General features: G+C 52.5%; 13 protein-coding genes, 1 long non-coding RNA gene and 1 pseudogene across 51 annotated transcripts; 7 read left to right on the forward strand and 8 right to left on the reverse strand.

Annotated features, from left to right (window-relative positions):
* Window positions 1-294: 294 nt before the first annotated feature.
* Window positions 295-30767, reverse strand: TBC1D24 (TBC1 domain family member 24). 4 transcript variants are annotated; one of them, XM_084882327.1, is made up of 10 exons: window positions 30709-30767; window positions 9771-9880; window positions 7110-8107; window positions 6475-6492; window positions 5827-5985; window positions 4649-4712; window positions 3310-3405; window positions 2770-3004; window positions 2219-2389; window positions 295-1330 (listed from the first exon to the last, which is right to left on the reverse strand). In XM_084882327.1, exons 3-9 carry the CDS (start codon window positions 8072-8074, stop codon window positions 2235-2237), a joined length of 1692 nt encoding a protein of 563 aa, XP_084738453.1. In that variant the 5' UTR covers window positions 8075-8107; window positions 9771-9880; window positions 30709-30767; the 3' UTR covers window positions 295-1330; window positions 2219-2234. The 4 variants fall into 4 exon arrangements, with proteins under 4 accessions (XP_084738453.1, XP_084738455.1, XP_084738454.1 ...); XM_084882329.1 differs by lacking the exon at window positions 30709-30767 and adding an exon at window positions 25303-25360 and having other exon boundaries at window positions 7110-8102; XM_084882328.1 differs by lacking the exon at window positions 30709-30767 and adding an exon at window positions 25303-25359.
* A 1203-nt stretch (window positions 30768-31970) lies between these two features.
* On the reverse strand, window positions 31971-34593 carry NTN3 (netrin 3). The gene is made up of 6 exons (XM_084880547.1): window positions 33557-34593; window positions 33297-33485; window positions 33071-33220; window positions 32900-32950; window positions 32680-32754; window positions 31971-32380 (listed from the first exon to the last, which is right to left on the reverse strand). The coding sequence occupies exons 1-6, from the start codon at window positions 34482-34484 to the stop codon at window positions 32031-32033; spliced, it is 1743 nt and encodes a 580-aa protein (XP_084736673.1). The 5' UTR covers window positions 34485-34593; the 3' UTR covers window positions 31971-32030.
* Window positions 34594-41065: 6472 nt separating this feature from the next.
* On the reverse strand, window positions 41066-68581 carry CCNF (cyclin F). Of its 4 annotated transcripts, none has more exons than XM_084880758.1 (26): window positions 68482-68581; window positions 67283-67437; window positions 65350-65456; window positions 64072-64139; window positions 62663-62859; window positions 62248-62301; window positions 61408-61512; window positions 60923-61000; window positions 58436-58587; window positions 56186-56350; window positions 54174-54297; window positions 53726-53906; window positions 52809-52896; window positions 50629-50728; window positions 50403-50530; window positions 49271-49440; window positions 48080-48545; window positions 44925-45023; window positions 44680-44756; window positions 44194-44572; window positions 43669-43722; window positions 42970-43063; window positions 42696-42807; window positions 42493-42594; window positions 41880-42133; window positions 41066-41563 (listed from the first exon to the last, which is right to left on the reverse strand). In XM_084880758.1, the coding sequence occupies exons 1-26, from the start codon at window positions 68495-68497 to the stop codon at window positions 41417-41419; spliced, it is 3672 nt and encodes a 1223-aa protein (XP_084736884.1). In that variant the 5' UTR covers window positions 68498-68581; the 3' UTR covers window positions 41066-41416. The 4 variants fall into 4 exon arrangements, with proteins under 4 accessions (XP_084736884.1, XP_084736883.1, XP_084736886.1 ...); XM_084880757.1 differs by having other exon boundaries at window positions 44194-44575; XM_084880760.1 differs by lacking the exons at window positions 48080-48545; window positions 49271-49440; window positions 50403-50530; ... (12 more) ...; window positions 67283-67437; window positions 68482-68581 and adding an exon at window positions 45130-45235.
* Window positions 68582-101777: 33196 nt separating this feature from the next.
* Window positions 101778-102449, reverse strand: LOC311622114 (peptidyl-prolyl cis-trans isomerase A-like; annotated as a pseudogene). Its single transcript has one exon. The product of its transcript is annotated as a peptidyl-prolyl cis-trans isomerase A-like (transcript).
* An 8776-nt stretch (window positions 102450-111225) lies between these two features.
* On the forward strand, window positions 111226-160388 carry ABCA3 (ATP binding cassette subfamily A member 3). The gene is made up of 32 exons (XM_084882264.1): window positions 111226-111418; window positions 121474-121654; window positions 123164-123242; window positions 123490-123754; window positions 125257-125384; window positions 126083-126248; window positions 128215-128474; window positions 130952-131068; window positions 131338-131458; window positions 134274-134447; window positions 136770-136951; window positions 137807-137950; window positions 138451-138580; window positions 138755-138909; window positions 139174-139329; window positions 139610-139820; window positions 140910-141060; window positions 143417-143515; window positions 145237-145420; window positions 146437-146740; window positions 148483-148756; window positions 152067-152271; window positions 152625-152844; window positions 153169-153327; window positions 154887-155059; window positions 155635-155763; window positions 155865-156059; window positions 157650-157837; window positions 158209-158379; window positions 158635-158825; window positions 158965-159038; window positions 159495-160388. Exons 3-32 carry the CDS (start codon window positions 123189-123191, stop codon window positions 159624-159626), a joined length of 5112 nt encoding a protein of 1703 aa, XP_084738390.1. The 5' UTR covers window positions 111226-111418; window positions 121474-121654; window positions 123164-123188; the 3' UTR covers window positions 159627-160388.
* A 7168-nt stretch (window positions 160389-167556) lies between these two features.
* On the forward strand, window positions 167557-177454 carry RNPS1 (RNA binding protein with serine rich domain 1). Of its 7 annotated transcripts, none has more exons than XM_084882469.1 (8): window positions 167557-167712; window positions 170808-170995; window positions 171236-171391; window positions 171995-172186; window positions 172472-172574; window positions 173033-173186; window positions 176107-176248; window positions 176617-177454. In XM_084882469.1, exons 2-8 carry the CDS (start codon window positions 170925-170927, stop codon window positions 176714-176716), a joined length of 918 nt encoding a protein of 305 aa, XP_084738595.1. In that variant the 5' UTR covers window positions 167557-167712; window positions 170808-170924; the 3' UTR covers window positions 176717-177454. The 7 variants fall into 7 exon arrangements, with proteins under 7 accessions (XP_084738595.1, XP_084738601.1, XP_084738596.1 ...); XM_084882470.1 differs by having other exon boundaries at window positions 167652-167808; XM_084882471.1 differs by lacking the exon at window positions 167557-167712 and adding an exon at window positions 167849-168145.
* A 1104-nt stretch (window positions 177455-178558) lies between these two features.
* Window positions 178559-187670, forward strand: ECI1 (enoyl-CoA delta isomerase 1). Its single transcript, XM_084882476.1, has 7 exons — window positions 178559-178703; window positions 178796-178909; window positions 181839-181966; window positions 184078-184224; window positions 184774-184895; window positions 184994-185172; window positions 187180-187670. Exons 1-7 carry the CDS (start codon window positions 178652-178654, stop codon window positions 187344-187346), a joined length of 909 nt encoding a protein of 302 aa, XP_084738602.1. The 5' UTR covers window positions 178559-178651; the 3' UTR covers window positions 187347-187670.
* A 138-nt stretch (window positions 187671-187808) lies between these two features.
* DNASE1L2 (deoxyribonuclease 1 like 2) lies at window positions 187809-191315 on the reverse strand. 3 transcript variants are annotated; one of them, XM_084882432.1, is made up of 7 exons: window positions 190272-191315; window positions 190095-190183; window positions 189920-190003; window positions 189747-189847; window positions 189562-189674; window positions 189213-189464; window positions 187809-188808 (listed from the first exon to the last, which is right to left on the reverse strand). In XM_084882432.1, the coding sequence occupies exons 1-7, from the start codon at window positions 190533-190535 to the stop codon at window positions 188755-188757; spliced, it is 957 nt and encodes a 318-aa protein (XP_084738558.1). In that variant the 5' UTR covers window positions 190536-191315; the 3' UTR covers window positions 187809-188754. The 3 variants fall into 3 exon arrangements, with proteins under 3 accessions (XP_084738558.1, XP_084738560.1, XP_084738559.1); XM_084882434.1 differs by lacking the exon at window positions 189920-190003; XM_084882433.1 differs by having other exon boundaries at window positions 189562-189847.
* A 136-nt stretch (window positions 191316-191451) lies between these two features.
* Window positions 191452-202741, reverse strand: E4F1 (E4F transcription factor 1). 4 transcript variants are annotated; one of them, XM_084882284.1, is made up of 14 exons: window positions 201773-202741; window positions 199382-199533; window positions 198259-198364; window positions 194751-194944; window positions 194543-194663; window positions 194298-194450; window positions 194038-194207; window positions 193506-193715; window positions 193145-193250; window positions 192781-192998; window positions 192396-192594; window positions 192181-192323; window positions 192050-192112; window positions 191452-191972 (listed from the first exon to the last, which is right to left on the reverse strand). In XM_084882284.1, the coding sequence occupies exons 1-14, from the start codon at window positions 201930-201932 to the stop codon at window positions 191616-191618; spliced, it is 2352 nt and encodes a 783-aa protein (XP_084738410.1). In that variant the 5' UTR covers window positions 201933-202741; the 3' UTR covers window positions 191452-191615. The 4 variants fall into 4 exon arrangements, with proteins under 4 accessions (XP_084738410.1, XP_084738409.1, XP_084738411.1 ...); XM_084882283.1 differs by having other exon boundaries at window positions 193145-193253; XM_084882285.1 differs by lacking the exon at window positions 193506-193715.
* A 6762-nt stretch (window positions 202742-209503) lies between these two features.
* PGP (phosphoglycolate phosphatase) lies at window positions 209504-212536 on the forward strand. Its single transcript, XM_084882455.1, has 2 exons — window positions 209504-210219; window positions 210320-212536. The coding sequence occupies exons 1-2, from the start codon at window positions 209580-209582 to the stop codon at window positions 210643-210645; spliced, it is 966 nt and encodes a 321-aa protein (XP_084738581.1). The 5' UTR covers window positions 209504-209579; the 3' UTR covers window positions 210646-212536.
* Window positions 212537-212674: 138 nt separating this feature from the next.
* Window positions 212675-215102, forward strand: BRICD5 (BRICHOS domain containing 5). Of its 5 annotated transcripts, none has more exons than XR_014794894.1 (6): window positions 212675-213553; window positions 213712-213834; window positions 214043-214198; window positions 214290-214391; window positions 214578-214804; window positions 214904-215102. XR_014794894.1 is itself a non-coding variant. In XM_084882490.1 (6 exons), exons 1-6 carry the CDS (start codon window positions 213503-213505, stop codon window positions 214922-214924), a joined length of 630 nt encoding a protein of 209 aa, XP_084738616.1. In that variant the 5' UTR covers window positions 212675-213502; the 3' UTR covers window positions 214925-215102. The 5 variants fall into 5 exon arrangements, 4 of the variants coding, with proteins under 4 accessions (XP_084738616.1, XP_084738615.1, XP_084738617.1 ...); XM_084882490.1 differs by having other exon boundaries at window positions 214628-214804; XM_084882489.1 differs by having other exon boundaries at window positions 214651-214804.
* On the reverse strand, window positions 214961-219528 carry MLST8 (MTOR associated protein, LST8 homolog). 2 transcript variants are annotated; one of them, XM_084882453.1, is made up of 9 exons: window positions 219230-219528; window positions 218343-218517; window positions 218117-218168; window positions 217870-218032; window positions 217353-217428; window positions 217113-217265; window positions 216001-216125; window positions 215675-215838; window positions 214961-215542 (listed from the first exon to the last, which is right to left on the reverse strand). In XM_084882453.1, the coding sequence occupies exons 2-9, from the start codon at window positions 218469-218471 to the stop codon at window positions 215424-215426; spliced, it is 981 nt and encodes a 326-aa protein (XP_084738579.1). In that variant the 5' UTR covers window positions 218472-218517; window positions 219230-219528; the 3' UTR covers window positions 214961-215423. The 2 variants fall into 2 exon arrangements, with proteins under 2 accessions (XP_084738579.1, XP_084738580.1); XM_084882454.1 differs by lacking the exon at window positions 219230-219528 and adding an exon at window positions 219006-219153.
* An 11368-nt stretch (window positions 219529-230896) lies between these two features.
* On the forward strand, window positions 230897-249699 carry CASKIN1 (CASK interacting protein 1). Of its 2 annotated transcripts, XM_084882265.1 has the most exons (20): window positions 230897-231445; window positions 238267-238318; window positions 238427-238524; window positions 238698-238843; window positions 238925-239020; window positions 239153-239283; window positions 239726-239834; window positions 239930-240038; window positions 240126-240220; window positions 240374-240491; window positions 241488-241589; window positions 241675-241763; window positions 241870-241954; window positions 242039-242130; window positions 242860-242970; window positions 243051-243152; window positions 244574-244712; window positions 244790-246847; window positions 247456-247888; window positions 248276-249699. In XM_084882265.1, exons 1-20 carry the CDS (start codon window positions 231352-231354, stop codon window positions 248370-248372), a joined length of 4356 nt encoding a protein of 1451 aa, XP_084738391.1. In that variant the 5' UTR covers window positions 230897-231351; the 3' UTR covers window positions 248373-249699. The 2 variants fall into 2 exon arrangements, with proteins under 2 accessions (XP_084738391.1, XP_084738392.1); XM_084882266.1 differs by lacking the exons at window positions 242860-242970; window positions 243051-243152.
* Window positions 249700-250174: 475 nt separating this feature from the next.
* Window positions 250175-264701, reverse strand: TRAF7 (TNF receptor associated factor 7). 12 transcript variants are annotated; one of them, XM_084882303.1, is made up of 21 exons: window positions 264575-264701; window positions 260630-260747; window positions 260383-260440; window positions 258590-258681; window positions 256219-256335; window positions 255661-255753; window positions 255444-255477; window positions 254666-254849; window positions 254443-254571; window positions 253511-253728; window positions 253363-253436; window positions 253096-253144; window positions 252888-253015; window positions 252622-252704; window positions 251863-251902; window positions 251626-251742; window positions 251406-251528; window positions 251109-251228; window positions 250892-251023; window positions 250692-250811; window positions 250175-250540 (listed from the first exon to the last, which is right to left on the reverse strand). In XM_084882303.1, exons 2-21 carry the CDS (start codon window positions 260708-260710, stop codon window positions 250526-250528), a joined length of 2007 nt encoding a protein of 668 aa, XP_084738429.1. In that variant the 5' UTR covers window positions 260711-260747; window positions 264575-264701; the 3' UTR covers window positions 250175-250525. The 12 variants fall into 12 exon arrangements, with proteins under 12 accessions (XP_084738429.1, XP_084738425.1, XP_084738424.1 ...); XM_084882299.1 differs by having other exon boundaries at window positions 254437-254571; XM_084882298.1 differs by having other exon boundaries at window positions 254437-254571; window positions 260630-260744; window positions 264571-264690.
* Window positions 264702-264995: 294 nt separating this feature from the next.
* LOC311621956 lies at window positions 264996-270402 on the forward strand. Of its 3 annotated transcripts, none has more exons than XR_014794902.1 (4): window positions 264996-265289; window positions 265509-265574; window positions 267968-269360; window positions 269402-270402. It is a non-coding gene; the product is annotated as an uncharacterized lncRNA (long non-coding RNA). The 3 variants fall into 3 exon arrangements; XR_014794903.1 differs by having other exon boundaries at window positions 267968-268210; window positions 268343-270402; XR_014794901.1 differs by having other exon boundaries at window positions 267968-270402.
* The last annotated feature ends 4086 nt before the right edge of the window (window positions 270403-274488 follow it).

The raw sequence follows: 274488 nt of genomic DNA on the forward strand, positions 1-274488 counted from the left end.
GTGCATGTGAGAGACAACCAATTGATGTATCTCTCTCACATCGATCTTTCTCTGTCTCTCCCCTTCCCTTCCACTCTCTCTAAAAATCAATGAAAAAAATATCCTCAGGTGAAGATTAACCCAACAACAAAAACTTTTAGCTGCTTCTGAAAAGCTGTTTTTAAAAGGCCTTCAACATTCCATTCTGGCGATAAAGCACTGACAAGCACAGTGGGGTAGAGCCTCCGAGTCCCATTTGGTGATAAGCCTGGAGGGGAGAGCCCCTGGAGGTCCCTCCGGTTGAAGAGACCAAACTTGGACTATGTAATGAGACCGTGTTTAATAACACCAAAATACAAGCGAGGGCTGTAGGGGCTAAGAGGAAGGGGGAGGGGCGAGGGCTGCAGCGACCTGGGGTGGTGGGTAAGCAGTGACACTGCTTCCAGCACCTTTCCCCTCAGCCTTTCAAGAGTCCTGAAGGGACACAGAGCAGGATGATCCCATTTCAGAGTTGGAGAAACTGAATTCCAAATAAGCTCACTGGCTTGTCCAAAGCCACACAGGGTTCCTGGTCCTTTCTTCAGCCCACTGAGGTCTAGCTCAGAGGAGTGTGAGGAGGTGGACACCACAAGAAGAGCAAGCACAGTATACAGATGGGCAGGGATGTGGTATGTACGAAGGCTGGGGGTGGGGGACTGGCAGGAGGGCAGTAATCCTTGGCACCTGCAGCACAGCCACTTGGGTGTCTGCTTCTCCCCTCTTCCCTCCTGGGTGCCCAGGCCCTCAGGACCAGCTGAGGGAGGTCATAGGGCAAGAGGGCTGCTCCTTGCAGTGTTCATTGGTCAAGCTTTCCTTGGCACCTACTGTGCACGAGTCCAGTGCAGAACCAGGCAGGGCAAGGTGGAAGAGGAAGGTGGAGCTACATCACACTATGTAGCCGGTCACAGTGCTGCGAGGGGAACACAGAGGGAACACACGTGCCATGCAGAGGGGCTTGCACTGAAGGTGCCGTGTGGGCAGGGAGCTAAGGAGGGTGCAGACCTGGTACACGGACTTGCGGGGAGGACTGGATGAGACAAGCACGACATGATGAGGAGTCCGGACGGGATCCTGGGAACCAGGTCACTGCAGCGACGTGGAGGAGAAATGGGGCCACCACAGAGACGGCAGGAGAGCTTAGGAGGCTCTGACGGTGAGGAGGAGACCTGGAGGAGGCTCTGTGGGTTCAGGCTTCTCCAGGCAGGCCCCTGAAAGGGAGCTGGCTGGTTTGAGGTCAGAGGCCCTCCCCTAGCCATCTTGGGAGGCCTCTCGAGTGTGAGTTCACAGCGAGGCCCAGAGGAAGCTTCCGACTCTGCAGAAACATAAGAACATATGATGTCCATTCTGGTCCTTCATCCCACTGGCCCTTAGCCCTCCTTTGGGAGGAGCCCAGAGCTCAGCACAGATCCCGCCTTCCCCAATCTCTTCCCCAACCTTGTGGTTAACTGTCCAAGAGGCAGCCCCAGGAGGCCAGCATGGGAAGGAGGAAACTGGATTAGAAGCCCGAGGCAGATGCTCCTGCCAAGAAAGTCCCAGGTGCCGAAACAGGTTTGGCTCAGTGGATAGTGCCAGCCTGCGGACTGAAAGGTCCTGGATTCGATTCCGGTCAGGGGCGTGTGCCTTGGTTGTGGGCACATCCCCAGTGGGTAGTGTATAAGAGGTGGCTAATCGATGATTCTCTCTCATCGATGTTTCTAACTCTCTATCCCTCTCTCTTCCTCTCTGTAAAGTCAATAAAATATATAAAAAAAAAGAAAGAAAAAAAAAAAAAAGAAAGTCCCCAGGGCACCTGTGTCTTCTCAGGACCAACACGCCTCTGGAGAACCACAGCAGCAAGGCAGGCAGGAGGCTGCAGAGCCTTGCACAGAAGCCATGCAAAGAGGCACCAGCAGGGGGTGCCACAGACCCACACTTGGCAGCTGGTTCCTTTTGCCTTTCCAGTCCTGTCTCCACCGTGAAGGGATTAAGGATCAGGGGCTGCAAGTGATAGTCCCTGCTAGGCCTTAGGCACAGGATGGCCCCTCAGAGGAGAGCCAGGGCTGAGACCAAGGTGGGGGCAGGTCCTGTCTAGCCCAGCATCAGGGCCCAGCTGCACCCCAATGCTGCCTATGCATGTGGTGAGGGTATCTTCACTAACTGCCTCTTCCCTAAAGAGAGAGCCGGCCACCCCCCACCCCCACCCCCACGGCAGCTCAGTCACCATCAGCACAGGCCGGTCAGCAGGTGTCGGGGTCCTGGAAGCCCCAGGCCTCCACGGCAGCGATGAGGAAGTTCTCGGAGCAGAGGGGCTGGTTGTTGAAAGTGTCGCAGTGGCCCGTGCGGCCCCGATTCAGGTCCCCGTCGATGTAGAGCGCCTGGCCGCCCCCTCCACCTGCAGGACGCTCAGTCAGTGGCTGCCCCGGTCTGGTACTGCCCTGGAGGTGCTCTTCTCCTGCCCCTGAGCATCTCCACTCGTCCCTGCCCCAGGCTTCCTAGAGGCCTAAAACCACAGGGCCGACCTTCAACCCTCCAAAAGCCTGTTAGCCCTCAGCCCGGGTTCAAACTCTAGGCCAGAGCCCACTTCCCAGCTGGTTTACCCAGAACACCTGCCCCTACTCCCGCTCCTCCTGCCTCTTTCTTCCTCTGACACCACGGGGGCTCTGCCTGTCCTCCTGAGTTAGCAATGACCGACCCAGGGGCTCTGGCCACCCATGCCCCTGTCCCCTTCTCCAAGGCCAAGTGAGACAGCCTGAGGTGAAGGGAGATACCCACCGATGATGAGGCAGTCACAGCCCCCAGCCATGAACATGGACTCAGTCTTGGAGGGCAGATTGAAGTGCCGAGTGGCCAGGAACGGCGAGAGGCGGTCAGCAGGTTCTGAGGATGAGGACAAGGACATGCCGTGGCAGTGCCGGGACGCAGTGGCAGTGCTCTCCGAGGACATCGGCTTAGTCAGCTCTGGGTGTTTGATGACCACCCACTCGTAGCGCTGGACCTCCGGCTGCAGCTGAAGATGAAAGGGCAGTATGAGGAGCTGGCACACTGCCCTGCAGGGCCCTCTGGCCACTTTCCTCCCACAGATCTTCACTGAAGAGCTCTGTGCACGAGGCCGCCTGCCAGGGCTGAGAGACAGTGCCACACAAGGCAGGAAAGGGCCCGCCTGCTCTCATGGATCTCATGGTCTAATGATCACAAACCAGAGGAAAACGGGGAGGTTATCCTATAGGGTAACTGCAATACCAGGGTCATGTGAGCAGGGGGATAGGGTGCTGGGCCTGTTGATCTTAGAGCACCTACGGGGAACCCACTCACCCTAAACACAAAGCATTCTCCGGTCCCAAAGAAGCACAGTTTGCCTCCAAACTTATTCCTCTCGCTCCAGTCTGTTGACAGGTAAGCTCCACACACCTGGGGAGAAAGGCCCAGGTGAGGCTGCATCCTGCTGGCCTGCAGGAGCATGCCTCTGCTCAAGGCCTGCTGAGGGGCTTGTTGCCACTGAACCCTCCAATCCCACTTGAGGGCAAGAGCTGCAGAAGGTGAGGAGGTGTGGGAAGCCAGAGTTCGGAGGGCGTGGGGCTAGCAGTGACAGTGGGGTGAGGGGGCGGCTGTCATCAGCTCGTTTGGGATATTTTCACTTTGTTTCCCTCCTTGGCCCTCAAGCATGGAAAGAGCCCCATGTCCACACTCTGATGTTGGGCATCAGCCCCAAGCAGGCCCCTCAGATGAGAGCTTCCAGGAAGTACGCCTGCTCACCAACATCCTCCAACCCCGTCGGCCAGCAAAGCGCTTGGTTTCACCATTAAAGTCAAGTCCCCTAGTGGCTGCAGAGTCTTCCCCAGGTGTCTGACAATCAGTCACCTGCTACGATATAGATGCCCAGGTTCCTCCTGGAAACCCAGACACAAAGTCTGGAATGGGAAGAAGAACCTAAAACTCCCATGGGTGCAGGTTTGGGAGACACTTGAACAAGAAGCTTCTACTGCCCTAGCCGGTTTGGGTCAGTGGATAGAGCGTCAGCCTGCGGACCAAAGGGTCTCAGGTTCAATTCCAGTCAAGGGCACATGCTTGGATTGGGGGCTCAATCCCCTGTAGGGGGTGTGCAGGAGGCAGCCAATCAATGATTCTCTGCCATCATTAATGCTTCTCTCTCTCTCTCCCTCTCTTCTTCTCTGAAATCAATAAAAGCATTATACATATATATATAAAACAAAAACCTCAAGTGAAATGTTTAAAAATAAAAAAAGCCTCTACCACTGGCAGACACCCCCGGGATGGGGGCACATGAGCGCTGACCTCCCTATCCTGGTAACTTTCCAGGGGCAGGCACTGTAGCAGAAAGGGCCCTGTTGGGGGTGGAGGCAGGCGGAGGCCCACTGCGGGGGGAGGAGCCGGGCCTCACTTACTAAGCATTGCTGCAGTGTCCTCCTAAGTAGCCAGGCTGTTTCAGCAGGGCCTGGACCCTCAGGGGAAACGAGGAGGCCCTGGGTACTTGGGGGTCAGAGAGGGAGGCTGGATTCACTTCGTTGTGGAGGGTGGCTCTGCTCTGTGCCCCTAAGAGCAGGAATGCTGGGTGGAGGCTGTAGGGGCACAAGAGCTCAGAGTCCCCAAATTCAGAGGCCAGAACCCCAGGCTCCCTCTGGTCCCTGCTCACCTCCTTTTGTGTGGTCTTAATGAGCAGGAGGGTGGGCTCGTGTCCTTCACACTGGAAATAGAACCTGGGGGAAGAGACCACACGTGCCAGTCCCGATGGGAAGCAGTTCTCCTGAACCCCCTCCCTGTACCACCTCTAGCCAGCTTCTGCTGACCAGCACTCACAGCGTCTGAGCAACCTGAACGGCTAGGGGCGGACGGGCCTAGGGACTGCATTTCCTTGTCCCCTGGGGACCAGGCACTGTGGCCAAGGACCTAGCAACACTCTGGACTGGGCACTCTTCTAAGTCAAGATGGAGCTCCCCTGGGCCTGGAGGACTGTCTGCCCCGGTGTGAAGCATGGCAAATACCCCCAGCAGGAAGAGCTGTGTGCCAGGTGCTTCGGAGAAGCAAAAACGAGAGGAACAGGTCCCTGCTCTAAAAAAGCTCAGAGTCCAAGCATGTGGGAGCCTGCTGGCGCTGGGAAGCATGGAGGAAGCCTGAGGTTGCCTCTGTGGTGGCTCCAGGCGCCCAGCGCTTGGCCGGCAGCCCTGGCAGCTCCATTTAGCCGTCCCTAAATGTAGCCCTGACTGTGCCTAAATGCTCATGGGGCTACAGACAGTCCCCGCCACGTGGGCTGGGCCAACTCTGCCTGTGCTGCGTCTGTTGGGTCACCTGTGACCCAAGCCAGAGCGTCTGAGGCTCAAGGGAGTGCTGACCCTGACGGAGCTGCCAGGGAGGCAGTGTGCCCTGGGAGGCCAGCACCGCCCCAGCCCCACAGGGCCAACCTGTTCCTGGCTGTGGACTGACAGGGTGGGGGTGGGGAGAACTGAACCGCACAGCCTGCTGCCTTGAGTCGTCCTGTCTTATAGTTCTGTAAGCTCCCGTGTCATCACAATGCCTACAGGAAGACGTGGAGCTGTGGCGTGTATGGTAATGACCGACCCCTGAATTTGGGTGGCCTGGGAGTGAGAGAAGCCCAGAAAAGGGCTTCCCAATTCCAGGGCCCCGAGAAGAGGCAGGGCCTCACCAGGTGCCAAGGCTCACAGGCCCATTGTCAGTGTGACTTCCTGGAAGCACAGAGAGAACCAGAAGCTGGACAACTTCACCACTCCCTCTGCCCCCCCAGCACCTGACCCTTAGAGTCCATGCCTTGGGGCCCCGGAGGGCAGGCCCACCTCCCCAGTCTCCCAGCATTACCTACTCAGGCTGTACCCATGCTGCAGTGAGGAGAAGAGCAGGAGGGGCTGACAGAGGGCGAATCGCTCAGGGATCCAGGACCAGATATCTCTCATCTCCTTCACACTGACAATCTCCGAGTGAAAGTTCTCCGCGTGAACAGCCAGGTGCACAAACTGCCTGGGGAGAGCCAGGAGGGATTCAGAGCTCACCTGCAACCCCAGGCCTGCCCATACCCCCTACCCTGAGGGCGTGCATTGGATCTCTTGGAAGCTAAGCCTGGAGGGAACTTCTCACCTGTGCAGCCTGGTCCAAGGTACCCTCAGGAAGACACAGGGTGGAGCTGTCCCCGGGAGCCCCACTCCCATCCCTCCTTACTAAGCGGGGAGAGCGCCCAGCCCAGACAGGACAAAAGCACCTTTTCTCTAAGAAATGGGACAGAAGGTGAGTCAGCTCTAGCAAGACACTGCTCAAGGCCAGCCAAGCACGAGCAGAGAGCACAGCTGAGCAGACAGACAGACAGACAGACAAAAGAACAAACACCAGCCAGGCTCCAAGGCAGCACTTCTGAAGCAAGCCCTGAGAGCCAGCACAAGCAGCCAGGCCCCGGGATAGCCAGGCCAGAAGACAGTGAGAATCCAGGCATGGAGATGTGGTTTCCAGACCTACCTTTTAGAAAGTGAAACACTGAAAAACAGGAGGAAGCAACGGACATGGAGAAGAGGAAGAAAAATAAAACAGACAAGGAGAGGTTAGTAGCAAGTACTGAAGTCTAGGACATGCCTGCCTTTGGCCTAGAAGAAAGGCCTTCACACCGACAGTCATGTCATCTGCCACCGAGACAGTATCAGGACACCCTGGGCCCTTCCCATCTCTGCTCCCCAGGGGTCTGAGTTCAGGGCAGGGGGCATGTCCAGCAGCAAGTGAGCCCAGAGCTGGAGGGGTAGAAGAGGGGCTGCTGTGAAATGACCAGAGGCAAAAACAAAAACAAAAAGACCAGAGGCAGCCAGTCTGGCCCACTCTTTGGTCTTCTGACCACATGGTCAGCACCCAGCTTTCATCTCCACCACGGGCGCAGGCCTGAGGACAGTCACCTGTGCCTTTCGTCCCCACAGCTGCCTCAGCAGCCCATGGCTATTCCCAGGAAAGTCCTCTCTCTTTTCCTATCCATGTACAGATGGCTGGCTGGCAGTAGGCAGACCAAGAGGCTGGCAGGACAAGCTCATGCCCAAGTCCCCAGGATGTATGGCACCAAAGCCCCACCCCACGTGGGCCCCTCGCAGCCTGCCCGGAGGCCAGCCTACCTCTTCTGCTTGACTGTGATGCCCTTCTGCTTCAGAGCTTTCTCGTTGGCCATATGCAGAAGCTGAATCTCCTTCCGAGAGAAGAGGCGGATGGCGAACGCTTTCTCCAGCAGCTTCTCAGGAGACACGGTCTTGGCGATGTCCCTGACGAAAGCGCGGATGTCCTGCTTCACGTTATCCGACTCCAGTGGCTGTCCGGCTCTCACCTTGTGGAAGAACTTGAGGATTGCCAGTGCAACGCGGTACAACACCTTGTAACCTTCCACTAGGAAGACATCGAAGACACGCGCGAAGTAGCTGAGGGGAAGCTCCCCGAACAGCCAGCGCTGCCAGTCCGCGTAGACCTGCAGGACGTCCTCCGACACGGCCACCATCAGCTTGTGGGCTGCCTGACAGTACTTGTTCACCAGGTCCCCAAAGGTCATGCAGGAAGACTCAAAGGCCAGAAAGCTCTGGTCGATCAGCCTCTTGCTGGGGTCATTGCAAGCCAGGATGCGGCAGGTCTTCTCGAAGCACTCGGCCTCGTCGATGCTGTAGTGCAGCAGCAGGGCCACCACCGCGGGCAGAGCGGGGCAGAAGGAGATGTCGGGGAACTGGTTGGCGATGCACAGCAGGATCTTCCGCACGGCACCCTCGCCCCGTGTGTTCAGGCAGTAGCTGGGCACTTGCGTGTTGTCGACAAACTCAGGCAAGGGCAGGGTGCTGCTGCTGTGCTTGCCCACGATCTTGCCCACAATGTCACTGTACACGCTGGCATCGGGCGTGACCGTGCGGCAGGGGATGTCCCGGATCAGGCGCTGGTACACCTTCCCCCGCAGAGCGTGGCTGTTGGCCCAGTAACCCTGGCGGGCCAGCTGCTTCAGGTCTTGCAGCTCAGTGCAGCTCAGCTCCTTGGGTCCCAGGTCCTCGATGGCAGAGTCCATCTTGTCTCTGTCCACAAAGCAGTTGTACCCGTGGCAGTCCATACTGCAGGCTGCACCTGGTGGGAGGGCCCTGGGCTGCCAGGAAGGGGCAAAGAGCAGCTAAATCCTCCAGCCACTTGTGGAGGCTTTTCTGCTAACCTGTTTGCCACCCCATGCCTTGTAGGATTAAAAAACATTCGTAATACATGTGTATAAAGGTTCTTATTTTAGAGAATATGTTTTTGTTTGACTGTATAAAGTATTACAACGGCTCCATTTAAGATAGGTGGGTATTCTGAGGATTCACTATAAACTCTGGAGTATAACATCTTTTCATGGAGCTTATTAAGTTACTGTAATAGGTCACACATATTATAAATATCAAGAGGCTAGAAACAGCCGAAACCGGTTTGGCTCAGTGGTAGAGCGTCGGTCTACGGGTTCGATTCCGGTCAAGGGCATGTACCTTGGTTGCGGGCACATCCCCGGTAGGGGGTGTGCAAGAGGCAGCTGGTCGATGTTTCTCTCTCATCGATGTTTCAAGCTCTCTATCTCTCCCCCTTTCTCTCTATAAAAAAATTAATAAAATATATTAAAAAAAAAAAAAGAGAATAGAAACAAGTTCCTGGAAGGGCTTCAAAAGAGAGCCCGACAACAACTCTCAGTGAGGGGTCCCAGGCCTATCAGGCTCCCACACACCACCGTCCTGCGGCCTGCGGCCTTATGGAAGGGTCCACGGGTTAAGGGGACCTATTTAAGTCAAGATATGCTTTGTTTCATTCAGTTCTCAAGGGTTTCAGGCCTTTAACCAGCTGTGTATCAGGAGGAAGGCACACCCTACTCTGCCCCACCGCCCCTGGGTTAGAATTCAGAGGCCAGCTCTTACCCTTCTAAACATGCTAGCTAGGTTTTAGGCAGGTACTCCAGAGGAGAAATACTAGTGAGGAGTAGACATCAGGGCTGAGAAATAAATAAAGCTGTTACAGCTTCAAAATTAGACTTCTTGTTTGTTTGTTAATCCTCACCCAAGGAGATATATATATATAATATATATATCACTATTTTTTATTTTCTATTGACTTCAGAGAGGAAGGGAGAGGGAGAGAGAGATAGAAACATCAATGATGAGAGAATCATTGACCAGCTGCCTCCTACACGCCCCCTACTGGGGATCAAGCCCACAACCTGGGCATGTGCCTTTGACTAAAATCAAACCCAGGACCCTTCAGTCTGCAGGCCGACGCTCTATCCACTGAGCCAAACCAGCCAGGGCCCGAGGATATTTTTCCATTGGTTTTTAGGCAGGGGAAGTGAAGCGGGTGGGGTGGGGGGCAGGGGAGAAAAGCATTTCTCTATTTGAGAAAGACGCATTGATTGGTTGCCTCCTGATTGGGGCTGGTGATCAAACCTGTAACTCAGGTACATGTCCTTGACTGGGAATTGAACCTGAGACCCCTCAGTGTGTGGGCCAATGCTCCAACTGAGTCACACTGGCCAAGGCAAAATTAGACATTTTTATATGCAAATGAACCAGAAGTACTGGGGGATTTGACCCTGTCTCTCCATTTGAGGCAACTATTGAAATTCAGGCAGACATTTAAAAATGGAGAAAATGTGCTATGTGAGACTCTGGCTGATAAGTCACTGCAGGTGAACAGCAAGACAGAAGTCTATGTTGGGAATACCACAATTTAACAGTTTTTGCTAAAGGCTACTGTCCTTGGCCTTTACAATAGCTGCCCATGTACCTCAGACTAACCTTTCTGCCTGTGAAGGTGGAAGTGTCTGGAGAAGTCGCAAGGGTCTGCTTCAGTGAGTTCTGGTAAATGACCAGACCATTCCAGTTTCTCTTGAATCTAGAACATTCATCTGAAAATATAGAAAGCAAAAAATATCGTAAGAACATTGAGTGGAAAGTAAAGAATTATAGTGTAAGACTTGTATTGTGAGAAGATATCTTAAGAAAGCACTTCGATACTTTTTTGTGGTAAAATATACATAAAAATTTACCATTTACAAGTGTATAGTTCAGTAGCATTAAGTACATTCACACTGTTGTTTGTGCAACATCACCACCACCCATTTCCAAAATCTTTTCATCTCCCCAAACTGAACGCTAACTCCTCATTCCCCCTTCACCTGGCAACCACCATTGTAATCTCTGTCTCTAAAAATCTGACTATTCTAAATACCTCATATTAGTGGAATAGTACAATATTTGTTCTTTGTGTCTGGCTTATTCACTGATCATAATGTCCTCAAGGTTCATCTGTGTTTATAGCATGCATCAAAAAATGTTTTTCAATATATTTTTATTGATTTCAGAGAGGAAGGGAGAGGGAGAGAGAGATAGAAACATCAATGGTGAGAGAGAATCATTGATTGGCTGCCTCCTGCACACCCCCTACTGGGGATGGAGCCCGCAACCCGGGTATGTACCCTTGACCAGAATCAAACCCGGGACCCTTCAGTCCATAGGCTCTATCCACTGAGCAAAACTGGCTAGGGCAACACTTCATTTTTTAAAGCAGTTTTAGGGTCACAGCAAAATTAAAAGGAAGATACAGAGACTTACCATATACCACTTCCCCCACATATGTATAGCTTCCTCCTCCCCCGCCATGCCCAGGCCCATTTGGCTCAGTGAATGGAACATTAGCCCATGGACTGAAGGGTCCTGGGTTTGATTCTGGTCAAGGGCATGTATTGGTTGCAAGCTCAATCCCTGAACCTGGGCAGTGTGTGCGGCAGGCAACCAATCTATGTGTCTCTCTCACATCAATGTGTCTCTGTCTCTTTCTCTCCCCCTCCCTTCCATTCTAAAAATTAATGAAAAAGATATTCTTAGGTCAGGATTAACAACAACAAAAAATTCCCCACCATGAGTAATACATTTGTTATAATTAATGAACCTACATTGACACATTATAATCATCCCAAATCTACAGATTAATGAAGGCTCACTCCTGGTGTTATTTTAAAATATATATATTTTATTGATTTTTTTACAGAGAGGGAGAGGGATAGAGAATTAGAAACATCAATGAGAGAGAAACATCGATCAGTTGCCTCCTGCACACCCCCTACTGGGAATGTGCCCGAAACCAAGGTACATGCCCTTGACTGTAATTGAACCTGGGACCCTTCAGTCTGCAAGCCGATGCTCTATCCACTGAGCCAAACCGGTTAGGGCTCACTCCTGATGTTATACATTCTATGTGTTTGGACACATGTAAAATGACATATATCGATAGTCTCATTACTGTATCATATGGAGTATTTTAACTGCCCCAAATCCTCTGTGCTCTACCTGTTCATCCCTGTCCCTGCCCCCATTCATCAGATTTTCATTCCTTTTTATAGCTAAATAACATTCCATTATATGAATAGAGTATAATTTGTTTATCCATTCACCTGCTGGTAGATATTTGGGCCATTTTCACATTTTGGCAATATAAATAATGCTGTTGTGAACATGGGTATATAAGTATCTGTTCAAGTCCCTGTTTGCAATTCCGTTGGATATACAGTATATCCATTGATACTGTGCTTTTCCACAGAAAACATTAATTAAAATAAGTTTTCTGACAACATCCATTTAATATATCCCACTAGAAAAGCTTCACCCACAGTGAAGCCTGCTGCCAGTGCTGGGACCTTCTTCCCCAGAAGAAAAAACACCCAAATTGGGGTTGATTTGTTTGCTCTGTTGGGGGAAAAAAGGCAGTGAATATTTCCTTCTTCCCATGTTCTGAAGACCAGGCCAACAGGCCCACTCACACACCCACGACCATGCCCAGGCTGCACTCCGCAGTCTTCCAAGTGCAAATCACCCAGAGCCTTTAAATCCTCATTCTAGGCTCTGAGCCCACGAACCTCTGGAGGGACCCCAGGCCCATCCTGTTTGTGTGAAAAGAACCAGCTCCTTATCGGGGCAATAAACATGTTTATAAACAGAACAAGAGCAGGGCAGGACAGCACCAACCCTCACTCAACTGGCCTCAGATTCAGGTTGAATATTAAACTGGAAACTCCAAAAGTGATTATTGCACCTTGCAAAGCTCCTTCAGACAGGACCCACAGTTCTGTTTGTTGCAGAAAGCTGCCCAGAGACACACTGGATTCAGAGGGACTGAGGAAAGACCACAGACAGGCGACCCTGGAGGAGCTTCCAGGACCCCGTAGGCTCCACCACAGCCTCCCTCCAGAGAGAGAACATGCTGTTTCTGGGGCAGGGCAAACAGGCTCGCAGTGACCTTCTTAGGCGTCTATAAAACCAGGTCCGGGATGGTTTTCTTAGGTTCCTTTTTACACAAATGCATAATCATAAAAAGTCAAAGAGTACACAATTACAGAGTAAAAATGTAAAATCCTGTTCTTCCCTTAATTCTTACTCCCTCTTCCACTTAAGATAATCAACCACTGCTCGCATATTATATCCTACAAAGCCTTTTCTTTTTTTTCTTTTAAAAAAAATATATTTTATTGATTTTTTACAGAGAGGAAGAGACAGATAGAGAGTTAGAAACATCAATGAGAGAGAATCATCGATCGGCTGCCTCTTGCACGCCCCCTACTGGGGATGTGCCCGCAACCAAGGTACATGCCCTTGACCGGAATCGAACCTAGGACCTTTCAGTCTGTAGACCGACGCTCTACCACTGAGTCAAACTGGTTTCGGCCAAAGCCTTTTCTTATATTTACATGCATATTCACAGCTGACTTAGATTTTCAAGGCTGGCTACTGAGATGGGGAACTCAGGAGGTGGGAAACAGATAAAAAACAAAACCATTCCATTAGATACACTCTGGAGCTTACGTAAGTTTTAGGGTTGAAGTGATGCTCTCTCCCTGTTATTCCACCTGCAGCATGCAGCCATCATACAGCACTGTCTACACCACCTGCTCCCCAACACCAAACATGGCTTCACCTGTCCTCCACAGTCCCCCAGCTCCTGACAAAGGTCAAGGGAGAGAAAGGAGGCAGGAGCACAAATGGGAAATGATCCAGTTTCAAGTCAGACAAGCCTGGCTTCAAAGTCCAGCTCTGCCACTTGTTTGCCTGAACCTCAAGCAAGCCATGGCTCTTTCCTGAAAGGCAGGTGCCTGTCTGTAAAACAGAGCTGACTGCCGAAACCGGTTTGTAGTTCTGGGTAATGTCCATTTTATATTTTAGTTGTATTTTATTGAAATTGTTGTGTGTGGCTGCGGTTAGGTGTTTACCTGTGCAGCCATCTTGGATTCTCTCCCGAAAACAGTTTGGCTCAGTGGATAGAGCGTCTGCCTGAGGATTGAAAGGTTCCAGGTTTGATTCTGGTCAGGGGCATGTACCTTGGTTGCGGGCACATCCCAAGTGGGGGGTGTGCAAAAGGCAGCTGATTGATGATTCTCATCAATGTTTCTAACTCTCTATCCCTCTCTCTTCCTCTCTGTAAAAAATCAATAAAATATATTTTTAAAACAAACAAACAAAAAAAAAAAACAGAGCTGACAAACAATCTGCCTCACCATCATCAGTCCCCATGAACCCTAGGGGCTCAGCTCTTACTTGGGGCTCACTGGCTGGGGTGTGGGGACATCCCTCTCTCATTTCCACGCACCCCTGCCCAGGCAGTGCAGGGCAGGCAGCCAGCAGGGCCCTGCCAGCAGGTGCACTTTCCCTCGGACTCAGAGTGGGAGGAAGGGAACAAATGGTTTCTCACTGTAAACACTGCACTCACCTAAAGGTTACTCCCAAGTTCACTGCACAGGAATGGGGGGGGGGGGTTAGTTCTCTGAGGTGGGAGGGGGCTGGCCCCAGCTGCTTGGAATATAGGGAAGTACCTCTGACCCTTGAACAATACAGCTTCCAACTGCACAGTTCCACTTATACAAGGATTGTTTTTTTTTCAATATTGTAAATGTATTTTCTTTGCTTTTATTATTTCTTTAAATAAATTGCAGGAAGATCCCAAATTTATTTTTTACTTTTTTTTTTAATAAGTTTTTATTGTTCATATTATTACAAATGTTCCTTTCCCCCCCACCACCATTGCTCTCCTCCACCAGGTTCCCACCCCACCCTCTGCTCTTTCCCCACTCCCCATTGTCCTCATCCATAGGTGCACAGTTTATGTTCAGTCTCTTCCCACGCCCCCCTCTCCCCTTTTCCCCAAGAATCGTCAGTTCACTCCCCTTCCATAGCTCTGATTCTATTATATTCAACAGTTACTATTGTTCATCAGATTTTTTTTTAATTTCCTTGGTTTTTAGATTCACTTGTTAGTTACGTATTTGTTGTTCATAATTTTTATCTTTGTTTACTTTCTCTTCTGAAAGAACCCCCTTCAGCAATTCATATAATTCTGGTTTGGTGGTGATGAACTCCTTTAGCTTTTTTTTTATTAGTGAAGCTCTTTATCTGACCTTCGATTCTGAGTGATAGCTTTGCTGGATAGATTATCTTTGGCTGTAGGTTCTTACTATTCATCACCTTGAATATTTCTTGCCATTCCCTTCTGGCCTGCATGGTTTCTGTTGAGAAGTCAGCTGACAATTGTATAGGTGCTCCTTTATAGGTAACTACCTTCTTTGCTCTTGCTTCTTTTAATATTCTCTCTTTGTCTTTTGCTCTTGGAATTTTAATTATGATATGTCTTGGTGTGGTCCTCTTTGGATTCCTTTTGTTTGGAGTTCTGTGTGCTTCCTGGATTTGTAAGTCTAATTCTTTCACCAGGTGGGGGAAGTTTTCTGTCACTATTCCTTTCAGTATGTTTTCGATATCTTGCTCTCTCTCATCTTCTGGGACCCCCATAATTCTGATGTTGGTTCGCTTGAAGTTGTCCCAGAGGTTTCTTACATTATCTTCAATTTTCTGGATTCTCTTGCCTTCTAGCTTCTGTGGAGGAGTGTCTTCTGGCTCTTTATGTTCCAAATCTTTGACTTGATTCTTGCGATCTTCCCTTCTGTTTTTAGGACTCTGTAAAATATTTTTTATTTCAGACAATGTATTCTTTATTTCTTGTTGATCCCTTATCATTTCTTGATGACTCCTTATTAATTCTAGTTGATCTCTTTTCATATCCTCATAGGTCTTATCCATCTTTTCTAGGAAATTCTTGAAAAACCTTATAAGCGTAGATTTGAACTCTATATCCAGACGCTTTTTGTACTCCATTTCTTTCGTTTGTGATCTATTTTGTTGTCGCATTTCGCAGCTACAGATGGGGCGGGGTTTCAGGGTGGAGCCTACAGCCTTGGCTTCCGTCAGCCCCGCCCTATCAGGTCCTTCAGTACTCGCTGCCAGAGCCTCTGAGAGAAAGGTGCCCTCGATTTTCGCCTGCTGCCAAACAGTCTATGCTCTCCCACAATGAGCCCGGTATTGGGGTTCAGTTCAGTTGGAAGTGGAGTTGGAGGTGGCGTTCAGAGCAGTCTGGAGCCCCAGTCTCCTTCCCGTCAGGGCAATCCCGCGGCACAGCCGACCGTCCCTTCTCTGCGCGCAGTGTGCGCGCCTCCGGGACCTCCTTTCGCTGCTCCCCCGGGATTCAGCCTTACAGTCCAGCTCCCTCTGGATGAGCCTGGGTCCCCGGGATCTGGCCTAGAACTGGGGTTCAGAGCAGTCGGGGGCCCAGCACAGTCGGAGTTTTATCTCCTTTCCGCTAGGGAACGCCCGCCAGGCACTCTGCCTCCCCCTCCTCTCTGGCTCCGTCCTCTCCGCGCGCCACGTCTCCGTACCTTGGGCTTTTCCAGCTCCTCCGTGCCTCCTTCTGGTTTTCTCCTTGCTTCTCGCTGTAGAATTTCCAGTCAGTCAACCTTCCTGTAGTTCTGGGCAATGTCCGTTTTATATTTTAGTTGTATTTTATTGAAATTGTTGTGTGCGGCTGCGGCTAGGTGTTCACCTGGGCGCAGCCATCTTGGATCCCCAGAGCTCTCTATTTTTTACTTTTTTGAAATTAATATATTTTTATTGATTTCAGAATGGAAGGGAGAGGGAGAGATAGAAACATCAAGGATGAGAAAGATCTAGGGGACCGAGCCCACAACCCAGGCATGTGCCCTCGAACGGAATCAAACCTGGGACCAACCCTTTAGTCTGCTAGCCGATGCTCTAGCCACTGAGCCAAACCAGCTAAAGCTAAATGTATTTTCTTAATACTACTTTCTTTTCTCTAGCTTACTTAATTGTAAGAATACAGTATATAAATACATTTAACATACAAAAATATGTGTCAATCAACTAACTATATAAGGCTTTTAGTCAACAGTAGGCTATTAGTAAAGTTTTTTGGGAAATCAAAAGTTATATGTGAATTTTCAACTGCACCATGGGTCCCCTGATCCTCTCTTCAAGAGGGCCGCTTAATCCCCATGTTGTTCAAAGGTCACCTGTATTTTGTGTCTTTATCCTCAGCTTTAGGCCTGGTCTGCACTTCTGGGGAAAGGGGAAAAATTCAACTCATCCAGGAACTGCAGACAGTGATCATTTCAGATAACGGGGACACCAACCACATAGCCTGTCTGCAGGGTGGTGGGTACTTTAGCTAGGGTTGTTAGGACAAACCTCTCCCATCACCAAGCTTAAGCTTAAGTGATGAGAAGGAAGCAGCCAGAAGAGCTGAGAAAAAGTCACTCTGGACAATGAGAAGAGCAAGTGCAAAGGCCCTGAGGCAGGAACAAGCCTAGTGTGCTCTGGGGAAAATAGGGCAGAGCACAGTGAGCAAGAACACGAGCAGCAGAGATACCCACGGCATGGATCATGCACAGGGAGAGATTTGAATTTTATTATAAGCTCAGAGGGACTCAGAGTGGGAAGCAGCGAAGGGATGTGATTCAATGGATATGTTTAAAAGCCAATTGTCAGGATTGACTGAGACTGTTTATAGAAAGCACTCAGCCTAGCCTGACATGCCAGGGCAGCTCAGATGTCCCAAGGGCATCTCAGTTAGTGCTCCTTGGGGTCCCCTGACCTGGCATTGGCTCTGAGGTATCTGGGGTTTGGGCGGGCCAATGCTCGATCAATCCTGCAGAGGGCCGGAGTACCCCCTCCCATGAGAGAGGTGCAGCCACCGGAGGCCCCCACTGAGGTTCTCCCACAGACCCACACAGTCTCTCACTGTGGCTACTCTGACAGACCTTCGCCCCTTCTGTGCTGTGCTGCTGCTTCCCACCCAGAAAGCCCCTCCCACTGACCCTCACATCCCTTTCCCTCACAGTTACTGAGTTTGTTTTGAGAATTCAGGCTACCTGATGGAAAGCAAACATTTCTTAAAAAGGAAAAGAAAAAACAACCATGGAAATGAGTGACCTCTATTTCCCCAAAATATTATCTTGCTATGTCAGTGACCCCTCTGTCCAGCTCCCCATCCTGTCATGATGACCAGTGCTCCCTCTGTCCACAGTACACTGTCCTGGGTCTGCCAAGGGCAAGTTCACATCAGACTCTGATGAGACCCAGTGTATCAGGGGCTCCCTGCAGTGGCTGCAGGCCCACAGCCCCACCGGAGAACTCCCAACCTGTGCCCACAGAAGGAGGTAAGTGGCCATCCTGGTGGGAGGAGCCACGCCGCCCTGAACCTACTTGCTATGCGTGCAGCCCTCCAAGGGTTTCTGATCAGGACCAGGGCTGGGGGAAAGGTGGATTCAGAAGGGAGGGCAGGACCTTACTGTGGACAGTGGGGTGGGAGACATCAGGACCAAGCAGTTGGGGCTTATCAGGACCTCTCCCACCCTGTCTTCAGGGACTGCCCAACACAAATCCTACAGCTGCTGGTTGTCAGGCGATTTAGCTTTGCATTTCCATCTCTAATTCTAAGGACAATCCCATGGTGTGGGGATTTGCTCCACCTTATAGAAGAGGAAACTGGAATACAGAGAGGTACCTGTGGGGTCCCCAAACAGAGAGAACTATCCCTGATATGTCAGTCTCCAGAACACTCACAGTAAACCCACAGTGCCTAAGACGCCTCTCCCCCGCAGGCCAGCCAGCCCCATCCATGCTCCCTCTTCAGCAAGCTCAGGGCTGGCTTCTCAACACCACCTGCAGCCCAGGTCTGATGAGTCATAAGACCTCTGTGTTTATCACTTCTTAAGGGGGAAACATGATTTCCCCAAACAATTGGATTTGAGAACAAATTTACTTTCATGTGACAAACAGAGACCCTCACATTAAGCCTGGGCGATTCCACCTTAACCACCAACCAACATGGGCACTACACCTTCCAGTCACAATACCTTTCCTGGGGGTGAGGGGAGAGGAGCCAGTAACCCATCATGATCCCACTTGTCCCAAATTTTTATTGATTTACGATAAATTTGAGTTGCCTTTTCTGTGCCAGGTCCTGGGTAGGACACTGGGGACAAGAGAGTAATGATCACAGCCCAAGCAGGAAGTGCTGTGAGGCTGGGGAGGGCCCTGGGAGACCACCAAGGCAGGACACTGACTCCACATGAGCACTGCAGAAGGAGCAATGATATCCCAAGTGTACCATAAAGATGGGGAGTACACCGTCCAATGGGAAGGTAGAGAATGGGTGCATGAGAGAGGGCACAGCAAGCTGGGGAGCCTAAGGCAGGTGGCTGAAGATGGGATAAGAGGGGGGCTGGTGGTCTTTCGTGCCAGCTGCACTAGAAGACTGGATGTCATCCTCCACATTAAGGAGCTGGAGGAAAGTCTAAGCAACAGGTGACATGCATTTTAGAAAAATCCCCCTGGTGGTTCAGGAGGAAGGAAGGCAGAGTCCAGAAGAGGAGGCATGAGGAAGGCTGAGCCAAGCCTGGCCAGGGAAAATGGAGAAGATGGGGTGGACCCAAGAGACTGCACAGGGTTTGGATTCTACCAGACGAGGTGACCATGGTGGGGGGCAGCACCCAAGCACTGAAGAGAATTTTGGCCCAGGGGCAGGGTTTTGGTGGGGCAGAGGTAGCACTCCATTTTGAAGTTGAAAGTACCTCTCAAGCAAATGCCAGAGCAGCTTAGTTTGGAGGCAGAACCCAAGGTCCTGCCCAGAGGCCCACGCTGGCTCCTGAACTTCTCACCCAGTTGACCTCAAAGACAGTCCCCCCCCCACACACACAGCAGGACTCTTCCAAAGTACCAAAAGTGGTGCCACTGGGCAAGAGGCACCCTTGTGCAGAGTGAGGTTGGCACTCCCAGGACTCCTACACACTCCTACTGCCCCCTACCCACCTCGGCCCTACTCACCACCCCAGCTTGGCTGCCAGAACAGCTCACAGCTGAAGGACCCAGGGCTCGGCCTGCTTGGGCCTTAGTCACTGTACCACAGGACAGGGTGGATGCTCTGTGGGTGTCAGCTGCTGTGTCTCAGTTCTTCCTCTCCAGTCTGAGTAATCTTATATCCGTTTCCCAGGAGTGGAACCAGAAAACAAAGAACTAAGAGGAAGGAGGCTGCAGCTCCAGCCTGACAGATGACTGACTGGGCAAGGACAGAAAGGAGGGGCAATAAGGTGCTTTGTTCTGGCTTGAAGAGTTCCATGTGAAAAATGCACACTCCTCTCAGTTTTCCCAGACCAGAATTCAGAACATTTGTTCTCTAGGTAACCTATCTATCTATCTATCTATCTATCTATCTATCTATCTATCGTGCACGAATTCATGTGCCAGTAGCTTGCCAGTAGCTCGCTGCAGCCCTCCAGTAGCTCACCCCTCTACCCCTTCCCCCCATAGCTTGCTGCCCTGCCCCCTCTCCACCGCCAGCTTGTAGCTCGCTGCCCCACCCTCCTGCTGATCCATGATCGGTTGTTATATGGTCGGTTGTTATGCTTCACAGCAGAACAACCATTTGCATATTACATCTTTAATGTATATATATATATATATATATATATATATATATATATATGTAATTTCAGAGAGGAAGGGAGAGGAAGAGATAAAAACATCAGTGATAAGAGAGAATCATCTATCGGCTGCCTCCTGCATGCCCCCCACTGGGGATCAAGCCCACAACCCGGGCACGTACCCTCACTGGGAATCTAACTGTGACCTCTTGGTTCATAGATCGATGCTCAACTACTAAGCAATGCTGGCTAGAAGGTAGTCCCTCTTTCTTAGAGACCATCAATCCCCAGTGGGGTGGAGCTTGTAGAGGCAGAGCAAGCCAGGGCAGAGCAGAATGACTGAGTCCCTCGACACCACCTTGGCATCAGGAGACAGGTATGCAAAGGTGACAGCACCTCACTCCAGCCCTCAGGTATGGAAGTCTGAGGATAGGAAAGACACAGCAATTACAGGGCATGTTCATTGCCTGGTAAGGAGATGCTCAGAGTGCCAGTGATGGGGCAGGTGGGGAATGTGGCAGCAAGACAGGGGAGGGAAAACAACTTGTGTGTAGGAGGGGAATGCACATCTGGATGGCTGAGTGTAACTTAGCTTGGGGGGCAGGGACCAGGGGACAGCTGGAGAGGTTTCTGTGCAGGAGAAGGTGGAGGGAGATAGGAATCAGGAAATATTCCTGAAGCCATCCACCTTGGACAACCAAGGGGTGGGGACAGGCCTGGAGCAAAATGCACTCCAGTGATGTGGACCCTCCCCTATTACGATATGTTATAAAGGAACCTTCCTCTCAAGACTGACAAGTTTGATTTCCTCACAAGAGGCCCAGTTCTCGCACCCAGTCATGGGGAGAGGCCAGGGAGATGCCCAATCTCAACCCAGGAATCTGCTGTAGCCCTGAGACACAGCTTCAGGACTTTGTCTAGAACCCCAGGTGGGGGACACTCATCTCCCCACCCTAGGCCCCAGCTGTAGGATAACTTCCAATTTGATGGATGGCTGCTGGCGACATTCACTGACTGAGGTGAGCACTGTCACTGATCCTCCACATTCCCCTGCCTTGGTGCCCTCTTTTTACCTACCTCACTCCCACCTCCCATCTTTCTCTGGAACTTGTCTGTGGGAAACAACCCATTACCTCATCCGCTCCCAGAATGCACCCTTCCTCCTCCTGCTCAGACAGCAGCCAGCTCGCCCCAGGCCCTACCCCCTCTCTCCAGGACCTCCCCAGGACCCTGCTGGCCCCTCTCCTAGTATTTCCCCAGGACTCTGCCCCTCTCTCTCCAGAATGTCCCCAGGACCCAATCTCCTCTCACTCCAGCTCATGGCTCCCATTCCTTGGCTGCCATCACAGGGCTTGAGGGTTGAGTAGGCAGCCCTGGTGTGAAGCTCCTCACCTTCAGAAGCCTTTATATTGCTAGCATTTTATCCACAGCCTGGTCAGCCCCAGAACTGCTGCACCCAGAGGTAGCATATCGCAATCCCACTCTCTTCTAATCTTTTCCTAGAGCTCTTCGTTGCCCTCTTCCCACCCGCGTGACTCCATCTCCCTCACCTACCAGCCCCCTGTGGCTTTATGTCTTTGCCTGCTCAGCCTACACCTGTTCAATCAAGCCCCTCTGTGCTCCTGTCTCAGCTGTGGGCAAAACCCTCAGGGGACCCTCGTGCACTGCTGGTGAGAATGCAGACTGGTGCTACCACTGTGGAGAACAGTATGGAGTTTCCTCAAAAAACTGAAAATGGAACTCCCATTTTACCCAGTAATCCCACTCCTAGGAATCTATCCTAAGAGACTAGAAACACCAATCAAAAAGGATATATGCACCCCTAAGTTCATAACAGCACAATTTACAATAGCTAGGACTTGGAAACAGCCTAGGTGCCCGTCCGCAGATGATTGGATCAAAAAACTATGATACAGCCGAAACCGGTTTGGCTCAGTGGGTAGAGCATCGGCCTGCAGACTGAAAGGTCCCGGGTTTGATTCCGGTCAGGGGCATGTACCTTGGTTGTGGGCACATCCCCAGTGGGGGATGTGCAAGAGGCAGCTGATTGATGATTCTCTCTCATTGATGTTTCTAACTCTCTATCCCTCTCTCTTCCTCTCTATAAAAAAAGAATCAATAAAATATATTTAAAAACAACAACTATGGTACATCTACACAATGGAATACTATACTGCCATAAAAAAGAAGGAATTCTTATCGTTTGCAGCAACCTGGATGGAATTGGAGAACATCATGCTGAGTGAAATAACCCAGTCAATGAAAGAAAAACACTACATGATCTCACTCATTTATGGATAATAAAGAACATTATCAATTGATGAACAAAAAGATAGATACAGAGACAGTAAAACAACAAACAGACTGTCAAATTACGGCAGGGAGGGTAGGGAGCTATGGGGGAGATAAGAGATCAACTGAAGGACTTGTATGCATGCAAATAAGCATAACCAATGGACGCAAAACTCTGGGGAGGGAGGGCATGTATGGGAGTGGGGGGGCAATGATAAGATATGTACACATATAATACCTTAAATTAAAAAAAAAAAATGGGGGGGGGGAAGCCCTCAGGGGAAGCCAGACTGGCAGAGTGCTTCTCCATGCTCCAGCACCAGCTGTAGAGGGAAACATCATGCTGCCCTGCTCATGGCCTGGCAGCCCTTCTCAGCCTGCCTCAGAGACACCCTCTCTCACTCCCCACTAATTTACAGCTCCACATCCTCCCTCTCTCCTGAGAATGGGGTGCTAGGCAGGCGCTTCTTCTCCTCTCTGACCCTGCGCTTCATCTGAACCCCCACCTTTGGTCCTGGATCTCACCTCCTGGGGACCCCAACTCTCCTGCATCTTTAATGCTTCCTCTTTGCTGCTACAGAGATCCCAAAACAGCCTCTCACAGAACCTGACACTCCACTCCCGCTGCGCCTCTCCTTTCCTTCCCCGTCAAACTCCTGGTGAGAGAAGGCTACATCTGTCTCCCACCCCTGTCCCACCCCTTCCACCTTCACTGCCTAGCTGTCAGATCATTTAACTGACACTCTGGTCCCTTATCTCCCCGAAGCACACACAGCTGACCCCAGTGCTCTCAGGGCTCCGCTCCCTGGGGCCTCCCGAAACCCTTCCCTCATGTCTGTCTCCTCACCTCTCTGGCTGTAGCTGCTCCTGTTCCTCTGCCTGCCTCTTAAATGTCCCCTTTACAGGAGTCCTTCCTTTTCTCAACCTAGAATCCTCTTGTGAACTCAAGTCCTGTACTTCCAATTGCTCTCCTGAATATCTCCCATTCCTCACACACCCTACATGACTTCAAAATGTTCAGCTCTGCCGAAACCGGTTTGGCTCAATGGATAGAGCATCGGCTTGGGGACTGAAAGGTCCCGGGTTCGATTCCGGTCAAGGGCATGTACCTTGGTTGCGGGCATATCCCCAGTAGGGGGTGTGCAAGAGGCAGCTGATCGATGACTCTCTCTCTCATCGATTTTTCTTAACTCTGTATCTCTCTCCCTTCCTCTCTGTACAAAATCAATAAAATATATTAAAAAAAAAAATGTTCAGCTCTGACCCCCACTGCGCTCTGCCCCACTCTCTACCTGAAATCATGTTCTGGTTCCCCAACCATCCCTTCAGGATCTGGCCCTGCCTGCCCTCCAACGGCAGGTTCAACAGCCCCGGGACACATGAACAGGGCATGTCCTCAGCCGGGAAGAAAGACAGGACACACCTGTTCTCCTTTAGGTCCAATCTACTTCAAGCCTCAGCCCAAATGCCCCCTCCCTCACCAGCCCTTCCCAACTTCCCAGGCAGGACTGAGGGGGACTCGGGCTGCTCTCTCCCCTTCCTTATCCAAATCTGTTTTAACTCTTGGCACCCCATTGTGATGACCTGCTTATGAGTCCAGCTCTTCTACTATACTGTGATTTTTGAGCCAGGGGTTTCACACTGTATCTAGTGTGCCCAGGAAAGAGGAAACAAGAGAAGGAAACAAATGGAGACTCAGAAAAATCCCAAACCACTTGGGCCCAAGAGGAAAATTTAATTCTAAACAATAACAACAGGGAACATTCACCAGCTTGTTAGGCATGTGACCCTCCGAGCAGGCATCTTCACATGACAGGAAGGCAGGCCATGCTCTGCCTCAGCCCTGAAACAGAGCACAAGAATTTCTCAAATATTAATGGCAACTGGCATTCCATGGTGACTAGCAGGCAGCCAGTTACCGGGGAACTTGATAGTGGGCCCTTTGCTGGTAGCACACAATGGAGGGCACGTGCCAGCTACAAAGGGTGTAACCATTAACCATTAGGTATTAGTCACAGCACCGCAGGCCAGTTGGCTGGCCTATCTGCCTGCCACCTGTCAGAAGTTCAAATCAGGTCTTACCCGTGGCACCTGAGCCTATGATGTGGGGCCCCAAGCAGGAAAGAGTCCCAACCCCATTAGCCACTCAAAATACAATAGTTCCTTGCATCCCTTTCCCAAGCAGAAAACCTCTGGTCTGGCTCACCTGCAGGCAGGGGCCGGGGTTGGAATGGGGCTCTGTTAACTTAGGATCTTTTGTCTTCTGAGCTCAGAGGTCCTCCCACCAACGTGTCTAGGAAAACGCCCCACAGGCACAAGATGTAAACCGGCTAGCCGCACAGAATGATGATCAGAGAAAGAGAGCGCGGCTGTCAGCAGCCTTGGACTTTTGACGGGTTAACATTCCAAGCAGGGTGCCTTCCACAGGTGTGCCCCAGAAGGCCGGGCACATAGCCGGTTCTCTGCAAGTATTTTTAGATCTGACAACAAAGCCAGGCCAGAGGGAATCCTTCAGGTTTAATCATTTTCATAGGCACTCAAGACGCTTCCTGAATGCCAGCGTACTGAGCACTGGAATACAAAGATGCAAGGCCCAGTTCCAGCTCTCAATGAGCTTCTGGCTGTGGGGACATGGGTGTACTGGCCGTGCCAACTCAGGCACAGGTGCTCTGGCAGGAAAGCACAGGCTGTCTGGGCCCCCAGTCCCTGAGGAAAGATGGGTTGGGAGCCAGTGATATCGCGGCTAAATCCTGAAAGATGAGGTGGTCTATGTCCAGGAAGCAGCAGAAATAGCAGGGGCACAGGACAGGGCCTCCGCTACTTGGGCTGGCAAACCCTTCAGCTCTTTAAGGGGGAAGGCCGGTGAGTGCCATTGGTGACTCAGATTAAGACAATTCTATAGTCTAGTTTCCTGGACTCCAAGATGCCAAAGGACCTGAGACAGAGGCCTCCGGGGCTCACAGTGCTGTGGAGGAAGCCAAGTGCTCCTGTGTCCAGAGAGGTGGGGAAGGTTCAGCCCAGGAAGACGGGAAACATGCCAGAGGCAGGGGAGCTAATGTATCGGCCCAGGTCCTCCTAAGGCCCACTGGTTTACCAAGGCTAGAACAACCCTTGCCAGGAAAGGAGTTAGAGGAGAATTAGGGAACAAGGGCAACATGATTCAAGGAAAGGCTGAAGGGACAAAGGTGAGGGGAGCTTTTGACCAGAAGCAGGTGATGACTTACATTTAGAAGCCCCAGGGAGGGGCTTCTATTGGTAACAGAATCGCCCATTGGTAAACAACCCTCAGTTATTGTGGAATACCCATTAGAAGTGTAACCATTAGCAGACACACCGTTTCAGATTCTGAGACACAGGCTAAGCCATGTGTAGTGTGTCCTCAATCACCTGTAAAAGAAGAGAGCATGCCTGAGTGGGATGGAAGGAGAAACCATGATTGCTGACAGGTGACCCCTGACAGCGTACCTTTGTGCAGTACCCAGCCAGGCCCGCAGACATAACTATACAGAACAGAAAGAGATCTTATCTCACATCTTCTAAGTGAGCAGGTACCAGAGGCAAAAATAACTGCTCCCGGCCTGTGCAATTATCCAGGGGCTGGGCCAGTCCTGTGGGCAGACAGGGGCTCCTTTAGAAGTATCACCTCCAGGCCTGGGTCCCTGGTGCCTCATGGGGCTCTGGCCCTGGGGTGTGTGCTCTGTGGCCGTAGCAGCCCCTCAGCAGGGGCCAGGGCCCTGGGGTCCCGTCTGTTCCCTGCGGGGAGGGTCGCCAGGGCCCTTACCCTGTGCCAAGCCCGGGACCCATGAATAAAGGTGGCGATGCTGGTGCCTCTTGGCGGTCTGTCCTTGCAGCCCACACTCCTGAGTCCCCCTCACCCCCCCCAAAAAAAAAAAAAAAAAAAAGTATCAGCCTTTGTCCTAGCTTGTGTGGCTCAGTGGATTGAACACTGGCCTGTGGACTGAAAGGTCCTGGGTTTGATTCTGGTCAAAGGCACATGCCCGGGTTACAGGCTCAGGCCCCAGTATGGAGCATGCAGGAGGCAGCTGACGGATGATTCTCTTTCATCACTGATGTTTCTATCTCTCTCTCCCTCTCCCTTACTCTCTGAAATAAATAAGAATACATTTTTTTTTTTTTAAGTGTGGCAACCTTTTAAAGAAAAGAAATGTCAGCCTTTCCTTGCCCTCTCTCCCTGTCCCTCAGTGTGGGAGAAAGACTAGGGAGGAGCCACCACACACTTGGCCTCTTTATCCTTAACAGAGTCTTTCCAAAGTCCCACCTGCTGCTGCTGCTGCTGAGGTACCACACAGAAACTGGGATCCTGGAAGGAGTGCGGGGAGACCCCAAAAATTCTGCAACCTTGGATCTATCTCTGAGTCTGAGAAGACCTTTTTTTCAGAGATCGAATTGTGGAATGCTCTGAGAGGGCCAATCCTCAGTCTGGAGGGAAAAGTGGTCCTTTGAGATGAGTGACAACCTGGAAGTGTCCCAAAAGGCAAATAAACATGTGAGACAGGAAAGTACCCTGAACTGATGGTGTGATTTTTGTGCCTTGAGCATTTTACATCTTGCTATTTACTCTAACCAACAAATTGGGCCTTTGTCACAGAAATTAAAAGTCCACTCTCCTGCCCCCACAATCCAAAAAAGGCAAGGAGTTATTCATGAAAACTCTGTTCGCTTATCTACTCTGTGTTTTATAGACTTAAAACATTAGGTGCCTCCAGGGTTCGGTCCTTTTTTCTCTCACTCCATACTCTCTCCTGCAAAGGCCCGCTCCACTTCTCCCTGGCTTTACTGAGACACAGAAAGGAGTCCCCAAAACGCTCTCAAGCCCAGTACACTCTCCCTGGCTCCGGACCAACATAGATCCACCTACTGCTGGGAAGCCTTACCGGCCCTCAGCTCAACATCTCCAAACTGAGAGTCAGCACCTGCTCCCAAGCCTGTCCCCTTCCAACACACTGTGCGTGGCATGGACCCAGCTTGCTAAGTCTTCCTTTCTCCCTGGCCCTTTCCCCATCCCTTCAGCCACTAGCCTCATGGTTTTGCTCTCCCTTTTTAAAAAAATTATAATTTATTTTTATTGTTCCCCCTCCTTTGTCCCATTTCATTGCTCTCCTTTCTGTATCATCCACAGCCCTTCATTGGTACTGGGCCTTATGTCTCTCTAGATGTGCCATGGTGGTCCCCCCCTTTTTAAAAAAAAAAATGTTTTATTGATTTTTTTTACAGAGAGGAAGGGAGAAGGATAGTGAGTTAGAAACATTGATAAGAGAGGAACATCGATCAGCTGCCTCCTGCACACCTTCTACTGGGAATGTGCCCTTGAAGAGAATCGAACTTGGGACCTTTCAGTCCACAGGCCAATGCTCTATCCACTGAGCCATCGTGGTCCTTTAACCACCCTTGTCTCAGTGCAACCCTCCACAAAGCCATCCCAGCAATCACTGCCAGGTTACCAGTGGAGACCACAATCTGATCGGTCGCAAGACCCAAGATCCCTTGGTGACTTCCTACCACTCTCAGGGTAAAGTTCAAACTCGGTCCTGGTATGCAAGGCCTCTCCCAATCTGCTGCCAGTCTAGCTCTTTAATTTTACCTCCCTCTCTTGTCTCCAACCACCAGAGCTACTCCCTGCCCTTCTCCCAACAGGCCATGCTCTTTACTTCACATACAGTCTCTGCCCGGAGGCTCTTTCCCTCTGATGGTCTTGCCACTCCTATTCAACCTTCAAAATTTAGCTCAAGCATTTCCCAGGAGCCCCCACCAGAGGCCAGCTGAATGCCACTCTATGCCCAAAGCAGACTCTGTCCTCCTCTGTGGGAGTGCCTCCCAGTGCCCCAGTTCACCGGCCCTTGTCCTGACTCCACTGTCAGCTCCTTAAGGGCAGAGACTCACTCAGCTTTGTAGCCACAGAACACAGGGTACAGGCCCTCCTCATGCGAATGATGATTTTAGTAAACTTGTGTGGAATTTTTAAATATCATCAAATAATGAATTGAAGTTGATTCTTAGTAAAAAGCCTGAGGCTTTGTTTCCTGGACATTATCTCCATTTGGAAAGTGACACTTGAAACGGTCACTGAAATTGCTGTTTCAAGTTAAAAAGGGCTTCTTTCTTTTATGTACAGAGTTGTCATAACAGAAAAGGTATGCTCAAACAGGTAAAACATTGAACAGGGTAAATGTTAAGTGCTTTTTTATAACCTGCTTCATTGTCTTTATGTACTTTAAACCAGAAACCACCTAAAAGCAAACACTTAAATATGTCATCTGAGGTTGGCTTGGACTAATGAGAATTAGGAGCAACAATGCGTGCCCAAGGTCACTTGGCTTCTGGATTGTCCTGGCAGGTGTGGTCAGCAAGAGCTGGTGAGACCCACCTGACGGTGAACTTACAGGTCCAGGGGGTGGATTTTATTATTGTTATGAAAAGCCTGCTTAGCCCAGCGGCATGGTTCAGTGGCTGAATGTCGACCTGTGAACCAGAGGGTCACAGTTCGATTCCTGGTGGGAGCACATACCCAGGGTGGGGCATACAGGAGGCATTCGGGTCATGATTCTCTCACCATTGATGTTTCTATCTCTCTCCCTCTCCCTTTCTCTCTGAAATCAATAAAAGCATATATATTTTTTAATTAAAAAAAGAAAGCAAGCCTGCTTAGATTATTAGATTACTTACATCCCCCAGAAGGTCACCTTACTTTCAGATGAAAACCACCACAATAGTTTTATTTAGCATCTTGGTTCACTTCAAGAGATTCTGGCCCCCATTCCATGCCAGGCAATAGGGGAGCAAAGATGAATGCAATGTGACTCCAGCTCTGCTGACAGGGAAAGACAAGCTTCTAAACAGGGCACTCACTACCAGATAAGCACTTCTCTTAAAGGTTTTATCTGAGGGCTCAGAAGATTAGCTGAGGAACCAACTTTCAGAATAAAAGGAAGTGCATATTCCACTGGCTATAATCATTGTATACTGCAGGGGTCTTCAAACTACGGCCCGCGGGCCAAATGCGGCCCGCAGAGGAGTCTGATCCGGCCCACCAGGTTTTTTGGGCAGTGAGCGCAGCCGAGGTGTTACAGTAGGAATTAGTAGTTCATATAGTCCGGCCCTCCAGCTCTCTGAGGGACCGTGATCTGGCCCCCACTTTAAAAAGTTTGAGGACCCCTGGTATACTGAAACAAACACCTTTGTGAGATTTCTTTTTTTTAAAATATATTTTGTTGATTTTTTGCAGATAGGAAAGGAGAGGGATAGAAAGTTAGAAACATCGATCAGCTGCCTCCTGCACACCCCCTACTGGGGATGTGCCCACAACCAAGGTACATGCCCTTGACCAGAAATGAACCTGGGACCTTTCAGTCCGCAGGCCGACGCTCTATCCACTGAGCCAAACTGGTTAGGGCTGTGAGATTTCTTTATCTTCTCTTATCTGGTTTTGTTTCTCCAGGTCTATGTCCCTTAAAAAGAACCTGCATCCTTGTCTTTAAGACAATTGCGCAAACATTTACAGATGCCTACTATGTGATGGGGTAGAATGTGAAGATGGAGTCCTTACCCTCCAGTGGAGGAAAAATCTGTCCAATAACGGGATGGCCCTTTTTAAACGCAATGGCCTGGAAGTCCTTGCTGGGTCCCAAGCAAACATACAATGAAATAAGGAAAACCCCCCTTTGAGCTTCTATCGGTCCCAGAAAGACAAACTAATGACTTGGAATAAGAAACTAGGAAAAACCATAACACCATCATCCCCACAACAGCCACATCAGCCACAGGCCTGTGCCTCCCAGCTCACCACTAATCCAATGGTCAATCCCTGCCTCTGCACAGCCCAGCTGGTCCTTAAACTACCTGTGGCCTTTAATGTCAGCCCGGAGAGTGGCAATCCGGGAGGCCCACAACACATCTGTTTCCATCATAAGGTCACAGATGAACACCTGTGCCCTGGCCACCAGTGCCCCTGCGTGGAGAAAACCATGCCCGGATGTAGCCCCTCCCGGACCTCCAGCTGTGCTCCTCAAGGCTCCGGTAGCACGGTGCCCAGGGACCCTGTGGGATTGCTTCTGTTGCGCGGCCCAGTGGCCATGCCCAGGGGGCACCCACCGGACAGGGCTGAGACGCAAGGCGACAGGTGGGCGGGCATGTCATCCTGAGGCAAGCAGAGGGCAGGGAAGGGAGTAGTTAGTTGCCAGTCTTCATGGCAGAACGTTATCAGAGATTCTGTTGCAATTTCGAGTCCAGAGGAGGATTTCCTACCCCACAGCGAGACACAGACGGAAAGCAGCCCGAGGCAGGGGTGACACAGAGACAATTCCTTCTGACTGACGCCGACGGCTGGCAGGAGGGGCGCCGGTTCTGCCCCCGGGGTGAGTGTCCCGCGAAGCCGAGGTCCGCGGGGGGACGGGGGGCGCGATGGGCAGTGACAAGCAGGCGGCCCGGGCCCCAGACCTCCGTGCCGCGGCCAGCCCCCACGCCCCACCTCGGACCAAGGCCCCACCGTCGGACCCCCACGCCCCCTCCCTCTGCACACCCCCGCCGCGGTGACAGCCGGCGACCCGGCTCCGTAGCCCCCGAGGACCCGTGGCCGGCTGTCACGCCCCGTGCCGGGCCCGCCGCGTACCCACCTCTGCCGCCGAGCCGCCCCGCGCCGCGTACCGCTTTCTCCTCCGCTCGCAGCGCCACTGAGCGCGGGCTTCTCTGCGCATGCGCGCGCGCCGCCCCGCCCCCGCCGAGCACGCGCCCAGGGCTGCCCACCCCGGGCGCCGCGGGTCTCAGCCCAGCGGGCTCTGGGCATGCGCACCGACGCCCCTCGGCCGGGCGGCGGGAGCCCGCGCCAGCTCAGGGCAGGTCACGGCGCGGAGCGTCAGGGGTTCGCGGGCGGTGGACTCCCGGCCGAAATCGAGTGTGCGGAGAGCGGGCTGGGGGCGTCAGGAGGCCAGAGGGGCTGTTCGCGGGAGTTGCCATTCCGCCGGGTTACGCGTAGACCCAGCAGCAACACTGTGGGCAGGACGTCCGGTTCCGAGTGGGAGAAGGGACGCAGGGGATCCTAGGAGCTGGACTTTACAGGAGGGGATCCTGAAGGCGGGATCCGAGAGAGACAGCGAGACAGAGACCAGAGACAGGGACAGGGCAGGCCAAGGAAGAGGCCGGACGGAGGCACCGCCGCAGTGGACATAGAGACATAGGGGCCCAACCGGTAGAGAAAGGTCAGGCATAGGGGACAGACGGGGACCAGAGGCCGCCGTCCTTGCCGGGAGAGGAGCCACAGCACCCTCTGCGGGTTCTGGCAGGGGCGGGGAAGCCAGTGCCGCTGAGCCCAAGGGGGTCTGCGGGCATCTGTGTGGCCACAGCTCCTCTCCGGGAGCCACAGCGCTCTCTGGCGGAAGATAGGATCCCTGGGGAGTGGAGTCACCGCGGCCCTCCCTCGGTGTGTTCTCAGACCCATAGTGTGTCCTGGGTTCACAAGGGGCTTCGTAACTGTTTGGGAGACACACAGTGCCTTTTAGAAAGGTAAGAGCGCTCTCTGATGGGCTACGGCATCACGAGGAGACGGCCCTTGGGGTGCCAGCGGAGGCCCAAAGTGCTGGGTCCCCCCAGAAGGCGCACAGCCGCCTGTAGGTGTCACAGTGCCCCTGGGAGGGGGCAGATAACGCGGGTGTGGGGGGTCCAAGGTCCAAGGAGTCATCCAGGACAACAGCTGCCAAAGGACGGCTCCAAGCAACTCATTGGAGCTATGACATCCCTCCGAGTGGCAGCGTCGGTCACACCCATTCAGGGCACAGGCGCGAGGAGCAGAGGGTGCGCCCGGCGGGGGTGGGTGGGGACTCAGACGGCCACGCGCGCTCTGTGAGCAAAGACTCCTCCACAGACGGATGCACTGGTCAAACGTGCGCCTTGATGTGGGAGCAGCGCCCCGCCCAGCCCCGCCCCAGCCTGGCGCGCGAGCTCAGGCCGCCCCGCAACGCCCACGCCGCTCGCGGCGCTGCAGTCTCCGAAGGCGCCGCGTCCACGCGTCGCGCCAGGGCAGCACGAGGCTCCCGCGAGCGGCGCTGAGCCCGGGCCCTCGGCCCCCCGGATCCCCCGCCGCGGCCCCTGGCCCGCCCCCCAGCAGCAGGTAGCGGCGACCGGGGAGCAGGTGCGGGCAGCCGCAGGCAGCGTCCCGCGCGGGCACCCACAGGGCGCTGCTCCCGCGCCGCGCGCGCTCCTCGCCGCTCCGGAACACGGCGAGCACGGCCACCGGGAAGCGCGTCCACGAGCCGCGGGCCTCGCCGCGCGCGCCCACCGCCACCTGCACCGCTGCGGAGAGGAGAGGGGGCGGGGTTAGGCTGGGGAGGGGCGGGCTGCTCGGAGGAGAACTGGGCGCCAGTGGCCGGGAGGGAGGGCAGAGGAGGGAAACGGAGGACAACCGCTGGAGGGGGAGGGCGCAGAGAGGGCACCGCAGAGGAGGAAGCAGAGAGGTCACCAAAGGGCTGGCGGGAGCAGCGCCAGTGGCAGTGGGGCACGAGGGATGGGGCCCAGCTAGGGTCAGGGTATCCAAAGGGAAGTGGGCAGGGCAAGGGCAGAAGGTGGGGGCAGGAGGCCTGGGGGCTGCCTACCATAGTCTTTCCTGCAGAACTTTTTCAGGCTGATGCGGTAGCTGCCCCGGGTGGGTTTGCAGTGCAAATCGCAGTCTGGGGAAGGGGAGACAAGGTCGTGGGCAGACCGGCACAGATCCCCCGCCTCCTTCCCCCAACCTCTCCTCCTACCTTCCTTGAACCCATAGCACCTCTCCTCTCATGGGCATGCCAGTCTAGGACCTGATATGTGCCCACTCACCCTGAGACTCCACAGGGCTGCTCTCCTCAGTGGGTCCAGGGACAGGGGTCTCTGCAGAGAGGGTGGAAGAATGGCCTGTCTTTGAGGGGGTATAGGGTGTCTGGAACTCTCAGGGGCTATGCAGGCAGCAGCAGGGAACTGGGGCGGCCCAAGCAAGGGAGGGTCACTCACTAACGCAGGGTGCCACCGGAGAACGGCTCTGCTGGAAGCCAGGGGCGCAGCGATTGCAGGTGAGGCCAGTGACACCATCCTTGCAGGGACACTGCCCCGTGGTCTGGTTGCAGGTTTTGCCAGCAGCACCAACCGGGTGACAGTCACAGGCTGGGGACAGAGGTGACATGGTCAGAAGCCCATCGGGGAATACGTGGAACCAGAGGGTGAGGGTACGCAGGCTCACCCCTGCAGGCGCGGCGGTCATTCGGTGCGCGGCCCGGGTCACGGTAGAAGCCCTCCCGGCAGTAATGGCAGTGGCGGCCGGCAGTGTTGTGCCGACAGTTGAGGCAGACACCGCCGCTACGGCGGCCGGACAGTCGGTACAGCTCCATGTTGAAGCGGCAGCGGCGGGCATGGCCATTGCAGGAGCAAGCTGCAGAGAGGGGTGGGTCAGGGGCGGGCTGGGGGGATCCGGGATCCCCAGGCCACCCTCCAAGGCCTCACCAAGGCAAGCGTGTGCTTCCCGGGCCGTGGCCCGCTGCCACGGCCTGTCGCAGTAGAAGGGCTTGCAGCGGCCACAGTCGGGGCCCTCGGTGCCGTGCTGGCAGTCGCAGACGAGGTGTCCCTGGGGGTCCAGCAAGCACCTGGCAGCATGCCCATTGCACTTGCAGCGCCCGCCCACCTGGAGCTCCATGGCCGAGTAAGCGTAAGGGACGGCGGCCTCCGCGGCTCCGGCGTCCCTGGGCACGGCGGGCCTTGTGAGCACTATGCGGATGTCCGTGGCGGTCACCCAGTCTTGGAGCACCGGGCTGCTGTCCAGATCCAGGCCCGGCGGGCTGCTGTCCTGCACGCTGAAGGCCAGGAGGCCGCCACCCTCGGGCTGGGGCTGGGGCTCCGGGAAGCACAGAGCTTCGGGCCCGGGACCAGCCGGACCACTGGCCGGGGCGGGCGGGCGGCCATAGTCCAGGCCACAGCGGGAGGAGAAGAAGCCCAGCGGGACCCAGCTGCGGCCGTGGTCCTGCGACTTGAGCAGGGCCACGGAGCTGGGGGGCGCGGAGCAGAAGCGCAAGCTCACGAACACCAGCTCGAACGTTTTGCCCAGCGGCACCGTGAGGGTCACGTTGAGGGGCACCTGGGTCAGCCAGTCGGAGCGCCAGCACACAGGGCTCGTGGTGCCCCCGGCCAAGGTCAGGAGGGTGGCCGGGTGTGCCCGCCGCGGGTCAGAGGCGTCGCAGGCCTGCGCGGGCGGCTGCCTGCATGTGCTGGACGCCAGCACCTCGCGGCCCAGGGCCGCATTCACCAAGCCGGGCACGCAGACCCGGGGGGCGCCCCCCTCCTCATGACAGGGGTCGGCGGGCGCTGGCGGCCCTGGGCTCAGCGCGGCCAGGAGCGTGCCCGCGGTCACCAGCAGCCCCCAGGGCCAGACGGGCATGGCCGGAGCCTCCGTGGGTCAGCCAGCTGGCCGTGGCCCCACGCGGCTGTCTTCGTGGGGGTGGAACCCCCGGGTCGGAGGCTCTGCCTGCCGGCTGGCTGGCCTGCAAAGTGGAGCGACCGCAGGCCCCGGGCGGCCCCAGCCGGGGCCCAGATGAGGGTGCAGCCGCGGGCACGCCCCGGCCTAGCGCAGCAGCAAGGATGTTGGCGGGTCCTCCTGCACGGCCCGGAGCGATGACAGCCTGCGCCCCAGCTCCAGGCTCCTCCGTCCCCGGAGGCCCCTCCCGCTGCCCGCGGCTCACACTCACCCACGGAGGGCCGGGTGGGGCAGGTCTCGGGCCTCGGGGAATGGCTGAGGGCGGGCGGGCCCTGGGGCGCCAGGGCCGCCGCCTCCCGCCGGCTGCAGCGAGGGCCGCGGAGCGGTGCCAGGTGGGGGTGGGGGGCGCAGCAGGCTCAAGCCGGGCCCAGCCAGGGGCGGGGCTGCTGGGGCCGAGGAGGAGGGAGGGGAGGAGAAGGGGCCTGTTCGGCATAGCGGGAATCAGAAGCAGATTCAGACACTGGCTGGGCCATCGGGGGAGGGGCCCGGGAGCCAGGAATTCGCAGTCGGGAGGGGTCTGGAGGAGGAACACTCAGCCACGCAGCCCGTGGGGGACCACCCAGCAGGGTTGTTGGTCCGCAGCCAGGCTTTGACTGCTCCTGGGGCTGTGTCGCATGCTGGGCGGGGGTCTGGCAGGCTCCTCCCTCCAGCCCGTCGGGCAGGCTGCGCCCTGGGTCTGAAGTCTGGGTCTGGGATGCTCCCTGGTGCCCACGCAGGACATACTCAGGCCATGAGAAGCCAAGTCATGTTGATGAGTGTGGGGTGTCCCCAAGGCAGCAGTTTGCTCTAGTAGGAAGAACCCAGAATCGGGACTAGGTCTTTGAACCAAAGCTGCTCTAATTGCCAGCTGTGTGGTTCAGATTCCTTAACCTGGTCCTGCCTCAGTTTCCTCTTCGGCCACACGCCCGTTATGTAACATTGCTAAGTTGGGTGTAGGGGTGGGGAATTTAACGAGACCAACGCTCAACAGACTTGAGTCCCTCCTGCCTTATGTCCAGGAAGGACTGGATCCCTGATCCCTGGGACTGGCCTGAGCTTGTCTAAGGGATGAGGCTCGTGTCCTCCACCCAGATCAGTCCACACTCTTGTCCCTGGTTCTCTTGAGTGTCTAGTTGCAACACCATGATGGGCCCAGTCCTTGGAGCTGGCAGGGAGGAAGTGGAAGCTGTGGAGGGAAGAAGGTGGAGGGGGGTACAGCCAACTAGGTGGCAGGTCTCCTTGGGGTTTAGGGGCTTGGTCACCTGTGGAGAGGTAGGGAGTGGAGTTTGACCCATGGGGAGGGCCTGGTCACAGATGGCAGTACCCCTGAGCCTGGCCTATATGCCAGCAGATTTGGACAGGGAAACTGAGGCAGAAGCCCAACTGGGTAGCCTGGACCCCAGCTAGGGATGGGGCAGCTGCAACTGAGAGTGGCCCCAGCCAAGAGGAACCAGGAATTGCTCTGAACAGAGAGACCCCTTCCCAACCACCTTGAGGTCCTTGTTGGAGGGGGACCAAGCATCGTAGGAGGGGCTGACCCCATGGGGAAGGGAAAGGCCACACAGGAACACATCCTACTTAGAACAGCTCTGAGGCCTGAAGTTTCAGAGAGGAGGCTGAGTCCAGGCCAAGCCCTCCAGCCAGTGTAGGACGCTACGTGAGTGTGTCTGTGTTAGTGAAACTACCATCTTATGTTGTGCCTGAGATGCTGAACGGACCCACAAGAAGAGGATGGAGAGAAGCAGAATCCTTGTGCTGTTTAGGAGAGGAGGGCAGGAGGACACTGGAGCCTCACAGGGAAAACTGAAGGCGAAGAGGAGAGAGCAGGAGGGCTTGACGAAGCAGAGACAGGCCCCTTTCCAAGCCTGACTCGCACAAATGCAGGGATGTGGATGTGCAGGGACTAATGAGAAGATGGGAGACTTCGGAGGGACTCACATAAAAGAGTCCCAGGGGCTGCTGGTCTCTCCTTTCACATCTGGCAGCAGCAGGAAGGCCATGGGTACCCCCTGCCTCACAGAGCAGGTGCTGTGGGACCCTGCCCCGCAACTCCCCAATGAAGAGAGTGGGCTCCTTTCAACAAAGAGCTCTGCACGAGTGAGGGCGTTGGCAGGGTGCAAGCACATTCTGCTCCATTCAGAAACAGCACCTTCCCAACCACCCTCTTCAAGGCCCTCTGGTTGCTCCCTGGGATGGGAAGAGCTTGCTGAAAGAGAGACTGGGTGCCTCAATAGATCCTTTGGGGGCCGTTAGAAGAAAAGAGGTGATGCAACGGCCACGGTGGGGAGAAATGCCCAGGCCCAACGCAGGAGTTCCACAGGGCCTGGAACGAGCCTCCAGGGAAAACCTGGAGGTCTGGCCGAAACCGGTTTGGCTCAGTGGATAGACCGTCGGCCTGCAGACTGAAAGGTCCCAGGTTTGATTCCGGTCAAGGGCATGTACCTTGGTTGCGAGCACATCCCCAACAGGTGGTGTGCAAGAGGCAGCTGATTGATGTTTCTCTTGCATCGATGTTTCTAACTCTCTATCCCTCTCTCTTCATCTCTGTAAAAAGTTAATAAAATATATTTAAAAAACAAAAACAAAAACAACCTGGAGGTCTGGATTCAGGACTCCTGCCAGGAGGGAGGAAGCAGAGATCAGAAGGAACAGCCTCTCCCCTATTTGTCAGCCTTGGAGGCTTTGTCTTCAGCCCAGCCTCCTGGATGGGATCTGCAGAACATCTGGTGGCTTCTGAGGCCCCTGGGGCTCAGACTGCTGATTATTCATGGGGTTCTGCCCTGGACCTGTTGCACCACCAGATCCCTAGGGAGGAGGCTGCAGTCAGCTGAGCCTCTTCCCTGGAATGGCCGCCTGCACACATTCTTTTCTGCTCCCCGCTGTGGGGCAGCCCGGTAGATGGTGTGATAGGAATTAGGGGGCTTTACCCCAGCCCCCAGCCTAGGCTCATTGTTCCTTGTGGACTCTGCCACTTGTCCCCAGTCCCTGACTAGGTCTTCTCACACCTATCTCCTCAGCGGCCCTGTCCCCTTCTGGCACCTTAGAAGAGGCTCTGCCACCCCTACCTCCCCCAGGGTGACAGCTGCTGATTTTGGGGAATATAGGGACTCTATCTGGGGAAGAGACAGTGGGCCTGAGTCTGAAGCCTCAGGGGCTGGGGTCTTTCCTTTAAAAGGCAGACTGGCCCTATCCGGTTTTGCTCAGTGGGTAGTGTTGGCCTTCAGACTTGATTCCTGGGTTTGATTCTGGTCAAGGGCATATCCATCATACCTCAGTTGTAGGCTCAATCCTCTGTTGGGGTGTGTGCAGGAGGCAACCAATCAATCATATCAATGTTACTCTGTGTTTCTACCCCTCCTTTCCACTCTCTCTCTAAAAAACAAACAGCTGAAACCGGTTTGGCTCAGTGGATAGAGCGTCAGCCTGCGGACTGAAGGGTCCTAGGTTCGATTCCGGTCAAGGGCATGTATCTTGGTTGCGGGCACATTCCCAGTGGGGTGTGCAGGAGGCAGCTGGTTGATGTTTCTCTCTCATTTATGTTTCTAACTCTCTATCCCTCTCCCTTCCTCTCTGTAAAAAATCAATAAAAATATATTTAAAAAACAAACAAACAGAACAATGGCTGGATGAAGATGAACACCAAAAAATACCCCCCAAAGACAAAAACCACACACACACAACCAAAATAAAAGGCCAACTGACCCCCAGCCTAGCCCTGGACTTGCTATTTCCGCAAGATACTTTCAAGCCACCTTTTTTTTTTTTTTTTTTTTTTTTAATTATATAAAACACTTTATCAAGACACACTGTTGTCATAGTGATGTTAGAACTTAGTCAAGCCACCTTTTGTTCACGTATCACACAAACACGTGTTTATTAAGCACCTATTATGCCTCAAGGAGCAAGGAGCTTCCAACCCAACAGGGAAAACAGACAGCTGGGAACAGGAGCAGAGCATGCTGTTCCTTGCTCTGAAAAGGGTAGCTACGCAGTCTGCAGCCACTGCTGCCCTGCACCATGAACACCTGCCAGGCAGGGTGCCAGTGCTGCCCTCATACTATCCACCTGCTCTGCGCTCAAGTTGTGATCAGCTTTGCGAGCCGAGCAAAACGCTGTGTTGCAGAGGGTGGGCGAGATGGGGAGAGCCCATGGGGGTGGGGAGGAAAATGGCTCAGTAACCCCTAGTCCGGCCATGCAAGGTTTGAGAAAGGAATGGTTTGGGGAATGCGACCCACATGTGGCACATCTACCCGGCCTGGGCGAGGTCTGGAGAGGAGGCTCCTGGCTCATCCAGACCTCACTGGGGACCAAGCCTCTTGCGTGGGCTCAGGGCGTTCCCAGCTCCCGCCCCTCAGCTGCTGTCACCAACTGAGCATGCCAGCACAGAAAGGCTGCAGCCAGGAGCCCAAGCCTGCTGCCCGCACTTAATGTAGCCAGCAATTCGCCCTGGGTCAGTGCAGACAGGGTCCTCGCTGAGAGGTGATGGCCACAGTATGGCGGTGGAGCCTGTCAGCACGGCCACAGCACCAAACAGTGGGACGATAAGACCCAGCGAGGTGATGATCTCCCAGTCCACGATGCTAGTGCCCAAACACAACCCGCAGGTTGGGGCTTGGGGTGGTGGGTGGGAATCAGCAGGCTCCTTGGGCTGGGAGTCCGGTGCATTCATGCTGCCCACACTCCGGTGGATGTGAACACCAGCACAGTTCCCGTTCCAGCTGGCCAGGTCAGAGCAGACTGGCAGGGAACGCAGAGAACTCCCTCCTGCCTCCTGACTTGGTGGGGCAGGTGCTAGAGGACAGGTCTCCTTCCCTCTTCTCCCCCCACTCTGGGTGCCTTGTGCTGGGGCCTACCCAGGCTTCCCCCCTCATACTCTCCATGGCACCTCCCTGCCCAAGGATGCCCAGTTGTTGACAGGACACCACCAGTCCAGGACTGGCCAGGGCAGGTGGGTCTTTGGGCACCCATTTGGGCCTGACTAGGGATTCAGGTGGAAGCGCCTGCCCCCATGGGGCAAAGGTTCAGTATGGAAGGGGCATAAGTAACCAGTGGATAAAACAATTCTGGTGGAAACTAACTGCTATAGAAACTGATTCTAAGCCCTAGACAGTTTGGCTCAGTGGATAGAGCGTTGGCCTGCAGACCGAACGGTCCGGATTCTGGTCAAGGGCACGTACCTCAGTTGCAGGCTTCTCCCCGGAGCATGTGCAGGAGGCAACCAATTGATATGCTACTCTTGCATCTCTCTGTCTTTCCCTCTCTTCCTAAAAATCAATAGAAAAAATATCCCCAGATGAGGATTAAAAAAAAGAAAAAGAAAAAAAGGTGATTGTGGGGTGGCCAGTAACAGGGTGGTAGTGGAATCCACCCTGAGGATTAAGGTTCCTTAAGACCCAAGCACCCGGGCAGCACTGGAAGCAGTAACGGAGTGGCCAGCTGTCCCTCAGGGTCCTGCCTGTTTCCCCCTCCCCACAGTTCCTGTTCTGGGCAGTGGATGGAGCTGTTCTATTCCCTGGAGGCCCCTCACCGCAATTAGGCCCCTGGTTTTTCCTTTCCTACTTTGTCATAGGTCCCCAGCAGCCCTCAAGATTCATGACTCTATGTCCAAAGTACCAGGCCTGCTTGAGGACAGGCCTTTTATAGGTAGGGACTCCTGGGGTTTACCTGGAGCCACGCTGAGGCTGGTTCAACACCACCAAGTTCATCCCTTATATCTGCCATACTTTACCTGGCTCTCAGTTACCTGCCTCCTGGGCATGGGTGCCCCAGACAGAGTCTGGTGTTAGCCCGTTTCAAAGTCACTGTCCACACTAAGGGCCAGTGCCTCCGCTCTGAGCATTGTGCTCAGTCCTTGTAGGTGCTCAATAAAAGTTCATTTAAAGATGCCCCAGCCTCCCACACCTCACCAGGGCCCAGCTCTGTGAAGCATCTCACATCTGCCCCAGGACTAATCACCACTACCCTGGTATGATAGTGTGGACAACACTGGGAATTGAGGCTCAGAATCCTTAAGAATCTTGCTGGAAATCCTATAGTAGCAAACAAGTCACAGTATAAACCCAAACCCGACTGATTTAAAACTAGGGGCTGTGACCTTGACCTCTACTTTTTTGTTTCCAAAGCAACGTTTCCTTTAATAGGGAAGGCAGGAGCCAAGAAGAGGAACAGGTGAGGGGTGTTGGGTAAAGGGCTCGGTGTGGGGGGCACACCGACTACAGCAGTGGCCCAGGAGGTGGTAGGCACGGGTACCAGGACTGATGGCTGTGGGCACACAGTGCCTGCCTACTCTGATAGAGGCCTGTGGCTTTTGTGTCTTCCAATGAGCCAGGACAGATGTAGGCACCTGTGCTAAGGCCAGTGCATGAGGTGAGTCCCCATTGCAGCCCATCCTGAGTGGCCTTACCCCCCTCCCATAGTACAGAAGGGATATGAGTATTTTTAGTAGGTATACTTGATATATTTTTGGCAAACGAAAACAAATACACAACAAACCACACCTTGTTACATAATTTCTAAAGTACTTTTAATGTCACTCAAGCAGCTTTTTAAGTCTAAAGTGAGAGAAAACAGAGGTAGCTAAGAAAAATTCCCACTGGCCTCTGTTCCCCTCAGGCCCGTGGAAGGCCCAGCTGAGGCCTGACCAGGCTTAGCAGCTGTGAGATGGGGCCTGTTTCCTCAGGAAGAGCCAGAGGTCCATTCCTTCCTCTTGGAAACCTGGTTTTCCAGGGGAGTACCAGCATCCCGAGCCAGGCCACTGCACCGGTAAATCCCTCAATTCCTGTTCATTTAACGCTGACCAGGGAAGGGGCGCTCTCCCCAACAGACCCAGAATCAGCCTGCCTGGTCACAGGAAGGGCTCAGTCAGCAGGTTCATCTCGCAGGATGGTGAGGAAGTGCTGGCCTCCCTCACAGAGAAGGCTGTGCACCGCCCGGCACAGTGCCAGCTGGGGCGGTCCCAGTGGCTCCTGCATGCTCACCAGCGGGAGAAGTTCTGCCATCAGGACCTGGGGGGAGATGAGGGTCAAGGCTGCAGGAAGGCCTTGTCCCAGACAACAGTCCAGGGCCCCCACAGGAGGGCCCAGGGGATAGAGTAATCCCAGGAAAAGCTTTGAGGCACCATGCTCCAGCCCCTCCCTCCTCCAAAAGCTCCATTCTCCCTCCTGCTGCCCCGGTGCTGGCAAATACACAGGCGCAGAGGCTCTCATCAAGAGCCCCAATAGGATGTTGAGCCCTACAAGGCTTCAGATCTGGAATCCTCCCCATGACTCAGGCTCCCCTGGCACCCCGTCACCCACCCCCTAATCCTCACTCTGCAAGTACCTTTTCCAGGTGGATTTGCTGGTCCAGCATGTCCACCCGCAGCCTGAGGGCTGCCAGCGTCTGCAGCTCCTGGGTGCTGGAGTAGAGAAGCAGCTGGGGGCTCCAGGTGGGCTCCGCTCCTCCTCCACAAGGCAACGAGGCCATGGGGAGTCTCTCCTCAGGCCACGGCCCCAGCTGCTGTTCCACCACTTCCGTGAGGACAGGGGAACGTGGCCTCCTGGGGTGACAGCCAGGCACCTCTTTGTCACTCTCCTCTAAGGGGAAGCAAAGTTGCAAAGTCTCCATTTGCCTCCGAGACGAAGCCCTACTGTTCATAATCATCTCCTACAAGGCCAGGCCAGACATCTACCATACCTCTCATTCTCACATGCTACTGTTCCAATAATTGGACAAATAAGTAAACTACTTCAAGTGGTAGGGCTCTGTGTGTTGGAGAAGGAATGGGGGTGAAGGAGCTGTCCCGATTGGTCCCACAGGACAACGGGGGAGAACTCAGAGTGCAATGGAGTGACTTGGGGAAGGGCCTGCCTGCCTCTACTCTTGGGTGGTCCTGTGGCTAGAGAACCTTGACCGCCCCTACCAGACTTTGGCACAGATGGGAGTGGGGTCTCACCTGCCTGCAGCTCCTGCAGCCTGTGGAGGGACTGCCCCACAACGGCCTGTAGCCCCTCCAAGGTGAGCAGGCTACGGTACTCCTGCATCCAGTCTGTGGGGTCTACGAAAGTCAGGGAGGGCAGGCTGGGTCCACGCTGGTCCTGCAGCACTCCCACCCCCACCCCCACCCCCACCCAAAAACCTGTATCAGAGCCCACTGACCTCTTGCGAGCTCTTCCTCCATTCTCAGTCTTAGCAGCAAGCAAGCCTTCTGCAGGCACCCCACCTCTGCCTCCACCTCTGCAGCACTGAGCCCGGAGCTCGGCCAGCCCGACTGGACACAGGTCAGGGAAACTCCCGTGTTCAGCGCCACCGCTCACCTTCCCTAGAGATGGGGTCTGGGAGGGGCTCTGGGCCTTCTTGGAGTTGCTTCTCAAATTCACCAAGTGTAGAACCTTCACTCTTCCCCTCCCCCCAGCAAACCCAGCAAGGATACAGTCACCTGCATTTTCTGGAGGAACTGGGTTTTAGAGGACGTAGTGGCATCCATGGAGTCGCTGGTCTGTGTAGAGCTGAGCTGGGCCCACAGGCTGGATGCACACATGGGCACCCCAGAGAGAAAATATGATTCTGTCTAGCTGGACTGCATCTCAGGAAGTAGGCCAGAGCCAGAGTAGAGGCCTCAGCCTATGGTGTCTGGCTCTGCTGAGTGCTAGGAGAGGCCTTGGGATGTCTCACGTGAACTAAGAGGACACTGTCCAGAGAGCTGACCCATTCTGAGAAATACTGGGAGAGAATCTGAGGAAGGAGGGGAGAGGGGCTGGCCGTGACTGGTTAGGATGACTGGTAAGAACTGTGGGTGTTGGCTGTACCAGGCACAGTGCATAACCTGAAAGGAACCACCTCGTTAACATCTCTACAAAGCTAGTACTACTACCATCACCTGCACATGCAAGACAAATTGGGATTAAAAGACACCAAGTGTTTTGCTCGAAGTCTTGCAGTTTATAACCACGCAGCTGAGCTGGGGGCCTCAAAGCCTACTGAGTCTAAGGGGACTATGGCAGTTAGAGCTGGGCAGGCTCTGAATATACAGTGTTCTCTCCTAGCAAAGAAAGCAAAGGGATCTGCTGGAAAAGTCTTGGTTTCCCTGCTCTCCCCTCCACTCCCACCCAGTTGCAAGACTCGGCCTCACCAGGAGTTCTGAGAAGCTGCCTTCCTGAAGGCCATGGGCAGCCGCAGCAGCGTCCTGTCAGGAAAGCCAGTGTTCAAAGGAGCCTCGCCTCATTCTGGGACTGCAGACTCCATTCCCTGCTCAGAGCCCAGACAGGGGTGAGGCCAATCACCCCCTCCCCTCCTACCCCCAAACAGGGCTTCCAGAGTGACCGTGGGAGCCAACCAGTCCAGGTCTGCCTTGTCAGAGAGAGGAGAGGGTACCACAAGCAGAGACCATCTGAGCCCCTGGGCTAGGTAGATAAAAGGGCACTGGACAGCCAGGAAGGAGAGTGGGACAGGCCCTAGCACACCAAACCCAGCCAATTCACAGCCAGCTGTTCCATTCTGCCAGCTTCGGGGCATGGGCCTCATGGGTGGTACTCCAGAACCCACATGCACCTCAATGCCCTGCCCTCCCTGTCACCCCAAATTCCAGACTCCAGCTGCTGGCTAGGGTCTGGTCAGGTAGAAAGCAGTATCTCCAGTGAGGTTCTGAGAAACCTACCCCTTCTCCTTGAGCGTGAAAGCTTCTGGGGCCTGAGGAGCAGCCGATGGAGCTATTTGTTGGTCCCTGAAGCCTGGTCCAGGCTTGGCAGCTAAGGACCCTCTCCCTATACAGGTCTGATCCCCCGCTGACAGAAGCCTAGGCTTAGGGAGGCCCTTGGCAGGCCTGGTGGCCTGGCGGGTACCCCTGGGGAGTTTTGTTTGAGAAGCCCGGTGTGGGGCAGCGGCTGTGGTAGCAGAAGTGGCAATGGACCCAGACTTCTGGCTGGAGGCCTTGACTCTTTCTCCAGCCTTAGATATGCCTTTTCGCACGCGTACAGCCTTCTCCAGTGCCTGGGTGAGAAGCTCCAGCTCCTTGAGGTCTTGCGGGCTGGGTGTGCCTGCTGCAGAAGCCAATATAAGTAGTCTGTCACCACTGTCCTTCTTACCCCTGCGTGCCAGAGGACAGGCCAGGGGCAGCACCTGGAGGCGGGTGGCTGAGGTTTACCTGAAGATGGGGCCTCTTCATTAGTTTCTGGACCTGGGGTTGGCTCCGGAGTCGGAGTCGGGGTCTCAGCTGGTTCCCTGCGAAGACACAGTAAACAAAACCCCAGCGTCCTCAGAGCCTTCAGGGAAAGGGGGGAGGGGGAAAGACACCGACCACCGGCCCCTCGGAAGTGGGCGCTGGGTCCGGCTGAGAGGGGTTCCGAGGGCCCGGGGAAGGCCTAGTCGGGGGTCCCGGGACCCGCGTACCAGGTCCGCAGCAGCCTCCGGGAGACTCGCAGGCTCTGCTCCAGCTGGCGCTGCCGCTCGGCACAGGTGTCCAGGGCGTCCCGCAGCTCGGCCACCAGCCTGGGGAGGACACGCCGGGAGCTCAGCGCCCGGGCCGGCCTGCATCGGGCCGTGCTCGCTCCCGACCCCGCTCCCGCTCCCGCCCTAACCCCAGCACCGGCCTCACCGGCGTGAGCAGCCGAGCGGTAGCATGGAGACGGCAGTCGGTCTTCAGGATTTGCCGCCGGAGGAAAGTCCCACCCCTTCCGGTTTGTAAGACCGCCCCCTTCCGGCAGACTATCCAATCCGGAGACCAGAGCGCAGGACCTTCCTCCTCCCCTACACCCAGCCCATCTCCCACCCCGTGCCTGGCAGTACCGCCCCTGCTCCCGGAGCCAAGCCCCAAGGCTTGGAGGGGCGGGTCTCGGGTGCCGCGCAGGCTTCTGGTGTGGATAACTGGGTAGATGGTGGCATCTGTGATCGCTTCACAGTTGGCTTCTCCTTGTTCTTATTGAAGGCACTCTGAAGTGGGGCCCACCTGTCTTGCTGACGCCGGGATGGGCCCAATCGCTATGGACTGCCAACAGTTGCTTGAGATGAGGATGAACTGTGTGTTGGGAGCGAGGGGGGGGGGGGGGGCGGTGAGGGGGGGTGAGGGGGGGTGAGGGGGGGTGAGGAAAAAGGGCGTGTTCGCTTTTGGATATACAGGTGAGGTGATGACATTCAGGGGAGACATCAGGTAGACACGTGGGTAGAGATGAAGCAGGATGGTTCAATGGGAGGCAGGTGTGCATGGACAGGGACAGGTGAGGAATAGATGTTGGAAGGAGAGCTGGAGCCCAGAGAGGTGGAGTGACAGCAGGGCCTGGCGTCAAAGCAGCAGTGGGAGACTGTACTAGGGCACTGTCCAAGGGATGGGGGGTGGGGTCTTCAGTGACTAAGGGTACACCCAGGGTGGGAGCAGTGATGCAGGCGGCAAGAGCCAATGTAATTGGAGAAAAGAATAAACAATCTTGGTTTAGGACTACAAATCTTGGGGGAGGGGAGCATGTTAAAGCTGGAGAGCTGTCCATTTTATAGTCACTAATAGAAAGGTGGTGCAGCACAGGGGAGAGAGACATGAAAGAGGGGAGTGGAAGGGGCCAGGCGCAAAGGGTTTGGGACCCAGGCAGCCGTAGTGTGGCCCCTCCATCTGCTGTGGTCTGTTTTCATGCCTAATGTGGGGAGGCTGATGCCATTCTACAAAAATTGAGATTCTCTGTGAGGTAGGAGGGGAGGGGAAAACGCTTCCCATCAGCACGTAGAAGACCCCACACCAGTCGTAGGGCACTGAGGTGATCATTAGAGCTTTGAAAGACTCAGAGAGACTCCACACTGTGGTCATGGAGTGTTAGGCTCAACAGGAGTTTATCCTGTACAGGTGCAGGCTGGGAGAAGGGCAAAGAACTGGGTCCACCCAGAGTTGGGATTTTAATTAAGGGGACAAGTGCCCCAATGTGACTTGGGTGACAGTAGGAAGTGACAAGAAGGCAGTACAGATATGCACATCACTCAGCTTCCACTATTCTCATCACATTTAATCCTCACAACAGGCCTGTGAGGTAGACATTATTGCCCCATCTTACAGGTGAGGAAACGGGCTCACACATACCCAGGGGCACACAGATGCAGAATTCTCTTACAGTAGAAAAGACATACATACATGCACACACACTCAAAAGCATTGTAATTTGGGTTCAAGAGCATTTGGGGGACACTCCTAGCCAAGTGGTTCTTTCTGACATTTTGAGAGGAAACAAGTTATCATAGCACGGCGAGTGTCAGTGGTCAACTGTGGAGAGGTCAGGGCCACTGCTCTTGGGCAGATCTCTCAGGTGTTTTGGCTGCTGCCCCAAGTCTCTCGGTGTTATTCTCAGAAACCCACAGCAGACCCATCCTCGCCCGGTAGGCAGGGACAGTTCTTCTGAATCTTGCTCTTCATCATCTGGGCCACACTTCAGATGTTACAAATGATTTTTTTTTTCTTGGTTAACCTCTTTAGGCAAATTCTTTTTGCATAAACGGTATCAAGATAGCTTTAAGGGGGTTTGAGTCAGATTATCTTTAGCTGTGTCTAAATAATGTTAAGAATCCCTTGTTTTAAAAAATTTAATAACTTCTATTTAAAAAGAAATGGCCCAGAAATTCAGTACAGCGAGAGATGCTCATATGGAGACTATCTGTTGGAGACAAAGACAAATCACTCAGGGAAGAGGACAGACTTCTAAAATGAGCTGGGAGGGAGGGAGCCTATGACCAAGACATCAAGGCCCTGTCCTGCAAAAAGTCAGGGCCTTACCCTTACTGGTTTGGCTCAGTGGATAAGAGTGTCGACCTGCAGACTGAAGGGTCTCAGGTTCGATTCTGGTCAAGGGCATGTACCTTGGTTGCAGGCACATCTCTAGTAGGGGATGTGCAGGAGGCAGCTGATTGATGATGTTTCTAACTCTCTATCCCTCTCTCTTCCTCTCTGTAAAAAATCAATAAAATATAGAAAGAAAAAAAAAGTCAGGGCCTTCATGTCTGGTCATCACATGTAGCCCAACAATGAAAAGGGCAGGGCTCCCTCACCGCGGGAACCTCTGCCCTGTGAGGGAGTAGATGACCTGGGCAGGGTGAGGTGGGCACCAGGACATACCTGTACTCAGAGCTCTCAGCTCCCCCTAGAACCTAAAGCCAGATAGACACAGGGAGTGAAGAAGCTGTGCCAGGCTACCTGACCGGGTGTTCTCAATTGTGAAAGCTGTCACTACTGTGATGGGGGTTCATTGGGGCTGGGGTTGTCAGGCCATGGGCTTAAGCTTCCCAAAGAGAAAGCAGGACAGACACAGGGGAGCACAGAGAAATAGGCTTCACACAGTGTTGCTTTGAGGTTAAACTTTTCAAAGAGAAGGATCTGAGTTTTGTTCTGATTTAGACATTCTGATAGCTGGAACGGAACTCCCCTGGTGAAAGACACTCGGTGTCCTTCCCAAGTTCTCTCTTCTCCATGTGAGGCCACTGGGGTCTACACATCATTCCTCTCCAGTGCTCCCACTTCTGGTGCAGCAGCAGCTCTCCCCGCAAACATTCACCGCAGCAAACACTAACGCACTCACAGCTCCAGGAAGCCCAAGTTCGTGTCCTGCTCCTCCTCGCTGGGGGCAGACAGGTTTTTCCTTTTCACCTCTTGCCGGGGAACACTGCTCTCTGGGGAACTTGAGGGACGACACTGTAAACACGACTTCCTGGCATGATGGTGGCAATGCAGTGTGTTCGAGTCACTGCCTGGGGAGTGTGCTGAGGTAGACTGGGGAGGGCCGCCATTCACGGAGTTTGTGGGACTCACGCTGCTGACGGAGGAGTACCCTGAGGTTGCAATGTCCTTGCCCAGTTCCCTGCTGCCACAGAGAGGGGGCTTGGGCCCTAGGGCCAGAGGTGTCTGGGTGCTTGGCACCGTGGCGTGCAGGTCCTGGCATCCCTCGTCCTCCAGGCAGGCCTCCTCATCGCTAGATTCCTGGCCGCAGTGCTGTTCTGGATTGAGGTACACCACGGTGACATCAAGGACGCCGCTGGGAGCCGTCACTATGGGAGAAGGAGAAGTCAGCGGAGAGGTAAGGCCACAGACTAAGCATCAGGGTGACCCCTACCAAGTTGGGACCCTAGTCGCCTAGGGTCCAACTCTCACCCAGTTCTCTCCGCTATATATGCTGGACCTCACTAGATAGTCCCCTCTACTGATCTCTTTTGAGTTAAAGAATGGAGGATGAAATGCCTCCTTCAAGCTTGGGGGACCCAATAGGACTTGGGGGATAATAGAAACTGGTCATCTAATAATTTACTTAATTCCCTGGACACAAAAGCTTCCAAGCAATTGGAAGATTGACAGAAACTGCTTGAATTGGGTTTTCTATGCAGACAGGTGCCTGAAAACACGAGAACAGAGCTCCCTGCAGCCTCTCCTGGACCCTGGAGGAAAGTGTGAGACAGAGCCACAGAGCAGTGGGGGACATCTCACACAATGTTCTAGAAAGATCTTACGGTATACTCCAGACAGGACTTCCTTTTCCCCTGCCCCGGTGAGTCACTTCCATCAACACAGGCCTGCCTGAAGCTGGACACACATTTGGCTTAAATCCTTTCTCCTCAACTACTGCTGTGGTGTCCTAGGGACTCTGCTCTCTCACATGTCTACCTGTGTCTGACATGTTCTCTTGCAGGTAAAGCCAGGGGCCCTTGATGAGAGCTGCCCCTTTTCTCGCTGTCCCCTTTGGCATAGCCCCTGGTGGCTTCGTGGGCACGGGACTTACCATCACCCTCCTTCTCGCCCTCGCTCTCCTGGTCGCCCTCGTAGCCAGAGCAGTAGTCCAGGTTCCAGTCCAGGAAGCTGCCCAGTAGCGTCTCTTCCTGGCTGGACAGCTCTGCGGTGGGGGTGGTGACGAAGCTGCCCCTGTCCTCCTGGAGGCTGTTCTCTCGCTTCCTAAGATGTGGAGGCCAGGAACTCAGTCAGAGGCAGCAGCATTAGGTCCTTGGCACCTGCCTGCCCCACCCCGTGTGCTGTGATAGAGACAACACAGCCACCCAGTGCCTGCCCTTGGCGGCCCAGAGGCAAGGCCAGAGGTGCAGTGAGAGTATTGGCTCATCTGGACTTTGCAGGATCAATATGATTTCTTCAGGTGAGTGAGGTGGGGAAGAGAAGTTATTGCAGGTGGTACAGCCAGGACTTTTGAGATAGGAGAGACAGAAGTAAGTGGGGCTGGGACCGGTTTGGCTCAGTGGATAGAGCGTCAGCCTGCAGACTGAAAGGTCCCGGGTTCGATTCCAGTCAAGGGCATGTACCTTGGTTGTGGGCACATCCCCAGTAGGGGGTGTGCAAGAGGCAACTGATCAATGATGTCTCTCTTATCGATGTTTCTAATTCTCTATCCCTCTCTCTTCCTCTCTGTAAAAAATCAATAAAATAAAATAAAATAAAATTTAAAAAAAAAAGAAGTAAGTGGGATACAAACGGAAGATTAGGATAGAGATGAAGGTACAGCTGAGGACACCATTTAGGTTATAGCTGGAGTTCAGGGAGTGCCAGTAACACCATGGAGTTGGAGGCCCAAGGAGGGTGACATGCGACAAATGCATGGTAGGGCTAGAGCCTGAGCTGGGCTCAACCTATGTTCAAGCCCATTTTCCCTCAAAGGGTACCAGTCAAAGCAAGAGACAGCATGTTGGAGGAAGACAGCGCTGCAGAGTGCAGCTCAGATGCAGGGGAGTGAGGCCTGAATTCAACCCAGCTTCCGTTTCATAGGATGTGTTCCTTCTCCGTTATGCCGTAGGAGCTGAGCCCTCTGTGTATGAAGCCCCTCAGAGTTGCAGGGGTCACGAGGGAACACAGGCCCAAGCACACAGGAGCCAATACCATATCACACCTTTAAGACTGAGCTTACTAACCTCTTGGTTTTCCTTGCAGAAGGAGAGCTAAGGAAGGTGTGAATGTCCCCGGAGCTGAGGAAAGACGTGGGTTCCGGGCTCTCTTGTTTCACTCCTAGAGCTGCGCACACCTGGCTGTAGCTCAGCACCTGAGAGGAAGCCGGGGTCAGAGGGAGAGAAGGGGCCCCAAGGGGCAGGCAGGGACTTGTTCCCACCCAACCAGGAGACAGGGAAGGGGGAGTGATACCTCCTCCTGGCTGATCTCTTGGTAACGCTTGTCCTCAAATCGCTGTTTGACGGCCGTCAGAGAGACTTGTCTATAGTCCTTAGGGACGTCATCATGGAAGCTGCAAACAGAGGGACACGTGAGGGACAGTGGGGGGCAGGTGGGGATGCGGGGCAGGCATTATCAGCACACCCAGCCCAAGAGACTCCCATTTTTAGCCTCCCTCACTGAAATGAGAGGGGACAACATACTTTCAAAAGCAGCCCAGTGATGGGAGGTAAAATAGGGTGCCGCTGGGGAAAAGTCTAGCTGTTCCTAGCAGTTAAACCTATGACTCAGCAATTCCAATCCCAGGTGAATCCCCAACAGAAATGTGAACACATTCACACAGAAACTTGTCCGTGGATGTTCATAGCAGCATGATTCTTAACAGCCAAAAGGTGGAAACAACCCAAACATCCATCAGTGCACAAATTATAAACACAATATCCACACAGTAGAATATTACAGTGGAAAATATAAGGGTGGAAGAGGTCGGCCACAAAAGGTCACATATTGTGATTCCATTTCTATGAAATGTCCAGAACAGGTAAATCCATAGAGACTGACAGTAAATGAATGTTTGCCTAGGGCTGGAAGGGAGGGGAAATATGGGTAATATAAATAAGAAGTACAGCCCCCCCCCCCCATTTTAAAACCATTTTTATTTTTCAATTATAGTTGACATACATTATACTAATTTCAGGTGTACACTCTAGCGATTAGACATTAACTAGGTGATCATCCTGGTAAATCTTGCACCCACCTGACACCATACATGGTTAATAGTTTACTATGTTCCCTATGCTATACTTTATATCCCATGACTATTATGTATTAACAATTTATACTTCTTAATCCCTTCACCTTTTTCACCCATCCCCTCAAACAACCTTCCATCTGGCAAATGGCAAAATGTTCTCTGTAACTGTGAGTCTATTTCCATTATTTTGTTTTTTAGATTCAATTGTTGATAGATTTTATTGCTATTTTATTGTTCATATTTTTATCTTGTTTTTTTCCTTTTTCTTCTTAAAGAAGACCCTTTAACATTTACTGGTTTGATGGTAATGAAATCCTTTAGCTTTTTTTGGTCTGCCCTTTGATTTTAAATGATGGCTTTGGCCGAAACCGGTTTGGCTCAGTGGTAGAGCGTCGGTCTGCGGACTGAAAGGTCCCAGGTTTGATTCCGGTCAAGGGCATGTACATTGGTTGTGGGCACATCCCCGGTAGGGGGTGTGCAAGAGGCAGCTGGTCGATGTTTCTCTCTCATCCACGTTTCTAGCTCTCTATCCCTCTCTCCTCCTCTCTGTAAAAAATCAATAAAATATATTAAAAATAAATGATGGCTTTGCTGGATAATCTTGGTTGTAGGTCCTTACTTTTAATCACTTTGAATATTTCTTGCCAATCCCTTTTGGGCCTTCAGAGCCAAACCAGCTAGGGCCAGTGCCCAGATCCTGAAGCTGATGGACTGGGGGTGCAGATGACAGTTAGCTTGTGTCTGACCCCACAGTTGCTCACACTAGGAGTGCAAATAGTTGTTACCTGGTTACCAAAAGTTATTGTTAGGCTGTCTCCTGTCCCCCAGGGTATTTTTCTCCCAAACCAGGTAAATCAGAACCATTTATTTAACAAACGGAACTTTTCCTAAGTGTACAATTTAACAGGCTTTTAGTGTGGGGAAGAGAACACTAAGGCAGCATAGCTGGTGGAGGAAGGAGTGCTTTAGGAGATATGCATGTGGTAGGGAGGGAGTGGGGACCAGAGTGAGTGGGAGGAGGGGCTGTAAGCTGAGCTGGGATGAGCTGCAGCCGGGTATGTCCCTGGGGGCCATAGTTTGCCAGCACATGAGCTACATCATTGTGTCTTACACTAAAATTCCTACTAGTTAGGGAGAGTCTTATTTTTTCTATTAAGTTCTGCTGCCCATGGAATTTGGCTTGGATTAGGAGGAGCTACTATTGCACACACATCAGGTGAAATACGCAATATGGCTTTGGAATGTTTAAATGTCAACTCTGATACTCACAACTTACTGCAGGAAAGGTCTATGGATTAATGGCCCTCCCATGAGAACCCCCTCCTTTTCTCTATACTTGAGGACCCAGCCTCTGTGGCAGAAGTAGGGTGGGAGAATCCATTTCCTTTTAAAGACTCACCACTTTTGGTGAAGACTCAAGACACACGGTATGAGGTCTTCACAGGAGAACCCGGTGAGGTCCCAGAGCTGAGTGCTCCAGGGCTGTGCTGGGAAGAAAAGCAGGAATGTTGGGGCTGTTCTGACACCCACTCACCCATACAACCCAGAGGGTTCTGTTGTGGGATTTCCTGGAGCTCAGGGTTGCAAAGACCCCACATACAAAGCATGCCTGGTCACTGTCAGCAGTGTGGGAAATACAGGGGTGGACAAAAGTAGGCTTAAGTTGTTCATATGAAAAAATCTATAATAATAAAAGCATAATATACAAATCAAATGAATGGCCGAACAGCAGAACGACGTCTGGATGTCCTTCTGGATAAAGCTGGGGCTGCGAGGCTGGAGGCAGCCAGACTGCAAAGGGCTAGTCTTGCACGAATTTCGTGAATAGGGCCTCTAGTAATATAATAATTAGTAAGTAATAATACAAGCCCAGCTGATGTGGTCAAGGTTCGATTCCTGGTCAGGGCTCATGCCCAAGTTGCAGGCTCAATCCCCAGTATCAGGGCGTGCAAGAGGCAGCTGATCAATGATTCTCTCTCATCACTGATGTTTCTATCCCTCTCCCTCTCCCTTCCTCACTCTGAAATCAATAACATATTTTAAAAATAAATAAATAATAATACCAGGATAAATACTGTGTTTTGGTGTACTATTATAGAATTGTAAACCTACTTTTGTCCACCCCTGTACCTAGGACCATCCCTAACCTCACTCCCAGAGAACGGCTTTTAGTCCATCCTGGGGTTTTCCTTCTCCAGGAGAGGTGGGCCTGCTTCTTTTTCTCCCCTCTCCCCACTTATCTTCTGACTCCAGGAACCGCCCAGGCCCCTGGCTCAGTCTGTGCTGAGCGGCTGGCCTCAAGAGCAGGGTCCTTACTTTGCCCGTGTGTCAACCTTGCTAGCAGCAGGGCGGCTGCGGCCAGGCGTGCTGGGGAGTAGGCGGCCAGGCTGGTGTGCAGTAGGGAGAGCTCGCAGAGGAAGCTGCACAGGTGCTGGGTTCTTGGTGGCATAGGGATCAACGTCAGCAAAATGTCCTTGTAATCGACCACGGTAGGGACCTAGAGGGAACCGGAAGGCAGACGTGAGGTGGGGTCTCGGCACACAGAGAGCTTATCTACCCACTCAACAGGGAGGCTGGCCCAGCACAGAGTCTGGCATGACTGATGTTCAGATGGTGGCCAGGGCGTGTGGTGATGAGATGACCTCTGGGCCCAGGACTTCTCGGAGCAGGAAAGTTCAATGCTATGAGGTGGCCCTGAGATCCTGCCACTCCCTCATGTGACCTCCACTTGGATTTACAAAGAAAAAGAAAAAAGGCCACTTACTCGAATCTTCCCTTCTAGTGCAGAAATGATCTCTCCCATCATCCTCACCAGGTCCTCATACTTGTACGTATTGTCTGTGAGCCACACGGCTTCCCGGATTGTCAAGATCTCTTTGTTGATGAACCTGGAATATGAGATGGGGTCTTAGAGTTGAGCTCAATTCCCTCAGTGAGGCAATCACTTTAGGCTTCAGTAAAAGAGACTGGGGGTGGGGGTGGGGGTCAAAGAATAGACCTGGATGCGTGTGGCTACAGATGGGAACTGAAGAAATCACATAACCCTGTCATAAGAGGCTGGAAAGGAGGAGGGATTAGTGCCACAGACCACTGTGAGGCACTCATGAATGACGTGACTGGTCAATCCTCCTGGTTTTGTGTGTGGGGTTTGCCCTGCTTTGTGCCAGATTCTGGCTTAAATCTAGGAGGTAGGTGAGCCACAAAACTGAGCTAGAGGTTGTTTGAAGGTTTGTATACAGCACAGAGTCTGGCCACTGGAAATCTGATTGTCCATTAGGCAGATGATCACCCTGTTCTCTACTCTCCACGAAAGCCAACTATCGTGAACACACTGGTCCAGTGGCCTGCTGAGGGTGCCTCCCCTGGGGAGGGTGGGCTGGGGCCAGGCCTGTGATGGCTTTGTCCTAAGACTCTGCAGTTCCCACACATGCTGAGGCATGGGCCCACAGGTGCTGAAAGGCTGAGATGCAAGGGTAGCTGATGAGGCCCTGTGCTTGGAGTCATGGCAAGTGCTGCTTTGAGAGCAGAGGTGGGGTTATCTCAGCCTCTAAAAATTTTAAAGAAATTAGCATCTCACCGCTTGTCAGTTTGTGATCCAATAACTTGGTTTCTGTGGACAAGGATGTGAGTATGCACCTAGATACAGGAGGAGGGGCCCTGTCTATTCAGTGCTCTCAGGTGAGGAGACCTGAAATACTGAGGGGCCCAAACAGTGTGCAGCAGTCGGCTTGCTGACCCCGAGTCCATCATGCTCCCTCCACCTGTGGTCATACGACCATGCTTTCTAGTTACATGTGGCCATGTGACTGAGCTTGCTGCAAAGGTGGACATGGTGACTTTAGGGGTCAGGGAATAGTGGAGGCAGAGAATAAGACAGAAACTAGGGTTCCTCTGTGACCTCCATGAAACAGAAAATCCACCCCAATGACATGATGAGCCTGGATCTTATGCCTCTGGGTTATTGTGCAAAAGAAATCAATCTCCCTGTAATTCACACCACTGTGAGCAATGAGCCTGTTCCTTATTTCCCCCGAGCCTTGCAGACAAGGACAGTTGGTCTGGAAAGTACTGCCCAGGGGAAATGGCAGACCATCTGGTTTAGGAAAACTAGAACATATAAAATGTATGGTGAGGCCCAAACCGGTTTGGCTCAGTGGATAGAGCGTCGGCCTGCGGACTGAAAGGTCCCCCGGGTTCAATTCTGGTCAAGGGCATGTACCTTGGTTGCGGGCACATCCCCAGTAGGGGGTGTGCAAGAGGCAGCTGATCGATGATTCTCTCTCATTGATGATTCTCTCTCATTGATGTTTCTAACTCTCTATTCCTCTCTCTTCCTCTCTATAAAAAAATCAATAAAGTATATTTTTTTAAAAATCAAACTGAATGGTGGGAATCACTGTTTATATTACTTCCAAAGGCAAAACTGGGTGGACAGGTATTTGTTCAAGACAGCAGATTTAGGTAATAAATAAGATTGAGAAACACATTGTTGGGAACTTGATTGCCAACAAGCATCTTTCATGATCTTTGGTGGAGGACTATGACTTTCCCTCGTTGAGTCACTCTCACCAAATAAGGCCACACTTTGGGTCTTGAGACCATGTACTGGGATGAGTGGCTGCCCACACACCCAGCTCAGCTGTCTCTGTGGGAAGGACTACGTGGCTTGGGCACTTCCTAAAATTCAAATCCCATCTAACCAAATGGGGCAACGAAGCTTTATTTCACTGAAAAGCCAGTCCGTGAACCAGGGCATAGCTGTGGGGAGCTTCTCACCGAGTGCAGATGACCATGCAGGCAATGCCCAGCAGCTGGAGCTTATACCGGGGCACCAGCCTCCTCCGTAGGTATCGGTCCACACACTCCACGGTCAGGTGAAGGCACAGGCTTGTGAAGTCCTTCATGGTGGCAACTTCTACCAGCCAGTCGATTAGAATGTACCTTTGGGAAGAGCATCACCCCTGAACGTTAGAGCGAGCATTCATGAGTGTCCTATCTCCCAATCCAGATGGTCCATCTGTCTCAAGTGAGAGAGCTGGTCATCTGCACTATTGGTTTACCCAGGAACCATCCCAGGCTGAGATGCTATATTCAAGGGGGTTAGGGAGGCCCCATATCTCCTGACATTGTTTCTGGGAGGTAGGTGGGCTCATATATCCATGTCTCTGCCTCCCCTTCAGGGTCCCCCAGGACTGGAAAGACCCGATACTCACAGGTAAGGGGCAAGGTAGAGGTGAGACAGATCACAGACCCCAGGACCAGAGAAAAGACACTCAAAGGTGCGAGAGCTTTGGCCCTCCTGCAACACACCTATGGGGTCATTTACCAAAACCTTCAGCACTGGAGCAAAGAGTCAAGAACACAACTAAAGCGGAATGCACTGAGCCCACGCCTGGACTTTCTTATCACCCACCAACCCTAATGGAGCACAGAGCCAACACACATGGGGTCTTCCTCGAGAGGGCTACAGCCTGGGGTCAGGGTCACAGACATCACAAAGGAATGCTGCGTGCAATGGGAAGGATACCAGAGTACGGGAAATGCCTTTCTGAACAAAGGAGAGGGGGTGCAGAGAATAGAAGAGAGAGAAAAATTGTGATTCTGCAGACAGGGTAGGTGGGATCCTGGTGTCAGCCAGGACAGAAGCATCTCTTAAATGTGGAGGGAAAGAGGGAAAGATGGGGCCAAAGTGGTGGAATGGAGGGAGGAGGGAAGCAATGGAGGTGGAATGGAAGGAGGAAAGGATGAAGGAGGAAGATAAGCCTCTAGTTTCTCCCAGAAGGAGGAAGAAAGCATGACATGAGTATCAGGTGTTTGAGGTTTAAACCAACCACTATTGAAACAGAAGAGGAAGTTCCCCTACACAAATAGATTAACAAGCTTAATCTGTTTATAAAAACAGAATAACCAAAGTATATACTTTAAAGTGGATAAATCTGAAACTAATATAATGTTACATGTCAATTATACCTCAGTAAAATAAGAGAAAAAGTTGGCAGTTGCTAGGCAGAGGAAAATGGAAAGATGCTCAACTCAAGGGCTGAAATGTTATTATCTCAATAAAATTATTTTATTTCTTAACAAGGGGGAAAAAAGTGAATTTTATTACACCCTGCTGAGCCAAAATAGCAAGTCAAAAAAATAAATAAATAAAAGGGCAGACTGAGAGGGGCACAAGGTGTTATCAGCATATTTCTTCCAACAGAAAAGGGAAAGAGCTGAGAGGAGGGGGAAAGGGGTTGCCGCCACTACCACAGGCAGAAAGCACAAAAGCCTTGTGACATTTAATGTGGGATCTAAGGATGATGCATCCCTCAGCATGTGTGTTAGACATTAAGCCTCTCCAGGAAACGCTAGATCCTTCCAAAAATATTGTTTACTGAGAATCTACTATGTGCTGGGCATTGTATACTAGAGTATACCCAGAACCTGCCCATTGTATACTAGAGTATACCCAGAACCTGCCCATTATAAACCCAAATGTATTTGAAACCTCTTTCATAAGCTTACAAAATCACTCACATTTTCCATTTTACTACCATGTTCTGTAATTAAATGTAAGAAGTGCCTTATCTCTACACCTTGGAGGACAATGGACCAGCAGAAAGTGGTGGGTACTGCTGGGGTTTCAGGACCCCGGGCACATTGCAGCTGCCCCAGAGGGCACAGCTCCTGGTTCAGGCTGGCTCTGACAGCCATGGAGTTTCATATATCAAGTTGATGATCATAATGATAGCTTATAAAGAAAAGGTGGTTTGGGGGCTTCAGAAAGATATTTAAAATGGTTTAAAGTGTTCTGAGGCTTAAAAAGGAAAATTGGAGAGAGCAACAAATATTTTCTCTTAAAGCCCTGGATAACTTAGAAAACACACACACACACATAAAGGGGGTGATCTCAGTGGGGTTGACAACACAGAGTGCTCTGTGATAGGTGGCTCAGGTGAAATAGAATGGATAGCTCCCTTTGCACCAGAGACCAGTGGTCACTTTGCCGTCCAATCAGAAGCTCTGGCTTGAACCCCTCACCTCATTGTGTCGTTGAGTCCCTTCTGCACGGAAAAGACCTCCTGCTTATTAGCAGCGTGGGAAGCCTGAAAGAGCTGGCAGACTATCTCATTGGATGCTTTCACTTCTAGTCCAAGCTGGTTTCCATTTGCACAGGCTTTGGCTAAAGAGAGCTGAGAAGTAAAGACATGCAGAATGAGCACAAAGCAGTGACTTTTGAGGTTTTCCATTTCCAAATGTGAAGAGCTTTTGAGAGAGAAGACATGTGTATACACATTTGTCCTCCTTATGCCTCAAGCCTTCTGGAACCAGTAAGACTAAGATTTTAATAATTCCTTTTGAAATAATATATCACATGGTAAAAAATTTTAAAAAGGATAAAAGGTATGTAATGAAATGTTAGTCCCCTTCCTAACCTGGTATAGCAGTTCAACCAGTAAGTGTTTGGCAACTTAAAAAAAAAAAGGTATATTCCTATTCAACTCCCAACTGTGAAAGCTAGATACTCCAGAAGGAAGCTGCATAGCAAGGCGTCAAAGAGCAGGCTGGGGGCTCAGATGACTTGACACTAAAATCTGAGCCTGAGTGTGACTGCTGGGAAATTGGGGGGCTTTCTATGCCTCAGTTTCACTTTTCATGAAGTGGCATATAGCACCTGCTTTGGTAGATGATGTGAGGATTAACTGAGCTTTGCACAAGACCCACCCAGCACCCACTAAGCTCATAAATGGTTACTATCAACCATTTCTATGTATTTCCTTTCAGATTTTTCTATGCACCGATAACAGTGTGTATATGCATTCATGTTTACAGTATAATACACATCTAATCTATTCTTTGTTCACCTAACAATAACATGAACCATCTGTAATGAAATATCTGTAAACATGTTTCATTTGTTCTTTTTCAGATATTTCTGATGAAATATCTGTAAACATGTTTCACTTGTTCTTCTTTTTCAGATATTTCTGATGAGTTTTACTATTATTTTGGAACATCTTTGTGCAGCCTTTTTAATATGTGTACCTGTCTGCTCATATGATCAGTCCACAGGAATGGCTCTGCTAAGCATTTTACTGCTTATGTGCAAGTGCTTTTCTGAAAGGCAGGACTTGATGTTCACACCAATTAATAGAAACACTATTTTATTATATCTCTGCCAGCAAAAATAGCTATTGTTAAAAATTGTCTATTTTGCCGAAACCGGTTTGGTTCAGTGGATAGAGTATCAGCCTGCGGACTGAAAGGTCCCAGGTTCGATTCCGGTCAAGGGCATGTACCTTGGTTGTGGGCACCTCCCCAGTAGGGAGTGTGCAAGAGGCAGCTGATGGATGATTCTCTCTCATTGATGTTTCTAACTCTCTATCCCTCTCTCTTCCTCTCTGTAAAAAATCAATAAAATATATTTTTTTAAAATTGTTTATTTGCTGAAGTCATTATCTATCTATTAAAAAGCACACATAAATATCCGCTAATGTGACCAGCTGTGATCTGATTAAAATGCACTGCCCTTTCAGCCAGCAGTGATGGGAATGCTGCTGCTCTGTTTCCTCACCTGTGCTTATTTCCTCTTTTCTCAGAGGCCACTGAGGCCCTGTGGACTTTATCAGGACCTTATTCTTATTGATGAACTTGAGCTTCAAGTAGAACCACATTGTGATTGCATGTCTTACAAATTTGCTGACTGCCTTTTTGGACATAAACATTACAGTGCTCTGTGACATGTCAGGCTGAGCCACTTACCACTTTGTGATTTCTTTCCTAGCTTTTGAGGGTAGGCGACTATCAACCATCCACCTGATTGGCTGAGCTTCTACCTGCTTGATTTTCTTTGTCTTTTTTTTTTTTTTTTTAAGTTGAAGCATTTATTTATTTATTTTAATTGATTTTTCACAGAGAGGAAGAGAGAGGGATAGAGAGTTAGAAACATCGATGAGAGAGAATCATCGATCAGCTGCCTCTTGCACACCCCTTACTGGGGATGTGCCCGCAACCAAGGTACATGCCCTTGCCCAGAATCGAACCCGGGACCTTTCAGTCCGCAGGCCGATGCTCTATCCACTGAGCCAAACCGGTCCCGGCTAATTTTCTTTGTCTTGAAATCACGACTTTATAGCTTCAAGGAGAGAGTGCTTAAAGAACACCAACTACAAATCCCTAAGGCTTCTGGTTCTGACACTGGACAGCCTGGTGAGCAGGTCAAATAATGAGAATAAGACAGCACTCCACATGCCCACCTGCTCTAAGGAGCTTTAAGATCTGTTGCTGAGATAAGCTTTACCTGCAAGAGAACTTTAGACCAATATGAATTTTGACAGCAAGTGCAGTCCCAAGGCACTCAGAAATTAAGAGACTGGCTTAGAGGCAATGGGCTTTGAGACAATGGGGTGGTAATGGACAGAGAAGAAGGCAGCAGTTCTAGGCTCTCCTCCCACACCCCAGAGCTAAACTCCTTTAAGACACAACTCCTGAGTGAGTCCAGGAGGTAAAGGCCAGCTCCCTCCTCACCTGGGCTTCCCAGCAGCCTTTGGCAGCATAGTCCCTGAGTTTCCGGAAGTTGTGGAGGCATCGTCCAGGATCAGACATCTGTCAATGGAAGAAAGTCACCATGACTTTACATGGCTGTGTCTTTGGAAAAACTCAGAACTGACCTACGGGATCTTTAAATGTTCCCCCTACATCCCCAGAGGGTCTCTGGCTGCACTTTCTTCCAAGTGCAGCCAGAGACCCTCTGGGGATGTAGCCCTCCACACTGAAGCCCCCCAATGGTGATGTTGGAGGCTATCTCGGGCTCCTCCACCTTCTCCCTTTTATTCTCCAAATGACGGTGGTCATTTTGGGACAGTGCTGAGAGTGGCCCACTAAGCAGTGGTTCCCAGGGGCCTACTAGATAAGGATCCTTCCTGTGCTGACAACCTCGTACAAGGGCCGATTTGGAGACTGTGCCTTTGGCCAATGTAATTCCTCCTCTCCCCAGACTCTGGTCCACTCACATCCGTCATTCTGTCACTTTCCCAGAGGAGGTACGAGCTGGTCAAACATCCCTGATTGGCAGACTCTTCAAACAGATCACGCGCCTGCTTCTTTTTCTCTTCATCCTGGAATAAGTCCAAGCAGTTTATTCTTTTCTTATTCTGCTAAACCATTCTAGTAACCATCTTCATCTTTCTCCATTATCTCTAAGTGTTCCCATGCATTGCTTTTTAATAAGAATCGGAGTAGAAATGATTTCTCTAAAGACATACATTTGACAATCAACAGGGAAACTGAATTCACAAGTTCTGCCCTCACACGTTCTGTTTTCTCCTTGACCAGGCTTGTGTTTGGTTTAGCTCTAGGCCTACTGGAGGCCAAGCCCTCCACACTGAAGCCCCCCAATGGTGATGTTGGAGGCTATCTCGGGCTCCCCCACCTTCTCCCTCATGCTCAGTGTACCTCCCTGTTACTGTCAAGGCACACCTGCCACCAGAAGCCACCACCTTCCCTGACTTTGCTGCAGAGGGAGTTCCTTAGTTACAAAGCTTGTTAAAGCTTTCTCAAACGTGGAGAGGTCTGGGTGAGGAGTGGGAGAGGCTCACCAATAGCAGAACCATGAAACAAATAAGCACACTCAGACACTCTGCCTAGCTCCATGCAGCCTCTCACAGTCAGGATCTGGCTTTGAACCCTGGAACAGCCCCTTTTGCTGCCCTTCACTTACTTTCTCATCCTTGGTGTCTGTGGCTGGCAGAAAAGTGAGCAGCATGGAAGTGAAGCTGCTGTATTCTGTATGCTCACCCAGGCCAGGCACACACAAAACTCAGAATCCAAGTGGGATGGATAACTCAACTCACCTCAAAAAGATTCAGCACTCTCCCCAAGCAGTGCAGTATGGCCGCTCTGTGAGTCTAAGAAAAGGAGAAAGAAGTATGACCACCAGAGGAGAGAACATCCGGGCTGCCCCTCCCAAGCTGTGGGGTTTGCAGGCCTGCTTCATGGAACCTCTGTCTTGCCTTCCCAGCTGTCAATGTGCCTGCAGTCCAGCTCATCAGATTCCCCTGAAGCCCGGCTCCGAGGCTTCCTCTCCTGCTTGGCATTTCCAGATGCTCCCACATCCATACTATTTATTTTCTGTGCCTCCACTGCCCTCAGGTCTCTGACTTTACGATCCACAGAATCTCTCCTCAAGGTTTCTCACCTCCCGAGGTTCTGTGGGGCTTGATCTGCCCAGCACTGCCCACCCTCCATGCGCTCCTGGCCAGGACTCACTCTTTGTAGAAGCTGGCACTCTGCTCTGAGGCTCTCGTGAACCACGGCCTTGCAGCAGCTTCCAGACACTGACCACGGCGGGCGGATGAAGAGCCAGATGAAGGGCGCAGCACTGACATTCAGGCGCTCAGCGAGACTAAAGTAGTGGGAGGCTTTCAGGCCATTCACTTCTGCACGGGCCTCATCAGACACAGACACTGTAGAGGCGGACAGAACATAACCCAGGGATGTCTCAAGGACAAATGTGAAAGTTCTCCATGATCTTTTGGGAAAGTCTAAAACCCCAAGTCCACTGCAGCGCAGAGCCGCTGGTGTTTTAGGAGACAAAAGCCCTCCAGAATGAATGGCGGGCTCCTTCCCTTTCTCCCCCTACTGTGAGAATCATGTACCTCTGCCAGGATCTTCCCAACAGCCTGGATTTTGACGGTTGGGAAGGTGCTCTCTGTGAAGGTGTTATGTGCCCAGCCTCCCTCCTGTTGGGTCCTGCTGGCAACCCCCCTACTAACAAGTTTACTTTGGGGGCAATGAGAATTCCCAAAATTAGTGGTGATGGCTGCACAACTCTGTGAATGTACTAAAAATCAGCAGGCTGTATATTTGGATGGGGGAGTTGTATGGTATGCGAATTATGTCTGGGAACTGCTATCTGACGGGAGGCTTGGGGCAGGACTGCAGCCTTTCTCAGCCTGGAGGAAAGCTCCCTGTTTCTATTAGTCACAATGGTCTCGTCAACTGACCACGTGCAGGGCTCTTTCTCAGTAAGATGCCAGATCTTTCAGAAGCAGAAAAACAGCTGTTATACTCAAATCTTTATGTGCTTTGGGAACCAGCCAGGATGGACCCTAGGCTAGTCCTTAGTGTGCTAAGCAAGCAGGCAGGAATTGGCAGAAGGCCACATAAGATTCTTTCAAAGAGCACTGACCTTTGGGGGGTAAAGAAATTCGGTCACCATGCTGGCTTTGACCTGTTTGTACCTGTCTCCAGCTTAGAGCCTTGGCTACCTGTGTTCTCAATATCCTACGGAATTAGGCACACTTTGACTGCTGCCCCCGAGTTCCACAGAGGAACTGTGGCTGAGGCAAGGAGACAGTCTACACACAGGTTTTGGTGTTAACTGGACAGAGGGCAGGCAGCCAGGGAAAGGCTGCTGCCTGAGTAGCCCTCATTCTAAGGCACTGACTGAAATGAAAAGATTTATTAAAATGAGAGGTGAGTCTTCCAACGTACAAAAATCAAACTTCATCAATGGGCCCCTCAGTAGGGCACGAGCTCCTTGGAGGAGACAGTGAGGCAGACCTCAGGTATACTAAGAAGAGCATCTAAATTACAAACACTGAGAAGAGCTTATGCTTATTCTAAACCATCAATACCAAGAGGGCAACGCCAGCTCCAACCCTACAAGGACTTACAGCCTTCATTGTAGAGGTAGGCAATGCCTAGCTTCACAGCAGCTTCAAAATTCCCCTTTTCAGCAGCCCTACAACATTAGAACATAAAATACCACAGAATTATACTCCATCAAGGTTACGTTCCATCACAGCAATGGAAGCTAATTATTTTCTGAATAGCAACTTCTTTCTGTACAACTTCTATCCATGACATGCTACATGTATGAACCTTAAAAATATGCTAAGTGAAAGGAGCCACATGTTGTATGATTCCTTATATGAAATGTTCATAATGGACATATCCAGAGAGAGGAAACAGATTAGCTGTTTTCAGGGTTTGGGGGATTGTAGGTAAAATAGGGAATGACTGCTAATGGTTACAGGGTCTCATTTTGAGGTAATGAGAATGTTATAAAAGTTAGATAGCATTGATGGTTGCATAACTGTACTATATTAAAAATCATCAAGTTGCACCTTTAAAAAGGGTAAATTGGCTGGGACCGGTTTGGCTCAATGGATAGAGCGTCGACTTGAGGACTGAAGGGTCCCGGGTTTGATTCCGGTCAAGGGCATGTACCTTGGTTGCGGGCATATCCCCAGTAGGGGGTGTACAAGAGGCAGCTGATCAATGACTCTCTCTCATCGATGTTTCTAACTCTCTCTCTCTCTCTCCCTTCCTCTCTGTATAAAATCAATAAAATATATTTTAAAAAAAAATAAAAAAATAAAAAAATAAAAAGGGTAAATTGTATAATTTGTGGGTTACATCTCAGGTGGCCTGCCTGAAACTATTGGCACACTTGGACAGTGTGTTTAGTCATTGTCACACTAGGATTCACAGGCCTTAGGGCTCACACCCACTTTGGTCCTGCCTCTGGATCCCATCTCTAGCAAGGGGATGGGATCAGCCAGTGAATGAAATGCAATAAGATTTAAATCATATGATTTTGACCAAAAGAAAAGAGCTGAGTAAAGTTCCCACACACAGACAACCTGGGTTTGAGTCACAAGGGATGGGTCACAGCCCAAGAGGGACTCTTCAGAAGCACCACTGTGACTAATGAGAGTTAGGCCTGTGCTGGGAGTATGGATGACTGATGACTGTGCCGGGAGTCATGTGACTCAGTGGGTGAGGTTGACTCCTCTTAGTTGCTTCCTGCGGGGGAGGGAGGGGATAAGGAATTGGCAGAGGCTACAGGAAGAAAATCATTCCCAGGTCAGGCCCTGAGACACATGCTGGAATATCAGGGATGCCCCAAGATGGGAGAAAACCAAGCTATTCCCAGGGTGCAGAGGTACCTTTCAAAGAGCTTCAGGTTCCTTGGAGAAGGCCATAGCTCTTGAAAGCTGGCACATGCCCACACGCTGGCATGGTTGTCCACCAGGTACTTCAGGTGGGAGTGCACCTGCAGAGCAAAGGAAGCAGAGTAGGTGGGAATTCAGGACCTTCCCAGAAGCGATGCCTCTGAAGCTTTTGAAGCCAGACTGTGAGGCCTCCTGCCCCCTTCCCTACCCCAGGAGCAAAGGCCCCACTCTGTGTCTTAAAGTAACAGTGACTTTGAATAGAAAAGAAGAGCCCAGAAATAAGTTTCTCTGTGGCTCTGAAGGTGGAGACAGTGGTCCCGGAAGGGGGAATAAGCATCTGGACCAGTAGTTCTCAACCTTTCTAATGCCGTGACTCTTTGAAACAGTTCCTCATGTTGTGGTGACCCCCAAACATAAAATTATTTTCATTGCTACTTCATAATTGTAATTTTGCTACATAAAATTCTTTTTGTTGTTACTTCACAACTGTAATTTTGCTACAAAATTACATACGAACATACATACACACATATTACATACATACAAACGAAACTAATTTTATGGTCACCACAACATGAGGAACTGTATTAAAGGGTCGCGGCTTTAGAAAGGTTGAGAACCACTGATATAGTCTGAGAAAGAGGGGATGACACCTCTGTACGATATATAGCTACAAAGAACAGAAAAACCAAGTCTAACAAGAGCAACTAGGACAAAAATCTGTTTTTTGCTGTTGTTTTAAAATTTTTATTGATTTTGCCGAAACCGTTTGGCTCAGTGGATAGAGCGTCAGCCTGCGGACTGAAAGGTCCCGGGTTCGATTCCGGTCAAGGGCATGTACCTTGGTTGTGGGCACATCCGCAGTAGGGGGTGTGCAAGAGGCAGCTAATCGATGATTCTCCCTCATCGATGTTTCTAACTCTCTATCCCTCTCTCTTCCTCTCTGTAAAAAATCAATAAAATATATATTTTTAAAAAATAAATAAAATTTTTATTGATTTCAGAGAGGGAGGAAAGATAGAAACATCAGTGATGAGAATCATTGATCAGCTGCCTCTTGCACGCCCCCTACTGGGAATCAAGCTCACAACATACTAGGCATGAGCCCTTCCCCAGAATCACAGCCTTCAGGGTCCCTTCAGTTGGGATCCCTTTAGTCAGCAGGCCAAGGCTCTATCCACTGAGCCAAACCAGGAAGGGACAAAAATCCATTTTGTATTGTTCTGCCTGGAGTCTTGCAGTGGGAGCATGAATGGAGCCTAGAGGTCAACAGGGACTCTTGGAAAAGACTGACAACAGCCTCAGGTAGGACCTGGAGCCTGTGCTCTGGGTGGGAGTCCTGATCACTGTTAGCAATTTAAGCGCTAACATTCCCACCGCCATTGGAAACTTAACACTCTTGAGATATTATAGCCCAAGAGGTGGCTTTGGGAGTTGGAAAAGTGGGTTCTTGTCTTCTCATGAATTTACTGTATGCCTTGGGTTAAGTCGTTTAAGATGAGGCTGCAGTTCCAATGTCTGTAAAATAACACTGAGTCCCTTTCAGTACTGAATATTACATGGGATTTGTTCTCAAAGATATACTTTTATTCTTTTTAATGATCTCTTAATTTTTCTCAAAAAAATTAAAAATTTATTTTTCAAGTAAAATTGAGGTAGTGTTAATTTTAGATATAGTGTCTTAGTCTTAAGAGATACAAATTTTACTGCCATAAAAAAAGTGGCTTCTCTGTTACACATTATAGTGAATGTACTACTTTTAGCTTTTTCTATGATCGGAACCAACTCAAGCATCTATTAACAATTATCATCCTTGTTTCTCTGTTCTCTTTTGAAGCCAAAGTTCTGTTCTGACATTTAGGAATATGAAACCCTGATGGGATGACCAGCAATACTAGGGCTGAGTTATTTTCATCCGGCAACTTACGGCTCGAACGGCCAGGATGTCCTCAACAGAAAGCCATTTCAGGATGTGAAAGAGCACATCTTCTGGGAGACTCAAGATGGTTAAGTTTCTGGGTCTTCTTCTTATTCTTCGCTTGGTAGGATAAAAGAAACACTTGGCACACCTACAGTGGATCACTTAAGAAAAAGAACCAGAATGGTCTCAGTGATGTGTTGGAAAGGAGCTGTACTGACACGAAGTTATATCTGAAGATGATTGAACCGTTATTGTCCCCTGTCCCACCCAAGGAATCAGCCATATTTCCCGTCCCCAAGGAAGAATAAGGGAGCAGCATGATAAGGATAACAGAAGGCATCACCATTTATTCAAATATTCAGTTAAGTATCGGTGGTGAATAAGCAGAAAGTCATGTAACCTGGCTATTGGGAAACTTTCTGATCCAGAGGCAGAGCCCAGAGGATAACCAGGAAGGGGAAACAAGCAGCCAACGGGATGAGGTCTCTCAATGAAGCCCCCCTGGCACCCTGGCTGATCTCTTTGCTCCGTTTGCATACACGACTACAATGCATGATGCTCCATAAGGATCCGTGGACTTGGGAACAACCCGGTTTTCGAGTCCAAACGAAGAGGGGGAGTTAGTTCTACAGGGAACCAAAGAATGAAACTGCAAGACAGCCTGGTCCCCCCTCTGCCCAGGGTCCTCTCCCCCGACGGCGGGGCGTGGGGAAGGGTCACTCCGCCTCCAGCAGCTCCTTCCTCATTCCAAGCAGAGGACTGAGACACTCCCGGGCAGGACCCCCTCACCTACGACTTACCTGGCTTCCCATCCAGCACTCCGCCCCGCGCCCCGCTCCCCACCTGGGTCTCCCCATCAGCGCTTAACGTGCCGCGAAAGCCCGACCCACACTCCGGGCGACCAGTTCCCACAGATTACATGGGTTTTTCCCCCCACATTCCCTTGATGGAGGACAGACACGGGGACGCTTCACCGCCACGGAGAGAACCACCGGAGCCGCGGCGGCGCTCCCCGTCCTCCGCGGGTGCCGGGACCCGCGCGCGGGGCTTTCACGCGGACCAGGCGCCGTCGGGCATTTAAACTGCGCGCCGGGCGAGTGCCGCCGGGACCCAGGGGCGAAGGGCTCGAGCCGGCCGGCGCGGTTTGGGGCCGCTCGCCCGCCCGTCGCCGCCCAGGCCGCCCGCACCCGGCGCCCCGCGCTCACCGCTGCCGCTCCCCATCGCCACCTGCGCCCGCAGCCTCCGCCGCCTCAGCCGCCTCCGTCTGAGCAGCAGCGCCAGCCGCCGCCAGCCCTGCGCGCCCCGCCCCACGCACGCGCAGACCCGCCCCGCCGCCCGCTCTAGTTTTCAAACGCGCCCGGCGCTTCCATTGGCCCGTCCGGGGGGGCGCGCGCCGCAGGTCTGCAGGGCCCCGCCCCCGGCCCCGCCCCTCTCCCCGGCTCCGGGAGCCCGCGATTGGCCGCGCCAGGACGCGAATTCGAACACCGGCCGTTGATTGGCGGAGCCCGTGAAGCCTCCCGGCTCCCTCGTCCTGGCGGGGGTCTGGGAGGAGCGCGGTTCTGACTCGGCGGGCTGGGGCTTCATCGGTCCGACTTGGCCCGCGTGGTTCCGGGCTGATCGGTGCTTGGCCCTCGCTGCTGACTATGTTGTCAGTGAAGGTGTGCGGACCCTGCGGGCGCTGCTGGGCCCCGGACGGGGTTGTCTACCTGTGTGGACGCAGAAGAGCCAGCACCCGGGCTTTGCGTCCAGGTGGCCCCTGACCTCCCACCCTCACCTATCCCCAGGCTGTACGCCTATTTCCGGTTCGTGCGCCGGGCTAGGAGACCTCAGGTTGGGGACCAAGCCACAGATGGCATAGGTTGTAATGGCAGAAAGTGGAATTGGAGTTCTGGGCTCGAAATCATCCACTTTTCCAGTAACAAGGCTCACCCTGGACCCTGAGTACGTACCTGTCCCACTTTGACCAGGTATCTCCTCTCACTTTGACCAGGTATCTCCCCAACTCAGTCTCCAGGATCTCCTCGCTGCCACCCTGGGATCCCTTCCTGAAAGGGCTTACTTGACTTGCTATTGCCAGCCACAGTTGGGTATTCTGCTCATTCGGAGGTTATCAGGCAGTGCCTACATGGCCTGTCTTTCAGGAAGCAACTCACACCACCTCTTCCATGAGACATTCTAACAAGGAAAGAAATGCAATCTCCTGGCTTGGAGAAGCGAAGGAGTCTGAGTCATGGCTCAGACCCCTCCTCCCACAGCCTCAATTAGCTGTCATGTCCCCTCTGTTCCCCCATTCCTCATGCTCCCCGAACCTTACCGTGTCCCTGCTCCATGCCAGTCTGGAGCAGGAGATGGAGCAGTGAAGAGATGGATGATCACAACAAAGGATATGAAAGTCTCAGTGGTCCCCAAATGACAAGGGGCTGAGGCCCTGGAATTTGGTGGTGGCAGAGAGGGTGGGGTGATGTGCACGGGAGTAGAATGGATAGAGCTGAACATGCATGGGGCCTGCTCCCCAGATGCCCCAGATCTCCCATCCTTCCTCATACCTTTCTTTTCCATTGGTTACTCCACATGTGTCAAACACAAGGCCCGCGGGCCAAATCCAGCCCGCCAGGCCTTGCAATGTGGCCCGCACCACGCTGTCATCACTGCACTCCGCTGTCAGTTTATGACATTGTCAGTTTATGACTGTTCAGTAAACCATTCGGCCCGCGATTTAGGCTGGATTTTAGATTTTGGCCCCTTCTCTGATTGAGTTCGACACCCCTAGGTTACTCTTTCCCAATGTGTTTCTTTGTTGCCCTCCTCCCCTGCATTGTTACTTTGTTACCGGTTTTCCGCAGGCAGAGGTAGTTCTTTCAGTGTTAGATTTTGGAAGCACCAGCAGGGCACTAATAAACTGGACCATCGATGATGGAGTCAGTTGTCATTCACCGCTCTAACTCCCCTGTAATAGTATGTCACTGAGTCCAAAACATCATCCCTGGTCACTCAAAGCTCCTCAGATGTCCTCTGTCTTGTTTTTTTATGACCTTATTGCTCTCCTTTATTCAGAAGTCAAGTTTTCTTGTTTTTCAGGAAACAGGTGTCCTCTTCTTGGCTATACTGTAGCCATACGTTCCCTAGCCCCCACCCTCTGCCCTAGCAGTAGGAGCCCCTAGGACCCAGTGGGGTGAGAGACAGTTCCAGAAAGGTGTGAGGAGAGCCCATTTGCCATTGGGCTTCAGGAGGGTGAGAGAACTCATTGGGAATGTCCAACTGTGAGGAGCTCAGGGAAGTTCCTGCTTGGAATAAGATGACAATTGAAGGACTGGGGATGAATGAGAAAAGAATTCCAAGGTGGCAGGGTGTAGAGGGCAGAGTAAAGAAAGGAAGTAGACTGGGAACTCACAGATCCCACTATTCAGAGACAAAGAGAGGAGTCTTCAGAGGACGCAGAGAACCAGAGGAAGCGGAGAGAGGCCACAGGAGGGGTTTGCATCAGAAGGCTGCAGGGGACATTGTGAAATGCCCTAGAGAAGTTACATGGAAAAATAAGGCAGAAACTAGTGGGTGTGGTAGCAAGGGGTGTGATCATGGTGTAATTTTGGGTAAGTGGTGATGGGAGGTAGGATGTGTGGGCAAGGGCCGTAGATACCACTTTCCCAGAGAAGGCTGAGAGGGAGGGAGCCAACAATCTGCTGAGAGGGCTTTTTAGAGGGGCCAGAGTGACCCTGCTGGACAGAGAAAGGTGCTTGATGGAGCATCCTCATGACAGATCCGTCCACTCAGGCTAGACAGGCAATGGGCTGGAGCACACAGGTCTTGCGTTCAATGGTTCTCACCCCTGAGCTGCATCAGAAACACTTGTTAACATGGGGCTCAGTCAGCCTGCGACTGAAAGGTCCCAGGTTCGAATCTGGTCAAGGGCATGTACTTGGTCGAGGGCATATCCCCAGTAGGGGGTGTGCAGGAGGCAGCTGATCTGATGTTTCTAACTCCCTTCCTCTCTGTAAAAAAAACAATAAAATAAAATATATTTAAATAAAAAAAGAATAAATGCTTCCTTTATAAACAGAACAAAACAAACATGGGCTCATTTTAATGCAGATTGCTGGGCCTCATCCCAAAATTTCTGACCCAACAGGTCTGGGATGGGGCCCTTGAACCTGCATTTCCAATATGTTTCTGGATGCTGCTGATGCTAATGGTCAGGAATGCCACTTTGAGAACCTCTCTCTGCCTGAGTCAAATGTTGGCTTTCTACCTGCTGACTGTGGAAAGTTACTGAAGTCTAAACATCAGCTCACTCCTCTGGGCAATGGTATAATGATCTCGACCACTTCAGGGGCAATGGTATAATGATCTCGACCATGTGGGGTCACACGTAGGCTTACCCTAACATTTGCAGCGGCTGGGACAGAGAGCAAATCCAGATATGTACATGCTGAAAACTGGTGACTTAGGCTGCAAACTCATCAATCTGCCTCTTCTCCTGCCTTCGGAAGCATGATGTCTTTACAGCCAGGCTCACCCTCAGCGGCTGCCCCTGGAGAGGACACGGCAGGCGTTTCCCTGAGGCCGCTTCCACAGACAGGTCTCCGTGAGGCTGCAGGCCACCGGCTGGGACTCAGGGGATGGTTTTCCAGTGACACACGCCTGGATTCTCCACTAGGCCCGCAAGGCAAATGGCCTCAGTCTGGCAGAGAGCCAACCTAGCCTTCCGCCCCTGAGGTGAGCTCACCGGGACCACCAGCTGCCTGTGCATCCCTTACAACCTAGGCAGGCGATGCACAGCTGGGCTAACCTGGCCCTGGAAAGTCTGTTTTTTTTAAATATGTTTTTATGGATTTTTTTTTTTTTTTGAGAGGAAGGGAAAGGGGAGAGAGGGAGAGAAAAAGAGAGAAAAACAAAACACAACACAACACCACAAAACATTGATGTGAGATAGAAAACATCCATTAGTTGCCTCTCGTCTGCACCCTGGCCAGGGATCAAACCCACAACCTGGGTACATACCCTGACCTGGAAATAGAAGAGACAACCTTTCAGTGCATGGGACGACAACCAACTGAGCCACACCTACCAGGGTGGGAATTTTTATTCTACAGGACAGACTGTGAGGGAAGTGGGGAGGGAGGCGGTGGTGACGAGGGGCCTGCTGGTTCTGCTTGCCCTGGTTTTCCCCTTGGGTGGGGGGCCCAGGGCAGGCGAAGCCCAGGAAGATGCCTTCCAGAGAGACCTGGCTGACTGGTCACCTAGCATGTACTTCCTGGCTTGCTCCAGAGCGCCAGATACCTACTGTGGGTGCTGGGCACAGAGGAGGGGAGAGGAGACAGCAGAGGGTGGAAAGAGGGAGGGTCCCTGGAGTTGTGATAAGGCCCCCTAAAGGCCCATCCCTCTTTCAGCTGCCCCAGAGCACTCCCAGCAAGTCAGCCCTGCAGAATTCAGCTGTCCGCAATCTCAGGGGAAGGGACCCTGGTTGGGAATGGTGCCAGGAAGCAGAGGTCCCGGCGAGCCCCTGGCTTGCTGTGTGATGCTGGGCATGTGGCCTTTTCTGGACCGGCTACCCTCTCTGTGAATGAGGAGGAGCTGATCTCCAAGGTCCCTTCCAGCGCAGAATCGAATGCTCTAGGAAACCCATAGGAACGTTGCCATGGAGACATCAGAGAGGGACTGCAGCAGCACTGAACGTGGTTTCCACCCGAAAGAGAAAACACCAGCAGGCGGGTGACATCAGAGCTGTGCTCCCTCCAATGCCCGGGTATATGCTCACCTTCACCCGCTGAGGTCATCGCCAGGCAGGTGGTAAGGGACCATCCCTTGGTGCCCATCTTCCAGGACGCTGCCTGCACGAAGGAGAGACCGTGTCCCCACGAGGGCTGGGCTGGACGGCCACAGCAGGGTGGCCTGGCCCCACAGAATTTCAGTCTTCATCCTAGGGGCCAGGAATGCGGGACTGGGCAGGGGTGAGGCACGGATGCCGTCTGTGAAGTGTCACTCACCTGCCAAGGTCAGGTCCACAAATGCCTTGAACTCCTGCAGCGCCTCCTGCTGCCTGTTGCTCCTGACCTTGGCACGCAGGGAGTAGCCGCTGCCAAACTTGCTCCTGAGGTGCCGCGGGCCGCCCAGGCACTTGATGCCAGCTGGGTGCACAAGGCCTCACAGTCCTCCATGCTGGGGAGAGGGGGCCTGATATCCTTCTTTCAGCTGCCCCGAGAGCACTGTCACCTGTGTGAGCACTCTGTGGGGGAGGGATGGGTATGCTGACATCTACCCTCTGTGCCAAACGCTGACCGACGTCAACACCCCGATCAGCCTGTTCCTGATTCCCACGCTCAGAGTGTGGCTCACATGCTAGAGCCTGGGGATTCTCCTCACAGATTTTTTTTTTTTTTTTTTTTTTTTTTTTTACCGAGAGGAAGGGAGAGGGATAGAGAGTTAGAAACATCAATAAGAGAAAAACAATCAGCTGCCTCCTGCACACCTCCTACCGGGGATGTCGACGCAACCAAGGTACATGCCTTTGACCGGAATTGAACCTGGGACCTTTCTTTTTTTTCTTTAATAAATTTTTATTGTTCATATTATTACAAATGTTCCTTCCCCCCCCAGCCCTCTCCATTGCTCTTCTCCACCAGGTTCCCACCCCACCCTCTGCCCTTTCCCGCCCCACATTGTCCTTATTCATAGGTACACAGTTTATGTTCAGTCTCTTCCCACATCCCCCTCTCCCCTTTTCCCCAAGAATCGTCAATTCACTCCCCTTCCATACCTCTGATTCTATTATATTCAACAGTTAATATTGTTCATCAAATTTTTTTTTAATTCCCTTGGTTTTTAGATTCACTTGTTGATAGTTATGTTTTTGTTGTTCATAATTTTTATCTTTATTTACTTTCTCTTCTGAAAGAACCCCCTTCAGCAATTCATATAATTATGGTTTGGTGGTGATGAACTCCTTTAGGTTTTTTTTTTTTATTAGTGAAGCTCTTTATCTGACCTTCGATTCTGAGTGATAGCTTTGCTTGGTAGATTATTTTTGGCTGTAGGTTCTTACTATTCATCACCTTGAATATTTCTTGCCATTCCCGTCTGGCCTGCATGGTTTCAGTTGAGAAATCAGCTGACAATCGTATAGGACATAGGTGCTCCTTTATAGGTAACTACCTGCTTTGCTCTTGCTGCTTTTAATATTCTCTCTTTGTCTTTTGCTCTTGGAATTTTAATTATGATGTGTCTTGGTGTGGTCTTCTTTGGATTCCTTTTGTTTGGAGTTCTGTGCGCTTCCTGGACTTGTAAGTCTAATTCTTTCACCAGGTGGGGGAAGTTTTCTGTCACTATTTCTTTCAGTATGTTTTCGATATCTTGCTCTCTCTCATCTTCTGGGACCCCCATAATTCTGATGTTGGTTTGCTTGAAGTTGTCCCAGAGGTTTCTTACATTATCTTCAATTTTCTGGATTCTCTTGCCTTCTAGCTTCTGTGGAGGAGTGTCTTCTGGCTCTTTATGTTCCAAATCTTTGACTTGATTCTTGTGATCTTCCATTCTGTTTTTAGGACTCTGTATAATATTTTTTATTTCAGAGAATGTATTCTTTATTTCTTGTAGATCCCTTATCATTTCTTGTTGATCCCTTATCATTTCTTGTGATCCCTTATTATTTCTTGTTGATTCCTTATTAATTCTAGTTGATCTCTTTTCATATCCTCATAGGTCTTATCGACCTTTTCTAGGAAATTCTTGAAAAACCTTATAAGCATAGATTTGAACTCTATATCCAGTCTCTTTTTGTCCTCCATTTCTTTCGTTTGTGATCTATCTCGATGTCTCGGCATTTTCACAGCTTCCCTGATGGGGCGGGGTTTCAGAGTGGAGCCTACAGCCTTGGCTTCCGTCAGCCCCATCCTATGCGGTTCCTGAGTCTCAGTAATCCCCAGGGTCCTTCAGTACTTGCTGCAAGCACCTCTGAGAGAAAGGTGCCCTCGATTTTCGCCTGCTACCAAACTGTCTAGGCTCTCCCCCAATGAGCCCAGAACTGGGGTTCAGTTCAGTTGGAAGTGGAGTTGGAGGTGGCGTTCAGAGGAGTCTGGAGCCCCTGTCTCCTTCGCGCCAGGGCAATCCAGCGGCACAGCCAATGGTCCCTTCTCTGCAAGCAATGTGTGCGCCTCCGGGACCTCCTTTCGCCGCTCCCCTGGGGTTCCGCCTTACAGCCCAGCTCCCTATGGATGAGCCTGGGTCCCTGGGGTCTGGCCTAGAACTGGGGTTCAGAGCAGTCGGAACTGGGGCCCAGCACAGTCGGAGCTTTTATCTCCTTCCCACTAGGGAAGCCAGCCAGGCACTCAGCCACCCCACCCTTCCTCTCCAGCTCCGTCCTCTCTGCGCGAGCCGCACATCTCCATACCTTAGGCTTTTACACTTCTCTGCTTTTTCTTCTGGTTTTCTCCTTGCTTCTCGTTGTAGAATTTCCAGTCAGTCGACTTTCCTGTAGTTCTGGGTAATGTCCATTTTATATTTTAGTTGTATTTTATTGAAATTGTTGTGTGCGGCTGCGGCTAGGTGTTTACCTGTGCAGCCATCTTGGATTCTCCTGAACCTGGGACCTTTCAGTTCCACAGGCCAATGCTCCATCCACTGAGCCAAACTGGTCAGGGTTCTCCTCACAGATTCTGTTCCAACTGATGTCAGGTCTCTCCCTGCCCAGTCCCTCCCGGCCTCTTCCTTCCACAGCCCCCGTCGCAGCTTGTCCATTGACCCGCAGAAACCCAGGCTCTTCCTATGGGAGGTGATGACGATGGCCTTGTGGGCCGTTCGGACCCTCGCCACAGTGCGCCAGAGTGGGCACCGGGCCACAGAGCCCATGCCAATGGATGGCCCACCCAGAACGATGGCCACAGCTCTCTCAGCAGGGCAATGCCAGAGCTCAGCTTCTGCTTGCTGCACTGCTAGGGTTGGGTGAATGGCAGTTATCAACCTCCAGTAGTCCAACCCTTCCTCCCCCTTTTTCTTCTCTGTCCAGAAAGCGCTCACAACCCCTGGTGGGGCCTTTAGTAACATGGCCCCCCACTCTCCCCCAGGAGGCATCGTAACTTGGCTGTCCATGCTGAGTATGAACCATTCTCTGACACAGGGTCAGTCCAGGTAAGAACGTGGTCAGTGAGTCTTCTTTGATGATCTCAGTGGGTGCTGGGATACGGTCAAAGGGCAAGTTTATATATTTATTTTAAATGTGTAATTATTACTATGTAAAAGGTAGTAAAATATACAAAACAAAACTTTCCCTTTTTAAAACCAGTGTTGCAAACCCATATTATGGCTTATATATAAATACTATATTCTATAGCTAATCATTAATTTGGTGCATAAATCCAACAATGTAGCCCTCTAACTGTTAAAAAAGAACAACAACAAAAAACAAACAAAAAAACACAAGAAAAGTTTATCTAAATGGATTGTCCTTCTGTGTGTTGATCCTGAATGATCACAGGATTTTGTCAACTCTGAGAGGAATCACTGTGTGCGTGAGTCTGTGTAGAAGAGTGCTTTAGACACAGTCTTCAAAGTAATTTTCACCCCTCAAAAACACAAATACACAAAGATGCATCCTTCATAGAAATCAAGTACAAATCAATCAATTTGAGCTATTTTCAAATACAGAAAAAAAGTATGGCCGAAACCGGTTTGGCTCAATGGATAGAGCGTTCGACTGCGGACTGAAAGGTCCCGGGTTCGATTCCGGGCAAGGGCATGTACCTTGGTTGCGGGCACATCCCCAGTAGGGGGTGTGCAAGAGGCAGCTGATGGATGATTCTCTCTCATCGATGTTTCTAATTCTCTATCCCTCTCTCTTCCTCTCTGTAAAAAAATCAATAAAATATATTTTTTTAAAAAAGTATGGCACATAACAGAAGCCACAATGTGGTTTTCTCCAATTATATTGAATGTCATAACACACCTTCCAGCATGGAGTCTGTTATTTGAACTTACAGGTATCTTTCCTTATTCAATCAGCCCTGTTCCAAGCATAAGAGAGAAAGTGAATCAGTCTTCATCATCATCATCGTTGCCATCTGTTTGGCATTAAGATACAAATGGGAAAAATAAACCAGGACACTTCCCCTAATCCCAGATCAGAATATTCACACTGACATAACTATTCTATTTTAAAGGAACTGGAGTATGAGGAGGGGGTCTGTTTTTAGAGAGATACAAATTTTAGAATTTGCCTGTGACTGTTCAAGAATCCAAGTGAGAGGCTCCGCCCTGCCCAGGCCTGGCCTTCACGTGGCCTTGGCCTCACAATTCACCGCTTGGCGTTTACTTGTCCCAGCCTCGCCTCATGTGCTCATTGTGACGAAGCTGTGGGTCCTCTTGTTCTTGTCTCTGTCCCAGGACGGCTCGCTGGCCATGGTCATAAGCTGCTGCTGCACGCTCTCCTCCACGCATCCTCCTCCTCGGCCTCGTGATCTGCCGCTGCTTGCTGTCATCCAGGATGCCCTCCCTGGACAGCTCAGCACTGTAGCCCATGCACTTCCTCCTGCAGATCCTCTTGGACCTGACAGCCCACCAACTCCTACACTGAAGTGTGTGTGTGTGTGGGGGGGGGGGGCAGAGGGGATGTCATAAACCAGGTGCAACTCCTCCTTGATCTTCCCCAGGCCATCCTGGGCTTCTCTGGCCCTGCTCCACCACTCCTCCGCCTCCTCCTACTGAGTCTAAGTGTCTCTCCAGGAGGGGATCTTGGTGGTGGTCTACGCAGCCAGCTGCTCCTGGCTTCTTATCTGACCCACCGCCTGCCTCTTCAGCTCCTCCTCGGCCACCGTGTAGCCAAGGGGTCCGCCTCCGGGCATTGGCCTCCTCCTGTGTGCTTCCTCTCCTCCTGCAGCTCCGAGACCAGAGGGTCATGTCATTGAACTTCTAAAAAACGAACACATAGTGTTTACGACATGCAAGGCGCTGTTCTAGACTTTGCAAAGTTAAAGAATTTAAATTTCAAAAGACACCAGGAATCATAAAAACCTGCTTGAAACTGAAGCAGAGAGAGAGAGGGAAGAACCAAGGACAACATCCCTGACCTGTGGGCGTCTCTGACTTCCCGATCCTGAGAGTGGGGGGCTGCTGCACACGCTCAGGGGTTCTGGGACTGGGGAGTGTGTGGCCTGACTTTGTTTAAGCTCATTGGAGTGGGGTTCATGTCACTGGCAACCGAAAACAGGAACATCTCTAGGCTTTTCACCAGAATATCAACAGCTCAGGTGCCTCAGACCCAGCGGGATAAGGGAACGTGGGCTTGAAATGCAAGCCTAGCAGAACTGCAAGCACAATCAGAACTTTGCTTAGGGGCAGGAGGAAAGGTCTGTCTCATCCTGTCTGGACGATAGCATCTGTCGCACTGCTCCCTGACCTCAGCCACGTTACTGCCCAGGCCGAGAGGAATCAGTGCCTCTGGGCAGTGAAGTCACTGATCTGTCCTTACAGGAAGGCACCTCCCTGCAAATCCACAAAGTGACAGGGACTTCACAGCTACCCTGGGCCTTGCCCTAACCCCAGTAGTGAGGAGAGCCAGAACAAATCTTATTATAGGCGCTGGTATGGCCGAGGGAACTTCAAATCTTACCTGTAGGTCCTCACCAGCTGGTCTGAGTTTGTGTTCATAAGTCGTCAATAATTGGGCCCACGCAGGCACTGGTGTGCGCTCGGGGATGCCCGCAGCCCGCGGTACAGCGTCTCCCGGCCTGTCGTGGTCCAGCAGGACATCAGACGGGGGGCAGTAGCCAAGCCACTTCCATACCTGAGGTTGGAACACACCCAAGTGGAAGGCACATCAGATGGAAAGCTGCCAACTGGACACCTGCCCTGGCCTTGCCCCAGTCCAGGCTCCTGCCTCTGCCCTCTGCATACCCACATTTACCACTTGAGCAGACATGTGCCTTGGGGGTTAGTGGGACAACAGCGATGTCAGGGAGCCTGGGATGCAGTGCTCACTGTTGGTGTTTGTACTAAGGAGCACATGGGGCTGGAACACTGCTCACCTAGCATGAAACCTCAGCGCCTGCTTCTTGTCACTTTTCTTTTTCTTTCTTTCTTTCTTTCTTTCTTTCTTTCTTTCTTTCTTCTTCTTTTTTTTTTTAAAATATATTTTATTGATTTTTCACAGAGAGGAAGAGAGAGGGATAGAGAGCTAGAAACATCGATGAGAGAGAATCATCGATCAGCTGCCTCTTGCACACCCCCTACTGGGGATGTGCCTGCAACCAAGGTACATGACCTTGCCCGGAATCGAACCCAGGACCTTTCAGTCCGCAGGCTGACACTCTATCCACTGAGCCAAACCGGTCCCTGCTCTTGTCACTTTTCAAGTGTCCAGTCAATATAAGGCACTTTATTTTTCTTTTCTTTTCTTTTTTTAATTTCTTTTTTAAATTAAATTATCTGTGTACATATATCATTGCCCTCTCCCCCCTCCCATACATGCCTCCCTCCCCAGAGTTTTGTGTCCACTGGTTTACTTATATGCATGTATACAAATCCTTTGGTTGATCTTAAGACACTTTATTTTTCCTCCTTTAAAAATATTTTCTGTTAGACATGATTAGACATGAATAGATTTTTTTAAAGTCAAATATTTATACAAAGGCTACTGAACTCCCTGCTGGCCCCTGCCCCAGGCCTGGTGTGCCCCTCCAGGCTTTCTCATGAACGTGTGCTCCCCGCAGAGGACTGTTTTGTGTTATTGTTGACAGACGGTGTCATCTCGTATCTTCCAGTCTGTAACTTGCTTTTCTAGCTCAACAATATGTCTTAAAGATCCTCCTCCTTCACTAAACAAAGACCTACTCTGACTCCATTTAACTGTTACTTAGCCACCCAGGGAAGACTTCTAGACTTTACTTAGCTGTTCATAAACAATTCGGGCACATTTGAGTTACTTCCAGTTTTTTGCCATTATGAACTTGCAGCGGACCACCCTGGTCTGTGCCTATGTTCAAACAGTCCTCTGGAGTAGATGAGGAAAACAGAATGCCATTCTTGAAAGATAACTAAATTTTCTTTCCCCATCTTCTCCTCACTTGAACCAGCTGGGTAGTTCTGCGTTCAGGGTTGGGTGGGGAGACTGCTGAGAAGAAAGATGACTTGAATGAAATGCTTCAAATATTTCACTATTAAATACAAAGATTTCTGGTAGATTTTCTTTATCAAGTGATTTTCACCCAATATTTCTTCTATTTCTAGTTTGCTAATTTTAAAAAAAAATCATGAGTGGTTATTGTGTTTTTAAAAAAATGTTTTTTCAGCCGGGACTGGTTTGGCTCAATGGATAGAGCGTCGGCTTGGGGACTGAAGGGTTCCGGGTTCGATTCCGGTCAGGGGCATGTACCTTGGTTGCGGGCATATCCCCGGTAGGGGGTGTGCAAGAGGCAGCTGATCGATGACTCTCTCTCTCATCGATGTTTCTAACTATCTCTCCCTTCCTCTCTGTACAAAATCAATAAAATATATTTATTTATTTATTTATTTATTTATTATTATTTTTTAATATATTTTATTGATTTTGTACAGAGAGGAAGGGAGAGAGATAGAGAGCCAGAAACGTCGATGAGAGAGAAACATCGACCAGCTGCCTCCTGCACACCCCCCATGGGGGATGTGCCCGCAACCAATGTATATGCCCTTGACAGGAATCGAACCCGGGACCTTTCAGTCCGCAGGCCGACGCTCTATCCACTGAGCCAAACCAGTTTCGGCTCAATAAAATATATTTTTAAAAAATGTATAAAAAAATGTTTTTTCAGCATCTATTGAGAAATATTTTTTTCCTTTCATCGATTAAGGTCATGATTGATATTGTTGGGTTTTTCAACTGTTTTAAAAAATATGTTTTTATTGATTTTTAGAGAGAGAGGAAGGGAGAGGGATAGAGAGATAGAAACATCTATTGATCCCTTAGTTCATGAGTTGATGCTCAACCACTGAGCCAAACAGGATTTTTCTACTATTGAACCTTATTTACATTTCTGAGATAAACTTGAATTGAACACAATTTATATTCTTTTAATATATTACTAAATTTGTATTGTTAATATTTATTTAGGATATTTATGTTTCTATATGAAACTGGCCAATGGTTCATTTATTTTGTTTGTTTTGTTAATCCTCACCCAAGGATATTTTTCCATTGGTTTTTAGAGAGAGTGGAAGGGAAAGGGAGAGACAGAAGAAAACATTGATGTGAAAGAGACACATCGATTGGTTGCCTCCAGCACGTGCCCCAACCAGAGCCACAGATCGATCGAGGGATCTGCATCTGAGGGATGTTCCCTCGACCAGAATTGAATCTCGGATCCTTCAGTCCACAGGCCAACACTATATCCACTGAGCAACACCAGCTAGGGCTCAATCTAGACTTTTTAAAGAAGGGGTAGGTCTTGGGCCATTATTTTATTTTTTATTATTATTATTTTTAAAATCCTTGCTGGTTTTTTAAAAATTGATTTTAGAAAGAGAGGAAAGAAAAGGTGGCGGGGGAGGGGAGAGTATGGGGAAAGAGAGAGAGAAATATTGATTGATTGCCTCCCCCAACCAGGAACTGGACCTGCAACCTTCTTGGTGTATAGGACAATGCTACAACCTACTGAGCCATCTGGCCAGGGCCTTTGACCATTATTTTAATTTTATCTCTGGTTTTGGTCTATACAGGCAGGTTTTCTAATTCTTGAACCAATTTTGGGATGGAAGTCTTGAAAATATAATTTGATTTAAAGAAAATAAAGAAAGGTGGCTTTTCTTACACAGCTGAGTTTGGTGTAAACCCGTTGCCATGGAGACTCATCTGGGATGGCCAAGGAGCCCTGTTCAGCACGCAGTGGCACCATGGACCAATGACAGCTTCGCAGATGAGCTAAATGATTCTGAGGCACTGAGTGACTCAGACAGAAATGCATGAGGACTCAAAAGTCACTGCTGATTTTTAGAATAACAGCAGATACTGATAAGACTGTATTTTAGAAGATGTGAAAGAATGCTTAAAAATACTTATACAGAGAAAGGGTGGTGAGCACAAGGCTCACAAAGGAGAAAGCAAGGACACAGGTTTGTCAGGGTTTTTATTTTTATTTTTTAATATATTTTATTGATTTTTTACAGAGAGGAAGAGAGAGGGATAGAGAGAAACATCGATGAGAGAGAATCATTGATCAGCTGCCTCTTGCACACCCCCTACTGGGGATGTGCCCGCAACCAAGTTACATGCCCTTGACTGGAATTGAACCAGGGACCTTTCAGTCCGCAGGCTGACGCTCTATCCATTGAGCCAAACCAGTTTTGGCAGGGTTTTCTAATGACATTAATTCAAATGCGACTTCTGGGAGGAAATAGAGAAATAGGAGCAGGCTTAGCAAGGTTTAAATTCCGTATTTCCAACTATGAACCTTTACAAAACGCCAAGGGGTAATGTGCAGGTAAGTTCCGGGAAAACTAAATCTGATTTCTTGCCAGCTGGCCAGGATGAGGGCCTTGCAGCAGATGCCATTTGATTTTAAATAATACAAAGAAACGTCACATTGCCTTCCACTCAAGTTTATGGAATAAGTTCATACTTTCTTCTATGTGAGCTTCAGTAAATATGTGTGGATGGGTGGCTGATGACAATTAGGCTAGACTGAGGATCTGCCCAGGACCATGTGGCCTTGACCCATATTTTCTTTATTTTATTTTACTTTTTTAATATATTTCATTGATTTTTCACAGAGAGGAAGAGAGAGGGATAGAGAGCCAGAAACATCGATGAGACAGAATCATCGATCAGCTGCCTCTTGCACACCCTTCACTGGGGATGAGCCCGCAACGAAGGTACATGCCCTTGACCGGAATCAAACCCGGGACCCCTCAGTCTGCAGGCCGACACTCCATCCACTGAGCCAAACCGGTTTTGGCTTGACTCATATTTTCTTTTGTTTCATTCCGTTGTTTGTTCGTTCCTTTCTATTTGTAACAGTTTTATTGATACATAATTCACATAACAGACAGTTCACCCATTCACCACACTCACCCACTAATGAACATTTTTAGCATATTCAGAGTGGTGGATCCATCATCACAATCAATTTGAGGACATTTCATCACCCCCCCAAACAAAACAAAACAAAACAAAAACAAAAACAAAAAAAACACGACACAAAACCCTGTAGCCATTAGCAGCCACCCCTCATTTCCTCCAATGCCCCAGACCCTGGCAACCACTAATCTACTGTCTGTATAGATTGCCTATTCTGGACATTTCACATAAACAGAATCACATAATGTGTGGCCTCTGTGACTGGCTTCTTAAACTTAATGTTTTTGAGGTCCATGTTGTATGTAGCATTATCTGTGCTTCATTCTTTTAAAAAAAACATTCCATTAGCCCTGCTATTGTGGCTCAGTGGTTGAGCGTTGACCTATGAACCAGGAGGTCCCGGTTCGATTCCTGGTCAGGGCACATGCCTGGGTTGGGGGCTTGATCCTAGATTGGAGCATGCAGGAGGCAGCCAATCCATGACTCTCTCTCATCATTGATGTTTCTATCTCTCCGTCCCTCTCTCTTCCTATCTGAAATCAATAAAAATATAATTAAAAAATAAAAATATTAAAATTTAAAAAATAACTAGAAGATGTCAGAGTGAGGCTGCCTAATAGGCATGTACACATGCACGTCTGTAGCACGGGACTGGGGATGTGGCTACTTAGGAGACATCAATAAACAGAAGATAATGGGATTCAGAGAAATGAATGAGATCAGGTAGGGACAGTGTGTATAGAATGAGAAGGACAGAGGAGTGATGCTTCAATCCTGAGGAACAACAGAATTTAATGGGCTAGATGAAAAGAAGTGTTAGTGACAGAGACGAGGCAGAGGACAGGGGACCCCATAGAATAAATCAAGGAAGGCTAGAGTTGGATAGAGGGAAGGGCCCACACTATGAAAGGCTGCAGAAAAGCAAAGAAGACAGGCCTAAAAATCAGCCCCAGCGAAGGTGAGTGCAGCGGGCAGGGGCTCAGGAGAGCACACTCCAGGCTACAGGGGGGAGCACCCATGAGCCGCAGCTGCCTGTTCGACATCCTGCGTAGCCATAGAAGTTTGCCGCTCACCCCCCCCCACAGGAAGTATGCGGGGAGGAGAGAGGAGGCGTTGGGTGTATGTGGACAGCTGATGGCTTTGGGGGTCCACTGAGTTCCAAGTGCCTGTGAGACATTCAAGAGGCAAAGTTGAGTAAGCAGGTCAAATACGGGATCTGGACTCTGAGATGAGGTCTAGAGTGGGAGTCACAGTAAACCTGACACGTGGAATTTCCCCCAGGCCTGTGCATTTCAGCGCTCCCCTCTCCTCAGCACAGCCACTCCATCCCCAGCGTGGTGCCTCCCTCTCCCAGCTCAACAGCCTAGCTTCCCCAAGTGAGAGCTGGTGCCGAGGCCCTTGACAAAGTCATCCCCAGAGGTGGCAGGCCCTTCCCTGGCCACTGATTAAAAAATGGAACTTTTCCCAGCTCCACTGAGGCCAAAGGGCAAAGCATTCCTCTTCCTGACCGCGAAGGAGGCTTGTTCACAGCCAGTGGGGCCACCTTCTTGGCATAGACCTGAGATCCCCGAGGCAGAAGATCACACCAAGGCCTGAGATCCGCAGCCCAGAGCCACCTGTGCTTGTCACTCGTGGTTCCGGGACAGGCCTCTTTCCTTCTGTCCTTGAAACAAACAAAACTCCTTTGATGTTGCCTAAAGTTTTTGTTGTTGTTGTTTTTAGCCACTGGTAATTATAGAGAAACTAAGACGAAGACTAACAGACGTAAGGAAAATGTCACAAAGTTCCTGGATGCCTGAAGGTCTCTCAACAAGATTCTGGCCGGGCCTTCAGGGAGTGTAACCAGGTTGCTTTGAGCTTTCAGAGCCTTTCCCCCACCTTCCCTCCTCCACGAGCTGTCTTCAAGGTCCAGGAGCGACTGATACAGTCGTGCCCAACTTCCAAGGCTCCCTTGCTCTTTGGGGTTCATGGCTCTGGTGCCCCTCTCATCTCAGGCCCTCATGGCTAACAGGGGACCCCAAAAAAGATAAGAGGACTGAGGCACTAACTGCTGTCTTTGGGTGCAAAGATGAATCTCCCTCTGAGTCTGTCTCCACTGAAACCCACTTGAGTCTTTTGTCAAATTTCCCAGCCAGCAGGCCTAGCCTGCAGCCCTCTGAGGGCAAAAGGCCCACATGAGTACTGCTCTTTGCTTTTTTTTATTTAATATATTTGATTGATTTTTTTACAGAGAGGAAGGGAGAAGGAGAGAGAGTTAGAAACATTAAATTAGAGCTGATATAACAATTGAAGAAAAATAAATTTTATATAATAAAAGCCCAATATGCAAATTGACTGAACAGTGGAATGATGGGTCACTATGACATACACTGACCACCAGGGGGCAGACACTCAATGCAGAAGCTGCCCCATGGTGGTCAGTGCATTCCCACAGGGGGAGCGCCACTCAACCAGAAGCTGGGCTCATGGCTGGCAAGCACATCAGCAGTGGCAGGAACCTCTCCTGCCTCTGCTGCAGGAGGGTGGTAAGGAGCAAGGGGTTCCAGACTGTAAGAGCCCTGGACTGTGAGAGGGATGTCCTGGGGGAAAGGGGGAGGATCAGGCCTAAGCCAGCAAGCAAACATCCCCTGAGAGGTCCCAGACTGCAAGAGGGCGCAGACCGGGCTGAGGTTTCCCCACCTCCCCCCAGTGCACGAATATCATGCACCGGGCCTCTAGTGTGTGTGTGTGTGTGTGTGTGTGTGTGTGTGTGTGTGTGTATAGTTCTGGGTAATGTCCATTTTATATTTTAGTTGTATTTTATTGAAATTGTTGTGTGCGGCTGCAGCTAGGTGTTTACCTGTGCAGCCATCTTGGATTCATATATATATATATATATATATATATATATATATATATATATATATAATGAACATTGACCATTTGGACTCAAAAGAGTAAAGATTTCTGATAAAATTACACGGACAATTATAAAAGTTGTATCATTATAACTTTGGTTTGTAACTCCACTTTTTGTTTTCTATGTGATTTAAGAAACTATCGTGTAAAAAAATTATTAGTCTATGTTTTTGGACACCCAATACATAAAGATGTATTGTGACATCAATAATTGAAAGGGTAGGAATGAGGCTGTATAGAAGCAGGCTTTGTATGTTATTGAAATGAAGCTGGTATAAATTCAAATTAGAATGTTATAACTTTAGGATGTTAATTATAAATAATCCCCATGGAAACCACAAAGAAAATAGTTATAGGATATACACAAAAGGAAATGAGAAAGGAATGATAACATTTGATATGATGTAGCTAAAGTAGTCAAATTCATATAGATAGAAAGTGGAAATGCAGTTGCCAGGAGCTGGAGAAATAGGGAGTGAGTGTTTCATGGATACAGGGTTTCAGTTTTACAAGATGAAAAAAGTTCCAGATGTGGACACAGATAATAATGTGTGGAAGGCCTGGGGTGGGCTGGGGTCGGGTGGAGGGGTCTAAAGGGGGAAATGAGAGACATCTGTAATACTGACAAAAACAATAAAAAAATATTGATTGAAAAAGAAAAAATGGTTCTGGAGATGGGTGGTGGTGATGGTCATACAACAATGTGAATGCACTTAATGCTACTGAGTTGGGCACTTAGGGATGGTAAAAATGGGCCGGCCAGCATGGCTCAATTCCCAGGCAGGGCGCATACCTGGGTTTCAGACTCCATCCCTAGTGTGGGGCATGCAGGAGGCAGCCTATCAATGATTCTTATCACTGATGTTTCTATCTCCCTCTCCCTCTTTCCTCCTCTCTGAAATCAACAAAAAAATATTCTTAAAAATTAAAAAATGGTAAAAATGGGAAACTTTATAGTATATGTATATTTTACTATAATTTTAAAAATTTTAAAGGTGTTGGAGAGGATGTGGACAAATTGGTAAAATGTAAAATGATGTAGCTGCTATGGAAAACAGTTTGGTGGTTCCTTAAAAAGCTAAACTCAGAATTACCACATTACCCAGCAAGTCCTCTCTTGGGTGTATACCCGAGAGATTTGAAAATACATTCACACAAAAACTTGCACATGCATGTTCAAAGCAGCATTGTTCACAATAGGCAAAATGTAAAAACAAGCCCAATGTCCATCAACTGATGAGCAGATGAACAAGTTGTGATATATCAACACAATGGAATATTATTCAGCCACAAAAAGGAATGAAGGACTGGCACATGCTACAACATGATTGAACCTTGAAAATATTATTCTATGTGAAAGAAGCCAGACATAAAGGACATATCTTGTGAGAGTCCACTTTTATGAAATGTCCAGAAAGGCAAATCTATAGAGACAAAAAGTAGATTATTGGTTGCCAAGGATAGGGAGAGAAGGGAATTGAGAGTGGCTTCTTTGGGGCCATAAAAATGTGCTGGAATTCGCTAGTGGTAATGGTTGCACAACCTTGTAACCATACCACTGAACTGTATACTTTATTTTTTTTAATTTTAAAAAATATATATTTTATTGATTTTTTACAGAGAGGAAGAGAGAGGGATAGAGAGTTGGAAAGTTAGAAACATTGATGAGAGAGAATCATCGATCAGCTGCCTCTTGCACACCCCCTACTGGGGATGTGCCCGCAACCAAGGTACATGCCCTTGACCGGAATCGAACCCGGGACCTTTCAGTCTGCAGGCCGACGCTCTATCCACTGAGCCAAACCGGTTTTGGCTGAACTGTATACTTTAAAAGTGTGAATTTTATATGCATTATATGTCAATAAAAATGTAATGAACAAATTATGTTTGCAATACTAACAACATTGATTGCACCCAGTCTGGTTCATGTTCTTGGCGTTGCAAAACTTGTGTAGTTTAAAGTTGTAATATAAGTTAGAGAAAGCCATCCCCAGGCAGTGGCCTGGAAGCACTAAGAACGTATGATCCAAGGACTCTGAGACTGCTGTGTGGCCTAGATCTGTGAGGGGAGAGAAAACATTAACTTGCCCAGCAGGAGTGGCTCAGTGGTTAGTGTCGACCTATGAACCAGGGGTCAGGATTCAGTTCCCCATCAGGGCATATGCTCGGGTTGTGGGCTTGGTCCCAGTAGGGGGCGTGCAGGAGGCAGCCAATCAATGATTCTTTCTCCCTCTTCCTTCCTCTCTGAAATCAATAAAAATATATATTTAAAAAAAAAAAAAAGACTGAAGAGAGGTCACAAACCATCAGTATTTAGTCCTCCGGCTGAAAGTGACTTTTCTTTGCTGCACTCCTGCGTTGGATGCACCCTTTTCTGGATCTTGTGTCTTCTTTCTTGCTTTACTCCTTCACTCTGCTGGTTAATTTTCAAAAAATAACAAATAAAAAATAACATGGTGGGTAAAATTTTGATCCTCTCAGATGAAAATCATTCCGCCTCTAAAATTCCACAGGTAGTTTGTGTGAGAACTAGAAAGAGCACCACAAAACTCTGGGATAAATTCAAGATAGACACATATACAGCCCTTTAAGAGACATAATGACTCGCCCTGACCAGTTTGGCTCAGTGGATAGAACATCAGTCTGTGGACTGAAGGGTCCCAGGTTCAATTCTGGTCAAGGGCATGTACCCTGATCGATGTTTCTAACCCTCTATCCCTCTCCCTTCCTCTCTGTAAAAAATCAATAAAATATATTTTAAAAAAAGAGATATAATGACTCACAAGAGGAAAGCAGAAGAAGCTGTTCACATATTTTTAAGTAAAAACAAAACAAAAAAAAACCCAGCAACAATAAAACCCAAACATCAATTTAAAGGAGGTAACCAGCATGAAAGTAAACAAAAAAGAGCATTGCAGAGGTAAATATGTTTATCCAACTCTGAACCAAAGAGATTCGGTGACAGAAACAAGAAAATGTTCACTTTAAGGCATGTGGTGTGAATGATGGCCCCCTCTTCATTTTCTTTTTTTTACTTCTTTTTAAAATTGATTATTGATTTCAGAGAGGAAGGAAGAGGGAGAGAGGAACATCAGTGATGAGAGAGGATCATTAATCAGCTGCCTCCTGCCCGCCCTCCTACTGGAGATCAATCAGGCAACTGGGGCATGTTCCCTGACTGGGCATTGAATCATGACTTCCTGGTTCACAGGTTGAAGCTTAACCACTGAGCCATACCTGCCAGGCTTCAGTTTCTTTTTAAACACTCTCCAAGCAGCATTCTCCCAAACTTGGCTTGTTTATTTACTCATTGCCTTTTTCTGAAACAGAGGAATAATTTATTTCAGTGAAATGCATGACCATGGGTGGACAATGAGATGAATTTTGACAAATATTTACACCCGTGAAACCAACACCCCAATCAAGATGTGGCAGGAAAGCCCTGGCCGGTTTGGCTCTGAGCATGGAGCATAGGCCTGTGGACCGAAGGGTCCTGGGTTTGATTCCAGTCCAGGGCATGTACCTCGATTGCAGGCTTCTCTCCTTCTCATCAACCAATCTATGTCTTTCACAATAATATTTCTCTCTGTCTTTCCCTCTCTTTTCCACTCTCTCTAAAAGTCAATGGAAAAATATCTTCTGGTGAAGATTTAAAAAAAAAAAAGATATGGCAGGATAGTAAGAAGCTAGGGAAATTCCTTGACAACTGGAATAAGGGAAACTTAGACAAAATAATTAAACAAGGCCAAACAATTTTAGCAGTTTACAGCCAGCGAATGAATCAAAGGGTTTTATCTTCCCTCACCAAGGACACTTAGGAAGAAACGGTTTACACGTTCCAGACTGTCCTGGAACAGAACGGCCTCAGGCCGGGTCCCTCTTCAATGCGGCTCTTTATGACAGTCTTTAAAAATGAAACTAACCAGAAAATAACCCCTGACCCCTCTATACACATATGTGGTGTGCTTTTTTTTTCCTCCTTTAAAAAAAAAAATATTTTATTGATTTTTTACAGAGAGGAGGAGAGAGGGATAGAGAGCTAGAAACGTCGATGAGAGAGAAACATCGACCAGCTGCCTCTTGCACACCCCCTACCGGGGATGTGCCCGCAACTAAGGTACATGTCCTTGACCGGAATCGAACCCGGGACCTTTCAGTCCGCAGACCGACGCTCTACCACTGAGCCAAACCAGTTTTGGCTCTCCTTTTTTCTTAATCCTCACCTGAGGATACTTTTTCCATTGCTTTTCAGAGAGAGAGGAAGGAAGAAAGGAAGGAAGGAAGGAAGGAAGGAAGGAAGGAAGGAAGGAAGGAAGGAAGGAAGGAAAGAAGGAAAGAAAGAGAGATTGTGAGAGGAAAACATCTGTGTGTCCTGAGAGAAACACATCCACTGGTGCCTCCCACATGCGCCCCAACTCGTGGGTGAGGAGTAAATCCGAAGCCCAGGTATGTGCCCTTGACTGGGAATCCAACCTGTGACCCTTCAGTGCGTGGGCCAGTGCTCCAACCATTGAGCCACACCGATCAGGGCTCTATGCACATTTTGGTGACTCAATATTTTGAAAGACACACCTGGAAAACTAAGAAATATACTATTAAAATCCTCCCCTGAGACCTCTCCTAGGATTCCAGCCAAAGAAAGATAAAAAGCCTCAAGACAAAGAGCCACTTCAAACTCCCAATAGAGCACACCCACACCCACACCATGTATCTCTGTTCTTTTCGAAGGGTCCTCATGAGACTAGCAACCAGGGGAGCAATGGGCAGCAGCAGCTCATCCCGGGCTAACACCCTGAACTTATCTCCAAGGCCCCCTTTTTCTATGACTTTCTCTCTCTTGTTGCTTCTTCTACCTTAAGCCCTTCCTTGTGTCATTGTCCCCAACTTTAATAAACATGCTTTCAAAATCACCGGAGTCACGTTGTGATATCTTTCCTACACACAGTCGAGAACCACTCACTGCAGGCAGACCCGCTCCAGGCCCAGACCCGTCCAGTAACAAAGACACAGAACATTACCGTCACTCTAGGCCAGTGGTCTGCAAACTCATTAGTTAACAGAGCCGAATATCAACAGTATAACGATTGAAATTTCTTTTGAGAGCCAAATTTTTTAAACTTAAACTTCTTCTAACGCCACTTCTTCAAAATAGACTCACCCAGGCCGTGGTATTTTGTGGGAGAGCCACACTCAAGGGGCCAAAGAGCCGCATGCGGCTCATGAGCCGTGGTTTTCCCCTCTGTTGGTTAATGAGTTTGCCGACCACTGCCTTAGGGAAAAACACTTAAAAAAACAATTTAATAATGTACTAACGTCTGTATTAAAAAAAAAAATATATATATATATATATATATATATATATATATATATATATTTTATTGATTTTTTACAGAGAGGAAGGGAGAGAGATAGAGAGCTAGAAACGTCGATGAGAGAAAAACATCAATCAGCTGCCTCTTGCACACCCCCTACTGGGGGTGTGCCCACAACCAAGGTAAATGCCCTTGACTGGAATTGAACCCGGGACCTTTCAGTCCGCAGACCAACGCTCTACCACTGAGCCAAACCGGTTTTGGCAATAATGTACTAATGTCTTTAATCTGAAGTTAAAACTTCTGGGTAAGGGTAATGCCTTACGCAGTGGTCGGCAAACTCAACAGAGTCACAGTTTGCCGACCACTGCTCTAGTGTAAAACAAAACAAAACAACAAAAAACAAACAAACATGGAGCCCAAATACATGGAGCCCCTTTAAATGGAATTAGAACTGTTATCTCAGAGGAACTGCCTTGCATGTCTTATGCCTCAAACCTTTGGAATGTTAAAACAGGACAAAATAATCTTTGGACTGAGCTCAAGCTCAACACTGTGTCCCAAATAACTATTTGCAAGGATAACAAAAAGCAGATATTATGGCTCCTGGGCTGATGACTATCAGACTAAAAACCAGAAATATTATTTAGAATTAACATCACTCAGCCTATCTGCACCCATACAAATGCCTTCTTCACCCCCGCTCAGTAGGCCAGTTGGTTGGATCGCCGTCCTGATATGCCTGCCACGTTCGATCCCTGATCCGGGCACATATTAAAACAACCAGTGAATGCATAAATGAGTGGAACAGCAAATGGATGTTTCTCTCTCTTTCTCTCCAAAATTAATAATTTTTTTAAAAATGAAAGAAATGCCTTCCTTCTGTTAATGGAATTGTTCCCTTCCCTCTCCCATAAATAACCATCGCCTTTGTCTCATACTTGAAACACTATTGGGGCTTCTGCCTGAATCCGTGCTTCCTAATAGTTATTCTTTTATCTCAAATCAATGCCTGTTGCCTCTCACTTTGGCCTTTTATTTTTGAGATAGCACCAGGAAGCTCCCTAAGGAGGCAGCCGACTCTCTGATGACCACCCCGATCACAGGGTGTGCTGTCTTCTGCTCAGCACCATGTAGTGATGTTCATCCACACTGCCCATGGGGCAAGCAGCTGCTCCCTCTTCATCGCTGAGCACAGCCCCTTGGATGAGTATAACCACTGTCTTCATCTACTCTGCTGCAGACGTGTGTTTGGGACATGGCCAGTGTGGGGCTCTTCAGACGACAGCTGCTGAGAACAGCCTGGCCCAGGGCACTGGCAGACACAGCATCTGTGGCTGCTGGAGGAGGTATCAGAGCGCTGTGCCATGTGTAGATCTGATGGTCCTCACCTTTTTCACTTGTGACCGAGACAAGAATAACTGGTCCGATGCTCACTCCCTGAGCGTCATGATGAGCTTAACACAAGCGCTGCCCGCATTGTCACAGCGGAAGCTGGTCAGGTAGATAAAGGGGATGAGAGTCCAGCCAGAGAGCACGAGCAGCAAAATAACAGCCAGGATGTTTTCCTGGTGTGTAATGCTTCTTCACTGCAGTATAGAAACTCCACCTTAGGGCAGGGTGGGGGGAAGAATCTGAAAAGTTCACCGAGTCCATCCTAAACACAGGAGAAAGAACATGATAATCTTAATTTTTAAAATGAGTTGCTAGTGCCGAAACCGGTTTGGCTCAGTGGATAGAGCTTCGGCCTGTGGACTGAAGGATCCCAGGTTCAGTTCCGGTCAAGGGCACGTACCTTGGTTGCAGGCACATCCCCAGTGGGGGGTGTGCAGGAGGCAGCTGATCGATGTTTCTCTCTCATCGATGTTTCTGACTCTCTCTCTCTTTCCCTTCCTCTCTGTAAAAAAAATAAAATAAAATAAAATAAAATAAATATATATACATATATATATATATGTGTGTGTGTATATATATAATATATATATATATATATATATATATATATATATACACTTTTTTTTTAAATGAGTTGTTAGGATCAACCGAAGGACTTGTATGCATGCATATAAGCATAACCAATGGACACAAGACACTGGGGAGGGGGTTGTGTGAGGGCATGTGCTAGGGGGGTAGGGGAGACTGGGGGAAGGTCAAAGGGTGGGGAAAGGAGACGTATGTACTATTTGTAATACTTTAAGCAATACAAAAAAGGGTGGGAGGATAACCACCTCTATCTTTTCAAGTTGTGAGGATTAAATGTGACACACTATGTACAGCACTTGGCATACTGTAGACATTCAATAAATATTGCTTCCATAATAATAATAATAAGTTGTTGTAATACAGCTCAGGCAACTCCCTTCACCCAACAGTGCAGAGACAGGAGACTCTACCTCTGGAAATCGAGGGTTCGCAGGTGTTTACAAAGAACATAGGCAGAACCAAGGAGGACTGGCCTATTCTGCACAAACTAGCAGGGAGCCACGAGGCTGCATAATTCTGTCACAAATACTTGCTCCCCTAATGCCCTGCCTAGGGAGATGTTTCTGGAATTATCTTTCATGGAGGTCAACAATGAAGATGAGCCACCAATCAGGGGCTGAGCTGCCAGCCTAGAATTCCGGTCTGGTTCTGGTTCTTTGCAGGTTCCCCAAAGTACGTCCCCTGTGATGTGCAGGGAGAGTCCCAGCACCAGGCATCCCTCACTGGTGGCGGCAGATGGGGATGAGGAAGGAGATGAGGTCCCACAGTAGAGCCGAGAGCTGGAAAGTGGCCACATAAACTCCACTGATGAACTGGATGTGCCTGGCCTGGATGGATCTGTCTTTGGTTGCCAAGATGGAAAAAGAGTTAGGCGGAAAAGCTACACCGAAAAGCAAGTTGGTGCGTCCTGTAGAAAAGACAGTGTATGAGGAGAGAGGTAGCAGTTTAAGTAGAACTGCTCTCAGCAACCACCTTCCACAACAACAATTTGTAATTAAAACAAAAGGAGAGCCGGGACCGGTTTGGCTCAGTGGATAGAGCGTCGGCCTGTGGACTGAAAGGTCCCGGGTTCGATTCCGGTCAAGGGCATGTACCTTAGTTGCGGGCATATCCCCAGTAGGGGGTGTGCAGGAGGCAGCTGATCGATGATTCTCTCTCATCGATGTTTCTAACTCTCTATCCCTCTCTCTTCCTCTCTGTAAAAAATCAATAAAATATATTTAAAAAAAAAAATAAAAAAATAAAAAAATAAAACAAAAGGAGAGCCGAAACCGGTTTGGCTCAGTGGTAGAGCATCGGTCTGCGGACTGAAAGGTCCCGGGTTCGATTCCAGTCAAGGGTATGTACCTTGGTTGCGGGCACATCCCTGGTGGGGGGTGTGCAGGAGGCAGCTGGTCGATGTTTATCTCTCATCGACATTTCTAGCTCTCTATCTCCCTCCCTTCCTCTCTGTAAAAAATCAATAAAATATATTAAAAAAAGAAAAATAAAATAAAATAAATAAAACAAAGGGAGAAATAGGTGGGGAAGGGAGGAGCACTGCAGGTGGAGAGAGGAGGTGCACATGCTCATACAGGATACTCTCGGAGGTCTCCATGGTTGATGGAGGGTGGGGGTGGCTGAATACCATCACTGAAGCCCTGGCACCAGAAAGCAGCTTGAAGAGAACATTGTTCATCAGTGCTAGTGCCAGGGCAGGTGAAGGGTGCACCCGGCTGTCGAACGGCGCTGTCACTGTGGTTTGGTTCTTCCGCCACTAGGTCGTTCTGAGCAAAGCTCTCAGGCTCCTCTCCTGCCTCTCTCAGCGGGAATACCTCCACTGAACCTAAAGGGGAGCAGAACATCTATGTAGCTTCACCCCAGGCCCAGAGGGAGGAGCAGGGAGGACTTGCCATGGCCACTCCCACCCCCAACCCCTGCTCCTCCTCGGTGTCTCAGCATCAATCCTCACCCACATTCCAAAGTGGGCTCCTCCTGACAAGGCTTGCCCTCAGTTCCAGCGGTCCCATTTGCCCGCCGGGCCGCCTCCTGCCTGAATCTCATGACCCTGGGACCTCAATAAAGTTTGACTGGAGCAATAAAAACAAAAACAAAACAGTCTCATCTAGACCCCTTTTAAGATTTGTTCAGCTCTGTCTACACTCCTCCAGGGACTTTTCAGCCCTAATGGAGCTCCTTGCCTTCTGTCTAGCCCCTTCAGTCTCCGTGTGAGAAGACACATCTGATCACATTGCACTCCACTGAATAAATTCAAATGAGTCCTGCTGTTCTTGAGATAAAGCCAAATGCCTGCACATATCCTACAGCGCCCAATTGCTATCCAGCTGAGCTTCCTGTCTTTAAGGTCTAGCCATGCTGAAGGACTCATGTTCCCCATGCCTGCAAATGCTCTTCTTGAGGCTTGGAATGTTCTTCCCATTCTATGGGTCAATTTCTCTTCATATCTCAGGCTCTTACTCTGAAGCCTCCTCTGACTCTCCATGGCTGAGATGTGTCTATGCGATATCATAGCACTTCAATCATCATCATTATGGTCAATTCGCATTGTAACAATTGTCACGTATCTATATGACTTCTGGGCTAGTAATAATAATGTTCATGGCTGGTAATAATAATGTTCATCACTGTACTTCCAGCACCCGGGGCCATGATGCATCTTACATTCTGGAATCGTTAGCGCTGGCAGGGACCTTCAATCATAGCAACGACAATAATGATAATCATACCACTGACTGAAGGCTCACTGAGTGCCACCTGAGCAAGTCCCTTGATAGACATTCCCTCATGGAATCCTTGTGATTTATTTAATATTCTCTTCATTTGCATATAAAGAAACGGAAGCTTGGCGAGGTGAGCTGATATCTTTATTACAAAGCATAATTGCATAATGTTAAAAATCAAATAATTATACAAGCTTTATAATGAGAAACGGTAGTGCCCTGGCTTACTCCTCAGCATCCCAGTGCCGGCTCACCAGAGGCAACCACTTTCCAATCTTTTAGCTGGTGTTTCTCCAGATGGCTAGCTATAATAGAGAGCACATTTATCTAGTGACAGCCTTTCGTGGAAGCAAGGATTTTGTTCTCCATGACTATTCCTGCCCCTATAGCCTTCCCCTCCCCTCCCCTCTTTCTTCTCTCTCCCTCCTAGAGTTATATCACAAATTTGGTTTATTCAATGGTCAGTTTTGACATTATTATGACTAAGTAAAAATTTTTCACAGCTGAGCCAAGTAGTATATCATGATATACATTATATACAATGTCATACATTATATACAGTGTCATACCCATAACTCTGTCCAGAGTTAATATCCTCTTTTTTTTCTCATTTGTTTAGTTTTCTCTTCATTTATCACCAAGTCACTCAGAAACTCCCTTGATAGAAGTACAAATCTCCTCTCAATACACTCAAATATATCAGAAAATTTACCAGTTTCATTTTTGGATATGCTTTAGTCCCTAGAAAGACACAACTTGGTCCCATTTTTAGGAACCCTCCCTTTCCTGTCACTTGGGTTTGAAAGATATTTTTCCCCCCTGAGACTTCTGGCTATTCAGTCTGATTTCAGGGAGTACCGCATGCCCTGAAACCACATGGTGAGACTACAAGGAATCATGGGCCTGTTTCATGCCCCATTCTCCTGGGCCTCGTATTTACCCAGGATCTCCAGAGGAATCTGTTCCTCAACCACAGCATATCTGTTCTAAAATTTGGAGAAATAAAGATGGAGCAATAGTTTGACTGTATGTTTTTAGAGCCAGTCACAAAGGGACACTTTCCATGTTTGTTCTGAAGTTGAGTGACGTGAGACTAACTATGATTGCCAGAGGCACCAGGATCTGTATCAATAGATCATGATCCAGTTGCACCAAGAATATGCAACCTTTTTCAGCATGGCATAGAACTGTTGGCAGAGAAGACTACAATTTTTAAAAGAAGGAGATATTCCATTAACATGGTCACAGATAGAAGCTGACTGGAAGTGAAGTGGCCCCTGGGTTCATGCCCAACTGTGTTCTCTCATAATTGTCTGACATTTTAATTTTGTTCAAAATTGGATTCACGTTAAAATTTTTTGACCCAATGATTTGATTGACACTTGATGACAGAAAAAGAAGGGGAAAATTGGAAAGAGTCTAAACAGATACCAAATGTAAACATGGTACAATTATTATTATTTTTTTTTACCTACCAGATTGGCAAAAATGTTAAGTTGATGAGGATGTGAAGAAAATACCACTGTTTTAATTTGGTATAAGAAAACAAATTAGCGGTATGAATACAATTTAATTTACTATTCACATAGTCCTCAACCTAGAAATTCCACTTCCGGTAATGTATCCTACAGGTATACTTGTATAACTATGCGAGGCCCATGCACAGGATGTCCCTACTGCACTGATGGTAAATGGCAAGTATGTAGTCGAGTGCACTGAGAATTCAAGATCAAGAGTTGTGCCTGGGGTCGGGCCTGCATTACCACCATTTGTCCACCATCCAGAACTGAAATATCATTGCTGACATGTACACATAAGAAACTGTTTGACATTGAGATTGGGTCTCAAAAGAACTGTTGGCCCAGAAAGAAACTCACTGCAGACTGATTCAGTTGCCTTTCAGCCTAACCATTATTGCTCGTCTCATTTTCAGTTCTTATAAATGTAGTTCCAGTAGGACATGATCTCACTCACCTAGGGGAAACGTGAACAACATAGACTGATGAACAAGCACAGGCCCAGAGACAAGGAGCCATGGGTCAGACTGTTGGACCTCAGAGGGAGGGTGGGGATAAAGGGGAGAGATCAACCAAAGGACTTGTGTGCATACATATGAGCCTGACCAGTGGTCAAGGACAATAGAGGGGTGGGGTGGGGTGAGGGATTAGAATGGGGGTTGAGGACAAATATGTGATACCTTAATCAATAAAGAAATTTAAAAAAAATGAGTTATGTCTGGGGTGGGAGACTCTAGAGGTTAGCACCACATGTTCCTCCTCAGCTTCTCTGTGGCACTGTATGAGCTGGGACAGGAAGGGGGTCCTCCAAGCCAGTGTTCCTTGTGCGTGACTTGACCACCCGCAAGCCTTTGTGGTGGTTGAATTTGAGTGAGGCATTCCTAAGTTTCTGACCAAGTATCAACTAATCCATGAACTTTTCTTAGTCCCCATTTGCTACATTTGACACAATGGAGGCTACATATGCCTTAAGTATTCATCAAAGGGCACTGCTATTGCCCGGCCGATGTGGCTCAGTGAACCAGGAGGCCACGGGTTTGATTCCCAGTCAGGGTTTTGGTCTTGATCCCCAGTTGGGGGCATGCAGGAGGCAGACAATCAATGATTCTCTCTCATCACTGATGTTTCTTTCACTCCCTTTCCCTTCCTCTTTGAAATTATGGGGGGGGGGGATTATTTTAATTATTGACTTGTCTGGGAAGACTGCAGAACTGCCTTCAAAAGCAAAGCGTGGCCAAGTGGAGGCTGGATAGAGCCTTGCTGGGGGCTGCAGTAGTCTCCTGCAAAGGGCAGATGGCTGGCCTAGGTTAATGCCTTTTCCAACTCAGAGGCTCCATAGATGACAGCTTCCCCTTTAATATGTGACTCAAGATAATGAAACAATGAAATTAACTTCTTTATTAACCCATGAAAATCAGTCTCGTTATTTTACAGTATTACTTTTAGAAAGCTAAATTAAGACCACAATACTCTTTTCAACATTGAAAATATTACAGGTTGGGGAGGGTGGGTATGTATGGGAGGGGGGGCAATGGTAAAATATGTACACAGATAATAATTTAATAAAAAAATACTACAGGTTGTCCCTATATTTCATAAGGATATATTTTTAAAAATTTTTAAATTCCAGGTGGTACAGTATATGATCTGTTTCAAATGAAAGATGAAAAAAAAAAGATTAAATATGCCTTTTGGCTAGTAGATTTAGTGTGTGTGTGTTTTTTAAATATATTTTATTGATTTTTTTTTTTAACAGAGAGGAAGGGAGAGGGAGAGAGAGTTAGAAAACATCGATGAGAGAGAAACATCAATCAGCTGCCTCCTGCACACCCTTCACTGAGGATGTGCCCGCAACCAAGGCACATGCCCTTGCCCAGAATTGAACCTGGGACCCTTGAATCCAAAGGCCGACGCTCTGTTCACTGAGCCAAACCAGTTAGGGCTAAATTTAGGTGTTTTTTTTTGTGTTTTTTTTTTTAATTGTTTCTTCTTCCTGGTAGGAGGAATGGACAAGATCTTTGCTGTGATCTTTTTTTTGATACTTTCTTCCACTGCATTAATCCTGGTAAAAAAGAAATACACCAAATTTTGCCTTTGAACCACAACAGAGAGCATGGTACTGCTGAAATGGAATACAGCCGGTATTTATGCCTAAAATCTGCATATTTTTTCTTAAGCCTTTGTTAAAGGTTGATATATACTTCTTGACAGAACAATAGCATGATTTCAAGAATTAAACCAAAACTGCTTTCTTACATGCATTAGAAATATTTGCTCACCCCTGTGTTTGGGTGGATTGGCAGGCCAGACTATATTGAGAAGATCCTTGAATAAAAACATTTAATTCAGTTAACAGGAACTCTGCTAATCAGGGGGTGAGAATGGACAGAGGGAAGCTTGATGACTTGGAATCTGTCAATCTACTATCCCTAAACCAAACAAAAAACAAAAAGAAATCAAATTCTCAAAATGGCAAAACATTTCATTTTGTAGGGGGTGTGCAAGAGGCAGCTGATCGATGACTCTCTCTCATCGATGTTTCTAACTCTTTTTCCCTCTCCCTTCCTCTCTGTAAAATATCAATAAAACATATTTTTTAAAAAAGATATATCCGTTGTTGGCAGCAAACTGTTAATAACTCAAGAAACAAATTTTTATTCATAGTCATTGGGTTAGTTATTCTACTTCTGGGTATTTGCCACAACAAAATAATCCAGTCCTTTTTGACTCATTTTCCCCTTCAGTACAGTTCTGTCGAAGACGATGTGTTTGTTATCTATTGCTGCTACTATTCCAAAATTTAGCCGCATAAAACAATACTAGACATTTATTATCTTACATAGTTTCTGTGATTCAGGAATTTGGCAGTGGTTTGGTTGACTGGTTCTTTCTCAGGGTCTCTCTCCAGGCTGCAGTGGCGCTATTGGCCAGGGCTGTAGTCCTCGGGAGGCTTGACTAGGGCAGAAGGCTGCAAGTACTGCCAAGGTGGCGCCCTCCCCTGGCTGTGGGCTGGAGCAGTGGTGTGTTAGCTGGTTTAATGGCTAGCTCTCTAAGTGTAGTTCTAACAAAGATGTTGGTTGATGTTTTAATGAACAATAATCGAGATAAAAGTGAAACAACAGAGATGGATGTCAGAACTTGATTTGTCAATGAGGTGAGCAACATTTTTGTCGAATTGAGTAAGAGTAATACTTGTTTAATACTGAAAGAATATTTCCTCACATTTCTGTGTTATGCCCCGTCAGTGGCTCAGTGGTTGAATAAGGAGGTCAGGGTTTGATTCTGGTCAAGCACATGCCTGGGTTTTGGGCTCAATCCCCAGTGTGTGGGGTGGGCAGGAGGCAGTCAATGATTCTCTCTCATTATTTTTTTTTCTCTCTCCCTAACTCTTTCTCTGAAATTAAAAAGAAAATTTTTTTAATGAATTCAAATTTCTGTGCTATTCTATGCCCAGTCAGTGTGACTCAGTGGTTGAACCAAGAGGTCATGGTTTGATTCCTGGTCAGGGCATTTGCCTGAGTTTGCGGACTTGATCCCCAGTATGGGGCGTGCAGCTGATCAATGATTCTCTCTCATTATTGACATCTCTCTCTCTCTCTCTCTCTCTCTCTCTCTCTCTCTCTCTCTCTCTCCCTTCCTCTTTAATATATATATATATATATATTTGTGTGTGGTTTTTTTGTTTTTGTTTTTTAAAGAATGTTGGTACACAAGTATTATCCCAGAGGTCTCTTAAACTAGCCTCATTTTTTTAACATTATTTTTTCTTTTTGCTGTTCCAATTGGGTGTTCTCTCCTACCTTGACTTCCATATTGTTGATTTAATCCTCTGCATCATCAATTCTGCTATTGATGCCTTCTAATGTATTCTTTATTTCAGTTATTATATTCTCCACTTCTGACTGGTTCTTTTTTTTTTTTTTTTTTTAATGGTTTCTATCTTTTTCTATCTTTCTGGTAAAATTCTCACTGTTTCACCCATTTGCACATTTTTTTTAACGGTTTAGTTTTTTATTTCATAATCATAAACTTAACTGCAATCTAGCTAGACTGGGAAGGGGTAAGGAAATGATGGAACCCAATGAACTGGCAAGAGCACATAGATTATGGAACATTCCAAGCAAATCGGGGTGAAGGGGTGCTCTCCTGAGCTACAGAAGGCATGGTCTGGTGAAGATAAAACACCAGTCAGATGTATCAGAGTTGTCCACAGTCAGCAATGGCGATCTTCTTGCTGGTCTTGCCATTCCTGGACCCAAAGCGCTCCATGGCCGTCACAATATCCATGCCTTCTCTCCTGGCCGAATACCACGTGCTTGCCATCCAACCGCTCGGTCTTGGCGGTGCAGATGAAACACTGGGAGCTGTTTGTGTTGGGCCCAGCATTCGCCATGGACAGGATGCCAGGGCCTGTGTGTTTCAGGATGAAGTTCTCATCCGCAAACTTCTCCCCATGGATGGACTTGCCGCCTGTGCCATTATGGCGTGTGAAGTCACCACCCTGGCACATAAATCCCGGAATAATTCTGTGAAAGCAAGAACCTTTATAACCAAATCCTTTCTCCCCAGTTGTCAGCGCACGGAAGTTCTCTGCTGTCTTTGGAACTTTGTCTGCAAACAGCTCGAAGGAGACGCAGCCCAAGGGCTCGCCATCGATGGCGATGCCGAAGAACACGGGTGGGTTTACCATGGCTGGTCACGGGCGGCTTCGGGGTGGCGGCATCTGCAAAGCCTATTTGCACATCTTTATAACCAGTATTTTACACTCTGTATGTGGTAGATTTCTTGTTTTCATTTTGTGTAGTTCTTTTTCTCATCTTGTTCTGTTCTTTCATTTGGACATGGTTCTCTCTTTTTTTAAAAAAAAATATTTTATTGATTTTTTTATAGAGAGGAAGGGAAAGAGATAGTTAGAAACATCAATGAGAGAGAGTCATCGATCAGCTGCCTCTTGCATGCCCTCCACTAGGGATGTACTCGCAACCAAGGTACATGCCCTTGACCGGAATCAAACCCGGGGCCCTTCAGCCCTCAGGCCGACGCTCTGTCCACTGAGCCAAACCGGTTTTGGCTGGACATGGTTCTTTATCTCCTCATTTTACCTGACTCTGTGTGTTTGTTTCTATGCATTAGGTAGACCTGCTATTGTCTCTCAGTCTTGGCCAAGTGGCCTCATATATTGTAGTAGAGAGGCCCATTGGTGCAGTCTCCTTGATCACCTGACGCAGGTATTCCAGGGGTGTCCTTTGTGTGGGTTGTGTGTGCCTTCTATTGTCGTTGAGCCTTAGTAGCTGTTGCCACATCAGTTGGTAGGATTGACCATCAGGCTGACTATCAGGGCTGGCTGTGACTACAGCAGACCAGCTGTCTTCAGGTGTGTTGTTTGTGGAGCTGGCTGGGCGGTGCTCTCATGTGGTCTGAAACTGGCCACCAGATGCGTTGAGTTCTGGAGCCTCTCGAAGGGATCTGAGTGGAGGCCAAGCTCAGTCACCATTTGCACCATTAATTTCTTGGTAGGAGCTACAACGTGATTTGTGATTGGTTGCTATTTATGCTGGCCTTGGAGGTGCTTGGGAGAGGCTATGCATTGAACTGAGGGATAGAGAGTAAGGAACTCGGCTTGAATCCTTTGGTGGTCACCATGATGTGAGCTGAAGCCAGACGCCCTTGTGCCAAGCTTGTGGTCACTTAGCTATAGCTGTGCTCCAAGCCAACACTGACCACGGGTTATGCCAGGCTTGGTGCCACCTGATGGAATTTACAATGCAAATTGAGACCAGTTCCCACTTGTACTGAGCTTGGGACTGCTTAGCAAGAGGTAGAGGGCACACCAAGGCCAGCACTGCTTGTTTGGGGTGTATGGACTTTTGAGAGATTTTAAGAAAGTCTGCAACTTTATGCCCTAGCTGGCTTTGCTCAGTGGATAGAGTGTCGGCCTGCGGATAGAAGGGCCTCAGGTTTGATTCCAGTCAAGGGCACATGCCTGAGTTTCGGGCTTAATCTGGAGGTGGGGGGTGGAGGGTAGGGGCTAGGGCATGCAGGAGGCAGCCAATCAATGATTCTCTCTCATCACTGATGTTGCTATTTCTCTCTCCCTCTGCCTTCCTCTCTGAAATCAATAAAAAAAATATTTTTAAAAAATTGTCTGCATGCTCTAACCAGTTTGGCTCAGTGGATAGAGCATTGGCCTACAGGCTGAAGGGTCCCAGGTTCGATTCCTGTCAAGGGCATGTACCTTGGTTACAAGCACATCCCTGGTAGGAGGTGTGCAGGAGGCAGCTGATCGATGTTTCTCTCTCATCGATGTCCCTTACTCTCTATCCCTCTCCCTTTCTCTCTGTAAAAAATCAATAAAATATATTTTAAAAAATAAAAAATAAAAAATGTCTGTAGCTTGAGCCAAGGCTCATATGGAAAAGCCACTGGAAGCAGCTCAGACAGGGCACATGAGTTGGGTCAGGCAAGGTCTCAGGGAATCAATCACCAGAGTGAGCCCAACAGTATTATTCAGGTTAATGGAGAACTCATATTTGATGTCTGCCTGCAAATGTAAGCTGGGTGAAGACAGGGGTCAACAAAGGAACAATGGCACCTGCCAGGGCTTCCATCCCCTGGGAGAGCTGTCCTGATCCCTGCCCCTCCAGCCCTTGCCTGAAGCTAATCAATCCAGTGCCTCCCTGTATGTTTGTGGTGCTTTCAAGCTGCTGCCCCTTCCCTGGAACTTACAGAGAACAAGTTTGTGAGAAGTGAGTTCCTATGTGGGCCTCTCCAGAGGAATGCGTGGGACTCCATCAGGCCTTAGTCTCACTCAGATTGCTGGTTTTCACAGCCAGATACCATGAGAACTCTCTTCCCAGACTGGGAAGTTGGGGGGGGGCCCTAGGAATGCTCACTCATCAGAGGGCACCGTCACAGCCAAGATATCCCCTGATCCTTATCCACCACACCTGTGTAGGACCTGGCCAATCCATGTGTCCTCCCCTCCTTCCAGTCTCATCCTGGCTTCTTCTTTATATTCTTAGTTAAAGGACTTCTGTTCAGCTACTCCTCAGGTGGTTCTCATTGATGGCTGCTCTACAATGTAGCTGTCACTTGGATGAGCACAGCATTTACCTGCTCTGCCCTCTTGGCTGGAAGCTCTGCAATATCTTTGTAGGTATCAACAGGCTGACTCTGAAATCCATATGAAATGGCAAAGGAACTAGAAAAGTCAAAACATTTTGAAAAAGGAACAAAACTGGAGGACTCCTAAACCTCGTTTCAAGAGTTCCTAAAACTCCACTAATGAAGACAATATGGTATTGCTGAAGCATAAGCAGGCAAACTGACCCATAGGCCAAATCCACTACCCAATTTTTATAGCCTATAAACTAAGAGTGATTTTGACAACTTTTAATGGTTGAAAGAACTCTCCATAGACCCTATTATTGAACATTGAACAGCTTTTGAAGTTAGCTTTTACAGTGCTTATATGTGAAACATACTGTGGTACAGTCATTTTGATGACAACCAGTGTTGTTTAAATCACAAGCAAGAGCAAGCTGCATTAAGCACCTCCCATGCTGTCAAAAGATAAAACAAGGAGTGAAATCTTCATTCCCACACAAATTTGCAGCAGATGTATATTCCAAGCTCAAATTATTGTTCCAGCATCATTTACTTTTTCAGACCTTGATTTAATTGCAAAGAAAATTTTCATATCTCAAAATCCATAAGGAGCCTCCACATAACCTTCAATTGGATGTGATTAATTTGTAATGTAATGATTTATTAAAAGGCAAATATAAAAGAGAAGAATATAACAGAATTCTGTCAATGCTTTTCAAACCATAAATACATTCAATCAATATCATATCTTCAAAGTGAAATACACAAAATCTCAGTATAGATCAGCATTACGAGTTGAATATTTACAATATTTACAACATCAATTTTGATGATAGGTAACACTTTGAACCCCACCTAACAAATATGTTGTCTCATAAAAAACAACTCCAGTTTTCTCATTAGATATATATTACAAAAAACTGTACTCAATTATTATATTGAATTTTAAAACTGAATCTTTATTGTTGAAAGTATGTTTCATTTTCCCCCCATTGACCTCCTCTATCCCATTCTCACCCCTCCCTGTTATATTGAATTTCACTAATAAAAATTCTGTGAAAACTTTGTCTCTTATATAACAAGTACCTATATGATATCCTCAATTTTGCCTGTTGACATGCAAAGCCTAAAATTTTGCCCTTTACAGAAAAAGTTTGCCCTTTATAGGAAATTTGCCAACCCTGGGCTAAAATTAGATCAAAGACACACAAATCAATGGAGCAGAAAAGAGAATCCAGAAGTAGACCTACACAAATATAGTCAATTTTTATTTTATTTTATTTTATTTTTAAAAAATATATTTTATTGATTTTTTTACAGAGAGGAAGAGAGAGGGATAGAGAGCTAGAAACATTGATCAGCTGCCTCCTGCACGCCCCCTACTGGGGATGTGCCCGCAACCAATGTACATGCCCTTGACTGGAATCGAACCTGGGACCCTTCAGTCCGCAGACCGACGCCCTATCCACTGAGCAAAACCGGTTCCAGCACAAATATAGTCAATTTTTAACAAAGGTGCAACTGAATGGGAAAAGATACCCTTTTAAACAAATGGTGGTGGGACAACTGGAATCCATAAATGATAAAAAAAACAACAACAACAACAACAACCCACTTTGATCTATAACTCAATCCATTACATGAAATTAATTCAAAACAGAGCATAGAACTCAATGCAAAATCAAACTATTAAATTTCTAGAAAAAAATATAGAACATCTCTGTGACCTTGGATTAAAAAAAGATTTCTTAGCTATGTTATCAAAGGCATAAAACATTATAGTTGGACTTCACCAAAATTAAAACCTTTTTCTCTGCTAAAGACTATTAATAGAATAAAAAGAAAAGCCACAGACTGGGAGAAAATATTTGCAAATCACTATTTGACAAAGGAGCCGTATCCAGATGTATAAAGCCCTCAAAACTCAAAGTAAGAAAACAACTCAATTTTTTTAATGAACTAAAAGAAAAATTTAAGATGTTTCACCAAAAAGAATACACGGTTGGCAAATAAGACTATGAAAAGATGTTAGTCATAAGAAAAAACACAAACTTAAATCTCAATAAAATACTACAACATAGCTACTAGAATGGCTGATCTTTACTGACAAAGATACACAGCAACTGGAACTGTTATACAGTATATTGGCAGTGACAATGCAAAATGGTACAGCTACTTGGGAAAATATTTTGGCAGTTTCTTATATTGCTAAACATATACTTCCATACCATCCAACAATCTCATCCCTACATTTTTACCTGAGAAAAGTGATAACTTTTATTTTCAAATGTAAAAAAATTTATTTTTACATGAGAACTTATACACAAATAATTACAGAAGTCTTTACTCACTATCTCCCCGAGACTGGAAACTGGGCTCTTGCTAAGTGCCACACACTTTTTAAAGTATTTTAAATGTTTTGATGCATCAAATCTTCACAACCCCCCTATGAAGTGGGCACTCTATGATGTCCATTTTACACAAGGAAACCAAGACACATAATGGCTAAGTAAGACATTAAAAGATTTAAGATTCAAGTTGAGGCTGTGTGGTCAGATTCAATAAAGGGCTTTAGCCACTACAATATGATGCCTCTCAATCACAGCATGAAGGAGTAAGTGTACAGCCATTGATTTAAAATTTATCCCCCAATTATATCACTGTTACTATGGAAACAATCAGAGGAGCCCTTTCTAAAACTGTGCATTGAATACTGGTAACTTGGACACTTCTGAACCCAAAACAAACAAACATATATTGGGATAGATAGGTAGATAGTATTTGTGTTCCTGCAAAAGAAATAGGAGATGACATATTGGTTTCATTTAAAAAGGCATATAGTGTGGATATGTATATATCTATAAATGTCTGACAACTATTGTAACAACTAGGTTTATTGCCTTTTGTAGAGCCATTAAATTTATGTGCCACCGTCCACTTTAACTTTTGTTATCCCCGTGGAGAAATGCCTTTGCCATGGCAACCCCAAGGAGTGTGCCATGCAATTCCTCAGCATATATTCGTGATATAGGAATGTGAGTAATTTACATACCAGAAAGTGTGAACAAGCCCAGGAACGTGAACACTGGGTTCCAGTCTCACCGGTAAGGTGTGACTTTGAACAAATTATGACCCTAACCTGGGCTTCCGTGTAGAGCACATGTGTCAAACACAAGGCCCGCGGGCCAAATCCAGCCCGCCAGGCCTTGCAATGTGGCCCGCACCGCGCTGTCATCACTGCACTCCGCTGTCAGTTTATGACATTGTCAGTTTATGACTGTTCAGTAAACCATTCGGCCCGCGATTTAGGCTGGATTTTAGATTTTGGCCCCTTCTCTGATTGAGTTCGACACCCCTAGTGTAGAGGGAAAAGACTAGATGGAGCATCTAGATTTGGCTTCGTTTTTTCAATAGTTGCTCTAAGCAGAAATTTGATTACGTTTTGATTGTTGTGGAACACCAAGTGTCCAGCCCATTGTGGGCAGTCGTTTCTGAACAGGAATCCAGAACCTGAACTCTGCACATAACAATCTTGCGTTGCCAGTGACCTTTACACCCTCCCGATCATGATTATGATAATTAATAATAATCACAGCCATGAAGTCAGAAAAGAAGCAGTCCAGAGATGGAAGACACTGACGTCGCCTTGCCATACTACGGTAGCAGACAGCAGCTGTGTGTCACTGTAGGTTGCCCAGGACCAAACCAGAGAGGGTCGGACCTGCATTACCACCACTTGTCCACCATCCAGAACTGAAATATCATTGCTGACATGTACACATAAGGAACTGTTTGACATTGCAATTGGGTCTCAAAAGAACTGTTGGCCCAGAAAGAAAATAATAATAATAATTATAATAGCAAGCACCCTGACATGATTAAGGGCAAAGATATAAAATTACTACTCTTTGCAATTGTCTATCTTGATCTGTGTGGTCATTCTTCTTCCAGTACCCCCACTCTCACCTTCCATCCAGGGGAAATTCTGTGTCAGTCAACTCTGGATTTGGTGATGCAGACCCAGGATCAGATTTAGAAAGGGCTGGAAAGTAACTGCAAGGTGTGACCAATCGAAATTGGAAATGGCAAAGTTTGGTTCTTGAAAGAAAAAAAAAATTGAGAGAGGAAGAGGCAGAGTAAAGAGAAGGACCAGCCAGACAGGTTCATAGAGTTTTCTGATTGACACTTTGGTTGGGAAGAGGGGGTGCAGTCTGCGAGGACTGATGGGGAAAGATGGTTTTTACTAGTAAGATGTTTACAGCACAATAATAACCCACTGCCCTACCTATCCCATAACTGCATTCAATTGTGTGGGTTCCCCCCACCCCGTATGCTCATTATCAAAAGCAGGCTATATAAGTCTCTAGTTGTACTCATATTATACTACCATTTTAAAAATATATATATTTTATTGATTTTTTTACAGAGAGGAAGGGAGAGGGACAGAGCTAGAAACATTGATGAGAAACATCAATCAGCTGCCTCGTGCACAATCCAGGCACATGCCCCTGACCGGAATCGAACCTGGGACCCTTCAGTCCACAGGCCGATGCTCTATTCACTGAGCCAAACCAGTTAGGGCTATACTACCATTTATTTGGCATTCACAGGTCAGGCATTGTAATAAGCACTTACACATTTTTTTTTAAATACCATTGAGTTTGGTATTATTACTATTATTGTTTTAATTTTAGGTATAAGAAATTGAGATTCAGAAAGGTAAAATGATATGCCTACTAGTTAAGGGGTCAGATTAAGATTTAAAACCAGGTCTTTGTGACTTTTTCATTCAACATATATTTACCAAGTGCCTCCTCTGTGCCAGGCATTCTAGTACCCTGGGATATAGCCATCAACTAGACAAAATGCCTTTCCTTATGGAGACCACCTTCCAGTAAGGGAGATAGAGGGAAGAAAAGCAAACAAATAAGTGAATACCACTTGAGATAATGAAAGGTGCTATGAAGAGAATCAAATGGGGGAGGGAAGGAATAAAGGGGGATGGCAGACATATGTAATACTATCAACAAATTTTTTTTTAAATTATTTTCTTTTTTAAAGAAAATCAAGTGAGGCATGGAGACAATCACTAACACATAGGGAGTCTTCGGGAGAATAAACCTGACTTAGGTCATTGCGGTTCACTGTCATCCGGAGGCTGCTGGGAGCAGACAGGAGCCGGCTGACCAGCAGGCGGCGCCCCAGGAGCTGGCCGGCCAGGTGTGGCCCAGCAGCCGCTCGTAGGAACTGCCCGAGGCCAGAAGGGAAGATGTCGGCTGTGCAGCCCACCTGCGATGTCCCCGCGGGGGTAGGGTGGGGGGGCGGGGGAATCGCCGGAGGATCCTGAGTCCTGGAGACCCAGACCCTGGAGGGCCAGGCCCTGGTGACAGTTGGCCGTGCCGTCCACACTCCAGCTCAGGCCGCCCTCGCCGGTCCACCCCCGCCAGAGACCCTCCAGGCCCCGTGACCCATCCAGGCCTCGGAACCTTCTCAGCCCCAGGCGCCCTTGCCCTCGTCCAGCCACCCTTCCTCACAGTTGGCCCCTGGTCCTGCCTCGGGACCCCATCGTTCGTGACTCCCACCCCACCTCGCTCCCCTTCAGTCCAGCCCGACCCAGTACCCTCCTCCCCAGTCTAGCTTCGGAATCCTCCTCGCCCAAGGGGACCCCGACGTGGCCTTGGCACCCCAACCTGGACTCCCCTGCCTGAGGTGATTCCGTGGCCTCCCCACCCCCCTATATTTTATTGACTTCTTACAGAGAGAACTAGAAACGTCGATGAGAGAGTAACATCGACCAGCTGTCTCTTGCTACCGGGGATGTGCCCGCAGCCCTTGACCGGAATCGAACCCGCGACCTTTCAGTCCGCAGACCAACACTCTACCACTGAGCCAAACCGGTTTCGGCACCTCCCCACCCTTTTGAACTGCGCCCTGTCACCGTGGTCACATCCCGGGATGCCGGCCTTCCTGGCGACCCCCTACGGCCGTTTTCCAGAAAGTTCCTGGCCCTCCCAGGGCCTCACCCGCCCCAGCAGCCGCCAGCACCGGGCCGAACAGGGTCTCCGACCCCAAAAGAAGAGCTCGCCCACCAAAAGGGTGAGGCCGGCCGAGCTAGAGGTCCGTGAGGAAAAGGGGCACCGCACCCACCCAACAAAAGACAGTGCTGAAGGGGAAGTGGAAGGAAGCCAACGAAGGTCAAGGTTTCGGCACTGACTCCTTCAGCGGCTTCGCAGCCCCCAGGGATAAGCTGCTGGGGGTCCGAAACTTTGCCGGGCGGGACGTGTGCGCCCCCTGCTGGCCGCGGCCCGGCGAGCCAGGCACTGCGCAGGCGCGGGCGGGGCGGGGCGGGGCGGGGCACCCGCAGGGGCGGCCCAGGGCGCACGCGCGAGCCGGCCGGCGCGCCCCCTGCAGGCTCCCGAGCGCCCGGCCAGGTCGGTCCTGTGGCTGTTCGCTTGCGCTCCCTCCCCTGCGTGACGGCGTCCTCCGCGAGGCTGAGCGGAGCCGGGAGCCGAAGGAGTGGACCCCGCGCGAGGGCAGAGCGCCGGCCGCCGCATCCCCGGTGCCGAGGGTCGGTGAGTGCCGAGGGACCCGCCGCAAAGGCGCGCGCGGCTGCGGAGCCGCTCCCCGCCCCGGCCGCCCCCAGCCCCAGCCCCAGCCGCCCTGCCGCGGAGCCCCGCCGCCGCCCTGCACCGCCCCGCTCTGCCCGCGCCCACCCAGCAGGTGCATCTCCCTGCAGCGCCAGGCCGCCCTGACTCAGGCTTCCTCACCGCTCCAACCTCTCTGGGCGTGTCCCCATCCCTGCAGGCAGGTCGCTGAAGCCAGCTGGCCTCGGAGAAACCTAAACCTTCCCGGACATTAGAATAAATAGCTGCGAAACCCTTTGTGCCCAGCCCAGAGGAGACCCGTGGCCGCGTTCATCCAGCAGGCACTCAACACCTGTCTGGTGGAGTCCTGTCTGGCAGAGTCCTGTCTGGCAGAGTCCTGTCTGGCGGAGTCCTGCAGGGCCTCCGAGAATGCTGCTGGCTCATCTCTCGATGCAGAGCCCCAATGTGGGTGGTAATCCTTCTCCGTGCTGCACTCGCCTTCCTCCCACCCCCTCAGGTCCATTGAGGATCCAGGGGTCCGCTGTTGGTTGGTGATGGGAGTTGTGTGGGGGACAGCGGGAAGGGTACTCCTGGTCTAGGCAGAGAGGCCTCGACAACCCTAAGTACAACCATCTAGCGTCCGTGGTCAGTCCTGATTTGGTGTAATTTGTGTTTACACGGGTATGGGTCCTCACAGCACACGGTAAGCTTAACGAGGTCTCCTGCAGGAGGGTTTAGGGCCAGTGTGTATTTGTACGTGAATGCATGCCCTCTCCGCACTTCCTTGGACATGATCCAATGAAAGCTGTTGCCTTACAGGATTGTTTATGTTTGTCTGTCCCTTTGCCTCTCGAACTGTGGGCTCCTTGAAGGCCCTGATTGGCTCTTGTTTGGTCTTGCACGCCCAGCCCATAGCCAGTCCCTGGCACGTGCCAGGCCTGGAGGCTCAGACAAGGTTCAAGTGAAAAAGTCAATGCCCTTTTCTCCTGAGCAACGATGCCATTTGATTCCGTGTATTTGATGCTGCCGCCTTCTGTAACCTTGAAAGGATGAAGGCTGTTTTCCTTTAGGAAGTTTGCATCCCGGGAGATGTAAGAGAAAAAGAAAATGGGTAAAAATGGATGCCATGAGGATCCCCCCTCCCCCATCTTTTTAACTTCTTAGAGAATTAAAAATTAATAAACACTTGCTTATTCTATCTGACAAACGGGATGGCATCATTCCCTCTCTAAGATGCTCTACCGCCATTCTGATGAGACAGCCTTTTGGAACAAGAAAGGGTAGCTCAAGCTGTTTTTTTTTTAAAAGATGCTAGCCTCCCATGGGGCATTGCCAGGCAGTCTCACCTGGGAAGGCCCACGTAATACTCCTAGTTAACAGTTTCTTCTCCGGACCTGCTTCTTGAGATGGCAGTGGCCTCTTCTGCTATTGAGTCTGTTGAGGGGGGAAAGCATTCTAGAACTCCGAGGAAAATGTGGGCAAGGCTCTGTGAATGGTTGAAAGATTTCCTGGACATGGTCCCTGCCCTTGGGGACTTTAGGGTAGAGTTAAAGAGATGACTTATTCACAGGTAACTGGGACATAAGACAGGACAAGATAAGTGATACATGAGACATCCAGAAAAGCTGCTGAAGATGTCCAGAGGAGGAGGGATAGCTTTCAGCAAGAGCACAAGGTCTCAACACTGGCTGAATGTTACAATCCCTCGGGAAAGAGCCCCATGTCCAGAGCAGAGTCCAGAATCTCCAGGGATGGGCCTCAGACGTCAGTTTCTGTCTTAAAGCTCCTCCAAAAGATTCTGTTTTTCAGCCAAGATGCAGAACCCTTGAGCCAACGTTATCAGTGGCTGGTTGACAGAGGTGCTGGGACTGGACTGAGAAACAATAGGTGGGATTTCAGAGGGTGGAGACAGATATGGTGGATGGTATTCCGAGCAGACAAAACCCTAGAAGGCCCAGGCACCTGTGGGAAAGTGTAAGGCGTGTCAGTCCCTGTCCTGGGGGACTGGTGCAGGGTACGAATGGCTCAGAGTCCTTTGCCCGTTTGAAGAGATTTGGAGTCAACAGGCAGGTAGAACCATTGCAGGAGCTCACTAATGAGTTGCGCCTCGGTCCTCACAGAAGATCCATGTTACCTCTCCCTGGGGTTCCAGTCGCCCCATGACTCCATTTCCTCACCTAGAGAGGCAGGTGAGCTAGCAGGCCTGGGAATGGGGCCGAGGCTACGGCAGGGGTTAGAAAAGCAGGCAACACTTCCTTCTGTAAAAGAATATAAGTATGTATCCCCGTATATTTATTTATAAATTATAGCCAGACACTACTGTCATGAATATATGGACATAGAAATATATACAATCATAGAAGTTTTAAACTTTTTAAAAAAATATATATTTTATTGATTTTCTTACAGAGAGGAAGGGAGAGAGATAGAGAGCTAGAAACATCGATGAGAGAGAAACATCGACCAGCTGCCTCCTGCACACCCCCTACCGGGGATGTGCCCGCAACCAATGTACATGCCCTTGGCTGGAATCGAACCTGGGACCTTTCAGTCCGCAGACTGATGCTCTACCGCTGTGCCAAACCGGTTTTTGCTACAATCATAGAAGTTTTAAAGGGATGAGCAGCACAGATGTCATAGAACTCTCTCCCCATAACCTCCTTTGGGCTACATCTTTGGCAAAAACATACCCTACCAACTCCCGCCAGAAGCTTTAATGTAAACTCAGAGCCACGTGATCCTGAGGAGATGGCTGCCCCCAGCCCTGAACAGAGCTGGTGGTGGTGAGACCAGCACACTAGGTCTCCCCCTGCGCCTCCCAGTGCAAATGACCACAGCCTCAAACCCAGCCTGGAGGGTGTGGAGGGGTCTGAGCCTCCAGGATTTCTTCCCATCTCATTCACGCCAGGACCGCTTGTGTAAATACGTCATCATCTAAAAACTATTTTTTGTGCACTTCCTTGTGCAAAAGAATTTAAGTATGTATCCCCCATATATTATACTTATTTATAAATTATAGTCCTACACTACTGCACTGATATTATGGACATAGAAATATGCACAAATATAGGACTTTTAAAGGATGAGCAGGAAAGTGAACATGATTAAATTTTGTCAGTGTCCTAATGCTACAAAATCTTCCCTTTCTGGCTTATTCCCTGCCGTTTCCCTCACCATCACCGCACCAACATATGCTGTTTTTAAAAGAAACCATGTGATCAGGTCTACATCTCCTTTATAAAATGGTGAGATATAGGTTCCAGCCTTTGAAGGTCTGGCTCTGGTTCTGCGCCCTGTTTATTTCAGTTCCTGGTTCTTGTGGGATGTGATACCACGCCGCATGGAGACATGGGGACCATGCTATGATTCCAGTACCTGTTTTTCCATCCCACTCACCGGGCGTGCCAGGGCTCCTGGGTTTGGGCTGATAAACGTTCCTGGGCTATCGGAGAAGCTGGCAATCTAGTTCCTAAAGCTCTTGGTGTGCAAGAGTAGATGTTTGTGAGATGGTGCTCTTGCAGCATCCTTGGCCACACAATCACACCTCTTCCTTCGAGGCACTGATTGGAGTATGCTGGCTTGAAAGAAATGAGCTTGCTGACACATCGCTGCAGTCATTTGCCCTCGAAAAAAAAGAAAAGAAAAAGGTCTCCAGATTTGGAACTTTTCGTGAAAGAAAATGCAGATTCCCTCCTTAAGTTCTAAATCCCAAGATAATCACTGAACCCCTGTGTCATAAAAGATATTCGAAGGTATTCCTGAGTCACTACAAAGTATTATAATGGAGTGTGGTTTTTGTTTTTAATTGAATGCAACCATATCTTTTTTATTTTTTTTAAATATATTTTATTGATTTTTTTACAGAGAGGAAGGGAGAGGGATAGTCAGAAACATCGATGAGAGAGAAACATGGATCAGCTGCCTCCTGCACCACCCCCCTACTAGGGATGTGCCCGCAACCCAGGTACATGCCCTTGACCAGAATCGAACCTGGGATCCTTCAGTCCCCAGGCCGACGCTCTATCCACTGAGCCAAACTGGTTTCAGCCATATCTTTTTTTTTTTTTTTTTTTTTAATAATTCTTTATTGTTGAAAGTATTACATATGTCCCCTCCCCCCATTGACCCCCTCCAACCCATCCCTGCCCCCGCCCCCCAGGTCCTCACTGCCCCATTGTCTCTGTTCATGAGCCATGCATATATGCATACAAGGTCCTTCAACCATGCTATCTTGAAGTACATAAACTCCAACATATCTTCGAGGCTTCAAGTAAACTAGTGGGAAGGGCCTACCACCACCCCCATATCACAGAACCTCTCCTCCATCAGGGTGCCCATGGCTGCTGACATACAGGCCAACAAGGGTGCCAGGGTCCATCCATGTATTAAATATTAGTAAAGTTGCCCAGGTGGTGTGGCTCAGTGATTGAGCACTGACCCAGGAACCAAGAGATCACTGGTTGGATTCCTGGTCAGGGCACATGCCCGGGTTGTGGGCTCGATCCCCTGCAGAAGGCAGCCAACTGACGATGTTTCTCTCTCATCAATGTTTCTATCTCTCTATCTCTCTACCATCTTCTCTCTCTAAAAAATCAATAAAAATATTTTTAAAAAAATATTAGTAAAGCCAATTTTTCTCATTTCTAAAGAAAAATACTTATAAATAAAATTCCTCACCATTCCATGACTCCAGAAGATAATCTTGCTCACCACACTTGGAGACTAATAGTGGGTTCACTGGCAGGGACCATACTCAGTGAACGTGCCTGCTAGTTTTAGCCTGTTTTTGACAGTGTTTATTGTTATACTAGAGGTCCATTGCATGGATTCGTGCCCTGGTGGGTCCCTCCGCGTAGCTTGCAGGGATTGAGCCGAAACCGGCAGTCCAATGCTACCTGCCGCTCCTGCCTGCCACTCCTGCTCATGCTGGCCCTGCTGTGCCTGCCACCGCCATGGCTCAGTGGGCTTGCTGCCACTTTGCTGTGGTCTCCGGGGTGCAGTGGCCAGCCACGAGCCCTGTGTCTGGGGCCTTTTGGTCAGCTAAGCAGCATTGAGCACCTGCCCCCTGGTGGTCAGTATGTGCCACAGTTACTGGTCGACCAGTTGTTTGGTTGTTCGGTCGTTTGGTCGCATAGGCTTTTATATATATAGATGGGCATTTCATCTGAAGAATTCATTGAATTAGACATTTTCACATATTTCCTGTCCACTCCACCCCCAGAAAAGGATCATGTACTGGGTAAAAGATTAAGCAAAACAAAACACCCACAAGCAGCATTATTGCACATTTAGAGTCTCTCTCCCTCCATGCCCCATCCCAGCTCCCTTCTTGCCATAGCATCCAAGCCCTTGTTGGCTTTCCTTTCTGGCTTATTCCCTCCTGTTCCCCCACCATCACCACTCCAAACTACTTGCTGTTCCCCACACACACACTTTCATTTCTCTGTGATCTAATGCCCTCCCACCCCAGCTAATAAGAAACTTGAGACCAACGTGCTCCAAATGCTGCAAAATGTGGCCCAGTGAGTCCAGAGAGCACCAGTTTTGCTATGCATATTTTGATCAGACTTTTTTTTTTTAGATAAATCTATCTGTATATTTATGTATGTTTGTATAGGGGGGTATTTCTGCCATTTCATTTTAATTTAAAGCAGTTAAATTAACTGCATTTAATAGAATTTTTAACTCAACAAACCTGCATATATTTATATTTAAAAAAAAAATAAACCAAACATAAGAATGGAAAAATAAGAAACTTGAGACCAGTCTCCCATGCAACCTCCTGAAAGCCTTCCCAGAGCTCTCTTACACATACACTCACATTCTCTCTCCCTCTCTCTCTCTCCCTCTTTCTCTCTCTCTCTCTCTCTCTCTCTCTCTCTCTCTCTCACACACACACACACACACACACACACGTACACGCATCAAATTCGGTCTTCTCCAGAATTTCATGATGCTTTTATTTGGCTTCATGCTTAGCAATTTAAGTACATGCAAACATTCAGACTGTGAACTCCTTGGATTAAGAACGCTGGAATTTTCATTTCCAAATCCTTATTACCTGGTGAAAGTGCCCATCACACAGTGAGCACTGGGCAAATGTTAGTTGGATTAATAGATGCCTTTTTGTCTTGTGTACCCTAAAAGGCCACAGATTCTACCAGCAAACATCCAGTAAGTGCTGTCAGGCCTTCTTCAGCGTGTACACATGTCGACCCTTAATACTGCTGACTGTTACAGATAAAGAAGTGCTTTCCTAGCTGAGATCGATCCTCAGGAAAAAGTGCTGAGTCCTGGCCAGCACCCCCAACCAGGCCATCTCTCTATCCCACACCTGTGGTGAAGAGGCAGGACCATGGTTGTCTGTCCTCTGCCTGACAGCAGCAGGCATGCCTGCGGCTTTAAGGAGACCCCTCCCTCCCCCCGTTCCTCTCTCCAGGCCTGTGCAGAGTTAGGTTTCCACGGAAGGAGACGCACTGAACCTGGGATATGACGGGAACATAACAGGGTGTGTGCCTTGTCCACTTCTGCTCGCAGGTCTGGAGGATAGCTCAGCAGCGACTCTCTTGAATCATTTAACACCATTCTGTTCTGTATATGCAGAAATAAAACCTTTTTTTGCACCGGCATATATATATATAAATTGTAGGACATATTGAAGCCCATAATGAAAAAGGAAATCCCCACAAATCAAAAAAGTGGAAGTGCCTGAGTTGCAGGCTTGATCCTGGCCTCTGTCCGGACACATGTGGGAGGCGCCAATGGATATTTCTCTTTCTCCCCCTCCCTCCCTCCCTCCCACTCTCTCTAAAAATCCAGGGGAAAAATACCCTCAGGTGAGGATTAAAAAATAATAAACAGCCCTAACCCGTTTGGCTCAGTGGATAGAGCCTCAGCCTGCGGACTGAAAGGTCCCAGGTTCGATTCCGGTCAAGGCATGTACCTTGGTTGCGGGCACATCCCCAGTAGGGGGTGTGTAGGATGCAGCTGGTCGATGTTTCTCTCTCATCGATGTTTCTCTCTCTTCCTCTTTGTAAAAAAACAATAAAATATATATATTAAGATAATAATAATAATAATAATAATAATAATAATAAATAGATAAATAAATAACATTGGAAGTGTCTAGACTCCCCAAGACACCATAAGCAGCAGTTGCCAACCTCTCAGGCCTCCGGCACCAGACCGCTGGTTGGGTGGGGACCGCTGCACTGAAGGGCGCTGCTGAGCAGTGGGCCCTGGACAGCGGTGGGTGCTCATGGACTGGCACGACCCACAGCTCTTTACCAAAAGCTACTGGGAAAACCATTTTTAGAGGAATTCTCTGTGCCATCAAGAGGCTTCTCAGAAATTAGCAAGCCACAGTATGCACTCACTCTGGACCAGTTCAACTGCTCACCTAAAAAAAGCAAATATTGAAATACTCAACGGTTTGTGTAACGTTTAATATTTTAACAGTAAGCAAACAAGGCTTTTAAGTCGGGGAAAGTAAAGTCTTCCCTCCCCTTCCTGGCTCTGTCCCGGAGGAGTGAAGTGAGCCTGTGCGGGAAGTCTTCAGACGTGCTCTGTGGGCGGAGGTGTGGCTGTGCCAGGGGCCGAGTGTTTGCCTTAGCGTAGGAGCCGCCCGGGTGGCTCTGGACCGAGGCCGTTGCCACTTCTGGGGACTCTCGGTGCCCCCGGGTCAAGTGTTTTAAGGAACTTGAGCTTCCTTTCCTCGTGTACATTTGCTTTTGTAACCAGAAAGCCGCCTTGGTTTTGTAATTCCGGGAAATCTCCTCCTTTAAATTCTTTTTTTACTCGGACAGAACTGACACAGATACAGCATTTAGTGCGACTTTGGATAAAGCCTGGTGTGGACAAAGCCACAAGCTGGGTGCTTTGGGGAGACAGAAATGAATAAAATACCGAGGTGGTGGGGCTCAAGGCACATTTTTCTTCTGATTTCTAATGCTGGGTTCTGGAGGCTCTGTGTACAGTTTTATAAAGATGTTTACTGCCAAAACCGGTTTGGCTCAGTGGATAGAGCGTCAGCCTGTGGACTGAAGGGTCCCGGGTTCAATTCCGGTCAGGGGCATGTACCTTGGTTTAGGGTACATCCCCAGTGGGGGGTGTGCAAGAGGCAGCTGGTCGATGTTTCTCATCAATGTTTCTAGCTCTGTCCCTCTCCCTTTCTCTCTATAAAAAAATCAATAAAATATATTTAAAAAATAAAGTAATAATAATAATAATAATAAAAGATGTTTACTGCCTTCAGGGTACACACGGATGTAGTGGTGTAGTAGTTGATGGGAGATTCAGATCCCTGCTCTGTGGCTTTCTTGTGGTGTGATCCAGGGCCAGGTTTTTGCTCCTGGTTTCTTTGTCTGTAAAAGGGTGAGGATACCAGAAGCCAGAGTTGAAATAAGAGACTGTGTAGGTATAAAAGTATATCATATGAAAGCTTCTTATCTTTTCATGTAGCAGGAGGGAACAAAGAGTCAGCCCTGCGGTCTGGTCTCTGTTTCCTGCGTTTGTATTTCTTTGTTTCTGGCTCTGTTCTTCCCAAAGTAACATACTTGCAATCTGTTCTGCTCTGTGGTTCTCTGACTTGGTGAGGGATGTCTTATGTTTATTTTTCACATTATCCCCTAGCACCCTCCACTTGCCCAAAGGTGCCAGGGAGTCATGCCCGGGAGCCCTGGGTCCCCCCCCTGATGTCCCAAGAGGCGTCAGCGCTCCTGATCTCCAGGGTCACCCTGCCAGCCCCACCCCAGAGCCCTCTGCACAGGGCTTCCTCCTCCCCGCCAGTCCTCCGTGGCCCCGGAGGAAAACCGCAGCCCGGAGCGAGCGCAGACTCAGGTCAGTTCCCGGATACTGCCGGTCAGCCTCATAGGAAGATGGAGGGTCTGTCCTTCTGCCCCCTCCCCCCGCCCCCACCCGCCTTCCCACCCAGAGACAGGGTCAGGCTTGGTGATGAGTCCTTCCTGGGACAGACTCTTCCAGAAAAGGAAGTCGTCGCCGTCTCTGACTCAAAGACCTCTGTGAGCGGTGACCTTTTCTTAGGTTCCCCTCTTGAGAGAGAGGAGGGAGAGCATCTCGGCCAGGCCAGGTGACCGCAGGAGGACCGGTCTCCCCTCTGAGCCTGGCCCACTTGTAGGAATCTTTCCTAAACCACAGGCCTCCGCGGATAGCACTAAATCACTGCTCTCTTACTACCTGTCTGCAAGGGATTTTTAAGACAGTTCTCCACCTTGTTAATTTTAAAACAATTGGGATAATTTATTACTTTGCCGCTTAATAGCACTTTATACTATTTTAGCTTTAATGTCTTCACATGTTAACCATGTGGTTAACCGAGAAAGCCATATTTTGCATTAATTAATATACAACTTCTTGCAGTTGTGTTGTCTGTAAATATACAAAATATTTATTGACTATACTTGAAAGCATACATTTTGAATAACTATGGACACATCTTTTCTTGTGTTGTTTTGTGTGTTTTTGTGTTGTTGTTTTTTTTTAAAGCAGGAGCTTACTTTAAAAAAGGGGCATTAATAGAAATTATTTTCAACTGACTAGAGCCAAAAGTGAAGCTAGCTGTTTAAAAAAAAAAAAAAAAAAAAAAAGCCAAAACCGGTTTGGCTCAGTGGTAGAGCGTCGGTCTGCGGACTGAAAGGTCCCAGGTTCAATTCCGGTCAAGGGCATGTACGTTGGTTGCGGGCACATCCCCGGTAGGGCGTGTGCGGGAGGCAGCTGGTCGATGTTTCTCTCTCATCGATGTTTCTGACTCTCTATTCCTCTCTCTTCCTCTCTGTGAAAAATCAATAAAATTTATTTAAAAAACTAACTCCCGTTCTGCGCATACTGGGTCTGAGGGCAGGCCCTTGGAGCAGCGGTGTGACCTGGTGCTCACTAACGAATGATTGACCGGCCGTGTGAGTCTCCTGTGTGGTTGCCGGCCACTTAGTGGATGGCGTTGGGTGAGTGTCAGCCTGAATGTGGAGCCGGTTCACTGAACTGAGAACTCTTCCGCTGTGAGTCACGGAGGTTTCTCCCTCTTACAGGACGGCGAGCCGTGAGGCGTTCCTCTTGCTCCACCTGCGTCCTCGGTGCATGGACGGCGACCAGGGGCTCTGCGGGCGTCCCCTCTGCCGTTCTCGCTGACGCCGTGGGGCTGAGCAGCCGGCCGCACTGCAGCCTCCATGCCCGCAGCTTCCAGAACGTGACCGCCTCCTTCTCCAGCAGGTAAGCATCCGATATAAACTCTGAGCTCCGGGTCTCTGCCCATTCCAGGTGCTTCTCACACCCGAGATCTAGGACAGTGGGTTTCCTAAATTGAGAGTAGACACATATTTACATTTATTGGTTGATTTTAGAGAGAGGGAGAAAGAAGGGGGGAGAGAGAAACATTGATGTGTTGTGTCACTTATGTATGCATTTATTGGTTGATTCTTGTATGTGCCCTCACCATGGATCCAACCTGCAACCTTAGTGTATCGGGATGATGCTCTAACCAGCTTAGCTACCCAGCCAGGGCCGAGAGAGGCCTTTCTAAACCCCACTCTTGTGTCTGCTATCTCTTTTTTTTTTCTTTTTTTCTTCATTGATAAAGTATTACATATATGTCCTTATTCCCTCATTGCCCCTCCTTTCCTCCCCCCCACTCATGCCCTCACCCCCCTGGTGTCTGTGTCCATTGGTTAGGCTTATATGCATGCATACAAGTCCTTTGGTTGATCTTTCCCCCTTACTTCCACCATCCCTACCTTCCCTCTGAGGTTTGACAGTCTGACCGATGCTTCTCTGTCTCTGGATCTGTTTTTGTTCATCACTTTATGTTGTTCATTATATTCCATAAATGAGTGCGATCATGTGATATTTTATCTTTCTCTGACTGGCTTATTTCGCTTAGCATAAGGCTCTCCAGTTCCATCCATTCTGCTATCTCTTGTGTTTCATAATCTCTCAGCAGACTTTCCTAGTTTATGTACCAGATTTAAATATAACATTCATAGTGACACAGGATAGACTTTCTCCGAAGGAAAATGACCACTCTTATGGGAGGCTCACATACCAATGCTCACTTAAAGCAGGAAATGCTTCCTTAGGGTTCAAAGCAGGAAGGTACAGTCCATCATCCTGCCCATGTGTCTGCTACCTGTGTCCTGCTCCTGGTCAACAGGGCCTGCCTGCCCGTGAGGGCCCCATATCAGGTTTCTCCTCCCTCCTCTCCTCCTTCCCTCCCTCCCTCCCTTCCTCCCTCCCTCCCTCCACAGCCCTCTTCACACTTAGAAATCGCCCTGACACAGCACACTAAGCTGAGTTTCCTTTTGCTGGTTCTGTGCTGGTTGAGAGGAAAGCCAGTCATGGAGAGGAATTCCACCAGCCTGAGTATTTTGCTAAGAAATAGCACATTCACATGAACTACAGAGAACATCTGAATAGCTTTTTATCAAATGATAAATACCACTCCAGCAGCCACATTGCACATGAAAGCCTGTTGTTGAACTTCAGTTTCGGGAAGAAAGAAGGTCCGTTTCCCAAAAGAGTGTACTTTACACAAGCAGTAGAACTGCGGTTTCTCTCTCACGTGTGCTGTGTTGGGTGAAGATGGTATGAACAAGGGTGAGGAGGAACATGGAGAGAAGGTTATGTGGCCCAAGACTCAATCTTTCCCTCTTTCTCCTATGCACTCCAAACTCAAAGCACATTTTCATGGCACACCCTAACTTTTTGTCCCTGGTCTGTAACTAGTGCGGAGGGTCCCTCCTGTGAGAGGATGGCGGTGCTCAGGCAGCTGTCACTCCTGCTTTGGAAGAACTACACTCTGCAGGTAAGTGCCGCTCTCGGGCATGGCAAGAAGAAGTGTGTGGGAGACAGGGCCTTGGGGGGAGAGTGAAGCTTGGAGGGGGGTGTCCCGAGGGAAGGGGGGTATCCCTAGGGAAGGGGTGTGTCCCAGGGGAGGGGGGTGTCCCAGGGAAGGGGGTGTCCCCAGGGAGGGGGTGTGTCCCAGGGGAGGGGGTCTGTGAGCCACTCCGTGCTTCTCCATCCGCCAGCGTGTGCTTTCCTTCCTCCTCCAGAAGCGGAAGGTCCTGGTGACGGCCCTGGAGCTCCTCCTCCCCTTGCTGTTTTCTGGGATCCTGATTTGGCTTCGCCTGAAGATCCAGTCGGAGAACGTGCCCAAGGCCACCATCTACCCCAGCCAGCCCATCCGGGAGCTGCCCCTGTTCTTCAGCTTCCCTCCCCCAGGAGGCGCCTGGGAGCTCGCCTACATCCCGTCCCAGAGTGACGCCGTGAAGACCGTCACAGAGACGGCCAGGAGGGCCCTGGTGATCGACCTGAGAGGTGAGGCGGCCAGGGGACCTTCTCTCTGTGAGGTTCAGGGCCACGCAGCTCCCTCTTGTTGGCCGTGTTGCCAGGGCAAGTCCCCCACCTCTGTCTCCTGTCTCTCCTTTTAAAAATTTTTACTTACTGATTTAAAATGGTTTTTTTTGTTGTTTTAGAGAGAAAAACATTGTTTGTTCCAATTATTTATGCATTCATTGTTTGATTCTTATATGTGTCGTGACCGGGGATCGAACCTACAACCTTGGCATATTGGGATGATGCTCTAAGCAACTGAGCTACCCAGCCAGGGCTTGTATCATGTCTTATTATAGTGCTGTGAGGGCCAAATGAATAGATATGTGGCAGCTTGAGCAGCAGCCAATTACCCACTGGGGGAATAGGTGGCCACATACCCAAAGAAAGCTCTTTTAGTTACAAGGGTAAGATGTAGTGAGAATATGGGGCCAAGAATCCTTTCTGGGGTGTGGTCCTTAGGCCTGGCCCATGGCCTGGGGTGGGCTGGAGGGAGTCAGTGGGGTGGTATGGGGGACATATGTAATACTTTCAACAATAAAGAATTATTTTTAAAATGAATAATAATAAAAATTAAAAAAGAGTCATTAGGCTCTGGCTGGGTGGTTCACTTGGTGGGAACATTGTCCTGTACACCAAAGAGTGTGGGTTCTATTCCCAGGCACATACCTAGGTTGTGGGTTCGATCCCTGGTCGGAGGTGGGGGGTGGGAAGCAGCCAATCAATCAATGTTTCTCTCTCTCTCCCTCCCCACCCTTCCTCTCCACCCCCCACCCCCACTCTCCCCCTTTTCCTCTCTCTCTTTCTCTCTCTCTCTGAGATCAATAAGAGCATATTCTCAGATGAGGATTAAAAGAGAAACAAATGAGCCATTAGAGAGCCTGTCGAGGTATATTCCCAGTAAACGCATGCTAGTCCGTCTTTTCTAGCTCTTTACTTTCGGGATAAAAAGTATGATCTCTTTTTCCCTTCCTCTTGATTTTGACATCTACCTCCTGGGGCTTGTTGAATTCAGTGTAGCAAACACTTAGGAGAGGATCCTTGGTCCCTCACTGAGCAATTACAGTAAAACCCTTTATATGAAATGGGGTCTGGGTGATAGAAAACCATTTAACAAGCGATACGTTGGTGCCTACTTTTTAAAGCACACCACCATGGCTCTAATGCTCTAAGGGGACTACCCCTGGCAGTGGAGCCAGGGCAGGTGGCCGCCTGCATGGAGGAGGGTAACGGATTGGCATTGCTGCCAGCCCTGCCTGCAGGCTCACCAGAACCCCGGGGCTGGCTGTGATTTTCAGGTTCTGCCTATCTTCCCAGCAGAACTGCCTCTCTGCCAAAAACAAAAGCCTCCTCTGGTCTTAGGAAAGGTTTACACAACCCTGGAGAAACGTGTAAGTTTTCGGTCTTTTATCTGCAAATGACCGAACCATTGAGATGTTTCAAGTGGGGCAGGTGATTGGGCAACTCGGCTTCACTGCTCTTCGCAGCTCGCGGCTTCGCCTCGGAGAAGGACTTCGAGGACTACATCAAGTATGACAACCGCTCCTCCGACGTGCTGGCCGCCGTGGTGTTCGAGCACACCTTCAACCACAGCACGGACCCCCTGCCCCTGGCGGTGAGGAGCCTTCCCACCACACACACACACACACACACACACACACACACACACGCCAACCAATTCAGCCTACAAAGGTGCTCTGCCGGCCTGGGCGTAAACCATCTTTTCTTGGTCCAGTATTGCCATCTTGGTCCCTACTGAGGGAGCCCTGGGGCAGTTTAACCCATCAGGCCAAGCAGTTTAGAAACCTTACCTGCTTGGAGAAAGCAGCCTATGAGCCATCACTATAGGCCCCTGTATGTCCTCTCATTTCATAAAAGGCGTTACTGGTCTCTAGGCCTCCGTGGAAAGAGTCGTACAGGATGGATGAGAAAGTAGCAAATACCTGGGACTGAAGTGTGATATGGCATTAGCACGTCTGCTGCATATTTAAAACAGCCCCCTCCAAAAAGGTGTTTTGCTTGCCCCATTTGTGGATTAAGACTGGGAACCCATCAAATCCCTCTAGCGTTATTTCAAGGTCATGTAGAGTTCATGTGGGTGGACGGCCAGAGAGACGTGGCAAAGAACGCCCATAGTGCCCCTGAGGGTTCCCTGTTACCCCTGGGGCAGGACCACTTGCCCTGACCTTGGGGAAGACACTGGGAGACACTGGGGAGTTCACAGAATAAGAGCCCCCTAACCTCTCTCAGTTGATGCAGGTGTGTGTTCCTCTGGATCCCGCAGAGCAGTTGGTTTTCTCTCTGTTTCCACAGGTGAAATACCACTTACGGTTCAGTTACACTCGAAGAAATTACATGTGGACCCAGAAGGGCTCCTTTTTCGTGAAGGAGACGGAGGGATGGCACACCACCTCCCTCTTCCCACTTTTCCCAAACCCGGGACCGAGGGAGCCCGCCTCCCCCGATGGCGGAGAACCTGGTGAGGAGCACTTTCGGGTGGTGTGCCCCCCAGAGTGGTGCCTGACAGTCACATGGGGAACCCACCTCGCAGTTCTCTGCAGAAATACTTTTTAGGAACATTTTATCTTCTTTGTGGGAGAAAGAAGAAGACATCTCGTAAAACTGTCTTCTGTAAAACAGCGAAGGCTCCCTTCCTGTTTGTGAAAACGTGTGCTCTTGAATGAAACATGTATATTCCCGTTTTTAGGGAGCTTCCGTTTCCATTGAAGCTTTTGGGCTTGGTTTTATGTTTTCCTCCTCTTGGTTGCTGCCTCTGGATACAGTTTTATAGGCTCTGTAAGCTCTGTGGTTGTTTAATGATCTGTGATTTAATTGAGTCAGTGGAATGTTTGTAGAAGTTGGATCTTGAGTAGCAAATGGCGAAGGGTAAATATTTTTTGTTACACAAAGGACTCAGCTAAAGCAGTCAGAAAAACATGCAGGCATCGAGCAGCGTGGACAGGACGGGAAGCTGGCACACGGCAGGCACTGGGTACATTCAGTCCAGTGTTCTCCCCCAGCCCACCCCCAGAGGCCCTATCTCAGACTCCCTGATTCCCCGGATAAGAATTTAGCCCTGGAGTCATCTAACAGAAGGAGAAGATCCACAGGCACAAATATGTTCCCCGAAGCTTATGATCACAAAAATGTCACCGGGGTGGGAAGTGACTGGTTACAGTGACGGCATCACTCCTCAGAGGGTTGAGCAGCCACACACATCATGAGGAGGAAGAGCCTATGGTGGCATGGCAAAGCCTCGCGAGAGAACAGTGTGTGAGCAGGCAGGCAGGCAGGATATTTCCTGTGTGATGTTGTGAAAAGACAGGCTTTGAGTCCAGAGACCAGGGTCCCATCTCACCTGTGCCCCGCCACTAGTTGTGTGCCTCAACTGCCCGGGTCCCAGTAGTCCCATCTGCTCAGTGGGGATATCGTTACCTCCTCTGCTGGTTTGTTGCAAAGAAGAGAGCCAACCCCGCACCCAACACAATAATGGGTGGCCTTAATGGAGCACCTACTATTATCGCAACCATAAAAAGAGTTAAATCTAAGAGAAATAGTAGAATCACACAGGTAGGGTAACCTCATGTGGGGGTATGGTTGGCATATTGCCCAGACAGTTAGTTCTGTGAGAGACACGCGTTACAGATGTTCCCAGCGTCACTGTTTTATGAGTGAGGGTGCCCAGACCTGCACCCCGTGTCCCCCTGTCTCTTGGGCTCAGGCCTCAGGATCTCAGGCTGCCTTTTTGCTCCTGAGGCCATGCCACTCCTTCCTGAGGCTCAGACCCTCCCTATCTTAGCTCTGGACTGGAAGACCGTATCCCCAGCTCATCACTCCTCCCAGGCCCTTTTCACTACAGACCACTATGGGGCGTCTGAAAGGGCCAGCACGGAGAAACCACGAGGTACAGCAGTGGTCTCTGGTCCGTGGTGTTTGCCTCCTTATGAGATGGTACCTTGAGGGCAGAGCTCTCTGGTCGGGCGTATTATGGTCCTCCGAAGATGTCCACGTCCTAATCTTCGTAAGCTGTGAATGTGCCAGGGCACGTGGAATTAATGTGGCAGATGGAATTAAAGCTGCTAACCAGCTAGCCTTAAGCTAGCCAAATTATTGTCGATTATCCCAGGGGGCCCACTGTAATCACTGGGTCCTTAAAAGTCGTAGACAAGGAAGGCAGAGGAGAGGGTCAGACAAAGATGTGATGGCAGCAGCAGGGTCTTGAAGGGGGAGGGAGGGGCACAGGCCTGGGAATCACGGCGGTCCCTGCAGACTAGGAGAGTGAAGAGGCCTCAGGGCGTTGGCGATGTCGCTCTGAGGCCCAGTTCCACGGGGAGGCCAGTACAGCTCCGTGCATGTGGCTCTCTGCGGGGGCGGCACCCCCTGCTGTGACTTTTCCAACATGTATTGACCTCACGTGCTAGGATGTCCTGTGCTCCCACACTTAGGGTACATCCGAGAAGGCTTCCTGGCCGTGCAGCACGCGGTGGACAGAGCCATCATGCAGTACCACACCAACGCCTCCACACACCAGCTGTTTGAGAAGCTCACCGTGATCGCCAAGAGGTTCCCGTACCCGCCTTTCATCTCGGACCCCTTCCTGGTGGCCATCCAGTACCAGCTCCCCCTGCTGCTCATGCTGAGCTTCATCTACACCTCCCTCACCATCATCCGGGCCGTTGTGCAGGAGAAGGAGCGGAAGCTGAAGGTAACCCGATTTGCATTTGGCTTTGTTTAAGACATTTCGGCAGCTGCTATCAGGCAGGGGTGGCTCACGGACGCAGGGGCCCCAGAGCAGTGTGGGATGAGGCCGGCACCAGTGGTGGCATTAGCCTACGTGGGGCTTCTTTGAAACCAATCCTGATATACCCGGATTTTTAAAATCATAAGGAAGTAGTATATTTTGTGTGCAGTATCTGGTCTCGCCCGAGTCATGCTGAGATAGTAAAACATACACCCCATTTTTGAAGACTTAGTCTGAAAAGGAAAAAAAAGTAAACTGTTTCATTGGTACTTTCTATATTGGTTATACGTTGAAAAGACAACAATTTGGACGTATTGAGCTAAGTAAAACACATTGTGGAAATTAATTTTACTTGTTTCTTTTAACTTTTTCTTTGTGGCTACTCTAAAATTCTAAATCAGACACATGGCTCGCGTTCTGTTTCTGTGGAACAGAGCCGCTCTAGACGTTAGCTCAACAGTGAGCCAAGATGCTTAAATATATGGCTGAGCACAAGCTAATTTACTTTGCAGATGGATCAAGGACAACTGCCGGGCACAATAGGATGGGAAATACAAACATATCAAGTGTCACTTTAAAAGGATATCATGGACTTGATTGCACCTGAATGAGTAGTGTCACCTGTAAACCCATACCCATGACACTGCTAAAAGTATCCAGAATTTATTTAGAGCTTCTCTTTTGGCAATGTCTGCAGTGCCAGGAAATGACGTTTAGAAGACTCCCGCCAGCACCAAATCTGTGATTATTGGGGCTGGGAGAACCCATGAGGTGGGCACTCTCTGCTTGGGCACCTTAAGTAGCTTTGATAAGGTGGTATATGTGTAGTTTAAATAGTTAGCCGTGGACAAAGAAACGGTTCAGAAAATAATATGTGTACACAGGCACACCTGCAGAAACATAGATAAATCCAATGTGGCAGGATGTTAAGTGATTATGGAACCTAAGTGGTGGGTCCATGCGTGACCTTTGTAGCAATCCTCCCATTTTTCTGAGGCTGTGAAATTGGGCATAAGAAGAAACTGGAAAAATCAACAGCCTGGCTTGGTGCCCGGCTTATAAAAGACAATCAGTGCTGGCCCCCTCCTCCAGACTCCTGCTAGCCAATAGGACATTCCCCGATGATGGATGGACATGTCCTGTGTCCAGTACTGTCACCACTGGGCACTGGTGCCTAGCACAGCTGAGGAGCTAAGTTTTTAATTTTATTAATTTCCATAGAGATAGCTTCATGTGGCCACTGGCCAGTCTATTGAACATCACAGCCTTATGTGTCCTGGGATGCCCTGGTCAGTGGCGTAGCTGGGTTTCCTCACCACACCTCCTGACCGCCTGGCTGAGCCCCCTGAGGAAGGCCTGTCCCCAGCATCGCTATGCTCCTGTCCTTCCTGTAGGGCCCCTGCCCCTCGCAACAATAGTCTGGACCCCTCATTTCAGAACAGCAGGAGGGGAGGCAGTGCCGCTGGGTCTAAAGAATCCCACAGCCACTGTTGGTCCTGGAACAGCCCTGGCACCGCACTTTGCAGCAAGGGCATTGGTGGGGTTGATATTAGACAGTGGAGGGCGGGCTCCGCTCGCCTGACTCAAACAAAACCCCAACACCAGCTGCCCCACCACACAGCTTCTGGGGGGCAGATGGGTACTCAGAGAAGACTGGGGAGCACAAGCTAGGAGTTTGGGGCTGCTCCAGGGAATGAAGGACCGTGAGGGAGTTCGTTAGCTTAGTCCAGTGGTCGGCAAACTCATTAGTCAACAGAACCAAATATCAACAGGACAACGATTGAAATTTATTTTGAGAGCCAAAATTTTTAAACTTAAACTTCTTCTAACGCCACTTCTTCAAAATAGACTCACCCAGGCCATGGTATTTTGTGGAAGAGCCACACTCAAGGGGCCAAAGAGCCGCATGTGGCTCGCGAGCCGCAGTTTGCCGACCACGGGCTTAGCCAACACAGTGCATGGCCCCCTGAGGCCCTGACTGAGCTTATGAGGAAGGGGCTGTAATGCTGAGTAGAGGGCACAGGAGCTCCCTCGGGTGAAGGGAAAGATGCAGTAGTGGCTGGGAACAGAGAGGGCGTCTCAGCTGAGTAGCCCTGGAGAGTGGGGAAGGGTAGGAAGAGAAGAGATTCCTCAGGCCCCAAGGTCAAGCGCTGACACTCCAGTGCGACCCATGTTGTCTGCCTCTGGCCAGTGTGTGTTTCACGGTTCCTGCCCTTGGCCTGTGGCCCAGGTGACCCATGTCCTCTTTTGGCCCATGTATGACCCCGCCATCTACAGTCACACCCACACACAGAGGCTCTAAGGAAGATCACTGTGAGGAAGGTACCGGGGTCTGGGAACCTGCCCCAAGCGGGGGTGTCAGGCAGGGGGTGCCAGGGTGTGTGTGTCTGTCAGGCCGTGCGTTAGGGCGTGTGTGGGAGTGCATGCCGCTGTTCCCCCAGGAGTACATGCGCATGATGGGGCTCAGCAGCTGGCTGCACTGGACGGCGTGGTTCCTGCTCTTCTTCCTCTTCCTCCTCGTCGCCGTCTCCTTCATGACCCTGCTCTTCTGTGTCAAGGTATTTGTGGTTTCAAGAGGGGGTCTGATGCCAAGAGTAAGGCATTCAATTGGATGGGAGATCCAGAGGCAGCCCTGGGATCACTATAGAGACCCAAGATCCCACGTTTGCAGATTCCAGGGGAGTCTGCCTGGGCTCCGTGGAGAGGAGCAATGGTTTCACAGTCCTGCACTCAGTGTAGCCCCTTCACCACTCCCCACCCACTTCACTTACCGTCCCCACCTCCCTGCCGTCGCTGCGCGTGCTGACCTCTGGGGGGCACACCACAGGTGAAGAAGGATGTGGCGGTGCTCGCACACAGCGACCCCTCTCTGGTGCTGGTCTTCCTGCTCTGCTTCGCCATCTCCTCCATCTCCTTCAGCTTCATGGTCAGCACCTTCTTCAGCAAAGGTGAGTCTCCCTGACCCGGGGAACAGAGGACAGCGCGGGGGGGCGGGGGGGCAGGGGGCCAGGGGGTGGTGAGCAAACCCCAGAAAACCTGGCCGTTTCATTTGTGATAAATAGAAACCGAGGAGTTTTTGTATCGGCACCTTCCTTTGGGCTCAGTGTTCTAGGTGTTGAAGTACATCCCTGACTAATTCTTTTTTTTTAAGTTATTTTTAATTAGCATCGACAATCGGTAAGTATATTAGTTTCAGGTGTGCAGCGTAGTGATTCAGCATTTATGTGCCTTACAACGCGATCACCACAGGAAGTCTAGTAATGACCTGTCCCTGTATGTAGTTTCAATGATGTTATTGACTGTGTTCCCTGTGCTGCACTTTATGTCCTCGTGACTTACTTTGTAACGGGAAGTTTGTACTCTTCATCCCCTCCCCCTTTTCCACCCCACAACCCTCTCCACTATGGCAACCATCAGTTTATTCTTTGTATCTCTGAGTTTGATTCTATTTTGTTTGTTTTGTTTTTTATATTCCACTTATAAGTGAGACCATATGGTATTTGTCTTCCTCTGTCCAACTTATTTCATGTAACGTAATACTCTCTAGTTTCAGACATGTCACAAATGGCAAGATTTCCTTTTGTATGGCTGAGTAATATTCCATTGTGTGTATATGTGCCACATCTTTATCCATTATCTATTGATGAACACTTAGGTTGCTTCCATATCTCTGCTGTTGTAAATAATGCTGCCATGAACATAGGGGTACATACATCATTTTGAATAATTGTTTTTTGTTTTCTTCAGATAAATACCTAGGAATGTAATTGCTAGGCCTTATGATAGTTCTGTTTTTAACTTTTTGAGGGTTCTTCGTACTGTTTTCCATGGTGGTTACATTAATTTACACTCTCATCAGCAGTGCACAAGGGTTTCCTGTCTCCACATCCTCACCTTGTCTTTTTTATGATAGCCATTCTGACAAACTGAGATAATATCTGATTGTGGTTTTGATTTGCATTTGCTGGATGATCGGTGATGTGTCTGTTGGCCATCTGTATGTCCCTTTTGGAGAAATATCTACTTGGGTCCTCTGTTGTATAATAAAATATGTTAACATTTAGATCTGCATAACTCAAGCAATATTTTCCAAATGATCAAGGAAGGCATCATGTTACAAAATCATGCAAGAAGATTAACCCATTTAAAATCATGCAAGAAGATTAACCCATACTATTACACTGAATTCAGTGTAATAGTATGAAAAGTTCACTGGTTGGTTTCATTCCACATGCACCTACCTTTAAGAAACTACCACTTATTGAATGGTGTAGTGTCAAAAAGAATATCCACAAATATCTAAAAGGTATGAAATACCCTCCCTTCCCTAACTGCTTGTCTGTGTGAAGCTGATTTCTTTATTTACTTCACCCAAAAAATGTAATACATGTAGCTATGACAATTCAGCTGTAATCTAGTCATACATGCAGAGGTTTGCAAAAATGTGACCTCTTGCTAAATTATGAGAAACAGAGTGTTTTTCATAAAAATACTTACGTTAACCTGTAATGGATTTATTATTTTTATTCTAAATATCTTTAAATTTTCTTAGTATCAATTTCTAGTGCAGTCAACATTGATGTGTGTGTGTGTGTAACTCACATAAACAAAAGTTCTTTGATGTCCTTAATAATTGTTAAGTAAGTAAAGGAGTCTTAAGACCAAAGCATTGGAGGGCTGCCAGCATGGACTTCAGCCACACTGTTTTCCCCACACCTCCACCCCCTGGCCCACCCTCTCTCAGGTCTTTCCCACACGTCACCTTCTCATCAGAGCCTTCCTGGCTACCTCCTCACAGTCACAGCCCTGGTCACAGTCGCAGCCTGCTCACAGTCACAGCCCCGGTCACAGTCACAGCCTGCTCACAGTCACAGCCCCGGTCACAGTCACAGCCTGCTCACAGTCACAGCCCCTGTCACAGCCGCAGCCTGCTCACAGTCACAGCCCCGGTCACAGTCACAGCCCCGGTCACAGTCACAGCCCCGGTCACAGTCGCAGCCTGCTCACAGTCACAGCCCCGGTCACAGCCGCAGCCTGCTCTCAGTCTCAGCCCCTGGTCTGGGGAAGGTCTTGTCCTCATTCTTCGCCTTGCTGGCTGTCTGTGTCCCCACGGGATTATAAACTCGGGTGGGCATCGGGTGGGGCTTTGTTTTGTTTGCAGTGTTCTCCCTGGTGCCTGCAGCAGGCCTGGCACAGAGTGGGCACTCAGTGATTACCCGTGAGATGCATGAGTGAATGGGAAGGGGAAGACCAGGCAAAGAGCAAGGCTGTTGTGAGGGGCTTAGTATTAGTCATGTCAGGTGTCCAATGTCAAGGCCATTGGATGTGAAGTCTGTAGGAGAGGGCCAGAAAATCAAGGTGTGGTCCCTGGATGAAGAGGACATCTGTCACCCTGAGCAGGATTACATTCCCTAGGGCTGTGGTCGGCAAACTACAGCTTGTGAGCCACATGCGGCTCTGTGGCCCCTTGTCAACAGTGGCTCTTCCACAAAATACTGTGTGCAGGTGCATTGAAACTTCGTGGCCCATGCGCGGAAGTCGGTTTTTGGCTCTCAAAAGAAATTTCAATCGTTGTACTATTGATATTTGGCTCTGTTGACTAATGAGTTTGCCGACCACTGGCCTAGGGCACAGGCACCCAGACTAGAGAAAGACTGCAGGCCAAGCCTGGAGTGCCCAGCTGCTCACAACTTCCTTCTGACACGTTCATGCAAACTCTCTTGCTTGATTTTATCACACGTACCTTTCTCTCTTCATCTGTAGCCAACATGGCGTCAGCCGTCGGGGGCTGCCTGTTCTTCTTTACTTACATCCCCTACTTCTTCGTGGCTCCTCGATACAACTGGATGACTCTCAGCCAGAAGCTCTTCTCCTGCCTCCTGTCCAATGTCGCCATGGCGATGGGAGCCCAACTCATTGGAAAGTTTGAGGCCAAAGGTGAGTATTTTCCTTTTCCATACGCTGCCCTTGCTGATTCAGCTGCACCCACGGGGAGCCTGAGCAGAGGCGCCTCCAACTCCCGGAATAGACACGTTTGGGAGGCAGGTTCTTGGCATCCACCACCTGGATGGTGTAGTCCCGGCTTTGAGTTTCCTCGAAGCTCTGCCTGGAACCAGCTGTTACCGCAGGAAAACACTGGATGTGAGCATCTGCACCTGCCGACCGGGGATTGCACTCCATTACCCGGGTCTCTGCCTGCAGCAGGAGGCATTCCGAATTATCACACTCCAGGTCTCAAAGTCCATGTTTGGTTTTTGTTTATTTTTTCAATTACAGTTGATGTACTATATTATATTAGTTTCAGTTATACAACCCAAAGATTAGGCATTTATATAATGTATTAAGTGATCACCCCCATAAACCTAGTGCCCATCTAACACCATGCATAGCTATTACAATATTATTGGCTGTGCTGTACTTTGCATCCCCATGACTATTCTATAACTACCAACTTGTACTTCTTAATCCCTTCACCTTTTTCACCCATCTCCCAAAACCCCCTCCCACCTGACAACCATCAAAATGTTCTCTGTATCTTTGAGTCTGTTTCTGTTCTGCTTGTTTATCTTGTTTTTAGATCCCACATATAAGTGAAATCATATGGCATTTGTCTTTTTTGGTTCTGCCAAAGCCCATGGGTTTTGATCCATGCCGAGTTCTCCATAAAGTGGTACAATTAGCATCTCTCCTTTCCTGGCCCCCTGCAGTGATTGGCAGTGAGGGTGAGGAGGCCTGAGGGAAAAACAAGGCCAGGCCAGAACATAGCTTTCTGGCTTCACTAGCAGGAAGTGAAATGCAAACTCCCTTTCTACATGACTGACCTGTGTGCAGTTTAAGACCATCTTGGCCCTGCCCCACCCAGATGGTCCCTTTTTCAGGATGAATGCTCCCGTTTCTTCCATCCACGCAATTCCCAGTTATTGTAGCTTCTGGTTGGGGGAAGCGGGTCTATGGAAGGAGCAGGTGGAGAGTCACAGGAACCTTCAGTGTGTCTTTATCTTTTTTTGTCTTAGTGTGGCTTATCTTTACTTAGAATTTTTTTCTTCAGTTGGCAATGTCTCCCAACACTTTCGTTTTAAATGTGTGTCTCCAGTGTTTAGAGGTGTGAAGTACACTGTGGACTTTTGATGCACAGTCCCTTTCAGAATTCAAATACTTTTAAAATATATATATTTTATTGTTTTTTTTTAGAGAGAGGAAGGGAAAGGAATAGAGTTAGATGCATCGATCAGCTGCCTCCTGCACACTTCTTATTGGGGATGTGCCCGCAACCATGGTACATGCCCTTGATCGGAATCGAACCCGGGACCCTTCAGTCCACAGACCGACACTCTATCCACTGAGTCAAACCAGCCAGGGCTCAAATACTTTTTTAAAAGCCATTTACAGAGAATAATATAACTGTATCACACCTTTCATTTTTCAAAGTTCTTTACTGAATTTTCGTAAAACAGACACATTTCTAGTTGTTTCAAAGTGAACATTACCAAGGCCAGAGAGCAGCCATTTCCATCAGAGATTCTCGAGCCAACAGGTCATCTGGCTCCATAGAATGCCAAGCGTCGTTTCGACTGTGCTGTTGAAAACAAAGAGAAGACAAAACACTATGAGCACCACCAAATAGAGCTTTCTATGTGCCTAAAGCATGTTTCTGTTTTTAAGAAGACATATGAAATGCACACTGATCCAATATTGGGCTTACCCCAAATCACATATATGCATGCATATGTGTGTATGTGTACTGTACATGGGTGTATATATGTGTGTGTGTTTATATAGAGAGATATTTATTTATGTACATATATTGTAAATCAAACATGAGCCTGTCTAGCCAGTTAATGAGCTTTTGCAGGTTCTATAACATCAATTTTGTAACTTATTCTCACCTTAAAGACCTGAAGAGCCCCAGCTGGTTTGGCTCAGTGAACAGAGTGTTGGCCTGTGGACTGAAGGGCCCCAGATTTGATAACAGTCAAGGGCATATGCCCAGGTTGTGAGCTCAGTCCCCAGTGTGGGGCGTGCAGGAGGCAGCCAATCAATACTTTCTCATCATTGATATTTCTATCTATCTCTCCTCTCCTTCTCTCTTTGAAATAAATAAAAAATATATATTTTAAAAAATTATATTTAAAAAAAGACCTGAAGAGAGTCATCAGCTTGGCTATAAGAGCCCGAAGGGAGAAGTCATGCTGGCATTGCTGTTGGCGGGGAAGGAGGGCTGCAGGTCCGGTCCAGGCCCACTTCCGGGTCTGTTTCCAGGCACGGGCGTCCAGTGGCGAGACCTCCTGAGTCCCGTCAATGTGGATGATGACTTCTGCTTTGGGCAAGTGCTGGGCATGCTGCTGTTGGACTCTGTCCTCTACGGCCTGGTGACTTGGTATGTGGAGGCCATCTTCCCGGGGCAGTTCGGTGTGCCCCAGCCCTGGTACTTCTTCATCACGGTGAGTCCTGCTGCCCCTGCTGCTCCTGCTGGCCACTGGGGGTGGGAGGGAGGGGGCACAGCTTTTCCCAACACTCACTGTGACATTGATGCCTAGTTGGGCAAGGATATAGGGCCTGCCCTGGGCTCCGTTGGTGAGCAGTATATCCTGAGGGCTCTGAGATGATCCCTGCCTCCAGGGTCTGAGAGAAGGAGCTGGGCTGGCCCACCATCCGCAGCACCAGCACACCCTCACCCGCAGCCTCTTTCTGGTCACCTGGGTGGGGTCTGGGTACGGTTTGTGGTGATAGTCTTATCCCTCACACGGCCTGTCCCTGTGAGAGCCAGACTGAGGGCGAGAGTCACTCTCTAGACGGGCGGGGCGGGGCGGGGCTTCTCCGAGCACAGGGCAGCCAGGCCCTTTGGCTCCTCCTACATCGTTCCTGAGCTTGAGTGGGTGAGTAAGGGTGCAGTGGAGGGGGTGAAGACACCGCCTCCTTCATGTTCTATCCTGACATCACTCTGGACTGGAACATTCAATAACCTTCTGTATTAACTGTCCTTGTTTGCTTTTCCTCCATGTCACATCGGAGTTGATATGATAGAACAGTAAGCTTGTGAGTTGTCGTCATGCCACGTGGCAGATTAGGAAGCTGAGGCTTAGCGCTTCCCTGGGGGGGTGGGGGGGGTAATGCTGGATCCTGACCCAGCTTTGGAGCTCTCAGCAGTCTCTCCTCTGCACAGCATCATGGGAGGGAAGACCGAGGCCTGCCTCCTGCCTGTGTTTAGCATGTCAGCTCACTGTTGCTCTGTTTGTCACAAACACAATGACCTGATACGAATCAGCCCTCTGAGACCCATCTGCTTTCCGGTCTAGCCCTCGTATTGGTGCGGGCACCCACGAACGGTTTCAGGGAAGGAGGAAGAAGACCACGACCCCGAGAAAGCCCTCAAGACAGAGTACTTTGAAGCTGAGCCAGAGAACCTGGTGGCCGGGATCAAGATCAAGCACATATCCAAGGTGTCACACCCTGTGGGTCAGGCAGGGAAGGGGGACTTCGGAGTCACAGGTGGTAAGACCTGCTGCCTTGCCTATGGCTCTCTCCAAGCTGGTGACTGTTCTCTGGGCCTGTTGCCTCCTGGGTCCTCGGGGCTGCTCTCTGACCAGCTCTCCCAGGCACTGGCCACAGCGCAGACTCTGTGTCACCAGGGCCCAGTGTGGAGACTCAGGGTTGAGTCGGTAATGCATGCCGCTGCTCAGACTTAACCCCTCGGCAGCTTTGCAGCGAGTGACACTGCTGGCTGCACAGCGATGCCTCGGCCTCACAAGCCTTTGTGGCCAACACCAGGGATGTAGGGGAGCTGTAGGGGGTGGAGGAGTCAGAGAACAGCGGGAGGCAGCATGGCCACCAATCAGCACTCTGTCCGAAACTTCCTCTCTGCCTGGTGCCAGTGATGGGGGGGTGTGAGGGACCCATGGAGTAAGTCCCTGAGGGTCTTACCGCTCTGCCTTTCCTGCAGGTGTTCCAAGTGGGGAACAAGGGCAAGGCAGCCGTCAGAGACCTGAACCTGAACCTGTACGAGGGGCAGATTACTGTCCTTCTCGGCCACAACGGTGCAGGAAAGACCACCACCCTCTCAATGCTCACAGGTGAGGGGCCACGTGGCCACCGTGGCCAGAGCAAGGTGACCGGCAGACCGCTCACGGGCCGGTCCCTGGGTGAATCGAGGCGGAACTGCAAGGACACGGCGAGGCCGTGGCGCCTCGCGCTGGCTGGCGGGTGTCCCGCGGAACTGAGGCCTTCGGTCTTCTCCTTGGCCGCAGGTCTCTTTCCCCCGACCAGCGGGCGGGCGTATATCAACGGGTATGAAATTTCACAAGACATGGCTCAGATCCGGAAAAGCCTGGGCCTTTGCCCACAGCACGACGTCCTGTTCGACAACCTGACGGTAGCAGAGCACCTGTACTTCTACGCTCAGGTGAGCCGGCAGAGCGTGGCATTCAGAGGTTGCCGCTGTCGTATTTGCTCCTTAGTCGGCAGGCTTGGGTTCCCCGGGCAGCCAGTTGAGCCCTTAGCCTCCCGGCAAACCAAACCTGCTCCGTGGAGTGGGGGAGGGGGAGGAGGAGGGAAGCCAGGACTTGGAGGCCCACACAGGAGAGGATGGGACAAGGCCAAGGCTAAGGGGGTCACTGGATGGCCCCTCAGAGGCCCCTGTCGAACTCTCCGTGCCCTGCTATTTCAGCTGAAAGGCTTGTCCCGCCAGAAGTGCCCTGAAGAAGTCAAACAGATGCTGCACATCCTGGGTCTGGAGGACAAGCGGGACGCACGGAGCAGGTTCCTGAGCGGGGGGATGAAGCGCAAGCTGTCCATCGGCATCGCCCTCATAGCGGGCTCCAAGGTACAGGGCAGCGGGCCCGACCTCCTGAAGGGCACGGGCCAGGGCCCCCCTATGCGATGACAAACACTGGGGGCCGGGGGTCCAGAGGCGTTGCCCTCTAGCTCCCCCTGGGCCTGGGCTGGCTGCTGGCTCCGCCGCCGTGGCTCAGACACCTCGACCCTGGACACCCTGTCTGGGCACTTTGGCAAGGGCAGTCCTGCTGCGTCTTTGTGGACTGGAGCTGCCTGGGCTGAGGACACGCCAGCCCAGGCCTGTTCCCAGGCTGTGCCTCGCCCTCCAGGTCCTGATGCTGGATGAGCCCACCTCGGGCATGGACGCCATCTCCAGAAGGGCCATCTGGGACCTCCTCCAGCAGCAGAAAAGTGACCGCACCGTCCTGCTGACCACCCACTTCATGGACGAGGCCGACCTGCTCGGGGACCGCATCGCCATCATGGCCAAGGGGGAGCTGCAGTGCTGCGGCTCTTCACTGTTCCTCAAACAGAAATACGGTGAGCGGCCCGGGCGGGAAGTGGGCTGGGCGGAGCCACCTCCGTTCTGTGTGGGTCAGTGTCACTGACCCCGTGTGCTGAGCAAAGTGTCCGCCAGTGCCTGGGCCGGCGCTCTCAGTGGTTAGAGCATTGGCCTGTCCACCAAAGGGTTGTGGGTTCGATCCCTGGCCCCTCTCTCTCCTTCCTTTCCTCCCTTCCACTTTCTCTAAAAATCAATGAAAAAATACCCTCGGGTGATAGGCCTCTGAGGTCAGACAGGGACAGGCCTTCCCTAGACTTCTGTCTGCTGCCGCTGGGTGGAGACCCGAGGCCTCCTAAATAAGGGCAGAGGAGGTTGTAAGAGTGAAGAGGGAGGGAATGGAGCAGGTGGTCCTGATTGGATTTGAATAACAACCAGTCGTGGTCCGTGGAGCAGCAGGTGAGAATCGGGGCTGCCCAGAGCGGCAGTGCTCTCAGAGAGGCCAAGCCGTGTGCCAGTCCTGCCGCTCTCACACCAGCAGTGGCCTACTACCTGGCCCAGGGCTGGTGGGCCTCATGTGGAATCAGGATCCTCTTTGCTCTGTAGGCACGGTTTTTCTCAAGGGCAGCTCCTGGCCCAGTGTGCCAGGTCCCATCCACCTTCTGCCAGGGGGAAGGAGAAAAGACAGAAGACAAGATACCTTAGGAGTTGCACACCTTCCTTCTGTGGCTTCCCCTGGTCAGCACACAGCCCAGTCAAATAGATGGTGACCCCCGTGTGGCCACCATCGGGCTGGTGGAGACTGGACAGGGTGGCCTCCATCCTGGGGTACCATTACTGAGAAAGCAAGGTCTTGGGGACAGTATCTACAATACCACAGCCTCTGAGACTTGAAGTCTGAAGCCTGACCTGGTGTCACCTCCTTACCTTGCTCAGCGCCCACATTTCCCAGCATCTCTTCCCAGCTAGGGAGCAGGAGGCGAAACCCTCGGGATAGGTCTGAGGAGTTCTGAGAGGCCCCCTGCTCTCCAGCCCCTTCCCCATGAGCCTGCCGTGGCCGTGAGCCTGAGGACCCCGGGCAGGCCAAGAAACGTGGGCGGCGGCCTCACGCGGGCCCCGCTGTGTCGCAGGTGCGGGCTACCACATGACCCTGGTGAAGGAGCCTCACTGCAACCCGGAGGCCGTCTCCCGGCTCGTCTACCACCACATCCCCCACGCCTCCCTGGAGAGCAGCGCCGGGGCCGAGCTGTCGTTCATCCTCCCCAAGGAGAGCACGCACAGGTACACGTCCCGGAAGGCGCGCACGTGCCGGTCAGAGGATGGGGCTCGGTGGGCTCTGAGGGCTCCATGCTCAGAGTCACCCACCCTGCACCTGTCAGGCCCAGCCAGTGGGCGTCCCTCAGTCCTGGGCCTGTGTCAGTCAGCACAGTCAGCGTGGTGGACCTGCTTGCTGGGTCTAGGGTGCCAGACCTCCCTGTGCAGTGGGGCTGGGAGAAACACCGCTCATACCTGAGAAGCAGAGAAGTGTCTCACTCATCAAAAGGGAGCTCGGGGCATTGGTCACACCGGGTGAAGCACGCACCACCACCCATCCAGAGTTCTCTGTGGAACTGCGAATTTGTATAAGCAGACATGCAAATTCGACACATGTCTCATCAACGGTGCAGACTTACCAGGGTGGGGAGATAAAAAACCAAACTTGATTCACATTCTGAAACGCTGGGACATAAATCTTAAAAGTACTTTTAATCTTGCTTCAAGACCGATTGAGTAATGTGTTGTTGTTGTTGTTTTTAATATATTTTTATTGACTTTAGAGAAGAAAGGAGAGAGAGTCAGAAACACCAACGATGAGAGAGAGTCATTGATCAAGCTGCCTCCTGCATGCCCCCTATGGGGGATCGAGCCATGAAACCCAGGCATATGCCCTTGGCTGGAATCCAACTCAGGACCCTTCAGTCTGCAGCAGGCTGGTGCTCTATCCACTGAGCAAAACCAGCTAGGGCTAGTAATGTGGTTTTAATGGCCACATAATAGTCCCTGACAAAGATATATAATAATTTGTACATAATATCTACTCTATTATCACATGCTCATGGTTTTCCAAAACAATATGCTAATGAGCATCCTTCTAGAAAACTCTTTGTCCATATATCCAGTGATCCCCTTAGGATAGATTCCCAAAAGTGGGGTAAATAAGACAAATTTACCTTCTAGAAAGGTGGTGTGTTTAGCTTCCCCATCAGCATGATAAAAGAGTGTCCATTTTACTCCACGGTTGCCAGGTTTGAATAAATTTTTAAAAAATATTTGTGTATCTGATGGGTGAAAAATGATATATTCCCACTTAAACTGGCATATTGTATTTCTTCCATTCCTGCTGGTGGGAGGTTAAATATATTCAGTGCTAGTGTGTGTGTCTGTGTGTGTGTGTGTGTGTGAATTTATTTCAGAGTGGAAGAGAGAGGGAGAAAGAGAGATAGAAACATTAATGATGACAGAGAATCATTGATTGGCTGCCTCCTGCACATTGGGAATGAAGCCTGCAACCTGGGCATGTGCCCTTGACCTGAATCGAACCTGGGACCCTTCAGTCCGCAGGCCGATGCTCTATCCACCGAGCCAAACCAGCTAGGGCCTTCCTGGTTTTTAAGCCTTGCTTTTTCTGCATGTTATGTGTTGATATCTCTTTCTTACTTACCAGCCAGAGTGTCTTATATGTAGTTGTCCTTTGGACTACACAGAGCTTAGCAGCACTGATTCCCTTACCCCTGCACATTAAGAAATCCACGTGTAAATTTTAACTTTACAAAACTTAGCTACTAATAATAGCATACTGTTTACCAAATGCCTTACCGATAGCCTAAAGAGTTGATAAACTTGTGTTTCTTATGATAAATATATTATACTGTATTTGTACAACAAAGTAAGCTAGAGAAAAGAAAATATCAATAAGAAAATCAGAAGGGCCCTAACCGGTTTGGCTCAGTGGAAAGAGCATCAGCCTGCAGACTGAAAGGTCCCAGGTTCGATTCCAGTCAGAGGCATGTACCTTGGTTGCGGGCACATCCTCAGTGGGAGGTGTACAGGAAGCAGCTGATCGATGTTTCTCTCTCATCGATGTTTCTAACTCTATCACTCTCTCTTCCTCTCTGTAAAAAAATCAATATATTTTTTAGAAGGAAGAGAAAATACATTTATAGTACTATTTTTTTATTTTTTATTTTTTTAGAGAGAGAGAGAGAGGAAGGGAGAGAGAAACATCAGTATGAGAGAGGAACATTGATCTGCTGCCTCCTGCATGCACCCCACTTGGGGACCAAACTTGCAACTTGGGTATGTACCTGACCAGGAATCAAACCTGCCATCTTTTGGTGTATGGGGTACGCTCCAACCAACTGAGCCACACCGGCCAAAGTTATGTATTTTTTTGAAAAATTTTTCACGTAAGTGGACCCATTAATAACATGTTGGGAATTAATTTCAACCATTTTTGTTGCAATGTTTCCAATTTTGTAGTTGTCTAATTTTGTGGGATTTTTTTCCATGCATATACATTACATTTTTAAAAAATTTTAGGAATGAAGTATCTGGAAAGTCATTGAGAAGAGACTCATCACTCCAAGTCTTTTTTCAGGTTTGAAAGTCTTTTTGCTAAATTGGAGAAGAAGCAGGAGGAGCTGGGCATTGCCAGCTTTGGGGCCTCTGTCACTACCATGGAGGAAGTCTTCTTACGGTCAGTAAGTGTGTGTTCCCATTAGTCTAGGACTCAGCATTGTGGATGATTTTTTTTCTACTGCTATTTGCTTATTTAATGACTAGGGGCCCAATGCAGGAATTCATGCACCTTGAAAGGAACTGTGGGCCGGGAGGCTGTGGTGGGCACAGGGGCGGGTTTCGGCCCATTCTCTGCGCCCCCACCCAACCCCTCCTGCCGGGGCCCCTGGTCCCCTGTCTGCTGGCAACCCTGCTCCCAGCCCCATTGCTCCCACATGCTGACAGCGCCAGCCCCACTCATTTATGGGTGGGTGGAACGATTGGGGCCAGTGCCAGCAGTGAGTGTGAGCAACAGCTGCTGCCCAAATAGCCCCTCAGGAGCAGGGGGAGGCTGAGAAGCCCTCAGGGGCAATTGGAGCCTGCAGCTGCCACTCACACCTGCTGACAGTGTTGAGCGATAAGGACTGGCATTGTGCACTGGCAGCAGGTGCAAGTGACAACTCTGGTGCCGACAGTGGATGTGAGCGGGGCTGGTGCCAGCAGCAGGTATAAGCACTGGATGGGACTGCAGTGTGCGGGAGCAAGGACTTTAGTAACCACCAGAGGCTCACCCAATGACAGCGACCAGTGCCCACCTTGGTCTGGAGCCCCTGCCCACCTGCTCCATCATCTCTCCTTGGTGGATGCCCTCCATGTTTCTCACGCGCCCCCTGGTGGTCAGCACACGCGTTAGTGACCAGTTGTTCCACCATTTGGTCTACCTGCATATTAACCCTTTATTATATAGGATATTGTTTATAGTATCCTGTAGAGTTGAACCAGAAATCAGCATTACAACTTGTGAATGGATTTTTTTTTTTTAGAGTGTAATGATAAAGCAGTCCTCTCAATTATGTCTCTAACACCCATCTGAGGGTGGACATATGCCCGGGGTGGAAGCAGGGCAGTAAGCCAGCTATCAGAGCCCGAGTTTGAATCATAACTCTATTATTAAGACCGTATGAACTCAGTGAGGTTTCTGACATGCACAGCAGTTTAGAAAGCGGAGAGCAGCTGTGCTCCGATCCTGTTGGGAGTCTGTGCGCTTCCACCGGGGTTTCTCCTGGAAGCACCTTGGCAACCACAGGCTGGCAAAACGCCTCCCAGGTTTAGGCCGTGGTCCAGAGCGTGCCTCCATCCCTAATGAAGACGTGAAATCTAGCATTCAGACCTTCAGAACTGCAGGGTGAGCTCGCTATGACTGACGCATGTATCAGGCATTTGTCAGATGCTTATTTGACAGACATAATGTTAAGAACTAAAAATGCAAAGAAATAGAATGTGAGGTAGGGATTTTTCCTTGAGGGCCCATGCCTAGAGCAGGCAACAGATTAAGTGGGTGTAAATACAGTGTAACTATCATGACGCAAGCCTCCTTGTGTCCCCTGGGAAAGCCCTGATTATCAATGCTCCTGTGACACTCCCCACACTCAGGCTCCCCATGAGACCGGGGTCCCCATGAGCAGGGTCCCTGTCTGCTTGTCTTTCTCTCCTGGACTTTCCTTGGCTGCAGTAGCTGGAGTTCTGGAGGTATTTATTGATGAATGAATGCATGCACAAACCAGCCAAGGAAGCTGATGGCATTCTACTTTAGTGCCTCTGACAATCGCCCTCTCCCCCTGACCCCTACCCCTGCTTCCCTTCTCTGTGAAACAATAGCTTCTCCCTCCCTTATGACCAGGCCTCGTGTGTTTGGTGCAGGGTCGGTAAGCTGGTAGACACCAGCATGGACATCCAGGCCATCCAGCTGCCTGCCCTGCAATACCAGCACGAGAGGCGGGCAAGCGACTGGGCACTGGACTGCAACCTGTGTGGGATAATGGACCCCACTGACAGCATCGGTGCCCTGATTGAGGATTGCACCGCCATCAAGCTCAACACGGGGGTGAGTGCTGGGGCTGGAGCCAGGCAGTGCAGGAGGATTGAGAGACCCCTGAGTCCCCAAGGGTAGATGTGGACTTCGGGAGGGTCAGTGTGCCAGGAAGAGGGTAGATTACAGCTCGTGCTCCCAGAGGTTGGCAAAGAGGTGGAAAACCTGGAGCATTTTTATCCAGCAGTTGTATTTCTTTTTTTTCTTTTTTTAAAATATTTAATTGATTTTTTTTTTTTACAGAGAGGAAGAGATAGGGATAGAGAGTTAGAAACATCGATGAGAGAGAGAATCATCGATCAGCTACCTCTTGCACACCCCCTACTGGGGATGTGCCCTCAACCAATGTACATGCCCTTGACCGGAATCGAGCCTGGGACCCTTTAGTCCGCAGGCCAACGCTCTATCCACTGAGCCAAACCGGTTTCGGCAAGCAGTTGTATTTCTTGATCTTCTAACTTGGCCCCTTACAAATAAGAGGGGAGTTTTGCTTATGATGCTGACAGCATTGGATGAGGTAGAAGCAGCGCTGGCTCCATTGTATGGACAGAAAACAGGCCTGAGCCAAGGTTGCATGGTCAGCATGCGGCAGACATGGGGATCGGTTCCTGTGACACTCCCCACACAGGAAGACAGTAAAGGGGTGAAGTTGGGGAATATGAACAGCTGAGGGACTTTTTTTTTTTTTTTTGTCTGCAAGTGCAACCAGTGTCCTCATACCAGTAGCGAGGGGAGGCAGAGGCCTCAGCAGGAGAGCTGTGGGGCCACAGCCAGTCCCCTAATTCCTGTGATAAGGAAACAGTGCCTGCCCTGCCTCCATGGCTATTGCAAGACCCCCTGAGGCTCACATCGGGACCCGCAGGGACACGAACACACGTGTCCTGCATGTCACTGGCTGAGCCTTCAAGAAGTTCGGGCCCCAGGGCACAAAGTCAGCCGAAGGCCCCAGGCTCACATGGGAACCAGGCCTGCTGCTGGTCAGATGCTGGCTTCTGAGTGGCAGCCGTGTCATCTCGTCCCCTCTGCTGCAGCTCACGCTCTACTGCCAGCAGTTCTTGGCCATGTTCCTAAAGAAGGCCACGTACAGCTGGCGGGAGTGGAAGATGGTGGCGGCCCAGGTGCTGGTCCCTGTGATGTCCATCACCCTGGCCCTCCTGGCCATCAACTACTCCTCCGAGATCTTCGACGACCCCCTCCTGAAGCTGACCTTGGGCGAGTACGGCAGAACCGTGGTGCCCTTCTCGGTGCCTGGGGCCTCTCGGCTGGATCAGCAACTGTCTGAGCACCTGAAGGACATGCTGCAGGCTGAGGGCCAGGAGCCTCGAGAAGTGCTGGGTAAGGGGCCTCCCCGGGGCTCAGGACCCAAGCTGCACTGGGAGAGAGCTGCAGATATTGGGGGTGTTAGTTCTCCTCTACCCTGCACCACAGGCCTCCTGCTCCCCACCCACCCCATCCCATCATGACAACCAGAGAAATGCCTCCAGGCATTGCCCGTCTCCCCTTGGGGAGAAAATGGTTACGCTGAGTCAGAAGAAGACACGAGACAGCATCTCTAGGGCCAGATTTTGTCCATGGGGTGATTTCCTGAAGTTTTATATTTAGGCCCATTCAAAGGAAAGGTGAAGCTTCCGTGATCCTTATGTTGCCTTTTCTTTGTTGCTGGCTGGTCACAGTATGCGTTAATGTAACACAGTGTTTTCTTCCATCATCCTAAAACCAAGACCATCCCATGTCCCCAGGGGTGGCAGTGGGACACTGCCCTGGGTTTGGAGCTGGCATCACTCCAGTGACATGGACTGTGCTTGAAGGTTTTCTCCCCGCACTGCTCCCCTCCCACTTCCTGGCCAGCTACTTTGAGATTCAGTACACTGAATGGTCACAAAATCTTTAGCTAGGTGAATGGGCAGCCTAGCATGGGCTGGCACTGAGTTGGGCACTGTGCTGGGCAGGAGCTCCTGCAGCCCAGAGTCCCCACGTGGCCCTGCCAGTGACTGTGACCCTGACTAGCCCCTCTTTGTCACCCCCTGTTCCCCCAGCCTGTTTTCTGGCTGTCACCCAGCCTGGCCCAAAGATTGTGGGGCTCTCATGGAGCGCAGTGGCTCTGGGGATTCAGGACGCTGCATAGATGCCCCGGCCTGAGTCCATCTGGAAGGTTAAATTGCCTGCTCCCTTTTCAAGTGTGAGGCCTTTTGTTTCTGACCACCTCACTGCGTGGTTTTTTACAATGAACTTAAAAACAGCCGAGACCGGTTTGGCTCAATGGATAGAGCGTCGGCTTGGGGACCCGGGTTCCATTCCGGTCAAGGGCATGTACCTTGGTTGTGGGCATATTCCCGGTAGGGGGTGTGCAGGAGGCAGCTGGTCGATGACTCTCTCTCATTGACGTTTCTAGCTCTCTATCTCTCTCCCTTCCTCTCTGTACAAAATCAATAAAATATATTTTTTAAAAAAATAAAATAAAATAAAATATATTTTTTTAAAAACAAAACAACGACCTTAAAAACATCTGACCTTTGGTCAGTGGTTCTCAACCTTTCTAATGCCGCGACTCTTTAATACAGTTCCTCATGTTGTGGTGACCCCAACCATAAAATGATTTTCGTTGCTACTTCATAACTGTAATTTTGCTACTGTTAATGAATCGTACTGTAAATATCTGAAGTAGCAACGGAAACAAATTTATGATTAAGGGTCACCACAACATGAGGAACTGTAGGAAAGGGTCGCAGCATTAGAAAGGTTGAGAACCACTGCCTTAGGGGGACAACAGGTAATAACAACAGGCCTTGATGGAAGCCAATGCAATATCGGTACTAGGATTCACTGATGTGTCCCTGTCCCCTTGCTGACGCTTGGGTCCTGCAGTGTAGGCGTCATCGCTGTACCCCTTTTACAGCTGAGTGAGAGGCAAGACCAGCGCGGCGAGCCTGTGTGAGGGCGGAGCAGCCCGCGGACAATTTCTGTGCGCCTGGAGGGTTGCGTGTCTTTCCCTTGGTTCCTCCGGCTTTCAGAGCTCCCCAGAGCATGGGCCGTGGGCACCGGCCGCCCACACTGCTGACGCTGCCGTTGTCCCCCAGGTGACCTGGAGGAGTTCCTGATCTTCAGGGCCTCGGTGGAGGGCGGAGGCTTTAACGAGCGGTGCCTGGTGGCCGCATCCTTCAGAGACGTGGGCGAGCGGACAGTCATCACCGCCCTGTTCAACAACCAGGCCTACCACTCCCCGGCCACCGCGCTGGCCATGGTGGACAACCTCCTCTTCAAGCTGCTGTGCGGCCCTCGGGCCTCCATCACCGTCTCCAACTACCCCCAGCCCCGGAGTGCGCTGCAGGCCGCCAAGGACCAGTTCAACGAGTAGGTGCCCTGCCCCACCCCCACCCCCATGCCCCGTCAGGTCTCCATCCCCATCAGACCAGACCCCTGCCTCCTCCTGTCAGGGCCTTCATCAGAATGGACCGCCTCAGCCCTGCCTGGGCCTCCACGGGCCATGGAGGTGGACAAAGCCTAGTTCATGCCCTCAGGAAGCTTCCAGTTCTTGGCCAGGGAAACCTCGCCCCCTGTCTTTCCCAGCTCCCCTTACCCACCCTTGTCTTGGATAGCAAATAAGGTGTTGAGTCTCCATGCCACACACACTGAGGTCCCTGCAGGGAGCTCCTGAAGATGTGGAGAAAAGCCATGCCCTCTTCCCAAATCTGCACCCGGGTCCCACCAGCCATGTCCCCAGGGAATCCCAGCACACACTCGTGCTCAGGGCATTCCTGGCTGTGTGTGTGAGCCAGGACAGCAGAACGCAGAACACAGCAAAACCAAGTGTTCTTGCTTCTTGATGGCTTGAGTCAGGGAGCCAGTAGGCGTTTCTCTCCTTAGGCCTTGTCACGCCATCATATGTGTCCGGCTCTCAACCACATCCCTGTCACGGAGCCCCCAAACCTCTGAGACCACCCAGAGGAAGCCAAGAAAATCAGTCAATTTCAGAACAGTCACTCCACTTCAGGGCAGCTTATTAATGGGGGTCTCCATCCTTCATTCTAGACTGGGCCCTGGGCCTTCCTGTGTCTTCTTCTCCCTCTGATACCTCCCACTTCTACCCCAAGAGACCAGTGGCAGTCACTTGCTCTCCTTGGTATATCAGAAGATGAATACTTGTGAGGGAGCAGAGGGCAGGGCTTTGAAATGAAACCCAAGTGCTAGGGAGGGGCTTCCCCTGGATGGAGACATCAGGAAGAGGCGGGCTATGGGGCCTTCAGCCCCGGGTAGGTCATCACAGCTACAGGCAGGGGCTGTGCTGGAGCACCTAGAGGGGCAGCTACTTCCTGGCGGCTCCAAACCAGGAGACCCAGAGCTCAGGCTGAGCAGGTTCAAGCGCAGTCTGCTAAGAGTGGGCCAGGCAGCAGGAATTTTTGTTTTAACAGCTTAGGAGATATTATTCACCTACCATACAGCATCCCTGTTTGTAGTACAATTGTATGATTATTAGTATATTCACAGAGTCATGGAGCCCTCATCACAATGTAATTTTTCAATATAATTGAATTATAACATTATGTTAGTCTCAGGTGTACAACATCATGATCTGATACATGTATTGGGAAATGGTCACCACAATAAGTCTAGTTAACATCTGTCACCATACATATTTACAAATATATATATTTTTTTAATATTTTTTATTGATTTCAGAGAGGAAGGGAGAGGTAGAGAGAGAGAGAAACATCAATGATGAGAGAGAATCATTGATTGGCTGCTTCTTGCAATCCCCCTACTGGGGATCGAGCCTGCAACCCAGGACCTTTCAGTCTGCAGGCCAATGCTCCACTGAGCCAAATCAGTTAGGGCACAAATATTTTTTTTTTGTGATAAGGACTTTTATTTTTATTTTTTATTTTTATTTTTTTTAATATATTTTATTGATTTTACAGAGAGGAATTGAGAGGGATAGAGAGTTAGAAACATCGATGAGAGAGAATCATCGATCAGCTGCCTCCTGCACACCCCCCACCGGGGATGTGCCCACAACCAAGGTACATGCCCTTGACCGGAATCGAACCCGGGACCTTTCAGTCCGCAGGCCCACGCTCTATCCACTGAGCCAAACCGGTCTCGGCGTGATAAGGACTTTTAATATTTACTCTCCTACAGCTTTAAAATATGTAGCACAGTATTATTAGCTATGGTCACATTGTACATCACATCTCCGTGACATATATTCAGTAACTGGAAGTTTGTACTTTTTGACCCTCTTCACCCATTTCGCCCATGCCCCACCTCTGGCAATCAACAGTCTGTTCTCTGTATCTATGAATTTTGTTAATTTGGGGTTTTGTGAGGGGATTTTTCAGATGAGTGAGATCATGCAGGATTTGTCTTTCTCTACCTGACTTATTCCACTTAGCATCGTCCCTCCAGGTCTATTGGTGTTGTCACAAATGGCAGGATTTCTTTCTTTTTATTGCTGAGTAATATTGAGATATATTGCATTTCCCTTATCTGTTCACCCATTGATGGACACTGAGGTTGTTTCCGTGTCTTGGCTATTATAAATAACTAGAGGCCCAATGCACGGAATTCATGCAAGGAGCTTGGCCCTCACAGCCACGGCCCTTGCAGCCCCAGCTTCGTCCGGAAGATCTTCCGGAAGGACATCCGGAAGGTCATTTGGCTGTCAGGTCTAATTAGCATTCAGGTCTAATTAGCATACCACACTTTTATTATTATAGATGCTGCTGTGAACATGGGATGCAGCTATCTCTTCAAGTTAGTGTTTTTATTTCCTTCGTGTAAATACCCAGAGGAATAGCTGGATCATGGCGTAGTTCTTTTTTTAATTTTCCAAGGAAACATTGTGGGTTTGACTCACAATTCCATGATGATTAGGGATGTTGAGCATCTTCTCATGTACCTGTTGGACCACAGAATAATTTTATTGCACCTCTCATCACCCTGAAAAGACACCCTGTGACCACAGGCAGTCACTCCTCATTCCTCTCTGCTCCCAGCCACTAGTCTGCTTTCTGTCTCCATGGATATGCCTGTTTCGGACATTTCATGTAAATGGAATCATATATGTGCCCTTTCGTGATTGGCTTCTTTCACTTTCAAGATTGATCTATGTCGTAGCATGTGTCAGTACTGCATTCTTTTTTGGGTCAATTAATACCCATCTGTCCCAGTTTCACATACTGAAATGGTCAGGATGTGTTCAAGCCACAGAAGAAAGCCATAAAAGCCAGTTTGTAGAAGGTGTTACTGGCAGTGAAATGTGGAATGTAGAATGCACTTGTTGGGGGTGGGGTGGAGGAAGAAGAGCTGCTGCAGCAATGCAGGCACCCGGTGATGGGGGTCTGACAAAGACAGGAAGCAGGCCGAGCGTCCCCAGATGTGGGAAAGGCAGAGCGATACCTGAGTGTCAGTGGGGAGTGGGTGGCACAGATTGAAAGTGACTGGGCGAGTGGCACTGCCGTCACTGGAGATAGGAAATCCAGAGGAGGAGCTGTTCTGGGGATGGGGGGGGGGTGGTTCCTGGTACTGAGACCACCCCCACTCTGGCATTTCCCCTTAACCTGCATCACATGCTTCCAGTGGTAGTTACCAAGGACCCCATCCCCCGTCTGCCCAGAGTGCTGTGCTCCATCCCTGACCTGCCCTGTCCTCCCCACCCCCGCAGGGGCCGAAAGGGATTTGACATCGCCCTCAACTTGCTCTTCGCCATGGCGTTCTTGGCCAGCACGTTTTCCATCCTGGCGGTCAGCGAGAGGGCTGTCCAGGCCAAGCATGTCCAGTTCGTGAGCGGAGTCCACGTGGCCATGTTCTGGCTCTCGGCTCTGCTGTGGGACCTCATCTCCTTCCTCATCCCCTCTCTGCTGCTGCTGGTGAGGCTGCAGCTGGTGCTGGAACCTTCCCTGCATGTCCGGGGGGCTTGCCCCAGGGCCCCTGTGCTGACCAAAACCAGCCCGGGGCCCTCCCTGACAGCTCAGCGCTGATTCCAGGAGGACAGTTAGAAATGCCAGGCAGCCCCCTCATTGACCTCCATGCCCTCAGCTCCTGCCCCCTTTGGTAGGCAGGGCCTCAGAGCCAGGTGCCCTGGTGCCCTGGCGACAGTTCTGTCAGCAAAGGGGAGAAGGGATCCTCATGGGGGAAGACCCCAGGGCTGAAAGCCACGTGGGGGGTGACTGGGCCCGGGGGCGGATGGGCAGACCACGCCACCCTCCCGGTGCCGCTGCAGGTGGTGTTCAAGGCCTTCGACGTGCACGCCTTCACCCGGGACGGCCACGTGGCCGACACGCTGCTGCTGCTCATGCTCTACGGCTGGGCCATCATCCCCTTCATGTACCTGATGAGCTTCCTCTTCTCGGGGGCGGCCACCGCCTACACGAGGCTGACCATATTCAACATCCTGTCCGGCATCGCCACCTTCCTCATGGTCACCATCATGCGCATCCCAGGTGGGAGCCCGGAGGCCGCCCCCGCCCCCACAGCCTGGACTCCCGTGGCACCTCTGCCCCGCGTGGAGGTGTGGGGAGCGGGTACCAGTGCAGACACTGGGCCAGGCCACTCCAGCAGCACCACCCCTCTCGTTTGCAGCAGAGCGTGGCGGGGTGTGTGTGTGTGTGTGTGTGTGTGGAAGGACACCCAGTTAGTGGCCCGGGCTCACACACACACACTTCACAGGGAACATCAGGAACCTGCCTTCCCTGGTTTGATCTGTCCCTGGGGCCAGGATGTTGCGTATCCTCCTGCACTCACTGTTCTGTGCCTTCTCCCCACAGCGGTAAAATTGGAAGAACTTTCTAGAACCCTGGACCACATATTCCTGGTGCTGCCCAACCACTGTCTGGGGATGGCGTTCAGCAGCTTCTACGAGAACTATGAGACCAGGAGGTACTGCACGTCCTCGGAGGTGGCCGCCCACTACTGCCGGAAATACAGTGAGTGTCGGAGCCCCCGTTCCGGGCTCTCTCCCCAGGACCAGCCGGGGGTCCCCAGGAGCCTTGTTCCTGAGGAGGGCTCTCTGGGGAGGCTCGGCACGGAGTGTCAGGCAGGCAGGTCCCGGGTCCCAGGACTGAGATACCCGGGTATAAGCATGGAAAGGGGCTTCAGAAGACTTGTGCTCCCCGCCCCGCCCAGGGATGTGCGCTCCTCCTTCCTGCCTGGCTGACCCACATCTCTGTGAGATCAGCCTAGGTCACATGTGTCAAACACAAGGCCCGCGGGCCAAATCCAGCCCGCCAGGCCTTGCAATGTGGCCCGCACCGCGCTGTCATCACTGCACTCCGCTGTCAGTTTATGACATTGTCAGTTTATGACTGTTCAGTAAACCATTCGGCCCGCGATTTAGGCTGGATTTTAGATTTTGGCCCCTTCTCTGATTGAGTTCGACACCCCTAGCCTAGGTGGTCCCTCTCCTGGGGGGAGGAGGGAGGGTCTCCCACCCTGGGCTGGCGCCCCTTGCTGCCTCCGCAGCACTGTCACACACACAGTCCCCTGCTTCTTTGACCAGCTCCCACCTGATCCCCCCCATCCCCACCACCTTCCAGCTTTTGTTGACGCCTGGTCATTCTCTGACTCCTGGGCAGCGTCACTCCCCTCTCCATCTCTGTCTTTATGTGGCCTTCTCCATGTGTCTTTGTATCTCAGAACTCCCGCTCCTTTGTTTTGTAAGACATTTGTCATTGGATTTAGGGCCCACCCTAAAACGCTATTTCTTTCTTTCTTTCCTTTCCTTTTTTTTTTTTTAGAGAGAGGAAAAGAGAGGGATAGAGAGTTAAAAACATCGATGAGAGAGAATCATCTACCAGCTGCCTCTTGTACACCCCCAACTGGGGATGTGCCCGCAACCAAGGTACACGCCCTTGACCGGAATCGAACCTGAGACCTTTCAGTCCACAGGCTGATGCTCTATCCACTGAGCCAAACCGGTTTCGGCAAGAAATGCTATTTCTAAGTAAGATCATTCACAGGTTAAGGGGATGAAGACCTGGATGTCTCTCTGGGATCACACACACTCACAGCCCTTCTGCACCTGGAGCAGTCTTCAGCAGGCAGCTTTGTTGTCACATCGACAGAGCCCTGCACACCCCCCTGGCAGGCTGTCTCTGCTCTGTTCCTGCCACTTTCTTACTTCACAGGACCAGCTTGGGGGAAGGGAGGCACATCCTCCCAGTCTGTGTGTCTCAGTGCAGTCCCCAGGCAAGGAAGTGAATGTATGTGTGAGTGAGTGAGGGCACAGCTTGGTCACTTGTTGTAGGTGCCCCTTGCAAGGTGAAACTTCCCCAAAATGCAGGAAGTGTTTGGAGCTCTTGGGTGGCAGTGGCAAGCATGGCATGCACCTGGGAAGATGAGTGGACCGTGGACCTTCCCAGCCGCCCTGTCGAGGGCTGGGGTGCAGCCTGCTGGGCCTAGAGAGAGGGACTCGGGCTGGCACCCCAGTGGAGAAGCGAGGGTAGGAAGGGACGCAGGAGCAGCACCCTCTCCCTTGCCCACACAGACATCCAGTACCAGGAAAACTTCTATGCATGGAGTGCCCCGGGGGTCGGCAGGTTTGTGACCTCCATGGCTGCCTCAGGCTTTGCCTACCTCACCCTGCTCTTCCTCATCGAGACCGACCTGCTGTGGAGGCTGAAGACCTGCGTCTGTGCCTTCCGGAGGCGGCGGGGGCTGGTAAGTGGCTCCCGCAGCTCTGCCCTGGGCAGCTCTCCCACTGAGGCCAGGCTTCCTCGGGCCAGCTCACAGCGAGAGCCTCAGCACCCAGCAGCGGCCAGGGTGAACATGCACCCAGGACTCCCCAGCCTGGAGGTGGGTCACAGTCCTCCTGGACTTGGGGGCCTTCATCTCGGCAGAGGCGGTGCTGCCAGGCAGCGGCATGTTTATCACTTAGATCCCGTCCCACAAACAAATGAAACCTGCTGAGACCACACTGGATGCACAGAGTAACCCAGGGCACATTAGCTTCTCCAAAATAGTAGGACTTCTCTAAAAAGAGGAGGGGTTTTTTTATGTATTAAAATCTCGCATCCTTCCATGACATTTCCTGGTTTTCTCCAAGGGTCTGCACTGTCCTTACTCCTCAGGCAGTGTGTGCCTGCTCAGTGTTACCTTCAGTCCCTACAGTCCCCTGAGCTCTCCCCGTGAAAGGCCCGAGTCTGCACACGTGAGCTGTCCCAGCCCCTCCCCACAGAGAAGAGGCCCCCTCGGGCTGGAGCTCAGCCCCTGCGGTCTTTTTCCGGAACAATTAGCTGGAAGTGCACGAGCGGCCGTCGGCACTTCCCGAGGACCAGGACGTGGTGGACGAAAGGAACCGGATCCTGGCGCCCAGCCTGCACTCCCCGCTGAACACACCTCTGGTCATCAAGGAGCTCTGCAAAGTAAGGCGGCTAAGCCCCCAGGCCCCGGGTCTGTCCCCTCGCCGGCTGCCTGGAAGCCAGCTCCCCGCCTCCCACCGTGACTCCTCCCTGGCCCCTGGCAGGTGTATGAGCAGCGGGTGCCCCTCTTTGCCGTGGACAAGATCTCCCTCGCGGTCCAGAAAGGGGAGTGCTTCGGGCTGCTGGGTTTCAACGGAGCCGGGAAGACTACCACTTTCAAAATGCTGACCGGGGAGGAGACCCTCACCTCCGGGGACGCCTTTGTTGGGGGATACAGCATCCGCTCAGACATCGGGAAGGTGGGTGCCACTAGGGAGACGGGAAGAGGGGGTTCCCCGGAGGCAGGGAGGCAGCTCCTCTCTGGCACAGAAAGTGGGTGAGGCAGTCACTGTGGGCAGAACTAAGCCGGTGATGGGGTAGAGAGAAAGGATAGGGAGGTAAGGGCCTGGCTGGGGGCCGAGACTGGGCCCCTCCCAGAGAAGCCATTTCTCTGGACCTGGGAGGGCATGGTGCTCACAGCACACTACCCTGCTCAAAAAAAAATTAGAAATAGGCTCTCTCCAGTCTGTGCACAGTCATGTACAATAATGGTCCCTGGCTGGTTCAGACCAGCCATCCCACCAAGCACCAAAAGCCAGATAAAATGTCAGTCACAGACCGTATTGGCAAGAACAAGGGAGAGCACACAGCATGGTAAGGAGCTCAGACCAAAGTCCAGGAGCCCTGAGAGGCGCAAGGGCCATTATGTTCCAGACGATGGGTGTGGGTTTAGGGCCTGAGTGGAGAGGCAGAACAAAGGCCCAGGGCCACCATGGTCGGGATGTAATAGGAGACTTTCCCCGTGGGGGGCCGAACCCCAAAGGCTGCCCCTCAGGGCAAGGATGAACCAGGCCAACCTCCTGCTTCCCTGCCCCTGGGGGTTGTCCAGAGGTTCCCCGTGTGCTGAGCAGAGAAAGAAAAGGAATGAAGCAGAGCCTGTGCGGGGGCCGCAGCACACCCCTCTCCGGAGGAAGGCCTTCATCCTAGGCCTCAGAGACCCCAAATAGTGTCTCCAGGCCTAGGAGCAGTGCACAACTAAACAAAGACAGTCCCTGTGACTGGAACCTGAAAATAAATAAGACTGACGATACAGGAAAGTGAAAACCATAGATGTGATCCAGAAAGTGGAGAAAAGGGTGAGAATTCCTCAATATATTTAATCTAAGTTCTAGCAGGAAAGAAGAAAAGGGAAAGTTAATCACTGACAAGGTAATAGCTAGGAGTTTTCCCAGACCCATTCAACACAAATGCTGGAAGCGTAAGTACATCCCAAAGAGGATGAAGAAAAGAAACCCCATCTTTGGCATCCACAGACCTCAGGCTCACCTGTCCCAGGCGGCAGCTGCAGGTAGGGGGGGAGATGGCAGCGGCTGTGGGGCACCCTGGCTCTGAGGAAGGTGGCCATCTGACCAGGGGGTGCCCCACCTCAGAGGTGTTGCCACCAAACCTCTCTTTAATTAGTGGGAGAAGAAAGAAAAGTCCTACACGTTAGGTGTTTGTTAAACGTATGATGAAGGCATGATGGATGACACACCAGCAGATATTTGTATGTGGTGATCACTTGGCATAACCTATATATTCTTGCACCAACCTGCCCCCACCCAGCCTATAGTGGACATGGCCCTGGCTCCTCTCTGACCCCTTGTTATGGGGCAGTGTGGCTATTCGTGGCATCCTTGAGCTAGCCAAGCCCTCCTGGGTCCCTCCTGAAGTGCCGCTTGGCCAGCTTCGGCTGTGCCAGTGCCAGGCCTGTGCATTGGCTGACGGACCACCCTGGACAAATGGGCTGAGAGAAGCCTGGAGCAGCCTCCCTCTGACCTGTTACCTCCCCGGCTGTGTTCCAACCCAAGGTGCGACAGCGGATTGGCTACTGCCCCCAGTTTGATGCCCTGCTGGACCACATGACCGGCCGGGAGACGCTGGTCATGTACGCCCGGCTCCGGGGCATCCCCGAGCGCCACGTCAGTGCCTACGTGGAGAACACCCTTCGGGGCCTGCTCCTGGAGCCTCATGCCAACAAGCTGGTCAGGACTTACAGGTGCCCCTGCGCCTCGGCCCCGCCCCGCCCCATGACTTGATGACCCAGGGGTCTTCCCAGGATGGGGTCAGGGTCTCCGTCAACGTAGACAGCCACGCAGGTCGGGAGCCAGGGCTCCCAGGTGAGAGGCACTGCCCTATTGGTTCCTGCCTGCTAGAGGCAAACCCAACCTCAGGTGAGGTCAGGACTCCCCTTAGGTGCAGACAGATGGTGATGCTCCATGTGGGGGTGGGAACTGACCCCTGGGCACAGCTTTCTCTGGGCCGCTAGCTCTCCTCTTCACCTGCGGTCATTGGGCCCTGTCATCCACGGACCCGGGGATAACATGCTAATAACAAGCCTTGTCCCCTCCTGCACCCCGTCTATCCCAGCGGTGGCAACAAGCGGAAACTGAGCACTGCCATTGCCCTGCTTGGAGAGCCTGCGGTCATCTTCCTGGACGAACCGTCCACCGGCATGGACCCCGTGGCCCGGCGTCTGCTCTGGGACACTGTGGCCAGAGCGCGTGAATCTGGCAAGGCCATCGTCATCACCTCCCATAGGTAGAGCCTGGGTCTCTGTGGGTCCGTGGATGAGCTGGGATGGGGGCTGTGGGAGGAAGAGGCCGGGAGGGACAGGGGGGAGAAGACCTGACATCAGTTGGAACAGAATCTGGGAGAATTCCCAGGCTCCAGCACCTGCACCACACTCTGAGCGTGGGAATCAGGAACAGCCCGATCTGGAGACCTCATCTGCACATGGAGGGTGGGTGTCAGCGTACCCCAGCCCTGAGTCAGGTCTCCACTGCCTCTCCCCAGCATGGAGGAATGTGAGGCCTTGTGCACCCGGCTGGCCATCATGGTGCAGGGTCAGTTCAAGTGCCTGGGCAGCCCACAGCACCTCAAGAGCAAGTTTGGCAGCGGCTACTCCCTGCGGGCCAAGGTCAGGAGTGATGGGCAGCAGGAGGCGCTGCAGGAGTTCAAGGCATTTGTGGACCTGACCTTCCCAGGTGTGTGAGCTGCACAGAGGGCACCTGAACCTTGCCTCTACCAAATCCCACATCCCTGACCCTTGGGACAAGGGCTGAGATGCTGTGGGCCCACCCTCCCACCCAGCCCTCGTGGGGACACGGTCTCTCCTTTGTGCAGGCAGCGTCCTGGAAGATGAGCACCAAGGGATGGTCCATTACCACCTGCCCGGTGATGACCTCAGTTGGGCAAAGGTGAGCACGAGCCCCACAGGAGCTGGGGAAGTTCCCTCCAGCAGTCACCCCTTCCGTGGTGATTCCAGGCTCTTTCCAAGGAGGAATCACTTGTAGTTTCTAACACTCACCTTAGTATCAACTAGGTTTAGGGGTTTGTGCCTGAAATATTTGAGTTCGAAAAATATTGGTACAAGAAAGAAAACTGGCTCAGAAGGGGAACCCAGCTTGCCGTAGATCATTTTCTAAGTCAGGAGGACACCGGTCCCCCAGCCTGCTCACTGAGCACAGCCCCTCTCTTCCTTCTGGGATCTTGGCTCATCCTGTAAGGCCAACTCCCTGCGGATGCCCTGGGGGCTGGACTGGGCAGGGGTAGGACCTCTGTGGCCATACCACCCCGTACGGCCAGAGGACTCCCAGACCAGCCAGGAAGCTGGGCCCTGGGCTTGTTAACAGCAGCTGGTCTACTTCCCAAAGGTGTTTGGTGTCCTGGAGAAGGCCAAGGAGAAGTATGGAGTGGACGACTACTCGGTGAGCCAGATCTCACTGGAGCAAGTCTTCCTGAGCTTTGCCCACCTGCAGCCGCCCGCTGAGGATGAGGGGCCGTGAGGAGCCTGGCAGAGGCGGGATGAGGGGCAGCACAGTGGAGCTCATCGTCTCCTGCACCTTTATTTCTAATCACTGCTTTCTCTGATGGACATGGAATCAAGGCACAGTGTGGACTGGGTGTCTCAGTGTCTTCACAGCAGGAATCAGCATGCGAGCATCTGCATCGAAGGTGGTTGTCGAACCCGATTCCCAGAAGTCAAGATCCCACCCGAGAGCCGGTCCGGTCTGTGTAGGCAGGCTGCAGGGTCACTGGGGAGAGCTTGTCCCAGAAGGGGCCACAGCCGCCCCAGGGAGTGAACTTCCTATGAGCTCGTGAAGAGAGCACTCAGTGACACCTCCACGTTCACCCGTGGCACCGAGCTTCTCTGGGTGTGAAACGGGAAACCGGCTGGAAACAGCGGACTCGCCAGGCTGCCCAGAATGGACAGAAGGGTCACCTGTTGCCATCCGTGAGGGAGATGCCAGCTGTGATTAGGCACTAAAGTCTTGGCTTCCAGGATACCGGGGGCATCCTGAGAGTCCGTGCTCCTCAGAGTGTGGACACCACACCAGGCAGAGCTGACCCTTTGTGTAGCACCTTCCCGTCAGGAACTTCCAGAGTCAGCCAGCACAGGGAGGGAAGGCAACCCTCCATTCCTGGCCCTGGCCTTCTGAGAAGCCTCCAGCCAGGAGACCAGGCAGGGACTGAGCGGCCATCTGCGGAGGCTGCACCGAACACATGGTGACTCAGTGTCCAGAAAATAAAGGCTGGAAGGGAACATGGCCACGTCTGTGAGTCACACACAAGATGGGAGTCTTGGGCCCAATAACTCACCCCGTCCGAACACAAACTTTGTCGTTTCAGACAAACAAAAGCAAGAGCTCATTTTTCACAGCATGTAGTAAACTTACAGAACTCACTGCCATGAGATGGAGAAATAAGCCAAAAACACAAGTGCAAAAGCAGATTATATAAATAGCCAACTGACAGATGTTCGTTTACAGTGAGGAAAGACGGGTGTCAGGTGGGTGTAGGAAGGTGCGTGAACAGGAGACCTCTAGCCCCAGGGCCACTCATGGGCTTTAAGCCACTTTCCAGATCATTCTTCACATCAGCTCCCTTTTTATTTATGTACTATTATATTTATTTCTTAGCTTCCTAAATGTCCCATTATTTGAATCTCTGTGCCTTTTACATTCTCTTAGAATTCATATTTTTTGTTTTCATCACTGGTTCATTTTAGTCGGTTTCAAATTTGCATTTTTATCAGTCTCTCAAAGCTTATAAACACTGCACATGGCTTCCAGTAGCTTTTTTTATTCCCTTTAAAATTCTTCCAACTATCATCGTTTAGTTCCATGTTATAAAACATAAACAGGGGTGGTTGTGGTCCTAAACATTGCCCAACAGAAAACATCCGAGAGAAGGGCCTCCGAGTTGTTGGCAGGAGCCATGGTTGCTCTGCCAGACTGGGTGTGCTGGGTCATTGGAGGAGGGTAGAGGCCAGCACGGCCTGGCTGCATGTCCACACTTGGAAACCCTACTCTGCAGGGCTTCCTGGGCTGTTTCATTTTAAAATGTGTTTTTACTGACTTTTATTTAGCAGGAGAGAGAAAGAAACATCGATGAGAAAGAAAAACATCTATTGGCTGCCTCCTGCACGCCCCCTACTGGGGATCAGGATCAAAACTTGGGCATGTGCCCTGACCAGGAATCAAACCAGTGCCTCTCAGTGCATGGGACAACCAACGCTCAACCAACTGAGCCATACCAGCCAGGGCTCCTGGGTTGTTTGTAAGCCCATGTGTTGGAAATACGTCGTTTTTCTCCTTTGATGACACAAAAAAGGATGTGAGGAAAGGTGTTTAGGACTGAAGGAACATTTAATACATATGTGAGGCACACATACTGACCGCCTCAGTTCGGGGAGAGGTGTGTTCGTTGACAGATGAGGTACGGAGATTATTTGAAGGAGACTGGCAGGATGAAGGTGGGGACAGTGGGAATCAGAGGTCCTCCTTAGGAAGAGGACCTGGCAGCTGCGGGAAGGATGATACAGGCACAGCCGAAGCTGCAGCCGTGGGGACAGGGACAGGCACACAGCACAGTGGGAGAGAGCCCAGAAGACTGTGAGAGGAGCCCATGATTGCACCCACACATGGAGCTTGGGTAACTGCAGGGGGGACAATGAGAAGGGACCCCAGGAGCAGCAGGAAGGAGCACTGCTGTTAGGGTCCGGTGTGTCCCAAATCACCTACAAAGCTGCTGAAAATGGTGTGAAGCTGAGTGTCCTCCAGGAGCAGGAGTGGGGCCTAAGAAACCACACACGTACCCAGTCCTGATTGGTTTTAGTTGTGGCAGCTCTAAGTCCAGGAGCTGGTGCAGAGGGAGCCCTGGACATCATGCTCCCCTCCCCCACCAGCAGCAAGGTGGTCTTTGTCACCCCCCTTCCCATTCCTATCACTCTCCTCTAGACCTTCAGGCCAGACAGTCCCTAGAGATGCTGGGCCCAGCTGTCACATCTGGCAGGCATAGCCCTCCAGGGGGCTCCACTCCTGCCCTACCCCCAACAGCAGTTAGGAGGCCCAGGAGATGAGGTCATGCCTTCCCTGCCCTGTGTGGTCTGGTCGGGGCTCCTGAGGGACAGATACTCACATCAGGGCCGAGAGCAAGGCCCAGGAAAGGCCTGCCCAGTCTAATGGTGTGGCTCAACTGAAACAGGCAGTGGACAGAGGGACTCACAGCTGCACCCAGAATTTAGAGGGGCCTCTGACAAGGAAAGGGCAGCCATGTGGGAAGGGTGGGGAGACCCTACTGGGGGGCAGGGCTGAAGCCAAGCCTCTCCATTGCTTTTACTGTGGGGAAGGGCTGCCAGGCAGTAAGTAGGTCACAAGTCAAAGGGGACCCCACCCTCCAGGTCACAAGAACAGCTTCTGCAGAAGGAAGACTTCAGCAGGCTTGCTGAGCACATCAGAAAATCCCAGACTGCAGTGGTTTAGAAAAGAGTTTATTTCTCTGCCAAGTACAAAGTCCAGGGAAGGCAGTCCAGGCGTTCGTCGGGGAGTCAGACTCCATGTGCCTGCTGCATCCAGGTGCAGGCCTCCTTCCTCAAGGTTCTCTCTCAGGGTCCAAGGGCTGCTGAGGCTTCCAGACAGCATCATCAGAAAGCAGCGTAGGAGCAAGAGGGCACAGCTCCCAGCGATCGCCAGACACTTCTGCTTTCGCGTCACTGCCCAGAGTGCAGGCCTATGGCTGCACCAGGCACAAGGAGCTGGGACACGGGGGAAAACCCAGACACCAGGACACAACTAGTTTCTGCCATGATTATAGCAGGCAGGTTGGCATCCTCAAGCTGACCCCCCTATATATGCTTCGCTGTCCACCTGAGCTCACCTCAAGTGAGCTCCAGAGACCAGACGTGGCCACATCCTAAGGCCTCTCCCTACCCATGCCCTGCCCTTTGTTTGCAGGGACTCAGAAAAACAAACAAACGGGACAGTTGCTGAGCAAATTCCAATCCCAGATCTCTAGTCCAGGATCCCTGGCCTGGTCTCACAAAGCAGCAAAAGAGTGAGCCAAGGCCACACCTGGAGGGGAGGGGAGGCTGGAAGGCAGGTCCAAGGGCGGCCACAGGCTATCTGGGGACGAGAGGGAGAAGGTTCCAAAGGCTGGCCTAAGGCTAGACAGCCAACCAGAGCAGCTGATTCCTGCTGCTCCCTCTGAGTGACACCCCGTGCCAGCTGCTGTTCAGCTCACCTCTGGCATAAGCTCACCCGGCCCTGTGGGACCCCCGCTCTCACACAGATGGGCCATTGTGAAGGTGAGTGCTGCTTACACTCATCCAGAGCCTGCCCGCTGCACTGAGGGACAGAGTGTCACCTGCAGACAGAGGGACGGACGGACATTCCTGGGGAGATAGCCTGGGCCCTACCGGGACCCAGAGGGACTAAGCTCTGTCCACTCTTGCATCTCAGAGATGGCCCAAACATTCCAAGAGGTTAACCACACCCCCCCCCCCTTAACACCAAAGTTAGGGTTAGGCTGCTCACCCCACTCCACAGCTGAGGCCAGTAGGCCAAGGGTACGATATCCCACCCTCCACACAAAAGGCCCATTCCCTGAACCCTGGCTAAGGTCTGATCCCAAACCCCAGAATGTTTAAGCTCCTGCAACCCGTTTCCCTTCCCAACAGAGGGCTCTCTGGGGACCCTGCATGAGAGGGAGCTCAGGGAAGGGCCTGGAGACGACAATGCAGAGGTCCAGGCACCTGAGGAGAGGCAGGCAGGAGGCAGGACAGAGCCAGGCCCTGGAGTCCCATCCCCACCTGATGGGCTCACAGAGTCAAGCAGACAGAGGGAGGGGCTGAAGCGGTGGGGCCAGGCCTGGGGAGCAGGGCGCTGCCTGCCTTCCTTCACACATGCTGCTGCCAGGCCCCACTCCGGGCCCGGCCCAGACCCCAAGGTGCTGGCTTCAGATGCCTCTGAGGTCAGAGAAGCTCCAAGTTGACTAGCTGTGTAAGGCACAAGGGAAGGGGAGAAGGCTGGGGGCCAGGCCACACAGCTCAAAACCAGTCAACACCACAGCATGAGGCCTACCCAGTGCTACAGCACACAATTCTCCTGCTCTGCACCCAGTTCCGGCCAGCCCCATCCTGTTCCCTGTGACCGCCCCAGAGTGGGCAGCTAACTGACTTCCTTGAGGCAGAAACGAACTTGGGGCTTTGAGCATTAAAACCAGCACAGGCTGCTCAGCTGACCCAGAGGGCAGCCTCCAGCCTCCTGGGAGAGTCCCGAGATGCCTACAGCAGGGGGACCTAGCTGGGAGGTGGGGCTCAGGGCTTGATGCCCCACACCTTGGAGACACGAACTGAGGATTCCAGACCTTCACTGGCTGGATGGCCCTTTCAGATCCAGTCAGTACCAGCTGGGCTCCTTCATGATGGGCTGCGGCATTCACCCCAGACAGGAGCCAGGCCTCAGTAACCTGTCTCCTCTCTAAGGCCTTCCCCAAGGTCACCGAGCCATCACAACCTCCCTGACCCCACCCAAACTCTCTTCCGCCTGCCGGGCCACATCTGCCCTGGCACAGAGACTGCTAGCAATGGGCAAAAGGGCAGGCTTACAAGGGGTCACAGTGCCTGCCCAAAGCTCCTGGGTGGCCCACCGTGACCTCCAGCACAGCCCTCGCTGTCCCTGACCCTGTGTCCAGGGTCACCAGCCTCCCAGGGCAGACGCTGCAGAGGTTATCAGGCCCACAGAGGATGAAGGCAGAGGGGACAGTCTCCTACTTGATGTGGGTCCGCTCTCAAAGTGAGAGCAGCCCACATCACCAGCAGGTGGCCCTCAGCACTGGGAGGAAAGGGAGGGGGACTCAGGACACTGGCCAGAGCCTGCAAATACCTGTGTCGGGCAGCCAAATGCCCTGTCCACAGGAGCCCTGCCCCACCCGCTCTGTCAAATCTGGGCCAAAGACCTCCGAAAGTCCCCGAAGGCCCCTGCTCCTAGCCCTCAGCCCCCATGGCCTCAGCACGTTGGCACTGGGGCAGGAAGGGGGGAAGGACAGGGGCCTCTAGTTTCATTTTTTCATGTTTCTTCCAAACACATTCTGCTGATCCCCAAAATGGCAAAAGCCAGGATGCTTAAATGTTAAAGCTCACCAGATGATAATGCACTTGATAAAAATCAATAATATTTAGAAACAAATTCGATTAATTTCATGTGATAAATCATGCTTTCAGATTTTATATAAAATGTGTTACACAATATAATATACAGGTTATAGAATTGTACACCCAAAATCTGTAATTTTATTAACCAATGTCACCCAATAAATTCAATAAAAGGTCCTAATTTTTTTAAAAAAGATTAAATGTATTAAAATTTAAATGCATGTCAAATTATATTCTATTAGAACATTTTAAAAAAGCAGACGGGGCCGAAACCGGTTTGGCTCAGTGTATAGAGCCATCTGCCTGCGGACTGGAAGGTCCCGGGTTTGATTCCGGTCAAGGGCATGTACCTTGGTTGTGGGCACATCCCCAGTAGGGGGTGTGCAGGAGGCAGCTGATCGATGACTCTCTCTCATCGATGTTTCTAACTATCCCTCTCTCTTCCTCTCTGTAAAAAATCAATAAAATATATTTTAAAAAAATAAAAAAAATAAAAATAAAGCAGACGGGGCTGTCAGGCCAGCTGGTTATTTCCCCATCCTTCTCCCCTCATGCTAGGACATCGGCCTGCCCCTCCCAAACTGGGTTCACTGCTGCCCTGGACAAAAGCTTTTGAGTTCAAGGCCCTTCAGGCACCCACTGATGGTTGGCCCAGGATGGGTGGGGCCCCAGCATCGGCCAGCCTCCTCACAGACCTCCAGGCCTGGCCCACCACGGCCACCCCGTCCCCAATGCTAACACTGGCCTCTTCACTGCCGCAGGACCAAGGCTGCCCTGCTGTTCCATTTACCCTCCCATGCCTGGCCTTGGCAGATGTGACCGTGATGCAGAGGATTTAACTTGCTCTAATGTCCCCTCATCCCTGCCATCAAATCTAAATCCAAAGGGAAGACAACAACCCAGACAGACTCAACCTGCCATCCCAGTCCCAGGAACATATCGGTGCCTCAGTGGAGGGGATTGGGGTGGGGGTGGGGGCAGATTGCTCCTCCCACGCCTCATTAGTCCCGGACTCCTCAGACACCCTCAGTACAGGGTGAGGTGTTAGGGGCACACTGACATTCCTGGATGGGAGACACTATTGGAGGAGGGAAAGGAGTCACCATCATTGGCTGCGAACACCAGTGGAACAAAGAGCAATGACTTGCAGAGGGCATCCACAGCACCATCCATCCACCCCACCTCACCAAGCCAGTCGTCCCTGTTGACATCTAATCCGTCTCCAAGTCACACTGATTCCTTCTTCCAAAACAAATCATCTTGGATCTGCCTCTTCCTTACAGCACCTAACTGGACAGACAATGTCTGGGGTTGGGTGCACATTCCTTCCTCCCACTAATAAGTCAAGGAAGGACTTCTTGCCAGACACAGAGGAGGGAGACTGGGGGAGGGGGGCAGAAGTGGGGGGCAGCGGTTGGCATAAAAGTGAACCAAACCCAAAAGCCTGGCCCTCTCAAGCGTTGGAGTTGTACTCCGACAGCCTGCTGGCTGAGTCTGGGCCTCTACACCCTCACCCCTTCTTCTTCTGCCTTTTCCAGCGCCTCCCAGCCTACGGCGTCCACAGGCAGGGAGGGTGGCTGGCGGGGTGGGGTGAAGCCTCAGGCGGTATCTTGCACACCCTCCACTCCCCACCCCACCCCCCCCCCCCCGCCCTCCGCCCCGCGCCGCTTAACTGCACCTTCCTAGTCCCGGCCTTCGAGCCGCCGCGTGGGCCTCCCTTCGCTTCTTCCCACGAGTCTCCACGCCTTTGTATATGATATTCCACTGAGCTGCAGTGTCACCTCCTCAGAGACGCCTTCCCTTCTGCATCTTGCCTTCCGTATCCCATTCGTGCTGGCCGCACGGCCCCGTCTGGTCTCTCCGGCCGAGTCCTGCCAGTGCAGAAGCCCAGACTTCCCGGCCAACACGCACTCCACGCGTGGTTTTAGCCGCACGAACCCGTCCCCTACCTGCCGGCCCGCTGACCAGCCCATGCCCTGCGGGCCTCCGAGACCTGCAGCCAGAGGCCGCTGCCACCGCCCGGTCCCCCAGGGCGCTAAACAGATCCGAAAGGAGCTTAGCGCCGGGCCACTGCCAGGTGCGCCCAGATACCTGCACACGGAGAGGGGGCCGCGTTAGCCAAACCGGCGCCGCCCCTTCAGCTGCCCTAGCGGCTCAGGCCTTCCAACCCCAACAAGCGGCCAATTTGTCGGCCCCCTGAGGCGCGTAGCCAGCCCAACACAACCCTGCACAGGGAGTGACAAAGTAAGGATTCCCAAAGCGTCCCTCCACAAACCGCCTGGCCCTTTAACACTCCCGGCGCGCGCGCCCATTGGCGGAGAGGCTCTACGTCATCGCCGCGCGCCGAACGGCGTCTTCCCGCTCCCTAAGCTGACAACTGAGCGTCGCCGACCTCAGTGGCTGAGGAGAGCGGGACCAAGTCGCGGTGGCGGGAAGATGTAAGTGGGGGAATCCGACACCATCCGACCTTCTGGGGGGCGCGCCCCGCTATTGGCGGGACGCATCTTGGAGCCGGCGCGCTCCTCGGCCCCACGGTGAGGACGGCGGCCTGGCGGTGCGAGCGCGGGGACTAAGAATTGAAAGAGTGTGGCCTGGGGTGGACGGAGTGGGAGGGTTCGAGGCCGCGGCCCGGAAGTAGTTGGAGCCGCGGCGGGCGGAAGGGCGGCCTCGCTTCGTCCCCTCTGCGGCAGGCCCAGCTAGGCCCACCGGACACCCGCGAGCGTGGCCTCTGCCCTCAGGACCCTCTCGCCGGGCTGGAGATCCAGGCCTGCAACGCCGGGCCCTGCCCTGGAAGCGCTCGCGGTTCGGCGCCGGGACTGGGGAGTTGTGAGTGAACCGGTGCGGCGAGGTCGCGTGCGAAGCCCGTGCCCGGTGGGTGCGGAGTTGCTTTGTGGGATAGGTACCGACTAATCCTCCCTTCGGGGCCATCAATCCAAACATTTACCCCACGAGTGTTTACTGAGCCCCCCGGGTGCCATTCTCGGTGCTAGACCTTGGGGATACGAGCTCAGGTTGACGGCTTAACCCAGAAGGGAAGGCTAAAATCAATGGAGATACGTGGCCTTTTCTCTCTTTGTTGTTTTGCATGAATTGTGCCTAACATGTACTTTTCAATGGGGAAGGTTTGAGCTGAACGCCATCTGCTCGAGACTTAACTAATTGTTCTCTCCTCTCTCTGACTGTTGGACGCGCACCTTTTCCGGAGGATGGGGGAGGTAACCAGGTCCTGCGCTGTTAACCCCAACTTGTGTGAGCAGAGAACCTCAACCTTTGCTTTTTTTTTTTTTTTAGCGTTCGGCCACACCCAACAAAAAGTTCATTTACTCTGTGGTTCTTAATTTTTAGTGTTTAAGAATAATTGGTGGTGCTTGTTTTCACAAAGTCCATTCCAGTAGATCTTTAGAACCGGGGTGGAGCCCAGCAATCTGTACTCTTAAGTCATTGTAGGTAGCCATTGGCCACATAGGGCTATTGAGCACTTGAAATACAACTGTACCAAATTGAGGTGTTTTTAGGCTTACTAGGGGGTGTTAAATTTTTTACTAGTAAGATTCTGTACTGATTGTTGAAAAGATAATAATTTGTTAACTTCTACTTTTTGTAATGTGGCTACTAGAAAATTTTAGGATATGTTTGGGACTCTATTGAACAGTGCTGCTCCCAGTGATTCGAATGGGAGCTGTTCAAGTCCACTTATTGAGCACTCAGGGATATGTCACTTGGAAGACAAGGGTTTATATGGGAAAAGAGCCTCCAAACATGAAGAAACAGCCTTTATTAGATGCCCAGTCCCTTTCATGAGTTAATTTGATTAATGTCCTTGATAACTATGAGGTATAGGAACTGTAATTGTCACCATAATACTGGTGAGATGTTGAGGCCCAGAAAGGTTAAGTGACTTATGCAAGGTTACACAGCAAAGCTAACTCAAGCAAGCTGACTCCAGAGTCTTAACCATAATCACTGATTGTCCGAAGACACTAACCTTATCTGGTTTGCCAGCTCGGTGTCTGTAGTATATTAATGTTTTAAGGCAAAACATTGAAGATTTTACAGCCCAAGAAAAGAGCACTCGTTTGCTTGTTCAAGGCCAGGCCCTTTGTTAACCATACCCTTATTCACATTTTAGTCTCCCCCTTCACACACGAAAACAGAATCCCAAAGGGTGTGCCATGTCCATTTTACTTACAGGCTATCGAAAAAGGTGGGACAAAAGTAGTTAAGACTGACATCCTGAGATGTTTGCTTACAACTCAAGCAAACTGCCGAAACTGGTTTGGTTCAGTGGATAGAGCATCGGCCTGCGGACTGAAGGGTCCCAGGTTCGATTCCGGTCAAAGGCATGTACCTTGGTTGCGGGCACATCCCCAGTGGGGGCTGTGCAAGAGGCAGCTGATCGATGATTCTCTCTCATTGATGTTTCTAACTTTATATCCCTCTCTCTTCCTCTGTAAAAAATCAATAAAATATATATTAAAAAAAAAAAAAACAGCCGAAACCAGTTTGGCTCAGTGGATAGAGCTTCAGCCTGCGGATTGAAAGGTCCCAGGTTCTATTCCTGTCAAGGGCATGTACATTGGTTGCAGGCACATCCCCAGTAGGGGGTATGCAGGAAGCAGCTGGTCGATGATTCTCTCTCATCGATGTTTCTAACTATCACTCTCCCTTCCTCTCTGTGAAAAATCAATTAAAAAAATAAAAAAACAACTCAAGCAAACTTTACAAAATCTCACGGGAATTACTGAGGTAGCAGTCCCCAGGAAATAGGGCACAAAATGAATTAGCAGTTTGTTCTTGAGTAAAATTGACTAATGGCCATTTATTGAGCACATAACTTAACCTGTGGAATCTCGTCCAATTCCAATGTCTATTTCCCATCCCCAGGCATTTTATTTTTTAAAGAATATAAACATACAGCAAGGTTGAAAGAATTGTACAGTAAATACATTACCACCACCTAGATTTTATTAGTCACATTTCTGCAATATTTGCTCTATAATATATGAACTAAAGTTCAATAGTTACAATGACTACTCTTTAATGTGTTGTTTCATTGCTTTTAAAATGTTCTTTGGGATAATTTATCTGTGTGTGGGTAGAAAACTTCTTTTTTAAACCTCATCTGAGGACATATGTGAGAGAGAGGGAGAAAGACATGCCTACCAGGAGAGCTGCACACATTCACTTAGGTTTTTCTCTTCTGCATGCAAATGTGCTGTAATATTTCTGTGAAATTGTGAAGGGCTTATCATCAAATTTAGAAGTGAAAACGGGTATTGTGCCATCTGTAAAATAACAGTGACCAGCATCACCATCTTTTCCTTAAGAAAAGACAAGCTGAGGGGACGATTCTCCTGTGTGTCCTGTGAAGATGGGATCCTCCCTGAGGAAGTGGTCCCCGGGTGTTCCTGGCTTTGTGGACACTCACTGCTGTGTTCCTTGCCGCCATCTTGTGTGCTCAGCTTTTGGCTGAAAGTAGATTTGTTGCCTTGTCAATTTGTTCACTCTGTAAATCCTTTTATCTTGTTATTAGGCTGCACTTTGGCGTAAATTGCAATCGATTAGGGATCGTTTCTCTGACTCAAGTTAGACGTGAGAGTTCAGATAAGTGAGGCCGCCATTGCTGCTTTGAACACCTCAGAAGGGGAGAATGGATTTATCAGGAGTGAAAAAGAAGAGCTTGCTAGGAGTCAAAGAAAATAATAAAAAGTCCAGCACTAGGTAATTCTTCTGTCAGATTTTTCTAGTGCTACTTTGGGGGTGCTTGCTGCTAGGGATTCTGAGAAAGGGGACGATTGGAAATGTCTTGCGTTGTGGAAGTGACCTAAGCCACAGATCATTCATTTTTGGTCTATGATGGCCTGGATCTGTAGCCGCATGGATCCCCTCTTTTGGGTTGTGCTGTTGTTTCTGGGTTTGGTCAAAGGGGCATGCAATCTCACACTCTTCTTCACCATCCAGGGCTCCTTCTCCTTCCAAACGCAAAGACCGCTCTGATGAGAAGTCCAAGGATCGCTCTAAAGACAAAGGGGCCACCAAGGAGTCCAGTGAGAAGGATCGCGGCAGGGATAAAACTCGAAAGAGGCGCAGCGCTTCCAGTGGCAGCAGCAGCACCAGGTGGCTGACAGGACAGTGTTGAGGGGCCTCGCTTCCCTCCTGAAGAGCCAGAGAGTGCTCGTCTTATTATTTATAAAGAAATCACACTCAGATTGTTAACTGGCCAACTGGTTTGGGGTTTGCTCTGGCTATGTATAGGAAATTGGTGTCTGGTTTTTCTTTCCTTGAGATGTTGAGGAATGAGACATCTTGGGGTATATTTTTCTCTAAAGTGCTTTTTATTCGGAGTTGTGATTGTATTGCCCAAGCCCAGAACTTTTTTCTTTCGTTGAAAACCAGCCTCTGTCAGTCAACCCGTAGTTACCTTTCAAGCTGAATTGATGGCTCTGACTTGCAGGCTCCTCCTTTACCTTTCAGTAGACAGGGCTTCTGTGTCAGTAGGAAGCAGCCTGTTCTTCCTTTTTGTCACTGCACAATGTGAATGCTGTTTCCTGTTCCCACCGAGGGTTTGGGCTTAGTGTGAGGTGGGGAACGCAGGGCCACTTGGAAAGCTGAGCACAGCTGCTTACTCTTGGGAGCATGGTGCAGGCTTGCTTGTGCGCTGGGGAAACATTGCTCCCCCCTGTTGTCTGTAACACCCCCGTCTGCCACCTTACTCCTCAGGTCTCGGTCCAGCTCTACCTCCAGCTCTGGCTCCAGTACTAGCACTGGCTCAAGCAGCGGCTCTAGCTCTTCATCAGCATCGAGCCGCTCAGGAAGTTCCAGCACCTCCCGAAGCTCCAGTTCCAGCAGCTCCTCCGGCTCTCCGAGTCCTTCTCGGCGCAGACATGACAACAGGCGGCGGTCCCGCTCCAAGTAAGCTCCCCTCCAGCACCGTTTCTCACCAACTGTGACTCACCTGTAAATGTTTTATGTTTACAAAGGGTGGGGGGGCTATAAAGTTACTGTGATTATTCTAAAAATAGACCCAAAGGACTCTTTCTGTCCCAGTAGTATTTCTAAGACAGGGATAATATGTATGAACTAGTAGGAAAGGTTTTCTTATTTAAAAACTCACACTAGCAGTTAACATCTCAACAACAACTAAACTTTGGCTTGACAGAAATTGATTGTTTGGGTATTTTGATTTTTTTCAATCAGATCCAAACCACCCAAAAGAGATGAAAAGGAAAGGAAAAGGCGGAGCCCTTCCCCCAAACCCACCAAAGTACACATTGGTAGGCTCACCAGGAATGTGACCAAGGTGAGGAATCCCAATCTAGTGGGTCAGGGATGGTATCTTTGGATGTAGCCTTTTGGAGGACTTGTGTGATGGATGGTACATGATTCAAATAGTGCACTGATTAACTCATTTTAATGGAGTATGTTTGTGTGTGTGTGACTATATCCCCCAATGCCAAGGTTGTAGTTGTTATGTGGTGAATTCGTGTGTGTGTGTTATTTGTTTTTATTAATGATTTCAGAAAGAAAGGGAAAGATGGACACATCAATAATGAAAGAGAATCATTGATCTGCTTCCTGCATGCCCCACACTGGGGATCGAGCCCACTACCTGGGCATGTGCCCTGACCACAAATTGAACTGTGACCTCCTGGTTCATAGGTCAACGCTCAACCACTGAACCACCGAGGCCGGGCAGTACTCTTTGACTCTAACACAAGTGACTGGTGCTTAAGCTTTCGTGACACCTCTTTCCTTTAGGATCACATCATGGAGATATTCTCTACCTATGGGAAAATTAAAATGATTGACATGCCTGTAGAAAGGATGCACCCCCATCTATCCAAAGGCTATGCATACGTGGAGTTTGAGAATCCAGACGAAGCTGAGAAGGCGCTGAAGCACATGGATGGAGGTGGGTGTGGGTGACTCTACCAGCGCTCCTGGACTCCCTCTCTGTCTCCTCTCCAAGAGCGGCTACCCACCACATTGGGACCTTTAGGACCAATTTCCAACCTGGCTTCACATCAGATCTCCCTGAGCTCTTTCAGGATTTTAATTCTTACTCAGTGGGTGTGGTTTTACAAAAAACATCTTTATGGAACATTATTGAAAAAAATTAGCATTTTAAGAAATTTTCTTAAGGTTGAATGGTGTGATTTTTATGTGGGTGTTTTTTTGTTTTGTTTTTTACAAAGAATAGATTATGGATATAATGGAGCCATTTGACTTTCGTATGGGAACGTTTCCTCTAATGACTCTGAGAGTCATTTTTCTATTTTGGCAACATTTCAGCATTTTTAGGATTTTTAAAATTTTCTGAATTCACAAATTTAACCCATTTTCTAAAAGTTTGTATTTTAACTGTTTATGATATTTGCAGCCATTTAGTATTGAGCAAAATGGTCTTAACGTTTAAACATTTGTGAATAGTTTCAGATGGCCAGATTTCATTTTGTCTTTAAAGAATGTGTAATTTGTCTCTGTCCCAGCTCACTGAATCTGTTTCAATTTATTTAAATCCCTTTGAACTGTTTTAGGGAGTAGTTTAGTTCAGAATAAACTACATTCCACCACTTTGTATGCATCAGCTTTTGGCTTTGTGAGTTACACCTTCATATTAGAGGTTGCCAGTCAGGTTTGACAATCTGTGCACTTGCTAAAAATTCAAGAGACTTGGACACATCCAAGGTGTTCCTGATTTATAAATATTCCACATTTTCTTTTTAAGATTCTGATGGGTTTTTGTGTTTTCCCATATTGTGCTATGCACCATTGAATAGAACAAGCCTACATTATCTCTAGAAGCAGAGTGAAAGGCTAGGCCTTTACTGGCAGCTGGCTAGAAGGTGTATTTTTCTCTGTTATTTTATCATCAGTGCCATGAATTCCGTAACAGGCTGGCTTTGGTAGTGCCAGGGCCAGCTTAGGCTGAAAATACATAAGCCTTTCGAGTCTCTTCTGAACAGTTCCTCATGCCTCAGTTACCCCCTCCATGCCTTTGAAATTTCCTTAAAGGTTGGAGCTGAGAAGATAAAAGTCCTCTACCCCGTGGGGTGACACACAGGAGCTGTGCTTGGTTCCCTGGGCAATTCCTAGACTGAGGTTGCAGTGTATGCTTCCCTGGGGTTTGTGGGTCTGCGGCTCAGTGTCCTTTGGTCTTTCACTGAGTCCCTGCAGGCTCCGCCAGCCTCCTTCCTAAGCTGCTTCCCCGTGAGCACTTTTTTTTTCTTTTTTTTTAATATATTTTATTGATTTTTTTTTTTTTTACAGAGAGGAAGGGAGAGAGAGAGAGAGAGAGAGAGCTAGAAACGTCGATGAGAGAGAAACATCGACCAGCTGCCTCTTGCACATCCCCTACCGGGGATGTGCCCGCAACCAATGTACATGCCCTTGACCGGAATCGAACCCGGGACCTTTCAGTCCGCAGACCGACGCTCTATCCACTGAGCCAAACCGGTTTCGGCCGTGAGCACTTTTCCAAACTCTTAGGGCAGACTTGGCATCTCCTGAACCTCATTTCATTTTGTCCCCTCACCCCTGAGGTGTTCTTCACCCTGAGCCCTACTTCTTAGCTAATTTATTCAAAGCCTGGTTCTGCTGACTTTACGTCCACTTATCCCTTGTGTTCTTAGTTTTCCCCTATCTCAGTTCTTGTGAAACCCCCTCGTTGGTCTCCCTTCTCTTGCCTATTCCCTTCCCATTGTTCTTGAGAAGGAAACTCAGGTGCTAATCCCATGGCCCAGCTCAGGGCCGGCACACTCTTCCCCTCAGTTTTGCAGATTCCAGCATGTTCTTTATTTTTTTTATATATATATATTTTTTTTAATTAAATTATTATCTGTGTACATATTTTAACATTGCACCCCCCCCCCATACATACCCTCCCTCTCCATAGTTTTATGACCATTGGTTGTACTTATATGCATGTATACAAGTCCTTCGGTTGATCTATTATCTCCCCCAGATCTCCCTACTCTACCTGCTGTAATTTGACAGTCTGCTTGTTACTTTACTGTCTCTATATCTATCTTTTGGTTCATCAGTTTATAATGTTCTTTATTATCCACAAATGAGTGAGGTCATGTGGTATTTCTCTTTCATTGACTGGCTTATTTCACTCAGCATGATGTTCTCCAATTCCATCCAGGTTGCTGCAAATGATGAGAATTCCTTCTTTTTTATGGCAGCACAGTATTCCATTGTGTAGATGTACCATAGTTTTTTGATCCAATCATCTGCTGACGGGCACCTAAGCTGTTTCCAAATTCTGGCTATTATAGATTGTGCTGCTATGAACATAGGGGCGCATATATCCTTTCTGATTGATGTTTCTAGTTTCTTGGGATATATTCCTAGGAGTGGGATCACTGGGTCAAATGGGAGTTCCATTTTCAGTTTTTTGAGGAAACTCCACACTGTTCTCCACAGTGGTTGCACCAGTCTGCATTCCCACCAGCAGTGCACGAGGGTTCCTTTTTCTCCGCAACCTCGCCAACACTTGTTTGTTGATTTGTTGATGTTGGCCGTTCTGACAGGTGTGAGATGGTACCGCATTGTTGTTTTGATTTGCATCTCTCTCCAGCATGTTCTTTAGATGTTGACCCTGGGAGGCCATCCCAGTGCATCAAGATTGAGTCCCCAGTAATATCCTAGGCCCACTTACAGTTTTCTTAATGAAACCTTCAGTGATAGTAATTGTGTGGTTATTTCTGTGAGGAGTTGAGTTTGTCTTTATTCCCAGGGCCCATTTGTCTTGCTTTCCATGGTATGCCTACATCTGACGTGATTAGGGACATGTTAGATCTTTTGTGACTTGACCCTTTTTTCAACAGGACAAATTGATGGCCAGGAAATCACGGCCACTGCTGTGCTGGCCCCCTGGCCTAGGCCACCCCCCAGGCGATTCAGCCCTCCCAGGAGAATGCTGCCACCGCCTCCCATGTGGCGTCGGTCACCCCCGCGAATGAGGAGAAGGTGAGTCAGTTTGAGGTTCCACAGGAGACGGGGGCAGTTGGGTTTGTTTTATTCACACCACACTGTGACAGTAATGACTTTGGGATTTATTCAGCCCCACATGTACTCATGCACGAGTGCACACACACCATGATGCGCCTTCAAAGCTCATGTTCATTACAGCAGGGGAAAGGGAAAGAGGCCACCAGGTGTGGCCCTTGCAGATTGCACCGAAACTCCAGAACATCTTTCCTTTGCAAGCTTTCCTGACTCGAAGTGTTGAACCAGGAAGCTGTACAAAATTGCTCTAAAAAGAAGCCAGCGTCCAGGATGCAGAGCTGCTTCCATGGCGTGAGGTTCAGTGTCTGATGTTTTTCCTCTTCCCACAGGTCACGCTCCCCGCGGCGCAGGTCCCCCGTGCGTCGGCGATCCCGCTCCCCCGGCCGCCGCCGCCACAGGAGCCGCTCCAGCTCCAATTCCTCCCGATAAGCAAGCCACCGAAGCTCTGCCCCGAAATTTATACCCTTTCCAGCTCAGTTCTGTCACGTTTCTAGCTGAAGGAGAGTCCGCAGGAAACAAATCCTCACTCAGGGGCAGGCTTCCAAAGGAGCATTGAGACGTTTCCTCTGAAGGCCAAGTTTGGCTGCAGACGTGTTGTTGATTTGGGGTTGTGCCTATGAAGATGCTCTCCAGTTTCATAGCTAGAAAGTTCCCACATTTCATCTCTAAGGGTCAGTTTGGTGGCAGAGCCAACAGGAACAGAGCAGGGTTCCAGGGAGCACGTTTCCATTCCATAGATGACCGAGGGCCTGACTAGTAGCCTGAGGATCCCTCGGGAAAGGACATGCTTTTGTGCAGCTGCTGTTCCTCTTAACCTGGCTGTGCTCCCCTGTTCTGACCTCTAGAGTAACATCCCATGTTAGTTGCTGTAAATGGTTCTGTTTTCACATGTACTCATGTACATCATCCATGTGGCACATCTGTTCTCTGAAATTGGTGAGCAAACTGAGAGCTCTGCAAGGTCATCACAGACCTCCCCCTTCGTGGTGGCTTTTGGGGTTACCTTGACAACGTGTACATTGCTTTTTCGGCTATTATTGTACAGTCAGTACTATGAATTTTCTGTTTTGAATTTTTTTGTAACTTTGTAGCATTTTAGATAATGTGTTTATACTTTGGTGTGTAGAGTAAAAGAATTGTGTTGAATAAATCTAGGAATTGAATGCAGATTGAGTGTTGGGTTCACTGCTTTCTTCCTGTCTCTTGGCCCCAAAGATAGCTAAGATTGTGAGGGGCATGTGGCTGCCGAAGCTCTTAATTGGCTTCGTTTTCAAAGTCACGTTTGATTCCAAAATCAAACAAGAACACTGGTCAGTTGGGTTGCTCCTCCACATAGACATACATGAGGAAGATGTTTTATCACCTTTATATCCCCAGGAACTTCTAGTTCTGCCTGACTGGAAACATGGGTCTTTGCTGCTGCTATATTTGGTATTATGGAAAAAACTATTTTTCCTCATCATAAATTGGTTTGTTCCAAGAGGAAGATTTTGAAACACCTAGGGTGTTAAAGAACAAAAGTTCGAATTATCCCATGTTGCACTTGACCCTTCCTGTGCTCACTGTGCAAGCTCAATGGTCGGAACAAGACCATGTCCTGCCAGGCGGTATAAAGACTTGCTCCCCTGCCTCTCAGATCATCTTTTTTGTTTATTGGGTATATTTTCAAGCAAATGAAAACACCCACTATTTCTTGCGGAGAAGGTAGCAACCTGCCATTAGTGCCGGTTGCAGTCTCAGCAAGTGTGCTGGGGGAAGGCAGATATTCCCTCCTTAGTCAGCAGGCTATGCTGATTCCCATGCCTAAGCTACTTCCTCAATTTTTTTCCCACCACAGGCAGAGGCAGAGCTCACACTTGCGGCAGCACCTGGCTCCCATCTGTTTCTTGGTGTCAGTTTGCCAGGGTTCCCAAAGTCCCTATTACCCTTAACTGACAAACCTCTCCTTGACCTCTGTGAGTTATGTGCAGTCACTCCCAGTTTCAACACTCCTGCTTTGGTAACTTGATCTTTGCCAGGTTGGGAAGCCTGCCAGCCTCCCATGGGCTAAACTGTAGGTGGCGGTGCGGGTCTGTCCTGTGGGATTTATGGGAATGGTCTGTCTTGGATCAGGGGCCCACGCCAGTCCTGCAACCAGTTCAGTGAAGCCCTTTGCACCTGGAAAGCCTCCAGGAGGAGGGGCTTGAGGCCCGGACCCGGAAGCTTTGCGTCCTGGTTGGTGCGGGGGCGGGGCAGGCTTGAGCCGCGGGGCGGCGGAGTGGACCTCGGCGGCGGGCGGAGGTACTGCTGGGGGAGGGGGCGTGGCCTTCCCGCCGGACAGTGAGGCCACGCCCCCGCGCCGCGGCCCCACCACTTCCAGTCAAGATGGCGCTGGCGACGGGAATGCGCGTCCCGGCGCGCGCCCTGCTCCGCGCGTGTGCGTGACCGCCGGTGGGCGGGCTGGGGCCGGGGTGCGGGCCGGGGCCGGGGTGGGGGGCGAGCTAACGGGCCTCGCGCTGCCGTTCACAGGGGCCCGGCTCCCGGGCGCGGCCCTCGGGCGGACAGAGCCGGCGGCATGCGGCGGCGGCGGCGTGCGACGCTTCGGGAACCAGCGGGTGCTGGTGGAGCCGGACCCGGCCGCAGGTAAGCGCGCCCCGCGCCCCGAAGCCCGGCCTCCCGCCCCCCGCCCCCCCTGCGCCGCGCGCCGGCCCGCGGGGTCCGAGGTTCGGCGTGCCTGGCGGCCGGGCTCCGGCGTGCGGAGCTGGTTCCTGCCACTGCCCGCTGCCAGGGCGAGAAAGGCGAGACTGAAGAATGCCTGGCAGCGCTGACAGGGCAGGCTCCGCCAGGCAGTTTGTCCTGTTATTCTCCTCAAGGGCTTGGGGTCTGTGCCCCGTTAAGCTGTTCAACTGGAAATTGAAAATAATTGGAAGTATTTTTGGAATAAAATATTTTATTTTTTCTTAATATTTTCACGTGGCACAGAACCCAGCAGATATTGCACTAATTAAAACCAGGATCCACTAGTGGAATCACCCCTAATACCGCCACCGCTCTCCAAAGGGGATAGAAAAGGCACTTTTGAAAGAAACACCTGGGCACTCCAGAGCTGGGTGCAGAGAAAGAAGGCTTGAGGTCAGAGATGGGCAAAGTTTTGGATTTTAGGATATGAAGGCCTTAGCTATATAAAAAGTGCAACAACACTTTTTAAACTTTTGGAATGGATGGTGGTAAAGGCTGCCACGCCCCTTAACACCACTTAAAAAATGGTTTAAATGGTAAATTTTATGTTGTATTTAAAAGGTATTGTTGAGGTAAATTTTTACCCAATAATTTTTTATTCCCACCCCACCACAGAACTCACTAGCTTTGTTCGCTTGTTAGAAAGTCAAGTTTGGGGTCTTAAAGCTAGAGCTGGTTTTGTCCTCACTGCTAGGCCCAGTTAGTTAGCTTTCAGAAATCTGGAGGCTTGGATGAAGGAATGCAGTAAAAGTGCCTTTAAAATTTTTTATTTAAGTGCTGCTACTGAAACTGGGCTTCGATTCGTTTGCAATATTTATTTTAATAATCACCCTGTGCCAGGTGTGTTGTTACTTATCTCTGGTTCATCCAAGTTCATCCAAATTTCTCTTCGTTACCTCCTGTTCACCCTTGGCCTCTTTACCTTTCCCCCAGTGTCCTGAATTCTGCCCCACCAGCTCCACAAAAATCCAGGGTCACCTTCAGAAACTTCCTACTGAACCAAGTGAGTTTGGGTAACTCACTTCTGGAAGTTTTGGTTGCTTCTTGTATGTAATAATTACCTCTTCCTCCTAAATTAGAGGCCTCAAAAGATTCTTTAGGACTTAGTCCTTACTCTTGCAGAATGGTGTGTGTTGACGGTCCAGAGATTTCCAAGGCCCTGGCCAGGCAAATGCACCAAATGAACGGGGCCATATCGGAAGTCCTTGGGGGCTGCCCTTGCTCAGGCAGTGAGAACAGATGCTCCACCCCCACCCCCACCCCAGGCTGGCAGCTACACTGTCCCCGAGGGCAGGCAGGCCCCGTCCGTCCTGCTTTTCCTGCTGCTGGCATTATGATTGAATGAAGAACATCTGACACCCCTCCCCCCAATATTTTTTGCCTCTATCCTTAGATAAGCATAAACAAAAAAGGGGGAAGGTCCCTCCGTGTTATTTTTTTTTAATTTTTTTAAACAGTATATGATTATATTTAATAACAAATTTGATACAACCAAAAAGTACTCCATGTTCTTTTTTGAGGTAACATGGACAGCCTGGGGATTATGCTAAGCAAAGTCAGTCAGAGAAAGACAAATATCACATGGTCTCTTTTATATGTGGAATCTAATTAACAAAATAAACTGACAAAATAGATCCAGAGATATGGACGCTTGCGACAGACTGATGGTTCTCAGAGGGAAGTGGGGAGGAGGCAGGAAGAGAATAACCGAAGAACTTACATGTGTATACGTATAACCCATGGACACAGACAGTAGGTGTGGTGAAGGCTTGGGGAGGGGCCATCGGGGGGGAAAAGAGGGACAGCTATAGTACTTTCAACAATAAAGACAAGAGAACCGGAGTACCTCCCTGGACTCCTCCTTGCACATCTACTTCTCAGAGTTGCTCACTCACTCCTCAAGAAACTATCCTACTCCCACGAAGACAGCAGACTTGTGTGGAAGGAAAATTTGTACGTGAATGTTCACAGAAGCATATTCACAATAGACAAGAGGTGGAACAACCCAAGTGTTCATCAGCACGTGAATGGATAACAGAATGCAATGTGCAGCGGGATATTATTTGACTTAAAAAAGGAATAAGGCTTCCCTGGCGTGTGGCTCAGTTGGTGCGTTTTCCCATGCACCGAAGGGCCGTGTGTTCGATTCCCAGTCAGGGCACATACCCAGGTTGTGGGTTTGATCCCTGGTCGGGCGCATACAGGAGGCAACCAGTTGATGCTCTCTCTCCTCTCAAAATAAAAAATAAAAAAAGGAATGAGGCACTGATACCTGTTACAACATAGGTGAATCTTTAAAAACATGTTAAGTGAAAAGAAGTCAAATGTGATTCCATTTATATTATATGAAATGTCCACAGTAGGCAAAATCATAGCAACAGAAATAGATCAGTGGTGGCAAGGGGCTAGCACAGGAGGAATGGTGACTGCCCTGCCAATCGGTACAGCACTTCCTTTTTAGGTGATAGAAATTTTTTTAATATGTTCTTATTGATTTCAGAGAGGAAGGAAGAGGGAGAGAGCGAAACATCAGTGACAAGAGAGAACCATAGATCAGCTGCCTCCCGCACGCCCCCACTGGGGGTTCAACCAAGGCATGTGCCCCCGACCGGAATCGAACCTGGGACCCTTCAGTCCACAGGCCGATGCCCTATCTACCGAGCCAAACCAGCTAAGCTAAATTGTTCACTTTTAAAGGGTTAATTTATGTTATGCAAATATCACCTCAATTTTTAAAAACCATGTAACTTCCCATGGCCAGGTTGTGGGTGCAGGGCAACGAGGGGCACCTTTCCAATGCTGGGCATGAGCTTCCTCTTCCTTTTCACACTAGGGATTGCTGTGATGAAGTTCAAGAACCCCCCAGTGAACAGCCTCAGCCTAGAGTTTCTGACAGAGTTCGTCATCAGTCTGGAGAAACTGGAGAATGACAAGACCTTCCGAGGCGTCATCTTAACTTCGGTGGGTGCTTGTCACTGCCCTGTGTCCCGGGGTTTCCTGATCAAAGTGTGACCCTGTTACCAGATCAGAGTCCAGACTCGGAGACCATCTGTATGTCACAGTCTGGAATACCTAGGCAGCCGTGGATGCAGATGCCACAAGAGATTTCTGGGGATCGTGGTCTGAGCAGGTGACGTTTTTGCAGGCACAATCCTGAGCCCGTTGATTCATGAAGTCTAGACCTGTGCAAACTGGGCAGTGGATTCCTGGGGTGCCCTCCCTGAGTGGTCCTCAGAACCTGGGCTGGTTTTAACACCCAGACCCGCAGGACTTGGCATCTCATGTGTTCCTACCCTCCTCCAGTTGGCATCAGGCTTACCTGCTCTGCCAGGCACCAGAGGTGCCAAGAGAGGACACAGATAAGACCAGGCCAGGGAGGTGAAGTGTGGACCCAACTTAACAGGCCATTTGTCGGATCAGGAAGAGTATTAGGGTCACCTTTCAAGTTAGGAGGGTCCCCAAAGCTAAGTGCCACCATATTAGAGACCTGCCATCAGTAGTAAAGGTGCCCCAGCCTCTTTCAGCCAAGATTTGGAGCAACCACTGTAGGTGTACATCTGCTTTCTTATCCCTCAGGTTGTCCCAGGCGTAGCCTGGTATTTGTTTTTTTAATATTTTTAATTGATTTTTTTTACAGAGAGGAAGGGGGATGGATAGAAAGCTAGAAACATCAATGAGAGAGAAACATCGACCAGCTGCCTCCTGCACACCCCTCCCACCGGGGATATGCCCACAATCAATGTACATGCCCTTGACCGGAATCGAACCTGGGACCCTTCAGTCCACAGACAACGCTCTATCCACTGAGCCAAACCGGTTTTGGCAGTATAGCCTGGTATTGTCAAAGCTCTGAGGAGCCTGCTGCCTCTGACCCTGGGGGAACAGCACTGTGCCAGCAACAAGGACCAGGAGCTGGGTGTGTACACCTGGTGGATACTGTGAAGCTGGGGTTTGCAGAACAAAGCGTGGCCCATGCCTTGGAAGAGAGATGATCCCATGTTTCTCCGAAGGTGGGACTGATATTGTGGGTGTAGATTGTTGAGGGCCTGGTGACCGGATCCCAGGGAACTTTTGACAGTCGCAGCAGAACTTTCTGGAGATACTAAAATTGCCTGGGAACTTTTCACTCTGGGTAATTTCTGAAAAGACTCCACTTAAGATGTCATATCATAGAGAGGCATTTTCTTTATTGTGCTCTAACATGAGGGAACTGTGTGTCCCATCTTTTATCTGCCTGCTCTTCACAGACAATGGTGGTTGTCATTCTCATAAGCGGTGTGGTTCCCATAGTCAGTTCTAGTCGGCACCAGCCTCGGGCATCCCATCCCCCAGCGATGGGAGTGTGGGAGCATCTCCTTTGCTCAGAGGTGCTGTGCCCACATGGGAGCCCCTGGGTGGGTGTTTCCAAGTGAAGGCTGTGAGCCATCCTCCCTGTCTGTGTTCTTGGCCGACAGCCCTGTGAACACCCAGAACTTGGTGCCTCTGCTGGGAAGTGCCATGGTGCTGCAGCCCCTTATTTCAGCCTGTCACTCCTCTGTGTTTGCTCCCCCTCCCTTCCTCGGCAGCTGTTTCCTGACCTCGGGCATCCATACAGGATATATGTCATTCCCCAGTCTCACATGTGACAGCCCAGGGCAGAGGTCTAGCTTCTTGACTGGTCACTGCCCCTCTCCTGACCAGACAGCAGCATCTTCCTGTCCGCAGCAGTCGGCAGCAGTACATCAAGAGATGCCCTACAGACTGTAGAATCCTCCCCAGCCCCTTTAGTTTTCTGCCTGGATAACACAGGTTTGCACAGAGCCTGGGGGATGCCTGACCCCGCCTGCCTATTCTGCCTTTTCCAGTTTGAATCTGGAAAGGGAAGAACTTCCCAGGACTGAGAAGGAACTGAGCCTCAGGGAAGTTGAGGCTGAGCCCTGGAGCCCCAGCTCTGGGCTCCTTGGAGCAGTGTGCTGCCTCCCCCTGAGCAAGACCTCAGCCTTGCTGCCCCTTGAGCACCTGTGGCTCCCCTGCTCCGGGAGCACATTGCCCTGGAGGGCGGCCTCTGAATGCCTGCTCCCTCCCTCGCCCAGGACAGCCCCGGGGTCTTCTCCGCGGGCCTGGACCTGCGGGAGATGTGCGGGAGGAACCCAGCGCACTACGCCGAGTACTGGAAGGCCGTGCAGGAGATGTGGCTGCGGCTCTACATGTCCAATCTGGTGCTGATTGCCGCCATCAATGTGAGTGAGCCCACTCTCCCTGGCCTTGCTGACTCCCTGGAGGCTAGGGTGCGGGGGTGGTAGGGGGGAATGCAGATGTGGCCCTGCCCTCGGGAAGCCCTCAGCGGGGAAGGGTGCCTTGGGGAGAGATGTGCACAGGGAAGCATGCCATTACAGATCACTGTGGCATGTGACAAACAAGGTAGGGGCCACAGGGTCAACTCACTCACTGGGGTGGGGGCAAGGCCCAGGATCCAAGGGCTCTGGGGAGCAAGTGGGGAATTGGATCCACATTTTGAAAACATCGTTTGGCCTGACCTGGGGAAGGCAGGGACAGACCGGTAAGGTAAGGTGCTGAAGCTAATGCTCCAGAACTAGTGCCCTGAAGAGATGTGGTGACAACCAGGGTAAGGTGCCAGGAGAGCCTGAGCTGGTGGAGGGAGGGGTGGCAGGGTGAGGTCGGTGTGAGAGCTCACACCCTGCGGGCATTCCTCGGGACCCTGGCTCTCTGGAATACTATTGGGACCAGCAACGCAGCACCCAGAGCCACTGGTCTTGCCTCCCCTGCAGGGAGCCAGCCCTGCTGGAGGCTGCCTGATGTCCCTTACCTGTGACTACCGGGTCCTGGCTGACAATCCCAGATATGCCATTGGGCTGAATGAGACCCTGCTGGGCATCGTCGCCCCTTTCTGGTAAGGCCAGGAACTGCACCCATTTTCCACTTGGCCCAGGGATGAACCACCCCTCCGGGGAGCCCCCAGCCCCAGGTGAGTGGGTGTCTGCATTCCAGGTTCAAAGACACCCTTGTGAACACCATTGGGCACCGTGCCGCAGAGCGTGCCCTGCAGCTGGGGCTGCTCTTCCCGCCGGCAGAGGCCCTCCAGGTTGGCATCGTGGACCAGGTGGTGCCTGAGGACCAGGTGCAGAGCACAGTGCTCTCCGTGATGGCCAAGTGGATGGCCATTCCAGGTGAGGAGCGCAGGGATGGGCGGCCACTGTGGGTACTGCTGAGCAAGCACAGCCTCCTTCCCTCCCTAGCCTGATCCTCCTGGTGAGACCAGGAAGTTCTCATGTGAAAGGAAACATGCAGACTGCTTAGTGCCCTGGGCTTACTACAACACATGGTCACGGGTGGATCATTTGTGCTTAAAACAAATGTGTTCTCTCGCAGAGTGGAGACCAGAAGTCCAGAACCAAGTTGTAAATAGGGCCACGGTCACTCCAGATATTCGGGGGGGCTCCTTTCTTCCTCTCAGTTCCTGGTGGCTCCAGACATTATTTGGTTTGTGGCCTCATCACTCCAATCTTTAATTCCATCTTCCCATGATCTCCTTTATTCCAAATCTCCCTTTCCTGTCTTTAGAAGGACCTCATCTTAATTGCATCTGCAAAGACCCTTTTCCAAATAAGGCCACATGCATTGGTTCTAGAAGGGTGGTGAGGACTTACATCCTGTATGTCTTACTCATAGAAACAGGGCAGGTTACGTCAACTACAACAGGGACCTGGGTCAGCAGACCATGAAAGAGCCAGGTGGATTTCTGGCTTTGTGGGTCACACAGTCTCCGTCACACTGTGGCACAAAGGCAGCCACAGAGAGTATGTGAACTAATGAGCATGTTGATGTTCTGATAAAACTTAGGGCCACTGAAATTTTATTTCATGTAATTTCACATTGCAACATACTACCCTTTTTGTGGTTCAACTATCCGATGTAATAAAAGGCTAACATGCAAATTTACCGTGTGACCTGATGTGCACTCACCTCCAGGGGGCAGATGCTCAACACAGGAGCTGCCCCCTGGTGGTCAGTGCCTCCCACAGGGGGAGCGCTGCTCAGCCAGAAGCAGGGCTCACAGCTGGCGAGGGCAGAGCTATAGCAGGAGCCACTCCCACCTCTGCAGCAGTGCTAAAGATGTCCAACCGAGGGCTAGGCCATCCTATAGGGAGTGGGCCTAAGCCGTTGGTCAGACATTCCCCAAGGGGTCCCGAACTGTGAGAGGACACAGGCCGGGCTGAGGGACCTCCCCACACCTCCCCCTTAGAATGCACGAATTTCATGCACTGGTCCTCTAGTACTATATAAAAATGTAAAAACAATTCTCAGCTCAGACATGGGATGACCGAATATTGTGCAGCTGTTACCTAGGATAGGATATTGAGTGACTTGGAAAATATTCTTGATAAGTCCTGGCAGGTGTGACTTAGTTGGTTGGACTTCATCCCATGCATTAAAAGGTTGTTGGTTTGCTGAAACCAGTTTGGCTCAGTGGATAGAGTGTCGGTCTGTGGACTGAAAGGTCCCAGATTCGATTCCATTCAAGGGCATGTACCTTAGTTGCGGGCATATCCCCAGTGGGGGGGTGTGCAAGAGGCAGCTGATCAATGATTCTCTTTCATCGATGTTTCTAACTCTCTATCCCTCTCTCTTTCTGTAAAAAATCAATTAAAATATATATATTTTTAAATGTTAAAAAAAAAAAAAAAAAAAAAAAAAAAAAAGATTGACTCCCAGTTAGGGTACATGCCCAGGTTGCCCGCTAGATCCCCAGTTGAGGGCATGCATGAGGCAGTCTCACAGTGATGTTTCTCTCTCTTTTCCCTCTAAAAATAAAAAAATGAAAATAAAAAATCTTTAATAAAAGGAAGATCTTCTCAATAATATAGTTGAGTGAAAATAAATAGGCTAAAAATGCAGATTATTTTTTTATTGATTTCAGAGACAGGAAGGGAGAGGGAGAGAGTCATGGAAACATCAGTGGTGATTTAAAAAAATCACCAATAGGCTGTCTCCTGCACAAACCCTATTGGGGATTGAACCTGAAACGGGGGCATTGCTGTGACTTGGTTCGTGGATTGAAGCTTAACCACTGAGCCACACTGGTTGGGCTAAAAAGGCCGTTTATACAGAGTTTGTGTTGGAACTCTCAGGAAGGCTGGGGATTATTTTTCACACATGGACCCTGTTATCTTTAGATCACGCTCGACAGCTGACCAAGAACATGATGCGAAAGCCCACTGTGGACCGCTTGGTGAAACAGCGTGATGACGACATCAAGAACTTTGTCAGTTTTGTCTCCAGAGACTCTATTCAGAAGTCCTTGCAGATTTACCTAGATAAGCTCAAGCAGAAGAAAGGCTAACGGCGCTGCCCTCACAGGTTCCAGGCTCACGCACCTGCCTTCCAGGGCGCTCTGGTCTCAAGGGGCTTTAAACAAGGCATTTTCCGACCTAAAAATCCTTCCAGCTCTTTGTTTTGCTGATCTTCCTAGGAGGGCCTGTTCCCTGTAGCCAGGGCCGAGGACCCACCACCACCTTGCATGAGTGCATTTTCTGCCTGCCAGGTGGGCAGAGTGGGCTTGGCGGGCAATATCTGGATTTGGGAATTGTGAACTGACAGGCGGAACTATTCTGGACCTGGGCAGTGTCACCACCGAGTTCCTCCTTTCCAAAGAATTGTGACTAAAGCCCTGGCAAGTGTGTTTCAGTGGTTAGAGTGGTGGCCCGTACACAAATGGTCACGGGTTCAATTCCCAGTCCCTGGCGTGTGTAGAAGGCAACGGATCAATGTGGGAGGGACACATCAAGGTTTCTCTCTCCCCCCCTCCCTCCTTTCCACCCTCTCTAAAAATTAATGGGGAAAATGTCCTCAGTTGAGTGTTAAAAAAGACTTGTCACTAAGTTCTCAGGTTGTCCTATCCCTGGCCTCTCGGCTGCCTGATTGCTAGAAGCATAAGAGAGACATGGGCCCTGATGATCCACACAAGATACCTCCCCTCTCCTCCCACCCCACCCCCCAGAGAAAAACCCTTTGGCTACCACATTTGTTCATTTAGATGGAGGGAATGTATGACAATTCAAAGAAATCAGGGAACTTCAAGGGTCAAGAGAGGCATTATTTGAGAGGCATTCTATGTTGAAGTGTCCTAGATCTTAATTTTAAAGACTTGTCAAGAAAAACCTATTCCAGCTTTTGACAAAAAGGCTTTTCCTCCCACCATACAATTCAAGACAGTTATCAAATCCTGCCGAAAACCAGAAAGCTCGTCAGGCGCCCGTTAGGCGCCTGTGAACTCCAGCTCTGCCTGTTCCCCATCCTCAGGTGATGGGTTAACCTGGGATTCAGGCCATGTCCTCCTGGGCCAGTCCTCGCCCAGCACGGGCTCCTGAGGAGAATCTACCCGGGAAGGATGTGGAATGGGCAGCCAGACCGAGCCTGTCCCCTAAAGAACCTGCTGGGCTGCCGGGAGACAATCCTAAGAAGACACGGAGGCCTCTAAGCTGACCTGATTGTGGTCCTAGCTGAGCTCTTGTTTATTGAGCAGAGCCACACCCAGTGCTCCCGGTCGCTCCTCACACCTGTGAGGTAGGTAGTGGTAGGCCATTTACAGGTGGGAGGCAGGCTCGGTGTCCCAGTAACATGTCAAAGGCCACCTGTCCGGGCCCAGCTCACCCTGCCCTGCAGCCTTGCTGAGGGCCCCTTAAAGGAGTCCTTTGGAGCTGTTCCTCAGCCAGTCTGCGGCAGCAGGCCCTGGCCAGTCCTCGGAGCTGTCAGTGGGACTTGAGGGTCACCTCCACAGGAAAATGGTCACTGATGGCGAGGGCCTGGAGGGAGAGGGGCCAAGTCTCAGTGGTCTTGCTGGGCAGCCTGTCCTTCCTGAGGCTTCACCTCAGAGAAGCGGCCCCCACCTACGATGAAGCCCACTGGGTTTGTAAGAAACCACTGCATCTGGGGGAGCAGGCCAGTGAGGCCTGGGCTGTGCGTCCCTGCTGTTGCCTGTAAGCGGGGAGTGGGCACAGACTCAGACCCTACCTCTGGGAGAGGCAAAGGCATCTTATTCTGCCCTCCCAGGCTTGTCCCATTCAGCCAGAACTGACCCTGCAGAGGCCTTTTCCAGAAACTAGGGCAGGGAGGGGGTCGCCAGGTGCCCTGAGGCTGAGCCTGGGCCTGTCTGCCAGTGCAGAGCAGCCTGGGGACACCCGCACGCCCCATGGAGCTCGGCACTCACCTGAGTCTGGTCCAGGCCAAATGCCTCCTGGAAGTTGTGCACCGTGGCCGAGTGGGGCTTCAGGCTCTTGCGCAGGTGGGCACCACAGACCACGATGCGGTCGTAGGCGCAGTCCGAGTTGCCCACGGTGGTGTCCGCGCTGTCCGGGATGAGCCACTTGAACACCTCGCTGCTGCGCAGGCGGATGGCCGCCCAGTCGTGCTCCTTCACGTAGCTGCAGTCCGCGTTGAAGTCGCCCAGAAACAGCATGTCCTGCGGAGGACCAGGGTTAGCCAGCCCGGGCCTCCAGGAGACCCAGGGCTGTGCGGGCCTGCCTCCGGGGACCCAGGGCTGTGCGGCGCGGGCTTACGTCGCTGCCCCACTTGTCGATGATGTCCAGGTACACGTCGTAGAGGGCATCGATCTCCGCCACCGCGTGGTGCGGCGCGGCGTGCAGCGGCACCAGCACCAGCTCCTTGGCGGCTGTGGGAGAGGCGGGTGTCAGGCGGGGCGGGGCCTGCAGGGGGCGGGGCTGCGGCGGGGGCGGGGCCTCACCGGAGCCGGGAGCTGAAAATTTGACCACGAAAGGTTCACGACTGAAGGCGTCCTCCGGGTCCGGGTACTGGTACGTGTCTACCACCGACACCGCGTCCTCCCTGCGGGCGAAGGGCGGGTGGGTACGCTAAGCCAGCAGCCTCCTAACCTACACGCTGCGACCCTCCTCTCACCTGTAAACGAACAGGTACATTTCCTTGTACTGATCCCGCCCCAGGGGCTCGCTGCTCACGTAGCTGTACTGGTACTTAGACATGCTGCGGAGATAGGACCAAGCCCCGAGTCAGCACCGCTCCGAGGCCTAGGACGCCGCCGCCGGAGCTCCCTGCTGAGCCCTGCCCGCCGCACCTGTTGATCTGCTCCATGAGCGCGGTCACTGCGCTCAGGTCCGGGTCTCGCACCTCCTGCACGAGCGTGATGTCATAGCCTGCCAAGATCTGGGGAGGGGGCCGCGGGGGCGGGGTCACGCACGGCAGATTGCACCCGCAGAGCCCAGAGGCAGCAGCCCCCCCAGGCCCCGCTCACCTGTGCGATGACGCTGCCACAGTCCGAGTCCAGCACTTTGCTGTCACCGAAGCTTTGGATGTTGAAGGCTCCGATGCGCAGCGCTGCTGCCCCGGCAGCCCCCAGAGCCCAGAGCGCAGCCAGCAGGGCCCGGGGCCATCCCATTGCTCCGAGGTAGGGGCTGGGAGGGACAGACACAGCCCTGAGCGCCCACCAGGAATGGGACTCACCCAGCCACCCGTCACCTCCCCAGGCCTGGGGGCCTGACAGGGTTTGCCACCCCATGCTGGCCAGCACCAAGGCACAGCCTCCCCTGTGCTCTCCCCAGGGTGGTGTGCTGGGTTCGTGGCCCTTCTACATTGTGGGAAACTGAAGCCCAAGCAGAGGGACCCCATTACCATCCAGCCCGACTCACCTGAGATGTGGATGTGCCAGAGGCTCAGGACTTGGGCCCAAGTAAGGGTTTGAGGTCCAGGCTGGGAGTGTGTCCGTGGTACCAGACTCCAAGGCTCAGTCGGACAGAAGGTCTGATACCTGGGCACTCAGGTATTTGAGGCCCTGGTCCGGGGAGGGGCCAGCTGTGTTGGGTCCCGCCCCCTCAACAAAGTTGGTGCCAGAATTCCTGGCTCCCATTCCCACAGAAACCCCAGACGGCAAAGCAACAGGGGATCCACCCTGAGGCTCCAGCCCCCAAGTCTGTCAGAATCAGGACTCAGAAGCCCCTGCCAACACCCCAAGAGCCTCATGAGCAATGAGGGAGGTGGCCAGCCAGGTCCTTAATCCAGGCCTGTTCTTATCCCCACCCCTTGGAAACTAGGTCATCCAGAATCTCCCTCCCAGGACGCCATCCCCTCAGGGAAACCAAGGCAGTCCCACCAGGAAAGCCCCTCATTCTCGGCTCCACATCCACCAGTTTCTGCCACACATTGAACTCCTGGTCTCCTGGCCTACGTCCCGTCCCTTGCCCCAGGGCACCACCTCGGGCCTCAGGAAGCTGGGGTCACAGATCCCAGTGGGCAGGGCACCGGCAGATGGCTGCCTGTCCACATGCCAGTGACGCCCACACACAGCCACGGTGTCGCCAGCCCCATCAGGAATACTGGGTGGGGTGGCCAGGCAAGAGCTTACAGCCTGGCCTGGGCAGGCAGGTGCTGCCACGGGAGAGCCTGCCAGGGTGCCCCTGCCGCGATATCACAAGTGGTGGGTTTTCATGTTTTATTGTAAAGCAACAAAAAACTCTTATTTACACGCCCACGTCTGAATATCTGGATTCTGTGCGTGTCTCGTCCATTGCAGGCCAAGCAGGAGTGGGAAGGACGGTCAGGTTCCTTGTCCCTGAGGCCGCCCCGCCCAGTGGGATCCACGCTAGACGATGACAGTCTGCACCTCGAGCTGGCCCTCTGGCGAGGCGATGACCAGCTCGCCCGCATGCTCCAGGATCTCAATGTCCTCCGACGAAACCATGGTCACCGTAGCCTGTTCGGTGCCGTTTGCACCCGCACGGGCAGTAAGCACAGTGCCCTCGCTGATGGCTGAAGCCAGCGTCATGGCCACCTGCTCTGTCAGGCTTTCGGGGGTGGCAATGGTAATGGTGTCCGCAGCAGCTGCTTCCGCACCCAGCCCCGCCTCCTGGTCCATGGTCACATTCTGCACGATGATCTGGTGCCCGGCGCTGGCCTGGTGGACGATCTGCTGCACCACCTTCATGATGTGGCTGTCCACCTGCGGGTGGCTCACAGCTCAGCCCACAGGATGGGTGAGGGCGCCACCCCTCCCCGCCCCCTCTCCCCAGCCCTCACCTCCGTCTGGGTGCCCTCGATGATCTCTGTAGCTTCACTGGTCTCCGCATCATCCGTGGTGGCCTGGAAAGAGGGACAGAGGTCAACCCTGCCTGCCCCTGGGCCACATCCCAGCCCTGCCCTGCACCCACCTCAATGATGTACTCCTGGGTGTCGGCCACCACGGACGAGAACTCAACCAGCACGGTGTGCGGGTCTTCGTCCAGGACAGCGGCAGCCGCTGTGGGGCTCTCCTCAGACACCAGCAGCTCCTCCACCTCCAGCAGGCAGCCCCCTGGCGGGAGCTCAGTCAGGGCCGGCCTCCTGCTGCCCCTCCCCCCCTCCCTCGGCCCCCACCAGCTCCCACCTTTGGTGCGCAGGTGCCGGTTGAGCGTGCCGTGCTCGGCGAAGCCGCGGCCGCACTTGTAGCACTTGAAGGGCTTCTCGCCCGTGTGGTGGCGGACGTGCCGCACCAGCGAGCCCTTCTCCCGGAAGCCGCGGCTGCAGTACGGGCACACGTGCGGCTTCTCCTCCAGGTGCGTCCGGAAGTGGACCTGCTGGGCATTCTGAGGAGGCCCCCCGTCAGGACAGCCTGGCCGTGTCCACACCTGACAGGCTTTCCCAGGGAAGGGGCGGCCTCACTGGCCGCAGCGAGGGTCCGAGCCAACGCCGGGCAGAGGGGTGACGGGAGGGCTGGGCAGAAACAAGGGGTGGGGCTGGCCCAGAGCAGGGAGCTCGGCTGGAGGGCCCACCTTGGTCTTGTAGCGCTTGCCACACTCGGGACAAGGGTAGGGCCGCTCGTCGGAGTGGACACGCCGGTGGCCGCGGACGTGAGCGATGGTCTTGTAGAGCTTCCCACAGTCCCCACAGCGGAAGCGGCGCTCGTGCACGTGCACCTCCTGGTGCTTCTTGAGCAGGTAGGCCTTGGGGAAGGCCTTGCCACACTGCACACACGTGAACAGCTTCGGCCCTGGGGCCGCAGGCAATGTCAGCCACGGCCAACCCCCGAGGGCCCCCCACAACCCCCTGCTGCCTGCCCTGACCACCACTGCCCAAGGGACCACCCTGGCCACTCAGATCATCCGCTGACCAGGGCCCCACACTCCTGCCACCCACCTGCGTGGCTCCTCCGGTGGGCCTCCAGGGTGGCAGCTGTCGGGAAGGTCTCACTGCACTGAGGGCACGGGTGGGTCCTGGCTACCGCTGAGGCTTCACTGGCCACCTGCCGGGGGACCACAGCACATTTCCAGTATCCCCTGCAGGCTGGGCCCCAGCAGTGCCAAGGACAGACCCGTAGTACCCCCACCCTTTTAGGCTCCATCATGGGCTTAGGGGTAAGCAGATCAGGGACAAAGTCACTGCAGAAAGGGACAGCAGGGAGGACAGCGAGGAGGCTGGCGGCCAGGCCAGTGTAATGAGCAGCTCCATCTAAGGTGCGGCCCCCAGGAACGAGCACACTGGCAGCACAGGTACCTACTGTCTCCACCTGCTCCACCTCCAGCAGCGGCAGTCCTGGGGGACCGTCTCCTAGGGGCTGGGCACTGGACGCAGCGGGAGGGACTGGTTCCAGGGCCCCCTCCTCCCCAGTGACCCGCTCAAGGACAATGCCCGAGTTCTGCATGGCCTGGTGCAGCAGGTTCTCCCGACTGTCCTCGCCGGAACAGGGACGCTCCTTGGGAGCAGGGGGCTGCGGGGGAGGTGGAGGGAGGGAGGGAGGGAGGTTGGCCGGGCGGCTCAGCACATGGCACCCACCCGAACCCGCCACGCAGGAGAAATCCAAGGGGCCCAGGCCCACTGTGCACACCCAGTATCTTCCCTCAAGAATGCCCCCGGGAGCCCCGCGTCCACGCCCGCCTGCTCCTGCCTGCCCCATCTAGGGCAGCCATTGGTCTTTCATCACCTCTGCAACCAAACAGGGTGCAGGCCCAGTCAGTCCCATTCCCACTGGAGCCGGTGCCGGACAGAGCCGGCCCTGAGCAGCCAGAGGCCACGCCCCAGGCGGCCCCCACCTCTGGAGTCAGGGCTTTCATGCCCAGAGGAAGCTCTTGCATCTGGACATGGACTTCATGAATGACAGTGCCCTTGGCATCCGTCACCAGATGGATCACGGGCGATGTCTCCATGGGCTCTCCTATCGCCGGTGACGATGGCACGGTCCCCATGGCGGAGGCTCCGGGCCCTTTAAGGCAGAACCAGGAAGAGTCCGTGAAGAAGCCTCCCTGGCCAGCGCGGCTCCGGGGCTGGAACAGGGAGCCTTCGCCGTGCTGACCTGCATGCGCGTCCTCTTTGCCAACAACCACGTCCTTGCTCATGGAGAATCGGATCTTCTCAGTGCACGGGGTGAGAGACTTGAGGTGCCGGGTCAGTGCCCCTGACTCCCGGAAGCTCTTTCCACACTTGGCACACTTATAGGGCCGCTCATCTGCGGGAGGGAGCCAGCTTTGGGTAAAGAGGGCGGCCCGGAGCCACAGCCTCCGCCGGGGGCAGGGGGGCGCCCCGCACGGGCTCGCTCACCTGTGTGCCGCCGGTGGTGCCGGATGAGCGAGCCCTTGGTCCGGAAGGAGGCCCCGCACAGCTTGCACTCGTGGTCCTTACGACTGCTGTGGGTGACCATGTGGGCCTTGAGGATGCTTCCCTGAGGGGGAGGGGCAGCGAGGCTCAGGCAGCTCCCTGGGCAGGAGGCTGGTCCCCTTGGCTGACCCAGCCCAGGCCTGGGGCTCACCGTCTTGAAGGTCTTGTGACACAACGCACACACATAGCGGCCATCCTCGTTCACCAGCAACTTGAGCTGGGCCTGTTCCCCCTGCCCGGCCAGCCCAGGCCCCTGATGCTCAGGGCTGCCCGAGGCCTCCGCCATCTCATTGTCGTCTGGATCCACCTCAGCAGCCACAATGACCTCTTTGATGTGTCCATTGTCTAAAGGAAAGCAGTTCAGCCTGAGTCTCCGCCCCCTGGGATCCTGGCCCAGGAGGACAGCTGGGGTGCCCTGGAGCGGCCTAGAGAAGTCCCAGGCCCCCAGAATGTGCCCAGTGGAGCCCACGGAGAGCAAACGCCCCCTCCCCTAAGCCAAGAGGAGTACTGCCCGAGATGTGCACAGGGGTCCTACCACTTCTAAGGGCGATGGGGTACCCAACACAGAGCCAGTGGGCAGGCCAACCGGCTCACTATAATCTCCCCTGCTTGCTGCCCCCGCTCCCACTAACGTAAGAAAATGCCTCCAGAGTGACCACTAGCGTCCGCTCTGAAGCAGGCAGGCAAGGGGCCGGCCTGAAAGTGAAGGCTCACGAGACACCTGGGACAGCCTGAGGCTCCTCACCTGTGAGAGCGCTGAAGAATCTGACAAGCACCCTGGCCGGTAGCTCAATTGGTTGGAGTGCCATCCCAATGTGAGTTCGATCCCCATTAAGGACACGTACAAGAATCAGCCAGTGTGCCCTGTCTAGCGTAGCTCATCTCTTGCCCTGGGAGGTCGCCAATTTGATCCTGTCAGGGCACGTGCCGGGACTGGGGGCTCGATCCAGGGTGGGAGTGTGCAGGAGGCAGCCAATAGATGTTTTTCTCTCACATCAATTTTTTCTCTCTTCCCTCCCTTGCTCTCTCTCTCATCAATAAAAACATATTTAAAATAAATAAATCTGACAATGTGTAAAGCTAAGCTGTAAACACTTCACAAATTTCTGTTCATGAAAGTGACAGTTGGAAATGGTTGTGAAACGGCTTCTTTGAAGCCTCAATCAGGCTGGCACCATGTTTTGACAAGTCATTCCCTCCGAGTAGAACAGAAGCACAACAAACCAGGAACGAGCCAGTGTGGCTCGGGGCTGAGCGTCAGTTTCCAGTCTGGGCACATGCCTGGGCTGCCAGCTCGATCCCCAGTAGAGGGTGGGCAGAAGGCAGCCAATCGATGATCTCCCCTCATCATTGATGTTTCTCTCTCTCTCTCCTCCCTCCTCTGAAATCAATAAATATATTAATAATAATAATAATAATAATAATAATAAGACGATAAAGCATGCCTGATGCTTTATCTTTCCTCTGCCCCAGAATGTGTCATATAGTAGACCAAAGGTTCAGGGAAGCGGTAACAAGTGAAATGCAAGGTTAGCCCTGGCCAGTTGGCTCAGTGGATAGAGCGTCAGCCTGCAGACTGAAGGGTCTCAGGTTTGATTCCAGTCAAGGGCATGTACCTTGGTTGCGGGCACATCCCCAGTGGGGGGGTGTGCAAGAGACAGCTGATTGATATTTCTCTCTCATCGATGTTTCTGACTCTCTCCCTCTCCCTTCCTCTCTGTAAAAAATCAATAAAAATATATATATTTTTAGAAGAAATGCAAGTTTGTTTCCCAAGAAGAGGCAGGAGTGGGTATCTAGCTGCTAATCAGCCCCAGCAGCCCCCGCTGGCCATGCAAGGACACGGAACTCCCAGCCCTGGGACAACAGCAGGTGGTAGTGTAGAGTCTGGCCAATCCTGGGCAGCTAACACCAGGGGACATTTGGGGCACTCAGGATGTCTGCAAAAAGAAACCCCAAAGGGTGCAGGAGAGGCAGGGGGTGCCGAGAGGAGCCCTCAGAGCTGCCGAGCTGAGGCATGGGCAGGCTGGAGGTCAGGGTGGTGGGAAGATGCCTGACTGGACAAGCATCTGCAGCCCGTAGATGCTACCCAATCACAGAAAATTTGTTTTTCTTTTTTCTTTCTTTCTTTTTTTTTTTTTTTGCTTTTTTTTAATATATATTTTATCAATTTTTTACAGAGAGGAAGAGAGAGGGATAGAGAGCTAGAAACATCGATGAGAGAGAATCATCAGACAGCTGCCTCTTGCACACCCCCTACTGGAGATGTGCCCGCAACCAAGGTACATGCCCTTGCCCGGAATTGAACCTGGGACCCTTCAGTCCGCAGGCCGACGCTCTATCCACTGAGCCAAACCGGTTTTGGCATCTTTTTCCTTTATTTTTATTTTTTTAATTTTTACCCAAGGATATGCTTTTGATTTTTAGAGAGAGAGGAAGGGGGAGAGAGAAACATCAATGTGAGAGAGAAACATTGTTCAGTTGCCTCCCATAGGTGCCCTCACCGGAAACAGAACCTACAACCTTTTGGTGTACAGGACAGCACTCCAAGCATCCGAGCCACCCAGCCAGGGCAGGGAACTTGTTTTTCTATATGACACTACCCACCCCAGAAACCAAACACCAAGCCAGGGCTGGAGCACGGCCCCACCTCCCACATGACAACATTCCTGTGCCAGAGTGGCTCCAGATGAACCTCCGTGTCCACAGGAATCTCAGGGGAAAGATAGCATGGAGACAAGGACAGGTGTCCCATCTCCTCCGTGAGGTGGGGCCTTGGCAAAAAGCCTGCTCCCCTCCCCCACATCTCCTCCACCACCAACCACTTCCTTCTACCCCAGCTGGTCCTAAGAGCTTCCCAAGGGCAAATTCTACCTGTTGCCCAAACTTCCTGTTTAGCTCCTCAACCCACTCATGCACCTGTCAAAGTCTCTGCCCAGCAGGCTCCCCAGGTAACCACCATTCCCTTCCCAATCTCCCCGAGGCAGCAGGCTCAACCCAGCCTCCCTCCACTGCTGTGCACACACCCAGCACCTCCCCTCCCCCACCCTCACCCGCCTCACCCCCTGCCCCAGCCCTGGGCTTCCCTTTGAATGTCCCCCTGCATTGGCCTGTCCCCAATTAATGAGTGTGTGATCCAATCCAAACCTTTCAACACCCCTCCCCTATGGTAACTTTAAAAAAAGCCATCAAAGAGGCTGACTTGGCGTTGTATGCTCATAAAAGCCTTGTGAGAATCAGGTCAGGAATCACTACCCCCACAAGGAGTGAGCACTGGGGAGTAGAAGGCCAAGGTCAGACGGCAGGTCATGGCCGCGCTGGAGCAGCAGATGCACCCCATGCATACCCACCCGGAATCTCCAAAGCCAACTGTGGGAAAGAGAAAGGAACCCGGGGGGAGCAGAAAAGTAGGGGAGATCCTAGGACAGCCCAGGCCACATGCTTCCCCTCCTCCGGCCGGGGAGGGCCTGATGCTCAGCCCCCCAGGGAAGGTACACCGAGGTCTCAGTTCCTGCTGGGCCAGGCCTTGCTCTCGGGGAGCAGAGGAGTGTGGGCAGCAGAGGTCCCCAGCCTCCAGCCCTGACCACTGACGGCTACCAGGTCAGCGACACCGCAGGGCTCAGAGCCAGGAGCGGACATGCCCAGTGGGGCCAGCTTACCAACAATGTCCGGCGTGTGGCTGATGTCCGGTGTCAGAGCGGCTGCCTCCACCACAATGTGGGCCAAAGTGATGGGCTCCTCCGGACTGGCCCCGGCCGGGACCACCTGTCAATGGCGAACAAGGCACAAAAGGAACTGTCTGTGGGGCTCCGGAGCCTCCTGGTTTGGCGAGTGCAGGCTTGGTTTTATGTCCATGCAAGATGGCTGGGCGGAGGCGCTCCTGTCCCCCAAGGGAGTCCCTACTCTGAGCCCAACCCCCAGCCTGGCCCAGGGTGCCGGCCCCATCACTCTAACTCCTTTGGCCACTGAGGAACACGGAGCACCAAGCACCCTCAGGGAGCACTCCAGAAGGAAGTGATCAGAGCTCCGGCTCGAAGCTCAGCTGGCTGTGCGGGAACGAAGATGTGAAGGAAAGCAATTGCACCCACCAGCCCAGCCAGGAGTCAGAGGAAAGGGCTCTGGGAGTGTGGGTCCAGGGCCCTTCCTAGAGGAGAGGGCACTTCTGGGAGGGGCACGTTCGGCGCACAGGGCCGAAGTAAGACAACTCTGGGCCCACTGTCCTCTGGGCTACTCCCTGGAGTGACCTGAGGCAACTGGCTTGTCTTGGAGCCTCCTTTCCCACTTCCTCCGAGGGAACAAGAGCGCCCACTGTGCAGGGCGCTGTGGGCCTTAATGTACAGCCCCAAGCATGCATGGGGTGCAACAAAGTCGGCCATTTTTATTATGGGGTGGCAGGATCCAAAGCCATGCTCTGTTTGTGGGATCCAAAGAACTATGTGTACAGGATAGACGACAGGCCAAAAATACAAAAACCATCATGATACCCCTGAGCCAAGACAGAACTTTGGGCCACAAGAAAGGAGGGACCATAGGCCCCAACTGCATATGCTTCGGCCAGAGGCTGCTGAGAAGGCCAGGCCAGGCCGTCCAGGAAATCCTAGAGCTCCATCAGGCTCTTGGTAACAGAGCCAAATCCCCCCTCACCCCGACAGGGGGCAGTCATCTCAGAGCCACAAAGCCGGATGCCTGCTCTCTGCCTGCCCCAGTATCACGGAACCAGCTGCACAGGCCTGTCCCGCAGGCCACCTCCTCCTCAGCCGCGTGTGTGGGTGGTGGGCTTACCGCCTGACCCAGCAGCGCAGCAGCCGCAGGGGTGGCAGGCACGGCCTCCTGGGGAGCCCGCTGGCAGACCTTCTGGAGCTTGTGCTGAACAAAGTCCTCCAGAGCAGTGAACTCCGCCTGGCAGCGGCCGCATCTGTGCACATCGTCCTCATCTGTAACGAGCCTGAGGTCAGTGGGGCTTGGCAGGACTTCCAGGCCCATCCAAATCCACCCAGGGTGGCATCAGAACCAGAAGCGCCCTCCCTGGCCCTCCCAGAGGGGCTGAGAGCACTCCCCGGAGCCCAAGGTGCAAGCCCATCCTCTGGAGGTCAGCTCTGCAGGAATCCACTGAGGCCGTCGTGTCCAAAGCCCCCACCTCAGAGACGAGGGGAGGGGAGCCCAGAGAGGCGGTCGTGAGGCAGAGGCATTTGACCAACCCAGTTTGGGGACAGTGGTGTATAGGGTTTGCATGTGACCTTGGGTACCTCAAGGACCACATCTGGGTCTGTTCCCTCAACTGCAAAATGGGCTGACCCAGTACAGAGTACACAGAGGGAGAAGAGGTGCTGGTGCCCACGGGGCTCTGGCTAAGAGGTCGGCCCTTGGCAAACACAGAAGAGGGGGCACCCTGACCCACAATCACTCTGACTTGGTGCTTCCTTGGTCCCAACAGGCAGCACCTCCCTGCTCTGGTGATGACATCAGGATGGAACCCGGGAGGGGCTCCAGGCTCTCGGGCCACAGCACCTGAGCCCCTCACCACGTGGGACAAGCAGCCAGTGCCTGCCCCTCCCGCTCACTGAGTCCCTGCCACATGCCAGGCACCTCCCTGGGGATGTCACCACATCCACACAGCACCCTGGGGAAATGGAAATCACCATTTCCACTCGAGAAAAGCAATCTGAGATTCAAGGCCACCCAGCTGGTGACTGTTGGGACCAGAGCCTCAACCTGAGGGTCCAGAAATCGGTTTATACGAGGGATGGGGAGGTTTCCATCATCTCCTGTGCAGTCCCACATTAGGGTCAAACCCAGGCCTGGTGCACAGGGGCGGTCAATGTCTATTGAATGAATGAACAAACGAAGTGCCAAACTCCAGCCATGACTCGCCTACGGGCCACCTGACAGAGGGCAGTCCCATCCAGATGGCTCAGAGTCACAAGCCAAGCACTGAGGTGTCCGCCACCCTTTTAACTTGCCGAGTCTGACTCGGCACCAGGGCATCGCGGTTGAAGGAACTCTGCCGCAGAAGGGGACACACCCAGCCCATGTGATGCTGAGACAATGCCAATCTCCAAAGAGACCTCTCTTCAAGCTGGCCCTGCCCCTGCTGGTACTGTCCCTCCCCAAGCTGGAATAAGGAGTAAGAAAAAAACTGTGCCAGGAATAGGAATGCTGTAGGGACAATGACCACCAACCCACTATCACTAGCCAATCTCCTCCTGTCTGGCCCAGTCTACAGCTGCATGGGACAAGCTCAGAGGGCAGAGACCTCACTTCTATCTCCAAAAGCTACTTCTCTGTGAATGAGCCCTCAGTGTGTCCCAGCACTGATTTACCCGCTCTATTTCCATTCTCACCGCCGCCCTGTGCAATGGCAGAACGCAGAAGCTAAGGAGTGTGTTGAGCTGTCTCACAGTCCTGGAATCCAATCCAGTCCTTGCTACTTACTAGCTGTGTGACCTGGTCGCTTCCACATTTTTGAACAATATTCCTCCCTCGAAACATGGGAATAACAACAACAATAGTGCCCAGAGTTGGTTTGAGGATGAGAAAAGCTGACACGGATTAAGTGCTTGATACCGTGTTATCAGCAGCACCCCCATTTGTAACAGGAAATGGAGAGGGAGGTGTGCGGTCACCTGCCCAGGATCAAATAGCTAGACCCGGGCAGGTCTGGGACGGAGCCCGCAGGCTGGCGGCAGTGCAGCGGCTCTCCTCCCCAAGCGCCAGCCTAAAGCCCAAATCCTGCAGAAGCCCGAGGCCCCGCCTCCTGGAGCCCCCGGCACAGCCCAGCCAGGGCCCTGGCGGCCCGTCAGGTGCCAAGGGAGGGGGCCCGGGGAGAGCGGCGCCGGGCCCAGACAGGAAGCTGAGGGGCCGGCGGGCGGCGGGGCTGCGGGCAGGGCTGGCGGCGGAGGCGTTCGTGGAGGTCTATGTGCGGACGGCCCCGAAGGCTTGGGCAACTGTGAGGACCCAGAGTAAGCACCGGGACACACGGGGAGGGCTGGCGGCCCGCAGGGGAGGCCCCAGAGTCTGAGGACCCCGGGGACTCGCGCAGGTGTCAGAGGGGTCCCGTGAAACCCGGGTCTGGGAAAGGCAGCGGCGCCTGCAGCTCAGGCAATCGGAGCCTCCGCCGTTCCCGGCAGAGTGGCCCCCACCCCGGCCACACCCCGCCGCATCCGGCCGTGTTACCTTCCTCGCTAAAGGCCGCCGGGAGGCCGAGGAAGCCGCCAGGGGCCAAGGCCGCCGCCGACGCCGACTCGACCCCGCCCTCGCCCGCTTCCCTCCTGGCTTCGGCCCGGGCTTCTGCCGTATGCGCGGCCGTCACCCGCACTGCCATTGCGCCCTCCATGTCGCAACGCGCCGCAGGAAGATGGCGGATTTACGACCGTGTCGTCATAACAACGGGCCGCGCCGGAGCGAGAAAGACGACGCGGGGATGGCGGGGCGGGGCCAGGTTTGTTTGATTGGCGGGTGGGGCGGAGCTTATAATGGAGGTGATGGGCGGGGCTTCTTAGGGGTGCTCGGTTTACAGTGGAGCGACTTTCAAGCTGCGGTCTGGATCCAGAGGAGGGCTCTTTGGTTTGGTTCCGTGCTAGAGGAGAACGAAAGGCTGGGGCGGGACTGGAAGGGGCTGGGCTCGGTTCCGAAAGCTGCATCAGGACTTGAGAGCTGGAGTGTAGGGGCGAGGCGGCCCGGCGGCGCCACCCTGCCAGCCTTGAGAATGTGCTATGGCCCTGGGCACCACGCCGGGATCCAGGCTCGGGATCTCAGCTGCAGAGGGCCCTGTGGGGCCCTCCAGTCACCGAACCCCACCAGGTGTCAGAACGTCCCTTGTTGGTTGCCCGGGTCATGGAGTAAAACCGAGTTTGGAATGGCTCACGCGCAGCTAGCTTCACTAAGCCTCTTATTCTTTTGTGTATATTTTTTAAGTTGTGATAAATACACATAAAATGTATCATTAGCGACAGTTAGAACATTCGCAATGTTGTGCAACCATCGCCATCATCTAATTTCAGAACTTTTGTCATTTCAAAAGAAAACCCGTACCCATTAGCAGTCACTCTCCATTATCCCCTTACCCCAACCCCTGGCAACCACTCTGTTTCTATGGATTTACCATTTCTGGACATTTCATAGAAATAAAATTATACCTGTGGTCTTTTGCCTCTGGTTTCTTTCTTTCTTTCTTTCTTTCTTTCTTTCTTTCTTTCTTTCTTTCTTTCTTTCTTTCTTTCTTTTATTGATCTCCAAGAAGTAGGGAGAGGGAGAGAGGGAGAAACATCAATGAAGAGAATCACTGATGGGCTGCCTCCTGCATGCCCCCTCCCCACCCCATTGGGGATGAAGCTGGCAACCCAGGCATGTACCCTGTCTGGGAATCAAACCGTGACCTTCTGGTTCATAGGTCAGTGCACAACCACAGAGCCACTCCAGCTGGGCACCCTCTGACTTCTTTTGCCTAGCATAATGTTTTCAAAATTCATCTGTGGTAGCAGTGAGACATGATCAGAACAAGGGGCTAGGTCCTGTAAGTCACCGGGGTGGGAAGCCCTGGGTGCCAAGCAGCAGACAAAGCTGGAAAAACAAGGACCTTGCCCTCAAGGTAACCTTTCCTCCCCTGGCACATTTCTAATCATGCAATTTAGACCCACTGACCTTCCATATCACTGGTCACGCTGTTTGGACCCTGCCCTGACCTTGCCTCCCCTGGCATGTTGCTAGTCATGGGGTTGGGAGTTGGGGGTGAACAAGGGGACTGGAGAATAGCCCTTAAGCATTAACCCTGAGGGATAACATCTAGGCTTCAGTTGTACTTCAGTTACAGAAAAGCAACAAGCCCAACCGGTTTGGTTCGGTGGATAGTGTCGGCCTGTGGACTCAAGGGTCCCAGGTTCAATTCCAATCAAGGGCATGTACCTTGATTGCGGGCACATCCCCAGTAGGGGGCGTGCAGTAGGCAGCTGATTGATGTTTCTCTCATCCATATTTCTAACTCTCCTTCTCCCGTTCTCTCTGTAAATAAAATCAATAAAATGTATTTAAAAGCCGGCACCGGTTTGGCTCAGTGGATAGAGCGTCGGCCTGCGGACTGAGGGGTCCCGGGTTCGATTCCGGTCAAGGGCATGTACCTTGGTTGCGGGCACATCCCCAGTGGGGAGTATGCAGGAGGCAGCTGGTCGATGATTCTCTCTCATCAATGTTTCCAACTCTCTATCCCACTCTCTTCCTCTCTGTGAAAAATCAATAAAAAATATATTTTAAAAAAAATGTATTTAAAAAAATAAAAAAAGATACAACTGTCAAGTTGATGAATATTCTATAGGGATCCTCCCCAAGGATTGCCCCTAAAATTCCCACCCTTAAAGTCCTTAGGGTGGAGGACCCTGCTTGCTCTCCCTCCCCTGAGCACACCCTCCACCTTCCCCCTCCTATGCCTCTTCCCTCCCCCACAAGGCATGCTACATCCTGAGCCCATTTCTTCTGCCACTCACTTCTTCCACCTCTGAGATTTTCTAAATAAATGTTCTCTTATAGTTTGAGTTTTGGCTCGGAATTCTTTTCTAGCCAGAACTCAAGTACCAAGGTGCAGTCTGACCCCACCCACCTAATACCTGGGGCCATTCTCGCCACCACCAACACATCCAGGTTGTTGCATGTAGCAGTACTTGATTCCTTTTTGTGGATGAATAATTATATGGATACATCACAATTTATTTATCCATTCATTACATTTGGGTTGTTTCCACCTTGTGTGGTAAATGGGAACATGGGCCGCTCCCACCCTATTGGAAATAGAGTGAAGACCACCTGTAAGTGGACTGAGAGGCCTCGGGAACATGGCCAGAAGGAATGCCAAAGAGAAACTGCTTCTAGATTGTAAACAGTTAGTGGTGTTTTGGTTGTTGTTGTTTTTTTGGTTAATCCTCATCCGAGGATATTTTTCCCATTGATTTTTAGAGAGTGGAAGGGAGGGAGGGAAAGAGAGACAGAGAAACAGAGAAACATTGATGTGAAACACAGCAATTGATTACCTCTCACACTTTCCCCTACTGAGGCCAGAGAATGGGCCTGCAACCCACGTGCATGCCCTTGACTGAGAATCGAACCTGTGGCCCTTGGTGCGTGGGCTGACACTGGCCAGGGCTCAACAGCTAGTGTTTTTGTTTGTTTGTTTTAATATTTTATATGTTTTTTCAATATATTGTTGATTTCAGAGAGGAAGAGAGAGGTAGAAACATCAATGATGAGAGAGAATCATCGATTGGCTGCCTCTTGCACACCCCTCAATAGGCATGTGCCCTAACTAACTGTGATCTCCTGGCTCATGCTCAACCACTGAACCACACAGGCTGGGAAACAGCTAGTGTTTTGATTTCACACAGGCCCGTCCCTCCCGCAGTGCATGCCCTGTTTTTCTATGTATTTTCTAGAACCTTGTGCTGGGAAAGTCTGGTGGCAGTGAAACAGCACGGCAGGCTGCCCCGGTGCAGCCCCTCCCAGGCTGGGAGGGACTTTGCAGTTCAATTTCACAGGGGCAGCTGGTGCGGCAATAAACTTAACTGATTGACCACCACCAGTGCTCACATAAGTCCTGAAAAACCCACGTCCTTCACAGCCAGCCCTCTGGTTTCTTTCTTTCTTTGGAATCCACGAACAATATGCTGAGGTTTTCTGGGACCTCAGCACTTTGCATAACACACCTTTTCTACTATTGTGAATAGTGCTGCCATGAACATGCTCAATGCAAGGTTTTTTAAATTTTTAAATATTTTTTTCTTGATTTCAGAGAGGAAAGGAGAGGGAGGGAGAGATAGAAACATCAATGATGAGAGAGAATCATTGATTGGTTGCCTCCTGCAAACTCCCCACTGAGGATCAAGCCCGAAATCCAGGCATGTATCCTGACCGGGAATCGAACCGGTGACCTCTTGGTTCATGGGTTGATAATTAACCACTGAGCCACACTAACCAGACACACACTGTGTTTTATGTGTTGACTTTGCATGCGCAGAACTCCATCATCTTTATGATGGCTGCTCAATCTCCATTTTTTGACTGAAGTTTTATTTTTTTTTATTTTATTTTTTTTTTATAAATATATTTTATTGATTTTGTACAGAGAGGAAGGGAGAGAGATAGAGAGTTAGAAACATCGATGAGAGAGAGTCATCAATCAGCTGCCTCCTGCACACCCGCTACTGGGGATATGCCCGCAACCAAGGTACATGCCCTTGACCGGAATTGAACCCGGGTCCCTTCAGTCCCCAAGCCGACGCTCTATCCATTGAGCCAAACTGGTTTCGGCTTGACTGAACTTTTATTTAACCAATCCCATGTTGAAGAATATTTAGGTGGAATGTAATTTTTTTGCCACCTGAGTCTTTTATCAATGGCCCCATTTTTTTGCTTAGCTCCTCAAAGGTGAAAATTCAGGCTCATTGGCTACTTGTATTTTCTAGTACAATTTAAATCCATGCAACACTATTAAATAGTGTTGTCCTTATGCCACCTATATCCATGCCCCGTTCCTCTTGCAGTGTGGCATTCCTGACACCATTCATTTGTAGGTAAAAACTGAGCACCTGCTGTGAGAACACATCGTGGTTGTGATTTGCTCCTTTCCCATCCAGTGGCAGGGCACCTCACCCAAGGTCAGTCCTCTCCAGGAAATGGCACCAGCCCTTCTAATCTTCTCCTGGACCTTCCACTACGTCTCACACCATCCACTATGTCTCAATACCGACTGTTACACCTCTCCCACTCTGCCACCTCAGTCCCCACAAACTACAGGGGTTGTTAGACCAAACAGGTGCAGCAGAGCTCAGCTTTGGGGTAAGGTGAGTTTAATCCTGACTCTGCATTGTCAGGCTGGTGATTCCCTGCAGCTGGGTTTCCTCATCTATAAATCAGGATACTAATAGCCTCTGCCTCTCAGGGCTCTCCTGTGGTTCCAACAAGGTAATGCAGATAAGGAGCAGTGTTCAGTGCATAGATGCTTACCGAGTGCCCAGTAAACCAAGGCAACTTGGCAAGTATTGTCTGAGCCAGCCTAGGGCTGCGCAGCAGCAGTATTTTCCATTCTGGTCAGTTTACCACATACACTGGGTGTTTCTGGGAGCTTAAACAGGGGTTTGTGATTTTCTGTCAAATCCAGTTCCTCCCCAAGGTCAACTCCACCCCCAAAACTAAGCAGGAAGACACAGGGAGGAAGGTACTCCCTTCTTGGGTCCTGGGTGTATCAATAAGGAACACCCACACTGCCTTTGTGGGCCATGGCCCTGTCTTTCAGGGGCTCCCAGGCCAGCAGAGACCAACTGAAACAGGTCTTATGAAAGCAAGCAGGGCTCAGCTGATGTGGCTCAGTGGTTGAAAGTCAACACATGTCCCGAGAGCTCATCAGTTCGGTTCTTGGTCAGGGCACATACCCGGGCTGAGATCGCAATCCCCCATAGGACTTTCAGTAGGCAGCTGATTGATGTTTGTCTTTCATGTCGATGTTTCTCTCTCTTTTCCTCTCCCTTCCTCTCTGAAATCATTAAAAATACATTTTTTAAAAAAAGAAGAAGAAGCAGCAGCAGCAGCAGCAGCAACAGCAGCAGCAGAGGTCTTAGGACATCAACTTCTTCCTCTTCTTCTTCTCCTCCTCCCCCTCCTCCTCCTCCTCCTCCTCTTTCTCCTTCTTCTTCTTCGCCAAATAGAAACTGCTTCTAGATGTGAGCCTCGATTGTAAATAGCTAGTATTTTGATTCACATAGCACATACCCCTTCCTCTGTGTGTCTTGTTTTTCTCTGTTTTTTTTTTTTTTTTTTTTTTTTGTACTCCATAAAACCTTGTGTTGGGAAAGTCTGGGTGGCGGCAAAACAATAGCACCAGCTGGCCACCCCCAGTGTGGCCTGTCCGCAGGCCAGATGGGACTTAGTGGGACAACGTCACAGGTGGCAGCCAATGTGGTGGCAAACTTCACTGATTGGTCGCCACTGGGACACACGTTAAGTCCTAATAAACCCATGTCTTTCACAGTCAGTCCTCCCAGTTATTTCTTTGGAATTCACGAACAATATGCTAAGATTTTCTGGGACCTCAGCACTTTGCATAAGTAGCCCCAAAGTGGAAACAACCCAAATGTTCATGAACTGGAGAAGAGATCAAAAGGGGACTAGTCTTACAATATTCCACAAGGCAGCTCTGGACAAACAGGGGCCCTATGCTAACCTGACCAGCTCAGAGAAGGCCTGCATCGTGGCCTTGCAAACTCAGAGACCTAAAGTAACCAAAAGGTTACTTTGTGATAAATACACATTAAATTGTATTTATGGTAGTCTGAAATTAAAACATTTTAGCTAAAAACAGCGGATGGTGGGTAGTCATGTCCCAGGCCAGTATCTTCCCTGACAAAGGCCAGTCTTTACCCTAACTGAGCCTGTCATTGTCTTTTTGCATCTGTGATAACTTATCGTTGGAAAGTCAAAGTAATTTTCCTTTTTCCGGACCCCTTAAAGCACGGGCACCTGCAGTAATTGGGGACCAAGACCATAAGTCCCCTAACTGTTATTGAGTTTATTGTTTTCTGTTAACTATCCTATACCCACCTATATGTAAAAGAAGTATGTGTCTATCATTTTACTTTTTATCCAATCCCAGAGGTTCCTCCCCCTCCCCCGGCTTTCTCCTGCCTCCCTAATCTATCACCAGTGGATTTCATATACATCTCCTCTTTTGATTGTAATGTGTAAAATAAAGTGCAAAACTGCCATTCTCCAGAGCATTACCTCAGTCCGTTGAGATTTTGCTTCCCAGCAATTGTTGACAGTTTGGCTCAAATAAACTCACAAAAATTCTTCACAGGTTTGAAAGTTTTTACTTTTACGTTGACACAACTAAAACGAAACAAAAACACTAAGAAGGAAGCATTTCACAGACATGTTGATCCAAAGAAGCAAGAGCCAGAAGAATACACACAGTAAGATATTTTTTTAAGATGGTCAGGAACAGGCCAAGGAGGCCATGACTTCACGGTGATAGTCAGGAAAGAGGTTGGTGAGGGGTGTCCGCTATTGGCTGGATGGTGAGGTAAGGGAAGTTTGGAAGTGATGGGAATATTCTGAATCTCAATCTGGGTTGTGTTTACACAGGTGTATAGGAATGTAAAAATCCCATCAAGCTGCATACTTAAGATTTATGCACTTTATTATACATGACACCCCAACAAAAGATAACAAGAACCTAATAATGATGATGATGACCAAATAAGGACCCTAATCCCACTGCCTCGAAATTACTCGTTCACAAAACCACGAAGACCGCAGGGAAAAGCATTTTGGGAAATGACAACGCAAGGCTTGTGAGAAAGGAGTTCCGAGGTGGCTCTCAGGACTGGCCGTAACCTGTCCGCACGCTGACACTGTGTGCGGAGACTGTCCAGCGGGAAGGACGATGCCGGGCTCAGCCCAAGCAAAGGTGAAGACGTGACTGCCTCCGACAGGGGGGCAGCACCCCACCCTCCAGCGCTCCTGCGGAGAGCCCCGCCCGCACGGCGGGCGAGAAGCCAGCCAGTCAGCAGCCTGCCCGGTTGAGGGTCACTCGATTAAGGGTCTCCGTCACCTAAGCTGACCACGCGCCTCCAATGAGCGAGCTGCCCGTTGAGCTGCCCAATAAGCAGCGGCCTTACGTCCCAAGCCGGCTCCCGGCTCCGCAGCGTTTCCGCAGTCAAGGCTCCACTCCGAATGCCGGTTGGCTCCCTGCCAGCCAATCACCGAGGCGCCCCTGGACTTACAGCCAATAGCTGTCCCCTTCCCTGCGCCGGCCCGTGACGGTTGGCGCCGAGCTCCGGCAACCTGAGGTAGGCAGGGGCGGATTGGCGCAGGCGGCGTCCAATGGGTGGCGCGCGTGCGGCGGGGGGGCCAATGAGCACGGCGGGGGCGGGGCGGACACTGTGGCGGGCGGCTGTGAGGAGAGGCCGGTGGCTGCCGGTGGCGGTGACGGCGGCAGGCGGCCATGGCAGAGGCGGAGGCAGGCGGCGACGACGCCCGCTGCGTGCGGCTGAACGCCGAGCGGGCCCAGGCGCTGCTGGCCGACGTGGACACGCTGCTGTTCGACTGCGACGGCGTGCTGTGGCGCGGCGAGACGGCCGTGCCCGGCGCGCCGGAGACCCTAACGGCGCTGCGGGCCCGCGGCAAACGCCTCGGCTTCATCACCAACAACAGCAGCAAGACCCGTGAGGCCTATGCCGAGAAGCTGCGGCGCCTGGGCTTCGGCGGCCCCGCGGGACCCGGCGGCAGCCCCGAGGTCTTCGGCACGGCCTACTGCACCGCGCTCTACCTGCGCCAGCACCTGACCGGCTCCCCGGCTCCCAAGGCCTACGTGCTGGGCAGCGCGGCGCTGGCGGCCGAGCTGGAGGCCGTGGGCGTCGCCTGCGTGGGCGTGGGGCCCGATCCCCTGCAGGGCGACGGCCCTGGCGCCTGGCTGGACGCGCCCCTCGAGCCCGATGTGCGCGCGGTGGTGGTGGGCTTCGACCCGCACTTCAGCTACATGAAGCTCACCAAGGCCGTGCGTTACTTGCAGCAGCCCGGCTGCCTGCTCGTGGGCACCAACATGGACAACCGGCTCCCCCTCGAGAACGGCCGCTTCATCGCGGGTCCGTGCGCCCCGGGGCAGGGGGTTGGAGGGCGGCAGCGGCGGGCCCTTCCAACCCTCTGACCTCGGGCGCTCTCCCCCACCCCCTCTCCGCCCCTCAGGTACCGGTTGTCTGGTCCGAGCCGTGGAGATGGCCGCTGAGCGCCAGGCCGACATCATAGGGAAGCCCAGCCGCTTCATCTTCGACTGCGTGTCCCAGGAGTACGGCATCAACCCAGAGCGCACCGTCATGGTGGGAGATCGCCTGGACACAGATATCCTTCTGGGCGTCAGCTGTGGCCTAAAGACCATCCTCACCCTCACTGGAGTCTCCTCTCTGAGAGACGTGAAGAGTAATCAGGAAAGTGACTGCATGTCTAAAAAGAAAATGGTCCCTGACTTCTATGTTGACAGCATAGCCGACCTTTTGCCTGCCCTTCAAGGTTAAAGATTTAGCGTCTTTAATCTTCAGAATAAAAAAAAAATTGAAAATCACTTAACCAAATTAATAGGTGGGGCTTAAGCACTTGCTCAGCTAGGAGGCTTTAAAGGTGATGCTTGGAGTTAAGCAAAGGCACTGGTAACCTTGGAAGTAAAGGTTTGGGGGTGATTTTGTTAGAGGTGTTTATAATTTAAGATGCACTTTTTTTTTTTTTTTTGAGAGAGAGAGTAAAGGAGAGAGAAACATCAATTTGCTTTTATTTATGCATTCATTGGTTGCTTCTTGGATGTGCCCTGACTGGGGATCAAACCCACAATCTTGGCATATCAGGACAACCCTCTAACCAACTGAGCCACCTGGCCAGGGCCTAAAATGCACTTTTAAATTTGGAGGGCATCGTGGGGGGGATTCTGGGCCTTGGTTGCCATTGGCAAGAGCAGGCTTCACATCTGTCCAGAATTCAGATAACCTAAGGGCCTGCTGATGGGACTGAGGTAGGTCTAGGGGGTTCATATTTCATTGAAAAATTTATTCAGGGATCAAGGCCCCTTGTTGGGCAAAGGGGAGAAGGAATTGATTATTTTGACTAGCAGGAGAAATGTACAAACCAACCCATGACCCCATGGACGGGGTCATCAGCAGAGGAGCTTGCTGCTGTGTTCCATCTCCTCACCTGCAGGGTGGGATGGAAGATGGGGTGGTACCCTGGTAGTGCCTCCCTGTTTTTGGGGTGTGGAGAGCTGTCCTTGCCACCACCACTCCACATTTCCTTAGAAACCACTCTGCCATAGTGAGTGTTGTGTTTCAGATGCTCAGGGCTGCTGCTCATACATGGTCTTGCAGCTCTGTCAACTCACCCCAGCTAAACCACAGCTTTCTCAAATGTGCATTTAAACCCAAGTGACATGGAGTGAGCATATTGTTGGCTGAGTAGCCAGGAGGACATGGGTGCCTTTGCTGAACTTTGTAGGGAGCTCAGAGCAGCATTGTTATAAAAAATTATTTTTTTAAACTTCTGAACAGCTTTGTCAAGGGGTGGAATTGAATCTTAAGCATGTTAATAGCTGTGCTCTGTCTTGTAGGGCAAATCTCACCGAAGAAATCTCCAGGCCCCGCAATGAGCAGCAGGGCTAAAGTCATGCAGGCCAAGGAATGCCTGTTATCCAGGGTGCCCTCTGGGTGGGAGAGGAAAGAAGTGTCCCCAAGGACAGGAAAAATGGTTCCTACAAAGCATCAGCCTCTTCCTGGCCTCCCACACCTTTGGCTGTGGGGGGGTTAGATGCCAACGGTCCATGAGGCCAACTGTCTTGGCTCTGAGTCCTTTGTCAGTGGCCAGCTGGAGGACTGGCAGGGTTCACTGGTGAGCCACGGGTTCTTGGTAGGGAGCCCTGGCCTTTGCCTGTTCCCTAAGTTGCTGACCTTTGGGAACAGGCCTGATAAGCAGACTTTCCAACTGCACTTGTAGGGTAGAGCCTGGGAAGCTGTTCCTTTGGGCCGACTCCTTCCTGGCGCCTTGCTCTGCACCCAGTGGGGTCTGCCTACAACCTGTGGCTTCTCTCCTAGTCCCAGAGTCCCAGCACTCTCACTTCTTTCTCTGAGTTCTCAGTAGCAGAGGGTATCCTGAGCTTTAGCTCCTCCCAGGCCTGGAGTGTTTGGGGTTTGGACTCTGCCAACAGCAGCAGGGCAGCCGGTGCCTGTGAGGTTGGTGGTGCTGACGTTGGCTCTGCGAGGTCGGCTCAAGGTGGGTCTGGACATTGAGCAGGCCTGTCAGGGCGTTGTCACCCACACCAGGAGCACGCAGCAGGTGCGGCAGCCAGCAACTCCTTCCTCTTCTGCGCCCCGCCTCTGCCCTTCTCACACTGTGTGAACTCATATGCACATTAAACTCTCAAACCCATGCTGACTAGCGTTCCTTGCTCTCGCCTTGACAGCAGCCTTCACACACAGGCTGCAGCTGTCTAGCCTTCATGTGGGTATGGGGCGGGAGGACTTAGTTGAAGGCTCTTCCTATTCCAGAGCTGGAAACAACCGCATCTCAGGTTCATAACAACAGGCTCTGAAGATTCAGGGAAAAGGAAGCACAGCGAAACCAGAGCAGGACAGGGCTCCTGGTGAGGACGCCAGTGTTGTGAAAGCTGCCTGGGGCAACCCACAGTGTTAAGTAACTGGAAATGCAAGCTAGATGCCAGGGCCATAGCACAGTTAGAGAAAGCCATGCTGGTCAGAGCAGAAGCTGGTGGACACAAGGCTGATGTAACCATCTCAGGGTGCAAGGGAGGATCAAGTCGGCTACCTTCACTGCAGCGGAGCTTCCTGGTGTCAGGCACAGTCTCTGGGATGCTACCCAACCCAAAATTGCAGGGGTTGGGAAGTGGTATGGCAGTGCAGAATACCAACCTTTCATAACATGGGCATTTATTGACGGTTTGCTGTGTACCAGGCCTTATGCCCAGCCCTAGGAGTCTAGGTAACCCAGGAGACTAGAAACAGGCCTCTTGAGGAAAAACTAATCTGCCCCCATCCAGACTGCAAAGCTGCTCTTGCCAGGCCTGGGCTGCCCTCCCTGCTATTCAGCAGGTCTTGATTTCCACAAAGCCTTGCTCTCATGCCCTACCAGGTTTGTGCTCTCAGGTTAGCACAGGCCAGGTGTGAGGAGAGCCAGGCACCGTGACAAGTTCACCCCCTCCCCCAGGTGGAGAGGAGAGGGCTGTCTTGGCTCAGGTAGCTGGGCTGGGGAGGAGGCAGTAGGGTCAGGAGGGGAGGGGGCCAGAACGGTTGTTTGGCTTATCAGCGGCTCCTGAGGTTTTCCTGGCTGACTCCAAGGAGTGGCAGACAATCAGTGCATTGTCACCAGGGCTGCATCATGGAGCAGGGGAGCTGCTGTGCGGAGGACTCCGGGCCTGGGCCTATCAGGGTGAGTGCCTCCCATCACCCAGGGCCCACTCCTGGGACAAAGACCCAGGGCATGCCCTGAGCAGGGGACAAGAGGGCAACACCCATCACCCACACCTCAACCCCTATCTCCCCTGAGCCAGTCTGCTCTAAGCCCCACTGACTGCAATGTGCCCTCAGGTGAAGACCAGGCCCTGCCATGGGGGCTGGAGAGCCCTGGGCCTGCTGCTGCTGCTGCTGGCATTGGCCACTGCTGGGGCTGTGGCTGGAGGGCTTTTTGGCTTTGCTCACAGCCCTTCCAAGGTGAGCCTCCTCAGGACCTGGGCAGGCATGCACACTAGGAAGGGGGAGAAGCCAGCATATCCAGCCCTCCAATAAATCCAGGGCTTAGAGCTGAGCTTACAGGGGGAGGACAAAGGAGTGGAGGAGTCAGAAGCCTCCAAGAAGGGCTGGGGAAAGAGGGTGAGGGCAGCCCTCCGCCTGCCCAGCTGAGCTCTGGCTTCCCACGCAGCCACTGCTACAGATGTTCCGTCTGACCCTCCCGAGCCCCAGGGTGTACCAGTTCAACCAAACTGCCCAGGTGGACGTGGCCAGGAATGTGGCAACCATCAGGGTAACGCCGACTCAGGGTAACCACAGCTGGGCGGTGCTGTTCGATGGGCAGAGCGTGAGTTGACTGGTGGGGATGTGGGCGGGAGGGGGGGTGTCACTGTCAAAAGGTGTTCAGATGGACTTTCCTTACCTGCCTGCCTCCCCAGGGCTGTGTCTGTTACCGACCTGCAGAGCACCAGGCCTGCTTCCTCCACCTGATGGAGGCCAGAGATCGAAAGACCCTGCAGCTTCTGGTGAACACCTCGAAGGTGAGCAGCCTCCATACTTGCACGATCAGACTTTCCAGGCCAGGGGCCAGACAAAGGGTTCTGTGTGCAGCCTGGGCCCGGTGGGTTGGGCTCTGGTTTCAGGGGAACAGAAGCTCTATCTTCCCTTTGCTGAGGCTGCTGACAAGAACTGAGGGCGTGGCTGGCACGCTGCTGGCATGTCCACAGATTCGTGGGCCCTTCCCAGCCAAAGGCAGTGCAAGTATCCCTGTCCCAAGGCCCACCAGAGCCTTCTCTGCAGACCCAGGGGTCTACCAGCCCCAGCCAGGACACCCACTATGCTCAGGAGCTGCTGGCCGTGCTTGGGAGCCATGAAGTGGACCCTGCCCAAGTGGGGGCTTCAGTCCGGCACTTTTGCTCAAAGATCCCCATTTACTGGGCCCGTCGAGCAGAGGGTGAGTCGGGGCAGCTATGGGGAGAGGCCTGGGCTCCCATGGACATTCTGGGAGAGGGAGAGGAACTCTTTTGGGGTTCATTAAGACTCTTTCCCACAGGGCCCCGGAGGCAGCGGCTGATCTATCTATGCATCGACATCTGCTTCCCAAGCAACATCTGTGTGTCAGTCTGCTTTTATTACCTCCCAGACTGAACCCGCAGCCCACCCAGCCCCACAAACCAGCCCGCTGGACGGCCCTCTCATCAGTACCATGGAAGGCGGCCCCCAGCAGGGGCTAATAAACCCTTCCACTTGGCCATGATGGTGTCTTCTGTGGTCTCGGGACATATAATGGGTGGGGAGGGGAAAAGCACTGGCTTGGGGGTGGGCAGCAGCCAGGGCTGCTTGGGTCAGCTTCCTGAGACCTGTCACATCCAGATAAGCAACTGGAGACTAAAAGAGCCCCCAGGCAGACCAGCTGGCATCTAGGCTGGCCAAGGGAGCCAGGGTAGTCGGTCAGGTCCAGCTAGCCATGGCAGAGGCTAGCCCGAGGAAGGGTCCGCTCTGACTCGGCAGCCGAACAGTCACATCTAGCCAGTGCTGCCTGACGGCTGCATGCAGTCCCGGCGGGGCACAGGCTAGCCCAGCACACTGTCATTGAAGGCCAAGCACACCACGGCTTTCTGGTGGCCGCCGTACTCTCTCTTGATCTCTCCCGTCTCCACGCACCAAAGCCGGGCCAGGTTGTCAGAGGAAGCTGTGGGGAGGGAGGATATGGGTAGCAACTCAGGATTCGGCCCCACACTGGAGGCTGGCTCCCAGGTAGCAGGGAAGCCCCAGCAATCACCCTGGGCTAGCAGGGCAGGGGCGCAGGGTAGGTGGGACTCACCCGTGACAATGTACTGGGAGTCCCCAGAGAAGGCACAGCCCCACATCCAGCCTCGGGATGACTCTCCGGGATTGCTGCTCTTGATGCTTAGCTCCGTCATCAGGGAGAAGTTGGACGTCCTCCAAATCTTGCACGTCTGGTCAGCCGAGCAGGTGGCGAGGAGCCTAAGGGTGTGAGCATGGTGGGGATGCCGTCAGCAGTCACTCCAATGCTGCATCCCCTTGCCATCCACCAAGCAGGCCCAGATCCAAAAAGCCCCCAACCCAGGCAGGTCCCTTCCTCCCCAGAGCCACGGGAACTCCTGGTCCACCAGGCCCCGCACACACGTGGAGTCTGGGCTGAAGCGGCACTGCAGGGCGTAGCGGGTGTGTGCTGGGATCTTGGTCTTGGGGATGAGCTGCGTCACCTCGTCGCCAATGCCCCCCGTCAGATTCCAGACATAGCAGTTCCCCTGCGGGGTAGGAGGAAAATCATGGGGGACCAGAACCTCCAGCCTGACACATGGGGATGGATGCCCTAGCAGGTAGACCCAGATCCAGGGGCTGCCATCCAACACTGTGGTTGTACATGGGGGATCTGGGGCCGGGAACATATTGCAGGCACATCAAGTCCCATCTGCAGGGAGCACCTGGAGGCCTGGCCCCAATCAAGGGCTACACCAGGTGGGCTCAGAGCAAGAGGCTATATCTACCTTTCCTGATGCTGCTGGCCTACCAGGATGCGAAGAAAGAGATGGGCCCTGGTTAGCATGGGTCAATGGTTAGAGCATGGCCTGCATCCTGAAAGGGCACAGGTTCAACTCTGGTTCAAGGGCACATACCTAGGTTGCAGGTCTGATCCTCATTCCCAGTCAGGGTGAGTGTGGGAGGCAAGCAACTGATGTGTCTCTGTCACATCATATTTCTCTCTTTCCTCTTCCCTCCAGTCCTTCCCCCCACCCCATCCTCCCTGCCTTCTACTTTCTAAAATCAATGGGAAAAAATATCCTCATTCCTTGGGTGAGGATTAAAAAAAAAGAGAGAGAAAGAGATGAGAGGAGGACACCCACGGTATCTTGAGGCCATAAGGAGCCAGAGTCATCATTGGATTTATGCAGGGAACAATGGGATCAGGCTGGTACTACTCAAGAATGCCCTGGTGGCAGAGAGAGAATGGATTGGGATAAGGGGGGTCAGAGAGAGGCGACAGAGAAGGGGAGGCAAGGGAAATTTGTACCAGAAAATGGGGTGAGTGGGACAGATTTTAGATTCAGGAGGTGGGGACTGATGGGGCTACAGCAGGCAATGAGAGGTGGCATCTTGACTTTGGCGACGGTTGGAGCTGGAGTACAGGAGGGGAAAGCAGAACTGTGGGGTAAGGGAGACACCTGCAGGGAATAAAGGGACAAGGGGCAGGCCGCGGAGTTGGTCTCCCCTGATACACACACCCCAGGACTCACAGTGCTATTTACTGCCGCCATGTAGCTGGCGTCCGGGTCGATGTGGGCAGATGTGATGGAGACCTCAGGCTCAGGGATCAGCTGCTCGTTGTGGTCAGTTTTTAAGTCCCAGATGTGGATAGCACCGCTCTGGTCACCCACAATGAGCTCTGCCTGGGGTGCAAGGGATAAGGTGTGAGATAAGGCAGGACCCCTGCCCCCCAAAGCCCCAGGGCGCCCAAACCTGTGCACACCCCTCACCTGGTTGGGGTGCAGGCACACACAGTTAATGGGTGCGTTCACCTGGAAGATCCGCTGACACTGCAGGTTGCGGGACCTTTGGGTGGGAGGCAAATACTGTAGATGCTGTTGGTGCCCCCCCCATGCCCTTTCCCTGGCCATTTATCCTTGTCCCTCCGCTGGTAAGAGCTGCCCCACAGGAAGTACTTAGGAGGCTCACACTCACCAGGGGCAGTCTGAAGCCAATGATTGACTCAGAAGGGGCATAAAGGCCAGTCCCCTGCCTCAAGGCAGGACTTTCTCTTTGATGCAATTTATTCTCCAGAGTTCCCTGTGGGATCAGGCTGAGACTGGACTCATCTTTGTGAGGCTTTATCTCTTCTCCAACCTGCTTTCCTCATTGCTCTCAATAAATCACCCACATAGCAAACCCTGTCTCTGCTCTGCTGAGAGGGAACGCTCCAGGTTGACCCTCACTCCCATACCCCCAGAAGCCTTACACATCCAGGCAGCTGGCCCGCCTGCCTGGCATCCACACCTGAGGTCCCAGATCCGGGCAGTGCAGTCCTCCCCGCCCGTGTACATCCAGCGGCCATCCTCATGGAAGCCCACAGACGCGATGTTCTTATTGACCCCATCATAGCTGATGATGGGGTTGGGGTTATTGGAGTTGAGATCATACATGCGGATGTGCTGGTAACCTGTGGGCACAGACCAAACTGAGGTTTGGCTGGGCCTAGATCAAACCACCAAGAGGTTAGGGGTCAGGTTGAGGGTACAGGTACCTGCAGCAGCAATCATACTGCGGTCGGGCGTGATTTCCAGTGCGTTCACCTGCTATGTATGCTAAGGATGAGGACCAGCAGAGCCCGGGAGTCAGGAGCCCTCAAGGCCTCCGCCATCTGGCTCAGCTGCTGCTGTATTCTCCCCACCCCAGGCCTTCGCCCAGGCTGCTAACCCCACCAGGGATCCTGTCCAGCACCACCTCCCTACCTCCCCAGCAGAGGATACAGAGTCCTGGTGCTGCACCGTGCGGGTGCAGATCCCGCTGTGGGCCTGCCAAAACCGCACGGTGTGGTCATAGCCCGCAGTAGCCAAGATGACCGGGTCACTGCCCACAGTGCCTGGGGATGTGTTCATGTTGTGGCTGCTTGGAAGCCTCAGCAGGGGTCAAAGGTCAGAGGATCTGGAAAACAGAAAGGTGAGTATACCCTTTATGTCCTAAACCGGCGATTTCCAATCTTTTACATCTCATGACACACATACACTAAATATTAAAATTCTGCGACACACCAAGAAATATTTTTGCTGATCTGACAAAAAAAAAAAAGTTATAATTGTGATTCATTCACACTGAAGGGCTATTGTTGTGTTGGCTGTTATCGTTTTGAAATTTGACAATCTAACGGAAAAGAGGTCAGTGCCCCTGACTAAATGGGAATTGCACGTTTTAAAAATTCTTGTGGCACATCAGTTGAAAATCGCTGTCCTAAACAGATTATAGGTCCAATCGGAGAGAGAGAGATGTATCATTCCCATTTTAGAGATGGAGAAACTGAGGCACAGAGAGGGTAAGGTGACCAGACGTCCCGATTTTTAACAATTCCTTCAAAAAATCGGGACTGTTTTAAAACAACGCGGGACAAAGTGTTAAAAATCGGGACATCTGGTCACCTTAGCTAGGGACACGCACGGCAACCGGTAAGAGGCAGCCTCCCAGCCAGCTCTGCAGGGTACTTCCGTGGCGGCCCCACAGACACGCCGCGGACCCGCAGGGGCAGCTGCGCCGGCGCCTCTCGCGCCCCAAGGATGGGTCGCGCGTGCGCAAGGCGGCAGAAAGGGGCCGACCGGAAGCCGAGTGCTGCGACTGCGCATGCGTAGCAGGCAAGCGGCTAGACCTGATGTGAGGAGTCCCTCTGAGGCGGGGTCCGGGCGCTCCCTGGTTCTCTGCCGGCGGCCGGGCTCTGTCCCACGGGGCCAGCTTCCCCCGGGTGCGCTCTCCGGGCCCCACGGGAGCTGCTTTCTGGCCCTCGTCCCGCGACCTCACTACTGTCCCGGCGGCTCGGCGCTCCGCCGCAGTCCAGGACGGCGAGTGGAGGAGTGAGTCGATAGAGGCTGAGGCCGAGCGTAGAGTTATCGATGGGCCGCTCGGGCGACACCACGGGGCATGCCGGGGTGGGTGGGACGAGACCAAAGCTCTGGCGCTGTGCGGCCAGTCCCTCCCTGGGAGAACCAGTAGGGGCGTTGGTGCTGGCTGGCGGCGAGGGGTAGATGAAGTGGTGCCTCAGCCTTCTCTTCACTCGAGCGCCTCTCCCTGGTGGCACTCATTTTCCATGCGTGGGTCCCGAGGCCAGTCTCTTCCACCCCCTTCTCCCCAGGCCGGGGTAGGATTCCCAGGTAAATTACCACCAGACACTTAGTTACGTTTGAATTTCACATGAGCGGCAATAACAACAACAAAAAGTCCCAAAGATAATCTAAAAAAGTCCCATGAGATAAACTAAAAAGGTTTTCGTTGCTTACGTGAAATTCAGGTGTAACTCGGCGTCCTGTAGTTTTATTCGCTAAATCTGGCAACCTTAGTCCGGGCACGTACAGGGCTTTGTAGACCCATCCTCCATTCCCCTAACTCAGCCCAGTGACCCCTCCAAAACTGGGGTCCTTCATACTTTATTTTCCATTCTCCACCCCACGCATTCCAGGCACATAGTCTCACCCTTTTTCACAGAAAAACAGCCCTGAAGTCAGGCTCTCCCACTGTTTGTGCTGCACCTTCACCCCCTTCCTTATCCGGCCTTGTACTAAGGCCACATCCTCCAGCCCGTCCCCCCAGGCCCTGGGTCCAAGAACCTTCTTGTACCTTCCCCCCTTCCCCTTCTTTCTTCTCCCCAAACTTGAAACTCCATAAAACAACCCAAAGCTCTACTTCCAGCCCCCACTCTCTCCTTCAAAGAGCTGTCTTCACCGCCTTGCTGGGTCCACATTCTCGCTTCCCACTCCTCTTGCTGTCAGGAATTCCCGGCTATCCAGTTAAAATGCCACAAGGTCACTGCCCTTCTCATGCTGCCAAACCCAGTCGATACTTTTCTTTCTGGATCTTGACACGTTTGCACAGTAGTTGACAGCACTGCTCCTGAAAAGCTCCTGTTGCCTAGCTCCTTGGCCAGGCATTCAGCCTCTTCCTCTATCCCTAAGGCTGGTGCCCTTCAGAGTTCTTGGCTCTGCGCACCACACTGTCCCTGGGGTCTCCGGGGCTTCTAATACCGCCATCCCTCCTCCCGGGTCTCCAGCTCAGATCTAGCACCCTGCGAGACACACTGTCCCTGGAAGGCCCCACGACATCTCTACTTTTCACAGCCAAGACAATTCGCTATGGACTACTCCTCTGTATGCAGTGGCTACTTGGGTATTTCAACTAGTTATGTATGATCCAGGTGCCGTCACTACCCACTCTCCCATAACATTCTCCTGGCCTGCCTTCCCACACCACTCTGCCCCCCCCTTCAAGCTATCCTACACATTGCAAAACGGTCTCTTAAAAACCTAAGTCTGGCCGAGACCGGTTTGGCTCAATGGATAGAGCGTCGGCTTGGGGACTGAAGGGACCCGGGTTCGATTCCGGTCAAGGGCATGTACCTTGGTTGCGGGCATATCCCCAGTAGGGGGTGTGCAAAAGGCACACCTCTCTCATCGATGTTTCTAGCTTTCTATCCCTCTCCCTTCCTCTCTGTAAAAAATCAATAAAATATATTTAAAAAAAAAAAAACCTAAGTCTGTTACAAGCCTTCAGGGGTTTCCTGTAACCCTCCAGACCCCTGGGTCTGGCCTCTACAGACCCCACAGCTTTCTCCCCGTCTCTGCTCCATGAGCCACTTGCTCTGTGCTCCATCTGCCAGAGGAGATGATTTGGCACCAACACACTCCCTTCTGAACCTTTCCCCATACCTAGGATGCTTTCCCCTCCACCTCTTTACCTATTGAACTGGTGTTCAGCACCTTTCATAGCATTTTCAGGGCTTATTCTGTGTGAGGCATTACGCTGTTTTTGTTTTAATTGAGGTCAAATTCACATAATATGAAATGAACTATTTTCTTTTTTTGTAAATATATTTTATTGATTTTTTACAGAGAGAAAGGGAGAGAGATAGAGAGCTAGAAACATCCATGAGAGAGAAACATAGATCAGCTGCCTCCTGCACGCCCCCCACTGGGGATGTGCCCGCAACCAGAGTAGTGCCCTTGACTGGAATCGAACCTGGGACCCTTCAGTCTGCAGGCTGACGCTCTATCTACTGAGCCAAACCAGTTTTAGCTGAAGTGAACTATTTTCAAATTTTGTGGCACTTCGTACATTAAAAGGTGTGCAACTACCACTTCTATCTACCGTGTTTCCCCGAAAATAAAACATCCTCCGAAAATAAGACCTAGCGCATGGAAAGATAAGACATCCCCTGAAAATAAGACCTAGCGCAACTTTGGGGGTAAAAATTAATATAAGACACTATCTTATTTTGGGGGAAACAGGGTAGTTCTAGAACATTTTCATCATTCCAAAAGAAAACCCCATATCCATTATGCAATCACTCATCATTTCCCCCCCACCCTCCCTCAACTTTCCCAGCTCTTGGCAACCACCAATCAATCTACTTTCTGTCTCTGTGGATTTGCCTATTCTGGGTATTTCGTTTTCATATAAGGGGAGAAGTCCTCTCCCCTTTAAGCATTAGCTTGTTCCCAGTGTGTTTCTGTTTTGTTTATTCCCTTGTTTTGTTTTTAGGTTCAACATATAAGTGAAATCATAGGGTATTTGTCTTTCTTTTGTCTGGCTTATTTCCCTTAGCATAATGCCCTCTAGGTCCAACCATGTTATTGCAAATGGCAAGATTTCATAATTTTTATGGCTGAATAATATTCCATCATGTGTGTGTGTGTGTGTGTGTGTGTATATATATATATATATATATATATATATATATATATATATATAAACATCTTCATTATCCATTTCTCTGTTGATGGACATCTATGTTACTTCCATACATTGGCGATTACCAGTGATGCTGCAGTGAACATAGGGGTGCGTATATCTTTCAAATTAGTGTTTTTGTTTTCTTCAGATAAATACCCGGAAGTGGATTTGCTGGGTTATATGGTAGCTCTATTTTGAATTTTCTGAGGGATCTCCATACTGTTTTCCATGGTGGCTGAACTAGTTTACAGTCCCATCAACAGTGTATGTGGGTTCCCTTTTCTCCACATGCTCACTAACGTTGTTTATTGATGATAGCCACTGTGACAGGTGTGAGGTGATAGCTCACTGTGGTTTTGATTTTAATTTCCCTGATCATTAGTGATGTTGAGCATCTTTTCATATATCTGTTGGCCATCTGTATGCTCTGTTGGGAGAAATGTTTATTCAGGTCCTCTGCCCATTTTTAAAAGTTTTTCTTTTTCCCTTAAAGTTGGCATTCAACATTATTTTGTACTAGAGGCCTGGTGCACGAAATCTGTACACTGGAGGGGGGGTTGTCCCTCAGCCCAGCCTGCACCTTCTTGCAGTCCAGGACCCTCTCTCCTTACTGCCTGCCTACTTGCTGCTGCTTAATACTGCCGCAGAGGCGAGAGAGGCTCCCGCCACTGCACTTGCCAGCCTTGAACCCAGCTTCTGGCTGAGTGGTGCTTCCCCTGTGGGAGCACACTGACCCCCAGGGGGAAGCTCCTGCATTCAGCGTCTGCCCCCTGGTGGTCAGGGCACATCACAGCAACCAATTGCTCTGGTCGTTCTGCCAAACTATTGCTTAGGCCTGTGGTCAGCAAACTGTGGCTTGTGAGCCACATGTGGCTCTTTGGCCCCTTGAGTGTGGTTCTGCCACAAAATATCACGGCCTGGGCAAGTCTATTTTGAATAAGTGGCATTAGAAGAAGTTTAAGTTTAAAAAATTTGGCTCTCAAGAGAAATTTCAGTCATTGTACTGTTGATATTTAACTCTGTTAACTAATGAACGAGTTTGCCGACCACTGGCTTAAGCTTTTGTTATATAGATTAATTTCAGGTGTACAGCAAAGTGGTAAAACAGTCATATACTTCATAAAGTGATCACCCCAACATTTCAAGTACCCACCTGGTACCATACATAGCTATTACAATATTATTGACTATATTACCTATGCTGTACTTTTGCATCCCTGTGACTATTTTGTAACTACCTATCTGTACTTAATTTTTGTTGTTTTAATTGTTATTGTTTTTGTTGTTCTTAATCCTCACCTGAGGATATTTTTGCATTGACTCTTTTTTTTAGAGAGTGGAAGGGATGGGGAGAGACAGAGAGAAAAACATCGATTGGGTGCCTCCTGCACTCACTCTGATAAGGGTCAGGGACTGAGGCTGCAACCAAGATATGTGCCCTTGCTGGAATCAAACCTGGGCACCTTCAGTCTGAGTGCCCATGCTCTACCCACTGAACCAACTGACTAGGGTCCAATTTGTACTTCTTCTTTTTTTTTTTTTTTAATATATTTTATTTATTTTTTACAGAGAGGAAGAGAGAGGAATAGAGAGTTATTGTAGAAACATCGATGAGAGAGAAACATCCATCACCTGCCTCTTGCACATCCCCCACTGGGGATGTGCCCGCAACCAAGGTACATGCCCTTGACCAGAATCGAACCTGTGAGACCTTTCTGTCTGCAGACCGACACTCTATCCACTGAGCCAAACCAGTTTCGGCACCAATTTGTACTTCTTGATCTTTTTACCTTTTTCACCTACCTGTGCCCATTTTTTTTTTTTTAAATTGGATTTTTTTTGCTGTTAAGTTGTATGAGTGCCTTATATATTTTGGATATTAGCCTTTTGTGAGATGAATCATTTGTGAATATCTTCTCCAAGGTTATCTTTTCATTTTGTTGATGGTTTCCTTAACTGTGCAAAAACTTTTTAGTGTGATGTGATTCCTTTTTTTCTCTTTTTTCCCCTTATTTGAAGAGACATATCCAAAAAGATACTGGTAAGAATGATGTCCAGCCAAGCCTGTGTGGCAGGGTGGTTCAGCATCAACCTATGAACCAGGAGGTCATGGTTCAATTCCCATGGCACATGTCTGGGTTGTGGGCTTGGTCCCCATTAAAGGGCATGCAGGAGGCAGCCAGTCAGTGATGCTCATCACTGATGATTATCTCTCTCTCCCTCTCCCTTCCTCTCTGAAATCAATAAAAAAATATTTTTCCCCCCCAAAAAAGAGTGATGTCCAAGAGATTACTGCCTATGTTTTCTTCTAAGAGATTTTGGTTTCAGGTCTTACATTTAAGTCTTTAATCCATTTTGAGTTTATTTTATACTAGAGGCCCAGTACATGAAATTCCTGCTCAGGTAGGGTCCCTAGTAGCTGCCGGCTTCTGGCGGGGGCCTCCCTTCCCTTGCTGCCTGCCACCACTGCCCCCTGGTGGTCAGCGCATGTCTAACTCTGGTCAGTCAAACTCCTGCCCATGGGGACAATTTGCATATTAACCTTTTCTTATATAGAAGATTGCCAGTGTGCATCATATGTACTTGCTGGTTTGACAGGTGGACAGACAGTCAGTCACTTAGCCTTTTATATATCTATATATCTATATCTATATCTATATCGATATCTATATCGATATCGATATCAATATAGATATAGATAGATATGGTGTAAGAAAGTAGTCCAGTTTCATTTTTTTGGCATGTATCTGTACAGTTTTCTCAACTACTTATTGAAGAGATTGTCTTTATTCCATTGAATATGCTTGCTTTCTTTGTCATAGATTAATTGACCATATAAGAGAAGATTTATTTTGGGAATCTCTATTCCATTGACCTGTATATTTGTTTTCATGCTAGTATCACACCGTTTTCATTATTGTAACTTTGTAGTATAGTTGAAATCAGGGAGTGTAATCGCTTCCACTTGGTTTCCTCCCAAGATTTCTTTGCCTATTCTGGCCTTTTGTGTTTCCATGTAGCTTTTAGAATGAGTTGTTCTAATTCTGAGAAAAATGCCATTGGTATTCTAACAGGGATTGCATTGAATCTGTATCATCTGTATATTGCTTTAGGTAGTGAGGACATTTTAACAATTAATTCTTTCAATTCATGAGCAAGGTATAGCTTTCCTTTTATTTGTATCTTCTTCAAGCCTTTCTTCAATGTCTTAATAGTTTTCAGAGTACAGGTCTTTCACCTCCTGGCTTAAATTTATTCCTAGGTATTTTATACTTTTTTGATGCAGTTGTAAATGGAATTGTTTTCTTTTTCTTTTCTTTTTTTTTAAATATATATTTTATTGATTTTTTACAGAGAGGAATAGAGAGCTAGAAACATCGATGAGAGAGAAACATCGACCAGCTGCCTCCTGCACACCCCCTACCGGGGATGTGCCCGCAACCAATGTACATGCCCTTGACCGGAATCGAACCCTTCAGTCTACAGACTGAAGCTCAATTCACTGAGCCAAACTGGTTTCGGCTGTTTTCTTTTTCTGATCACTCATTATTGGTGTGTAGAAAGAAATGCAACATATTTCTATATGTCGATTATCCTATAACTTTACTGAATTTATTCTAATAGTTTTATGGAGGAGTCTTTAGTATTTTCTATATATCACATCGTCTTATCTACAAATAATGAGAGTTTTACTTCTTCCTTTCCATTTCAAATGCCTTTTATTTCTTTTCTCTCTCTCTCTTATTGCTGTGGCTATGACTCCAATACTGTGTTGAATAGAAGTGGTAATAATGGACATCTTTGCCCTGTTTCTGATTTCACAGGAGAAGCTTTCAGTTTTTCACCAGTAAGTATGTTAGCTGTGGGTTTATCATACATAGCCTTTATTGTGTTGAGATATATTTTTTCTTTTTAAAAAAATATATTTTATTGATTTTTTACAGAGTGGAAGGGAGAGAGAGAGAGCTAGAAACGTCGATGAGAGAGAAACATCAACTATGATAGCTGCCTCTTGCACACCCCCTACCAGGGATGTGCCCGAAACCAAGATACATGCCCTTGACCGAATCGAACCTGGGACTCTTCAGTCTGCAGACCGATGCTCTACCACTGAGCCAAACTGGCTTCGGCGAGATATATTTTTTCTATAACCATTCTGTTGACTTTTTCTCATAAAGGGATGTTTAATTGTGTCAAATGCTTTTCCTGAATCTATTGAGATGATATATGATTTTTATCCTTAATTTTGTTAATGTGATTTATCACACTGATTGATTTACAGATGTTGAACCATCCTTGCATCCTTGGAATGAATCCCACTATGTTATGGTGTGTAATCCTTTAATGTATTTAATGTATTGTTGAATCCAGTTTGCTAGTATTTTGTGGAAAATTTTTGCAGCTGTGTTCATCAAGAATATTGGCTTGTATGGGTATTTCATATAAATGGAATTATACAATAAATGGCTTTTTGTGTACAGCTTCTTTCATGTTCTCAAGTTTCATCCAGTTATAACAAGTATTAGTACTTCTTTTGTATTGATTTTAGAGAGGGAGGGAGAGGGAGAGAGAGATAGAAATACCCAAGATGAGAAAGAATTATTGATCGGTTGCCTTCTGCACACCCCACGCTGGGGATTGAGCCTGCAACCCAGGCATGTGCCCTGACCAGGAATCGAACCATGACCTCCTTGTTCATAGGTTGATGCTCAATCACTGAGCCATGCTGACTGGGCAGTACTTTTTTCCTTTCTATGGCCAAATAATTTCCCATTGTGTAACTAGACCACATTTTATTTATTAATTCAACTTAACTTGTTTCTACCTTTTGGTTATTTTGAATGATGCTGCTATGAAAATTCCTGTGCAAGTATCTTTAAAAAACAAAACAAAACAAAACATGTATTTTTATTGATTTCAGAGAGAAAGAGAGAGGGAGAGAGAGAAACATCAGTGATGAGAGAGGATCATTGATCGACTGTCTCCTGCACGCCCCACACTGGGGATCGAGCCCACAATCTGGGCATGTGCTCTGACCAGGAATTGAACCATGACCTTCATAGGTTGATGCTCAACTACTGAGCCACGCCAGCCAGGTTATACAAGTATCTTTTTGAGTACCTGTCTTCATTTCTCATATACCTAGGAGTAGAATTTTTGGGTCACGTGATGATTCTATTTAACTTTTTGAAGAACCACCAAACTGTGCTAAGCATTTTAACTACATTATGCACCCGGTTTTCGCAATGGCTCTGCCAAGGAGAATCCACCCCATCTTGGAAACAAGAACACCGAGGCTCAGAGGTGTAGAGTCGTGTGTCTAAGTCACACAGCTAGGACACGATAGAACCCATCCTGCTGGGCTCAGCTCTCCCCTGGTCTCCCTGCTTCTGGCTATGGTGACTCCTCTCTGGGCAGCCCCCTGCATTTCGTACGTCCTCCCCATGTTCCTCTGTAAGTGCAGGAGCTATCCTCCTCCTCCGGGCAGCTCCACCAGGCTCCGAGGCAGCTCTGGGAGCCGCAGCTGAATAGGCAGGGCCCAGAGGCTGAAAAAGGAAGAGTGCTGTGAACCCCAACATTTGAAGGGTATCCAGAGCGAAGCAGCAAAGGAACCTGAAAGCAGGACAGAGGGAAGGGGCTGAGGGAAGGTTGGAAGCCTTGGCCAGGTGTCTATGGCGTAGTTCCACTTTGGGCTCAGGAGACGGGCTCTGAGCTATTTGCCTTTGTGAGGGGGGTCTGGGTAGAGTGTGGCAGCTGCCCATGCTCCATGCCTCGGGGTAACTGGCAGACCAGGCCATTCTTCCTGCCCAGCCTGAGCAGCTCCAGCATCTCTGCTGGACAGGAAGGGGGGGCAGGATGCATGGATGTGAATCCCCTCTTATGTATCAAGTATCCAGGAGAATGATAGACACCGTGGTAGCTAACATATACTGCATGCATGCTCCCAAGCAGCCCAGGGAGAGAGTACATTCATCATGTCACCCCTGATTTACATATATGGAGCAGGGTTCTAGGGCTCGGGGGGCTGGAGAAGGGCCCTAGGGAGTGCCTGAGCAGGCGTATAGCCGGTGGGCAGAAGCAAGGGCTGGGCCTGCCTGCCGGTGGAGGCGGTTGTGCAGTGGGAAGGGGGCCAGCCCAGGCTGCAGTGAAGTGGCCGCCAGCTCTGCTCCAGGCTGAGCCTCAGCAATTCTGCTGGCTCAGCAGCCCCTCCTCCCAGGGATGAGATTGAGGCCTGGCTTCCTGGAGGGCTGCCCAGGCCCCACACTTCTGCATCCCAATCCCTCCGCTGGGCCAGCTGGCCTGCTCTGTGGCCCCCAGCCCCGGGGCAGGGGGATCCCTGAACATACACATTCCTGTTTTCATATGGGTCCTCCCATCAGCCCTGGGCTTCAGGCAGAGCTGCTGGCCCATTTTACAGATGAGGCAGCTGAGCATCAGGCGCTTATACAAGGAGCTGGCCAGCCACAGGTCCAGGACTTCCTGGCCCTTCCTAGGGCATTCGCCTCACTGAGCAGGTTGAATCTAGAAGAATCCATACAGCCCTCTTCCCGGGTCTGTCCTCCTGAAGGTGGACTACACAGCAAGGTGCCCACCCCTGGGCGTGAGGTGTGACTGAGGGGTAGAGATGGAGCTGGAGCTGGGCAAAGGACAGAGGTGCAGCAGCTGCAGGCAGGGGCCAGCTCATTACCCAGAGGAATCAGAATTCTAAATTGGAATTTTTGGCCTGCCAGGTCATGATGAAGGTATATTTGTCAGAGTAGGATGATTGAACGTATTTTATTGAACAGGTTATTAGCACGATTTATAACATTGAAATATTTAGACATTCACTGTGTGGGCGTCTGCTTGTACTCTGGCCCCAGGCCCTGCGAATGTTAGGCTCAGGCCAGAAAGGTTTACCTTAGCCAGCCAAAAAAATAGAAATGATGGTAAGGATGATTGCTATCTCTGTACTTTTTTTTTTTTTTTTTTTTGTAGTGTTTCTTATGTGCTACACTGAGGGGGTCTGCAGTCACAAAGATGAATAAAATACAGTTATTTCTCAGATAGTCCAGGGAGGGAGACACAAGAATATCACAATAGTCACAGCAACTATTGGTTGAGCACTTAATATGTTCTACTGCAGAGTGCTTTATTGATTGTATCATAATGTCTCCGCAAATAACCTAAAGGGGATCGTCCCTTTAAAAAAAAATTTTTTTTGATTTTTAGAGAGAGGAAGAGAGAGAGAGAAACATTGATGTGAGAGCAAAACATCAATTGGTTGTCTCCAGCAAGTCCCCTACGGGGAATCGAGCCCACCACTCAGGCATGTGTCCTGGTGGGAATCAAACCGGAGACCCTTCAGTGCACGGAATGATGTCCAACCGACTCAGACACACCAGCCAGGGTGGGAATATCGTTCTTACCACGTTGTATGGAGGGGAAGCCATGACTTGGAAAGACAGAGTGACAAAAAACAAAGCCCAAAACAATAAGGGGCAGAACTGGGACAAGGGCAGCTAAGACTAATGTGGGGTCTAAGCAAACACTCATGACCTCGAGACTTTGGGACTGTAGGGGAGTGGCTTGGCTTCTCGGAGCTTCAGTTTCTTCATCTGTAAAATGGACACAAGCTCATCTCTGAAGTGACTGGCATAGTTCCTGACTCAGCAGGTGCCTAGGAATTGGTCACCATGAAGGATAGGAGAAAAGGCCCTTGCATTTAGCGGCCCCTCTGGCAGGCCAGATCCAGACCTGCTCCCTGAACTTCATGGGAGACCCCACTGGAGAGGGGGAATGATCAGCTGCTGGTCACCTTCCTCCTGGAGGTGCTTCATGGTCTGGGCTGTAGGAAGAGGGGCAATTGTATGTGCAAACTCACCAAACTGCCTTGCCCCCCGGGGTAATAATCTTCCCCTCCCTGCCAACGAGCAAACAGCCTGAGCCAGGAGACAGACTTCAAGACTGTCATCTTCGGAATGCTACAGCCATTTCAAGGTGAGGGGCTGAGGCTCAGGAAGTCTGAAGGGTGAGACCTGTGTGAGTGTGTGAGTGTGTGTGTGTGTGTGTGTGTGATGTAGGGGAGTCAGCATCTGTCAAGCAGCCCCTGTCTAGGGCTGCCAGAGTCTGAAGCCCAGGCCTGAGAGCACACAGGCTTTGTGGGGGGCTCAGATTGGTGTTGAGCAGGCCCGTGACCCTGTTGGTGCTGGAGATGGGGGATTAAGGACCCCTTGGCAATAGGGGTTGGGGTCCAGATTGAGGCTTGGGAGGGAGGAGCTATTGCCCAGATTTGTGGGGAGAGCCAGAGAATTCCAGGGAAGAAGAGGGTGCAGGGCGCAGGGCGGCGCGGGGGTGGGGCGGTGCAGGTTCCCTGACACTGAATTCATTATGGGGAGATTCCCCTTCACCATCCCTGACACCTCCCACGGGAACCACAGGCCAGAAATGTGTGACAGCCTCCGGCGCGCCAACTCCCCTGGCACAGCTGGTGCTCTGGTCCCTCCGTGCCTGGGTCTATGCCCGGGTACCCGCCCGCCCCCTGCCGCCGAGCTGCTCCCCCGCCTGGGTCCGCAGCCTCTGGAAGCCGCTCTGGGGCTCAGCCTAGCGGCTCAGGGTCCATCTCCCGCTGCGTCCCCCGCCCCCGGCGCCCCGGGGCAGCGGGGGATTCGCTCAGGCCCGGCCTGACCCCGCGGCCCGCACGTGGGGAGGGGGCGCCGGGCGGACGCGGCCGGTGTAGGGGCGGAGCCAGGAGCCGGGCGCGCGGCCGGTGCGGCGGGCGGGCGGGCGGGCGGACGGAGGTCAGCGCCGCCGGAGAGGGACCCAGGCGTCCCGGAGGCGGTGCCAGGTGCCGCGCCCCCGCCCCGCGCCCCCCCGGCCCCCGCCTCCGGGCCGCCCCCCACCCCCCGCCGGTGACGCGCTCCCGCCCCATCCTCGCCCGGAGCCCGAGCGGAGCCGGCGCCGGAGGACGGCGAGGGGCGCGGGCGGCGGAGCAGGCGGCGGGGGAGGGAGGGGATGCGGCCGCTCTGAGCCGCCCCGGCGCACGGAGCCAGCGCTGCGGCCCGGCCCGCCATGGGGAAGGAGCAGGAGCTGGTGCAGGCGGTGAAGGCGGAGGACGTGGGGACCGCGCAGCGGCTGCTGCAGAGGCCGCGGCCGGGGAAAGCCAGTGAGTGCGGGGGGCGCGGGGCGGGGCGGGGCGGAGGGGCCACCCGCGCGGAGCCCCTCACCCCCTGGCGCCGGAGGGGGATGCTGCCGGTCCCCGGGGGCGGGGCGGGGCCGGTCCACACCCGCACCCCCGGGCGCTGACGGAGGGGCGGCACCGAGAGCCCGGCCGTCATCCCGAAACCCCAGCGGGCACCGGGCGGCACCCACCTGCCCGGTCTCGGCATTGGCATCCCTCCCTCCCTCCCCGCCTCGGTCCCTTTCTCCCCCCGCCCCGGGCTGTGGGCTGGCAGCGGGCGGTCTCCGCTGGGCCTTTAAAGGGCAAGGCGATGCCCTCCCCTTGGCGAGAGGGAGGGGCCCCTGGCGGTGAGGGGCATCCAGGCGCCTGATGGTCCCGGTCAGACCCCCCTTCCCTCCCCATGTTCAATAACGCGCTTTTCAGGGAAGGGGGGGGCAGTCCATGCTGGGGGTGTGGCTGCCCGGGCATGGTTGGGTGGGGGCCATTTGCTGCCAGGGGCGCAGAGGCCCAAGGTCGCCCAGCCCAGGCCAGGCTGAGCTCCAGGCGGGTGCAGACCCTGCAACAGATCCCAGCTCACTCTGGCTCCCCTGCCGGGAAGGAGGGCTGTGGAGAGGGCCAGGTCTCCCACCGGCCATCCTGAGCTGGTGCCGGGGGTACCCCAGGGAGGGGCTGGGAGCTTGGAGCCCTGATCCCAGCACTCATCCCAGCTCAGCCCGGAGCCTCCCTGGGGGCCGCCGGAGACGGATGGATGGATGGGTGTGTGGACCACATGTGCGGCTGCGCACGTAGGGCTGTGTCAGTGTACCAGGGCACCTGTAGGGGCGCGGGCAGGGCTCTGCAGGGTGGCACGTGGAGTCTGGGGTCCCCACGCCCTACACCACCCCCAGGAATGGCATGGAAGCCAGGGGGGGGGCCCTTCCCCTCTCGCCAGGAAGGATGCTGAGCACTGAGGTGGGAGGCATGTCCTTGAGCCCCAGAGGGACCCTCCTGCGGCAGAGCCTGCTCGCCAGCTCCTGTCTGCTGTGCAATTAGGGCCGCACATCTGAGCCTGGCAGGCGCACAGACACAGGCCGGCCTGGCCTTCCCCGGCCTCATCGGGGCTGGCTTCAGGGTCTCGGGATTTCGAGGAGACTGAGCCTCGAAAGCAGGTGGAGGGACCGAGACGTGGAAGGCAAGGTCAAGACTTCCACCTAGTGGTGGTGCCACCTCGCACATAAACAACTCACTCCCCAGGCCGGTCTGCGGACGGGGATGGGTGTTCCTGGTGCCTGTTTCCTGGCGTGGCGGTGAGAACCGTGGGAGAGCGAGCAGGAAGCCCAGGCTCTCACTGAGGCTCCGTCAGCACCGACCGGGGCCATGTCCTCAGCCCAGCGCGGCAGGCCGGGAAAGTGGGAGCGTCAGATCTGGTGGTTCCTCCTCCCGTCTGGACTCTGGCCCCTTGGGGGGAAGGTGCGGGGACTTTTCCCTTTACCTGGGTCTCACCTGGATGTCACCACACACCCCTGCCTGCACTGGGCTCCGGGCTCTGACTCACCGGAGCGGGCTTAATAAGTCAGACGGAGAAATCCCTCCATGAATTGGCTCAGTCGTCATGACAACGCTGGCCTGCTTTGGAGTAAGATGTATTTTGATTCAGCAAAGTACAGCCGGAGTTTGGGCCATGGGGTGGGGGGGTCCCCAGCAGTGCTCCGTAGGGCCCAGAGGTGTCTCCATGACCCTTGTTCCCACGATCTCCCTCCTGTGCGGGTACCTTCCCGTGGCCCCAGTCCCCCAGCGTGGCCCGGGCTCTGTCAGCCCCACACCCCACCTTGAAGGGCACCTCCCTTTCCACACACAGGAACTGGCACCCTCAGCAGCTGTCTCTGAGGGGAGGAGGGAAAAGCCTGGATGAGGGCCGGCCTCATGCTGGGCGGGGGGTGCCCTGCCCTTCCTCAGGCCCACGTCCCTCTGAGTTTCCTGAGGACCACAGGCCAGTGCTCCTGTGTCCTCTCACCGGGGCCCACTGATGGCTCCCCTCCAGCTCTGACCCAGAGCCGCCGGCCCGGGGGATGCTGGGAAGAGACAGCACTGGCCCTGCTTCCGGGAGAAGCTGGGTGAGACCCACCCCCGCCCCCCGCCCCCCGCCCCACGGAGGCCATGGGCTCAGCTGCTCTGAGATGAGATGGGAGGAGACCAGGGCCGCGTCCCTGCAGGGGAAGAGGAGCTCTGAGGGGCTTCTGTAGTGGGAGGAGCCTTTGGGCAGACGGTACGGGGAGGCCATGGGGGGAGGGGGGGAGAGGGGTATGGGGAGGCCATGGGGGGAGGGGGGAGAGGGGTATGGGGAGGCCATGGGGGGAGGGGGGGAGGGGTGCGGGGAGGCCATGGGGGGAGGGGGGGAGGGGTGCGGGGAGGCCATGGGGGGAGGGGTGCGGGGAGGCCATGGGGGGAGGGGAGGAGAGGGGTGCGGGGAGGCCATGGGGGGAGGGGGGGAGAGGGGCTGGCCTCTGCAGCCTAGAGGTTGGAGCTGACCTCAAAGGTAGAGATGGTTCCAGGAGAGCAGTTACAGGTCAGGGTGGATCAGAGACGGAAGAGCAGGTCATGGGGGTGGGAGTGAGGTGGGGTGGGGATCTGGGTGGCGAGGTTTATGCGCTGTCACTGATGCGGAACCCATAGGCTTGGTGCTCTTGTGGGAAGGGAAAGGGGCTCCTAAGACTTCCAACTTGGTCCCCCACTTGCCCCTTATCCCACCCTTACCCCACCCCCACCCCCACCCCCCACCCCCGCCTCCCCCATGCTCTGCTCCAGCTTCATCCAGAGCCCCGGTCTCCGCCTGGTTCCGCCCCCCAGGCCTATGCAGATCCAGTCCTGGGCCCTCCCTCAGGGCTCAGCGTCTCCCAGAGGAGTCAGGGGACTATCCAAAACCTCCAGCTGTTTCCTCTGTGAGGAGACCGGTGGCAGGAAGAAGAGTGAGCTGACCTTACCATGAAGCCCCTCCTCATGGGAGGAGGGGTCCCCTTTGGCATGGAGACTCCGCCTCCACTGGCGACTGTGTCACTTCCCCCGGCCTTGTCCTCCAGCCCCTCTGAGATTTCAACAGGTGTGGGCCCGGGGAGCAGGCGGGCCTGGCTGTGGGTGCCGCTCGGAGCATCTGGCTCTGCGGCTGCTTGAAGGCATCTGCTGGGGGAGGGAGGAAAGGGGGCTGGACTGGGAAGTCTTGCTGGAGAAGCTGAGAACTGGGTACTAAGAACTGAAACTAAGACAAGTGGTAGGTGGCAAACATTAGAATTGTGCAAGGTGTGTGTGTGTGTGTGTGTGGGGGGGGGATTGAGAATGTCCTGAGTGTGATCCTGGGCAGGGTGGGAGCTGCTATAGGACAGCCATGTCTCAGTCTCTCTCTCTCTCTCTCTCTCTCTCTCTCTCTCTCTTTCTCTCTCTCTCAATTCTCACCTGAGGATATTTTTTCCATTGATTTAAAAAAGAGCAGAAGGGAAGGAAAGAGCGAAGAAGGGAAGAAAGGAGGGAAGGAGGGAGATAGAGAGAGAAGGAGAGAAAGAGAGACATTGATGTGAGGCACATCAGTTGTTTGCTATCGGCATGCACCCAGACCACTCTAGCCACTGAGCACACTGGCCAGGCATCACTGTCTTCGGTGTAATAAGGAACTGCAGCATAGGGCCCAGTGCAACATGGGTGCCTTGTCCAAAATTAAGAATTGAAAATAGCAGTTTGAATGAACAGATGTAGATATCTATAAAAGGAATATATGCTAATTAGACCAGGAGACCTTCCAGACGCCCTTCTGGACAAAGCCATGGTGGTGGGGCCGAGGCAGAGGCAGTTAGGGGCAATCAGGCCAGGAGGGGAGGGCAGTTAGGGGTGATCAGGCTGGTGGGAGCAAGCAGGCTGGCAGGAGGGGCAGTTTGGGGGTGAGAAGGCCCGTGGGGGGGCATTTTGGGGCAAGCAGGTTGGCATGCAGAATGGTTAGGGGCGATTAAGCAGGCAGGCAGGTGAGCGGTTAGGAGCCAGTGTCCCGGATTATGAGAAGGATGTCCGACTGCCTGTAGGTTCGGGCCTAAATCAGCAGTCGGACATCACCTGAGGGATCCCAGATTGAAGAGAGTGCAGGCCGGGCTGAGGGACAACCCTCTCCTATGCATGAATTTCATGCACCGGGCCACTAATGTGTTCTGTAAAAGACCAGAAATAAGGGAGGTTTCAAAGTTAAGGAATAAAACATCTCATCATTTGTATTGTATCTCTTTAGTCAAAGTTATCCTAATATACTTGCACCTTGTGGCTTCTAAAAAATGGTTCAAAGGATTAAAGAAATCACCCTGTAAACAGATAAAAGAATGGAACATAATGTAGGCTTAGAATTCCCATAATATTAATTAGGAAAAGATTAGTACATTTTTCAGCGATTTCCCTTTGAGTCAGTACAATTTTTCTATCGGGACAGCAACAACAAAAAAGAATTTAAGGTGACGAAGAGCAGAGCGTCCAACCAGATGGGGGCCCTTCTGTGTAACTGTGCAGGTCACACGCCTGAGACTGGGCCTGGCCGGTGGACGGGGTGTGGGACTAGGATCTGACCTCAGCCTCTAACTTACTGGGCACCTTGTATGGCACTGTTTCAGCCACCAAGGGGACAGCAGTGAGCCAGTCAAAGCCCTGGTCCCCTTGGAGCTAGTAGTGTAGTGACGGAGATGGGCCATAAGCAAGTCAAAGGCGGTGATGGAGGCCAAAGAGAAATACACAGCAGACCTGGGGTGGGCATGGGGATTACTATTTTATTTTATTTTTTATATATATTTTATTGATTTTGTACAGAGAGAAAGGGAGAGAGATACAGAGTTAGAAACATCGATGAGAGAGAGTCATTGATCAGCTGCCTCTTGCACACCCCCTACTGGGGATATGCCCGAAACCAAGGTACATGCCCTTGACCAGAATCGAACCCGGGATCTTTCAATCCCCAAGCCGACGCTCTATCCATTGAGCCAAACGGGTTTCGGCGGGGTTACTATTTTAGATGGGCAGACCCCGCAGGGGACATTTGGATAAAGACCTCAAGGACATGAGGTGAGGGGTCGTGGGAATAGCTGGCGGAAGGAGAGCCTCACACGTGTGTGTCACGTGTGCGGTCTCAGTGGAGGGCAGCCGGGGTGTCGGAGTGCCAGGATGTGGCTGGGACGGGCGCTGAGGAGGTCCGGGGCCTGCGTCGTGCAGAGCCACTGTCCAGTGAGACAGGTGCTGCTGGGGTCTTCCCGTTAGAACCGTGTCTGACAGGGCTCCCGCGGGTGTGGAGGGGCACGGGGGACACGAAGGCGAGGTGAGGGCAGTGATTCCTCTAGAGGTGCCGGCCCGGCCCAGGCTGGCAGCGATGGCGGCGGTGAGCGGTGGTAAGACCCTGGGTGTGCTCTGAGCGTGTTAAAGCTAGAGCCCACAGGGCTCACCGGTGGAGAAGATTCACGGCAGTCAAGAAGGGAGCAGGCTGACCTCCGGGTCTTGGCCCGGACCACCGAGGGAAGGATGGCATTGCTGCTCAGATGGATGGATTTCAGCACCAGCGGGGGCTGAGCAGAGGGCAGGGGCAGGGCCTCTGCTCAGAGCAGGAGAAGCCCCCCATCCCTGGAGGGTGTGGGTGGGGTTCTCGTAGAGCTAATATTAGTCATCGCTACTCACGGAGCTGGCCCCTGGCCAAACCCTCTCTGCTTTATGTCTGGAAACGTCCTTAGGTCTCCGGGGCCCGCCCTGCGAGCCCCCTTCGAGCTCATTGCCGAGGCCACAGGGGTGGCGTGAGGGCTGGGTAAAGAGTCGAACTTGGGCCTGTCTGACTCTGTGCGCTTTGTGGGCCATCGGGGGACCCGCTCCCCGCACTGAGCTGCCCTGCCGCAGCCCCTCTGTGACTCGACTCCCTTGGTTCCCTGCCCTCGGGTCCCCCTGCCCCCATCCCTGTCTTGGGCCTGGACAAAGGGGCTTCTGTCCTGCCAGCCCCTCCCTCCCTCCCAGAGCAACTGACCCACAAATAGGTTATGTAACCATGGCCTAGACAGGCAGGGGCTTGGCCTGAGTCTGGCTGGACCTGAGCCCACGGGGAGGGTGTCAGGGGGCCCCCTCCTTTGGCAGGCAGCTCCTGGGGGCCCCGGAGGAGACTGCAGCCCCGAAGGGAGGACTGGGCCCCTCGGGCTGCAGGTGGTTAATCCCAGGACCTGCGTGTGCCCCTGAGCATGTCCATGAGGTGGCCCTTCCCATGTGGTCACTCCGTGGCACTGGCCAACCGCCGTCCTTCCCTTCCTGCCCCCCTGAGGAGGGTCCTCTCTCCTGGCCAGCCCCGAGGCTGGGCTCCGGGAGGCTGCATCGTGGAAATGCAGCTCTTCCCTCAGAGACACCCTCGTTTCTGGGTGTCCCAGCCTCCCGGGCCACCCCCGGCCCATCTGGGTCCTTCTGAGAGACAGATTGGGCCGGCTCTCTCCCTCCCACTATTGGCCGGGGATACGTTTGCACATGTGTGTGCCTGTGTGGGTGCCCATCCCCGGCTCCTGTCTACAGGCAGGGACAGGCCTGGGGACCGTGGACCTGCGACCCTCCTCCCAACATCTTAGTTTAGTGGGAAACCAAGGTCTAAAAAGCTGGGGCTGAGTGCAGGGAACAGAGCTGAGTGAATGAAGGAACGAACGAATGACTGTTTCTAGACTAAACACATAGATAGCGTTGGCTCTGAGCCTGTCAGGGAGCCAGCTAGCACCCTCTGCCTGCGTTGAAGCTGCTGGAGTGGGCAAGGCCCCAGGCAGACCCCCTCACTTGTGTCTCCTTCCCCCTCCCAGAGCTCCTGGGCTCCACCAAGAAGATCAATGTCAACTTTCAGGACCCGGATGGGTGAGTCCTCAGCCAGGGCGATGCCAGTCTGGGACGGGGGCAGAGAGGGCTTCTGGGGGAGGCTGGGTGCCTGAGTCCCTGCCCGTACGTGTTTGCCACCTGCCCCAGCTTCTCTGCCCTGCACCACGCGGCCCTGAACGGCAACACGGAGCTGATCAGCCTGCTGCTGGAGGCCCAGGCTGCCGTCGACATCAAGGACAACAAAGGCAAGGCCTGGCGGGGACCGCAGAGCAAGGGGAGGGGCTGAGGTCAGGGGTCCCTCGAGGACTGGATGGCTCTTCAACTGAGGTCTCCACCCGGGGCCTCAGGCCGGGGCCAGGAGGTCCGGGGTGGGCTCGGGGTGAGAGACCAGCTCCCAGCGGCTCCTGCCTGCCCCCAGGCATGCGGCCACTGCACTACGCGGCCTGGCAGGGCCGGAAGGAGCCCATGAAGCTGGTGCTGAAGGCGGGCTCCGCGGTGAACATCCCGTCGGACGAGGGCCACATCCCCCTGCACCTCGCGGCCCAGCACGGCCACTATGACGTGGTGAGGACCCCCCCGGGGCGGCAAGCGTGGGAGGCCTGAGCCTGGCAGCACCGGCTGACGGCGCTCTGCACCCGCACGCAGTCCGAGATGCTGCTGCAGCACCAGTCGAACCCCTGCATGGTGGACAGCGCCGGGAAGACGCCCCTGGACCTGGCCTGCGAGTTCGGCCGCGTTGGGGTAAGCCTCCCAGGGAGCTGAGAGCCGCTCCCGTCTGCTCCGCGGCCTCTTCTGGGGTTGGCGTTGGGGACACTCCCGCCCCCCGCCCCCGGCCTATTTCTGGGTGCCCCCTCCTCTGACCCCTCCTTCAAGGTGGTCCAGCTGCTCCTGAGCAGCAACATGTGCACGGCCCTGCTGGAGCCCCGGCCGGGGGACACCACTGACCCCAACGGCACCAGCCCCTTGCACCTGGCGGCCAAGAACGGCCACATCGACATCATCAGGTATGGCTCCTTGGCGGTGGGGTCCCGGCCTGGGGCTCTGCTCCGGGCTTGGTGACAAGACGGGAGCGGTCCTGGAGCTGTGTGCCTCCGGACTCCGCGGGCACCTCCAGCTGCCCGCCTGAGGGAGGTGCTAGAAGGGGATGGGGCTCTGTGGCAGTCCTGTCACTTGCTGGTGACTCCGTGGATACACTTAACCTCTCTGAGCCTCAGCTCTCCCATGGGCATCACCGCAGTCCCCTTGGGAGCAGACGAGATAGCCGCTGGGCAGGGTTAGCACAGGGCGGGCACTGCCACGGGTGCTTCCTCACCGTCAGGTATGTCGTCAGGGAGACGGGCAGGGCTGGTTAGTCCTTAGGCTCTTTGACTTAGGGGCTCAGCTCAGGGTGCCGGGGCAGAGGGCTCCTGCTGTAGGCCCCGCCTGCTCCCCCTGCCTTCCCGCCAGACTCCTGCTCCAAGCTGGTATCGACATCAACCGCCAGACCAAGTCTGGCACGGCGCTGCACGAGGCCGCCCTCTGTGGGAAGACGGAAGTGGTTCGGCTGCTGCTGGACGTGAGCCGGAGGCCCGGGGGGCGCGGGATCCAGGGCAGGGTTTGAGGGGGGTGGACGGGGTGCTCCTGACAGACCTCACCTCCCGGTACACACAGAACGGGATCAACGCCCACGTGAGGAACACGTACAGCCAGACGGCCCTGGACATCGTGCACCAGTTCACCACGTCACAGGCCAGCAAGGAGATCAAGCAGCTGCTGCGAGGTGGGCCCGGCTGGGGCCGGGGGTCCGGAGCGGGGCCCGGGCCGGGCTGGCTGGAAGGACTGGGGCGTCTACCTCCTGTGTCCCCAGAGGCCTCGGCGGCTCTGCAGGTCCGGGCGACCCAAGATTATTGCAACAATTATGACCTGACCAGCCTCAACGTGAAAGCCGGGGACATCATCACAGTAAGGATGGCCGGGGGCCGCTGGAGCTGGGATGCCCACCCCACTTTCCCCCTCAGCCAGGGGGAGCCAGGCGGTCTGGGCAGAAGGCCCAGGCCACCCACCCGCGGACCCAGCAGTCTCCCTGCCTGTGCTCTCCCCGCCGCATCTGGCCAGGTCCTTGAGCAGCATCCAGACGGCCGATGGAAGGGCTGTATCCATGACAACCGGACAGGCAATGACCGGGTGGGCTACTTCCCATCCTCCCTGGGCGAGGCCATCATCAAGCGAGCAGGCAAGTCCTTCCCAGGTCCGGGCTCGGGGGCCAGAAGGAAGTCAGTGCCCACGTGTGTGTGGGATGACAGGGCAAGGTCCGAGCGCTAGCCATTGCTGGGTGTAGGGTCCAAAGTGGTGCTCAGAAGCGTGTCCTGCCAGCTGTCTCCGCACCAGTGTCCTCATGCCCATCCCCTCAGTTATTCAGCCGACTTTGCACACCGACCACTGGGAATAGGTGGTGACGCATGGACAGCAGTCCTGCTTTCAAGGAGCTTGCCCCGAGGGAGGGAGGGGAGCAGGGGACAGTGAAGTAAACATAGAATAAAACATACCAGCCAATGGCAGAGACTGTGGATGGAGACAGGGTGGTCAGAGGAGGCCCTGAGGAGTGGGAGGGACTGGCTGCAGGCAGAGCAATCCGGGCAGCGGGAACCACGCGTGCGAAGGCACTGAGGCCGGAGAGAGCGTGGTATGTGTGAGGGTCGGCAGGAGGCCAGCACGGCTGGCGCAGAGTTAGGGAGAGGGAGAGGGGGGAGGGCGTGGCCCCAGGGCCATGGAGTGGTTTCAGGCAGGGGACTGGTGAGATCACAGAGGGGGACAGGTGGGACCGAAGAGAGAGTGGCCCAGTCAGGTGATGTGGCTAGTCCACCCATCTGACTGGACCACTAGTTTTCCTGGGGTGGAGAGCCTCGCCCCGGGCTCCTGGGTGCCTCTTTCCTCCCGCCCTGTTCCCTGGCACAGAGGTTTCACCTCTGCAATCTGCCCCTCTCCCCCCAACAGGACCACAGGGCCGTGGTAAGCCGGCAGGATAGCCGGGCTTGGCTCCTCTCTGCCGCCTTCTCCCGCTCTCCAGTGTCTAGGCCTCTCAGGGCAGGAGGAGACAGTGTGCTGACAGGAGTGCATGTGTTGGGCCTCCACCTGGGCGTGGGGCTGGGCCAGGGGACGCCCTCCTCTCGGTGTCTGGCTCCCAGGCTGGGCTGGTCCGATACTCAGGGAGGCCATGGCTGGTCCACAGGTCCCCGAGCAGGTGCTGAACAAAGCTCCCCTCAGGGAGGCGGCCTGCCGGGAGCCGCTGCGCCGCCCGAAGAGATCTGGGTGCTGAGGAAGCCTTTTGCAGGTAGGCGGGGCCTCTGGAGGGCAGGGCCAGCAAGGCAGCCCGGCTCGGCAGGGCCGCGCTGGCTGATGCTCCTGTGCGCTGGCAGGTGGAGACCGCAGCGGCAGCTTGAGCGGCGTGGCTGCTGGCCGGAGCAGCGGGGCCCACACCCTGCACGCAGGCTCTGAAGGGGTCAAGGTAGGTGTGTGTGTGTGTGTGTGTGTGTGTGTGTGTGTGTGTGTGACAGGGCCGGGGTGGCCTGGGCCCAGAGCAGCGCTGGCCAGCTCACCTGTCTGGGTTGCAGCTCCTGGCCACAGTGCTCTCCCAGAAGTCCCTCTCCGAGTCTAGCCCCGGGGACAGCCCTGTCAAGCCTCTGGAGGGCTCAGCAGGTGAGAGCAAGGAGGCAGCACTGCCGTCCTGGCCGACAGGTAGCCTGTGAGCAGCCCGTGGCCCACCAGCCCTCTCATCCCCAGGGGCGGCCAGGTCCCAGCCTCCAGGGGCCCATGCTGGGCAGGTGTACGCGGAACTGCCGTCCAAGAAGCTGGAGTCGGCATCGGAGGGCAAGGTACAGGGCCTGGGCCGGCAGCAGGGAGGGGTGCCCGGGGCAGCCTGCCTGGCCTGGCCTGGCCACAGCACAGCCGGGGGCTCTGGACAGGCTAGCCCCCTCCTTCTGTCTGTCTCAGTCTGCATGTGTAGGTGTTGTCTACTGTGTGGGCTGTGCGTGTGAACCAATACGTGTAAGAAGTGTGCACGGGTGTGAGGTGAACCAGGATGTGTGTGTGTGTGTGTGTGTGTGTGTGTGTGTGTGTGGTGTGACTGTGAGGCGGGCACGTGTGCATGTGTGCGTGTGTATGAAATGGCACGTGTGAGACAAGACAAGCTGTGTGCGTGGGTGAGCGGGGTCCTGTGTGCGTGACGTGTGTGCTGGGGAAGCGGGAGCTGCTGGCTGAGTCCCGGGGCGTGCGGGGCAGTGCCGAGGCCCTGTCCGGAGCCTCACCTGGGGCCACACTGAGGGGTGTCCCCGGTGCAGGAATGGGGGGGATGGTCAGGAGCCGCCGAACCTTCCCGGTGGAGAACACAGAACGAGGCTGCAGTGCCCTGCGGAGCTCAAGACGGCGGCACCAGGACCGCAGAGTGAGGAGGGAGCACCGGTGCCAGACTGACGGGGCCTGGCTGCGCGCAGACCCGTGGACGGCAGACCGAGCTCGCACACCGGAGGCACCGCGGCAGCCCGGGCCTGCGCCTGGCGGGTGGGCGGTGGGCGGGCCTGCAGCGGGTGCCTTGTGTCTTGCAGAGCGCCGAGGCCGTGAGCCAGTGGCTCGCCACATTCCAGCTGCAACTGTACGCCCCCAACTTCCTCAGCGCCGGCTACGACCTGCCCACCATCAGCCGCATGACCCCCGAGGTGAGCTGCCCGAAGGCCGGCCGCCAGCCGTGACCCGGACAGAGCCCCCGCCCCCAGCTAACGGGCTCCTCCTTAACCAGGACCTCACGGCCATTGGGGTCACCAAGCCCGGCCACCGGAAGAAGATCACGGCAGAGATCAGCAGCCTCAGCATCCCCGACTGGCTGCCCGAGCACAAGCCCGTAAGGCTCCCCGCACCCCGTGGCTGGGCCCAGGACGGGCAGGTGGACAGACAGACTGCCTCCCTGGCCCCGGCCCTCCACTGCCCTCTGGCGCTCCAGGGAGAGGAGGCCAAGGACGGCCCCTCAGCAGCGGCCCCCCTGGACGGCGATTGTCCATCACGGACACGGGGACCAGCCTTCCCGGGGCAGGAACGGGGGTGACCGCCTGTGAGGCTGTCCGGGTGCGGGGAGCACACCTCTCTCCACTCCGCGCTCCTGCAGCGACCCCCCTCCGTACCAGGCAGTCTCACAGGGTCACCGGCACCCCAGCCACGCTGCCCATGGCACCCCTACCCAGGCACCAGAGGGGGCCTGCAGTGACGGGATGTGCGTGCACGCCATCAGGCACACGCGTGGGGAAGATGCGTGAGTGAGCATGCGACACGTACACAGCACACGCACACCAAGCATATTCCAGTGCCCATTGACGACGGCGGGCGCACCCCTCCACCCACTGAACCGCACGTGCCAGCTGTGTTGACAGCTGTCACCCGCTCTGCCTGCAGGCCATGCTATTGCTAACAGGCAGGCATATGGTGGAACCGGTTCTGGGCCAGGAGAAGGCAGGCTCAGGGCCCGTTGCCTCGGTGCTGCCTCTGGTTCTCATGCAGAGCTGTGACTCCCGGTCCTGTCCCTGGCCCCCGGGCTGTGGGTCAGGGACAGGTGGGTTGACACCCATCTGCCTTGCCACACGCCGTCAGTGGCCCAGCGGTCCTCCCGGTGAGCACGCCGGGCCCACGGGTCTCACCCTGCTCTTGCGGACGTGCTGTGCGTTGGGGCATCGGCGATGCCCCTGCTGGGAGTGTGGACGGGTGGATGCCGTTCAGGAAGCCACTGGGTGGTCCTGGGTGAAGGCTCCCGTGGCTGTTTGCACACACTTGTGGTGTGGCCGTGTGACTGTGCCTGACGCGGGTGGGAAGCTGTGAGAGGGTGTGAGCGTGACACAGAGGGGAGTCAGTGCCCGTGTGTGGCTGCGATCCAGGGTGTGCGTGCCCACGCATCTGATCGGTGGTGCTGTGTGTCTGCGTCCACGCTGTGTGGTGTGTGTCCACTGGGTGCCGTCCCCGTGGCTGCCTGGACAGGTGAGGAAGTGCGGTCTTTCCCGAACGGTGTCCTCAAGCTAGGGCTGCCCTGTGTGTGTGTGCGTGTGTGTGCACACGTGCGTGTGTGTATGTGCGTGTTTGTGTGTGTGTGTGTGCACGTGCACATGGGCTCCTGCTGAGGCTGCGCTGTCTCCGAAGCTGACACTCCTGTTGGTTTGTCCTCTGTCTGTCTGTGCCGGGCTGGCCCGAGGCCCCTGCCCCAGCAGCTCCCAGCGGTCCACAGGCCTTGCGTGGGGAGCCAGCACCAGCTGCCCTCTGTGTCCCCTGCTCTGCGTCTAGGCGAACCTGGCGGTGTGGCTGTCCATGATCGGCCTGGCCCAGTACTACAAGGTGCTGGTGGACAACGGCTACGAGAACATCGACTTCATCACCGACATCACCTGGGAGGACCTGCAGGAGATCGGGATCACCAAGCTGGGTGAGGCTCCCGCCCACCCCCCCCCTTCCCGGTCCCTGCCGCTCTCCCTGGCCTGACCGGCCCCCCGCCCCGCCCAGGACACCAGAAGAAGCTGATGCTGGCGGTGAGGAAGCTGGCGGAGCTGCAGAAGGCGGAGTACGCGAAGTACGAGGGGGGGCCTCTGCGCCAGAAGGCGCCGCAGTCCCTGGAGGTGATGGCCATCGAGTCGCCACCCCCTCCGGAGCCTGCCCCGGCCGAGTGCCAGTCTCCCAAGATGACCACCTTCCAAGACAGCGAGCTCAGCGGCGAGCTGCAGGCTGCCCTGACGGGCCCGGCCGAGGCGGCCGCCACCCCTGCCGCCGCCGAGAAGCCCCCCAACCACCTGCCGCCCACCCCGAGGGCCTCTGCGCGCCAGGAGCCCAGCCTGGGCGGGCGGGCCCGGCACATGAGCAGCTCTCAGGAGCTGCTGGGCGATGGGTTCCCCGGGCCCAGCGGCCCCATGTCCCGGAGCCAGGAGTACCTGCTGGACGAGGCGCCGGGCGCCGGCACTCTGCCCAAGGAGGCCCGGCCCGGCCGCCACGGCCACGGCGTCAAGCGGGCCAGCGTGCCTCCGGTGCCCGGCAAGCCGCGGCAGGTGCTCCCGCCGGGCGCCGGCCCCTTCACGCCCCCCCAGACGCCCACGAAAGCTCGGCCCGGCTCCCCCCAGGCCCCGGGGGCGCCTCACGGCCCCGGCCCGGCCACGGCCAAGGTGAAGCCCACCCCACAGCTGCTGCCGCCCTCGGAGCGGCCCATGTCGCCCCGCTCCCTGCCTCAGTCGCCCACACACCGGGGCTTCGCCTATGTGCTGCCCCAGCCGGTGGAGGGCGAGGCAGGGCCGGCTGCCCCCGGGCCCGCCCCCGGCCCCGGCCCCGGCCCCGCCCCCGCCCCGGTGCCCGTGCTGTGTCTGCCCCCCGAGTCCGAGTCCGACGTGGAGCCGGGGCGGCCCAAGAAGCGCGCCCACAGCCTGAATCGCTACCCGGCGTCCGACAGCGAGCAGGAGCGGGAGGAGCTGCTGGTGCCGGCCGCCGCGGGGCCCTACGCCACCGTCCAGCGGCGCGTGGGCCGCAGCCACTCGGTGCGGGCGCCCGCCGGGGCCGACAAGAACGTCAACCGCAGCCAGTCCTTCGCCGTGCGGCCCCGCAAGAAGGGGCCTCCGCCGCCGCCGCCCAAGCGCTCCAGCTCCGCCATGGCCAGTGCCAACCTGGCCGACGAGGCCGCGCCGGAGGCCGAGGCCAGAGGGGCCGGGCCCGAGGACGGCCAGCTGGGGGTGCGGGCGCAGCGCCGGCGGGCCAGCGACCTGGCCGGCAGCGTGGACACGGGCAGCGCCGGCAGCGTGAAGAGCATCGCGGCCATGCTCGAGCTGTCCTCCATCGGGGGCGGGGGCCGCGCCGCCCGCAGGCCCCCCGAGGGCCACCCCGCGCCGCGCCCCGGCAGCCCCGAGGCGGGCCGGGTGGCCACCGTGCTGGCCTCCGTGAAGCACAAGGAGGCCATCGGGCCGGACGGAGAGGTGGTGAACCGGCGCCGCACCCTCAGCGGGCCGGTCACCGGGCTCCTGGCCGCCGCCCGCCGAGGGCCCGGGGAGCCGGCGGGGCCCGCCGACCACGGCCACCTGGCAGAGGATGGCGCCGCCCGGCAGAGGCCTCGGGGTCCGGCCAAGGGAGAGGCGGGCGGGGAGGGCCCCCCCTTGGCCCGGGTGGAGGCCAGTGCCACGCTGAAGAGGCGCATCCGAGCCAAGCAGAGCCAGCAGGAGAATGTCAAGTTCATCTTGACCGAGTCTGACACGGTCAAGCGCCGGCCCAAGGCCAAGGAGCGGGAGGCGGGCCCAGAGCCGCCCCCGTCGCTGTCGGTGTACCAGAACGGCACGGGCACCGTGCGCCGCAGACTGGGCCCTGAGCAGGCCGGGCCCCTGGAGCTGCCCCCGCCGCCCGCGCCCACCGAGCCCCTGCCCGCCGACCCCATGCACTTGCCCCCGCTGCCCCCGCCAGACGGCGATGCCCGGAGACCAACCAAGCCGCCCGTCTCTCCCAAGCCCGTCCTGGCTCAGACGGTACCCAAGATCCAGGGGTCACCCACTCCCGCCTCCAAGAAGGTGCCGCTGCCAGGACCCAGCAGCCCAGGTAGGTGAGGGGGCCGGCTGGGGAAGGGCCTCCGCCCCACCTCCCCACTCCGTGGTCTGAAGGGCTTTTCTCTTCTCGGATTTGATGGCAGCCGGGTGGAGTAGGGTGGAGTGTCCTCGGACTGTCTCATCCATCCACCCAGAGGACAACTCTGCCACCCCAGAGCTGGGAGGAGGGTGGCTGGTCCTCGAGTTGCTCGGTGAAGGAGGCACAGAAACGTATTATCAGTAGCACCAGGGGAGGGAGGACAGGTGCACGATGCTGCGTTAGGGAGGACTCTGACCCAGCGGAGAGGGACCCCAGCACTCAGGAGGGAGGGGAGAGGCTTCCAGGCAGAAGGATCAGAGGTGCCAAGGCCCTGTGGCAAACAGCCGAAGGGCCGCACCTGGAAGGGGATACAGTGGGGGAGGGGGGCGGGCCGGGAGGGGCTTGGAGACAGTGATGCCGCCAGGGTTTGCCAGGGGAGGCTGGGGTGGGAGGGGCAGTGGAGAGCTGTGCTGAGGACCCTGCGTTTCCGCTCCTGGGCGGGAGGCGGGGTGCTGCGGCGGGGCTGGTGCAGGGGTGCGCTGCGTGCACCCCCCGCAGCGCGCGCCCCCTCCTCCCCGCAGAGGTGAAGAGCGCCCACGGCACGCCGCCGCCCGTGTCTCCCAAGCCGCCTCCGCCGCCCACGGCGCCCAAGCCGCTCAAGGCCGCGGCGGGGCTGCAGCCGGGCAGCGCCAACCCGTCGCCCACGCCCTCGCCGGCGCGCCAGCCGCCCGCCGCCCTGGCCAAGCCCGCCGGCCCGCCGCCCGCGCTGAGCGCCAGCCCCGCCAGGCCGCCGTCCCCCGGCGCGCCCGCGCCGCACGTGCCCGCCAAGCCGCCGCGCGCCGCCGCCGCCGTCGCCGCCGCCGCCGCCGCCGCTGCGGGGCCCCCGGCCGCACCCGAGGGCGCCTCGCCGGGGGACAGCGCGCAGCAGAAGCTGGAGGAGACGAGCGCGTGCTTGGCGGCGGCGCTGCAGGCCGTGGAGGAGAAGATCCGGCAGGAGGACGCGCAGGGCCAGCGGTAGGTGCAGGGCGGGTCCGGCTGGGCCTGGGTTAGCGAAGATGTAGGGAACGGGCTCGGGCTGAGATGGGGTGAGGAGGGGGGCGTAACCAATGCATTGAGGACGTGGTCTTGGGCACCTTATACAGCGGGCGGAGCCTGCACACCACCCAGTCATTCACACTCTGAGGCGGCTGCGCTCCGCTGGGATTGTGGGGGGGGTGTTGGGGGTTAGAGACCTTGGAGCGCGGCCCCGCCCACGCACTGCTGGTTGGAATGGGAGGCGTGGTCTGTGCAGGGACGGGGCGTGGTCTGTGCAGGGAAGGGGCGTGGTCTGAGCAGGGACGGGGTACGGCCTTTTTCTGCCGACCCCACCTCGCCCCCCTCTTCTCACACCGCGCCCACCAGCCCCTCCGCCTCGGAGAAGAGCACGGGCAGCATCCTGGACGACATCGGCAGCATGTTCGATGACCTGGCGGACCAGCTGGACGCCATGCTGGAATGACGTGGCACACGTGGGGCCCTCCTATGCTGCCCGGGCTCTGGCTGCACAGACCTTTACCTCAGGATGGGCATTTCTGGGCGCAGCGCAAGTGGGCGGCCGAGGGGGACGGAGTGCGGGGGACAGCCTGCCAGGGCCACCAGGTGGGGGCAGGTCGTGCTGCCCTGTCCCTGCATAAGCACAACTCCTGCCCCCTGGGCCCAGGCAGGATGCCCGGCGTGGAAGACTGCCTGGCCTAGGGACCCAAGGGCTCTGGACAGATGCTGCTGCTCTGTGGGTGCCTGTCCCTGTCTGCTGCTCCCTGTGCAATAACTGCTGGGCCACCTGCCCACCCACCACCAGGCTCTGCCCAGTGTGTAGAGAAGGGGCAGCCGCTGGCACCCCTGCCCTGAACCCACGTTGGGCCCACCTTGGGAGGTAGTGGGAGGGGGGGCAGCCACCGCAGCCCCCTCCCCGATCAGTGGCAGAGCACAGGCCTATGCCCAGCACAGAACTGCCCACTGGGGACCTCTGCCAGCTGCTCTGGCACAGCACAAGGGGCAGGGGGCAGGACCCCTGCCCTACTCTACCCCACAGAATATAAGCTATTGAGAGTATTAATTTATTGGGAATAAGCTGAGGCAAATTTCCCTAGAGAAACAAAAAGGTATAACTTTAACGAATATATATTTAAAGAAAGAAAAAAAAATATTATTGATTCTATAGAAAACCATTTACCAACCGCAAGGACACTGGAGTCTAGCTCGAGGCAAAAGCTGTTACAGGCCCTGGCACCTGTCTGCCCTCCCCCTCTAGCCAGGAGCGGCCAGACCCTGGGCCCGTAGCACAAACAGCAGGCTGGGGTCTGTGCTCCGCAGGGCCTCCCTCTGCTCTCTAACTTCTCTGTGTCTGAAGAACTCGAAGGATGTGCCTTGCTGCTGGGCTGTGCCCTCCGTGCCGGAGACGGGGGAGGGCTCCCTCCTCTCTGGGGGATGCCGCGGGAAGGTCTGCCTGGGTTTGGGGGAGCCACGTGCACAGCGTGCAGCGGAGGTCGCCGAGGACCGCAGTGGGCGCGGGTGTGCATGCCAGGCTGCGTGCGTGCGGCGTGTGCCGGTGTGCCTGCCCCTCCCGCCGGGCTCCGAGCAGGCGGCCAGCCCACCCCCGTCTGAACCCCCACGGATGCTTCTGCTCGTGGTCCAAGGCTGTGTCGTGTGGTTGTTCTCGCCTCTCCCTCCTCGCCCCTCCAAAAACGTACTGACCAGCCTCCTCTCTTGTGTTTGCTGATCCACGTGTGTTGGACACAACTTTGACATTTCTTAAAAAAAAAAAAAAAATTCAAAAATGCCAAAAACCAGCAATTGTGACGCAGGTGGGCGGAGGTGATCAGCCGAGGCGGCACTGGGGAATGTGAGGCCCTCTCAGTGGTCGTGTGATGGCGCTTTCCCTATGGATTCACCTGGCCGTCCGCCTGGCCTCTCCTTAGCGGGCGGCCGGGGCTGGGGCTCCAGCAGGTCGGGAGGGGGGTCTGGGCAGGGAGGCACTCTTGGCTGTCAATAAACAGCAGAAAATGGCCTGGCTCACTTTTTGGTGGTGTGTGTTGGAAGAGTGGTGGTGGTGGTGGTGGTGGGGAGGGGGGGAGGGGGAGTTTGGCCTGTCCATGGAAGGGAGAGGAAGTCAACCGAGAGGGCTACGTCCTGGGGTCAACAGACAACAAGAACCCTTTCTGTGACCCCTCCCACTTCCCTCCCTCAGGCCGCTGGTGCCTGGGCACACCACATGTTCCTGGGCAGCCTCTCCATCACCCCGGGACCATCCCTGGTCACAGCCACAGTCTGTGCAGCTTTTATTTCAATCGGAAGTAATCAAATCTATGTACAGTCTAAAAACAATAGAAAAGGTGAGTAAAAAGGTCCTGTAGTCCATCAGGAATGGGGATGGAGGGTGGACCGGGCGAGCATTATACCTGGAGTGTAGAAAGAGGGTCTGGGCACTGTCCTGGCAGCAATGGTGACAGAGCCAGACAGACCGAGACTTGCCGGGTGCAGGATCAAGACAGCGCCTGGCCAGGTGAGCCTGCCCGCCTACCCCCTAGCGGGCAGGCAGAGACCCCGAGCCCAACCGGGCTTCCACAGGCCTAGGGTGGGCGCGGGAGAAGCCAAGACCTGGCCTGGATTTTGTCAGCAGGTCCAAACCTGTGGAGGAAGGGCTCTGGTTCAGGTGCCCCCCGGCTATCCTGCCCCAACACCACCTGCCGTTCAAACCTGCCCGCCACTGCCACTGCCCCCAACACCCCGCTCTCCCTGTGCCGTCAGCCCCTTGGGATGGCCCGGGCCAGGCTCTGACCTTCACAGTGCTGTCCACAGCCCCTGAGAAGAGCCGGCCCCGGGACACGGCCAGCGCAGTTACGCTGCCCTGGTGACGCAGCAGGGTCTGTGTGCAGATCATGTTGTCCATACTCCAGACCTAGGGGCACATAAGACATGAGGACTGCCAGGCCAGGCTACCCGCCCTGAGCCTCCCACTGTCACCAGGCCAGCACGGACCCTGAGAGACCGGTCATAGGATGCGCTGAAGACTTTGGTCTGGTCTGGGGTGGAGATGACAGCCAGGGCATACACAGTGCCCACGTGGCCCGTCAGGGTCCGGACCTGCTCCTTGGACTCGATGTCCCACACCTAAGTGATGGCACAGGCACGTCAGAGACAGGTGGGAGAGGACGGGGGCCCAGGGTCAGGCCTTGCCCCGGGTGTCCACCCTTACGTGGATGAGGTTCTCGTAGGTGCCACAGACAATGTGGTGATTCGTCACGGCGATGGAGTACACACTGCCACCAGACGTCTGCAGGACGTGGATGCAGTCGAGGGTCCGGATATCCCAGATCTACGGGCAAGCGCAGGCCGCTTGGTGCTAGGCCGGGGCCTCTGGGGCTTCAGGCATGTGGGCAGCCCGCCCACCACCCAGGTTGTGTGTGAGGGTCTCCCTGTCCCGGTGGGAAGGGGGCAGGGCAGCGCTGGCACAGGGAGGGGCCCTGCCTCCCGGAACGTGGCAAAGGGGTACCTTGATTGTCTGGTAGGAGCCACTGTACAGGTAGCTCTGGGCAGCCACCAGGGCCCGCACCCAGTGGTTGAGGCCTGTCAGCTCCTTCTTCAGCTTCAGCTCAGTGCCCACAATGTCCCAGACCTGTGAGAACGCTATCAGCACGGGCTGGGTGGCCGGGCATCCGGCACCCTACAGTCTGGCACACGCGCACGCACGCACGCACGCGGCCTTGCCTGACCTTGATGGCCTTCAGGGACCCGCTGAAGAGCATGTTGTGAGAGGAGACCAGCGTGCACACCGGGTTGTCATGGGCCCGGATCGTGTTCACCTTCTGCAGGTTCTGGATATCCCACACCTGGGGGTGGAGGACAGGAAGCCTCAGCACCCGCTCTGCTGCCCCCGAGCCCAGGCCCCAGCGTGCCTGGGCCTCCCACATGCCAACACGTGCCTGGCCCCTCCCGCGCGCCCTACTCACAATGATGGTGCAGTCTGCTGAGCCGCTGTAGAGCTTGCACCTGGGGAAGCAAAGCTAAGGTGTTGGGGCAGAAGGCACCGTCCTCACGGACATGGCCCTGCAGTGGAGGGAGCACTGGCCACCAGGAATCGGCAGCTTGGGGCAATGCCAAGGCCACTGCCGCTTCCGGGAGCCCGGGCTCAGTATTTCGGTCTCGGGGAGGGATGCTGGAAGTGGAGGCCCGAATCCTGGTGCCTGCCTGGCAAGCGCTGAGCTGGGAGGTGATCACCCAGTCAGCACTGCTGGCAGTCAAGCTGCTCCTTCTTGTGATTGAGAATCCATCCCAGTCCCTCCCTTACTCACGCCCAAATACAAAACCTCACTACACAAGACAGAAGGGAAGGTCTAGAAAGGGCCGCCCTGGCGGCAAGGAGGGGGCTGAGCCAGCTGTTGTGTGGTCCTGTCCCAGACCCATGCCCATGCCAGACAGCTGAGCTCCTGCCTCCACTCTGAGGTCCCGCCTCTGCCCTCCAGCTGCCCGAGGCATCCAGGACCAGGGCTACGCTCTGTGAATGTGCATCGTCAGAGACGGAGGGCCCTGTAACCAGAGATGCCACCCTGCTCAAGGTCATGAGTGCCTCATGGGAGAGGCAGCCACAGCCACATGTGGACATGGGGGCTCTACGGGCTTGGGCTCACCGTCCCTGGGGCAGCAGCATGGGGTCGCATGTCCCCAGCTCCAGGAGGGCCCATGGTCAGCGGGTACACACGTACACTCACCCCTGGATGCAGAGTGCCAGCACAATGCCATCATGGCCCTCCAGTGTCTTCTGACACTTGTAGGTAGTACACGTGTCCCAAACCTGCAGAGACCGGGATCAAGGTGGGTCCCACGAGATCAGCCAGGTCCCAGGGGTGGCACCGGGGGAACGAGGAAGCTAGCCATCCTCAGGAAGCCCTGCGTGTGAGAGGAAGACCCACCCATGGCCAGTCCCCACCCTTCACCTGCCGGGCTACAGGGCCCACCGAGGCAGGGTCCCACCCACCTTGATGGTCTTGTCAGAAGAGCCGCTGAAGAGCAGGTCCCCCATGGAGTAGACACACAGACACCAGACAGGGCCCTGGTGGCCCACAAAGGTCCCTTTGCACTTGAAGATCTGCTGCGGGTCATAGGCTGCAGAGACAGGAGTGGCCGTGAGAGGCACGGGGAGGCCGTGGGGACAGTGGTGGGAGCGGCAGAGGGCCCATACTCACATCCTAGGATGCCCATGTTCAGCCGTGCATTGATGTGGGACAATTCATCCTGCAAGGCCGAGAGTGGAGGGCGTGGTGGCTGTGGCTCCACAGAACCCCCGCCTGCCAGCCTGAGCTTGGCTGGTACAGGACAGGGGGGCAGCAGCCCTCCCCAACCCAGACACCTAACCCTGAGCAGGGCAAGCCTCCCGTGGGGGCCCAATCGGAGGGACAGTCCTGTGTCCCCCACGCCACCCAACCTTCCCGCTCCTGTCCATCCCCGCTCACGTTCAACATGGACGCGTCCCTCCGGAACTCCATGAGGTCCTCGCTCAGCTTGCTCTGGTTTTCGTCCAGGACATCTGGGTGGCAGGGCAGAGGGGTCAGGGCCCAGGAGAAGGAGCTGCCCCCCATCCCGTCCGGGCTGGGCTCTCACCGAACTTGAGCTCCAGGCTCTTCTCCAGCTGGTCGATCTTCTCGGAGAGCTTGCCCAGCATGGAGCGCAGGAAGGCGATCTCCTGGTCCTTCTGGGCCAGCGCCACCTGCATCTCGTGGAAGCGGTCGTCGGTCTGCTGCAGGAACTCCTTCAGGCCCTCAAAGCGGCAGGTCTCCAGGTGCGTCTCATACGTGTCCTGGTTCCCGATGAACGTGCACCTGGAGGGACAGGAGAGCTGCCTGCCCCTTTGCTCACCTGCCCACCCGTTAGGACCCTCCCCTCTGCCTCCTCAACCCTAAAAATCTCGCTTGAATCTCACTTTTGCGCTCACTGCACCCCAGATGGGCCACCATCCTCTCCAAACCTGCACGCCCACCCATCTCTCCCGCTCCCATCAGCACCCAGCACCCGGCAGGCCACTATGCAAGGACTATCCAATCACTCTACTCCCGCTCAAAGCTCTTAAAGGGCTCCCCACACCCCTCCTCAGTGAGCCTCTTTCCCACTCTACCTCCCCTCTGCTCTCAACTCTGGCCACTGGTTCAAGTCCACCCCTGCTGGTCCAGCTGTGAGGAGCCCTGCCCTGGTCTTTGCCTGGCTTATGCCCACACATAGGTTAGTTGTCATCTCACCACTTCCCTGACCACCCCAACTCCCCAAATGCTCCGACCCCCGTGTGTTCCCATGGGACTTTCTCTCCTTCACAGCACCTGTACCTCAGTTTGCAATTACATAGTCGACGGTGTGGCTCCGCTAGGGTCCATCTCCCCAGGGACCCTGGCTGTCTCCCCAGTGCCCGGCACACAGGTGGATCTCAACAAAGGTTTGCTGAAGGAGGGACTGTGAATGCCAGCCCAGGCCCACCCACCCTCCTGCCCACCCCCCGCCCTAGGCCGGCCCCCTCGAGCCCACCCCCGCCCACTCACCCGTACTTGGAGTGGGGACACTTGATGTGCTCACACTCCTTGAGGTGGGCCTCCAGGTTCATCTTGAGGAGGGGCGGGCAGTTGGGGTTGTTGGGGCACCGCACAGGCCTGTAGTCACAGCTGCTCTCATGGTCCCTGTGGGAGACAAGACACAGGACAGTCCAGTCCCCAGAGGCACCATTTTTGGCGCCCTGATCGGTGGGGAGCTGGGGGCCATCGGGGCACTTACTTCCGGGCACTGAGCTTAATGGTGAAGGGGCACCCTCGGGGGTCCACCTCAAAGACAGTGGGCTTCCCGACCCCCACTGCCCGGCAGCCATGCTTGCAGTGGATGGAGAGCTCCCCGATCTGCTCGGCCACGGCGATGTTGTTCACCACCACGGTCAGCTTGGCGTTGTCCACGGGGCACTTCTCTGGAGGGGAGGACATGCTGACCCCGCGGCCACCCAGCCAGACCCCGCGCTGGGAGCTCTGCCCAGGGCACTGTGGCCGGGCTAGGCAGGGGCGAGGGGCTTGGAACCTGCTCCCCAGCTGGCGGGCTGAGCCTGTTGGGGCTTGACCTGCCTGTCTACCTGCCCTCCTGAGGTGCCCAGAATAGGAAGGGGGCCACCAACAGTGCCCACTGGCTGAGTGAAGGCCTCTCTGCTGACCCGAGTGTGGGACGGGGCCAAGAGGACTGGGGGCAGAGCAGGAGGGACCCATCCCCGAGCCCAGGAGGGATACCCAGATGCTACTGAAGTCTGAGACGGCGAGGCAGCAGCCTTGGCAGTAAGGGCGGCCTCCACCGGGGAGACGGGTGCAGACCCTTACTGCTCTGCGTGCCACGGCCTTGAGCCTGGCCCCAGGGCGGCCAGGGGCCGCCGCCGCCCACAGCAGGGATGCTCTGTGCGGGACCGGGGAGAAGCCGCCATGCAACCACCAGCGCTCGGCCTGGGCTGGGACTCCCTAGAGGGCCCTCCCCCCGCTGGGGAACAGGGTGGCCGGGCCTGGGCCTGAAAGGGCCCTACCTGACTTCAAGGCACATCTTCGACAGAACGTATGCTGTGGAGACAATGGGCAGAGTTGGGGCATGGCCGTAGCGGGCCCCACCCCGTGCCCTGCGGAGGGCGCCTGCTGGGCGGCCAGACGAGGCACGTGACCAAGGCCCAGGTTGCACGTGGATGGGCTGGCAGCCCACCCAGCCCCACGGCGGTGCCCAGGCCAGGGAGGGGGCAGCAGGCTCACCCCGCAGGTGGTGATCACGGGGTCCTTGAACACACTGCAGCACAGCTGGCAGCACAGCTTCACCGAGAGCTGCTCCGCGAATACCAGCGGCTCCTGGAACAGGGAGGGCAGGTGAGGGCAGGCCCGGGGTGCTGACCTGGTCAGGGAACCCGTCTCCCCACCCCCACAGGCTTGGCTGCCCTCTCAGGGTAGAGGCACCACAGCTGGGGTGTATCCCAGGAGAGCCTGCCAAGGCTAAGGGCTAGCCCTGAACTCGAGGGTGGCCGAGCAGGGAGGACTCCTCTGGCTGAGTCCCCGGCCTGCCAGCACCTGTCCTCTACCTGGGATGGCAACGAGAAAGGGCCGCCATGGTTTCCTGAAGCTGGTCCCTGGCAGCCCCCGGGGGTGGGGGCCCGGCCTGAGGTCCTTGGTGTGGACCAGAGAAGTGCGGGGCTCTGAGAAGGTCCTATCACCCCCTCCCTGTGCCTAAGGGGAAAGTGCCCCTGACGGCTGCCACAGGACAGGAAGGGTCCTTGGGAACCATCTGCACCGAGCCCACCCTGCGCCCACCACACCTACCGGCTCCTCCTCCTCCTCAGGCAGCGAGAACGTGGAGCGCAGGGACATGCTGGACTCGGAGTGCAGGGAGCGGACGGAGATGGCAGAGTCGGAGCGGCGTGGGGTGCTGATGGGCGGCTGCAGCATGGAGACAGACAGCCGTCAGCCAGGAGGAGGGCGGGGCCGAGCCCCGGGGTGCACTGAGGGCAGTGGGGCCCCCAGGGCCACACCATCCTAGTGGGCGCGCACTCAGGCTGCAGGGCCTGCGGTGTGGGCACAGGGACCGGAGCAGTGCCCAGGCCCCCTCCTGCCCAGCGGCCCCGGCCCCGCTGTGCGGCCCGCTCCCGTCTGCCAACTTTCTTTGTGTAAATGGAGAGACTTCCTGCTATTCAATTCTGCGAGGACAGGCTAGCCCTGCTTCCTGCTTCCCGTGAGGGACTGTGGGCCGCACAGGGGGCACCGCCAGCAGCCAATCCCGGCAGCGGCAGCCCGGACTGCTGGAGCGGGGGAATGGAAGGCTGGCCGGAAGAGGCTCTGGCCCGCCTGGCCTCCCTGGCCGGGGACACGGGGCAGCGAGAGAGGCTCCAAGGGAAGTCGGACATCCTAACACCCGGCCTTCCGAGCGCAGGAGACGGCCACGGTGCCAGCCTCTGCCAGAGCCGCCGAGGTGAGGATGGGGGACTCCTGGGGCGGGGGCTGTTCCTCCTCCCCTCCAGGCCTGGAACCCTCCAGAAGAGACCCTTCAAGAGCCCCTGCTCCCCCACTCCTCCCCTCACGCTGAGAAGCCTCATTCGTGAGCCACAAACCTGCTTCCACAGGCCCCTCCCTGTCCCGGCGGCTCTGGGGCCCCCGTTGCCTGAGCCCCTGTGGGTGTGGGCGCTGCGGGAGCCATCCCCGCCCCAACAGCCCAGGGGGTCGGACCCACCGGGGGCGGAGGGAGGCCCGGCCAGGCCCAGGGCGGCTTCCCCACGTGAGGGCAGCAGAGCCCCGTGCCCCTGGTTTGCCCAAAGAAGCACCTCCCTCCCCAGTGCTGTGCCCACCTCCCTTCACAGCATCCCAAGTGGCAAGTGTGCATGGAAACACCACATGAGAGACCAGGGGAAAGTCAGAGGAAGTGAGTCAAACCACCCCCACGGGCAGCATGGAAACCAGAGAGCAAGAGCAGGTCCAGACAGGAGCGGAGCCAAGCAAGCCGGGCCCGGCCTGGCTCCGCTCTCCACGCCTGCCGGCCCCCCTGAGTGAGGGGGCTGGCACTGCCAACCACCCAGGGCAGCGGAGGGGCAGCCTGCGGGGGCCCAGCAGCCAACAGAGAAGGTGCCCAGGTGGTTACGGCCTCAGGGCCCTCACAGCACAATGCCACCTCTTTCGAGCCACCAAGTGCCAGGATCACAACCACACACACAGGAAAGTTGCTTCCTTGGAGGCCTGGAGGGGAGGGGAGGCCTTCGGATCCCAGCCACACTCCCCTGGGCCAGGGGGGGTTGTGCAGACCGAGGCGGGAAGAACTGGAGGGAGTGGGGCACGTGGTGTGACTTGTCCTCGTGAAGGCCTAGTGCAGTGCCTGGCACACTGGTGTGCCTGCTCATGTAACGGATAGAACTCTTCTTCTTAGCACATGGGCCTGGCAGCTCAATGCGAGAGGCTGGGAGTGGGGGAACCAGGAGGGTCTGTCAGGGGCCTCCGCCAAGGGAAAGCAGAAAGCAGGGCACCGGACAGGTCAGTGGCAAGAGGGCTCAAGCATCTTTGTGTCCCGCCCAGGGGGGGACTCTGGACCTGCCTTCCCCAAGCAGGTCCAGAGCCCAGCACCAAGTGTCACTGGACAGACAGGAGGGCGTGTCCGCTATGATCCCAGCCATGTGACTGGGTACCACAGCAAGGTGCACTCTGCCTTGAAACCTTTTCTCCTTCTTCAGGGCCAGCAGCAGGGGACTCTCTGGCTTCCCCACAGTCAGCACGGGCCTTGTAGGCCCCCTCTGCTGACCTGTCTTCCTTTCCCATCTGCTGGGGCCCATCTCCCTCATTGGAGCCCCTTCTCAGGGCTCCTGCCTCTTCCTGGCAACCCACCCCTCACCCTCCACTTGGGCAGCTCGGGGGCTTAGAAAATGCGGATCAGACTGAACTTTCTGTGGCTCCCACCCACTCCAGATGGAGTCAAACCCCCACCCCTCTGGTCCGGCTGTCCCTGGCAGCTACCTCTCTGTTAATCCAGCCTTGCTGCTCAGGCCTCAGGGGTCCACACACGCTAGCCCTCCGTCCCACCAGCTCACTTCCCACTGCAGACTGTGGCTGAGGGCTCTGGAGGCCGAGCACCCCACCTTCAGCTTCTACTGGGATCCTGCCCTGGGAGGGAGGGCATGGTGTGAGGGGGGAGGAGGAGTGTGACCGGACCTACCATGCTGTCCTCCTCATCCCGAGGGGAGTAGGCGAGGGTGCTGGAGGAGGAGGGTGTCCTGCGGTGCTGTTTGTACGTGCTGGTGCCATCCGCTGCCAAGGAGAGAGGGCCAGGAGGCCGTGAGTGTGGGCCACAGAGGGAGGCCTGGCTTACCGTGCCCAGGCTGGCTCCCACTGCCTCCTTCTGGATTTGAGGGCAACTTGGCTAGGGCTGGGCCGGGGGGCAACTAGGAAATACACCGGGCTCAGCATGAAACGGCCCTGTGCCTTCAGGGAGCGCCCGGCCTGCTCTGTGGACCATCACTAGCTCTCAGCCCTGCCCAGTGCCGGGCGGGGGGGAGGGCACAGGCTCAGGTGGCCTCTGCAGGTCTAATCGCTGCTGCTTCCAGGCAGACTGGGGGTGATGCTGGGTCTTCTCTCAGGCTCTACCACCAGCTCCCAGCACCCCGCCCGGCACTGGGGCCACTTTGCCCAGCTGAGGCTTGAGGTAACACCTGAGTGGCCACACCTAGGGTCAAAGGTAGGAGCTAGGATATCGTCTTATCTGACCCTCGAGGTAACTCTGCCGAGTGGGTTATCTGACAGCCTCAGTCCATAGAGGAGACTGAGGCGCTGAGGTCTGAAGCTCCTCAGCTGGCACACGGAGGCCAGGACGGCAGCTCATTCCCCGCCTCCTCCCCTGGCCCCACCACCACCCGGAGCTGGCACCAGCCTTCCTGCTTCCTCCGGGAAGGCGGCGGGAAGCTCTCGCCCTCCTCCTCCTGTCACCTGGCTGCCCTCGGAAGGCACAGGTCAGGGGTCGATGTGGGCGTCAGAGAGCCTCCCTCGTAGCCCTGCAGGCGGCAGCCAGAGGCCAGGAACGGCAGCCTCTGGCCTCAGGCCCCAGCCGGGCCCAGCTGAACCAACAACCAGCTCTGAAGGCCCGGGCTTATGATACAGGCTTCGACAGGCTACCCTGGGCCTGGGCCTCACCCATCTGCAGTGAGAGGGCCAGCTCTGACCCACCCCCGCCACCGAGTGGGGTGCTGGGTGGGAAGGAAGGGCCAGGCGGGCCTGTCATTCACGGCCGGGGGGCCGTCTCCACAGGTCGGTGGGGAATTAAGAAAATAACTGGGTGATGAAATTAGAGGCGAGTTTATTTTTTCCCTCAGGAAAAGGGTCTGAGAAGAAAAGAGGGCTCCTTCAGAGGCTCCGAGGATGTCCCAGTGACAGAGGAGCTGGCGTGAGCAGGTATATGCAGTGGCCCTGTGACTACACGGCCACACGCATCAGAGGAAGCCAGGGAGAAGCAATTAAAAAACCAATTAGCAGCTGGTGTGCTCCTGCGAGGGGCCAAGTGCCTGCCAGGAGGGGCCCGCCACCCTCGTGACTGGGAAGGAAGCTGTACCCTCATGTGCCGCGACCTCCTTGGACACACTAACTGTGGGGTCGGACCTGAGGAAGGACCCAGGAGCACTTCTTATCCCCTCCCCGCGGCGCCTGCTGGGAGCTCGGGGCAGGCATGAGCGGGGTCACGTGACAGGGCAGGTGAGCGTGGGGTGCTGGGGAAGCTGGGACAGCCCTCCCTAGAGAGGTGGTGAGCAAGGCACCAGAAAGGAGGAGGAAGGGGAGGCGGGGGGAGGGCACAACAGCAAGAACAGAGCCACAGGGAGCAAAACATCTGACTCCTGCCGGGGGAGAGGGGGGGAGGAGCTGAACAAGCTGCCAGCTCCCACTCCCCACCCCACCCCACCAAGAAGGGCCCCACAGGGTGCCGATTCTGCCCCGCCGGGCTGGCCTGGCTCACAGGCTCACCTTTGGTGATCGTGGTGACAGCTGAAAAGGCGGGCCCGAAGGTCGTTTCCATTCTGGTCTGGAAAGAGAACTGATGAGACTGGTTGGCTCCAGGGAGAACACGGACACGGGTGGACATGCAGTGACATGCTTTCACACTCACACACCCTGTGTGCACATCACAGGCACACCACCCACACACACATCCCCAGCCCGCCCCCGGGACCTCACGGAGGGAGCAGACGCGGACTCACGGGGAGTCCCTTACCCCGGCGGTTGCGTCCGGGGCGGGAAGGCTGGCAGGTCCCCCCGAGAAGCGGTTGTACCAGGCGCCGCTGCCCGAGCTCATGCTCTAGAGCGGCATGTAGGGCCTCCGGCAGCGCCTCCTGCGTGAGGAGCACAGAGAGGGGCCTGAGAGAGGGCGGCCGGACCCCGTCAGCTGGCCAGGGCTGCTCCGCACAGCAGCCTGCTCTGACCGGCCCACCGCACCTCCGCCTTTCTCCATCGCCGACTCCAACAAGGGCAGTCCGTTCCGGCAGCTCCTTCCCGCCCTCCCGTCCCAGGTGTGACAGGCCCGAGGGAGGGAGGCCCTGGGCACAGGCAGGCACCTGGCACTCAGTTTTACTTTCCTTTAAGGCTTAACCCTTCGGAAATGCCCACCCAGATTCACCCCGGAGGCGGAGAGCCCCCCACCCGTGCTCTGTCTGCTCCTCTGGTCTGAGGGCCCAGTGTCCCTGGGCCAAGGCTGGGCTCGCAGAGTGGCCAGGTTACACGCCGATCTCCTGCCACCATGGCAGACACTGGCCATGCGCCAGAGAGCCCACTGGATGGTGTACCCGGAGCCCAGCTCCTCACAAGCCTCATCCCAGAAAGAAAGCCCCTTTGGGCAGGGGCGGGAGGGACCAGAGAGAGGAGCCCCTCCCTCTTCACTGCGTGCAGGTCCCCCACCCTAGAAACAGAGGACACCCTCTCGCCCCCCAATTGTGTGGCTCCAATCTCAAGGGTTGGTGGCAGGGAGAAGGCCAAGTGTGACTCCAACGGTTCCACCCCCAGCAGAGGGACCAGAGGGGCCCCGGAGCCCTGGCCAGGCCGGTGTCGGCGGAAGCGGGAAGAGAGTAGACACTGATGATAGCGGAAGAGCTGCTCTCCTGGCGATGGCGCCACCCTCCCGGGGTCCCATCAGCAGGGGCCCTTCCTACGGCCGCGACCCACAGCCCCCCTGCCCCTGCCGGGATGGCCGGAGGTGCTGAGCCACAGGCCCAGGCTCGAAGCTGCGCTCCCGACGGGAGGGCGGCTCACTCTGCTCCTGGAGGTGCTGCGGGAGTTGGGAGGACCTGCCCTGTGCCCTGGAAGCCCCACAGGACTAAGCAGGGCTCTGGTGGGAGGCTGCTGAGCCCCCCACTCTGTGGGAGAAGGTGGGAGACACCCTCTGCCCCCTCTGAGGGGAGGACAGCAAGGAGGGCACCTGCACAGTCCAGCTGGTTCTGCCATTTTCTCCAGCGGGCCTCCTGACCTGGCCCATCCAGCAATGTCTCCCTCCCTACACACCACGGCGATGCATGGGGCCGAGGGTCCACCCGGTGGGTCTCAACCCAGCCTTCAGGTCTGCAGGGAGAGGGCTGGGTCCCGAGCCCTGTGTCCTCACACTGTGCTCATGAGCTACCTGCCACCCCTGCTCTCTCCTTGTCCCTCTCTCCCCATCTGCCCTTTCAACTGCCGCCTGCAATGCCAGCCTCCCAGCCTTCGTGCCTCAGTCCTCATCGGGAAGGCTCTCAGACCCTACAGTTGGCATTGGCACCAGGCACTACCCCTGATTGCCCTTTGGGTCCAGGTAGATAGGGAGTTTGGCCAAAGCCCCCCCAACTGCTGTGACTTGAGGGGTCTGGCTCTGTCCGTCCTCTGGGAGAAAGGCAGAGTCTCCTGAGAGTGGGCAGTGCCAAGCTCTCAGGCAGAGGCCGTCCGGGAGCCTCACCTCATACCGCCGCTGGTCTCCACACGAAGAAGGAAGTTCTGAGGGCCACCCTGCTTTGTGTAAGGGTGAGGCCGGAGAGCTCAGAGCAGGAGCTCCAGGACTCCACAGCGGGTGGAGAGGCTCCGCCTTCTCAGGAAGCCCAAGGTTCGCTTGTGTCTCGGCGCCAAAGGGCAGGGAGGAGGGTGGACTCACAGGGAGGTCACCAGCTGAACCGACCTGCATTTACAATCCATCTGCTCCCTCCACTGCAAGCTCCCAGGGCTGAGGCCAGCTGATGGCTCCGGTGAGCGGGGCCTGAGGTCCGGGACCAGGGCACCAGCAGGCATTACCCTGGGACCACGGCCAGCCCACCAGCCCCTATGGGTCCAGCCTGCCCGAGTGCAGCCTGGGAGAGCAGGCGGCTGGCGGTCCCTCACTATAAAATGAAGTAAACAGAAAGGCATGCGGGGCTCACGGGAAAGTCCCGGGAGGCCAGCAGCGGCCAGGCCCACAGCCCAGACACGCAGCCCGGTGAGGGGCCTGCAAGGCTGGCCCACCAGGCAAGCTGAGCCAGGGAAGGAGGGAGGGAGCCATTTCCGGGTTCACACGGGTTCAGCACCCAGCCCCGGCCAGGGCCTGGGGTGGGGGACCCGTGCTGCAGTCCAGCGCCCCTCGTCAGTACGCCCCGCCCAGCCCTGAAACATCTCAGAATTGAGCAAGATGCTCTCAGGCCGGTCCCTGGGGGCTGCGTTTTGCAATAGCAGTCTTCCCCTTATGGTGTCTTCCGGCCCTCGGGCCCAAACCCCAGCTACGGGAATGCTGGGCCCAGCTGTCCCAGGGATGTGCCCTAGCCACCCCCAGGGCCATCCCAGGGCAGCAGACTCTCCCCCACCCCATAGTCGGCCTGAGGCTCCCAGGCAGTCAGAAAGCGGTATCTAGAGCAAGAATCCTCACCTGCCTGAAGGCCTGGTCTCTGCCAAACTGGGAAAAGCCTTGGGCTGAGCAGGCGAGGGAAACCTGGGTGAGGGTGCGGAGGGGGAGAAAGGCTCTCCTCCCTCAGCTCCCTCCAAGCCTCCACCCTGCCTGTTTCGAGAGACCGCAGGGTAGCCCAGGGGAGGGGCCCAGGGATCTTGGTCTACCCGTGTCCATATCGAAGGGGCTCCCGGACCCTGTGGGGATTGGAGGGCCTGGGAGCCCCTTGGATATGAACATAAGAAACCACAGAGCCACCTGCAGTGCTCTAGCCCCTCTTTAGGCAAGCCCCCACCAGACCCCTTCGCTGAGCAGCCTGCATGGGAGGGCAGGCCAGCTGGTTGGAAACCTCTCCCCAGCCCACCCCCTGGAGAGAGCCCATGACCTGCTGCCTCCACTTACCCTCAGAGGGGCTGTGGATCGGGTGTCGCTGGAGTTCCCGCCCACTTGGATCCTGTTATAGTAGCCAGGGGAGTGGGGAGGCCCAGGCTGGCCATGCTGAAGTCACGGGCAGTGGGGTGGCCACATGCAAGTCCCCACTAGGGACCAAGCCTTGCCTGGAGGCAGGTCCTCCAGCACATCTTGCTCCCTCTGCCTGGCATGCTCTTCAAGCAACTTCCGGGACAGTCCGCTTCTATAAGTCCCCCAACCCACCCAAACCTTTCCGGAGCCTTCAGTCCTCTCTCAGCGCCCTGCTTCTTCCATAGCACCTACCCCATTCTTCGTGAATGTGTCTGTATATTATCAGCCCTACACCCTGTCTAGATCACCGGTTGTCAAGGGGGGGGGGATTTTTGTCCCCCCAGGAGATGTTTGACAACATCTGGAGACGTTTCTGGTTGTCACAGCGGGGCTGGGAAAGGTTACTGGCATCCACCGGGTTGAGACCAGGGATGTGGCTCAACATTCTAAAAGGCACAGCAGAGGAGGGTTGGCGCTGAGTGTCCACAGTGACGGGGGTGAGCAATCCATCCTACACCAGAAGAGCCTATGAGAACCGCGATCACGCTCTCCACGATCTTCCGGCGCCTACCCCAGTGCCGGGCACACCGGCGGCGCTCAATAAATGCAGGAAGAAGGGATGAATAAAGAGAAAGAGGGGGAAAAAGAATGGAGCGCGCGACGGGCCAGCTGACAGTCAAAGAAAGGGACCTGAGCGGAAACCCCTTTTCCTCTCAGCCCCGCCCCCCAAGGCTCAACCCTTCGCCGACCCCGAAGCACCCGCCCCCGCCCCACCGCGCGGCTCCGGGGCGTGAGCCCCCCGGCCGGGCGCGCCGCGGGGACACTCACCCGCCCGCCGCCGCCGCCCGGGAGTGGCAGCGCCACCCGCCCTCTTCATCGTGCCCCCGCGGCCGCCGGCTTGGAAAGGGACTGGGCGCGCGAGCCGGAAGTGCCCAGCGCAGAGCACGTAGGGAGTTGTAGTTCTCCGGCTCGCTCCTGGCCCGCGCAGACGCCTCCCGAGCGACTCTTCAGAAACTACGACTTCCGGCGACTCAGATGGCGCGGGATTGGCAACTTCAGAATCATTCTATGTAGCAGGTAGGAGTCTGATTGGATCGTTGCACCCGTCACTCACAGGTTTAATCTCTTCAAAAGGGAGGATCGCTCCCAAAAAAGAAATGCTATGGCGCTATTTGTGGAAACAAGTAGAGAGCGGAGCCTATCAGCAGCGGGGGTGAAGGAGGGTACTTCCGCTTGGATTGCCCAATCGCTGAGGTGGGGCAGTTTCTATAAAAGGTTGAACCTCAGCCTTTTTCGTTCTTTCTGGATGAATTTCAATATCGGGCAGGGTGTGCTCTGTGTGCTACGCTTGGAGGGGAATTGAGCACCCAATGAAGCTGCGAATCTGCGGGGGTCGCCCAAACCCTGAGGCCGGCGTAGCCCAGGGGCCAGCCGCGGCCTGAGCGCCTTTGTGGCCCTCGGCATTGTAGCGAGTTCCTTCCCTGCTCCCCTCCCCAGTTCCGGCAGGGAAGTCGGGACCTCAGAACCTACGGCTCCCTACAAGGTAAGACTGGGCCAGATCTGGTTTTCCCGATGGCGCCTGAAGCCTATGATGAATTGCTTTAATTTCTGACACCTCGTATGAAAACTGCACGTGCAGTCTGATTATTTTGCAAGACTGAGGCTTCGGGCCCCCGCTCGCCATTGGCGGGTGGGTCTGGGGGTGAAAACACATGGGGTTGAGTGGGCTTCTGTCTAAATGTCAGCACTCTTTGCCTTTCAGTGCCATCGGTGACCTGGTTGGAGACCTTGAATGTAAATCAACATCAATCAGTTCAGGGACCTGGTGGTAAGTAAAGGTGGAATAAACCTGTGAGAATCAAATGATCTTTTCATTCGAAGATGTAACCTAGACAGGCGGATGCCATTTTGTGACTTAACCTAACGGTCCGTATCTACCCGAAGTGCTTAGCAATAAAGCAAAAGTGGTATGAGTTAATTGGGGTGCAAGAGTCTTTATTTTCACACAAAGGGGACTCCATGGGAGGACTGGCTCAATCCTGGGCAACCTTGGGAAGGGGTAGAGGCATGAAAATGAAACTTAAAACTTGCCACCTGCTGAGACTACCGACCTCCATTTTTGCCTGTAAGGCCAAAAATAGATTTTGTGTGCCGTTTGCCATAGTTGGTTTCTTTCTTTTTTAAAAAAATATATTTTATTGACTTTTTACAGAGAGGGATAGAGAGTTAGAAACATCAATGAGAGAGAAACATCGATCAGCTGCCTCTTGCACACCCCTACTGGGGATGTGCCCATAACCAAGGTATATGCTGTTGACCGGAATCAAACCTGGGACCTTTCAGTCCGTAGGCCGATGTTTTTTTTGTGTGTGTTATTTTTTATTTTATTGATTTTTGTACAGAGAGGAAGGGAGAGAGTTAGAAACAGCGATGAGAGAGTCATCGATCAGCTGCCTCTTGCACACCCCCTACTGGGGATATGCTCGCAACCAAGGTACATGCCCTTGACTGGAATCGAACCCGGGACCCTTCGGTCCCCAAGCCGATGCTCTCCATTGAGCCAAACCAGTTTCGGCTGTTTTGGCCATAGTTAATTTCTTGAATGTTTTTATTGATGTGAGAGAGGGATAAAAAGATAAATCATCGATGAGAGTGAGAAGGCTAATTCTATAACAGCTGGTTTCCTCAAGTGAAACAAATTAACCCAGATGGGAAAATATTGTATAACCTATTGCCCCTTTTCCTATAGTCTGAGCTAGCAAGATTTGTTGCCTGTTTGCTCACATGTTAGAAAGGCCATAAAACAATACATAACCCCCGAGAGGCCTGTCAATGCTGGCACCATATCAGGCCCTTACATATGGTTTCACGACCCCTATCCCCACACAGGCTTTTGGCAAAGCCCCCGAAAGGTCCAGAAGCCCCATCCATTTCTGTGGGACAAAGACGCTGAAAGGGTATAAAGGAAAAGTTTCCACCAGATCTGCTCAAACACTGAGAGGTATCCTCTGAGTGCACCAGAGTGATAAAGCTGTGTAACTCCATTTCTTAAGCGGTTTGGTTTTTCTCCAGTCTTCCAAAACAAGAGAAACATCGATCTGTTGCCTCCTATACGCCCCCACGCTGGGGATGGAGCCTACTCCTTATTCCATGTCCCATCTCTTCCAGGTCAAAAAACCACCTTTGGCTCCACAACATTTACAAAATAATTTTCATATCTTTAACTCCACTTGAAGCATAGTAACCTCCATCTGGAGTAAAAACTGAAACTACAGATAACCTTTAGAAGTAGTTAACCATGCTCAGTTTAGCTTCTGTACAAACTGCCTTTGCAGTACAGTTCCTCATTCTGCTGCTAGGGATGTGGTAATTTGATTCTTTGGCTGAAGGCATTCTTTTTTTTTTTTAAATATATTTTATTGATTTTACACAGAGGAATTGAGAGGGACAGAGTTAGAAACGTCTATGAGAGAAACCAACCAGCTGCCTCTTGCACACCCCCCACTGGGTACATGCAACCAAGGTACATGCCCTTGACCAAAATCGAACCCGGGATCTTTCAGTCCACAGGCCGACGCTCTATCCACTGAGCCAAACTGGTCCCGGCTAAAAAATATATATATACCGTATTTTCCAGCATATAAGATGACTTTTGAAACAAAAAAAAGTCAACCAAAAATTGGGGGCTAAAGACCAAAATTGCACAAAAATTACCTGCAGATCTTGACGGCAAAGAAAGTCTTTTCTTTGAAGTGGGGGGTAGTCTTATACAGCAGATATAGGCCTAAACCTATGTTTTAACTGTAAAATTAGAGGGTCGTCTTATACGCTGGGAAATACGGTATATTTTACTGATTTTTTACAGCGAAGAAGAGAGGGATAATCTATCAGCTCTCTCTTACACAGCCCCTACTGGGGATGTGCCCGCAGCCAAGGTACGTGCCCTTGACCGGAATCGAACCCAGGACCTTTCCATAGGCCAACGCTCTATCCACTGAGTCAAACAGGTTCGGCTGAAGGCATTCTCTTTCGACTTGCTGGGCACTATACAACATTTGGAGGTTCTTTCCTTTAACTTTTGAGGGATTGTGTGAATCGATTCCTGACCTAACATATCAAGGTTCTTTGAGGGTCTTCACCCCTCCTGAGTTGACTCTCCACACTTTCCTCTTAGTGTGTGTCCTGTCTCTCCCTGACTAAGGAGAGATTTTTTCCCCCCAGGTCAACATTGGACTCCAGGACGACCTTACAACCCCTGGCTGACCCCGCAAGCAATTTTACCGTATTTTCTGGCATATAAGACGACTTTTGAAACGAAAAAAAAAAGTCAACCGAAAATCGGGGGTTGTCTTATACGCCGAGTATATCCCGAAAAACGGCTCGATATGCCGCCAAACGAATTTTCCAACTCGATCCCGAAAATCGTCTGGATATGCCGCTAAACGAATTTTCCAACACTGCAAGGCTGCTTGGACCGCCTCTCTAACTCGGCCAATCCAAGCAGGCTTTTTATGCATGCAAATTATACATGTTCTGTACCCAAAGCTACACTGTGTTCTAGTAAAAAGCCTGCTCAGATTGGCCAGAGTCAGAGAGGCGGTCTATTATTGAACCTTTGCTTGTTGTGATTGGCTCACCGTGGTACATACAGTTGCAGCACAGGAACATTCTGTGTAGCCAAAGCTGCTGTATGAGGACACATACAGTGAGTTAAAAGGTACCGTGATAGAACATTCTGTGTGTAGCTGAAGCTACAGTACTGTATAACCCCGGCCTAAAAGATTAGTGGGTGTACAACAAATGGCTGGTAGAAAAGAAACCATCATGGCTCCAGCAAGAAGAAGGAAATTTGAAGCCAGTTTCAAACTGAAAGTTATAAACTTTGCCAAGGAACACAATAACTGTGCTGCGGCAAGACAATATGGAGTAACAGAAAAGATGGTCCGAGACTGGAAAGCAAATGAAGATGCATTAAAGAGTATGCCAAGGAGTAAGTGTGCATTAAGAAGAGGCACCCCTTATTGGCCAGAACTCGAAAAGCATGTAGCAGACATGGTTCTTGAGCATCGTCAAAATGGTTATGTAGTGACACGAAACAAAATACGTATGTTTGCACTTCAATGGGCCAAATCTAACCCAGATAACAGCAAAGGATTTAAGGCCACTGTATCCTGGAGTACTAGGTTCTTGGAAAGGCACAATCTGGTACTGAGGCAAAAGACCAAAATTGCACAAAAATTACCTGCAGATCTTGACGGCAAAGTAAGTCTTTTCTATCAATATGTAATACAACAGCACAAGAAACGTGGCTATGCATTACCGTATTTTCCAGCGTACAAGACGACCCCCTAATTTTACAGTTAAAACATAGGTTTAGGCCTATATTTGCTGTATAAGACTACCCCTCACTTTTGAGGCAACACCAGTTCTTTTTTAATAGACTCTGGCCAATCTGAGCAGGCTTTTTACTAGAACACAGTGTAGCTTCGGGTACAGAACATGTACACTGTTAATGTTCTCTTTTGGATTTCTTGTTTTTTGGTCAAGTTCATGGCATTGCCATTTGTGAAGAGACCTTCCATTTATCGTATCAATGTACGGTATATTACGGTATGTTCGAAAAATGTCATTCATTAAAAATTTAATTAAAAAAAGAACTGGTGTTGCCTCTCCAGCGCCAAGTAGACTCCTTAGTAGAAATGGTATTGCAAGATAGATGAGGACTTAGACCTGTTCATGAAACAACGAGGATTATGTATGGCTCTAGAGTCTAGGGTAAGGTGACCAGACGTCCCGCTTTTGGCGGGACAGTCCTGATTTTTAACAATTTGTCCTGCGGCATTGTTAAAAATCAGGACGTCTGGTCACCTTACTCTAGGGGAGACTTGCTGTTTTTATGCCAACAATTCGGGAGTAATCCAGGAAAGCCTATCGTAGTAAGAAAGAACATAGAAGAAAGAGACAGAAAAAGAAAACTGATTATCAGGGACTTGGTTCCAAAGTATGTTTGGTCCCCCTGGCTTACAGCTCTCCTGTCCTCTGTGACAGGCCCTCTTTCTGTTACTGGCCCTATCGGACTTTGCCTTATTAACTTATTAGAGCTATACAGAAAAGAATCAACTCAAAGTACTTGTAGTCGGGGGCCGGTTCAGTCCCTGCGCAGATGAGGGAAATGAGTGGATGCTTTGACTCATGTACATGAAACCAGTGGGGAATGAAGCATAGGAATCTCCATCTTGGGTAAAAAAAACTGTTGTTTAAAATTTTAAGCCTGCTACTCTGGCTTCTGTAAACATTTGCTTGCTTAAATAATAGGTAGTTACTTTGACCTCCATTTCCAGAATGAGACCTGGAAACGCATAAATCACTCCATTTTGTTGCCCGCCCCTTCGTAGTTTTACAAAAGATATTCTTGTGTGCCTGAGAAACAACCGCAAAAACATTTTCTGTTGACTCTGGCTCCGGAAACAAACTATAGATAACCTTTAGAAATAGTTAACCGTGCTCAATTTAGCTTTTATACAAACTGCCTTTGCAGTATAGCTCCTCATTCTGATGCGAGGGATGTGTTTGTGCCTTTTTCAGTGGCTGTGAGATTTGGAGAGCGAATGCCCTCTTGTAGCCACCGGCTTTTAATTGAACGCTCCATAATTTGATTCTTTGGCTGAAGGCATCCTCTGTTGAACTCGCTGGGCACCTTTCATTACATTTCTAAGGAAATGGGCTGGCAGCTCATGCCGATGGTCTCCATTGGCAGGATAACCAGCAGCTGGTTGGACAGGAAGTCGTCCCCCAAAAAGAACCCTAAGCGGGAACACCAAGTAGACTCCCCAGGCCTGTGTCTCCGAGCCCACATGGTAACATGCCTCCTGCCAGGGCTCCACAAACACTGCCCACAGGCAGTCAATGAAAAATTTCAAAGACATTGCCCAAGGTCCAGAGGAAAACCCTGCCCTTTTTCTCTCAGCCTAGGGACTCAAAAAATGTATCACCCTAGATCCCAGTTCTAGGGAAGGACTCATTTCTAAACGGGAATTTCATCTCAATCATCAGATGCAAATTACAGAAATTAACCCCACAAAAGGACCTTTTAAACATAGCTTTTAAGGTTTTAACCACTGAGGGAAGGAGGTCAAAGTACAGAAAAGAGGGAGATCGAGCTGTCAGGGATCTAATGAGAAGAAGCCTCTCAGGGTTAAAAGTCCCCAAAACATTCTAATGTAATGGCTGAGGCCACACTCTTCCCTGGGGCTCTGTCCCTGCCGTGATATGCCCCCCAAGGCAGGGCTATATCCCTTCCTCCAGGACATTCGTACCTCTGTTTACCCAGCCTCCTAGGCTTGGCCAGAAATGACTGTTGGACCCCAGGGTATCAGGTAAAACAATCTCTGATGATCTGGAGGCCACTTATTCTGCCCTACCAGAATTTACAAGCTGTAGGGAGAAGTTATAGGGTTAAGCCTTGGACTGACGTGTCAGCAAAGCCAAAAAACAAGCCCCAGCTTAGAGGGCACAGCCCTCTTAGCATAATTAAACTTGATTTTTTTTTATTTTTTTTTTTTTATATTTTACTGATTTTTTCGCAGAGAGGAAGGGAGAGAGATGGAGAGCTAGAAACATCGATGAGAGTGAAACATCAACCAGCTGCCTCCTGTCAGCTGCCTCCTGCACACCCCCTACTGGGGATGTGCCCGCAACCAACATACATGCCCTTGACCAGGATCGAACCTGGGACCTTTCAGTCCGCAGACCGACGCTCTACCGCTGAGCCAAACCGGTTTCCGCTAAACTTGATCTTGTGATACTCCCTAGATCTTGCCTGGGTAGCTAGTGGCTGTGGGAGGGGCAGCAAGTGCTGCCAAAACAAGTGAAACTCACAGAACATTGTAAATTACCTTGCTTACCTCCGATCATGAAATAAAAGCTCAGCTTGCAGTCTGGATCTGTTCTGTGGTCTCAGCCAGGCACAGAAGATCCACCTAGACCCAGCCTTTTCTCTGTATCTGTCTTCTCTTCAGTTTTCGCCGGCTCTCCCTCAGGCTCACGGAACCCTCACGGAACCCTTGGCTGTGCTGGCGCAGCACAACAGGCCCTGCTTACAAGTCTATTGTTGGAGTTGGCCTACTTTCTAAACCCCTAGCCACACCTTTAAATTGTCTCATAAGGAATCCCTTTAGTCACTCTTAATTTCCCCAAGTGCTCAACCCCCACCCTCTGCTGAGACATTTTATCCGTCTCCCACTCCCTGCCTCCCCAATTAACATCCCCTGTCCCAAGAGCAGAAAGGGCCTCCAGTCTGTCTAATCTCTCCCCAAACCTAATACCCCACCAACTTCACATACAACACCCCATTGTACCCATCAAAAAACCAGGTGGCTCCTACCACCTAGTTCAGGATCTTTGGGTCATCGATCAAGCTGTCCTCCCACACATCTCAAGGTACCCATCACCTCTCACTTCATGGTCCTGGGCCTGAGGATGCCTTCTGTACCATCCCTTTACACCCAGATGCAAAATCTCTTTGCTTTGCTTGGGCTGAGCCCACAACCCAATAATCCTGTCAGCTCATATGGAGGGCCTTCCCCAAGGCTTTTGAGACAGCCCCCACTTTTTCAGACAGGCACTGGTGTCAGACCTTTCCAATCTCACAGCATTCTCCAATATGTAGACTACCTCCACCTCTGTAGTTCCTACTGTCTCCTGCCAACATACTACTACTCTCCTCAATTCCTTATCAGAGAAAGGGTACCGAGTCTCAAAAAAGATTCAACAGTCAGCTTCTCAGGTCACTTACTTGGGTCTCACCATAACTCCCCAACACCGTGCTGTCACCCTTTTCCTCCCTCAAAACAAGACCTCTCCTTGGGACTTCTAGGATATTTCCGCATTTGGATCCCCAATTTTACTGTCCTTGCTCACGCACCTAAAGGTCCATTGACAGAACCTTTAGATCCCACCACGAATACCCCATATTTCAAGACTTCAACAATCTCTCATTTTGGCTGCTGCTCTCTCTCGGACTTCTCCAAACCTTTCAACTAATGAAAGCTAAACGCCAAACACAACCGTGCCACTCTCACCTGTTCCTAACAAAGATCTCACTGTTGTGGGCGACCCGCGAATGATGACCACCAGTCAGCCAATTTGGAATTTAGGAAGCCTTTATTGCGAACTCAAGTCCGGGCTCAGGTCTCAACTGACACAGCAGCAAGTCACTGGAGTCCCGAACCCTGACAACAAGCACTTTTTATCTCTAACCTAGGGGCTCTGGTATTCTCTGATTGGTTCTAACTTATAACAAAAGAATAAAGGAAGCATCAGTTTTACAAGCAGTGGAGTTTTTTAAAATTTCTTAAGCCATAACACCTGGCCATGGATCCAAGCTTTGCTTCAAGCAGTTTCTGACAGCCTTGCAGTTTCAGCAAAAAGCGGTTTCTGCAAACAAGATGCTCTCAGGGGGAGGCAGTGGGTTCTTCTCACACAGGTGTGTCATCCCACATCCTCTAGCGAGGGGCTTGGGCGCCCAGGGGCAATGCTGACCCTGGCCATCACATCACATTCACGCAGAGAAATTCTTGACTTCAAAAAAGCAATTTCTCAAATATGAATCAGCCTTTATCTAATACTAATTACACTTGGTTTACTGATGGTAGCTCCTGTTCCCAATGCTGCAGTATCACTCGATGGAGTTGTTGAGTCAGAGTCTCTTCCCGAGGTACTACCTCCCAGAAGACAGAACTGATTGCCCTAACTGGTCACGATAAGACTGTCAGTAGTACTAGGGGTGTCGAACTCAATCAGAGAAGGGGCCAAAATCTAAAATCCAGCCTAAATCGCGGGCCGAATGGTTTACTGAACAGTCATAAACTGACAATGTCATAAACTGACAGCGGAGTGCAGTGATGACAGCGCGGTGCGGGCCACATTGCAAGGCCTGGCGGGCTGGATTTGGCCCGCGGGCCTTGTGTTTGACACATGTGGATAGACAATGGTTCCAAATATGTCTTTCACATCATACACTGTCATGCCTCAGATCTGGGAAGAAGGGATTCTTTTATAAAAATATTTTTTTATTAATTTTTTACAGAGATGAAGGGAGAGGGATAGTTAGAAACATCCCAATCAACTGCCTCCAGCATGCCCCCTCCTGGGGACTGAGCTCACAATCTGTTGACCGCCATTGAAACCTGTTCAGTCTGTGGGCTGTCTATCCACTGAGCTAAACCAGTTAGGGAGTGATTCTTTTATTTATTTTTTCCTCACCTGAGAATATTTTTTCATTGATTTTTTTAGAGAGAGGGAAAGACAACTATTTTTTTTTTTTTTTTTTTTACAGAGAGGAAGAGAGAGGGATAGAGAGTTAGAAACATCGATGAGAGAGAATCATCGACCAGCTGCCTCCTGTACACCCCCCAATGGGGATGTGCCCGCAACCAAGGTACATGCCCCTGACGGGAATTGAACCCGGGACCCTTCAGTCCGCAAGCCGACGCTCTATCCACTGAGCCAAGCCGGTTTCGGCTGTTATAGCTTTTAAGACCTCTTATTACATGTACTAATAGCTTCCTTATTACAAGATATCGCCAAAACTTGCTCTGTCTGTTGTACAGTATCTCCTGCACTCACCAGGCCAGAGGCCAGATTCCTGGACAAGACAGGCGAAATGATTTCACTCACATTCCTCCTATTAAAAGAAGAAAATCCTTCTACCCCTGGAAGATACCTGCTCAGGCGGGGTAGAG

Source organism: Pipistrellus hanaki (assembly GCF_964339955.1).
Source record: "Pipistrellus hanaki genome assembly, chromosome: 4".
Classification (NCBI taxonomy): domain Eukaryota; kingdom Metazoa; phylum Chordata; class Mammalia; order Chiroptera; family Vespertilionidae; genus Pipistrellus; species Pipistrellus hanaki.

Coding starts and splice junctions, on each gene's coding strand:
- TBC1D24 (XM_084882327.1), bottom strand. CDS start 8,074: ATGGACTGCCACGGGTACAACTGCTTTGTGGACAGAGACAAGATGGAC. Junction 3,005..3,309: donor GAGAATGCTTTGTGTTTAGG/GTGAGTGGGTTC, acceptor TTTCATCTTCAG/CTGCAGCCGGAGGTCCAGCG. Junction 2,390..2,769: donor CTGTGACTGCCTCATCATCG/GTGGGTATCTCC, acceptor AGCGTCCTGCAG/GTGGAGGGGGCGGCCAGGCG.
- NTN3 (XM_084880547.1), bottom strand. CDS start 34,484: ATGCCCGTCTGGCCCTGGGGGCTGCTGGTGACCGCGGGCACGCTCCTG. Junction 32,951..33,070: donor TCCGGTGGCACCCTGCGTTA/GTGAGTGACCCT, acceptor CCCTCTCTGCAG/AGACCCCTGTCCCTGGACCC. Junction 32,381..32,679: donor GTTCTGCAGGAAAGACTATG/GTAGGCAGCCCC, acceptor TCCTCTCCGCAG/CGGTGCAGGTGGCGGTGGGC.
- CCNF (XM_084880757.1), bottom strand. Junction 62,302..62,662: donor AGTGCCAGCTTCTACAAAGA/GTGAGTCCTGGC, acceptor TCCTTTTCTTAG/ACTCACAGAGCGGCCATACT. Junction 61,513..62,247: donor GAGTGCTGAATCTTTTTGAG/GTGAGTTGAGTT, acceptor GACTTATTCCAG/GATGAAGAGAAAAAGAAGCA.
- ABCA3 (XM_084882264.1), top strand. CDS start 123,189: ATGGCGGTGCTCAGGCAGCTGTCACTCCTGCTTTGGAAGAACTACACT. Junction 126,249..128,214: donor CCCCGATGGCGGAGAACCTG/GTGAGGAGCACT, acceptor TCCCACACTTAG/GGTACATCCGAGAAGGCTTC. Junction 131,069..131,337: donor CCCTGCTCTTCTGTGTCAAG/GTATTTGTGGTT, acceptor GGCACACCACAG/GTGAAGAAGGATGTGGCGGT.
- RNPS1 (XM_084882469.1), top strand. CDS start 170,925: ATGGATTTATCAGGAGTGAAAAAGAAGAGCTTGCTAGGAGTCAAAGAA. Junction 171,392..171,994: donor AGTGGCAGCAGCAGCACCAG/GTGGCTGACAGG, acceptor CTTACTCCTCAG/GTCTCGGTCCAGCTCTACCT. Junction 173,187..176,106: donor GCTGAAGCACATGGATGGAG/GTGGGTGTGGGT, acceptor TTTTTTCAACAG/GACAAATTGATGGCCAGGAA.
- ECI1 (XM_084882476.1), top strand. CDS start 178,652: ATGGCGCTGGCGACGGGAATGCGCGTCCCGGCGCGCGCCCTGCTCCGC. Junction 178,704..178,795: donor GCGCGCCCTGCTCCGCGCGT/GTGCGTGACCGC, acceptor TGCCGTTCACAG/GGGCCCGGCTCCCGGGCGCG. Junction 181,967..184,077: donor GAGGCGTCATCTTAACTTCG/GTGGGTGCTTGT, acceptor TCCCTCGCCCAG/GACAGCCCCGGGGTCTTCTC.
- DNASE1L2 (XM_084882433.1), bottom strand. CDS start 190,535: ATGGGGTGGCAAACCCTGTCAGGCCCCCAGGCCTGGGGAGGTGACGGG. Junction 190,184..190,271: donor GTGGCAGCGTCATCGCACAG/GTGAGCGGGGCC, acceptor CCCCCTCCCCAG/ATCTTGGCAGGCTATGACAT. Junction 190,004..190,094: donor CTCATGGAGCAGATCAACAG/GTGCGGCGGGCA, acceptor CTATCTCCGCAG/CATGTCTAAGTACCAGTACA.
- E4F1 (XM_084882282.1), bottom strand. CDS start 201,932: ATGGAGGGCGCAATGGCAGTGCGGGTGACGGCCGCGCATACGGCAGAA. Junction 198,365..199,381: donor CTGCGCTGCTGGGTCAGGCG/GTAAGCCCACCA, acceptor CGCCATTGACAG/GTGGTCCCGGCCGGGGCCAG. Junction 191,973..192,049: donor TCGAGGGCACCCAGACGGAG/GTGAGGGCTGGG, acceptor AGCCACCCGCAG/GTGGACAGCCACATCATGAA.
- PGP (XM_084882455.1), top strand. CDS start 209,580: ATGGCAGAGGCGGAGGCAGGCGGCGACGACGCCCGCTGCGTGCGGCTG. Junction 210,220..210,319: donor GAACGGCCGCTTCATCGCGG/GTCCGTGCGCCC, acceptor TCCGCCCCTCAG/GTACCGGTTGTCTGGTCCGA.
- BRICD5 (XM_084882488.1), top strand. CDS start 213,503: ATGGAGCAGGGGAGCTGCTGTGCGGAGGACTCCGGGCCTGGGCCTATC. Junction 213,835..214,042: donor TTGCTCACAGCCCTTCCAAG/GTGAGCCTCCTC, acceptor CTTCCCACGCAG/CCACTGCTACAGATGTTCCG. Junction 214,392..214,650: donor TTCTGGTGAACACCTCGAAG/GTGAGCAGCCTC, acceptor CCTTCTCTGCAG/ACCCAGGGGTCTACCAGCCC.
- MLST8 (XM_084882453.1), bottom strand. CDS start 218,471: ATGAACACATCCCCAGGCACTGTGGGCAGTGACCCGGTCATCTTGGCT. Junction 216,126..217,112: donor TGGCGGCAGTAAATAGCACT/GTGAGTCCTGGG, acceptor CCTACCCCGCAG/GGGAACTGCTATGTCTGGAA. Junction 215,839..216,000: donor CGCTTCAGCCCAGACTCCAC/GTGTGTGCGGGG, acceptor TCACACCCTTAG/GCTCCTCGCCACCTGCTCGG.
- CASKIN1 (XM_084882265.1), top strand. CDS start 231,352: ATGGGGAAGGAGCAGGAGCTGGTGCAGGCGGTGAAGGCGGAGGACGTG. Junction 238,844..238,924: donor AGCACGGCCACTATGACGTG/GTGAGGACCCCC, acceptor ACCCGCACGCAG/TCCGAGATGCTGCTGCAGCA. Junction 240,039..240,125: donor GATCAAGCAGCTGCTGCGAG/GTGGGCCCGGCT, acceptor CTGTGTCCCCAG/AGGCCTCGGCGGCTCTGCAG.
- TRAF7 (XM_084882293.1), bottom strand. Junction 253,016..253,095: donor GAACATGGGCATCCTAGGAT/GTGAGTATGGGC, acceptor CTGTCTCTGCAG/CCTATGACCCGCAGCAGATC. Junction 252,705..252,887: donor CTTCTGACAAGACCATCAAG/GTGGGTGGGACC, acceptor CGGTCTCTGCAG/GTTTGGGACACGTGTACTAC.